At 45.0% G+C, this 288358-nt stretch overlaps 1 protein-coding gene across 4 annotated transcripts; it reads left to right on the forward strand.

Moving 5' to 3' along the window:
• The first annotated feature begins 764 nt into the window (after window positions 1–764).
• ITPRIPL2 (ITPRIP like 2) lies at window positions 765–237339 on the forward strand. 4 transcript variants are annotated; one of them, XM_068244754.1, is made up of 15 exons: window positions 765–858; window positions 8736–8813; window positions 70996–71047; window positions 79359–79731; window positions 79811–79863; window positions 92406–92501; window positions 92838–92898; window positions 94115–94173; window positions 94763–94862; window positions 154784–154972; window positions 167754–167854; window positions 171897–172044; window positions 175969–176016; window positions 177223–177521; window positions 237149–237339. In XM_068244754.1, the coding sequence occupies exons 4-15, from the start codon at window positions 79427–79429 to the stop codon at window positions 237178–237180; spliced, it is 1491 nt and encodes a 496-aa protein (XP_068100855.1). In that variant the 5' UTR covers window positions 765–858; window positions 8736–8813; window positions 70996–71047; window positions 79359–79426; the 3' UTR covers window positions 237181–237339. The 4 variants fall into 4 exon arrangements, with proteins under 4 accessions (XP_068100855.1, XP_068100856.1, XP_068100857.1 ...); XM_068244755.1 differs by lacking the exon at window positions 70996–71047; XM_068244756.1 differs by lacking the exons at window positions 765–858; window positions 8736–8813; window positions 70996–71047 and adding an exon at window positions 70376–70418.
• Window positions 237340–288358: the final 51019 nt, after the last annotated feature.

A 288358-nucleotide genomic window follows, 5' to 3' on the forward strand; every position in this document is an offset into this window, starting at 1 on the left:
GAATGTCCCCGCCGGCTGCCCATAGAAGAGGAGCGAGGGGGGGGGGGGGGAAGGAGAGAGAGGCGCAGAGAAAAAGCCGGCGGCTTGAATTGTTACATTGCCGCCGGCTGAATTGCAATAAATTCACTAAAGTTGTGATACGTTTGGCCGCTGCGCTGCGGCCAGAAGATACATTAACCTGAGAGGAATCAATCCATTTCTAACATTGGCCGCAGCGCAGCGGCCACTTCGCGCATTGGCCGGCCAGAACCCGAAGTGGCCGGCCAGAACTAGAAGTGGCCAAACTTCGGGTTCTGGCCGTAACATATATATGATACGCTGCATGAAATGCCCCTCAAGAGGAATCTATATAGGAGAAACAGGACAAAAACTGCGCACAAGAATGAACCATCACCGCTTTAAAATTAATGAGGGTAAAATGGACACACCAGTGGGCCAACACTTCTGCGAACCAGGACACAGCATGCAAGATCTAAAAGTATTTATTCTTAAGGGTAACTTCAAAAATGAACAAGCAAGAAAGATTTCTGAGTACAAATTTATGAAAATGTTCAAGACATTAACAGAAGGTTTAAATTGTGGAATGGGATTCATGACTCCTTATGTAACATGATTGACTTGGCTTCACTATCTTCAGAAACCTGCTAGATTTCATGTTTGCTTGCATAAGCTCACTGGCTCCAGCCTGCTGATCACCTGACATCTAACTGCTAAACAGCAACCAGTACAACTGCCATCTTCATGCAGCTTCCCTGCATCAGTGTTTTACTACAGCTAACATCTAGAAATATGCTTGAAGAAGGGGACTAGATCCCAGAAAGCTTGCATTATTTAACTTTATCAGTTAGCCATTAAAAGGTATTACTTTTACAAGACTTTGTTTTTTTCTACCTACATATATTGTTTGGCTAACACGGTACAGAAACATTTTTACAACTTTCTGGCATAAAAACAGAGCATTCTGATCAGAGTCTGTCTGAGTTGAGAGGTTGGATTTACCCAATTTCCCAAGTAAGAGCATCCCCATATCCAGTGGAAAGGAGGTCTGGTCTGTAATAGTTTATTGATGATGGTAAGGACAGTCTCCCAGAATGGAATGATCCTGGGACAAGACCAGAAGATATGCGTGAAGCTACCCACATCCACTGAGCATCTCCAGCAGAGATCTGAGTTAGAGTCACTCATCCTATGTAATCTTTCAGGAGTTAGGTAAACTCTGTGCAAGAATTTAGTTTGTATGAGTTGGTCACTAGCCGCGATTACTGTGATAGGGAACTCTGTTAGAATCGAGTCCCAGTCCGCTTCAGTCAGGGTAGGTATGTCAGTTGACCATTTTTGAAAGCATTTATGTAATCTTGGATGATTACAATTGAGCAGTTTAGTATAAATGGCAGAGAGAGTTTTGGGAAGATCTTTGGTCATAAGCAACTGTCCTAATCTGTCAGTAGTTAAGTCTGGAGGTCTAGAGCCGAACTGAGATCTGTGGGCATGTCGCAACTGCAGATATCGAAACAGGTGCTTATTAGGAAGATTGTATTGAATTTTCAAATCTTGAAACGTGCTTAAGGACTTATCATGCTGAATGTGGGAGATATTCTTAATGCCGTATCTTGCCCAAACCACTGGGTCGGGGATGGTAGTAAAATGTTTTAAATTTGGGTTTCCCCATAGCGGCGTGAAAGGAGAGATAGTATTGGGTTTAATGATGTGAGATCTAGCCGCAACCCAGGCCTTCCAGGTTGTTGACATAGTTGCTGTAGTTTGTGAGTTGGCCTTGGGGCCTCTATACGGAAGGTTAGTGAGTACCTCGTAGGAGCCCAACACCGCTGCCTCAGCGTTCAAAGCCGGATTCAGCTCATCTTGAGAAAACCACCAGCGTACAGTAACGAGCACCGAGGCCCAGAAATACTTTTGGAAGTGTGGAAGTGCTAGACCTCCTCTAGCTTTGGGAAGCTGTAAGAGGTCCAAAGCAAGTCGGGGCTGTTTGCCTGCCCAAATAAAGGATAGAATTATTTTATCTATACGCTTAAATAGTGACGTTGGAAGCCACACTGGGCATTGTCTGAACACATAAGTAAACTTGGGTAGGAAGATCATTTTAAGCAAATTTATTCTGCCGATCAAATTAAGTGGAAGTCTATTCCAAGTATTACATTTATTTTCGAGTTGCTGAATGATTGGGTCCACATTGAGTATCCGGTATTTATTGGTATCGTTAGTTATTTGAATAACCAGATATTTAAATTGGTCAACCACCGCGAGAGGAGAGTTTGTCGGGAGTGGCATGAGAGATATATCATCCAGAGAAAATAGTATGTATTTATTCCAATTAATCCTAATTCCCGACATCTCACCAAATTCCTCAAAAAGGTAGAGAGCTGCATCAAGTGAGGTGTGAGGATCATTGAGTTACAAAAGGCCATCATCCACGTAGAGGGATATCTTCTCATGTAAATTTCCCAACAACAGACCCCTCACTGTGAAAGATTGGCGGATACGGGCAGCAACTGTCTCCATTGCTATTGCGAATAAACTAGGTGACAATGGGCACCCTTGTCTGGTGCCTCTCTCTAGGCTAAAGAACTTTGATATCACATTACCTGTATGGATTTTAGCCCTAGGGGAGTCATAAAGCATCTGAACCCATTTAATGAAACTATTTCCAAACCCAAGTCTACGCATGGTTGCTCATAAGTAGTTCCATTCCACTGAGTCGAATGCCTTTTCGGCATCCAACGAGGCTACCACTTGGTGTTCAGTGTTAATATGTGAGGCAGCGATGTTGGTCATCAGCCTGCGCAGGTTGATATCCGTGCTTTTACCAGGCATAAATCCTGTTTGGTCGTGATGGATCATCTTGCATATGCATAAGTTTAATCTAGTGGCTAATATTTTTGCAAGGATTTTTACATCTGTATTCAGGAGGGATATGGGTCAGTATGGAGCACATCTTGTGGGATCTTTCCCTGGTTTGGGGATTACGATTATCAGGGCCTCTAACATGGTGGGAGGAAGAGAACCACTGTCAAAGGATTTTTGGAAGGTAGTTTTCAATTTGGGAGCTAATAATACCGAGTAGTATTTGTTTGTAGAATTCGGCAGGGAACCCATCTAGGCCCCGGGGTCTTACCTGTCTGCAATCGTGTCAATTATTTCATTAATCGTTATTGGAGCGTCAAGCGTTTCTCGGTCTTCTAGAGATAGGGTTGGTAATTTAGTATCTGTTAAATAGTGTATAAGGTCAGCGTCGCTCTTTTTGGATTTGCTTGTATACAACTTGGAATAGAAGTGAAAAAAGATCTCATTAATTTCCCCGGGATCAGTGGTAATTTTATGTGTTTCGTCTAGTAGACGAGGGATAGCGGTGCTAGGCTGAGCATCTTTTGATGCCAGGCTAGTAGCTTCCCAGTTCTATCGCCTTGTTCAAAAATCTTTTGTTTCTGCGCAAGGAGATTCTTTTTGGTGGAGTCTATCCTGTATAATTTACCATCTATTTAAGTGGTTTTCTTCATCCTGCTGATCTTTTATGCATCAGTGGCGTCTGAATCGCACACCTGAAAAAGGCATGCAGCTATTCCAGTCAGATTTCAGTCAGAAACCTCTGATATACCTGCTTGTTCAGGGTCTAAGGCTAGAAGTATTAGAGGCAGAGGATCAGCAGGACATCAAGGTAATTAGCATTGCTTAAAAGGAAATAAATATGTCAGTAACAGAAGAAAAACAACCCTCTGAGGGACACTTACCTCGGGAGTGGAAAGCCTCAGGGTCCCAGTGAGGCTTCCCCGTCCTCTGTAGCTTGGGGGAATCCAGCGCTGGTTCCCTCGAAAGTCACTTGACAAGGGTGCACAGGCGTGGGCAATATTTACCTACCGCAATCCTGTGCAGGCGCACTAGCAGCTCTTTGTTCCGGGTTAAGGTGGAAATAGCCGGATTCAATTGGGTTTGGCTATTTCTGCCTTAACCCAAATGAAGAGTTGCTAGTGTACCTGTGCAGGATTGTGCAGGTACAATGTATTCAATGTATATTTGAAGGCAGATGCAAATGTATGTATTTATGTATGCCAGTGTAAGTGTGCATGCAGGTGTTTAATATACTCATTTATGTGAGTATGTGTAAAAGCCTTGGGTATTGTAGACACTTTACGAGCAATGTTTTTTTAGGCATGATCTTAGACCTGCAACACTTATGATAAGAAAAAGATAGAAATGCAGCCTGTTGATTTACTAGCGCTTCACGGTGTGAATCTGGGTACTACCCCCCTTCGTACTTGGCACGAAGTAAATGATTCTGATTCACATGACTCCAGTGCTTTCTCCTTACAAAGGCAGAAATAGGAGGCATCGGAGTTGCATGAAACATGCTGTGAAGTGCAAGTAAGTAAACTCCCCTCCACCCTGTCCATATGTTCGTGCTGAAATGGTGTTGAAGTGTGCTGTTCTGAAGGCCATATGCCGTAATAAAACACAGCAATAGTCAAATTTTTAACAAAAACATCCTCCTGTTATTTATAAAGGCATGATGTGACCACACCGCTAGTCAGATTTCCACAGAGCATACAATGGGGGGGGGGGGGGGGGGGGTTACAATGCAATACTGGCATGGATTGGATAACTGATGTCATTTTCTGTAAGTAAAGTGACTACAGTCTGTGCCTGATGTGGAGCTCTTTCGTACATACCGTATTCCTCACTGCAGGGCCACTTTCAAGATAAAGAGGCATTTTAACCAAGGATTGAACGTCATCCCAATCAGTAGCTGATACCCCCTTTCCCACAAGAAATCTTTACCTTTTCTCAAATAGATCATCGGGCGGGTCTGTATGGCTGATATTGTGGTGAAACCCCTCCCACAGTGTGATGTCATGACCTTGGTCCTGCTGTCTGTGAAACTCATTCCATTGTGGAAAATAATGCCTTTTTACAACTGCCAAGCAAGCAATATCTCCCTCTGTGTATAGAACTCTCAGTAACAAACATTCCGTACAGATCACCTGGCAGAACTAAGGATGTCACCACCACTGATACATTTTAGAATGTAAATCAAGGAGAGGAAATATTTTACTAGAAGCAAACACTGACTAAATAATTTATAAGTGAATTTTGTAAAAAATAAGCTATTTTTTTTTTAATGTTATTTTCACTACAGTTTCTCCTTAAATCGATATAAACTGTATATAATGATTTCTATCAAAGGACAATGGCTTAAAGGGAATCTGAAGTGAAAATAAACTTATGATATAATGAATTGTACGTGTAGTACTGCTAAGAAATAGAACATTAGCAGCAAAGAACAGAGTCCAGTACAGGAAGAGTTAAGAAACTTCAGTTATTATCTATGCAAAAGACCTGCTCTGAGCTCCTCCGCCTAACTTAAAGTACTCCTGATGCGGCTATGTCCATATTTATAAAAAATAAAAAAAAAAGCATCAGATCATAACTCACCTACTCCACTTTCCAAGCTCTGCCTTTGCCGACCTGCCAGCTCCTCCATTCAGCTACAGTGTCACTCGTAAGCACCGACATCTTCACAGCAATGGCTCTGACCCGGAAGTACTGACACAAAGTACTTCAGGGTCAGAGCCATTGCTGTGAAGATGCCGGTGCTTACGAGTGACACTGCAGCTGAATGGAGGAGCTGGCAAGTCGGCAAAGGCAGAGCTTGGAAAGTGGAGTAGGTGAGTTATGATCTGATGCTTTTCTTTAGACAGATCCAGGATAAAGCTGCAGCCGGAGGGCATGATTAGTGGATGTTGCTAGGGGCAACAGGGGAGGAAACTGCCACTTCCTCCTGCCCGTTTTCGACGTTCGGTACCAGTCGAAGGTTTCAACTGAGTACTGCGGGGAGCCCTGGGGGAGCTGGGACATGAGGATGGTGCTGTGCACTACATCACCGCAAACAAAATTTAGCATGCGTGCCAACTACCCCTCTCAGTTCAGGGGTACTTTAAAGAGAAACTCCGACCAAGAATTGAACTTTATCCCAATCAGTAGCTGATACCACCTTTTACATGAGAAATCTATTCCTTTTCACAAACAGACCATCAGGGGGCGCTGTATGACTGATATAATAATAATAATACGAACATTTGTATAGCGCTTTTCTCCTGTCGGACTCAAAGCGCTCAAGAGCTGCAGCCACTGGGACGCGCTCAAGAGACCACCCTGCAGTGTTAGGGAGTCTTGCCTTGAACTCCTTACTGAATAGGTACTTGACCTAGCCAGGATTTGAACCCTGGTCTCCCATGTCAAAAGCATGGTATTGTGGTGAAACTCCTCCCACAAGGAACTCTGAGGACTGTGGTACTCCTGGCAGTTTCCTACCTGTGAACCGTGTTGCATTGTGGGAAATAGCGGTTTACAGCTGTTTCCAACTGCCAAAAAAGCATGCAGCAGCTACATCACCTGCCAATAGTAAAAATGTCACCATGTAATAAATGTCAGAATGTAAATCAGGGATTTAAAAAATTTTACAATGGGCAAACACTGACTAAATCATTTATACAAAATTATTGTAAAAATGAAGTACTTTTTTTATTACATTATTTTCACTGGAGTTCCTCTTTAAGTGGAAGATGGTCCTGTTTTCTGAAGCACTTACACATCAAAGAAACAGTGAGACAGCTTCAGATAAAGGTTTACTGCATGGGAGTTCAAATGGTTGTTAGCGCTGCTATGTTTCATAGTTTAAAATTCAGGGTGTGGCTTGTAATTGCAAATATATCAGAATGATGCAATGTTATATATATATATAAAAAAAAAAGCTATGTAACTGAAAATAAAAATACAACACACTTTTCTTTCCTATTAATGTTCTATTAATTATCTGTTCTACACATACAGTTCATTATATCATGAGATTTTTTTTCACTTCGGTGTCACTTTAATTTGAAATTTTTCACCCTGTGCATTTACTTAGTGAGCAACCATAAATGTTGGGCCTGTGTCCTGAATTAGGCTCCTAAAATAATTTTTTCCTTTGTGTATTGACTTTGGCTGGCATAATTCACCCTGTTTTCAAAGGGGAATGTATGCCATCTGAATTAAGAGCAGTGCATGGAAAGAAGCAGATCAGCTACACCAGCTTTCTGATTTTAAAGAGACACTGAAGCGAAAAAAAAAATGATACCGTATAATGAATTGGTTGTGTACTATGAATAATTACTAGAAGATTAGCAGCAAAGAAAATATTCTCATATTTTTATTTTTAGGTACGGTATATAGTGTTTTTTCTAACATTGCATCATTCTATAATATGTGCATATTACACAACACTCAGCATTCAAAATGATTCTTTCAGAGCAGTCTGTGAACTAATGACCTATCCTCTGGCAGAGAAAAAGTAAACAGTTGAGATAATAAAAGTCAGAAGACAGCCCTCTCCATGACTTTTGAAAGTCGTAGAGCTTAATGGCTTTTTTTGCATAGAGATAACAACTGGAGTTTCTTAACTCTTCCTGTACTGAAAACAATTAGACTGATGTATCTGATCTTAATGTTTTATTTCTTAGCTGTTCTACACATACAAATCATAATATCATAATTTTTTTTCCGCTTCAGTGTCTCTAAGTATGAAATGCAGTGCTGAATTACTGTGAGTGGTCACTAGAGGGCGATTTTCTCTCACACACATTCCCACTGGACATCGCATACAATTCATCAGCACTCAATAATTCTGTGCTGGACAAGTAGCAAATGAATATCTTACAATGATAATAATAATAATAATGATGCTGTGGGTCACTTATGGATTCCAGATAATTAGTGTACTGTATTATGAAGATGGATTTCAGATCTCTAGATACACTGCACACAAACTAGTGTTGACCTCCGGATTGAATCCGGATGAAATCAGAATGGGTTTCATTCGGATTTCATCCTCCTAATCAGTGCAGCTGAGCGCATGTGTGTGTTACACTTACCCAGCAGCCTTCTTTAAGCCGTACCATGGTGCATCCCAAGCTGCGTTCCAAGCCACGTCACATGACTACTACGCTTCCTCCTTCAACCCTGAAGGTGGAAGTGTTTGTAGTCACGTGACCGTAGCTTGGAATGTGGCGTGGCACGGATTAAAGAAGAAGGCTGCTGGGTAAGTTAAAGCCCCAGCACACACCCGCTCAGCTGCACTAATTGGGAGGATGAAATCCGAATGAAACCCATTCAGATTTCATCCGTTGCTCATCACTGCACCAAACAACAGTTCCACATACTCTCAACAAAAAAGGGAGGAATTTCAGGTGCGCCACAGTTTGGGTTAGTCACTCAGTAAATCTTCTAACCATACGTACTAGTCCTTCTTTGCAATCCAGGTATTCTAGAAAAGATACGACTGTACATAGCGTGATCTTGTACATAGTGCAAATCTGCTAGTTTACCGTGCCCTCCCTCCACATGTATGGCACACACAAGGCATGCCAGGGGCTAATGGTATAACTCCCAATTGTTTATTTGGTGGGTCAATCCCTCTTTTGCTGCAAAATTCCTCTGTCTTATTTAATTGCATATTTTTATACTTTTATATACAGATAAAATATGCTATTTAATTACTAAAAGTCAGAACTTTATGTACAACACCTAAATGATTTCATTGCTTGCATTTTTGAAGGCATGTTTTTTTCTGGTATAATTTTGAGCTCGTAGGGATAATTGTAGTCATTTATAAAAATACGTATGCACTTTGCCGCTGAGTTCCTAAAAGCCAACCTAACTGGAGGATTGCCCTTTGTGTCCTTGTTCAGGGTTGCTGCGCTGGGTTGGGCTGGCTCAGGAGGATAGGGTAAGCCCCATTAGGCTTCCAGAGGCTTCCCCCTCCGAAGGTAAGTATCTGTTTTTGTTTTGTTTTTGAAGTCACAGGTGTACTTTAAAGGACACCAGAACTGAAATAAAGGCCTACCCTTTCGCTTACCTGGGGCTAATTCTAGCCCTTGTAGGCTTGTATGTTTCTCGCTGTCTTTCCTGTCCTTATCCTAACTCAGTGTCTTTGACGGTGTCAGTGTCATTACTGTGCATGCACCGCTAGGAAGGTGCATGCACAGTAATGTGAAACTAGGGGGATTTGACTTACCTAGTGGACAGGGAGGGACAGACAAGCCTACAGAGAGCTGAAAGAAGCCACAAGTAAGTAATAGAGCAGTCTTTTATTTCAGCTCTGGTATCCTTTAAGCGACTTTACAGCTATAAAGGTGCATACACACATCAGACTATAGTCTTTGGAAAATGAAAGATCACAGACCAATCTTACCACCCTCCATGTAGTATGAGAGCCATACCTTCACAGTCTATTCTATGGAGCTGAACTCCCCATCAGAAAAAATCTTTGCAAGATGCTGCACACAAAGATGCTGTACAGACACAAAAGATCAGTATCTGCAAAAGATCTGTTCCTGCAAAAGATCCGTTCCTGCAAAATGCATTCATAGTCTATGAGATCTGCAGATCATCATACACTCCTTGTTGAACTGACATTCATCTGCAGATCAGATCCACCAGGATGGAGTTTCAGATCTGCAGATGAATGTCAGTTAAACAAGGTGTGTATGATGATCTGCAGATCTCATAGACTATGAATGCATTTTGCAGGAACGGATCTCTACATGAAGGGTGGTAAGATTGGTCTGTGATCTTTCATTTTCCAAAGACTATAGTCTGATGTGTGTATGCACCTTAAGGCAGGGTTCACATCCAATTGGCAATCTTGTAAAAAACAGATTGCTGCATGTATAAAGTGTTTCAATGGTATTGCATTCCATTTCCAGGCATTTGCGATTTTTCTGAATTTTACTTTCAAGTAGTAGCTGTACTTTTTTTTTTTCGCGTGCGATTAATGTCTCTATACAAGTCATCATGAGCACAGAATAAGCGCTGGGACCCACTAGAAATTGCAAATTGCTCTAAAAAATGGTAGCGTTTTAAAAATCGATTTTGCCAATAACAACCGTGATTTCTGGTGCGATTTCAAGGAACGCGATTTTGGCTGTATTTTTATGTAAATTAGCTTAATTGGTATGTATGATGACATTACATCACAATTTTTTTGCATCCAAATACATTTAAAAATCAAAAGTGACTAGCAGCCTATTGGGCCAATCAAGGTGCAGGTATCACGTCCTAAGCAGCTACAGGATGCAACGGGGCTCAGGGCGGGAGTAAAGGAGCGCCCACTAAACAAAGGAGAGCGCGTAAGTTAGCAGCGCACGCTATACAGCCCAGAGCGCTCGCTGAGGATTTTTACTCGTGCTGCTCAAACTTGGTGAATCAAGTTGATTAGATCCTGTTTTTTTTCACTTCAGGTTTGCTTTAAACCAGCTTTGCTTATGAAACACAAACCTGTTTCTCCTCTGTACTGTGCTGTGCACTGAAGCATTAGCATTGCCAACACATTGGAATGACTTCCCAGGATGTTCTGTAACGGAAATACCGTATTACAAGTATGTTTGCAAATACTTTGCTGCTCTTTTAAGCTGTGGACAACACAAGTAGTCTGCCTGGAAGCAATGTTCTTCAGCTAAGAGTAGGCCAACATCTATATTAGACTAATAGTGCTTTGTAGCCCAAAATACTACCTGCTATGTGCAATGCTATTGATGTCTGGTTATTTTAGGCCTATAATGTGATACTGAAGACAAGACATCTTCTTCACTTTAAATAGTCATTTTATTACTGCACTCTTACTGGGGAGTAAATCTGAATCATCAGCCTTTTACTGTAAATGTATAGGTTGACAAGCAACCTTATGCACAATGAACCACCATTGTCTGGGTTTCTTCATAAATATGCTTGAAATGGGACTTCTGCTGAGTCACAGGCATGGGCGTAACAATCACCCCTGTGACCCCTGCCATTGCAGGGGGGCTATGGAGGCCCTCCTCCTCCCTCTACACAACCGCAAGTGCAGCCACTTAGCAAAAAACCCTCCCCTTTCGCCCCCTCCTCCCTCTATGCAGAGTAGCAAGTAGAGGGAGCATGTGTCATTTTTTTCCTGCTTCCAGACGCTGCTTCACAACAGAATAATTTGCTTGCTCCCGATAATGTGGCCCGCATGGGGTTCGGGGACCAAGGGGGCCCCATGCCATCATTTTTGCAGGGGGCCCTATTATTAAGTCTAGATACGGTCACAGGAGGCTGAAAGGTACCCGCCATGTTTGCTGAGTGACTAGCACTATGTCACAGGAGCATAGGCAGCCACAGCCAAGTCATTCAACTGGCAAGATACTGGCCATGTCACAGTAGTCTAAGTGACTGCTGACATGTTATAGGTGGCAGAGTTCCTACTACCATGTCACAGGATATTTTACATGCAAACAATACAGACACTTTCATTTATTGACTATTATTTTTATAAGTTGCAAGAAATCTTTGGGGCTCTTCTCTGGGAATTCCACTGTGATCTGTCACTTGATTGAAGCCTCATCTTCTGTAGATTAGTGTGGTTCTCTGTGTCGTTTACAGTCTTTTGTGTGGCTTTTAGAGCCACTGTCTCCAGGTCCATCATCTTTGAACTTTTTGCTTAACTACTAACCACTGTGGGCCCCACCTTTGTTGATGTACTCAGCTGGGGGATGTGACTGAAAATCTAGCATGTTTTAAGCAATTTGCCATGGTGGATTGCCACATAATGAGTGACAGATGAGCACATTGTAATCTTTTGTCCCTGTGCAGCAGGTTGCTGCTCGTTCGTTTGCCACCCATCATCCCTCCTACCCTCTCCATTAAACAGTACATAAGCATTTGTTCCCTAAAATGTGATGCTAATTATCAATCCACTGTTTTTAAGGGCAACTGTCACTAAGTATGTGTACAAGGTTTACACTTTTTGCAAATGTGTACACACAGGGTGGGGGGATTCTTATCAACTCATACAAATATTTAAGGAGCATGCTCATCCCCATTTGTTTAGTGGACTCTGCACACCAGAGGTGTCTGTCAGTCACTGTTTCTTTCAGTTGTTGCGCAGGCATGTTCATAGCTTCACATATGCTGTCTGTCCATCTTGACCTCTGCCATCTTCTTTTGCCCTCAATTTTTCCAAGCATCAAGGATTTCTCCAAAGAATCTGATCTTCTCATTATGTGACCAAAGTATTTGAGTTTTAATAGTTGAATCAGCCCTTTTTTTGTAAGTATTGACTAGTTAGTATTCTTCTAGTCCAGGGAATTCCAGGGAATTCTTAGTAGCTTTCTCCATGCCCACAATTCAGAATCATCAATTTTTCTACGCATGGCCTTATGTATAGTCCAACTTTCACAGCCATATGCTACTGTTGAGAAGGCCATGGCTCTAACTATCAAAATCTTGGTTGGTAAAGTCACATCTCTGTCCTTTGGTATCTTGTCCAAATTTGCCAAAGCTTTCCTCCTAAGTAACAAGTGTCTCTCATGACTGCAGTCACCATCTGCAGAGATCTTTGACCCCAGGAAGAAGAAATTTGTTACCACTTTTGGTTTTTTTTCATCTATTTGTAGATAGTTCATTAGAGCAGATGACATGACTTTAATTTTCTTGATGTAAGCTTTGGCACTTTCTCATTTGACATTGATGACTAGGCTCTTCAATCCTTCCTCAGTTTCAGCCATCTGAGTGGTATCATCAGCATATCTCAGATTATTAATTTTCCTGACAGCCATTTTACCCAAGCCAGCTTTTTGCATTACATATTAAGCATATAAGGTGCATACGAATGCACAATTACTGTCACTCACATAAATCGGAACTTGATCCCTCGGGGGACAGTGTAGGACTGAGTGCTATACAGACTCTTTGCTAGCATACAGGATACCTAAACATTCTGTTGCTATGGAGGAGAGATAAGAAGCAACAGCACTGTGGCAAGGGAACAGTTTCTAGCAAGCTGAATAAGGAAGACAGCAGTGCGCTTGTCTGAAGGTATCCAGCACTCCAGATCTCCTGGTGAAGTATCTCCCGGGGATACTTTACACATGCTAGATTCTCAGTAGACAGCCCTGACAAGCCAGTTCGGCCAAGAACCATCTTAAAGGACAACTACAACGAGAGGGATATGGAGGCTGTCATATTTAATTCCTTTAAAACAATACCAGTTCCCTGGCTAGCCTGTTGATTCTCTGCTGCTAATACTTATAGTAATAGACCCTGAACAAGCATGCAGCAGATCAAGTGTTTCTGACATTATTGTCAGATCTGACAATGTTAGCTGCATGCTTGTTTCTAGCATGACTCCGACGCCACTGCAGTCAAATAGATCAGCAAGGCTGCCGGGCAGTGTCAGACTGGGAGCTGGAAAAGCTGAGGAAATCCACCTGCTGGCCAAGCAGAAGTAACACTGTGTTATCACTCCCAATAGATGCCTGTAGCAAGTCTTCACTGTGAGCAGCAACACATGATTACTGCTGCTTGGCCAGCGAGTGGATTTCCTCAGCTTTACCACTTCCCAGTTCGACACTGCTGCCAGGCAACTGGCATTGTTTAAAAGGAAATAAATATGGCAGCCTTCATATTCCACTCACTTCAGTTGTCCTTCAAGTATGAGCAAGGCTTTAGACAGGAGTGTATTAACTGTATTTGAGAGGCAGCAAGGTTTAAATGGCGTTAACCCTGACCAGAAAAATTGCTAAACTGTTTTTCTTTTTATCACAATTAGTATAGTTTAAAAAAAAGTATTCAATTCATATCAAGACGTAACACGCGATAATAAATAGCAAATAATATAAATAATCAAATTCATATTAAATTCACTGGAAATCCGTTAATTATCAAAAATCTTTACAATTGGAGTTCATTTACACAGAGTAAGTATACAGCATTCTTCAGCTCCACAGCCTGGTAGGATTCATGTCAAGATAATCCTGTTGTATTGCACAATAAAGCTCCTGCTAATACTCCAAAACCCCATCAGGTGTGAAGACGGTAATGTCAGTAAATGGCCTTACTCTCAAAAGTGGATTTATGAGTCCAAAAACATCCATAGAATCAGTGGTGCGGATAACCAGAAACCTCTTGAAAATACATCCAGTGGTAGTAGTCAATTTAAAGTGACCCTGACAGCGGTTACAGACTACAGATTAGCGGTGAGGCCCGGGGGCATCCCCGTCTGGCAGCCGGCCAAGCAGGAAGTTTACGCTCACTTCCTGTGGCCGAAGCGATCACGTGCGTGAAAGCGTATTGCTAAAAATACACCTCCACGCATGCTCGACATGAAAACAAAAAAAAACTAACTATGTAACTATGTAAAACTTGCGGTGGGTTTTCACACACATTCATCACCATAGACTTACATGACTTCCAGTCCTCCGCAGATGGCTGCAGGACTGCATGGTAATGTAGAATTGTCCTAGCATCGGGGATGCGGCGAAAAAAATCACTTCCGACGCATTGCGCCGTATCACGTCAGTATGAAGACTATACTGGCTACCTATACTGGGCAACTGTACTGGCTACCTATACTGGGCCTGGGGGCAACTATACTGGCTACCTATACTTGGTTTGGGGGCAACTATACTGGCTACCTAAACTGGGCATTGGGGCAACTATATTGGCTACCTATAATGGGATTGGGGGCAACTATACTGGCTGCCTATACTGGGCCTGGGGAAACTAAAATGGCTGCCTATTCTGAGCTCGGGGGCAACTATACTGGCTACCTATAGTGTGCTTGGTGCAACTATACTGGCTGCCTATACTGGGCCTGGGGAAACTACAATGGCTGCCTATTCTGAGCTCAGGGGCAACTATACTGGCTACCTATATTGTGCTTTGGGCAACTAAACTGGCTGCCTATACTGGGCCTGGGGAAACTAAAATGGCTGCCTATTCTGAGCTCAGGGGCAACTATACTGGCTACCTATATTGTACTTGGGGCAACTATACTGGCTACCTATACTGGGCCTGGGGGCAACTGTACTGGCTACCCATACTGGGTCTGGGGGCAACTAAACTGGCTACCTATACTGGGCCTGGGGGTAGCTATACTAGCTACCTATACTTGGCCTGGGGGCAGCTATGCTGGCTACCTATACTTGGCCTGGGGGCAACTATACTGGCTACCTATACTGGGCCTGGGGGCAATTATACTGGCAACCTGTACTGGACTTGGGGGCAATTATACTGGCAACCTGTACTGGACTTGGGGACAACTATACTGGCTACCTATACTGGGCCTGGGGGCAATTATACTGGCAACCTGTACTGGGCTTGGGGGCAACTATACTGGCTATCTATACTGGGCCTGGTGGCAACTATATTGGCTACCTATACTGGGCCTGGGGCAACTATACTGGCTACCTATACTGGGCCTGGGGGCAACTATACTGGCTTCCTGTACTGGGCCTGGGGCCAGCTATACTGGCTACCTATAGTGGGCATGGGGTAACGATACTGGCTACCTATACAGGGCCTGGGGTCAACTATACTGGCTACCTATACTGGGCCTGGGGGCAATTATTCTGGCAATCTGTACTGGGCTTGGGGGCAACTATACTGGCTATCTATACTGGGCCTGGTGGCAACTATATTGGCTACCTATACTGGGCCTGGGGCAACTATACTGGCTACCTATACTGGGCCTGGGGGCAGCTATACTGGCTTCCTGTACTGGGCCTGGGGGCAACTATACTGACTACCTATAGTGGGCATGGGGTAACGATACTGGCTACCTATACAGGGCCTGGGGTCAACTATACTGGCTACCTATTCTGGGCCTATGGACAACTATTCTGGCTACCTATACTGGGCTTCGGGCAAATATACTGGCTACCTATACTGGGCCTGGGGGCAACTATACTGGCAACCTATACTGGGCCTGGGGGCAACTATACTGGCTACCTATACTGGGGGCAACTGCATTAACTACCTTTACCGGTAGCGGTGCAAATTTACAGGTGCTGTGTGATCATTCCAAATCGGGGTGGGGGTCGACTCACAAGTTTGCCCCAGGCAGCAAAAAGTCTAGAACCGGCCCTGGGCCCAATGTGAAAACACCCTGAAGAAAACTTAAAAAAAAAAAAAGTAAAGATACAGTGGCTTGCAAAAGTATTAGGCCCCCTTGAAGTTTTCAACATTTTGTCACATTACTGCCACAAACATGCATCAATTTTATTGGAATTCCACGTGAAAGACCAATATAAAGTGGTGTACATGTGAGAAGTGGATCGAAAATCATACATCATTCCAAACATTTTTTACAAATAAATAACTGCAAAGTGGAGTGTGGGTAATTATTCGGCCTCCTGAGTCAATACTTTGTAGAACCACCTTTTGCTGCAATTACAGTTGCCAGTCTTTTAGGGTATGTCTCTACCAGCTTAGCACATCTAGAGACTGAAATCCTTGCCCATTCTTCTTTGCAAAACAGCTCCAGCTCAGTCAGATTAGATAGACAGCGTTTGTGAACAGCAGTTTTCAGATATTGCCACAGATTCTCGATTGGATTTAGATCTGGACTTTGACTGGACCATTCTAACACATAGATATGTTTTGTTTTAAACCATCCCATTGTTGCCCTGGCTTTATGTTTAGGGTCATTGTACTGCTGGAAGGTGAACCTCCGCTCCAGTCTCAAGTCTTTTGCAATCCCCAAGAGGTTTTCTTCCAAGTTTGCCCATCCATCTTCCCATCAACTCTGACCAGCTTGCCTGTCCCTGCTGAAGAGATGCACCCCCCGAGCATGATGCTGCCACCACCATATTTGACAGTGGGGATGGTGTGTTCAGAGTGATGTGCAGTGTTAGTTTTCCTCCACACATAGCATTTTGCATTTTGGCCAAAAAGTTCCATTTTGGTCTCATCTGACCAGAGCATCTTCTTCCACATGTTTGCTGTGTCCCTCACATGGCTTGTGGCAAACTGCAAACGGGACTTCTTATGCTTTCTGTTACCAATGGCTTTCTTCTTGCCACTCTTCCATAAAGGCCAACTTTGTACAGTGCATGACTAATAGTTGTCCTATGGACAGAGTCTCCCACCTGAGCTGTAGATCTCTGCAGCTCGTCCAGAGTCACCATGGGCCTCTTGACTGCATTTCTGATCAGCGCTCTCCTTGTTCGGCCTGTGAGTTTAGGTGGATAGCCTTGTCTTGGTAGGTTTACAGTTGTGCCATACTCCTTCCATTTCTGAATGATCGCTTGAACAGTGCTCCGTGGGATGTTCAAGGCTTTGGAAATATTTGTGTAGCCTAAGCCTGCTTTAAATTTCTCAATAACTTGATCCCTGACCTGTCTTGTGTGTTCTTTGGACTTCACGGTGTTGTTGCTCACAATATTCTCTTAGACAACCTCTGAGTCCCTCACAGATCAGCTGTATTTGTACTGACATTAGATTACACACAGGTGCACTCTATTTAGTCATTAGCACTCATCAGGCAATGTCTATAGGCAACTGACTGCACTCAGATCAAAGGGGGCCGAATAATTATGCACACACCACTTTACAGTTATTTATTTGTAAAAAATGTTTGGAATCATGTATGATTATCGTTCCACTTCTCAGTACACCACTTTGTATTGGTCTTTCATGTGGAATTCCAATAAAATTGATTCATGTTTGTGGCAGTAATATGACAAAATGTGGAAAACTTCAAGGGGGCCGAATACTTTTGCAACCCACTGTATGTAGAGGCAAGGCTCTGGATCCAATAGAGCCTTTCTGGTGTAATTATTGGACCTACGGTCGAGCCAACTATGTTGGCCCACCTTGGACTGCATTTTGGAAGTACTGATGCGCCCATCTTTGGAAGCACTCGGGGGACGAGAATGCTTCCAAAGCCCTCAGAGTACTCTCGAAATGTTAAAAGAGGGACTGTGCTATGCATATGACCCTGTGGGCGCACTCTGCCACAGGGTCATATGTTTGTGGTTTTGCGCTTTGCAGTGTGATGTGGAGGGGGTGGGGCATCGCAATTTTGAATTTGCACCTTTGAAGTGTAAAACGGCCTCAATAAACTGAAACGTGATTTCAGATTAGCTAATAAAATATTCTTCAAATATCTACAAAAAAGGCATGTCTATCACTCCCAGTCCCACCTGGAAAAAATGCTCATATTGGCCTATCTGGAAAAACCATTATCTGCTATGTACTTCGAATTGATAAAAAGGGATTCTCAAAGTCTATCTAGATTAAAGAGCAGGGGAAACAGTGAAGTGCCTGATCTCTGCGACAATCATTAGGAAGAAATCTTAGAGGACTTTGTTTAAGTCTCAGTATCAGCCAAAGATTGATTAATACAATTTAAATTTCTGCATCGAATGTACTTAATGCTTGAGCATAAGCAACAGATGCTTATAAGGCATCTGTACAGCGCTTTGCTCTCAAACTGTTGCCTGAGTGATCGAGACCCAATCCCTTTGTTCGACAAGCACTGTGTGTATACACACCTTACCTGTGTCCAAATTGGAGGTGGTCGATGAGAAACAAATACTTCTGGCTTGCATGCAGATTTAATTGTAATTGTATGCAGCTTGGATTTGGGCCAATTAAATGCACTCCCTGCCAATTCTGATTGGTCCACTGCCAAGCTGCAACAATGTGCATCTTCTTTACTATCACTAGTCTTAATAGATGCATCAAACTCCCAGTGTTGACTGTATGCTCCTTACATCCTCAGTAATGAGTGCATGGCTGGTAACTTCAAGCATGAGGCCTGGAAAGCTTCATCACTATGTCCATTGCTAACTTCCTTCATCAATACAGCAGGGTGTAGAGCAGGCTGCCATCTACATGTCTCTGTCCAGTCTGTGGACCTTTCCCTTGTTTTTTCCTCACCCATCACCTCCTCATAGAGCAGTGTTCAGCTTGGAGCATGTTTATATATATATATATATATATATATATATATATATATATATATATATATATATATATATCCTAAACTGTCAATTAAAATGATCATATGCGATCATCCTGTAAGACAGAAATTTAAAGAAAACCCTAAGCAGATCCTAACACAAGACAAACAAACAAAAAAAAAACTTGTCCCAGAAGAGGGAAGCCTCTGAATCCTCCAGAGGCTTTCTGTGTCCTCCTGCTGTCTGAGACCCTCTGGTAGTTTGCAGCTGTGCTTTTCTTCATGCACGAATGTGGCCATATTGTGCCTGCACGAGTATGGCCACACCTGTGCAGAAGCATGAAGCCACTCATGGACGAGCGGCTCCAGCACTACGCAGGCGCAGCCGTACTAGGCACAGTATGGAGATGCTCATACACAGTGGGGAGCATGGCCTTGATAACATATACAACAAGCTCTTGTCAGAAATGTTCCCGAGAGTTCGCATGCGGCAACGGTGGGGGCTGAGGAGGACACTCTCCCTAGATAAGAATATAACTTTTTTCAGGGGCGTAACTATATGGGAGCAGCCCCTGCAGTTGCAGGTGGGCCCAGAGCTGTGAGGGGGCCCCAGCTACCAGCTCTCACATCTTCCAATACAGGGGACCATCCTCCAGATCAGGTGTTCTTGTGGCAAAACTTGTTTGGAGTGTGAAGATCATGATGGTCACCCTTGTTTTATGATCCTTGTGGGATGGGCCTCCCAAGCCATCAAGGGCAGCAAGGAGAGGTGCAAAAAAAGTTTTTGTAACACTTTAAATTATATATGTAACTTTAGTCCTATAGCCAGATGTGATGCAGTAATTTGTGCATATGCAATATTTTATGCGCATAATTAAGCACAAAATTGTATAACCTTTCTTATGGGTTAATTCAGTAGTCCTCAAACTAAGGCCCGCGGGGCAAATGTGGCCCCCTGATGCTTTTTTACCTGCCCCCCCACACAAAATGTATTACTTATAGATGCGCGCAGCTACATCTTTAAATATTGGTTGTCCACATATAGAATAGCAGTGCTGGCACCACCCACCCACATGGAAGCCAGAAAGCAGTAATTCGCTGGTTTCCAATCAAATGCCACATCAGGTGACACTGCTGTCCAATTCGACTGCAGGTTGTCACCTGGGTACGCTTTACTGTCTGGCCCACAAATACTTCTACATAATTTTATGTATACTCCGGCAGTCTGAAGTATGTTGACCTGGCCCTCGACCTAAAACGTTTGGGGACCCCTGGGTTAATTGCTCCCATGTCATCTGTGAGAGAATGCAAGTTAATAAGTCAGTGATCACTAGTCACGGGTATTTATAAGAGAGGGGATGACCATTTGAAAAAGTAATCTATTTTATCAAGATCTAAAATGTTTTATTGTTAGTTATTTTGGTTACATGTGACTTTAAACTATTCTGCTCAAAGTCTTTTCTAAGATCAATAAAGCTGTTTGAAGATATCAGCACCTCGATCTGTTTGTTTATCTTCATGAGCAATACAGCAGTTAACACTTTGTAGTGGATTCTACAATGAAAAGCATTTAGCATAGTCTTCTGCCATCCAGTAGAGGTGAAAAGCCCAATATCAAAGTTGAAAGTCAGATTATCATAGTGATGACAGCTTTACCACGTCACCTATGCTCACAGGCAGTGTCCATGTCTGGGGCCGGCCTCTCCACTTGTTCCTGGATGCAAGTCAGCCTTCACATGAGCACTTCACAGACAGCCCTAGTTCTTTTAAAAATAGAAGCCCTTGATGTGATCATTATAATGGCTGAAGAATGCACCAGCTGTCTGTCCACTTGTTTACAATAATAGTGACCAGGCTGCCAAGCATCAAGCACATTCATGGTTTAAGTTGAAGATTACCTGGATCACGAAGAAGATTTGCAGAAAGCACTTTGATGTGAAAGTATCTATTACAGCAGATGCCAGCAGCCAAAGCTATTGAAAAAATGATAAAAGAATGCGTCCCTTTTTTATGTGAGGGCATAGCTTTGTCACCATTTCAGTAAGGATGGGTTTTTATGTATTATTATTTGTTTCGATGTTATTTCACTTTTGATTACTTGGGTGTGAAAACTTCTGTCATGGTTAACTCAGTTTCTTCATTTAAAAAAAAAGCTACATATTACAGCAGTTAGGCCGCTTTGCCACGGGAGGCTGAACTGCGCACTTGTCACACAGTTTAGCTTCCTGGATGCCAGCCACAACCACTATTTGGCTGCAACTACATACAGCATTTGGTAACACAGTGCGTTTCATATTTGACATGCGGCCGCATTACCCGATGGCCAAATATCATCACATGTCACATCTGAGGACAGCAACCTCCCATTCCAAACGTTGTGTGGCCATTGAACAAGAGCAGAAGTCAGGTGGTGAATTCACCTCTTCAGCTGCTTGTAGAAAAGAGTCCTTTAGCAATGACGTAGCAGTAGAGTATTGTACCGTGTTAGGGCTGGTTCACTTGGACGTCTGCCCTGTTTACTGCCAGCGTCCGGGACTCAGCGTTAAAGAGACACTGAAGCGAGTAAAAAACTCGCTTCTTCTCTTATATTCAGCAGGGGCATGTGTGCCCCTGCTAAACTGCTGCTATCCCGCCGCACAACGGGGGTCCCTTACCCCCCAATTCCCCCCTGCAAAATCAACAACCAAATTGGTCGTAGATTTTGCTGCTCCTAGAGGCAGGGCTAATGGCTGCAGCCCTTCCTCACAGCGCGTCTATCAGCGGCGCATCGCCGCCTCTCCACCGCCCCTCTCAGTGAAGGAAGACTGAGAGGGGCGGGGGAGAGGCGGAGATACGCGCTGACAGACGCGTGTGAGGCAGGGCTGCAGCGGTTAGCCCTGCCTCAATGCAGAAGAGATCCCCGGCGAGGACGGAGGGGATTTGGGGGGTAAGGGACCCCCGTTGTGCGGCGCGATAGCGGCGGTTTAGCAGGGGCACACATGCCCCTGCTGAATATAAGAGAAGAAGCAAGTTTTATACTCGCTTCAGATTCCCTTTAAACCCTCCCATTCCAGTTAATACAAGCGTTTGTAATGGACTTTTACCGGCATTTGCGCAAACATGGCATTCCGATCCCGATTTTTCACTGGCATTTGTGGCGACCCTGGATGCTGTATTTAGCATCCTGGGATGGTTAACCTCCCCGGCTAATGTCCCCCTGTGGGGATGAAAAACTCCAACCGCAATTAAGAGCCACAAAAAGCTGTTGAAAGCCAGAAAGCGCCGCCACTACCGAAACGCTGCCGAATGTAACACCAGCAAAAGCCAGGCAGATGTCCGTGTGAAACAGCCCTAAGCCATCAGTTAACAGAAGAAGTTTTGAATCAGCATGATACAATTTATTGCCTAACTTAAAAGAATAAGAGGCTTCAATTGAAATGTTTGATTGTAGAGAGACATAAATCTAAATCTGTGGCTACGTTTTTTTAAAACCTGGCAGACTTTCATAGAAAAGGTATATAATAGAGATCAAATTGTGAATTTCGTGAGACTATTCAAAAATACTGAATGGTACTTGAAAGGCAAAACTGGGGGATACCTGGGAAAGCTGGAGATTTGTAGATGAGGGGGACACAATGTCTTTTTTATTGGCGGGGGGGGGGGGCAGGGGGGCCTATGGAATATGAGGGCGCTAGCAGGGTGCCTGCATATATTTTTGTTAATTTTGCCATGTTTGTTTAAGATTATAAGGTTATGTTTGGTTTTATTTTTATCTTCTACCAGGCGACTAAAATGTTAAAATGTGATGGTCACTGCTGGTCTAGATCACATCACTATTATGGGTGATGGCCAACTAAGGAATATTAGTGACTGGTATTTACAGGGAACTTCAGAGCTGTTTAAGGTTGGTTAAAGGGGTAAACTATAGCCACATACAGACATCAGACCATAGTCTTTGGAAAAGGAAAAATCACAGACCAATCTTACCACCCTTCATGTAGTATAAGAGCCATACTCTACACAGTCTTTCCTATGGAGCTGAACTCCCCATCAGGAAAAAATCTTGGCAAGATGCTGCACACACAGCTGCTGTACAGACACAAAAGATCAGTATCTGCAAAAGATCAGTATCTGCAAAAGATCTGTTCCTGCCAAAAATCCATTCCTGCAAATTGCAATGATAGTCTATGAGATCTGCAGATCATCATACACACATGATTTAACTGACATTCATCTGCAGATCAGATCCACCAGGATGGATTTTCAGATCTGCAGATCTGCAGATGAATGTCAGTTAAATCATGTGTGTATGATGATCTGGAGATCTCATAGACTATCATTGCAATTTGCAGGAATGGATTTTTGGCAGGAACAGATCTTTTGCAGATACTGATCTTTTGTGTCTGTACAGCATCTGTGTGTGCAGCATCTTGCAAAGATTTCTGTCTGATGTGGAGTTCAGCTCCATAGAATAGACTGTGTAGGTATGGCTCTTATACTACAGGAAGGGTGGTAAGATTGGTCTGTGATCTTTCATTTTCTAAAGACTATGGTCTGATGTCTGTATGTGGCCTAAGTGTCATATGTGGAGGTCTCCTTTTAAATGGTTTATTTAAATTTTGTCCCCAAATGAAAACATCTAACAATCTTTGGGATCGTTGATCTTAAAGTGGACCTGAACTCTTGCACAGGACAGAAGGAAAACAGAGAAATGCACCCTGTGTGTATTTAGAGAGTTTAGCCTGTTTAATTCCCTCATTTGTGTCTAATCATAAGTTGCAATCTTATCTTTGCTCTGTGTCACATGACTGCCATGGCAGAGAAAGCAGATAAGCCCATTTGAAAGCACTGGCTGTTAACAATATTTCTGCTTCCATGAATCAGGAAGTAGAAACAGTGCAGATTTATTTTTGGATTTGTATCAGCTAAGAAATGTTTTTTTTGTTTTTTTTGTTAAATGTTATTATGCTGGTTTGTATCTTTTAGAGCAGAGAGGAAGTTCTGAGTTCATGGCCACTTTAATTAGATCCTTAAGGTTCCTACAATGTGGTCAAAATTTTAGAAGATGATACATGGAAGACAGCCTTTCTGACTTGTTGTGGACATTTTGAGCATACTTTAATGACATTTGGGCCATGTAATGCACCAATCACTTGTTGTTAATGACGTATTTCATGCCTCTATTCATTTGTTTTTCTAGTAGATTATCTAGAGGACCAACTCTGTTAAGAGTTTTCCACTAAGGACCCATAGTATGTATATGCACTAGTCTTGGACAGGCTAAACTCTCTAAATACATTCTTGAACTATTGCTGCCTGCCTCGACCTTCTGCCTGATCCTCGTTCCTGAACCATTGCCGCCAGCCCTGACCTGTTTTCCTTCTGTCCTGTTCAAGTGTTCAGGACAGTCCAGGTCCACTTTAATGAAAACCTTAACTGTCCTGAGCCTTGGTAAAAGTTCTGGAGACAAGAAGGAAGGGTAATGGTCCTTAATGGCTTCCCTTATTTAGCTTCTAACAGACCATACAGAGGCTTTATCAGTGGTCTGTTTTTACAACAACAAAAAGATCCCAGCTCCAGCCAAAAGCCCCCTTTTTAATGTTTTTTTTTTTTTAATACGGTATACTCTTTTTGGGGTGGTTTGCTCAGAAAAGAAATCCTCAAAAGGGATGTTCACTCCTGGGAGGCGTTCAACTGAACAATCAGAGATGTGATCTGTCCACTATAACATGCAAAGTCCACTAAGTAATAATCATTTAATATTCTACAAGGAAAATCAGAGCTAAGGACAGGGAAATATTTACTATAAAAAGAGACAAGCTCTAACGATTGCAGTGAATTGGCAAATTCTAGATGAAATTGTACAAATAATGGTACACAAACCTGGCCCTTACCTCCAGCCAATCAGACTACTGTCCTTATACTTGATGCTTTGTGGGAGATTTTTTTTTTTTTTTTTACTTAAATGAGTGACACCACGAGGCAGGTGGTTTTGGTGCATGGCGCCCAGTGAGAAAACTCGGTGTCGCCGTAGCAGTGTAAGGGTAATTCGAGCTCCGGCGTTTGCCAGACCATGCATTACATCTCCCTCTGAGTTGCGATGACTCGGAGGGGGAATAGTATTTTAAGCCGCCAGGGATTTGAATGGAAGCAGGGTGAGCAATCATTTAGCTCACCCTGCGCCCAGCTCATCTGCGGTGTACATATATGTACGCTGATACCGGACTACAGGTTTTCCATGCAGCTGTTAAAATCACTCGAATTTGAAACCAAGGAAAGTTAAACATACCTTTTTTTGCTGTAATTTGGCAGTTATGTTGTATGAATTTTGGATAAGTGTTCCCTTGTATTCAAGATGCATTTTCCCTCCATTTTGTGTGCCTGGGACTGTAGTCAATTTGTCTTAGTTAATCTGAGTTAAAGGGAACCTGGAGCGAGGAGTATATGGAGGCTGCCATAATTATTTCCTTTTAAAAGGAACCCAAGGTGTGAGACCAATATAGGCTGCCATATTTATTTCCTTTTAAAAGGAACCCAAGGTGAGAGACCAATGAAGGCTGCCATATTTATTTCCTTTTAAACAATACCAGTTGCCTGGCAGCCCTGCTGGGTCTTTTTGCTGCAATAGTGTCTGAATCAACAAGCATGCAGCTAATACAGTCAAATTTGACAGAAATGCCAGAAACATCTGATCTGCATGCTTGTTCGGGGTCTATGGCTAAAAGTATTAGAGGCAGAGGATCAGCAGGATAGCCAGACTACTAGTATTGATTAAAAGGAAATAAATATAGTGAGTAAAACGAGATTTCAGGTTGGCACTTGCAATTCAATTTCTTAAAACAGCTTTATTCCTCTGGCTAATGTGTAAAAAAAATAGACAAATTAATAGTAAATCTTCCCTAACCGGTTCCTATTTGCTGTGGGGTGAGGTGGGAGCGGTGGGGCCGCCTGACGGCCGTTTCACTCACTTGAGCGTCTTCTGTGGACAACAGCATAATAGGAAATAAATATGGCAGGCTCCATATACCCCTCGCTTCAGGTTCCCTTTAAGTCTGAATTCTGCTTTCCGAGTTGGTGCTACCTGAATGAAAAGGCTTCTAATCCCCTCTCAGATAACTGTCTCAAACCTCTCAAAGACAGGAAGGTTCTAAGAAACAAACTACCAGATGAACTAGGAAAAATATCGACCAATCCTCTAAAGAGTGGTAAAATTACAAAATATTTAATTTACTTATAAATAAATCTTCCCAACAGGATGTACAGTGGTATGCAAAAGTTTGGGCAACCTTGTTAAACGTCATGATTTTCCAGTATAAATAGTTGGTTGTTACGATAAAAAATGTAGGTTAAATATATCAAATAGGAGACGCACACAGTGATATTTGAGAAGTGAAATTAAGTTTATTGGATTTACAGAAAGTGTGCAATAATTGTTTAAACAAAATTAGGCAGATGCATAAATTTGGACACCACAAAAAAGATAATTACAGAAATTACAGCCTCTATACGCCTCCTGTTGGTTCCAATGAGAGTCTGGATTTTGATTGAAGGTATTTTGGACCATTCCTCTTTACAAAACATCTCTAGTTCATTCAGGTTTGATGGCTTCCGAGCATGGAAAGCTCTCTAGCCTTAACTTGAACTGAGCCTGTGGTCTTCCAGTTCCTCAATATGTTTCTAACTGTGGAAACAGACCACTGAAATATCTGAGGCAGCTTTCTGTATCCTTTCCCTAAACCATGATGGTGAACAATCTTTGTCTTTAGGTCATTTGAGAGTTGTTTTAAGACCCCCATGTTGCTACTCTTCCGATAAAATTAAAAGAGGAGGGAAACTTACAATTGACCCCCTTAAATACTCTTTCTCATAATTGGATTCACCTGTGTATGTAGGTCAGGGGTCACTGAGCTTACCAAGTCAATTTGAGTTCCAATATTCAGTTCTAAAGGTTTTGGAATCAATAAAATGACATGCCCAAATTTATGCACCTGCCTCATTTTATTTAAACAATTATTGCATACTTTCTGTAAATACAATAAACTTCATTTCACTTCTCAAATATCACTGTGTGTGTCCTATATGATATACTAGCTGATGAACCGGCGTTGCCTGGGTATGTATTTGGCTAGTGCTTGCTCCGCCCACTTATCTAACCTTACCACACACACACACACTCAGTGACCAAGTTTGTGAGCTGTGGCATCAATAATTTGTATATTCCTATACAAATTAAACAAATCAGATTGGCTGTTTGTGTCACCCAATGACCAACTGTTGCAGGTTTGAGGCATCTGCTGTTAACAGTGTAAAAATGGCAGCAATTTAAATATTACCCTTGAAAATACACAGGTGGGTTTTGATTGGCTATTACAGGCTCCACCTACTTCCCTGAATATTAATCCCAGTCACCCAGTGACCATCCGGGCAAATTTTGAGAACCCTGCCATTAACAGTGTAAGAAGAGCTGCAGTTTATATTTTCCCAGTGAAATTTGTTTTTGGCTCCACCCACTTTTGTAACCTTGACACACAGTCACTAAATGACCAAGTTTGTGAGTTTTGGGGTCCTTGGCATCAATAATTTTTATTTTCCCATTGAAATGAAACACATGTGATTGGCTGTTTGTGGCTCTGCCCCATTTTCTAAATTTGAACCCCAGTGACCCAATAACCAACTTTACCAGGTTTGAGGCTTGTGCCATTAAAGGGGTTCTTTCACGAATGAGGAAAAAAATAAAAAGTGGTTTATGCATAAACTATTAAACATCCTTCTAAAATAGTGTAAAAAGTTTTTTTTAAAAAAAATGAATGGTTTCATCAATACAACATGTAATGTAAACAATGAAGGATGACGGACTGGGAGGCTAATCCATTTGTTAGGGGTGGGTTTTTTTTTTACTTTCATTCACAACCATAGCTCCTGCCTACCTAGTTTTCAGTGGTATAATCCACTGCTGGCAGGAATCGCCGTTACAGCTGTAACAGCTGAGCTCCGCTGAGCTCCTCAGTTAGTGTTTACATTCTTGCCAGGCAACCAGACTCCCGTCTGTGCAGAGAGTCGTTTGTGCAAAGAGTCAGCCAGAATCAGCCCCATCTACACCATATGATTCTTTGTCAGATTCGATTCATTGATTCGATTTGATTGAATCTGACATGTTCCCTAACAAATGGATTAGCCTCCCAGTCCGTCATCCGTCACTGTTTACATTACATGTTGTATTGATGAAACCATTCATTTTTTTAAAAAAAAACTTTTTACACTATTTTAGAAGTATGTTTAATACTTTATGCATAAACCACTTTTTATTTTTTTCCTCATTCGTGAAAGAACCCCTTTAACAGTGTAAAAATGGCTGCAGTTTACATGTTTCCATTTAAAATGAATGGCTGAAATTTGATTGGCGGTTTTATGCTCTGCCCACTTTTCCTTGGTTTGTAACCTCAGTCACCAAGTGACCAACTGTGCCGAATGTGGGGACACTGGCTTGATTAATGTGAGAATGGCAGCCTTTTACATTTTTTCCATTGACATGAATGGGTGAAAACTGATTTGCTGTTTGTAGCTCCGCCCAGGTGTGCAAGGGGGATGCGAGACCCCCAGAACATATCATCTGAGGTAGTAAGGTATCGGTATACCAAGTTTCATTCAAATCGGCCAAGGCGTTTTTGAGTGATCGCGGCACATACATACATACATACATACATACATACATACATACATACATACATACACACATACACACATACATAAATCCGATTTTATATATATATATATAGATTTAACAGATTTTTTTTATCGTAATAACCAACGATTTATACAGGAAAATCATGACAATTAACAAGGTTGCCCAAACTTTTGCATCCCAATGTGTTGTCTCCTGCAAAATAAAAAAATTAATTATATAAAAAAATTAATATATATAAAAAATAGGCATGGTAGGGCGGGCTACTATAGTCTGATATCTCCAGAGCACTCTACATTCTGTACATATGGGTCATCTTTAAGAAAACACAACCTTACTAACTGGCATATCCACCAGTTCAAATGAAAAGGCTATCATAATAATTTAAGCAGGTTATGAAAAGCCTATTATATCCTTCTGATATGAGCCATAGTCCTACAATATACTGGATGTCACAATAATCTAAAAATAACAAAATGACACAGGTTTTCCAAAACCTACTGTATGTGTGTAAAACCTATATTTCACCAATATCTGAATAATTACAGATATCCTGCACACCAAGGCTCTACACACACCATTCTGCTAGGCATCGCAGTAAAGCAGAAGGCTGTTTCCACTTGAATGCTCCAGTATTTATGATTAATTGGTCCTGTTTGGGCACACTATGGAATTATCCAGTTTCTGTATACGGTAATTAGATTAGTAATAAAGAATACTGTACATATATACTGTTTAGGCCAAGATTATTAGCCCCCCAGGAATTATGGAACATTTTCTTAACTTTTTCCCAGTGTTTGCAGCATTGATGAAACGTGATACAATCAAACATTCACAAGTGCCAGTTAGTAGCTTTTGGTACATTTTGTAATATAAAATACAGTTTTAGACTTGCATTATATGAAATACTGAATAGTAAAATGGCATGGTCAAAAATATTAGCCCAGAATATTTGCTTTCAAAACACACCTACCTTATTAAACCAATCAGCTTGCAGTCAATTGTCTTCCGAACAACATTCAATCACCATAAAAAGACTCCAAGGAACAGGGAAACTGAACACATAAGAGGGACCACTGTTAAAGATAAACTCCAACCAAGAATTTAACTTTATCCCAATCAGTAGCTTTCTTTACATGAGAAATATATTGCTTTTCACAAACAGACCATCAGGGGGCTCTGTATGACTGATATTGTGGTGAAACCCCTCCCACAAGAAGCTCTGAGGACCGAGGTACTGTTGGCAGTTTCCTGTCTGTGAACCTTGTTACATTGCGGGAAATAGCTGTTTACAGCTGTCTCCAACTGCCAAAACAGCAAGCCGCAGCTACATAACTTGCCCACAGTAAAAATGTCACCATGTAATAAATGTCAAAATGTAAATCGGGGAGAGGAAAGATTTTACAATGAGCAAACACTGACTAAATCATTTATACATAATTATTGTAAAAATTAAGCACTTTTTTTATTACATTATTTTCACTGGAGTTCCTCTTTAAGGTGGCCATACATCAGGCGACTTGGCGGCCAATTGACTATCCGATTCGATTATTATAATCGGATAGGATGAAAATTGGTTCCGCCAAGTACATGTCTGACTGACAAAGCGACCAATTTCAGCCCCAAAATATAAACAGTCCTATATAAACAGTCTCTCTGTAGTAAAATTGCGTGGGTGCACACACAGACACTGTTCCAGACAGTAAGGTAAAGATAAGTCAATGCCCTTGAAGCGCTCTCCATGTTTTACATATCCTAGAAAGATAAAATGAAAACTAGCATTTCAGAATACTGCAACATTCAGCAAATAGCACTGTCACAATCTGCATCTGCTGGTGATGTCATGAGTGAACTACCTTTGTTTTATCAGCAGATGTCATCGTTCTCCTCAGGGATTTGGCAGCATGAACTTCTCTCTGCCCACTAGCAGAGGGCTCACTTCTCCAGGAATGGTATTTCTTCACAGACTGTTGCTAGGAGGAGGTCTGGACTGTCACATGATCTCCCAGCATGGTATTTAAGACACACCTGAACATTCACCTGTTGCTAGCTCATTGTTCCTTGTTCTAGCCATCCTGTTCCGAGTTCCTTGTTCCTGGAGAAGTTCCTAGCTATCCTGTATCCCTATGCTCTGTAGTCCTCCTGTGTATGACCTTGTGCTTGTATTGACGAATCTTTGCCTAAGCGATTACTGGTATTGTTTGATCTCCTGGTTGCTGACCTTCCGCTTGCTTGCTCTTTTGTGTCCTGCATTTCATGTTGTATACATGTCTTGTGTATATATTTATCAGATTCCAGGGTCAGTGTGCACACATTATATACACTGAGTTTGCTCTGCATAAATCACCCTATGCAGGGAGGCCCTTGTATATACCCTAAATTACGTGTATGCTATTGAATACATTTGCCTGCAATACCTGTTCATACCTGATCATTGTGGTTGTGCATGTATGCCTATTGAATACATTTGCCTGCTAGACATTGTTCATTGTTGCTGTGCATGAGTTTAATGCACAGCATATTACTTTGTTTCATTACTAATAAAATCTCCATTATTCTTTATTCCTGGTTTTTAAGTTCTTTCCTATCAGTGACATTTCTGCCTTGTTGCGGGTTTGTGCATTGCTTCATGTGCAGCGCACAATCTCCATGCAATTTATAACAAGCACCATCCAGTGATAAGTGTTATGTTAACACGGTGACAGACACAGTGACATGTGATCAACTGATGCACTTCTAGCAGGACTGAGGCTCCCCAGATTGCAGCCATCTTATAAACCAGGTGGATCTATTGTTTAAACTGGTTGAGTATCCAGCCAATGCCACAGCGATAACACGTTTCACTTCAAAGTAAAGCGGCTTTAATCCAACTCACAATAAAAAGAGAAATACCGTACATAACAGTGTAAATCCATCCAGACATGGCAACACACTCTGCTAAATGATTGCACTTACGGCTCCACAGATAAAGGCATATAAAGCCAAACAGTGTGCTTGGCCTACCAGGCACTCGTAGCAAATATCCATGGCGTCCCGCTTGCAATATCCCATGCCTCTTGGGTAGCTCAAATCAAGCAGACACAAGCAACTTCGTGGAAGGATGACGTCAGGTGACACTGGCTTCCTCCAACGCGTTTCGTCCATTAGGACTCATCGGGGCTAAACAGCCATTGCGTGCTAGGTAAATTATACAGTAGCACAGAGGATGGGATCCTTCTCCAATATGACATAATGGGAGCTGATTGGCTCCATAATTCCATAATCAAAACCCATCTAATAGTAAAACATGGGAAGTGCCCTATAGTCCACTGCGCGCAGTTTCGAGCACGGAGCCGGCTGCATGAATTTACATGCATCATCATCACAATGTCTTTTTTATTGGCGGGGGGGGGGGGGCAGGGGGGCCTATGGAATATGAGGGCGCTAGCAGGGTGCCTGCATATATTTTTGTTAATTTTGCCATGTTTGTTTAAGATTATAAGGTTATGTTTGGTTTTATTTTTATCTTCTACCAGGCGACTAAAATGTTAAAATGTGATGGTCACTGCTGGTCTAGATCACATCACTATTATGGGTGATGGCCAACTAAGGAATATTAGTGACTGGTATTTACAGGGAACTTCAGAGCTGTTTAAGGTTGGTTAAAGGGGTAAACTATAGCCACATACAGACATCAGACCATAGTCTTTGGAAAAGGAAAAATCACAGACCAATCTTACCACCCTTCATGTAGTATAAGAGCCATACTCTACACAGTCTTTCCTATGGAGCTGAACTCCCCATCAGGAAAAAATCTTGGCAAGATGCTGCACACACAGCTGCTGTACAGACACAAAAGATCAGTATCTGCAAAAGATCAGTATCTGCAAAAGATCTGTTCCTGCCAAAAATCCATTCCTGCAAATTGCAATGATAGTCTATGAGATCTGCAGATCATCATACACACATGATTTAACTGACATTCATCTGCAGATCAGATCCACCAGGATGGATTTTCAGATCTGCAGATCTGCAGATGAATGTCAGTTAAATCATGTGTGTATGATGATCTGGAGATCTCATAGACTATCATTGCAATTTGCAGGAATGGATTTTTGGCAGGAACAGATCTTTTGCAGATACTGATCTTTTGTGTCTGTACAGCATCTGTGTGTGCAGCATCTTGCAAAGATTTCTGTCTGATGTGGAGTTCAGCTCCATAGAATAGACTGTGTAGGTATGGCTCTTATACTACAGGAAGGGTGGTAAGATTGGTCTGTGATCTTTCATTTTCTAAAGACTATGGTCTGATGTCTGTATGTGGCCTAAGTGTCATATGTGGAGGTCTCCTTTTAAATGGTTTATTTAAATTTTGTCCCCAAATGAAAACATCTAACAATCTTTGGGATCGTTGATCTTAAAGTGGACCTGAACTCTTGCACAGGACAGAAGGAAAACAGAGAAATGCACCCTGTGTGTATTTAGAGAGTTTAGCCTGTTTAATTCCCTCATTTGTGTCTAATCATAAGTTGCAATCTTATCTTTGCTCTGTGTCACATGACTGCCATGGCAGAGAAAGCAGATAAGCCCATTTGAAAGCACTGGCTGTTAACAATATTTCTGCTTCCATGAATCAGGAAGTAGAAACAGTGCAGATTTATTTTTGGATTTGTATCAGCTAAGAAATGTTTTTTTTGTTTTTTTTGTTAAATGTTATTATGCTGGTTTGTATCTTTTAGAGCAGAGAGGAAGTTCTGAGTTCATGGCCACTTTAATTAGATCCTTAAGGTTCCTACAATGTGGTCAAAATTTTAGAAGATGATACATGGAAGACAGCCTTTCTGACTTGTTGTGGACATTTTGAGCATACTTTAATGACATTTGGGCCATGTAATGCACCAATCACTTGTTGTTAATGACGTATTTCATGCCTCTATTCATTTGTTTTTCTAGTAGATTATCTAGAGGACCAACTCTGTTAAGAGTTTTCCACTAAGGACCCATAGTATGTATATGCACTAGTCTTGGACAGGCTAAACTCTCTAAATACATTCTTGAACTATTGCTGCCTGCCTCGACCTTCTGCCTGATCCTCGTTCCTGAACCATTGCCGCCAGCCCTGACCTGTTTTCCTTCTGTCCTGTTCAAGTGTTCAGGACAGTCCAGGTCCACTTTAATGAAAACCTTAACTGTCCTGAGCCTTGGTAAAAGTTCTGGAGACAAGAAGGAAGGGTAATGGTCCTTAATGGCTTCCCTTATTTAGCTTCTAACAGACCATACAGAGGCTTTATCAGTGGTCTGTTTTTACAACAACAAAAAGATCCCAGCTCCAGCCAAAAGCCCCCTTTTTAATGTTTTTTTTTTTTTAATACGGTATACTCTTTTTGGGGTGGTTTGCTCAGAAAAGAAATCCTCAAAAGGGATGTTCACTCCTGGGAGGCGTTCAACTGAACAATCAGAGATGTGATCTGTCCACTATAACATGCAAAGTCCACTAAGTAATAATCATTTAATATTCTACAAGGAAAATCAGAGCTAAGGACAGGGAAATATTTACTATAAAAAGAGACAAGCTCTAACGATTGCAGTGAATTGGCAAATTCTAGATGAAATTGTACAAATAATGGTACACAAACCTGGCCCTTACCTCCAGCCAATCAGACTACTGTCCTTATACTTGATGCTTTGTGGGAGATTTTTTTTTTTTTTTTTACTTAAATGAGTGACACCACGAGGCAGGTGGTTTTGGTGCATGGCGCCCAGTGAGAAAACTCGGTGTCGCCGTAGCAGTGTAAGGGTAATTCGAGCTCCGGCGTTTGCCAGACCATGCATTACATCTCCCTCTGAGTTGCGATGACTCGGAGGGGGAATAGTATTTTAAGCCGCCAGGGATTTGAATGGAAGCAGGGTGAGCAATCATTTAGCTCACCCTGCGCCCAGCTCATCTGCGGTGTACATATATGTACGCTGATACCGGACTACAGGTTTTCCATGCAGCTGTTAAAATCACTCGAATTTGAAACCAAGGAAAGTTAAACATACCTTTTTTTGCTGTAATTTGGCAGTTATGTTGTATGAATTTTGGATAAGTGTTCCCTTGTATTCAAGATGCATTTTCCCTCCATTTTGTGTGCCTGGGACTGTAGTCAATTTGTCTTAGTTAATCTGAGTTAAAGGGAACCTGGAGCGAGGAGTATATGGAGGCTGCCATAATTATTTCCTTTTAAAAGGAACCCAAGGTGTGAGACCAATATAGGCTGCCATATTTATTTCCTTTTAAAAGGAACCCAAGGTGAGAGACCAATGAAGGCTGCCATATTTATTTCCTTTTAAACAATACCAGTTGCCTGGCAGCCCTGCTGGGTCTTTTTGCTGCAATAGTGTCTGAATCAACAAGCATGCAGCTAATACAGTCAAATTTGACAGAAATGCCAGAAACATCTGATCTGCATGCTTGTTCGGGGTCTATGGCTAAAAGTATTAGAGGCAGAGGATCAGCAGGATAGCCAGACTACTAGTATTGATTAAAAGGAAATAAATATAGTGAGTAAAACGAGATTTCAGGTTGGCACTTGCAATTCAATTTCTTAAAACAGCTTTATTCCTCTGGCTAATGTGTAAAAAAAATAGACAAATTAATAGTAAATCTTCCCTAACCGGTTCCTATTTGCTGTGGGGTGAGGTGGGAGCGGTGGGGCCGCCTGACGGCCGTTTCACTCACTTGAGCGTCTTCTGTGGACAACAGCATAATAGGAAATAAATATGGCAGGCTCCATATACCCCTCGCTTCAGGTTCCCTTTAAGTCTGAATTCTGCTTTCCGAGTTGGTGCTACCTGAATGAAAAGGCTTCTAATCCCCTCTCAGATAACTGTCTCAAACCTCTCAAAGACAGGAAGGTTCTAAGAAACAAACTACCAGATGAACTAGGAAAAATATCGACCAATCCTCTAAAGAGTGGTAAAATTACAAAATATTTAATTTACTTATAAATAAATCTTCCCAGCAGGATGTACAGTGGTATGCAAAAGTTTGGGCAACCTTGTTAAACGTCATGATTTTCCAGTATAAATAGTTGGTTGTTACGATAAAAAATGTAGGTTAAATATATCAAATAGGAGACGCACACAGTGATATTTGAGAAGTGAAATTAAGTTTATTGGATTTACAGAAAGTGTGCAATAATTGTTTAAACAAAATTAGGCAGATGCATAAATTTGGACACCACAAAAAAGATAATTACAGAAATTACAGCCTCTATACGCCTCCTGTTGGTTCCAATGAGAGTCTGGATTTTGATTGAAGGTATTTTGGACCATTCCTCTTTACAAAACATCTCTAGTTCATTCAGGTTTGATGGCTTCCGAGCATGGAAAGCTCTCTAGCCTTAACTTGAACTGAGCCTGTGGTCTTCCAGTTCCTCAATATGTTTCTAACTGTGGAAACAGACCACTGAAATATCTGAGGCAGCTTTCTGTATCCTTTCCCTAAACCATGATGGTGAACAATCTTTGTCTTTAGGTCATTTGAGAGTTGTTTTAAGACCCCCATGTTGCTACTCTTCCGATAAAATTAAAAGAGGAGGGAAACTTACAATTGACCCCCTTAAATACTCTTTCTCATAATTGGATTCACCTGTGTATGTAGGTCAGGGGTCACTGAGCTTACCAAGTCAATTTGAGTTCCAATATTCAGTTCTAAAGGTTTTGGAATCAATAAAATGACATGCCCAAATTTATGCACCTGCCTCATTTTATTTAAACAATTATTGCATACTTTCTGTAAATACAATAAACTTCATTTCACTTCTCAAATATCACTGTGTGTGTCCTATATGATATACTAGCTGATGAACCGGCGTTGCCTGGGTATGTATTTGGCTAGTGCTTGCTCCGCCCACTTATCTAACCTTACCACACACACACACACTCAGTGACCAAGTTTGTGAGCTGTGGCATCAATAATTTGTATATTCCTATACAAATTAAACAAATCAGATTGGCTGTTTGTGTCACCCAATGACCAACTGTTGCAGGTTTGAGGCATCTGCTGTTAACAGTGTAAAAATGGCAGCAATTTAAATATTACCCTTGAAAATACACAGGTGGGTTTTGATTGGCTATTACAGGCTCCACCTACTTCCCTGAATATTAATCCCAGTCACCCAGTGACCATCCGGGCAAATTTTGAGAACCCTGCCATTAACAGTGTAAGAAGAGCTGCAGTTTATATTTTCCCAGTGAAATTTGTTTTTGGCTCCACCCACTTTTGTAACCTTGACACACAGTCACTAAATGACCAAGTTTGTGAGTTTTGGGGTCCTTGGCATCAATAATTTTTATTTTCCCATTGAAATGAAACACATGTGATTGGCTGTTTGTGGCTCTGCCCCATTTTCTAAATTTGAACCCCAGTGACCCAATAACCAACTTTACCAGGTTTGAGGCTTGTGCCATTAAAGGGGTTCTTTCACGAATGAGGAAAAAAATAAAAAGTGGTTTATGCATAAACTATTAAACATCCTTCTAAAATAGTGTAAAAAGTTTTTTTTTAAAAAAATGAATGGTTTCATCAATACAACATGTAATGTAAACAATGAAGGATGACGGACTGGGAGGCTAATCCATTTGTTAGGGGTGGGTTTTTTTTTTACTTTCATTCACAACCATAGCTCCTGCCTACCTAGTTTTCAGTGGTATAATCCACTGCTGGCAGGAATCGCCGTTACAGCTGTAACAGCTGAGCTCCGCTGAGCTCCTCAGTTAGTGTTTACATTCTTGCCAGGCAACCAGACTCCCGTCTGTGCAGAGAGTCGTTTGTGCAAAGAGTCAGCCAGAATCAGCCCCATCTACACCATATGATTCTTTGTCAGATTCGATTCATTGATTCGATTTGATTGAATCTGACATGTTCCCTAACAAATGGATTAGCCTCCCAGTCCGTCATCCGTCACTGTTTACATTACATGTTGTATTGATGAAACCATTCATTTTTTTAAAAAAAAACTTTTTACACTATTTTAGAAGTATGTTTAATACTTTATGCATAAACCACTTTTTATTTTTTTCCTCATTCGTGAAAGAACCCCTTTAACAGTGTAAAAATGGCTGCAGTTTACATGTTTCCATTTAAAATGAATGGCTGAAATTTGATTGGCGGTTTTATGCTCTGCCCACTTTTCCTTGGTTTGTAACCTCAGTCACCAAGTGACCAACTGTGCCGAATGTGGGGACACTGGCTTGATTAATGTGAGAATGGCAGCCTTTTACATTTTTTCCATTGACATGAATGGGTGAAAACTGATTTGCTGTTTGTAGCTCCGCCCAGGTGTGCAAGGGGGATGCGAGACCCCCAGAACATATCATCTGAGGTAGTAAGGTATCGGTATACCAAGTTTCATTCAAATCGGCCAAGGCGTTTTTGAGTGATCGCGGCACATACATACATACATACATACATACATACATACATACATACATACATACACACATACACACATACATAAATCCGATTTTATATATATATATATAGATTTAACAGATTTTTTTTATCGTAATAACCAACGATTTATACAGGAAAATCATGACAATTAACAAGGTTGCCCAAACTTTTGCATCCCAATGTGTTGTCTCCTGCAAAATAAAAAAATTAATTATATAAAAAAATTAATATATATAAAAAATAGGCATGGTAGGGCGGGCTACTATAGTCTGATATCTCCAGAGCACTCTACATTCTGTACATATGGGTCATCTTTAAGAAAACACAACCTTACTAACTGGCATATCCACCAGTTCAAATGAAAAGGCTATCATAATAATTTAAGCAGGTTATGAAAAGCCTATTATATCCTTCTGATATGAGCCATAGTCCTACAATATACTGGATGTCACAATAATCTAAAAATAACAAAATGACACAGGTTTTCCAAAACCTACTGTATGTGTGTAAAACCTATATTTCACCAATATCTGAATAATTACAGATATCCTGCACACCAAGGCTCTACACACACCATTCTGCTAGGCATCGCAGTAAAGCAGAAGGCTGTTTCCACTTGAATGCTCCAGTATTTATGATTAATTGGTCCTGTTTGGGCACACTATGGAATTATCCAGTTTCTGTATACGGTAATTAGATTAGTAATAAAGAATACTGTACATATATACTGTTTAGGCCAAGATTATTAGCCCCCCAGGAATTATGGAACATTTTCTTAACTTTTTCCCAGTGTTTGCAGCATTGATGAAACGTGATACAATCAAACATTCACAAGTGCCAGTTAGTAGCTTTTGGTACATTTTGTAATATAAAATACAGTTTTAGACTTGCATTATATGAAATACTGAATAGTAAAATGGCATGGTCAAAAATATTAGCCCAGAATATTTGCTTTCAAAACACACCTACCTTATTAAACCAATCAGCTTGCAGTCAATTGTCTTCCGAACAACATTCAATCACCATAAAAAGACTCCAAGGAACAGGGAAACTGAACACATAAGAGGGACCACTGTTAAAGATAAACTCCAACCAAGAATTTAACTTTATCCCAATCAGTAGCTTTCTTTACATGAGAAATATATTGCTTTTCACAAACAGACCATCAGGGGGCTCTGTATGACTGATATTGTGGTGAAACCCCTCCCACAAGAAGCTCTGAGGACCGAGGTACTGTTGGCAGTTTCCTGTCTGTGAACCTTGTTACATTGCGGGAAATAGCTGTTTACAGCTGTCTCCAACTGCCAAAACAGCAAGCCGCAGCTACATAACTTGCCCACAGTAAAAATGTCACCATGTAATAAATGTCAAAATGTAAATCGGGGAGAGGAAAGATTTTACAATGAGCAAACACTGACTAAATCATTTATACATAATTATTGTAAAAATTAAGCACTTTTTTTATTACATTATTTTCACTGGAGTTCCTCTTTAAGGTGGCCATACATCAGGCGACTTGGCGGCCAATTGACTATCCGATTCGATTATTATAATCGGATAGGATGAAAATTGGTTCCGCCAAGTACATGTCTGACTGACAAAGCGACCAATTTCAGCCCCAAAATATAAACAGTCCTATATAAACAGTCTCTCTGTAGTAAAATTGCGTGGGTGCACACACAGACACTGTTCCAGACAGTAAGGTAAAGATAAGTCAATGCCCTTGAAGCGCTCTCCATGTTTTACATATCCTAGAAAGATAAAATGAAAACTAGCATTTCAGAATACTGCAACATTCAGCAAATAGCACTGTCACAATCTGCATCTGCTGGTGATGTCATGAGTGAACTACCTTTGTTTTATCAGCAGATGTCATCGTTCTCCTCAGGGATTTGGCAGCATGAACTTCTCTCTGCCCACTAGCAGAGGGCTCACTTCTCCAGGAATGGTATTTCTTCACAGACTGTTGCTAGGAGGAGGTCTGGACTGTCACATGATCTCCCAGCATGGTATTTAAGACACACCTGAACATTCACCTGTTGCTAGCTCATTGTTCCTTGTTCTAGCCATCCTGTTCCGAGTTCCTTGTTCCTGGAGAAGTTCCTAGCTATCCTGTATCCCTATGCTCTGTAGTCCTCCTGTGTATGACCTTGTGCTTGTATTGACGAATCTTTGCCTAAGCGATTACTGGTATTGTTTGATCTCCTGGTTGCTGACCTTCCGCTTGCTTGCTCTTTTGTGTCCTGCATTTCATGTTGTATACATGTCTTGTGTATATATTTATCAGATTCCAGGGTCAGTGTGCACACATTATATACACTGAGTTTGCTCTGCATAAATCACCCTATGCAGGGAGGCCCTTGTATATACCCTAAATTACGTGTATGCTATTGAATACATTTGCCTGCAATACCTGTTCATACCTGATCATTGTGGTTGTGCATGTATGCCTATTGAATACATTTGCCTGCTAGACATTGTTCATTGTTGCTGTGCATGAGTTTAATGCACAGCATATTACTTTGTTTCATTACTAATAAAATCTCCATTATTCTTTATTCCTGGTTTTTAAGTTCTTTCCTATCAGTGACATTTCTGCCTTGTTGCGGGTTTGTGCATTGCTTCATGTGCAGCGCACAATCTCCATGCAATTTATAACAAGCACCATCCAGTGATAAGTGTTATGTTAACACGGTGACAGACACAGTGACATGTGATCAACTGATGCACTTCTAGCAGGACTGAGGCTCCCCAGATTGCAGCCATCTTATAAACCAGGTGGATCTATTGTTTAAACTGGTTGAGTATCCAGCCAATGCCACAGCGATAACACGTTTCACTTCAAAGTAAAGCGGCTTTAATCCAACTCACAATAAAAAGAGAAATACCGTACATAACAGTGTAAATCCATCCAGACATGGCAACACACTCTGCTAAATGATTGCACTTACGGCTCCACAGATAAAGGCATATAAAGCCAAACAGTGTGCTTGGCCTACCAGGCACTCGTAGCAAATATCCATGGCGTCCCGCTTGCAATATCCCATGCCTCTTGGGTAGCTCAAATCAAGCAGACACAAGCAACTTCGTGGAAGGATGACGTCAGGTGACACTGGCTTCCTCCAACGCGTTTCGTCCATTAGGACTCATCGGGGCTAAACAGCCATTGCGTGCTAGGTAAATTATACAGTAGCACAGAGGATGGGATCCTTCTCCAATATGACATAATGGGAGCTGATTGGCTCCATAATTCCATAATCAAAACCCATCTAATAGTAAAACATGGGAAGTGCCCTATAGTCCACTGCGCGCAGTTTCGAGCACGGAGCCGGCTGCATGAATTTACATGCATCACACCGCAGTCTACTCCATGCTGCACATTACAGTTTCTACATGTACTAATCTGCCACCCTATCTTATACATGCAGCCACTAGACTACATAAATATAGTAAACTATCAGAGCTGCAAGTAATAGGCAATTAATAACAATAAGTCCGCTAAAATCTAAATAAAATTAATAAATAGATGATTGGTCTAATGAGGCAAACAGCCTCATAGCAAATGGGCTAAAGTAAACCAAAAGATAATAATCTTTCTAGGATCTGTATATGTGGAGAGCACTTCAAGGTTATTCAATAGTCTGTTATCTGAAACAGTTACATGAGACCTGAACTTAGAACTTCCTCTCTGCTCTAAAAGATAAGCAACAGCATAATAACCTTTACAGAAAAAACATTTCATTGTTACAGCTTATAGAGCTCCTACAGAAATGCTGCAGTGTGGTTACTTCCTGGTATCCTGGGAGCACAGAAAGGGTTAACTTCATGTATTTACATATTAGCTCAGAACTGAGCAGACTCAGTAGAAAGCTGACTACTCAAATTACACTGGCTCATTCCTTGCAGTTGAGGGAGAATTAGACAAGCTGTTCTCTATAAATACACACAGGGTGGAAACAGGGTGGATTGCTCTGTGTTTTCCTTGTTTCCTGTGCAAAAGTTTAGGTCCACTTTAACAAGCAAACAAAAGTGATTTCTTATTACTTCTTTATTATAGAAGGCAGACAGGCTAGGTTTACACTAGATGGCAATGGAATGGACCCCAAAGAACATGTCCATGCAGGGTCGGACTGGGACACTAAGGGCCCACTCCCACCCCCTTCCAATTTGGGCTCACATACACATGTACTCTAGAAATTTTGTGCACATGTCAGTGCTATATAATTTTTTTGGTAGGACATTAGACTATGGTAGGGAATAGATTGTGAGCTCAGTCTATAATAGGGAGACTGCTACATGCAGTGCACGCACCACACCGCAGCCAAAAAAAATGGGAGTGGCCATGCACTGGAACATGGGCGTGGCCATGATGGGTCATGGGCAGACCCAAAAATACACAAAATGTGTAGCGATATTATTCACAAAGTGGGTCTGACAAAATAAACTTTAGATATAATAATCAAGTAGTAACATGCCTCATGATAATTCATCAGGTAGTCAAATGCCGCTAGATAAAAGTATTAAGTAGTCAAACACCTCCAGATAAAATAATCAAGTAGTAACATGCTTCATGATTCATCAAGTAGTCAAATGCCGCTAGATAAAAATATTAAGTAGTCACACACCTCCAGATAAAATCATTAAGTAGCCAGGTGCCTTACAGTAAACAAAAAAATAGCCAGATGCATCAAAATAAAATAATTTAGTAACCAAATGGGCCCTGTATACATAAATTAAGTAGCCATGCTCCCCAGAAAATAGAATTAAGTAGCCATGTGCCCATATATATCAGTATTCGGTAGCCAGGGCTGGCAGGGGAGGGCTGGGTGCTACTGCCTGCAATGCTGGGTGGCCTTAGAGCATGCAGGGCCTGGGGCAAGTGTCATATGAAGGGCCTAGAGCCTGAGTATAGTTGCCCCCAGTATAGGTAGCCAGCTATAGGCACCCCACGTATAGGTAGCAAGTTGTAGGGGTCTCCAGTATAGGTAGTGAGCTATAGGTGTCCCCCGTATAGGTAGTTATAGCTGTCGCCAGTATAGGTGTATAGGTAGTTATCTATAGGTGTCCCCAGTATAGGTAGCAAGTTATAGGTGTCCCCAGTATAGGTAGTAAGCTATAGGTGTCCCCAGTATAGGTAGTTGGCTATCGGTGTCCCAGTATAGGTAGTTAGCTATCGGTGTCCCCAATAGCCTGGAAGGGGGAGCTTTCTGGCACACAGGGGCTTAACTCCCCCCTCCCTCTCCAGGTTTTAGTGCAGTGGTGGGCTGGTGGCAGCAGGCAGGGAACGACTCACCTCATCCTGGATCCAGACGCCTGTGTTCTGCCGCAGAGTCTCTGTGTGTCACGTATCTTCCTTCTCCAATGCCGCTCACTGTACTAATCAGGAAGTATAGTGAGAGGCATTGGAGACGGAAGCCAAGTGATATGCAGTGTCGTAGATTCACGGTGCCTGGAACGCAGGAAAAGTAAGTAGTTCTCTGCCCGGCTGCTGCCATTGTGCAAAATTCTGGAGGGAGGAGTGCGGAAAGGGGGGCCACAGGTGAGGGAGAGGGGAGGTGGGCCCCCTCCCGACGCTGCGTCCAAGCCCCCCTTTCCTGTGCTGCTACCTCCTCCTCTCCTGCTGCTCGGTGCAGGGCCTGGGAGGGCCCAGTTAAAGGGGCTTGGCCTACCGGGGAAATTCCTGTGTTCCTGGTGGCCCAGTCCGGGCCTGCGTCCATGGATCCTATGTTAGCTTAGATGATTTGTGGGGCATACTTTTACATGTTTTCTGTGTCCATGGTGGTGACTCTTGTTCTGCACAACATTTCCAGACACCAGATGGAAGTCAGACATGTCAAAAACAGTAATGCTCTGAATAACATGTCAGATCCAATGAATGCCAAAGGACATATGAGAACAGTGGGGCAGTCACAGCGTTCATCAGATCCGATGTCACCATCTACGGTACGACTGCTTTCTACTGTGTGGACTCAGTCTAAAGCTGGTCATACACTATGCAACTATGCTTTCACAACCGACAATACAATCAACTTAAATAAATTGAATTTTGCATGATATTCTAATTTTTTGAGTTTTAATTAATACTCCCTCATATTAAGCTTTGTGCCCGGAAATGGGTATTTAAAGGGACCCTGAGGAGTGGCTAATAAAAAAGAAATCTGGACTTACCCGGGGCTTCCTCCAGGCCCTCATAGCCCATGAGGTCCCCCGACATCCTCCTGGTCCTTTCCTTCCTCTCACTGGCAGCTCTGGCAATGCGGCGACTTCGTCTGAAGTCACGTGTGTGCCAGTGGCAGCTCCAGCTTCAAACTTCTAGAGGGGCACAAAGGGGGCACAATGGCTGGCTGGTCGGGCCCACTTAGGTGATTAACATTGATTCTTATATGGCTAGCTTTAGATATTTGTTTGCCTGACTAAGGTGACACAATTAACGCTAGCTAGTTCAGCATGGTGGGAACCAAATGTAAACTTCACAAACAGACAACACAAACTCCGAGGCTTTTGAGCAGAGCAGATTGTCTAAATCAGGCATGTCAAACCGGTCCTACGAGGGCCGAGGTCCTCACACATTTTTGACACAGCTCACATAAATTGATGGGTCTGAATCAGGAAAGGTGTGGTCCATCAGGTAGAACATGTTACTCTCTTTCTCGGTCCATCCTAAACACTGGCATGGATCTGGCCCTCCAGGCCTGGAGTTCGACACCTGTGGTCTAAATGATGGTGCTATTATTGAAGAAACATTACCTACAGATGTACTTGGCTAGTTTACTGGCATGCTTTAATTCTTACTTGCTATCAAGCTGCTCCCTTGACGACAGATCACAGAGAAATCATTCCACCCCCCAGCCTGTGTCTCACGACTCTACAAGCAGGGGGGGGGGGAGGCAGGAGGGAGAGAAACACTGCGTGTATAATTCCTTATTTTAGTAGCTAAGCATTGCTGGAGATTAGAACAACGGAAAGCTTTCATCTTGTAAGGCTTCTTCAGACTCTATTCCTGTCCTGCCAATGTTAGAACATACAATCAGAGGGAGTAGGATATGGACCAGAGGCGCCAAAAAGAGTAAAAACAATACTAGGTTTAAAAGACTTGGGGGGAGCCGTACTCACCCCCTATCAACAGACCAAAAGCCAATAGAACCAACAATCTTTGGTCAAAAATTCAACAATTTATTGGTACTCCCAGGTGCTACGCGTTTCACGGGATTATCCCGCTTCCTCAGGCAATCATACAGGAGTACAAGCAGTTGGGGGTCTGGAACGCAGTGCAGCGCCTCAGTGCAGGCACCGGTCCATATCCTACTCAGAATGCAGTCCACCGTTGGTGGCAAGGATTTTTCCTAATTTCTTCTACAGAGAGCGACATCTTATACCTGAGTGGGGTCAGGTCCTAATTTTCCCCACCCGCATATGGAGTGGTTGCCTAGGGGCAACCTATGTTTGTGAGTATAAATCTATTTTAATTAATTGTATCTCTCCTGCTTTGAAATACCACACCATTTGGGCTCTCGGTCTTTTGTTTTTGTCTCTGAAGTGCATACAATCAGAGGGAGGTTGTAACGAATGGTGTCAGCAAGAACAGATTTTCTGATTATTGGTGATCTGCAGTATCACCAATAATACAGATACTATACCTGATTATGTGGTGATCTGCAGAATCACCAATAATGCGAGTATAGCGAGACACAGGACAACCAGCTGTAAAGATAGGTGTTTGGTGCAACAGTAAAACAGATAGAGATACCAACTCCCCCAGAGAAGCTGGTAGAGGGGGATATCTCTATAGAACACAGGGATCAGCACTCCAGCAAGCTGGAGATGCAGATGAACTAGTAATCAGTTCACCCGAGGAGCGGGTGGTGCACAGTAAGACAACGTATACTGATCACACGTGGAGCGGGTGATTCAGACTGTACTGAAGCAGGTGATCACCTGAGGGGCAGGAGATCAAGACTGTACTGCAACTCCTAATCACCTGAGGAGCAGGTGATGAGGACAGTACCGTAGTTACTAGGCACCTGAGGAGCAGATGATTAAGACTGTACTGAAGCTACTGGTCACCTGAGGAGCAGGTGATTAAGACTGTACTGAGAATCCCTCACCAGGGACTAGGCTCACTGGTGAGGACAGGAGAGTCAGACAAGCAGATTTGGCAACAGGCAACAGGATATTTGGATCAGATAGGCAGAAGCACAGAATCAGTAAGCAGAAGAGTAGTGTAACGATTGGTGTCAGCAAGCACAAATTTTCTGATTATTGGTGATCTGCAGTATCACCAATAATACAGATGCTATACCTGATTATATGGTGATCTGCAGAATCACCAATAATGCAAGTATAGCGAGACACGGAACAATCGGATGCAGGAAGGTGCTTTATGCAATAGAGTATCTCTATAGGGCACAGAAATACAACATCCAGCAAGCTGGAACAGCAGACAACAATGATATACAGTGTAAATTCACAAGTTTGTGGAAAAGTCCACCACACAGTAATTCCTCAGAGGTGTGGTTACCTCTGAATGGGAACCCTGTGTGTGAGATCCTCCAAAGGACGCAGTGGAGGAGTCTCGGCCTCTAGCAGAAATGGTTTGCTGTTGGCGGTCGTCTCAAAGAGGCAAGCCTCTGATAGAGCCCTACAGTGGGAGACGTTCCACTGAAGGGAGAAAGGTCAGACAAAATGAGGTTCGGCAACAGATTAGGCGGCAACAGTACAGAAACGTGAGACAAGAGAATAGTCGGAAACCAAGCCAATAGTCGATAACGGTACGGGCTGGCGAAGTACAGAATCAGGAAACAGAAGAATAGTCAAGACAGGCACAGAATCATACACGATAAATCAAGACAGTATAATATGTGTATATATTGGCGATGAACTAATATATAACACAATATCAAATACAAGACTGACTAGGTGTGACAAGAGCCGGGGTCCTGCCGGATTATCACACGGGAACTGACTAGGTCTGAGTGCTGACACAGGGTATCGCAAACACAGACGAAGTGCTACTGAAAAGCACTTCCTTAAATACTGCCTGGGAAAGGAGTCTCCACCCCAAATAGCAACCAATCAGAGCAGGCTAAAAACGTCAGCTGACATCCATGTCAGCTGACCCGCTTTCTGGGAGCATAAAGGCGTGTCCGGCGTGCGCGCGCACCCACTAGAGGCACGATGACAGAGCCCTGGTGAGCAGCACGCTGGTGAGTTTGGCGCTGTGCGCTCGGAAGGTTTTGCGCAACGGATGCGGACAAATTTCCGCATCCCGCGTTGGAAAGTCCGCCTGCCGGAACGGATGCGACCGTATTTCCGCAATCCATCCGGCGTTGCGGATTTTTCGTTACAAGTAGTCAAGGCTAGCAGAAGGTCATAACAAATAATACAATTCAATTACTACTTTAGCTATCAACAGAATCTGACTAAGTGTGGATCCCCAGCTCCTGCTGGTTCTAGCACACTTTGGGATCTGACTAAGGTCTGAGTGCTAACACGTAGCATTTGCAACAGCAGACGAGGAGCTACTGACAGGCAGGTCCTATATATACTGAGAGCGCCCCACAGCGCCGCCCCAGTCACTCAACCAATCAGGAGCACTGCTGGAGTCAGCTGACCGGCCGATCAGCTGACTCCCCTTCTATTCGCATAAAGGTCCTGTCGCCTGGCACGCGCGTAGCCCTCAGTCTATGTGCAACTGACGGACCAGGCAAAACTCCATCATGTAACTGCGCGGCGAAGGCCGCCGGCTGAGACACGGAGACAGCCGCCATGCCGCTCACCGATGCGGCGGCATCTCCGCTATCTATTACAGTACCCCCCGTGAGGAGTGGACCCCGGACACTTCTTACACGGCTTTTTAGGGTGCAACTCATGAAACTCTTTCTTTAGATCCTCGGCATGCATGCGGCAATCCGGAACCCAAGTTCTCTCCTCCAGGCCATACCCCTTCCAATGGACCAGGTACTGTACAGAATTCTGCACTAATCGAAAATCTAAAATCTTCTCGATCTCATACTCAGGTTGGTCGTCAATCATCACAGGGTGGGGGGGGGAGGAGAGGAATCCACATGTACAGCAGGCTTCAACAAAGAAACATGAAATGATCTCACACCTCTTATGCTGGCTGGGAGATCAATCACATATGTCACGTCATTAATCTTTCTGGACACAGGATATGGGCCTATAAATCTGGGTCCTAACTTAGGTGATGGTTGCTTTAACGCCAGATGCCGAGTAGACACCCACACCATGTCTCCTGGGGAAAACTTCCACTCAACAGACTGCCTTTTATCCGCCTGTTTTTTCTGCGTCTGGAAGGCTTTTCCCAGATTCCTTTTTATAAGCACCCAAATTTCCTTTAATGCCCTTTGCCAATCCTCTAAAGCCGGAAAAGGGGAAGATGCCACTGGTATTGGGGAGAATTTGGGAGATCTCCCCGAAACCACTTGGAAAGGAGAAAAACCTAAAGAGGAACTCTTCAGATTATTATGCGTAAATTCCGCAAATGGCAGAAACTTTACCCATTCTGACTGCGCATCTGCCACATCTCACCTGAGAAATTGCTCCAAGGACTGGTTAACTCTTTCGGTCTGTCCATTGGTCTGTGGGTGGTAGCCTGATGAAAATGATAAGTCCATACCGAGCTGGTGGCAAAAGGCTCTCCAGAATTTAGACACAAACTGGACTCCCCTATCTGACACCACATTCTCTGGAATGCCATGCAGCCGGAAAATGTGCTGGATGAAGAGATCAGCCAATTCCTGGGCCGAGGGGAGTCCCTTCAGAGGGACAAAATGAGCCATTTTACTGAACCTATCAACTACCACCCAGATGACTGACTTGCCCTCAGACCTGGGGAGTTCTCCTACAAAGTCCATAGACAAGTGGGTCCATGGTTCATTTGGCACCGGTAAAGGTTGCAGCGTACCTACTGGTGCTTGACGAGAGGGTTTATTTCTGGCACACACAGAGCACTCTCTCACAAACTCTTTGCAATCAAGAGCCAACGAAGGCCACCATACACATCTGGCCAGTAGGTCCTGAGTTCGAGGAGCCCCGGGATGCCCTGCATTCTTATGGGCATGGAACAATTGCAAGAGTTGTAGGCGAAAAGGAAGTGGCACAAACAGAACCCCCTCGAGCTTCCCTTCTGGAATATCTTGCTGGTAAGGCCCTAGGGTAACCGCCCAGTCTTCCTAGGTTTCCGTGGCTGCCACCACTAGTCTTTGAGGTAAGATGGTCTCAGGGGTTGATGGCTGAACTGTCTCGGGCTCAAAACACCTAGATAATGCATCTGCTTTGACATTCTTACTTCCCGTTGTATACGTGATGACTAACCTGAACCTTGAAAAGAACAAGGACCAGCGAGCCTGTCGGGGGCTAAGTCTTTTGGCCCCTTCGATGTACTCCAAATTTTTATGATCAGTATAGACCGTGATTGTATGTTCTGCCCCTTCCAGCCAATGGCGCCATTCTTCAAAAGCTAAGTTAATGGCCAAGAGCTCCCTATTGCCAATATCGTAGTTCCTCTCGGCTGGAGAGAACCTACGAGAAAAGAAGGCACAGGGATGTAGTTTGCCTTGAAGGCCAGAGCGTTGAGACAGTACAGCCCTAACCCCAATCTCCGATGCATCCACCTCAACAATGAAGGGGAAGGTGACATCCACGTGTCTCAAAATGGGAGCAGAACAAAATAACTTTTTCAACGTAGCGAAGGCAGACTGTGCCTCTAATGTCCAATGGTAAGTGTCAGCCCCCTTCTTGGTAAGGTTGGTGAGGGGTGACACTACAGAAGAAAACCCTTTGATGAACTTCCTGTAGTAATTGGCGAAGCCAAGAAATCTTTGGAGTGTCTTCAATCCTACAGGTTGAGGCCACTCCAATACAGCAGCGACTTTTTCAGGATCCATGGAGAGACCTGAAGTGGAAATAATATATCCCAAAAAAGGGACCTTAGTGACTTCAAAGAGGCATTTCTCTAACTTTGCATACGAGTTCTGCCTCAATTTTCTTAAAACGAACTTCACATGTTTCCCATGTTTGGTTAGATTGGGTGAGAAAATCAGTATATCGTCCAGATACACTAGCACAAATTTTCCCAGAACTTCCCTAAAGACTTCATTGATCAACTCCTGGAAGACGGCAGGAGCATTACACAACCCGAAGGGCATGACCAGATACTCGTAGTGCCCATCGGGCGTGTTGAATGCCGTCTTCCATTCATCACCGTCCCTAATGCGTACCAGGTTGTATGCTCCTCGTAGGTCTAGCTTAGAGAAGATACTGGCATTAGTCACCTGAGCAAACAAATCGTCAATCAAAGGCAGTGGATAGCGATTTTTCACTGTGATCTTATTTAAACCCTGATAGTCAATACAAGGTCGAAGCTCACTGTCCTTTTTCTGTACAAAAAAGAACCCAGCCCCTGCTGGTGACCGGGAAGGACGGATAAAGCCCTTGGCCAAATTTTCTTTAATGTATTCCTGCATAGCCAGCTTCTCTGGCCCTGAAAGATTATAGAGATGGCCTCTAGGGGGCATACAACCTGATCTTAACTCTATGGGACAGTCGAAGCTCCGGTGTGGCGGGAGTTTCTCTGCTGATTTTAGACAAAACACATCAGAAAATTCTGCGTACTGCACTGGCACCCCTTTCACCTGAACCTTGGTGGCGCAAACAGCAATTTTCCCCAAACAATGATGATGACAATGGGCTGACCAGCTCTGTAGCTGACCTGAGGCCCAGTCGATCTGAGGGGAGTGTAGTTGCAACCAAGGCATACCGAGGATTAGGGTGGAGGTTGCCATTTGCAGAACAAAGAACTGTACTTTCTCCTTATGTAGAACCCCTATATTACACAACAATAAGGGGGTCTGGGAGAGAGGCTGTCTACACTGTAACGGAGAGTCATCTACCGCTGTGAACATAATCTGACGGTCTAAAGGAAGTAAGGGAATCCCCAATCTTTTGACAAAGTCATAATCTATAAAATTAGCTGCAGAGCCTGAGTCCACGAATGCTTCTGTGGCCGTGACCCGACCCTTCCTGGTAATGGAGCAAGGGAGGAGTAAGCGGTTATTATCTAGAGGTAAACACGGCTCGCCTAGGGTATTACCTCTGACCTAGGCGGCAGCGTTTCCCGACTTTTTAGGGCAATTCTGGACAATGTGACCCTCCTCAGCACAGTATAGACAGTTTTCCTGACCTGCGATTCTTCTCCACTTGTGTTAACCTAGACTGACCGATCTGCATAGGTTTCTTCCTGAGGTGACGAGGATGGAGAAGAGGCATAGGAAACAGATCTTACAGCATTTCTGCCACGGGTTTGTTTTTGACTGCGAAGGCGGCGATCAATCCGCATCGCCAATGAAATTGCTTTGTCTAGAGCAGGGGTCTCAAACTCAATTTACCTGGGGGCCGCAGGAGGCAAAGTCAGGATGAGGCTGGGCCGCATAAGGAATTTCACAATCAGCAGCTCCACCCCCCCCCCCCCCCGCCGCCCCCTGCATTGGTTTTTATTTCAAAATCAAATTCACACTGAAGCGAACTATAAGGTAAAATAGGCAAAATAGTTTGCTTCAGTGCTCCCATTACAAGTAATCCGCCGCAAAACGAGGGCTGCAGAGCCCCCAAATCGCCCAAGGGGCAATCCGCCGGCATTTCCTGCAAGGGGCAGAGCCCCTCCTGACGTCAATTGCGGCGCATCGCCGCCTCTGCCCGCCCCTCTAACTCTTCCTTCACAGAGAGGGGCGGGGAGATGCGGAAATCCGTGCGGCGATTGACATCAGGAGGGGCAGAGCTGAAGCTGAAAGCTCTGCCCCTTCCAGGAAATGCTGGCGGATTGCCCCCCCCCCCCCGGGCGATTTGGGGGCTCTGCAGCCCTCGTTTAGTGGCGGGGATGCGGCGGATTACTTGGGAGCCTGAAGCGAATTATAAGGAAGGTTTTGCCGGCGCGGGCCACAAAATATTGTATCGAGGGCCGCAAATGGCCCGTGGGCCGCGAGTTTGAGACCCCTGGTCTAGAGATTTAGGCTCAGGATGACCTAACATCAAATCAGAAACTGCATCGGATAGTCCTGACAGGAAACAGTCTAATAAAGCATACGTTCCCCATCTAGCTGATACAGCCCACCTCCTAAATTCTGCGGCATAAACCTCCACTGGATTATGACCTTGCCTGAGAGTCTTTAGTTTCCTCTCAGCCGTGATAGCAATATCCGGATCATGGTATATAACAACCATGGCCTTAAAAAACTCCTGAACTGAGGATAATGCCTCATGCCCTGTGTGAAGACTATATGCCCATGTTTGTGAACCTCCTGACAAAAGGGTCTTTTATCCACTTTCCCCTCCACTACAGTATATCTACGTCAGCTGTGGCACCCTCCAAGCCACAGCGACGTAGATATACTGACCTCCTTGCAGCCCTGTTGTGCAGGAACAGGTGCGCTTCAGAGCGCACCCCCCGGCACTGTCGGTTGCCTTACTAATTGGCAAAAGGGAACATGTTCCCTTGTAGCCAATTAGTGACCCCCCCGCGGATGAACGATCACCGCTGTAGCAAACAGCGTGATCATTCATCTTTCCCCCTCCGTGGTCGGATCGTAAAAAAAATGCCCCTGCAACAGGGCCGGGCCGAGGCATAGGCTGGAGAGGCTCCAGCCTCAGGGCGCAGTGTAGGAGGGGCGCAGAATTCATTCAGCTGTCATTCCTAATTGTGTTTGAAGCAGAAAGAAATAAGAAAAGGGGATACATGGCAGTGACTGCAAGCCAGATAACTAGATATTAAGGTGTTGGGGAGGTTGTGGGCCCTGTGGCACCTCTTAGTCTAATAGCAATCAGTGTGTGATGGCTGGGGTGGCAGGGATGGAGGGGCGCACTTTGGTGTCTCAGCCTTGGGTGCTGGAGGACCTTGTCCCGTCTCTGCCCTGCAAGATGAATATCTCACCTTACCTGGTTCCTGCGATCATTCTGCAGCTCCAGCCTCCATTCACCACTCTTCACTCAGCCCTGTGACGCTGAATAAGCCGGGACCCGGATGTTCGGCATCAGAGGGCTGAGTGCACAGCGGTGAATGGAGGCTGGAGCTGCAGGATGATCGCAGGAACCAGGTAAGGTGAGATATTCATCTTGCAGGGGCTTTTTTTTAACAATCTGGCCGGGGGGGGGGGGGCATAGTGGTAAGGGGGGGGCACATCTGGCTGCCCATAACAGGGTGGGGGGATCCAAATCTGAAGGGGGGTGGGGTTGAAATTATTATTGGGGCCCATCAGGGTAATGGGGTGGGGGATTTTATAATGGGGGGCACATCTGTTGGTCCTGAGGGACATAACTTAATGCTGGGGGCACATATGCAATAATGGGGTGGGGGCGCTAATCCTGGGGGCACATCTGGCTATAATGGGGAACACTGATCCTGGGGACACATCTGGCTATAATGAGGGGGGCTTATTTGGGATACGCAGCTGTATATATATATATATATATATATATACCGTGTTTCCCTGAAAATAAGACCCTGTCTTATATTAATTTGACCTTCAGAAGATGTGCTAGGGCTTATTTTCGGGGAGGTCTTACATTCTGGGGGGTAGCCAGATCTCCCTTTAATATATAGCCAGCTTCCTCCTGGCTATAGCTAAATCCCCATTGTATTGATCCGCCTGCCTGCCTGCCCGCTGCTTCGCCTCCTCAGTTCCCGCCCGCTCACTTTACCTTTTAAGTTCTCGGCTCCTGGTCCCCTCCATTAAGAAAGTCCAGATCCCCTGCTGCTTTTCCCCCCGCATAATTCACACTGCGGATTAGCGGTAAAGGCAGCTCATGTAGTCTGGTAAGCGCTGCCCTGTACAGGAAGTTATCTCTGTTTACTTCCTGTACAGGGCGGCGCTGTTACCGGACTACATGGCTGATGTCACCGCTGATCTGCGGTGTGAATTATGCGGAGGATAAACAGCAGGGGATCCAGACTTTCTTAATGGAGGTGAATGGGAGCTGAGAACTTGAGAGGTAAAGCGGGCGAGCGAGCGGGCGAGCGAGCAGGCGGGGGGTCACGGAGCAGGTCCCCAGCGCCGGCTATGTCCCTGGCACTAGGCCTTATATAACGAGGGTGGCTTATATTTCGAGCATACTCGAAATATAAGCTAGGTCTTATTTTCAGAGTAGGTCTTAAATTCGGGGAAACACGGTATGTGGGGGGTCGCAAATGCGGGGACACATCTGGCTATAATGGAGGCTGATATTGGGGGGGCACATCTGGCTATACTGGGGGGTCTGATACTGGGCACACATCTGGCTATCTATCCTTGGGGGACTTAATACTGATGGCATGTCTTTTACCTACAGTAGCACTTTGTATTTTTTAGTAGAATTGAAGGAAACCTGCGAAGTAATGCAATTTTAACGGGTTTCTCTCTTTTTTCCCGCTAAAATGCGCAGAAAAAAAAATTCTCAGGACAAAATATCCCCCAATGAAAGTCTAGTTTATCCTGAAAAAAACGATATCTAGATCATTTAGGTGCCGTGAGTAGGGATAAAGTTATTGCTGATTGAATAGGGACATAGCTAAAACGTCAAAACTGCTCTGGTCAATAAGGGGAAAACAAGGTCTGGATGCGAAGTGGTTATAAAGGTTACCCTCTGGTTCTCAGATCCTGACAGATTGGGTCTCAACTCAAAATAGGATAGCACACGGTTTCTGAAATTCTGAATGTCAGATCTATGCCCAGAAAACTTTTCGGGTACGGACATACGAAGGTCTGTGACTGAAGGGGATCGCACTGTATCAATAGTCGTTTGAAGTACCTGTACTGTTCCAGACAGTTGAGTGATCTGAGTCTGTTGGGTATTGATCACCCCGGTAAGATTGTTCACCGCGGTGGTCAGGACTTCAACCTGACTATGCAGTGCGTCCATAATGTTTGGTCTGCTGTTCTGTAACGATTGGTGTCAGCAAGAACAGATTTTCTGATTATTGATGATTTGCAGAATCACCAATAATGCGAGTATAGCGAGACACAGGACAACCAGATGTAAAGATAGGTGTTTGGTGCAACAGTAATACAGATAGAGATACCAACTCCCCCAGAAAAGCTGGTAGAGAGAGATATCTCTATAGAACACAGGGATCAGCACTCCAGCAAGCTGGAGATGCAAATGAACTAGTAATCAGTTCACCCGAGGAGCGGGTGGTGCACAGTAAGACAACGTATACTGATCACACGTGGAGCGGGTGATTCAGACTGTACTGCAGCAGGTGATCACCTGAGGAGCAGGTGATTAAGACTGTACTGCAGCTACTGGTCACCTGAGGAGCAAGTGATTAAGACTGTACTGCAGCTACTGGTCACCTGAGGAGCAGGTGATTAAGACTGTACTGAGAATCCCTCACCAGGGACTAGGCTCACTGGTGAGGGCAGGAGAGTCAGACAAGCAGATTCGGCAACAAACGGACAGATACGGTACAAAGACAAAAGGCTTAAATCAGAGTAGTGTTCAGGCTGAGTTAGCAACAGGATCAGATAGGCAGAAGCACAGAATCAGTAAGCAGAAGAGTAGTCAAGGCTAGCAGAAGGTCATAACAAATAATACAATTCAATTAGTACTTTAGCTATCAACAGAATCTGACTAAGTGTGGATCCCCAGCTCCTGCTGGTTCTAGCACACTTTGGGATCTGACTAAGGTCTGAGTGCTTAGTCTGCATTTGCAACAGCAGACGAGGAGCTACTGACAGGCAGGTCCTATATATACTGAGAGCGCCCCACAGCGCCGCCCCAGTCACTCAACCAATCAGGATCACTGCTGGAGTCAGCTGACCGGCCGATCAGCTGACTCCCCTTCTATTCGCATAAAGGTCCTGTCACTTGGCGCGCGCGCGTAGCCCTCAATCTATGTGCAACTGACGGACCAGGCAAAACTCCACCATGTAACTGCGCGGCGAAGGCCGCCGGCTGAGACGCGGAGACAGCCGCCATGCCGCTCACTGCTGCGGCGGCATCTCCGCTATCTATTACAGAGGTAGAGCTTTTTTTTTTTTGCAAATACAAGTGTCATCCAGATACATGAATTTTAAGTAATCTTGCAAGGATAGTGAGGCATTTATGGCAAATAGATAAGACCCTTGGTTTTCTTAACGCCTACATAGACTCAGGCTGACATGCAGAGTTTTTTATAGACCCTATCCTGTTCACTGTACACTGCTGTAGCCTAAAAAACAGTTAACTGTATGTTACTGAACAGGAGGTAGGTGGGGGGGGGGGCACTCGGGGGGCGGGGGGCACTGGGGGGGGGCAGTGGCTCCCAGGGGTGGCCAGTGCCCCAGCATTCCACAGTGCAGTGCCACCAATGGTGTGTGTGCCCCCCCCCCCCCCCCTGGTGCGTCACCAGGCCAGTTGCTGTAAGTCTGTTGCAGTTCTCTAGACTGAACCACGTATGTGCAGGAGACTTACGGTGACTGTTGTGATGATGCACCGGTGCGCGCATGCACAACTTCAGATGAGGCCGCCGCATTGCCTGAGCCACCAGCGGGAGGAAAGAAGGGACCAGGAGGATGCTGGGGGACCTCGCGTGCTACGAGGGGGGGCAGGGGAGTTCTGGAGGAAGCCCCAGGTAAGTCCAGATTTTTTTTTTAGCCACTGCCCAGGGTCCTTTTAAGTGGGGAAGACACAATGTTGGAAATAACAAACATAATCCCACTACAATAAAAAATGTTAGTAAATAATAAAAATGAAATTTAGTCTGCTGGTATTCCTGATCAGAGATAAGATGGTTTACATTTCTATGGATGAAGCATATCCCAGAATTAGCAGGACAAACACTGCAATATTCAGAAGGTGTTTACATTTTATGACTTGACCTTTCTGGGCATGTGGTGAGGCTAGAGGTATGATCTAATGATTTTGGCAAGCTCTCCTCACGCTATGACAGACTGGAGGTTTCAATTCATTTGTTAGTTTTAAGCACTCCTAGTAAATGCCAGCAGCTGCATACTGTCAAGATCTCGTAAGCCAAGGAAGAATTAATGGCTTTGAGGCAGTCACGCAGATGCTGGTAAACTTCTGCAAATGGCAGAGACATTGCTACAGGTTGATGAGTATTTGTTCTCAGCAGAATGAGAATAAAGGAAATAGGCTGGTTTAACAGTTTCATTTCCAAGGTCCAACAATCATTAACAGAAGGAAAGAAATATTAAACACGGAATGCAATGTAATCTTACTCATTCCCAAAGTCCCAAAGAATCGCCTTCAGGTAATCTACTGTATATGCGTTGCACAGATTTCAGCAATATTTATTGTAGTAGTGTAGGTACTGTAGTTGGTTCAGTGTCTGTACTGTTTCCCCTTCCTGGGGGCACAAGAAGGCCTACACCTGGCGCCCGTTATAACATAAGCATTTTTACATTGTCCAACTCCTCTTAGGCCTTGTTCACATTGCATCCACTCCCGTGTCCGTCCGCGATGGGCTTTTTTTTTTTTTTAGGCTTTTTTTTTCCAATTCCCGACACTTGGGTGGGCGATTCGTTTTTGTATTTAGCGGTTTCCGGTGCGTTTTTCCTGAGCATTTTTGTAATTCGCTCCCTGACGCAAGTTAGGAAGTGAACTCTTTGATCCGGAAAAGAGTAAATACAAACACAATCGCTCCACAAAGCGATTTTGTGAGTGGTTTGTGTTTTTTCTATACCTTCCATTGAGGCGAAATCGCCTCAAAAATGGCTGAAGCACTGCTTTACAAAGCGGAACGCAAACGAGCCGCTCATATGTAAACTATCTCATACAGAATCATTGTGTAAGCGCTTTCAGGACGATTTTGAAAAATCGCCCGCGCTTAACTACCTTAAGACCGCTCCACGCCCATGGGCGTGGCCGCGGCGGCAGCCCAAGGACCGCCTAACGCCGATCGGCATCAAGTTCTGGGGCTGCAGTTTGCAGGAGATCGCGCGCATCTCCTGCTCGGGGGGGGCGAGCTCACCCCCATCTTTAGTCTCCGAGCGGTGATCACCGCTCGGAAGACTGTTAGAAGGCATAATCCCCGTCTATTTACATGTACAGCGCTGCGATCGGGGGGGGGGGGGGGGGGGGGGGTCAGACCCCACCAACAGAGAGCTCTGTTGGTGGGGGGAAAAGGGGGGGGGTGATCACTCGTCTGCTGTGTTGTGCGGCCCTGCAGCTTGGCCTTAAAGCTGCAGTGGCCAATTACAGAAAAAACAGCCTGGTCTTTTGGGGGGTTTAGCACTGTGGTCCTCAAGTGGTTAAAAAAATAACAAAAAACGCCTGCAGTGTGAACAAGCTCTCAGTGAGAGGAGAAGGGGTAGTGTCGTTTTTTTTACTATATAAGTATACAGTACAGTCGCACTATAAGGGTGCTTAGCACAACCATGAAACATCTTTGAGGCCACCATAAGAGAGACAATGCATGTTGGGTACAGCATAAGTGCCAAAAGGGAGACACATGGAATAGGAACAAGCAATGGAGAACTATAAAAAAGTGGTTGCCATGGGAATGAAAAATGGGCTATTTACAATAAAAAAAACTGTTTTGCTACCTCCTATAACCTCATCATGTACATAAAAATGTGATCAATATGACCAATTACCCTACCTATTAACCTCTTCTTACTCATTTTTACTTTCTTTTTATTATTATTGTTACGATTCAAAGTGAAGAATTGAAGTTAATCAAATATATAGTCAACTTTGTTTTCAAAATCAACAGACCTTAAAGAGAAACTGCGACCAAAAATTGAACTTTATCCCAATCAGTAGCTGATACCCCCTTTTACATGAGAAATCTATTCCTTTTCACAAACAGACCATCAGGGGTATGGCTGATATTGTGGTGAAACCCCTCCCACAAAGAAATTCTGAGTATGTACTCTTGGCAGTTTCCTGTCTGTGAACCCTGTTGCATTGTGGGAAATAGCTGTTTACATTAGAATAAATAGGCAAATACAAATTGTGATTTTTATCTACAGTAGCACTTTTTATTTTAAAGCTATAATGATTGAAAATTTAGAAATAGTGCATTTTTTCTTCTTTTCCCTTAAACATGCATAGAAAAAAATGGCACCAAGTCTAGTTTGTCCTGAAGAAAAACTATGGGCTCGATTCACAAAGCCGCGGTAATGCATAGCGTGTAGCGTGCAATGATACTCACGCTAAGTTTTACGCGCGCACAGGTTTACACACACACGCGCTAACAAAGCTCTTCACGTGTTAATGTGGCACAATGCACGCATTGTGACGAGTTAACACACAAAGAGCTTTGTTAGCACGCGCGTGTGGAAACTTTGCGCACGCAAAACTTAGCGCAAGTAACTATGCGCACTACATGCATAGTACGGCCATGCTATGCATTACCGTGGCTTTGTGAATCGAGCCCTAAATATAAAAATAAAGCTTGCAGATGCCTTAGTATAGTCTAGCCTGTCTGTGCTGCAAGGCTTTTGGGAGGGAGAGGTGTTGCCTTCTGGCTTCTGCACTAGCTGCTTGTGTGACAAAGGACAAATGGCCTTGCTTCCCATGATACGTAGTGCTGACTGTTAGCTGCTGCTATCTCACTCTCTGGGAGACATTTCAGTACATAGCAATCAAAAATTGGCTCAGTGGAGGTGCTGGGTGGATAATGTGGTCAGATTCAACATAACAATGCTAAATCCTGATGGCTGGTGTCAATTTGTGGCTCTGGTGACTATTGGTCAACCACAAAAAGAGTAAAGTCCCTGCAACTAAAGCCTAACTATAGGGGAACAGCCACATGGAGTAGAGACCAGGGCTGTGTAGAGCCCCAACGTCTTAAGGTGCATACACACGCACTACAGCAGCCAACGACGGGTCCGTCGGCACCTCCCGCTGGGTGGGTTTTCAGCAGACTGTAGTGCATGTGTACGCACTGTCGGCGGACTGATAAGGCTGTTCCTGAACAATCCGCCATTCGGTTTACCCTGCGCCCAACTCATCAGCAGTGTTTCCATATGTATGCTAACCACATGGGGGAGGTGTGGATGATTGGGAGGCCTTATTAAAGTTGGGAGGCCTACTCACAGTAGACATAAATTGCTGGCACTCAATGGACGGCAGTGTGAAAAATGTTTTAATACCTTTGCGCACAGAGAAAAACATGCTTTATTGCCTGCAAATACAGTGGATCATGAAATATTAATCCAGAAATTGAAGAAATACTGTGGCCTAAGGGGTGCCGTTCTCAGCTGGTTTCAGTCCTTTCTATCTGGCAGGACACAGCAAGTGTGTCTGGGCACCCACTACTCTAATCCAGTGCCACTTGCTTATGGAGTCCCACAGGGTTCTGTGCTATCACTGTTACTCTTTGAAGTTTACATGCGTCCAGTGGGCAAAATAATCCAGAACTATGGCCTAGGATACCATTATTGCACAGACGCCACACAACAGTATCTGACCTTCAAGCCTGGCACACAAGACCCATCAGCATCCATCAATGCCTATCCAGCAGGATTACAAAACTGGATGAACACCAGCTGGTTGAGGCTGAACTCTGATAAAACACAGGTGTTGGTGGTAGGCGGTCCACAGGTGATAAATAAAGTACAAACGTCTTCCCACTTCAAACTAACAATTGGGGGAGATACCGTACAGTATAAAGACTCTGTGCGAAACCTTGGTGATCCTGGATGGAAAGCTAACACTCAGACAGCAGGTATCAGCTGTTGTCAAGTCCTCAATTTTCCATCTGAGAAATATAGCAAAAATTAACCACTTTGTCCTCCTTGACGTATTTATACTCGGCGCTCCCGGCCGCAGATTCAGTAGTCCAGGAATCAGTGAATCGGGCTATGGTGCCCGATCACTGATTCCTCTCCCCCGCAGAAAAAGCAACAGCTTCTCTCGGAAGCTTCACTTTTTCTAACTCCCATGTCCCTCTAAGCGTACATTATACGATTAGAGTGACGCAATGTAAACAAACTCAAGGTTGCCATCTTGTGGCCAAAAAGTAAAACTACATCTAAAAGTAAAAAAAAATTAACACACATATATTTCCCTAAATCAAACCCTATTTACATTCCACCCTCCAAAATATGCCCACATAAAATGTTTAATAAAAAAAAAAAATTACAATAAAAAAAATAAAAAACACATAAATATTTACCTAAGGGTCTAAACTTTTTAAATATCTATGTAAAGATGAAATATTTCTATTTTTTTTTATATATATAAGCTTGTAAATAGTGATGGATGCAAAACGGAAAAAATGCACCTTTATTTCCAAATAAAATATTGTCGCCATACATTGTGATAGGGACATAATTTAAATGGTGAAATACCCGAGACAAATGGGCAAATACAATACGTGGGCTTTAATTATGGAGGCATGTATTATTTTAAAACTATAATGGCCGAAAACTGAGAAATAATGAATTGTTTCCGTTTTTTTCTTATTCTTCCTGTTAAAATGCATTTACAGTAAAGTGGCTCTTAGCAAAATGTACCCCCTAAAGAAAGCCTAATTGGTGGTGGAAAAAACAAGATATAGATCAGTTAATTGTGATAAGTAGTGATAAAGTTATAGGCTAATAAATGGGAGGTGAACATTGCTTGGATGCATAAAGTGAAAACGACTGAGAGCTTAAGTGGTTAAACACCATATCCCAGCTGGAGACCTGCTTGCGCTAGTTCATGCATTTGGTTCCTCCAGGCTGGACTACCGCAATGCCCTGTTCATCGGATCTTGGGTAATATTCTGCGCCCCTTACAACTAGTACAGAATGAAGCAGCCAGACTCCTAGCCAATGCCTCCCGCAGCTCACACACTCCCCAGTACTGCAAACTCCTGGTTGAAGAACACATTTTAAAATCTGTCTGCTGACATTCAAGACTCTAAACCACATGGGACCCAACGTAGTATGGATACAGAGGTGCCAGAAGGATAAAAAGATCTAAAACGTTTAAAAATGAGGTGGTAGTGGTGGACTTACCTCCTCCGGGCATACACAAGAAAATGCCAATCAATTTTTAGCAAAACAATTTATTTACATACTCCAGTAAAATACAACACATACCACTACCACCTCATTTTTAAACGTTTTAGATCTTTTTATCTTTCTGGTGCCTCTGTATCCATACTATGTACGTTATACATATCCACCATTGGTAACCCTGACTTGTGAGTATACTGCACATACTCTTTCCACACACCTTACTTTCCATACTACACTATATTGGTGTCCCTCTTTTTGTTTCTTTTTCACATGGGACCCAAGTACATAGCGGATCTGTTGGAGCTATATGCTCCTCCACGCAGCCTCTGCTCTGCCAAGTGCCAATCAGAGGAATCTGGTTATTCCCAGGATCCACTTAAAAACTTTTGGTGCTCGGGCCTTTTCCTATGCAGCCCCTACTCTACGGAACTCACTTCCACGATCAGTGCGAGAGGCTCCTTCTCTGGACAAGAAAAGGCTAAAAAAACTTTCCCCGAGCCTTTGAGACTGCATAATGCAGGGTCACAGAGCTTTGATTCCCCAGGGAGAAAAGCACTATAGAAATATTATTATTATTGCCCCTCAAGGGTTAACAGATAGCAGACATACAGAACAGTGGTGGTAGGAAAACACTGCGGTGTTCTGTATGTCTGCCATGTGTTAACCCTTGAGGGATAATAAAGCTTTGAAGATTTTTGATCCTACTTGCCCGGCTCCTCTTCCCTTCACTAAAATTGTGAGGCCCATGCTTTGTAGTTATGCCTCTGCAATTAAGGATCATGGTGTGGGGTATTCCATTTACAGCTGTCCTTTGGGTGGCCCAGAAGAGAAGATGGAGCTTACGGCAGATGAAAACCCAGACCTATAACCGTGGCCCATATTAATTTCATTATGTATGTTTCGTATTTGTATTCAGCTGCAAATGAAGTGGCTGACCTTGGTACATGTTTGTTTTCCTAATGAACAATCCAGCTATCCTTTATTTCCCGCTAATGTTCAGGAAATATCAGCTACAGATGCATCACTAATTAAATCCCACAGAATCTTATTTGACGGAATGCCTGTATCTAGTAAATATTGCTGTACAGCCATCTGTGGTAGTCGGAAAAATGCCATCTTATACTGTATCAGTTACAGCATTCAGTTGTGATACGTCTGTTATGTTGAACAGCCACCAAACCTGGGAGTATCAATAAGAGTTCTTAAAGAAAACCTGAACTGAAAATTAAAAGTCAAAATAAGCATACACAAGTCATACTTACCTTCCATGTAGTCTACTCCTCAGTGTCTTTCTCCTGTCCCGCGTCCTGTTTGTTCACTGTGATCAAGGGAATTTTCCGTCCTCCATTTTGAAAATGGCCATTACCCATAACCGCTTCCTGGTCAGCACACAGTTAAACTGTAACATCGCCCACTTGAGCCATAGGGAAACATGGACATTACCTGGTACATCAGTTTTCCTCTTAGCTATAACTGACAGCAACTGATATTTTATTGACAGCAACTGATATATTTCAGATCTGACCAAATATTGTCAGAACTGGAAGGGATTATTGTCAGAAGAAAATGGTGCGCTTCTGAGAGGAACTGATGGCAAGGTAACTATGTAATGTTCATTTGAAGTTACCTCATGTGTTTATTTTAAATATTTTTACTCAGTACAGGTGCTCTTTAAAATCTGGACTCCAGCTAAACAGCTAAGTACATACTGAAATAAAAAAAAATGACTAGATTTATGAAATGGATTACCTGCCAAAATTTTTATTTTTTTTTCAATTCTGTACAATTAATCCTGTCATTCTGAGATCCACAGCACAGCCAGCATAAGCAAATAAGAAGCCCCCACCCTTCTTTTCCTTATTACTGATCAAGGCAGCAGGTACAAACACCCTCCCAACATCAGGCTCATGTCCACTTACCTCCCGAAAGTTAGCTTTGTGTGTGCAGCGGGGGGTAGGGGGTGGGGGCGGGTCATTATAGTACTGGCGCAAAGGTTTAAATAACCCTGGCCAAACATGTCATCTGTTCAACAGCAGTGGTGTTTAGCCACACCATTAAGACAACCTGACAACTTCCACCAGTAAGGCCTGGTGCACACCAGATGAGTTTTTCAGAACGTTTTGAGTTTTTGAAACCTCCGCTAATGTTATCCTATGTGTCTATGCACACTGGAGCGATGAGGTTTTGTAAAAAAAAACAACATAGCATTACATTGGGATGAGCTTTTGAAACCTCTAGCGTTTGGGGAGCTTTTCTGGTGTCTCAGCCCTCAGTCCTGTCAGTTCCCTCAGCCAGTCTTGTCAGTCCCCAAAGACATTACCTGCTCCACCGCCGCGTGTCCCCACTGTCACCGCTGTCTTCTTCTCCGCTGGGCTCCGGGTTCCGGCTGGCTTCACTTCTTTCTGTCTGGGGAAGTTTAAACAGTGGAGGGCGCTCTACTGTTTAAACTTCCTGCCGGGGCAGGAAGAAGTGAGGCCTGCTGGACTTGGAGCCCAGCGCGGAGACAGAGCAGCGGTGACCAGGGGACTCGCTCCGGCAGAGCAGGTAATGTATTGCTGCTAGCGTCGGTTGTCGGGCATTCGAACGGCGCTATCGACGCATTCCCGACCCACCGCCCACCCGTGACGTCAACCTGCCGGCCAATTAGCAGCGCCGGTGGGTTGTTAACCCCCGATCTGCTGCATAGTAACCGTATAATACGCTTTGTAATTTATACAAAGCGTATTATACAGGCTGCCTCCTGCCCTGGTGGTCCCAGAGATCGATGGACCACCAGGGCAGGAGGCAGCCCCCCTGGAAAGCACACACAAACACTGATCCTGCCCCCCCTGCCCTTTGATCGCCCACAGCACCCCTCAGACCCCCCCCCCCCGATCACCCCCTCAGACCATTGTTTGCACCTAATCACCCCCCTAATCACCCATCAATCACTCCCTGTCACTATCTGTCAACGCTATATTTTATATTAGGTCCTAAACTGCCCCCTGGGGGCTCCTGATCACCCCCCCCACACACACACACACACACACCCTCAGATCCTCACCAGACCCTCCCCTGTGTACTGTATACATCTATCCTCCCCTGTAATCACCCACTAATCCCCTTTCAATCACCCCCTATCACCACCTGTCACTGCCACCCATCAGATCAGACCCTAACCACCCAAACACCCGCCCACACCCTCAGATTGCCCTCAGACCCCCCCCCCCCCTTTATCACCTCCCCAGTGCATTATTTACATCTGTTCTCCCCTCTAATCACCCACTGATCACCCATCAATCACCCCCTGTCACCACCTGTCACCGCTACCCATCATATCAGACCTAATCTGCTCCTTGCGGGCACCCAATCACCCACCCACACCCTCAGATCGCCCTCAGACCCCCCCTGATCACCTCCCCAGTGCATTGCTTGCATCTATTCCCCCTCTAATTACACCCTGAGACAACCATAATTCCGCTCCTGTCACCACCTGTCACCCCCTAGCACACCTACCCATCAGATCAGGCCCTAATTTGCCCCGTGTGAGCTCCTGATCACTCGGCCAAACCCTCAGATCCCCCTCAGACCCCTCCCGATCACCTCCCCAGTGCATTGATTGCATCTTTTCTCCCCTCTAATCACCCCCTGAGACACCCATCAATCACCTCCTGTCACCACCTGTCACCCCCTAGCACTCTTATCCATCATATCAGGCCCTAATCTACCCCCTGCGGGCTTCTGATCACCCGGCAAAACCCTCGCCCGCCCCACCGCAGTGACAGATTTTTTTTTTCTGATCACTGCAGGTCTCTACGACTTAATTGTGACTGAGACCAACCGTAATGCCAAACAATATGCAACCGCCAATCCAAGAAGCTACCATGCCCAGCCTTTTCGGTGGAAACCACTCCAAGTTTCCGAATGTAACGTTTTTTTTGGGACCTTCTCCTTAACATGGGTCTAGTAAAAAAGAATGTTTTGCGGTCTTATTGGTCTACGCACCCACTACATCACATGCCCATGTTCTCTGCTGCCATGTCCAGGTCATGATTTGAGAACATCCCGTGCTTCCTTCACTTCAGTGCAAATACAACCTGTCATCTAATTGTCCACCCTGCCAATGACGGGTTCCAAAAAATCCGGCCCCTCATAGACCACCTGTCATCAAAATTTGCAGATGCTTATACCCCTGAACAGGCATTTTGAGGCATTTGGTTTCCAGACTACTCCTCGCGGTTTTGGGCCTCTAAAATGCCAGGGCAGTATAGGAACCCCAGAAGAAGACACCCCAAGGTATTCCGTTAGGTGTATGATGAGTTCGTAGAAGATTTTATTTTTTGTCACAAGTTAGTGGAAAATGACACTTTGTGAAAAAAAAACAATAAAAATCAATTTCCGTTAACTTGTGACAAAAAATAAAATCTTCTATGAACTCACCATACACCTAATGGAATACCTTGGGGTGTCTTCTTTCTAAAATGGGGTCACTTGTGGGGTACCTATACTGCCCTGGCATTTTAGGGGCCCTAAACCGTGAGGAGTAGTCTAGAAACCAAATGCCTCAAAATGACCTGTGAAATCCTAAAGGTACTCATAGGACGTTGGGCCCCTTAGCGCACCTAGGCTGCAAAAAAGTTTCACACATGTGGTATCGCCATACTCAGGAGAAGTAGTATAATGTGTTTTGGGGTATATTTTTACACATACCCATGCTGGGTGGGAAAAATATCTCTGTAAATGGACAATTGTGTGTAAAAAAAAATCTCATTTACAGAGATATTTCTCTCACCCAGCATGGGTATGTGTAAAAATACATCACAAAACACATTATACTATTTCTTCTGAGTACGGCGATGTGTGACACTTTTTTGCAGCCAAGGTGCGCTAAGGGGCCTAAAGTCCTATGAGCACCTTTAGGCTTTACAGGGGTGCTTACAATTTAGCACCCCCCAAAATGCCAGGACAGTAAACACAACCCACAAATGACCCTATTTTGGAAAGTAGACACCCCAAAGTATTCAGAGAGGGGCATGGTGAGTCCGTGGCAGATTTCATTTTTTTTTGTTGTCACAAGTTAGCAGAAATGGAAACTTTTTTTTGTCACAAAATGTCATTTTCCGCTAACTTGTGACAAAAAATAAAATCTTCTATGAACTCACCATGCCTCTTAGTGAATACTTTGGGATGTCTTCTTTCCAAAATGGGGTCATTTGGGGGGTATTTATACTATCCTGGAATTTTAGCACCTCATGAAACCTGACAGGTGCTCAGAAAAGTCGGAGATGCTTCAAAATGGGAAAATTCACTTTTAGCACCATAGTTTGTAAACGCTATAACTTTTACCCAAACCAATTAATATACAGTTATTGTATTTTTATTTATCAAAGACATGTAGCACAATAAATTTGGACAAAAATGTATATAGACATTTTACTTTATTTGAAAAATGTCAGCACAAAGTTAAAAAAATCATTTTTTTGCCAAAATTCATGTCTTTTTTGATCAATATAATAAAAACTAAAAATCACAGCAGCAATCAAATAGCACCAAAAGAAAGCTGTATTAGTGACAAGAAAAGGAGGTAAAATTCATTTAGATGGTAGGTTTTAAGACTGCAGTCCTCAAGTGGTTAAGGTGTTATCAGTAGCAAGCCACATTATTTTGAGCAATACTGTACTCAGTACTGCCTGTAGCTGTATAATTATGAGAGGACACGTGATAGATTAAACTTTCAAAGCCAGCCTACACCCGCTGGCTTTGGTGAGCTTCATATATGTTGACCTATGTGTTTTAAATGCTGCCAAAAATTACATTCTTTTAGTGTTACTGGGATCACAAAGGCAATCCCATTGTTAAAAAATCAGCTGGACCATTTGCTAATGTCTGATAATTTTCCATTGCAGCTGTTCTGGGACTAATGCTACTTGAATTCACTCTCACAAAGGTATTGATCCCCATATGTGCATTATATAGTTCAAACACAATTATTGAAGCACAGGAAGAATATATTCTGCATGCAACACATTTATCAGAATAGTCAGCCTGGAACAGATTGTAGTGAATACCACTAGTCCACCAGGTCTCATGGTTTTCTAACATGAGGTACATGCTTTTTAGAGGGTACTTACAAGTATTCTAGGTTTAAAGGATACCAGAGCTGATATAAATGTGATAAATGGGGGGAACTGGCAGTAAGGTGAAGCAGTCCTCATGCCCACCGCTTCCTCCGTTCTCCTCTGCCCTCCTGCAATCTCACCTAAATGCTCCCCTTAGCCTCTTCCAGGTTGGCCGGGTCGGGCAGTAGTGTGCAGGGGCTGACCCGGTGGGGCACGTCCTTGATTGTGACGTCATGCGCAGAACACTCCCGGGCTTGGGTGTATGATCAAGGGTGCACGCTTCCAAGTCAGCCTCTACATACTACTGCCTGACCCAGCCAACCCGGAAGAGCCGAGAGGGGTGGAGAGGAATGGGGGGAGCAGTGGGCATGAGGACTGCTTCCCCCCTGTTTTTAGAATCAGAATCGGAATCATTTATTTCGCCAAGCATGAGCAATCATGCCCGGAATTATTCTTGGCACATACATATAGCTCAGGAAGAAGACAGAGAAGAGTGCATAGCAGCAGAGATAGATTACATTACATTTGCATACAATTTATGTCAGAAAATTACATACATCACAGTTCATTTAGTGGTCTAGGGCTGACCAGTGGTTAGCCTTGTTGGCCTTGTGAGGTTGTTGCTTCAGTTGACCGATCGAAGTGGCGCAACCCGCCCCCCCCCCCCCCCCCCCCGCTTGTTTGGGCTTGCACAGATGGAAGTATGTGGAGTGAGTTCAAGTGGCTGACAGCCGATGAGAAGAAGGAGTTCCTATGTCTCGCAGTCTTTGTGGGGATGAACAGAAGTGTTCGGCCCAGAGAGAGCAAACTGAAGTAACGGTGGCCTGGGTGCGAGGGATCATTGGCAATCCTCAATGCCCTGGATTTCAGTCTCTTGTTGTGCAGTAGTGCAAGTGAGTGGAGGGGGCACCTGATGACCCTCTCCGCCGACCTGATGACCCTCTGTAGTTTGAGCTTGTCACTGGCAGTGGCGCCAGCATACCAGACCAGGATGGAAGAGCAGAGGATTGACTCAATGGTGGCGGAGTAGAAGCTGGTCAGAATCTCTTGGGTCATGCCGACCTTCCTCAGCTGCCATAGGAAATAAAGTCTCTGCTGTGCTTTCCGTTGGATGACAGTGATATTGGACTTCCAGCTGAGATCGTTGGAGATAGTAGTGCCCAGAAGGTGGGCGCAGGGCACTTTGGCCACCTCGGTGCCGTCAATATAGATTGGAGGTGGGGAGGGAGCAGACCTCCTGAAGTCAATGATTAGCTAGACAGTCATTGCTGTGTTCAGCACCAGCCTGTTCTCCTTGCACCAGTTGCAAATTCTCTCCACCTGCTGACAGTACTCCTGGATGTTATCCTTAGTGACAAGGCCAACAATGGTAGTGTCATCTGCAACTGTGCCTAGTGTGGACCCAGTCTAATACAATAGAAGATAAAAAACAAGACATTCATGTGCACCTGCATAACTTAATTTATCATCTATAATAATCTCTAAGTGTCTCTGCGTCCCATGTCCGTGTGTGTGTCCCTTTTGTGCTCTGCGCATGTGCAGGGACGCAGAGACACTGAGGGGGAGTGACGCACGGCAAGGGATAACAGGCCAAGGGGCGGGAGGGCGTGCGCAAATGCGGCGGGCGTGGGCGCATGCGCAGTGACAGACCTAGCCCATTTTTAAACGGGCTAAGGTCACTAGTTAACAAATAACAGTTAACTAGGGATGGTCAATGAGATGCAAATAATTCTGAGGTAATGCATAATTGTTTATAGGACAGAGTTACGCAGCTTGAAAATGGATGATTTGAATTAAGTCGCTGCAAGGTTTGATTGGTCCATTTCCAGGATGCATAATTCTGCATCAACTTAGAATTATTTGCATCTCATTGACCAGCCCTACAGCTAACATAATTCCAACAAAATGGCTAATCTGGTAGATTGTGCTACTTCTGTAAATTAAACAGGTAAACATTTGTGAAAATATGTGTAGATTAAACATGTAAAATCAGACTAAGTGTGTGAATTAATGTATAATATTATACACATTTGAATTTCTTCCTGGAATTTAAGCTTGTTAATTGGTACAGTGCATTTTTCATGCATTTAGAGCACATTTTGTTGCTACCTTGTTTCTGTTAATTGATCTGAATTTGCTTTGTATACTGCATACTACATCCACTTACGGTATAATGTCAAACACTTAGAAGAAAACCCTTAGCTATGTAACTGTTACTGTTACTTCCTGTTAAATGGCATCCAACTTGCCAGGTCTTTGGGGGAAGCTCTTGTGCATTCTTTGTTTCACAGCAATGATGGTGTTAAGCAGTTTAACCTTGGCCAGGCATGTCCCTTTGATGTGTATGGATGTCCTACATTTCAGGGATGTGAGGGGACTAGGCTTGTAATCCCCTTTACAGATCAATGAGTCACCCAGCTGCCATCCAAAATACAGTATATGTTCACCACATGGGCAGAGGAAGTGTTTTTTTTCTCAGAGAGACTTCTGTGTGATGCTTCTGTCCTCTGAGCACTCACAACGTACTGGGGTGGCATTCACACACATAGAGGTAAGTCTGGGGACTTTTTCTTGGCTCTTAATGGGACACTGAGCATTTCATATATAGTTTTCATGGAAATGTTTATATAGAAGACACGATTTCATGGCTTTAAAATAGTGCCCATAGATGAATATGTAATCATTTAAGGCAATCCTGAGAAAGGACCACACAAACATAACTTTACTTGGTTGAAAACGGATCCCAAGTTTATAGTGGACACAATTATTAAACATATCTTTCCATTTTTATCTGTGTAGCCAGGTATGATTTTCTACACATGCTAAAAGATTCAAACCATTCTTTCATGCAACCGTACACTGCTTGATAGATGGAACAGCCTGAAATTCTCATTTCCACACCCCCAGCTAAACATTGTTTGCATTTCTGAGGGGGATATTTATCTTCTATATTCTAGGGGATATATTGGTCAATGGCATGATAGCAGTTCTAACTTGCAGTAAAATGTAATACAAATTGTGTACAGCTTAAAATTGAACCAATCAAAATGGTCAGGAAGTGCTTTTAAACATGGATGTACATATTCACATTTAGGCGAACTTCCCTAATGTCTGTTCATTGTTCACAGAGACACACCCAATCAGTATTTCCCATCAGTTCCTGAGTGCAGCCACACTGAGGTAAGCTACATTGGTAATACATCCTAAAATATTTGCACTACATTAGTATTCAGGTGGGACAGGGTTTGTTCTTCTGTGAAAATGACCTTGCCCTCACCAGGCCCTCACCAGGTCCTGAGCAAAATGCACACATAAAATAGGCACTGATACGCTCCGGTAGATATAAAACTAACTGGTAATATTCAAAATACCTTTGATAATAACGGTCATCACAAATAATTTAGATAAATATTTTAATAAAAGGAAATGTAGAGTACTTACTTAGTTTCTTATGCATCATATGTTTATAATATGTAATACAAATTGAAAATATTAAAAGTAACTCCAGAATGCATTGAAATGGGATGAAACGGAAAACTAAATTTGTGCTCCAAATGTAAACATTAAACACAGTAAAATGAATATGAAACAGTATAGGACTGGTCTAATGTAATTTGAATGCATATTTACACTTCACTGAGGCAATTTGATTACATTGCTGGTTTCAGGACAAATTATCAGATTGACTTGTAATTAAGTCATTACTGAGCGAGTATAGGAGAGAAATCCTCTGCTTCCCTGTGAATACTTTTCTGCATTATCTACAAAGCTTAGAACAGCTCAAGTCATTCTGATAATTATGGTTTCGATACAGCAAGTTTATCAATTAGGGTCTTAGTAAAGTGGAAAGTTTGAGTATTAACTCTTCCAGTAACATGGAAACCAATAATATATATTTAGCTATTCATTTTTACCTATTAGTTTTATGCTGTGTTTTAGACTACAGATGGAATTTGAGTTTCATCCAACCTTTACTAAAAGTATCATTAAAATTACAAATAATTTGCCATAATTCATTTTAAAAAGAATTTTCCTTGCCTATAGCCTGCTTTGTTAGATCGTTGGCCCCTACAATTTCAGGACACAAAATGTTGATTCTTTTTATGAAATGTAAACAAGTAAAGCAAATGTATTCATTTTGACATTATTGTTTCTTTCATACTAAGATGCAAATAATTACGTGTTGATACAGGTTTATGCAAATTTTGTATACGTATTTATGCAGTTTGAAAATGGACCAATCAAATTCCACCTGATTGTTTCATTTTAAGGCTGCATACATTGGTATACAAAATTTGCATAATTCTGTATCAACTCGCAATCGTTTGCATCTCATTGACCACCCCTACTTCATACTCCTTCCACTGTCACTATTGGAATCATGACCTTCATACTGTGCAATTGCACAGCACAGGCGCTGATTGATGCAATGTTTGCTGTGCAGCTTTGGAGTACTGGGTTTGATACTACTATCTGCCTGAGGTTTGTGTGTTCTTCTATGGATGCTTTTGTTTCTTCCCTCAACTCAAAATCATACTAGATACTAGGAGGTTAACCTGCTGGGCATTTTGATTATGCACAGCCGCATGGCTGCGCATAGTTTTTTATACCTAATTTTTTTTTAATCATGTAGCTAGCCTAGCGTACATTATACCCCCCCTCCCTGCCGTATCCCTCCCACCCCTCTGATCGCCGCCGGCGCCTATGCCCGTCAGGAAATCCCGGACTAAACGGGACTTCCTTGAGGGCTTTCCCCATCGCCATGGCGACGAATGGAATGACGTCATCGACGTCTTGACGTCATAGGGACTCCAGATCCACCCCAAAGTGCAGCCTGGCGGCGACTGGCCAGGCTGCGCACGGGGTCTGCGGGGGGGGGGGCCCTCTTTCACGTTGGGTAGCGGCGGATCGGCGGCGAGCAGCGACGATCGGGTAGGACACGCAGCAAGCACTGTGTTTAAAAAAAAAATATTAAAATCGGCCCAGCAGGGCCTGAGCGGTGGCCTCCGCTCAGGCCCTGCTGGGCCGATTTTAATATTTTCTAGCTCGTCCAGAACGCTAAGGAGGTTAATGGCCTATACACATTGAAAAAAGTGAGCGCAGCCACGGTGCAATGCGATTGGGATTTTTACTATTTTGCAAGTGCACCTTCCACCGCAATTACAGTTGAAATAAGTTGGTTTTGAAAGTGGGTTTTGCGATTTCTGACAGGAAGAAAAAAAGTGCATCGAGTATTAAATGGATCACTGGTGTAACAATAGGGCCTGCAGCCCCTGCTCCCACGGGGGGGGCCCCTGGGGCCCACTCGGGGCCATTTTGTGGGGGCTGGAGGGGTGGCAGCATGAGGGGAAAGCCGTGGCCACAGTCAGCGAAGAGAGGGGAAGTCCCCCTCCCTCTTCCTCACCTCGGGGCTCTCCCCTCTGCACTCTCCTCCAGCTTAAATCTGTGTCCGTGGGCAGCGGCGGGCAGCAAACAGATACATACCTTCCGTGCGCTCCATCAGCCTGCGTTCCTCTCGCTAGCCTCTGACGCGACTTCCGGTATAACAGGAAGTCGCGTGAGAGGCTAGCGAGAGGAATGCAGGCTGGAGCGCATGGAAGGTATGTATCTGTTTGCTGCCCGCCGCTGCCCATAGACACACATTATGTTATGTTACACTTAGCAGTGGTGCAAAATTCATAGAAATATTCTCGATCATTCTCCAATTCATAAATCAAAGCTTCAATTTCCCGTTTTTCAAACGGAGGATCTGATTAATTCTTGTCAGGAACTAAACAATTATTCTGGGCATAATTTACAGTTGGACCAGTCTGCAGGAAGCTAGCTGGAGTGGACTTGGCTTGGTTTACTCCTGACAGAGAATCAACTTGACTAACCGGATCATTACTAGGAACCTGATGCATGGTTGCTAAAGGCAATAACAAAACAGATTGAGCATTTTTTTTACAGAAGGTAATTGCTTAGGGACTCTCAGCATCACAGGATCAAAAATGAAATGTCTTAAATTAGTGCGACTACACAAATGACTGGTTGCTATGGGCAATGACACTGCAGGTTGAGAAAGCTGATTTTAGAAATCGCCCTAAAAGCGCTTGTACAATTATTCGCTATGAGAGTGTTCACATATTAGCAGTTCAATTATGATCTGCTTCCAAAGGAGCTGCCTGTACCATTTTCTGAGCGCTTAGGCTTAATCAAAAGTATAGGGAAATCGGTAAGCGCTTGAAAAAGCGCTTTGTATAGCGATTTCCCGAGTGCTTTTAAGAATAAATACATTGTATTTATTCTTTAAGTGGACAAATTGTTAACTTCCTGACTAACGTCAGGAAGTGAAAATCTCAGTCACTCATCAAATGCGCTTAAAGTGCTTACACAAAGTTGCCCAATGCTCAGAAAATGCCAGGAATCGCTTGAAAAAATTGCGCACAAAAAAGCTAAGCGCTTGCAATCCCACTTGTGATTTATAAGGTGAACATACCTGTACACACTGGCACTGCATGCCCCTCAATTAAATAATTGAAGCACACGCATTTTACCAATTACAAGGGCACCAATATTAACATAGTAATCACAGTGCCCTTTTCGCCCAATTACAGTGGCGTAGTGGTTAGCGCTCTTGCCTTGTAGCACTGGGTCCTCAGTTCGAATTTCAGCCAGGTCAACATCTGCATGGAGTTTGTATGTTCTCCCACTGTCTGCGTGGGTTTCCCATGGGCACTCCGTTTTACTCCCACATCCCAAAAACATACAGATAAGTTAGTTGGCTTCCCCCTAAATTGGCCCTAGACTATGATACATGCACTACACAATACATACATAGACACAAGACTTTGGTAGGGACTAGATTGTGAGCCCTTCTGAGGGACAGTAATTGGCAGTACCCAAAAACTGACCTGAGACATTGGATTGTGAACATGAATTGTTTAGTGTCAATGGCCAATGTAAAGCAAAACCATGACAGTAAACATTACAGTCATATTCAGCAAAAAATGTACAACTGAAAAAGTATCTTTTAAATTAGTCTCCTGGGCCCCTTTTAAACTTACGGCGTTACATTGTGTTGCGTCGCTTCCTCCTGTTGCATCTCATCGCAATTGCCATTAAAGTCAATGGAACATGACACATTACTGCAATATGACGCGATAGAAGTGCCCCAGCCAACATACAGTAGAAGCTGCAGTGCGTTATCAGGCACTACGCAAGGCACCAGAAGCAAGGAAAGTTGATAGTAACAGGCACATGTAGAATTTTTGGCACATTTGGGGTGCAATGCGCATGTGCAGATGACTTCCTGTCTAGCATTTTAAACATGACTGAAGGGTACTTTTTGAAAGCATGTTGCCTCCATTTTCCCTGTCAATGCAGTGTGCCGCATATACTAAAGTTTGTGTAATGGTGCGGTGTGATAGCATCCCACCAAGTGTAAAAGAACCCTCATTTGTGTTTCTGAGAAAGTGGACAAGTGGCAGAGGATCGGTTAAAACTTTGCCCTTAGTTTGGCCGTTTAATGCAATGGCCGAAAGACGGATGCTGTGTTATGTATAGAATCTGTTCAGACATGTCTGTTGTGTCTGTAGTGACGGGATGCAATGTCCCATCCTGCATGACTTGTCCATACACAAATAGCATGCTATGATATGGCATGTCCATCACAATAGACACCAACTGACTATATGAACATGATGAACGCCACAGTGGATTTTACGTCAGAGCTTAGAGCTGTTGTGTAAACTTTCTGTCACACCATAGAGCAACAGGTGAGCCGATTATCGCGTAAAGCAGAAGGAAGGTTTCAGGGCATACAGTAGAGACAGATGTCATTTGTTTTTGTTTGGGTTTTTTAAATTAAAGTTATCTTGATCAAGCATATGATACACTTGATATAACTGGAACGCTGGTCTAAGGTGTTCTGATTCTGTTCCGATGAAATAAAAAATTAAAGGGGCAATCTACTAGAGGTTTTGCAGATAAGCAAGTGTAAGTTTACGGCTACGGATTTAAAAAACATGCTATTTCGGCAATGCTTGCTATACAACACACAGTACCTCGCCGCCATTGATAACACAGGCGTAACATGCATGGTGTCCAGTAGCGCAACGATTGGCTCAAGTTATTATAACAGATCGTGACGTACTGGAAATCGACAAGCAGATGTTAATGCGCTTATTGTGGGACCATAAAAGTACCACACAGGCAACAAGCACAGTGTGAACTCACCCTTTACCTGTGTTTAAACCTAACAACCAAACAGGGTAAGGGAGTCGAAGGTGTTTTAAACAAAATATTCGTTTTTTTAATTCTCTAATCCTGTGGGCCAGTTCACAATGCTCAGTTGCGTTGCAGAATAATTCTGAATTTCATCTCACTGCCCATACATTTCTATGGGGCTATTCACAGTTCTGCATTGTAACGGAATGGCGTTATTCTAACTTGCTGCATGCAGATTTTGTATTAAAGTCTATGCCCAGTCTCCATTGCAATTTACACTGATAATAATGCGTACATTTGTGTTAAGCATGTATATAGTAAGGGTTCATTCACACTACAAAACACACAATTTCGTGCATGCATTCCCGATTCATGGCATGCAAATCGAGGCGCGTTTAAACTTTGGACATCATAGCTGCAACAAAATAGAACCTGATGGGAAAACGCATGCATTGAGTAATACAACTCATGGCTGTACTGTGAACGATAAAATTAAAGTCTGTGGACATTCATGTTACCATTCATGTTACCATTCATGATCGCACACTATTTGCAGCGCGGCACATAGTGTGAATGAGCCCTCAACCAAATAACAAAAGTAATCGGTACTAATTATACACTTAAGATGTTCTTTTTCTTTTTAGGTCAGATTAGGAACCTAGCTGATCTCTGTGGCTCTAATAACTGGGGCTTCATATCAACTATAGGATATTTTTATTAGCTTTTAAATTGTGTTATAAATGACAATATAGTATACATGATATGTACCATTTTTATTGTACTAAAATGTTTGTTATATCTTTGACCCAATCTTATGAGTAGTGCTATTTTTATGGGGCAAGCTCTTTCCTCCCTACACTGTGCTCTTACATTATTGCCTTGGTACACTTAGATCTTCATTATTATATTAGGCAGGTGCGGATCATTGGTCTGTGTATAGTAGATTTGTAGCCTTCTGAAAATGATCTTCTATGTTACACTGAATTAATGTGTTTTAATATATTTATAGTACAATTTGAAACATTTTAGGGTATACTGGAATATGTTGATACTGCTGCCACATGGAATATACTGTGACATGGTTCAGCATAATTGAGAGAACCAGAGACAAGAACATAAGAGATTTATACATACCTTGGGCTCCTTCCAGCCCCATAAGCCTGGATCGCTCCCATGCTGCCTTTCTCCGCTGCCTCTGTCCACCGGTACCGGGTCCCGTCATTTCGGCCAGTCGACGCAAGCGCAGTGTGCTCCCTCCGTACTGTGCAGGCGCATGCGTACAGAGCCGGAGGGAGCCCCTGTGCATGCAGAAGACTGGCCGCGTCCACCGGAAGTGACGGGACCCAGGATCGGTGATAGAGGCAGCGGAGGATGGCGGCGTGGGAGAGATCCAGGCTTATTGGGCTGGAGGAAGCCCCAGGTATGTATAACATCATTTTTCATTTTTTAGGCAGTCTTCGTCTCTGGTTCCCTTTAAAGCAGAGCCAGATGATACACAAGGAAACATAGGTAGGTGCCTAGGGCCTGCTGAATTTCCAGGTGCCCACTTGCCAGCTCCTCTGATCTGCCTGCCTTTCTCATCTCTTTACCAAAAAGCTCAGGTGGCAGGCAGTGGAAACCTAAGCTGTTACCTTGCCTAAGGTCCCAATCCACCTTAAAGGGGCACTACAGCGAAAAAACTGTACAATTTAAAATATCTGCAAACATATACAAATATGAAGTACATTTTTTTCCAGAGTAAAATGAGCCATAAATTACTTTTCTCCTATAATGCTGTCACGTACAGTAGGCAGTAGAAATCTGACAGAAGTGACAGGTTTTGGACTAGTCCAGATCTTCATAGAGGATTCTCAGCGAGGCTTTTATTCTTTATAAAGTTAGTCCCTAAAAAGGATTTAAACAATGATGCTGGCCAGCTTTCCTGCTTCCTACACAGGTTTTTAGCAGTTGGACAGAGCAACTGCCATTCACTAAGTGCTTTTGAAAATAAATATATCCCTGAGAATCCCCTATAAAGAAATGGACTAGTCCAAAACCTGTCACTTCTGTCAGATTTCTACTACCTACTGGAAGTGACAGCAACATGGGAGAAAAGTAATTTATGGCTCATTTTACTCTGGAAAAATGTACTTCATTTGTATATGTTTTGCACATATTTTAAATTGTACAGTTTTTCGCTGTAGTGCCCTTTTAATTAATCCCTAAGGTTTACTATTGGTCCCAAGGCAAGGCAACAGGCAAAAATGTAATGCTTTTGTGCATTCACACCTTGGCCTGAAATATACTCCATTTTACTTCTTTATTGTGATGATAGGGCATCTACTTCTTTATTGATGCAGGGACAGTGGATTGCTGCTAAGTAGCAAAACCACACACCTTTTAGTATTTTGTGGTTACAAATGTTTTAGCACATGTTAGGTCATCTCATGCTGCTGGAACAGAGGAGGACAAGTGAGATACACAACCAAGTCATGTTCAAAAACTGCACTTTACTGTGTTTTCCCTAGAGCTGTCCCCAAGTCCCACAAATATTGCATGTTCTGTTGATTTTCACACCTTTAATAATGTCACACTCCTGACATAAGAGTGGCCTCACTGTGTGTATGTGAATATCTTAAAAAAAAGCATACTATTGTGGAATTTTGTGGATAAATTTGGGCACACTGCTATATATAATTATAACAAAACTGTTTTGATACGGTAGTTGTACAGGTTAACCAGCATAATAGATAAATGATGGAGTAGTTTGCAGATACTTGTCATTTCTCAATGCTTGTTGATTTAAAGATAACCAGAGCTAATGGAAGGAAAAGCTGTTATACATACCTGGGGCTTCCTCCAGCCCCATACGCATGGATCGCTCCCACGCCGCCATCCACCGCTGCCCGCATCTAGGGGAACCGGGACCCCGCTCTGCCGCCAGTCGGAGCCAGTCTAGCGTAGCAGAGGTGTCCTCTTTGCGTATCTCTGCAGCAGTGTATGGAGATATACGTAGAGGGCGCACTTCTCCTGCGTAACGCGGCTCAGATGACGTCACTGATGGGAGCCGGTTCTCCTAGATGCGGGCAGTGGTGGATGGCGGCGTGGGATCGATCAGCGCGTATGGGTCTGGAGGAAGCCCCATGTATGTATAACAGCTTTTCCTTCCTTTAGCTCTGGTTCCCTTTAAATGATCCAATTATTCCACCTGATGCTCAGATGTCCAACACTGACTGTAAAAACTCACAAAGCATACAACTGGAATAAGACTGATTATAAAGCATAACACAATTATGTTTTACAGGGGTGCTAGGTGGTAATCCCTTAATTCCTTGAGGCAGAAGTGCACTAAAAGCTACGGAAGAGTCAGCTATGAAGCTTATAGAGTCTTTTATGGTTTTACTGTTCCTCAACCAAGTGAAGTCTCAGGGCAAGCGTGCCAATAGACTACTGAAGATTCCACCTCAAGACAGAGAAGCCTCTCTAGCAGTCATTGCAGAACTCCCCCTGCCCAGCCAGTCCCTTATTTCATCTAACATATCCTTACTGGAACATCCAGTCATTTCAACCAAAGGGCCAGCACTGACGCCTTCACGTGAGCACAAATCTTCTGAGGACATGAAACTCTACCTTCTAAAAAACACACAGGTGACCTGTAACGATGGCACAACAGCAGGGTAAGACTGTGTGGAGAACGATAACGAGGACAGCACAGCTACTACTAGATTCTTACCGCTGTCTTTCTGCTACCTATAGGTACTACATTCGGGAAGCCAAAGGAAACAAACGATGGATAATATTTCTGGAAGGTAAATGCTGAAAAGGAAGATTCTATGTTGAGTCCTTACTTAAAGAAAACCTGAAGCAAACTTAGATAACAAACACCACATTTTGTGAAAGTCCTAGAATAATATGACTTTTTTTTATCAGCAGTGCTACTCCTTTCATCCATAACTTTATTTCTTTTTTTTTTTTTCAAAACATTTTTATTGGTGCACTCAAAGAAAAGAGATTAACACACAATTACATTTTTTTCTCAAGCAGTAAGTTGTTATAACATCGTTATATTGTTTGGAGAGTTATAAAACATAAGGGCAGAGAATAAGGTAGATGGTTTTAGTTCAAGACTTTGTGAATTGTCGGGCACTTCATTGTTAGTCCTTATCCAAATAATAGTCCCAAGTTATTAATGCCTCTCCTGTTTATCTTATCGAATAATCACATATCAGTTACATTATCACATAACATTATCATCTCTAAGCTTCCATAAAACTTAACAGAACCAGAATAACCCCCTCCCCTCTCCCAACACTCCACACCTCCCCTTTCTCACTAGCTCAAGTATATCCGTCCCGCCAGTAATATCTGGCCAACTCATATCTCCAAAATTCCCAGGTTTCCCCCTACTTTATTTAGGAGATACCATGTTGTGTTCTCGAATGGTTTCATAAGATGATAAATTTGAGGGGTATTATAAAAGGTTTCAACATATTTCCTCCAGATTTTGAAAAACGTTTGAATCCTTGTTTTATTATTTTTTTCCAGATTCAACTTTTCCATTTGGAGAAGATAGTCCACTAGCTCCCTTATCAATGTCATCGAAGGGGGCTCGGGCATTATCCAATGTTTTAATATTGCTTTTTGGGTTGCTAATAGATACATATGTTCAAACTTGGTAATTGGTGGAGAATTCTTCTCACTCTGCAGATCTTTAGCGTGAAATAAGCAAAAAAGTGGGTCACTCTTCCTCTTATACCCCGTTACTCTGTTCATATCCCGCAGAACATCTTCCCATACACTTCTAACCCCAGGGCAATCCCAGAGCATATGATTTAGATTAGGGACAGTGTCAGAACATTTCGGGCAGGATGCTGGATCTAGTTGCGGTTGTATTGTACTTTCTCCGGTTTTCATATGGTCATGTTTAAAAGGGCCTTGAATTGGAATATAGGCTCTATGGATAATTTTCAAAAACATTTCTCTCCAGTCTTCACTCATCATTACTTTCCTCACGGCTAGCCAACTACTTTGTGTGGTCTCTATAAACTGCTCTTTTGAAATCGACAGAAAATCTGCCCACTTATCTAAATATTTATTGTATCGATTAGGACTTATTACAGATTCTCTTAGAACCGAGTAGAGCCAAGAAAGTGATCGTTGTTCTTGTGGGTTTTTTAAGATGTCATCAAATATTTTATGGGTTCCCAATTTCCCTTTTCTTCCCAATGTTGAAGTTATAAAACTAGATACTTGATTATAGAAGAATACATGTTTCTTTAATGTAGGATATTTTATTTGCATATCATTAAGTGTCATCAGAGAAGAATCTGGGGCCAATATTCCCTGTAATTGATCTAACCCAGCCTCAGCCCATTGCATATAGGCAGAATGCAATAAACCTGGTGGGAATCCTGGATTATGTAGAAATGGCATTTTAGGTGTGAGATGGCCATGCAGTCTAAGTTTTTTCCTCACCTCTCTCCAACATATTACTGTGTCCCTAATGATTACATTTTGTCTGATATGCTGCGGTAATGATCCCAGCTTTGTGTGAAAAACTCCTTGGAAGGAGAATGGAGCTATCAGGATTTTGTCAAGGTCAGTTAAGGTTACATAGGATGTATCCCCCAGCCAATCTCTAATATGTCTGAAAATTGCTGCCAAGTTATAAAGACGAATATCTGGTAAGTTAAGGCCTATATGGTGGATTGGGGCTTTCAATTTGCAGAGGGCGATTCGCGGCTTTTTTGAGGCCCATATAAATTTAGAGAATGCACTTTCTAGTCGTTGGACGTCTTTATGTTTAATAAGCATGGGTAAGGTTTGCATAGGGTATAATAATCTAGCGAAACTCATCATTTTTATTAGATGGACCCTTCCCATTAATGATATTGGCAGTGATTCCCAATTTTGTAGTTCCTTTAATATTTTAGTGATGAGTGGAGAGAAATTTAGACCATATAGTTGAGTTATATCTCTTGGTATTTTGATGCCCAGATAGGTTATATAACATGTGGCTAACTTTACCTGACATATAGTGCGTGCCGGGGCAGAGTTTCTAGCACCTAAGTATAATAATTCACTCTTGTGATAATTAATGGCTAGTCCCGACACAGAGCCAAACATATTGATATAGTCAATAACCTTTGGTAAATCCCTTTCAGGGTTCGCCATGTACAGCATAATATCATCTGCAAAGAGAGATGTATAAAGGACCCTGGGTCCCACCCGAATTCCCTCAAAAATCTTCGAAAGGGAAAGGGCACGAGACAGGGGCTCCAAAGCTAAATTAAATAATAGTGGGGATAAGGGACATCCCTGTCTCGTGCCCCTCCCCAGGGAGAAGGCGGGGCCCAGGGCCCCTGGAATAGACACCCTAGCAGTTGGATTAGCATACATTAAGTCCACATATGTGAGGAAGTTTCCTTCAAATCCAAACGATTTCAAAACTGCAAATAGCCAAGACCACTCTATGCTATCGAAGGCCTTCTCGGCATCAAGTGCCAAGAAGGCCTCCGACCCCCTCCAATTCCCATGTGTTCTACCATACTCCAAAATCGCCAGAGTCTTACGGATATTTATGACAGCGCTTCTCCCTCTGACAAAGCCCACCTGGTTATTTAGGACAAGATCAGGAAGAACTTCTGCCAATCTGTCGGCCATAATCTTTGACATTATTTTGAAGTCATTGTTCAATAAGGAAATTGGCCTATAGGAAGAGGGTTCTAAGGGATCCTTTCCAGGTTTGGCAATCAGATTAATTTTAGCATCATTGGCTGTGGGGAGAAATTGATTCTCCTTAATAATATGGTTGTATAGTGCTGCTAATGTATTAACCGCATCTTTCTTCAATAATTTGTAAAATTCTATGGAAAGGCCGTCTGGGCCTGGAGCCTTGCCCAAAGAGGAATTTTTGATTACTGTAAAGACTTCTTGTGGTGTGATAGGAGAATTTAGTAATGTCAGGTCCTGTTCCGATAATTTAGGGAGAGATATAGATTGTATATATTGACTTTGACTGACTTCTTTTGGAGTTTTTGATTGATATAAATTCTGATAGTAAGAGTGGAATACTTCCAATATCTCATTTTGGTCTTTACAAAGTTTCCCCTGAGGATTTTTAATTTGAGGTATCACTGATCTTGTCCATTTTGGTTTAGTTAAATTTGCCAACATTCTCCCCGATTTATTCCCCAATTTACAAAAATGTGCTGCTCTGTAAGATCTAAACGTTTTATCATATTTTTCTAGCCAAATATCCGCTTCCTTTTTACTTGCTACCCAGCTGTCTCGTTTAGTAGTACTGGGGTCGTTTAGGTATGAAACATATGCTTGTCTAGCCTCCTCGCATACTCTGTTGTAATTTTCCAGAGTTTTTTTCTTATGTGAGCTAGCAAATGACATAATCTGTCCTCTGAGTACCGCTTTTGCTGTTTCCCAGAATAAAGTAGGTTGCTTCCAGTGTTGTTTGTTATTAGAACAATAATCTCTCCACCATAAGACTATGTCAGCAGCGAATTGTTCGTCTGTGTAGAGAAAGGTTGGGAATCTCCATTCATTTATGGGTTGTCTGGGAAAACAGTGAATAGTGGCTGCAATAGGGGCATGATCAGAGATTACTAGCGCTTTAATGTTTACTGTTTGAAATGCCGTAATTAAGTTAGAGGAAGCGAGAATATTGTCAATACGCGAGTGGGAATTATGGACAAGTGAGAAATGTGAATAATCTTTTTCAAATGGATTGCTTTGTCTCCAAACGTCCACTAAATCTGTGGATTGAATGAAGGAGTATAATGTTGTGTCCTGCTTTCTTTGGGAGGGGATAGCCATCTGAGGCAACTGTCTATCTATGTGGGGATTTGGAACCGCATTAAAGTCACCCAAGACCAATATTTTGGTATGACTAGGGACTTTATTTATGTCATTTGCCAGCCTCTGAAAAAAAGTTGAGTTATCTGAGTTAGGAGCATATATTCCCCAGACAAGTAATAGAGAATTATTGATAGAAACCTTAAATTTTATCCATCTCCCCTCAAGATCAGTGTTGTCCACTGATACCATACCTGAGAAGCTTTTATGTACAAGTACTATAATCCCAGCTTTTCTTCCCTCGGATGGGGTCCCCAAAATTTGGCCTACCCAGAATTTTTTCATCAATGCAAAATCTTTTTGTTTTAAATGTGATTCCTGGAGGATAGCAATGTCTACCTTCATCTTATCAAGATGTCGCAAGACCTGGGTCCTTTTTTGTGGTGTTCTAAGGCCCCTCACATTCCACGTGACAATTTTCATGGTGGTTTATATAAAAAAAAGTGTGAAGGGCCCCAAACAGCACAGGATTACCGATACTTTTGATTGTGTGGGGTGAATGTCCCAGCAGCATCCATCCCACCAGTCTATATTAGACCTGACGGAACAAGTATTACAGATATAAAAATACCCATTACATGAGCAGTGAGAGGTCCTCAGACCTGGGAGGGGGGTTGGGAGAGGGGAGACCGAACAAAGAACTATATACATAGCAGCCAGGAACAAGGAGCAAATCCAATTCCTGCAAATAGCACCAAAGCTGACTAAACGCCAGTGTGCATCTGAAGGAATGAGTGCAACCCCCTTTTCCTCTTTAATCATATTAACCCATTTTCTTATCGACTTCCTTTTTTCTGAAAGGAACTTAGATTTAAACCATATAGGCATTAATATAAAGCATAACAGAAAGACATGAAATTGCAGTATGTGCAGAGAAAAATAAAGACAGGAGCTTCCCTCGCTCCCTATTTTTCATTTCTGTGAGCATCACACTCCCAGTCTCCTCCTGTTGCCAAAGCACTGGAGCAGCTCTTAACCATGTTATATCACAGACTAAGTCTTATCCTGTGCTTATATGTAGATTCACATGGATGATAAATGTTCATCTCCCCTATGGCGTTGAACGTATATGCCTCTATGTCAGAGATAGCGTAAGTTTGAAACTATAAATTTGAAAGGTGTAAAATGAAAAAACACTTTAAGTCAGGTTCAATCATCCCACGCGGACGAGTCTTGGCTAGGTGGCATGCTGGCAAGTTTGGGTGGAGAATCATGGCCTTGTCTGGGAGAAGAGTGACTACTAGCTCTCTCTGAGCGTGGGGATTGCGTAGCGCGGTTTCCCAGGGTTTGAATAAACTTCTCCGCCTCGACCGGTGAGAGGAATGTTGCAACTTTCCCATCCTCGGAGTAAATGTGCAAAGTGGCAGGATAGTTCAAAAAGAATCGCACTTTTTGTTTTACTAGGGTTTGACAAGCAGGATTAAAAGCCTTTCTGGCCTTGTTGACTTCTGCGGAATAATCTGCAAACAAAAGTAGCTTGTTTCCCTGAAGCTCCAAAGACCTTTGTGTGCGATAAGCTTTTAAAAGTAATGTTTTCTCGGAATAATCAAGGTACCTCACAATTAACGGGCGTGGTGTCTTTCTCTCTGGTCTCAATGGGCCTATGCGGTGTGCCCTTTCAACTTTGAGGGTCATATTCATACCAAGTGCTTTAGGAATATCAGCCGCACATATATTCGCCAAGTCATCCGCCTTTACCGATTCAGGGAGACCAATCACGCGGAGGTTATTTCTCCGCGATCGGTTCTCTAAGTCATCTATGCGGTCAAAAATAATGACTTGTTTGTTACAAGCAGTTTGTGCCAGGGTCGTTGCCTCCTCCGCTTTATCATGAACATCGCTCACCCGCTGTTCAAGCTGGGCTATTTTGGCCTGGTGTGTCGCAACTTCCTCCTGGATCTTGTGCATCTGTTGTCCCAATGCCTCCGTTATCAAGGTGGAAAGTTCTGGGCGCAGCAAGGACACTACCTCAGTAGCAAGATGTCGGTAGTCTAGGTCAAGTCCCTGTTTAAGGTTAGTATCGGCCTCCGTTTCCGCATCTGAAGTCTCATGCTCCGAGTCTATCGGCGCCATCTTAGAGTCACGCGGTTCTCCGCGGCCTACCTTCGGCTGTCGTTTCTCCTTCCCCTTCTCCTTGCTGGCTCTAGTGAGGTACCGGTCCATGGTGGGGTAGTCCGCAGTATCAGACATGGAACTTTGGCTGCTATACTCTTCCTGTATGATCGGGGAGATTAGTGAGGAGGAGATCTGCAGCGGTGCTCACCGCCTATGCTACCATTCCTCTCAGCGCCGGAACCGGAAGTCTTGCGGTGGTTTTATTGCACACTCCATAACTTTATTTCTATACCCTTAGCCCTGATGTCCCCCAAATTATTCCTAATTCTAACTGATCTCACTTCTTGATGCAAAGATTTGTGCATTCCACGTCTGCATTTTTTGCAATGAATATATTAAAACTAACTAGTAAGCTGCATCCAGTAGCTCCTTATTGCAAGAACATTGGGAGTTCCTTCCCCAGCATAGAGCAAATTACCGTATTTTTCGGCATATAAGACACACTTTTTCCTTCCCATAACATGGGGGGAAGTAAGTTTGTCTTATATGCCAAATATACAGTAAAAATGGGTGCAGAGTGTGCAGGGAAGCTCTTACCCATCCTGCTGCTGCGCTCCTCTCCCCCTTGCTGCAGCCGCAATGCTCTTCTCCCTCTCCAGGTGCAGTTCAGTGACGTTTCTGCTGGGTCCTCCATTCCTCCTGGCCTCCTGTTAATGAAGATAAACAAGCATTTGTGCCATTTTACCTCATCTACAGCTGCAATCACCTTCTTCAATGTCACTCACAGAAAAGCCGCTGCCTCTGCTGCTATACACTGGGTCCTTCCTTCTGGCCTCCTTCTTCCTCTTCCCTGCACCACAGTCATGCGTGACCCCAGTGCAATGCCACTGGGGTCACGCATGCAATGCTGCTGGGGTCATGCATGAAGACGAAGAAGGAGGCCAGCAAGAAGGACCCGGTGTATAGCGGCAGAGGTGGCGGCTTTCTGTGAGCGGCACTGGAGAAGGGGATTGCGGCTGCAGATGAGGTAAAATGGCTCTAACACTTGTTTATCTTCATTAACAGGAGGAACAGAGGACTCAGCGGCAGCTTCACAGAACTGCACCTGGAGAGGGAGAAGAGGATCGTGGCTGCAGCGAGGGGTAGGGGAGTGCGGCGGCAGGATCAGGTGTAGTATTGATGTGTTATTGTGGTGAAGGTTAGTGCAGTGTAGTATAGATAATTAAAGTGGTGCAGTGTAGTCTAGTGTATTGCTGTGTAGCCTAGTTGTTAGGGCCAGTGCAGTTTCTAGGCTAAAATGCACCCAGGGCGAGGGTGTAAAAATTGCGCCCCCCCCCCCTAGGTTAGATAGGTAGGTGCCTCTCAGTATAGGTTAGATTAGGTAGGTGCCCCCTAGTATAGGCTAGATTAGACAGGTGCCCCCCAGAATAGGTTAGATTAGGTAGCTGCCCCCCAGTATAGGTTAGATAAGGTAGCTGCCCCCCCAGTATAGGTTAGGTAGGTGCCCCCCAGTATAGGTTAGGTAGGTGCCCCCCAGTATAGGTTAGATAGGTAGCTGCCCCCCAGTATAGGTTAGATTAGGTAGCTGCCCCCCAGTGTAGGTTAGATAGGTAGCTGCCCCCCCAGTGTTGGTTATATTAGGTAGCTGCCCCCCAGTGTCGGTTAGATAGGTAGCTGCCCCCCAGTGTAGGTTAGATAGGTAGGTGCCTCTCAGTATAGGTTAGATTAGGTAGGTGCCCCCTAGTATATGCTAGATTAGACAGGTGCCCCCCAGAATAGGTTAGATTAGGTAGCTGCCCCCCAGTATAGGTTAGATAAGGTAGCTGCCCCCCCCAGTATAGGTTAGGTAGGTGCCCCCCAGTATAGGTTAGGTAGGTGCCCCCCAGTATAGGTTAGATAGGTAGCTGCCCCCCAGTATAGGTTAGATTAGGTAGCTGCCCCCCAGTGTAGGTTAGATAGGTAGCTGCCCCCCCAGTGTTGGTTATATTAGGTAGCTGCCCCCCAGTGTCGGTTAGATAGGTAGCTGCCCCCCAGTGTAGGTTAGATAGGTAGCTGCCCCCCAGCGTAGGTTAGATTAGGTAGGTGCCCCCCAGTGTAGGTTAGATAGGTAGCTGCCCCCCAGCGTAGGTTAGATTAGGTAGCTGCCCCCAGTATAGGTTAGATAGGTAGCTGCCCCCCAGCGTAGGTTAGATTAGGTAGCTGCCCCCAGTATAGGTTAGATAGGTAGCTGCCCCCCAGTGTAGGTTAGATTAGGTAGGTGCCCCCCAGTGTAGGTTAGATAGGTAGGTGCCCCCCAGCGTAGGTTAGATTAGCAGCTGCCCCCCAGCGTAGGTTAGATTAGGTAGATGCCCTCAGAATAGGTTAGATAGGTAGCTGCCCCCCAGTGTAGGTTAGATTAGGTAGGTGCCCCCCAGTGTAGGTTAGATAGGTAGGTGCCCCCCAGCGTAGGTTAGATTAGCAGCTGCCCCCCAGCGTAGGTTAGATTAGGTAGGTGCCCCCAGAATAGGTTAGATAGGTAGATGCCCCCAATAATGGAGGGGGGAGCCGCAGGGAGGGCAGCCCGACCTCTCCCTCCCTCTCCTCTCCCGGGCGCCCTCCGTGCTCCCCCCTCAGATGCAGAGTCCGTGAGCAGCAGGGAAGCGCTGTTTACAACTCACCGGCTGCCTGGCTCCAAGCGCTGCTCTCTCGCCGCTGGTCTCCTCTCTCTGTATACATACTGATACACGCTGCTTCCGGCTACAGGAAGCAGCGTGTATCAGTACGTATACAGAGAGAGAGAGGAGACCAGCGGCGAGAGAGCAGCGCTTGGAGCCAGGCAGCCGGTGAGTTGTAAACAGCGCTTCCCTGCTGCTCACGGACTCTGCATCTGAGGGGGGAGCACGGAGGGCGCCCGGGAGAGGAGAGGGAGGGAGAGGTCGGGCTGCTCTCCCCGCGGCTCCGGCTCCCCCCTCCATTATAGCGCCCCCCTCCCAACAGCGCCCCGGGCGGCGGCACGCTCCGCACGGGGCAAGAAACGGGGCTGCTTAGGGCAGCAGGGGTTAGTGTAGTGTAGCTGGGCAGTATAGTGTTGTTAGAGTAGCTTAGAGACAGTTTTAGGGGATAAAAGGTCCATAAGATTCCTCCGCATTATAGACACAGCTAGGTTTAGTTATTTTTTTCCTGATTTTTGCCCTCTAAACTTGGGTGCGTCTTATATGTCGAGAAATACGGTACTTGACAAAATCTACTTCCTCCCACTAGTGAGAGACATCAACTTTTTGTTTTCAGCATGGCAATTATTTTTATACTATAACTATTTTTTATGCAAGCTGTTTGTATAACTCCCCCCCCCCCCAACACTCTGTGCTCCCCAGTGGACTTTTTTTTACTTTATGCACATCCGTATATTTCTCTAGTACCTAGCACAGCCGTACCAAATCAACCTGCTTCCAAGCTGAGCATATGAAGAAAAACAACGTATTCTGGGGATACTTACAGTGAAGCTACATGCACTAAGGGTCCATGTTTGCATTTTTATAGCAACTCACTTCAGGTTGGAAGGCTCTATGTACCATATACTATCTACCACCGTTCCTTCCTTCCGGGTGAAGTTATTTGACCTGATAGGTCTTTAGTACTCCTTGGGCAGCTGAACACCTCTGTACTGCGCATGCATGGGCCCAGACTTGCACGTGCTCAATACTGATGTGCTCGTCTACGGAACTACTCGGTGACACAAGTAGTTGCAAAGGCTGCTTGAGGAGTACCAAAGGGCTATTTAACCTAGCAGGTCCAATAGCTTCAACCAGAGATGGTGCAAGAATGACGGGACAGGCCGTGGACCAGGAAGGCTCAACGGTATCCAGAGTCTTCCTTCCACTTCGGTAAGAATTAAACCTGGGAGTCAAATGTTCATAGAGGAGGTTGGAGCAGTGTAAGCTGGCAGATAGAGGCTGTGGCCCATATGCAATTCACTTTTTTTGGGTGATAGTTTCACAACTTATTAAAAAATTGCCCTTTACACCACCAGCAAGCAAACAAATACTTAAAATAATTTTGACAGTACTTTTTCAACTACTTTTTGGTACTTTTTCCATTGCAAAGTGCTAAAAAGTCAATTTAAATCGAAGTTGTAAAATTATCTCCTAAGAGAAAACCCAGGAGAAAAAGTGCATATGGGCCCTGTGTGTCCTTATTTGATTTTTTCTTCGTACTTTGAATTTGTGACTTTGGTCAGCTGTCGTCAAATGCAGTGGTGAATAATTAGTACATAGCAAGGAAATGAACAGCGCTACTTAAAAACAGACAAGTGCCTACCTGCAAAAGAGTGCAAGCCCCACTTGTGGGATATAATACACACAGAGCATACACATGACCTGCCTACCACTGGAGGATGTTGGTTTCCTGTAACAGCTTGCATGCAACCTATTAAGTACTCGTCCCTCCCACTGCGAAGAAGTCAATCCTCCATGGGAGGGGCCTAACACTAACTAAATCCTAACCTATGTATATGCATAGCCTGGGTGCGCTACCAAATAAAATTGAAAAATTGAAAATTGCGCAAAAGGTGGATCAGCGCAACACCAGGCCGCCTCCGAATGGCCTCCAATCAGAGGTGCGCTGAGGCCCCCCCAGGAACTACAAACGCACCTTGAACTCAAACAGAAGCTCTGCATATACACCAAAAGCATGGCTGTTAAGTGGGAGCAGCTGACCAAATACGAATTAAATTAGTACATAGCAAGGAAATGAACAGTGCTAATTAAAAACAGACAAGTGCCTACCTGCAAAAGAGTGCAAGCCCCACTTGTGAGATTATAATACACACCGAGCACACACATGACCTGTCTACCACTGGAGGATGTTGGTTTCCTGTAACAGCTTGCATGCAACCTATTAAGTACTCGTCCCTCCCACTGCGAAGAAGTCAATCCTCCATGGGAAGAGCCTAACACTAACTAAATCCTAACCTATGTATATGCATATCCTGGGTGCGCTACCAAATAAAATTGAAAAATTGAAAATTGCGCAAAAGGTGGATCAGCGCAACACCAGGCCGCCTCCGAATGGCCTCCAATCAGAGGTGCGCTGAGCTCCCCCAGGAACTACAAACGCACCTTGAACCCAAACAGATGCTCTGCATATACGTTGCGCTGATCCACCTTTTGCGCAATTTTCAATTTTTCAATTTTATTTGGTAGCGCACCCAGGATATGCATATACATATGTTAGGATTTAGTTAGTGTTAGGCCCCTCCCATGGAGGATTGACTTCTTCGCAGTGGGAGGGACGAGTACTTAAAAAGTTGCATGCAAGCTGTTACATGAAACCAACATCCTCCAGTGGTAGACAGGTCATGTGTATGCTCGGTGTGCATTATATCCCACAAGTGGGGCTTGCACTCTTTTGCAGGTAGGCACTTGTCTGTTTATAAGTAGTGCTGTTCATTTCCTTGCTATGTACTAATTTAATTCGTATGTGGTCAGCTGCTCCCACTTAACACTTGGATTGAATTCGGTGTACATACTATCAACTTTTCTTGGTGGTGGTTCTCTTGCGACAATCCTTTTTGTCGTATTTGACGAATTACAGTTTGTGATTTTAATGTGTTGTTATATATTGTTTTTATTTTTAGAATTGGGTATCACGGCCTGATGAAGGGCACATATCTTATATAAAAGCCCGAAACGAACATGTGTCGTTGCCTTGAAGTTTCATACCCGCTAAGCTACAACCAATTGTTGGCATAAGTCAATCCAATGTGTTTTTATTGATCTACCACTGTGATATTGAAGAGCCGTATATTTTGATCTTTTTCTACATGTGTCAATAAAGTTTTTTCAGAGACTTTTTTTTGCCTTTTTGAGATTGCATTAACCAATATAGTCCTTTTCTAAAGCTACAAATGTGTTGAGGGGCAAGGTGGATTGCCCTAAAAAAGGACTGTGTTTTGATCCTTCACAATATAAAGGATTGTACCCCAAGATTTATCTTTATTAATCCCACTTAACAGCCATGCTTTTGGTGTATATGCAGAGCTTCTGTTTGGGTTCAAGGTGCGTTTGTAGTTCCTGGGGGGGCTCAGCGCACCTCTGATTGGAGGCCATTCGGAGGCGGCCTGGTGTTGCGCTGATCCACCATTTGCGCAGTGGTGAATAATTACCTATTCATCTAACAATTGTGCTGTTGCGCTAAAAAATATTATAACTGGAAACATTTTAGTAGCTTTTATTGTGATTAAAGTATATATTTAGTTATGTTTTATTATGTTTCTGTTTCTACTATGTCTTTTACAGTTTTAATAAAGCTTTTAGCGCAACAGCCCAGTTGTTTTGGGGATTTACTTATGTATATGAAGACAGTTCACTAGGAGATGAAGACATTATCATGTTTTAGTCATTATCAATAACGTATTTTATTATTTTTATGTTTTTTTCTGTATAAATAGGAGGATGGTGTTGTTACAGTAAGGAGACCTGTGACATCAGATATAAAAGTGCCAAACGACTAATGAGCTCCTCAGACTGGCCAAAGACCAGGAAGGGTAAGTTACTACTGGCTGGCCACTATATGCTATAGCTTTGTTACCGTGTTATATAGATGGGACAATAGCAAAGGGGAGCAAGCATGGGGGAGGGGGTGATTTCATGAGGTTGAAGTCAGCAGCTTATTGAATCAATGATGAAGCAAGAGAAGGCTTTGTCTTTTCTACTGTATTTATGTACACAATTGGTGGTCAAGTCCACTAACTGAGTTTGGTTTTATGCTCGTTGGAATCAAATGATCTGTTTTTGCAATATGTGGCACATGCCGCAAAGTTTGGTTTCCATATCAGTAAAGAATAATGAGCCATGTGTATTTCTAATGTTATTTTCGTCAGGCACAGGAATTCTATCACCCAGGCAGGACGAGAATCCTCATTGGTGGAACCTGAATGCAGTGTAAGTCTGCCACTATCAAGCTAATTAGGAGCAGTTGCCGGATGAGGGGGAATGTTTGTTTAATATCTTCAGATATGAACTACCCAGAAATATCTGCCTTTTGGTGGCCAATAAAGATATGATTCTTTGTACGATCACAATATCGATCAAATTAATCTGGTTTTCTGATCGATTCCATTGATAGAGTAGCTGTGACCACTGGGGCTCTTGAACCTGAGGGGCCCACTACGCTATATTAGTTCTTCAATGGTGCTATGCTGGTAAAGATCACTTCTCTATATACTTTGAATAGTGGTAATCATTAACAAACTGTTTCCCTCATTTGTTTACACTTCTCATACTGTGGCTGACCTTTGCAGGTTTTGTTGAGCCATATGAATTGAAAAGCCACTTAGCTATGACACTGTATGATTAATCTAAGCCCCAATAAAGCTCCACCCCTGTCCTGAGTGCCTTTCCCATGATAATGGTTAGTTGCTTGAGCTAAGCGGCTAGGTGTGATTCTGACTGCTCTCGTATTATGGCCTTTGCTTAACCTTTGACTACAAATTGGATTGCCGCTAGTATTGACCTCTGCTACTACTGACTGTCTCATCTCTGGATGTTAGATCTTCTCTGTATGACCTCTGCCTTGTTCCTGACCTTGGGTTTGTCTAACTTTGGACTGACAGTCATCTGACCTCCTGTATATAGCCTTGGACTTTTAGGCCACCCTTCCTGTCCCTATCTTCCGGTTGTACTTCTGCTTTCACGCCTTCAGTCCCTTGCGCACTAAAGGCCCGGTTGTAACCAGTGCTGGGACAACACCTAAAGGCTCCCAAAGCTGAGCGGGGATGCACCACATATGGTGAAAACTGGTGATGGGGCATAGGAACTGAAAAGAAGGCAGGAGATCCGACCAGGCCTTACATTACAACCATATTATGGTGTGTGTGTGTGTGATGGTGTGTGTGTGTTTTATGGTGTGTGTGTGTGTGTGTTATGGTGTGTGTGTGTGTTTTATAGTGTGTGTGTGTGTGTGTGTGAGTGTGTATGTGTGTGTGTGTGTGTGTGTGTGTGTGTATGTGTGTGTGTGTGTGTGTGTGTGTGTGTGTGTGTGTGTGTGTGTGTGTGTGTGTGTGTGTGTGTGTGTGTGTGTGTGTGTGTTTTATGGTGTGTGTGCGTGTTATAGTGTGTATTTCTTCATAGTTACTTATATGTACTTTATTTTCTCCAGGTTTGTGCCATACTGCTCAAGTGATATCTGGAGTGGAAATGTGTCCAAAGTTCGTAATGGTATTGGTATAACGATTTCCTCTTATTTCGCAACATTAGTAATACATGACTAAGTGAAAGGATCACTCTATGACTGTTCTCATCTAAAATAAATCAACCTTTTTAATATCACTTTAAATCCAGTTACGTTCTCTTTCTAAAGAAATTAAATTACCCGGTATTCGAATGATACTTTTCGGTGTACAGAACCAAATCTCTCCCTCATGCTACCCCATATTGTAAAAGTCTGCACAGGATTGAGGGTGGGATTTTAGCATCAGGTGTACTCTTCCAGGTTTACTGCAGTTTTCTGATTTGGAATTTGCTCTTCGATTGCAGTTTTTGCCAATTGTAACAATTGTAAAAAAAGACAAGGAAACTGATTAGCTCAGTGTTTTGTGTGCATTTTTTTTTTATTTTGCATTCCCATTGACTATACAAACACAATCTTTTAACACCTGCAGCAGGCAGTGCATTTTAGTAAAACACTACACTGCAATTTACATTGCCATCCTGTCGTTGTCACGATCAACAAAACACTCGCATTCCGAAAATCGCATAGCACGTAAATACAATTTTCATTATAATTTGTCTTTGTTCTTTTTTGCAGACTATGGTTTCATGGGATCATTAATCATACAGGAAGTCATCAGAGATTTAGTACCAAGGGGCATTAAACAAGCCAAAACTGTCTTTTTAGCAGGTTCTAGGTAAGCATTCTTGAATTATGAAAGATTTCCTGTGAGTAACATTGATGATGCTTTGTGTTCTACTGAAAGAGGCCATTTGCTTGGCTGTCATACTGAGTCATCTGACTGATGTGTATGCAGACTAGGTGTGCAGACACCATTTCCTGGCTGCATGCTGTTGCAGATGTCTGAGGTTACCTACAAACTTGCAGTGATTGGCTTCTGAGTCTATCTTTATTAATTGTTTCAAGCAGCAGTTTGGAGCGATTACTGTACAGACACTTTGTGTTGCAATCCACCCAGCAATGCATTCTGCTCTATGTAGAGGGAAGGGGAGGCATCAAAAACTGCAAAGAATGATTGTTTTTATTGTGTGGACTTACAGAGGAACTCCAGTGAAAATAATGTAATAAAAACGTGCTTTATTTTTACTATAATTATGTATAAATGATTTAGTCAGTGCTTGCCCATTGTAAAATATTTTATATCCCTGATTTACATTCTGACATTTATTACATGGTGACATTTTTACTGTTGGCAGGTGATGTAGCTGCTGCATGCTTTTTTGGCAGTTGGAAACAGCTGTAAACAGCTATTTCCCACAATGCAACAAGGTTCACAGACAGGAAACTGCCAGGAGTACCATGGACCTCAGAGTTTCTTGTGGGAGGGGTTTCACCACAATATCAGTCATACAGCGCCCCCTGATGGTCTGTTTGTGAAACGGAATAGATTTCTCGTGTAAAATGGTGTATCAGCTACTGATTGGGATAAAGTTCAATTCTTGGTCGGAGTTTCTCTTTAACTTGACCCAGACACCACTGCAGTCAAAGGAACTGTGTTAAATATTTTCTAAAGAGAAGAATCAGCAAAGTGCAGGTGGAAAAATGTTGTGTATTTTAGACAGCTTTGACCCTGGAAACAACCTTTGCTGTACATGCTGAATATGATTTATGCTTTTGCTAAAGGCCGCCTGTAGAAACAGGGTTGAGGAAGATGCAATCTTTATTTATTCGTAGAAAATGCAGTTGCTTGGCTGTTTTGTCAGTGACCCAGGACATGTATGTATAGAAGGTGCTCTGACTCAAGTCTGCCTTTTTCCTGGTGTATGACTTAAGCCTTGTACACACCTTTAATTTTGATTGGCCAATCACTGACCAATTTTACCACCTCTGTGCAGCATGAGAGTCAGCAGATGTTGAATCCTATAAGCAGATTGTGTAGCTAAACCCTCATACTACATAGAAGTGATAAGATTGGTCAGTGCTTTACCAAACATAATTGAAAGTGTGGCCAGGCATTAGACAATACAGCAGCCAGAGGGTTATCTAATTACCAGTTAGCTGATTACTGGCCAGCACACAACAAATTTATTTTGCATCATTTCTGTGTCGTCATAGAGGTAAGCCACCTCTTTCATCTCAGTTTTAGTTGTTTTTAACTCAGTTTTATATACCCTTTTGTGCATTTTTATCAGCACTGCAGTGAGATGGGAATGTAACTTTTGAATAAAGTTTTAAAAATTCCAAATTGCTCTGCACAATGAGAATATTATGTGTTCACTGAGGTTATATGAGGTGAAGAAAAGCTACTGTTGATGAGAAAGAGGAGGTTTTGCTGGGAGAACTTGGCAACTTAAGGATATCTGTGGATCCTAAAGGACAAGGGGAGCCTGCTGAATGCCCCACATGCGGTGCTGGTGGCTACTGTAATCATAGCCTAGCACTGTTGGTGAGTGGGCCTTTCACAGGTGAAGGTGTAGGAAGCGCTGATGCAGCAGACTGTATATTACTAGCAGGCCCGGATTTACCTCACGGGAGCCTATAGGCACAGATGTATAGACATCCTAAACGTCATCTCCATAAACCTACAAAACCCTACCATTCTGTACCGCAAGTGTGTTGGCCATCCCAGCTGTCACTTCTCCTTTACTCCCCTCACCCGTCATAGGTAGCTACAGGTGCCCTTTAGTATTAGGTAGCCAGAAGGTGCTCCCAAGTATTAGGTAGCTAGAGCAACCTCAGTATTAAGAAGCTAGAGGTGCCCCTGAGTGAAAGGAGATCTCGTCATTGGAATGCTGAGAGCATGAGTAACCTCTCATTTACACTTTCATTAGGACTCTGCATAGGGAAGGAGGAAGGGAGGAGCCCAGGGAGAGGAGTGAGCCGCCTGTAAGGATTCCTCCTGTGGCGTGTTCTGTCCATTGCAGGTGGAGCCGCAGATGGACAGTCCCGGCTTGTCAGTCTGCATTCAGTTGTGCATTCGCAGTCACATTGTCATTTGCAATTGCTCTGCAGTTCTGTGCAGCTAAGAATGCTGTCATCATTCCACCAATGGCTTACTACAGCTGAACTGCAGCCAGATAGCCCTGGATTTCCTGCATGCATGTTGTTGCTTAGGACTGCATGCATTGGTACAGATAGTCTTTCAGCTAGCAAATGGTAACCAAGCCAGCTCAGGATTAAATGATTACCATTCAGCTGTGTGTAGATTTGCATGCTTGCATCCATTGGCTGATGCTAGCATAAAAGTCTGCCTCCCCTTTTAGACCTGGCCCGTCATAGTTTCAGCTCTGTCTAAGCTGTTACTGGGTCCCTTGATACTATTAAATATATTCCTAGTCCTGCTACCTTCTAGTTCAGTTCTTGTGGAGCTACGATTATATATTTCCCACATATATACGTACTCCTTCTAGTGCAGAGAATTTGTATTGTTTGTATTGCCTAGTTAGTTCGCTGTATTGCTCCAGTCCAGATCTAGCTAGTGTCCTTGCTTATGTTATGTATTGGTTCATCGCTAATATATACATATTCTAGTCAGCGTTTGTTATTTTCCTTGTATTCGTGTTACGGTGATATATTAGTGCCGCTGATATATACGTATTCGAACTGTTGATATCCTGTGTTCAGCTAGTCAGTTTTTAGTACGTTTCGGTAGGTTGCGCTTAGCGTGAACACCTGTGCTTAGCTAGCATAGTCCTGTCCTTGCGAGGTAGCCATTGCTGCGGTTGCTATTGGTTACCTCACTCTTGTCTTTGTGAATGCTTGCTGTCACTGAGGCAGTGACTAGATTAGCAAACATTCATTCTGTCAGCCTCTGTCCTCCTAGTCCTGTCCTTGTGAGGTAGCCATTGCTGCGGTTGCTATTGGTTACCTCACTCTTGTCTTTGTGAATGCTTGCTGTCACTGAGGCAGTGACTAGATTAGCAAGCATTCATTCTGTCAGCCTCTGTCCTCCTAGTCCTGTCCTTGCGAGGTAGCCATTGCTGCGGTTGCTATTGGCTACCTCACTCCAGTCTGTCTTGTATCTGTCTGAATGTTTGCTATCGCAAGAGCAGCGCAACATCGCACTGCGCTGCCATTGCATCTTATCAGAAGCCCAGAGCTGCAGTTACTCTGGGCAGCCTGTGTAGCCTCTTTCATTATCCAGCTCTTAGCCTTGTTGTGCTGGGTGGTCAGAAAGTATGACCCCCAGCATTACACCGCCTTTGCAGTGCCTTATGGTAAATCCGGCCCTGCGTATTAGGAATTTGTTTATCTTTCCTATTTGTTCAAAATGCACCTGGATATTGGACCACAGTATATTTATATGTGTGCAGCTTTGTTGGCTGATAGGACTTTTTATTTAAAGGATAACTGAAGTGACATGTGACATGATGAGATAGACATGTGTATGTACAGCGCCAAGCACACAAATAACAAGACTGTGTTCCTTTTTTTTTTCTCTGAAAGAGTTAAAGATCAGATACGGAAGTGCCAATTTCTGTCCAAGTTGTGACCGGGTCGGACTGGATCAGACTATAGCATAACCTTCACTGATAAGTAATTACAGCCATAAAACACTTTCCTGTCAGTAAATGGCTTATGAGAGTAGGAAAAATGGTCAATAATTCATAGATTTGAGCTCTGGCATACTTCAATGAAGCTGTCATTGAGCAGAGACAATGAAACAGTAAAAACTTAAAAATAATGAATTGTTTCCATTTTTTTTCCTTATTATTCCTGTTAAAATGCGTTTAGAATAAAATAATTCTCTAATTAATTTACCACCCAAAGAAAGCCTAATTGGTGGCGAAAAAAACATGGTATGGAACGTTTTGTTGTGTCAAGTAGTGATAATGTTATTGGTAAATGAAAGGGAGGAGTGCGAGAGGTGAAAATTGCTCTGGTCCGTTAGGGTAAAGGGTGAAGTGGTTAAATCTACTTTCTCAGTTTTCGCCCATTATAGTTTTAAAATAAAATGTGCTACTGTGAATAAAATCCACATACGGGCCTTGATTCACAAAGCCGTGCTAACTCATAGCACGGCCGCGCTATGCTTCGCATAAAACTTTACGCGCGCCATAACAAATGTTTGCGCGCGTTCACGCGGTGCAATGCGAACTTTTGCGTGCGTTGTGCGGCTTGAGCGGGCACAAACGTTTGTTATAGCGCGCGGAAAGTTTTATGCGCAAAGCATAGCGCGGCCGTGTTGTGAGTTAGTACGGCTTTGTGAATCAAGGCCATTGCATTTGCCCATTTGTCCTGGTTATTACAACATTTAAATTATATCCCAAGTACAATGTATGGCGACAATATTTTATTTGGAAGAAAAGGTGCATTATTTCAGTTTTGCATCCGTCACGAATTACAACCCCATATATGCAAATATAACAGTAATATGCCCTCTACATGCCATACATAGTAGAACTGTGGAGTCTCTAATGTAATAATTTTATGTATTTTTTTTAAATGCTGTCATTTTTTCCCCGAAAACTACTTTTATTTTGGTAACTAAAGGGGGGGGGGGTTGAAATGTGTATTTTTTTTATTTTTGCATGTATTTTTTTTTTTTTAACACTAGCTGTCCTCATACTGTCTGTCTCTGTGAGACCGAGAGGGTGTTGTTAAAGCAAATCTCATTGGCTTCTTTTTGAAGCCATAAACTTTGCTTACGGACACTCTGATTGGTTCAGGGAAGGCTTTTTCCCTTTCCCCAATCACTGCCCTGCGGGTCCCTTTGGTAAGTGTGGCAGGAGGCACGATTGCGAACAGTAGTGGCGGCGAAGGGGTACATTTTAAAATCTTTAACATGGACTAACAGGACATTTTAAAACAGCGGGGTGGGCGGGTAGTGGTTAAATATAAAATAAAACTGTGGGATATCTAAAAAAAACTCCTTTTTAGGAGAAGGGGGACAGATACAATTGTTTTTCTCATCAGCTTATTTTCACCCCAGATGTCCTGGAGAATTTATTACACTTTAAACTTTTATATATGTTTTCTATGGCAATATATTGTGCATATTGATTGTAAAAACTGGGCACTGAAGCTCATGGTCCTTCAATAGGGATATTGGTGTGTTAGTCTAGGAAAGTAATACATGAATTTAAATGGACAAAGTTCCCCTTTTCAACACCCTCCTATACACAGTCAAGACAGGTTGAACAACACTGAAACAAAAATGTATTCTGTTTATTGTTCCGCAAGGCTGGTGGGTTCATGTTTGTAGGCCTTATACAAGCAAACAATACAAAATGGAATCCATCTATAAGCGTAGTGTGCATAGCTATACACACATCCGCAGTCCACTGGTTTTTCAGGTGTTCTTTGTAAAGAACACCTGTCATAAGAGAAATACAGTACGGAAACTACTGTCAAAAGATGACAAATGTCAAGTAGAAATCTAGAGTTCTGGCTGTAATGCTGGACTGAGAATACAGATCAGGTGTTCTGATTCTGGATCAATTAAATTGGGCATGCTATCTGTTGGCTGTTGTGGACATTGTCACAGACCTTAATTAATATTTGTAGCTATGGGGCTCTTCGGTCTTCGTGATTATTTTGGTATTTACAATCACACAAAAGTGTACTCAATCATGCAGAGACCTTAAAGCCATTGGGAATCACACAAAAAAAAAAAAACATGGTTGTGTTGCAAATAATGAATATGATTACCTGGGGTCATTTTCGCCGCTCCCCCGCCCCTGGATCACTTAATATTTGCCCGGATTGATGGATAATAAATCAAAGATGGCTGCAGACCTTTGCTTCATCTTCCGGGTCGGCAGCCTCTTTCTTTCTAATTTCTCTCACTCTCAATCGCCGCTAAAATAGCGCGAGAGAGATTTCTGGTGCGCGGCCATGAGCACATGTGTGCGCACACCACGTGTATAGAACAGCGCACGCATTATGTAGTGACTGTGACTGAACACAGTCAAAAGCGCTGCCTGTTTCCTCACTGTGCGCGCCCTGTGTTACAGGGAGCTGCACATCAGAATGTGCCCGCATTGCTGTGCGCTCTTGGAGTACGAGCAGGGGAGTCGCGCTTCAGTGACTGGGGGGCGGAGAGAAGGGAGGAGATGGCAGCGCATCACAGAGGAGTGACAGAGCAGGGGGAATAAGCTCTGCCTCCTCTCTTATGCTGCAATATTCGACCGAACTGGTCAAAAAAAACAACTGTGTTTTTTGCATAAAGAGCAGCGAAACTGGAACAGAGCATGAGAGGACAATGAGGTAAGTGGTCCTCTACAGTAAAATCCCCTCAAAAAAATGGTTCCCATTGACTTTAAAGGGAATCTGAAGTGAAAATAAACGTATGAGATAATGATTTGTATGTGTAGTACAGCTAAGAAATAGAACATTAGTAGCAAATATATAAGTCTCATATTGTTTCCAGTACAGGAAGAATTAAGAATCTTCAGTTGTTATATATGCAAAAGAGCTTCTCTGAGCTCTCCGTCCCAATGGGTCGACTACAGTGCTGTTTTCTAAAGCACTTATATTACAAAGAAACAGGGAAAGACAACTTCAGATAAGCTTTTACTGCAGAAAAGTTCAAAGGGCCATTAGCTCTGTCATGGAAATAAACGTAGAGATGAAATCTGTGAGCACTGAAAGACAATGACACCTTCACACAGGGCCATTTTTTTGGTTCCTAGGCAGTTGCTTTGGACACAAAGGAACCATGTTATTGATTACATTGCTTACATGATGGAATGGATGGTGTAGAACTGTAGTGTTGTAATTATGGGATAACAGATTTCCAGTGTACCTATAACTAGCATAACAGTGGTAGTCTAATTAGCAATGGTGTGTTCAGTGGCATAGTACCAGGGGATGCAGAGCTTCCGACTGCACCAGGGCCCCTGGACTAGTGGCGCCCATTAGGGGCCCTCCTTCATCCATCTTGTTAGCTTTTCATTGGTACTACTGTATGCTGGTAATTAATACTCCAATATGTGCATTGCATAGCAGTAATCCTTTACTTACTCATATTACACCTCTCTGACACTGAAACTATCCTTGGTGGGTTTTGGAGTTTCATATCAACAGAGTGCTTGGGGCCCCATGTAAAACTCGCACCGGGCCCCAAGATCCTCAGTGACGCCACTGGGTGTGTTTAATAATGTTCCAATTAAACTTGTACTGGTTTCTGGATGGATTGTATCATTATTCTGTAGACATGCTCAGGATGCTAAGAACTGCTGCTGAAATCTTCTGTCTTTGGCCGTGAGAAAAGATTCACAGTAACATTACAAATTTTTTTTTAATTATGTATCGAGCCCACGACTCGCTACATAATAGCCGCAGTGCAGCGGCATCCCCCCACCCTCTTTGATCGCCTCCGGCGATCTCCGATCAGGAAATCCCGTTCAAAGAACAGGATTTCCTGGAGGGCTTCCCCCGTCGCCATGGCGACGGGCGGCATGACGTCATCGACGTCGTGACGTCATTGGGAGTCCCGAGCTACCCGTCAGCGATGCCTGGCACTGATTGGCCAGGCAGCGCACGGGGTCTGGGGGGGGGGGGGGGCGGCGCGGCGAGCGTGGGACAATCGGTGGGTAGCAGCGGCGATTGGAGTGCACTTTGCTAGCTGCGTGTTGCAAAAAAAAAAATTAGGCAAATCGGCTCAGCAGGGCCTGAGAAATCCTCCTGCGCGGCATAGCCGAGCTCAGCTCGGGCTTACCGCCAAGGAGATTAAGCAACGTCAGGAGCGGATGCACTGTTGTCATTGCTGCATGTTGGACTCATTACAGGGGTGGTTGTGCAGCGTCTGCATGGTAATTTGCTATGTGGAAATTACCACAGGACATCCATGAGAAAGATGAGAAAGCCAAAAAGATTCTGTAGGTAGCACCAACCAAATGTAGTGACAACAGAATGTCGACATCCGAGGCTGTGTGAATCCTGCCATTGAACCCATGTGTATGCTTTTCTGTTGGCTGAGAAACAAAATCATTTTATAATATTGAGAGCTTAGCCATAGTTCAAAAACCAAATATTCTTTCAGTGAGGATCCTGTCAGGGGCAGCAAAACTGCCTGCAAACTGTACTGCTGTGCTTCACATTCTGTCACAGAAGTCACAATAGGTTGCGATCACCTGGTGAAACAAATTGAAAAACCCTTGTTCTTGCTCTTAGTAATTAAGAGATCAGCATTACAGCGAAGCAAACAGCATTTCTTGGAGCAGGTCACTGTAGTATTTCTTCTCATTTCATTCACTTAAAAGACCACTGTCGCGAAAATGTTACATTTAAAGAGACTCTGAAGCGAGAATAAATCTCGCTTCAGAGCTCATAGTTAGCAGGGGCATGTGTGCCCCTGCTAAACCGCCGCTATCCCGCGGCTAAACGGGGGTCCCTTCATCCCCAACCCCCCCCCTGCAAAAACAACGACCAACTTGGTCGTAAATTTTGCTCTTCCTGGAGGCAGGGCTAACGGCTGCAGCCCTGCCTCTCAGCGCGTCTATCAGACGCGCATCGCCGCCTCTCCCCCGCCCCTCTCAGTGAAGGAAGACTGAGAGGGGCGGGGGAGAGGCGGAGGTACGCGTCTGATAGACGCGCGGGAGGCAGGGCTGCGGCGGTTAGCCCTGCCCCAATGCGGAAGCGCTCCCCCGCTGCACGGAGGGGATTTGGGGGATCAGGGACCCCCGTTAAGCCGCGGGATAGCGGCGTTTTAGCAGGGGCACACATGCCCCTGCTATCTATGAGGTCTGAAGCGAGATTTATTCTCGCTTCAGACTCTCTTTAAAATATATGTAAACATATACAGATCAGAAGCACGTTTCTTCCAGAGTAAAATGAGCTATAAATTATTTTTCTCCTATGTTGTTGTCCTTAACAGTAGGTAGTAGAAATCTGACAGAACCAACAGATTTTAGACTAGCCCATCTATTCATGGGGGTTCTCAGGGTTTTCTTTATTTTCAAAAGCACTTAGTGAATGGCAGTTGCTCCGTCCAACTGCCAAAAAAGTGTGTAGTGAGCAGGGAGGCAGGCCAGCATTTTTGTATAAATCTTTTTCAGGGAGTGTTCTTTTAAAGAGTAAAGGCCTTACTAATAATCCCCTATGGAGAGATGGACTAGCCCAAAACCTGTCAGTAATGTCAGATTTCTGCTACTTACTGTAACTGACAGCAACATAGGAGAAAAGTAATGTATGGCTCTTTTTACTCTGGAAAACACATACTTCTTATTTGTATGTGTTTACACATATATTACATTTTAAGATTTTTGCAACAGTGGTCCTTGAAAGACACATTTTTTTTTCATTTCTTGTTTTCAAAGTTTTTTAGTGTATGCATAAACAAGTTTTATCTTTTATTTAGTAACTGCAATATGAACATTTTGCCACTAGGTGGCAGAAGCAGACTGGTTCTTTATTATCATTACTGTCACACGTATTTTATTATTTAGTCTTTCTCTTTATAAACAACCAGCATACCATATATGCCGTGTTGAGGGGGTGCAGATAGCAAACCTGCATAGAATACACCAACACTTTGTTGCACAGGAGCAGAAGAGGGCCCTTTATTCAATCTATCCAGTTTACAATTTTGAGATTTAACTACAATGCCAATTTTGTTTATGACAGAAGATGGGTGAAGGTTGTTCACCTTAAAAAATCAAATCTGCTGAGCTCTGTATTGTCAGGGCTGTCATTCATGCTTTATTACAGTTTAGTATATTGAAGAGATAGAACAAAAGTATGCACCAGCATCTGCAGAGGCCCCCAGGACAATCTATTTTTGCTGGGGGACCCAGGCGTCCATGGCTTAACCCTTTTTATTAACTCATAGATCATCTCTACTGGCCACAAAGAGTTAAAAGCTCAGGAAAGCTAGCCCACTTGATACTTTTAACGGCTAGGAAAGTTATATACAACAAATGGATATACCCCAGTACACCTACAGAGTGGGACCTCAAGGAAGAACTCTTGCATCTGTTTAATTATGATAAAACCCAGCTACATATAGAGAGGTTTTCCAAAAGCTTTTTTCTATCTGGGAACGCTTTATCATAGCAACCTTTACAAGACAAGAAATAGCCGTTTTGATGGACCCAGATAAATATACGTCTTGGTATGCCATACGAGATATACAAGGTTAAATCAATGGGCAAGGTTAAACCCTAAAACTGGATGAATCAACCTCTCTAATCTTGTGAATTTTGCATTTTAATTTTAGCTTTTTACATTTCTGCAAGCAACTTGAATGTGAAACTTTTTTTGATGGTAATAGTGGCATGAAGACAGTGGGATGAGGAGGGAGGGAGGGAGTTTATTGTGGTAGAGGGAGGGGGTTAGGAGACATTACCAGACAAATTATATCTTGAAATACTTTTATCAGGCCTTGTTCATCTTGTGAGAAAATGTATTCATATCTTGACTCTATTGAAGCTCATAAAGGAGAGGAGGTGGGAGGGATCAGATGATCTATATGCTGCTCTCAGCAGTCTTCCTGATTATCTAATTTAGGTGATAAAAGGATAAGGGGAGGAGTTGGGACTGCTGTCTCTATAAAATATAAATACAATTTCACAGCATTGCATTGTTTTCATGCGCATGTGCAATTTTTTGCATTTGCATTTTGTTCAAGAATACAGAATGAAGTGCATTTACAAAGTAGGTAACTTTTTTTCTTCAATAATAGCACCATCATTTGGACAATCTACTCTGCTGAATCAGGGTAGCACCATCATTTGGACAATCTACTCTGTTGAAAAGCCTGTGATGTTAATATTTGGTTCCTATCATTGCTGAACTAGTTAGTGTTAATTTTATTACCTGAGTTGGGCAAAAAATATCGAAAGCTCGCCATACAAACGTCAATTTTGATCACCCAAATGGCCCCCACCAGCCAGCCATCTTGCCCCCTTTGTGTCCACCCCCCCAAAAAAATGTGAAGCTCGAGCCACCACTGTACTTAAGTTGCACTGGAATTTCTTGGTGTAATTCTCTGGATGGTGCAAACATTTTCTGTATAATGCCTAACTCTCACGTTAAGTATAAAGGTATGTCACCAGCTCCAGAGATCCAAAAAAACAAAAACAAATGGCGTTGTTAGGTCTACAACTGGGTTCTAGCAAGCAAGAATGCTTAGCAAGAATTTTAAATTTTTATATTAACTACAGCCAGAACAGTCCATCCCAGATGATGGGAACCCCAAAATCAACCACATTCACTGAATGAAGAATATTTATGGGAGAAAATAAGGTTGAAGACCTAACCTGTGGTAGGACCGCCTCATGCCAAATGGTGTGAGCGCGGCGGCAGCCCTAGGACCGCTTAACGCCAATTGGCGTGCAGTTCTGGGGGCGTGTGTAATGATCGCTGCTGCAGCAGCTATTGCTGGAAGTAGTGCTGCAGCTCAGGCAGTTCTGATGTCTTTCCATGCAAGCTGCATAGCTTTGTCTGTCTTTCCCTGCTGTCAGCTTGTGACTGATTATCATTCACCTGTGTGGGAATCTGCATGTCTGCTCCCATTGGATGACCTCAGTATAAAGATCTGCTTCCTGCAGGGTTTCCTTGGGTTTTCATAGCTTCAGCTTAACCACCCTGGCGTTCTGATTAAATCGCCAGGGTGGCTGCGGGAGGGTTTTTTTTAAATAAAAAAAAAACTATTTCATGCAGCCAACTGAAAGTTGGCTGCATGAAAGCCCACTAGAGGGCGCTCCGGAGGCGATCTTCCGATCGCCTCCGGCGCCCAGAATAAACAAGGAAGGCCGCAATGAGCGGCCTTCCTTGTTTTGCTTATATCGTCGCCATAGCGACGAGCGGAGTGACGTCATCGACGTCAGCCGACGTCCTGACGTCAGCCGCCTCCGATCCAGCCCTTAGCGCTGGCCGGAACTTTTTGTTCCGGCTACGCTGGGCTCAGGCGGCTGGGGGGACCCTCTTTCGCCGCTGCTCGCGGAGAATCGCCGCAGAGCGGCGGCGATCAGGCAGCACACGCGGCTGGCAAAGTGCCGGCTGCGTGTGCTGCTTTTTATTTCATTAAAATCGGCCCAGCAGGGCCTGAGCGGCAGCCGCTGGCGGTGTTGGACGAGCTGAGCTCGTCCAGACCGCTCAGCTGGTTAAGCCAGTCTTGCTGTCGCTTTAGCCCCCGATCGTGTTTCTTGTTATAAAGATACTTTGCTGGTCTTTGCATCATATATCGGTTCATTGCCAATATATATGCATACCAGCACGTTTATTATTTTCCTTGTATTTGTGTTACGTGATACATCAGTGTCGCTGATGTATACGTACACAAACTGTTTATATCCTGTGTGCAGTTAGTCAGCTTTCCAGCACGTTTTGGTAGGTTGCGCGTACCGTGACCACCCGTGCTGAGGTAGTTACCCTGCTCCTGGTTCTGTTTGTGGATTGCGTTCATCTCTGCGAAGAGATAACGAATCCTTCTGAATCCTGTTCTGTTACTGTTTGTGGATTGCGTTCATCTCTGCGAAGAGATAACGAATCCTTCTGAGTCCTGTTCCCTGTATTACTCCATTCCTAGTCAGCGTTCCTGCTTATGTCATATATCGGTTCATTGCCGATATATACATATGTTAGTCAGACGTTACAAATAGTTTCATTGATAGCTGTAATTGTAATGCGCTAGGAAAACATACTTATTGTATATTTATCTGTGTTACGTTCATCTATCTTAATCCTGCTATTTTCTGACTATCCTGTCCTGTCTTTGTGAGGCACGCCATCGCCGCATCGCATTGGCTGCCTCATTCCAGTCTGTCTGGTTTTGGACGCTTGCTGTCGCTAAGTAGCCGCTAGCTAGCAAGCGTTCATTCTGTCTACCTGTCCTGATCTCCTCAGTTCTGGTTTGTGCGCTCAGCGCTACTTTGCGCTGAGACGTTATAACGAAAGCATTGTTTGTGGCTGTCAGATCTGCACCGGCTCTGTGCGCCACAATCTCCTATTGGAGTCAGTCCTCCCCTCCACTATACTAGGGATAGCCTGTTTCCTGGTGCTAGTGTGTGTACCTCCTCCACGCCAGCTCATGCGTTGCATGCTGACTGTGGAGAATACACCACTAAGCTTTACATTATGAAAACCCCATTACCAATCCCCATTGTGGGGGGGATTCCCAGAAAGTATGACACTGTTAATTATGGTTCCTGTTCCTTTAAGAAATTTGAAGAACTTAGCTCTGAAACAGAAAATGAGTTTTTCTCTGAATGTGCCAGGTTCCTGGCCAATCCTGATCTCCAAGCGACTCCTGTTTCAACCTGGGCACTCCAACTAAGTTATATTTTGTTTAAAGGGGAATTATTCCAGTGGGCATTTGATGTTCTCAATCATTCCGATTTGAAAGATAGACCGCTGGAATTTCTAGCGTTTGTGATCCATAACTGGTTGCGCATAGATCCATTGCCTTTTCCTCTTAATGAACTCCTGGCAGCAGGCCAATCAGCTGCTCCTTCAATTGCTTGCAAGAATGAGCAGCAAGCAGAAAGTGTTACTGATAATTTTCCTGCAGCTTTGAATAAATCACCAAAGATCTAAGAAACGTGTCCAATCTGCAGAATCGTTATCCTTAGCGACTGAGACCTATAATGAGATTCTGCCATTAACAGATAATGAAATGCAATTGTCTTTCAGGGGAGTTAAATGGACTTATGAAACTACTAATAAACTTTCCTCCCTGGCTAGGGAAAATAAAGATTTTTGTTTAAAAGAATTATCTGAGTATGATTATGATGAGATATTACAGAGTATTGAACAAATCAACTTATTTGTGAACCAAGGGAAGTTTGCATACACTACAGTTCAACACTTGCTACAGGTATTGGAGATTCTTAAGAATAAGGAATCTGCCAATCACCTGCTAATTAACCCTATACATGTGCCTGCCACAATCATATCTGCAGACTGTGATCAGCCTAAATGTTTCGCTGTTAAGTATGCATGGGATCCTCCATTCGAGAGGGGAGAGATGGAAGCCCTGGTCTGTGAATGGAAGAATGATTCAAGTTCATTTTGTCAATTTTACAGTGCAAAAAGTGAAATGGTATTGAACGCATGCATTAAGTCAGCCTATAACCTAATAGAGGCTGGTGTGTGTAGGTATGACTGTGTGGCTCCCTTGATTGATGTGTGGGAACTGATTTTGGATGATTTTTATGTGACTCCGAATTCGCAAATTTGGCGTTCTGACCCGCCTGCTTCAGCACCTTTGGCTGATTCAGCAGGTGATTCGGAGCTCTTTTTGTGTGAAATTGAAGTTCCTGCAATTCCACCCTGTACCATGGATAACTCAGTGTTACTTCCCAGTAAAACAGAAGCCACTGATACATTCTTAACCTTGCCCTGCGCAAATTTCTCAGCAGAGAATCCAGAGGTCCTGCTGACTTCCGAGTCCAGCCTAGCCAGTACTCATGACTCTTTGCTGAGTGAAACAGACACCAGAAAAATCTTGCCTGTCTCTGCAAACACTTCTGCAGAAATTACCTGTGTTAATAAAGTTCAACTCCTGTCTGATCCAGCAGATGCCAATAGATGCACTACATCAGTTTCCGAGTCCCAGCAATCCTGTCTAGAAACATCAGAACCCCGGCATCTGAATTTTCCAATTTTACAAATGAATGGTGATTCAGATGCGCAAACATTGTGTCTTGATCTTCCTGTTTCTACACCTCGCTCTAGTTTCATGAATAGCTCAGAGCATCTGCTATGTGAACCTGAAATCGCAGAATTATTACCTTGTTCAGAAAATCTTCCAGTAAATTTGCCCTGTACCATGAATTGTGCAGTAGATCTCTCCAATGAAACTCAGGTCACAGAATCATTATGCTGTCCAGCAGGTGCTTCCATGGTTTTGCCCTGCAATATGGACTGTTCAGTGATCCTGTCCAGTGAAGCTGTGGTCGCAGAGTCTTATGCTTCACCCAGTACTTTGGATATTTCAAACCCTCTAGCAGAAGGGTCTGAGGCACTGCTTACCTCAGTTGGTGTTGCAGTAATATTCACTTGTCTAGCAGCTGTTTTGGAATTACAGTCTGCTCTAATAAAACTTGGTGAATTTCTGCCCAGCAAAGCAGAAGCCATTGAAATATTGTCCTCGTCAGCAATTGTGTTAGATACCTTGCCCTGTACACAGTCTGATTTAACCAATGTTGAGTCCCTCTCCAGTGTTGTAACAGCCGAGGAACTCCAGCCCTGTCCTCTGAATGTTTCAGAAGTCTTGCCCTGTAACATGGATAATTCTGATTCTCTGGTCAAAATAATAGAAATCTCAGAATTTCAGTCCGGTCTGATATGTGTTCCTGAAACCCAGCCCTGTATCCTGAAAGATTCTGGTTCTCTGGCCGCTGTGGCAGAGGTTCCAGAGTCCCCTTCCTGTCCAGGGAATTCCTCAGTTTTGCCTAGTCCAGTGGGGGCTGCTGCAATGCTGACTTGTTCTGCAGCGCCTCATGAGCTCCAATCCAGTGTATTAGATGAGTCTCTGTCCAGTCCAGAGGTAGTTGTGGAGCCCCTATCTGGTTCAATGCATACATCAGAAGATTTGTCCTGTCTTGTTAGTGCCCCTGAATCTGATTTGTTACTGACTTTGCTGGAATCAGCGACATCTAAGTCTGATCCTGCATTCTCGTGTAAAAATCCAGTAGTTGCGAAGTCTAGTCATGATGATTTTTTTTTGGCCAGTTCTGGTTTTGGTCCTGTCTTGGCTGACCCTGAGGCTCACAGTTCCTTGACATGCCCAGAGGTTTCTCTTGTGCCAGTGTGCCCAGATGTTCTTTGTGTGCCAGAATGCCCAAGTGTGTTTAAGGTGTTAGCGTGCTCTGATGCTTCCTTAGTGGGAACATGTTCTGATGTTGCCAGTCTGCCTGCATGCCCAGAGATGGTTCTGGTCCCTGAAAGCCCTGATATTGATGTTTGTCCTTGTGGCCCTGACTCGGGAATTGCCCTAGGTTCCATAGGGGTTCTTGATAGTTCTCCATGTGAGCCTAAGGGGCATTCTGACCTATGGGGATCTCTTTGGAGCTTCAAGGTGTTCTGGGAGGTCTCTGAGAAAACTTGTCCTGGTGCCTTGGACTGGTTCAACAGTGGGTTTTGTGTTGGTAAAGACAGTACCGGTGGGCATTGCAAAGGCTTTGGCGTTTCTGAACTGTTCCTGGAAGGCGGTGGGTATCGCTCAGGGAGTTTCGGAGGGCTTTCTTCTGGAAATCATGGTTCTGATGGGTGTCACACTGGGGCTTGTAGTACTGATGGGCATGGTTCTGTAGGTTCTGGTTCTGATGGGTCCAGTCTTGTGGGGACTGATTCTGGAATTCGGTCTTGCCGGGCTGTCCCGGTCATCATGAATTATCAGTCAGACTGTTTTTTTGGAAATTTCAGTTTTGAAAAGCGGCTGGAATCCGCTTTTAAAGGCGGGGGTACTGTAATGATCGCTGCTGCAGCAGCTATTGCTGGAAGTAGTGCTGCAGCTCAGGCAGTTCTGATGTCTTTCCATGCAAGCTGCATAGCTTTGTCTGTCTTTCCCTGCTGTCAGCTTGTGACTGATTATCATTCACCTGTGTGGGAATCTGCATGTCTGCTCCCATTGGATGACCTCAGTATAAAGATCTGCTTCCTGCAGGGTTTCCTTGGGTTTTCATAGCTTCAGCTTAAGCCAGTCTTGCTGTCGCTTTAGCCCCCGATCGTGTTTCTTGTTATAAAGATACTTTGCTGGTCTTTGCATCATATATTGGTTCATTGCCAATATATATGCATACCAGCACGTTTATTATTTTCCTTGTATTTGTGTTACGTGATACATCAGTGTCGCTGATGTATACGTACACAAACTGTTTATATCCTGTGTGCAGTTAGTCAGCTTTCCAGCACGTTTTGGTAGGTTGCGCGTACCGTGACCACCCGTGCTGAGGTAGTTACCCTGCTCCTGGTTCTGTTTGTGGATTGCGTTCATCTCTGCGAAGAGATAACGAATCCTTCTGAGTCCTGTTCTGTTGCCGTTTGTGGATTGCGTTCATCTCTGCGAAGAGATAGCGAATCCTTCTGAGTCCTGTTCCCTGTATTACTCCATTCCTAGTCAGCGTTCCTGCTTATGTCATATATCGGTTCATTGCCGATATATACATATGTTAGTCAGACGTTACAAATAGTTTCATTGATAGCTGTAATTGTAATGCGCTAGGAAAACATACTTATTGTATATTTATCTGTGTTACGTTCATCTATCTTAATCCTGCTATTTTCTGACTATCCTGTCCTGTCTTTGTGAGGCACGCCATCGCCGCATCGCATTGGCTGCCTCATTCCAGTCTGTCTGGTTTTGGACGCTTGCTGTCGCTAAGTAGCCGCTAGCTAGCAAGCGTTCATTCTGTCTACCTGTCCTGATCTCCTCAGTTCTGGTTTGTGCGCTCAGCGCTACTTTGCGCTGAGACGTTATAACGAAAGCATTGTTTGTGGCTGTCAGATCTGCACCGGCTCTGTGCGCCACAATCTCCTATTGGAGTCAGTCCTCCCCTCCACTATACTAGGGATAGCCTGTTTCCTGGTGCTAGTGTGTGTACCTCCTCCACGCCAGCTCATGCGTTGCATGCTGACTGTGGAGAATACACCACTAAGCTTTACAGCGTGTTTTGCAGAAGATTGCGTGCGCCGCCGCGCATGCATCTCCACTTGAATGACGGTGCTCTGCTCCATCATCAGTCTCCCAGCAGCAATCGCCACTAGGAGACTGTTACACGGCAAAACCGCCATCTATTTACTGTGTACATCACTGCGTTCTACAGCAGCACTGTACTGGGGACAGCCCTGGGTGGCAGGGAAGGGATCCGCTGTCATAGGCTGAAGCCTATTACAGCCGATTGCGCTGATTGGTGCCCACCAACAGAAAGCTCTGTTGGTGGGCAGAAAAGGGGGGAGGGGAATAACTTGTGTGCTGAGTTGTACATTATACAGGTTGATAGCTGTGTAAACACTGATGTTCCTGACAAGCTGAGGGCTAGGAGTAAAATGGAAGCATCTAGGTGTGTTAGATGAAAAGGAAGAGAATTTTTTGAGAGTTGACACATACAGGGTGCCCGTGTTCTATTTGATTCCTAAAGTCCACAAAAATCTTAACAGGCCCCCCGGGAGACCAATAGTTAGCGCTATCAATGGCCCCACTGAGAAGCTTGCCGTTTGGATTGACAGTAAAATCAAGATGCTTGTAGCATCTCTCCCTTCCTATGTACAAGATTCGAGAGATGTATTGAGGCTTATAGGCAGTGTGTCAATTGACCCTGGAGATTACCTTGTAGAGATAGACGTTGAGAGTTTGTATACGTCTATCCCGCATGAGGTCGGTCTGGAGTCCTTGAGGTTCTTTCTGACAGATACCTACCCTGATACACCGGTCCATAATGATTTTGTGGTGCAGGCAATGAGATATGTACTGGAGCACAATTGCTTTTTGTTCAAGGATACCCACTATAGGCAGGTGCGCGGTACGTCGATGGGGGCGTCGTGCGCACCTGCCTATGCCTGTTTACATCTTGGCCTGTGGGAACGGAAGGACGTTTATGCGTTGCCTGAGTTTGACATTCATGTCAAGATGTGGCTGCGCTTTATTGATGATGTGCTGGTGGTGTGGAGGGGGAATGAGAGGGAGCTGGAGGCCTTCATGGACCGGCTCAATGTAAACCAGCGGAATATACACCTCACATACACTTATAGCCTCACAGGCATATCCTTTTTGGATTTAAGAGTCGTGAAGGATGGCAATACATTGCGGAGTACCACATACCGCAAGCCTACCGCTGGGAATACCCTCCTCCACGCCACCAGCCACCATCCACCGCACCTCATTAGGGGGATCCCTAGAGGTCAGTTCCTCCGGATTAGGAGGAATTGCTCCAATATGGCGGATTTTCAGCAGGAAGCCATGGAAATGTATGATCGCTTTAAAGACCGTGGTTATGGACATGAAGCATTGTGCTCTGGTGCTGAGAGGGCACTCCAAACTCCACGCACTGAACTACTTAAAAAACTAGAGATATGCAAAAAAGAGCTAAGACAGGGAAAGACACATTGTCCCAGCTTTATCTCCACGTACAATTCCAACTGGTCAAATATTCGCGACATCCTGACCAGGCACTGGTCGGTTTTGCAGGTGGATCCAATGTTTGGGCCCATGGTCGGTGAAAGACCACCCTTAGTGGCCCGACGTGCGCCCAACTTGCGGGATCGCCTAGTACACTCTGACCTTTTGCCACAGTCTAATTGGTTGGGTGAACTTAGCACTAAGGGAATGTATAAGTGTGGTGCATGTTCTATGTGTGAGTATGTGGATGTAGCAAGAACATTCCAGGCACCTAAAAAAGTGAAGGAGTGGAAGATACATTCCTTCATTAATTGTAACACAGAATGGACAGTATATATCATTCAGTGCCCGTGTCCCCTGCTATATGTCGGAATGACCACAAGAAAATTAAAGAAAAGGATCTCTGAACATGTAAGCAACATAAACTGTGGAAAAAAGCCCAATGGGGAATATCGCAGTTCGGTTGCGGAACACTTTTGCGAGGTTCATGGAGGTTTAAAGAATGGCTTTCTGTTCAAAAGCATATACAAACTCCAAAATAGTAGACGTGGTGGAGATAGAGAGAAGTGGCTGTTACAACAAGAGGCTAAATGGATCTACTTGTTGGACTCTCTAGCCCCTGCAGGTTTAAATCAGGAATTGAACTTTGCACCTTTTTATGAAGCAAAACGCTGGCTGACAATCAGGGGGAGAGAGATAAAAATAAAAATAAGTAAATATATATACGTCTCTACAATAACCCTCCAGAAGGATAGGAAAAATGTACCTGGCTGGGTCTGCAGTGGGCTGTAGTATGATGTTGCATTACCCGATTGGTGACTTGCGAGACGGCATTGATTCAGTGCGGGAGCTGCAGTATCGGAGGGGGAGAGGTTCCGGAGTTGAGGCATGTAACCATGGTTACGAGTGACGTCAACGGGAACGCCGCGCCATACATTCTGACGAAGCTCGCAGTGGGCGGGCGCAACGCATCAATGGGCGGGGCATTATCCCGGTGTGCGTTTTGAGCGCTCCTATCAGCCGGCCGGCCGTGTTGCAACTAAAAGACGTCCGTCTCCCCTCTTCTCCCCACAAACAACTGGATGTGGTGGGTTGAGTTATCCGGAAGCGGAGGAGGGTTGAGTGCGAACCAGAGGAAATTCCCTGAATCAGCGCTGAAGTGGAGGTGATCGGAGGAATCCGCCTGGTCGTCGGGTGGTAAGATATTGCTGCCCAGTGACTGTCCCCAATCGTGCTGGAGTTAGTAGGCAATGTGAGCCTGGAAGACGGCAAGTTGTTACCCTACACAAGTTTGAAGCAGCCACTTTATCTCTATGCTCTGTGGACATAAAGGGAAGGTACCGGTACCAGAGTGAATGGAGTGTGTGGTGCTGCATATTGTGATTGGGGTTTTTTGAGGAGCGCTCCGCAGTGTTTTAATTGGTTTTAGGGTGGGTTAGTGTTTTTGTACGGTTACTCAATAAAGGTATCATATTTTTCTACAAGTCCTGAGCGGCAGTATACTTTTTTATTGTTGATACTCATGTATTTGGTGTATATACAGTTGCTCCTGTTTAAATACAGTTACGGACAGTTATATTGGTGAGTGAGATAGACAGCTATTGTTTGTTTTTTACTAGGAGTTAAATGGAAGCACCCCTGAGTTGTCCAGCGCTGGATGTGTTTCAAACAGTTTTCCTGAGTAAACTGGAGAAACTGTGGGGGGACAGTAAATATCATAATATACATAATGTCGCTTTAGTAGAAAGTAGAGATGTAGCGAACGGTTCGCCGGCGAACGGTTCCAGGCGAACTTTGGGGGTTCGCGTTTGCCTGGACCAAGCGAACTTTTGCGGCAGTTTGATTCGCCCCATAATGCACTATGAGGGTCAACTTTGACCCTCTGCATCACAGTCAGCAGGCACATTGTAGCCATTCATGCTACACTAAGCCCTGGAGCAGGCTGCAGCAGCCATTAGCTAGTGTTGGGCGAACACCTGGATGTTCGGGTTCGGGAACGTTCGCCGAACATGGCCGCGATGTTCGGCATGTTCGGGCCGAACCCCGAACATCCCGCTTTTGGGGGCCCTATGGGGTCGCAGGCATAAGGGGGGAGCATGCCCCGATCGCGGGGGGGGGGGGTCGGAAATTCCCCCCACCCCCTCCGCTAGCGCTCCCCCCTCTGCCCGCTTTCCCATACAAAAGTTTGACGAAAGTAAAATAGTACCGGTGGTGGTGGCTGGCTGCTGCAGTGGCTGGCTGGCACTATGAAGTGACTGAGGAGGAGGAGTCGGAGTAGGACGCGTTGAGGGAGGCCGGGCAGCGGGCGGTTCAGCGGTAGTACCCTTGTGGTACTTCCGCCCTTTCTCTGACCTCACGTCCTCTGCATACGAGGGTACGCGTCACGCGTACCCTCGTATGCGTCATCACGCAGAGGACATGAGGTCAGAGAAAGGGCGGAAGTACCACAAGGGTACTACCGCTGAACCGCCCGCTGCCCGGCCTCCCTCAACGCGTCCTACTCCGACTCCTCCTCCTCAGTCACTTCATAGTGCCAGCCAGCCACTGCAGCAGCCAGCCACCACCACCGGTACTATTTTACTTTCGTCAAACTTTTGTATGGGGAAGCGGGCAGAGGGGGGAGCGCTAGCGGAGGGGGTGGGGGGAATTTGCGACCCCCCCGCGATCGGGGCATGCTCCCCCCTTATGCCTGCGACCCCATAGGGGGGCCGTATTCGGCCGAACAGGGCCCTGTTCGGCCGAACAGGGGCCCTGTTCGGCCGGGCATTCAGCAGTTTGGGCGAACCCGAACAGTTTGGCCGAACACCACCAGATGTTCGGCCGAACTCGAACATCACCCGAACAGGGTGATGCTCTGCAGAACCCGAACAGTGGCGAACACTGTTCGCCCAACACTACCATTAGCCTCACTCGTGTGCCTGCTAGAGACAGACCAGGGACAGCTGCTGCAGACTTGTTCTTCTAAGGACAGATTAGTTAGGTTCTTGGCTGCTTAGCTTGCTCCTGGCTGATTATTATTGCTTTTATAGCACCCTTCAACAGCTCTTTTCAGAGCTCATCCTGTACTTTTTTTTTCTGTGTCAAACTGACACTTTTGTTGCATGCACAGCCTTGCTAATTGATAGTGTGTGTGCCACTGCCAGCAGCCCAGCACATTCAATGACTACCTGTGTGTGTGACAGGGAGCTGCACATTGTACTACCCAGTACTGCATATACCCAGTACCTGTTGTGTTTACTTAACCCACCTCATCACTGCATATACCTAGCTTTGTGTTGAGTGAACCCAGCTCACTGCATTTAACTACCTGTTGTGTTCTGTGAACCCACCTCACTGCATATACCTAGCTGTTGTGTTGAGTGAACCCACCTCACTGCATATAACTACCTTTAATGTTCAGTGAACCCACCTCACTGCATCTAACTACCTGTTGTGTTGAGTGAACCCACCTCACTGCATCTAAGTACCTTTACTGTTGAGTGAACCCACCTCACTGCATCTAACTACCTGTTGTGTTGAGTAAACCCACCTCACTGCATCTAACTACCTTTACTGTTCAGTGAACCCACCTCACTGCATCTAACTACCTGTTGTGTTGAGTGAACCCAGCTCACTGCATCTAACTACCTGTTGTGTTCAGTGAACCCAATTCACTGCATCTAACTACCTGTTGTGTTGAGTGAACCCACCTCACTGCATCTAAGTATCTTTACTGTTGAGTGAACCCACCTCACTGCATCTAACTGCCTGTTGTGTTGAGTAAACCCACCTCACTGCATCTAACTACCTTTACTGTTCAGTGAACCCAGCTCACTGCATCCAACTACCTGTTGTGTTGCGTGAACCCACCTCACTGCATCTAAGTACCTTTACTGTTCAGTGAACCCACCTCACTGCATCTAAGTACCTTTACTATTCAGTGAACCCACCTCACTGCATATAATTACCTGTTGTGTTGAGTGAACCCAGCTCACTGCGTCTAACTACCTGTTGTGTTCAGTGAACCCACCTCACTGCATATACCTAGCTGTTGTGTTGAGTGAACCCACCTCACTGCATATAACTACCTTTACTGTTGAGTGAACCCAGCTCACTGCATATAACTACCTGTTGTGTTGGGTGAACCCAGCTCACTGCATCTAAGTACCTTTACTGTTCAGTGAACCCAGCTCACTGCATCTAACTATCTGTTGTGTTGAGTGAACACACCTTACTGCATCTAAGTACCTTTACTGTTGAGTGAACCCAGCTCACTGCATATAACTACCTGTTGTGTTGAGTGAACCCACCTCACTGCATCTAAGTACCTTTACTGTTCAGTAAACCCAGTTTACTGCATCTAACTACCTGTTGTGTTGAGTGAACCCACCTCACTGCATCTAAGTACCTTTACTGTTCAGTGAACCCAGCTCACTGCATCCAACTACCTGTTGTGTTGCGTGAACCCACCTCACTGCATCTAAGTACCGTTACTGTTCAGTGAACCCACCTCACTGCATCTAAGTACCTTTACTATTCAGTGAACCCACCTCACTGCATATAATTACCTGTTGTGTTGAGTGAACCCAGCTCACTGCATCTAACTACCTGTTGTGTTCAGTGAACCCACCTCACTGCATATACCTAGCTGTTGTGTTGAGTGAACCCACCTCACTGCATATAACTACCTTTACTGTTGAGTGAACCCAGCTCACTGCATATAACTACCTGTTGTGTTGAGTGAACCCAGCTCACTGCATCTAAGTACCTTTACTGTTCAGTGAACCCAGCTCACTGCATCTAACTACCTGTTGTGTTGAGTGAACACACCTTACTGCATCTAAGTACCTTTACTGTTGAGTGAACCCAGCTCACTGCATATAACTACCTGTTGTGTTGAGTGAACCCACCTCACTGCATCTAAGTACCTTTACTGTTGAGTGAACCCACCTCACTGCATCTAACTACCTGTTGTGTTGAGTAAACCCACCTCATTGCATCTAACTACCTTTACTGTTCAGTGAACCCACCTCACTGCATATAACTACCAGTTGTGTTGAGTGAACCCAGCTCACTACATATACCTAGCATCCCCCCAAGATGGACAAAATGGACAAACCAGGTAGAGGAAGAGGTAGAGGCAGACCCAGAGGAAGGCCACCAGGCACTAGCAGGTCTGTGCGAGGTGGTGTTGCTGTGATTTCGTGCGGACCTGGCCCACAATACAGTGCTCCGAAGAAGGCACGTGCCATCACTTCCCAAGATGAGGATGTGCTTGACTATCTAACACAGAACACCTCATCTCCCGCAGCCACCAGCGCTACAACAAGCACCACATCCGCTGCATTTGACACTTCACAGGAGTTATTTGGTGGTGGTGGTGAAATCACTGATTCCCAGACACTACTGCAACAACAAGAAAAAGGCGCATGTACACCACCTCATACGTCTGAGTTAGGTGGCGATAGTATGGACGTAACGTGTGAGGAGGGGGATGATGAACCACCTGAAGTTGGTGCAGTTGAGGAGGTGTCTGAGGAAAGCGAAGCTGGGCAGGAGGATTATGATGATTATACGGATGCCACGCATGTTCCCGGTAGAGGAGATGACCAGGGGGACAGTTCAGAGGGGGAGTCAGAGAGGAGTAGGAGGAGACGACTCCATGATAGAAGCGGAGGGAGCTCGTCCTCAGAAACAGCTGGGGGCAGTGTCCGGCGCCATGTATCGCCAGCTATGGACAGCCAGCCAACATGCCCTTCAACGTCAGCTGCTGATGCCACCGTAGCACCATCACCCCAGGGGGGCTCAGCGGTTTGGAAATTTTGTAACATGTGTGTCTCAGATCGGAGCAAAGCCATCTGTTCTCTCTGCCAGCAAAAATTGAGCTGTGGAAAGGCCAACTCTCACGTAGGGACAAGTGCCTTACAAAGGCACCTGGAGAGAAGGCACAAACAGCTATGGCAAGAACACCTGAGGAAAAGCAGCACACAAAAGACAAGCCACCCTCCTTCTCCTCTTCCTACTTCAGGTGCATCGTCTTCATCCGCTTTCTCCCTTGCACCTTCGCAGCCACCCTCCTCCACACTGCCTCTTCCCTTCAGCGGTTACTTCTCCTCTGCCCACAGCAGTACCCAGCTGTCCGTGAAGGAAGTATTTGAGCGTAAGAAGCAAATGTCTGCCAGTCACCCTCTTGCCCGGCGTCTGACAGCTGGCGTGGCGGAACTATTAGCTCGCCAGCTATTACCATACAAGCTGGTGGAGTCGGAGGCTTTCCGTAAGTTTGTGGCCATTGGTACACCACAGTGGAAGATACCAGGCCGCAATTATTTTTCACAAAAGGCCATATCCAAACTGTACCATGCAGTTGAGAGGCAGGTGGTGTCATCTATTGCGAAGAGCGTTGGGTCAAGGGTCCACCTGACCACAGATGCTTGGTCTGCCAAGCACGGGCAGGGCCACTACATTATATACACAGCCCATTGGGTCAACCTGGTGACCGATGGCAGCAAGCAGGGAGTACGTGGCTGCGCAGCGGACCGACTTGTCACACCTCCACGGCTTGCAGGCAGGCCTCCAGCCACCTCCTCTCCACCTGCTACCACCTCTTCGCTGTCGTCATCCTCCTCCTCCTCCTCCTTGGCTGGTGCCGCGATCTCCTCTCCAGCTACACAGCCCCAGCACCCCAGGGCCTATGCTGCATGCCAGGTACGACGGTGCCATGCAGTGTTAGACATGTCTTGCCCGAAAGCAGAGAGTCACACTGGAGCAGCTCTCCTGGCTTCTCTTAACAAACAGGTGGAGCAATGGCTGACCCCGCACAAGCTTGAGATCGGCAACGTGGTGTGTGACCATGGCAGCAATCTCATTTCTGCGTTGAATTTGGAAAAGCTGACACACATACCCTGCATGGCACATGTGCTGAATCTGATCGTGCAAAGATTTGTGTCTAAGTACCCAGGCTTAGAGGACGTCCTGAAGCAGTCCAGAAAGTTGTGTGGGCATTTCAGGCGCTCTTACAAGGCCATGGCATGCTTTGCGGACATTCAGCGTGGAAACAACTTGCCGGTGAGACGCCTGATTTGCGATAGCCCGACTCGCTGGAATTCCACCCTGCTGATGTTCTCTCGCCTGCTAGACCAGGAGAAAGCCGTCACCCAGTACCTGTATAATTACAGTACAAGGACACAATCTGGGAGGATGGGGATGTTGTGGCCCAACAACTAGAGACTGATGCAAAATGCATGCAGGGTCATGGAGCCCTTTGAGGAGGTGACCAAACTGGTGAGTCGCGCTGAGGGCACCATCAGCGACTTGATCCCCTACGCCTACTTCCTGGAGCGTGCCGTGCGTAGAGTGGTGGATACAGCTGTGGAGGAGCGTGAACGAGAACAGTTATGGCAGCAGGAGTCGTGGGAGCGATTTACATCCGAACCCGATGTTTCCACAACACCTGCGGCAGCACAGAGGGGAGAGGAGGAGGAAGAAGAGGAGTCGTGTGGAGAAGGAGAGGAGTCAGACTCTGATGATGGTGATGAGGAAGGTATTTCTGTGGAGGAGGAAGAGGCGGCGGAAGAACAACCGCGGCAGCCGTCACAGGGGGCTTCTGCTGCTCCACGTTCCTGTGGTATTGTTCGTGGCTGGGGGGAGGAAGAGGAGTTGCTTCCCGTCACTGAGGAAGTGCAAGAGGAGATGGAGAGTACGTCTGCATCCAGCTTTGTGCAGATGTCCTCTTTCATGTTGTCTAGCCTGTTGAGGGACCCCCGTATCAAAAAACTCAAGGCGAATGACCTGTACTGGGTGGCCACTAGACCCTCAGTAGAGGCACAAAGTGGCGGACCTGTTACCAACTCAACAGAAGGCGGAAAGGATGCAGCACTTGCAGAACAAGCTGTCGATGATGCTTTACAATGCATTTAAGGGTGATGTGGCTGCACAACGCAATCAAGGTACCACTGGCAGTAACCCTCCTCCTCCCAAGTCCACGCAGGCAAGGACAGGACGCTCCAGCGATCTCAGGGTGATGTCGGACATGCGGACATTCTTTAGTCCAACTCCTCGCCATAGTCCTTCCGGATCCACCCTCCACTAACGCCTGGACCGGCAGGTAGCCGACTACCTGGCCTTGAGTGTGGATGTAGACACTGCGAAAAGCGGTGATGAACCCTTGGACTACTGGTTGCGCAGGCTTGACCTGTGGCCAGAGCTGTCCCAATTTGCCATACAACTTCTCTCTTGCCCTGCTGCAAGCGTCCTGTCAGAAAGGACAGTGCAGCTGGAGGCATAGTGACTGAGAAGAGAAGTCGCCTAAGTCACGACAGTGTTCAGTACCTGACCTTTATCAAAATGAATGAGGAATGGATCACGGAGGGCTACTGCACGACCGAAGACTAAGTCAGTCCCCACACACAGCATCTCTGCCTGCAGGCCGCTTGCCTTCTCCGCCACCACCAACAGGGTCCAGGACTCTAGGCGGATTCCTGAATTTTTAAGGCCACTGCTAGCAACGGCCGCTACACTAATTTTTCTGGTGCGTGTACATGTCTGCCTAATTTTTCTGGCTGCACTGCGGGCGGCTGCAACAAATAAACAAAAGGCATGTACATGTGCCCATCCCCCTTCATGATCATTACCTTGCTGCGGTGAAGGGGCTTGCGTATCACAATGAAGCAATGACCGCCGGCTATTTGAGTGTCTCGGTTGGGGGTGGCACACAAAAGATAATAAGGTCGTTGCTTCATTGTGGTCAGACCAAATTTGATCAGCTGGACAGTCACTGTTGTTCTATCATTGAGCTACCACAGCCCGGCGACCATATGGGCTTGAAAAACGCCAAGGCCTACACTCTGGCCACGGTGCGCACCAGTCCAGCACGGCCGTCACTACGCAAACAGCTGTTTGCGGTGCGTTGCACAGTGAGTTTGGTGTGTCAGTGTGAAGCAGAACTCTAATTTCACTCCCTGATTGATGTATACCCATGCAAGATGTTTGAAAGCACTTTAGGCCTGCAATTTAGCATTCAATGTGATTTCTGCCCTTAAAACGCTGCTTTGCGTCAAATCCAGATTTTTCCCCGGGACTTTGGGCATGTATCCCACTCCGCCATGCCCCCCTCCAGGTGTTAGACCCCTTGAAACATCTTTTCCATCACTTTTGTGGCCAGCATAATTTTTTCTATTTTTCAAAGTTCGCATCCCCATTGAAGTCTATTGCGGTTCGCAAACTTTTCCGCGAACCGAACCTTCCACGAAGGTTCGTGAGCGGGGTTCACGAACCGAAAATCGGAGGTTCGCGACATCTCTAGTAGAAAGGCAAGCTTTGCAGAATTTGAGGAACAACAAGGAGGTGATATTTAAAAAGGCTGACAAGGGGGGAGCTCTGGTGGCTCAATCTAGGACTGATTATGTATCTGAGCTGCAAAGACAAGTGAATGATGACACAGTCTATAAAAGATTGCAGAGCGACCCCTCTTTGAGTATAAAGGAAGAAATTGAGGGATTGCTCTCTCAAGCTTATGAAGAGGGACTGATTTCAAGTGAACTTGCGGTGGCTCTGAAAAAAGATTCATACAGAGTCCCCGTTCTGTATACACTTCCTAAGGTTCACAAAAATGTATTGCATCCTCCTGGTAGGCCTATTTTGTCTGGGGTTAATTCTCTTCTGGAGCCACTGGGAGTGTTTATAGACACGGTACTGCAGCCTGAGGTCTGGTCTAATCCCAGATGTCTCAGAGATACCACACACTTTCTCTCGTTTTTGGAACAATTGTCAGTGGATGATGTGACATTTCTGGTCACAGTGCAGTTTCTAGGCTAAAATGCACCCAGGGCGAGGGTGTAAAAATTGCGCCCCCCCCCCCCCCGTATAGGTAGCCAGCTATATGTTCCCCCTAGTATAGTATAGGTGGCCAGGCATAGGGGAGCCAGTAAAGTTGCCCCCAGTATAGGTTAGCCAGGTAGTTGCCTCCAGTATAGGTAGCCAGTATAGTTGCCCCAGTATATGTTAGATAGGCAGGCACCCCCCCCCCCCAGTATAAGTTAGATAAGTAGGTGCCCCCAGTACAGGTTAGCTAGGTAGGTGCCTCCAATATAGGTAGCCAGTATAGTTGCCCCCAGCATAGGTTAGATAGGTAGGTGCCCTCAGTATAGGTCAGTTAGGTAGGTGCCCCCAGTATAGGTAGCCAGTATAGTTGCCACCTGTATAGGCTAGCTAGGTATGTGTCCCCAATACAGGTTAGATAAGTGCCCCCAGTATAGGTTAGATAGGTAGCTGCCCCCCAGTATAGGTTAGATAAGTAGCTGCCCCCCAGTATAGATTAGATTAGGTAGCTGCCCCTCAGTATAGGTTAGATTAGGTAGGTGCCCCCAGTATAGGTTAGATAGGTAGCTGCCCCCCAGTATAGGTTAGATAGGTAGCTGCCCCCCAAAACAGGTTAGATAAGCAGGCCTGGATTTACCTCACAGGAGCCTATAGGCACAGATGTCCTGGCGCCCTAGACTTCACCCTTCATGAACCTACAAACCCCCTCCGAACCGCACCCCTAGAGTCCTGGCAGTCCCAGCTGTCACTTCTCCCTTACTTCCCTTGCCTGTCATAGGAAGTACCCTCAATATTAAGTAGCTAGAGGTGCCCCCAAGTATTAGGTAGCTAGAGGAATCTCAGTATTAAATAGCTAGAACTGCCTCTGACTGCCTCTCATCAGTGGAAAGAGAAGGGTGAGTAACCTCTAATTTATATTCTCAGCAGGAGACTGCATAGGGAAGGAGGAAGGGAGGCGCTCGGGGAGGGGAGTGAGCCGCCTTTCCACAATCAGCGCCTGTAGGCACGTGCCTATAGTGCCTTATGGTAAATCCGGCCCTGTAGATAAGTAAGTGCCCCCAGTATAGGTTAAATAGGTAGCTGCCCCCCCGTATAGGTTAGATTAGGTAGGCGCCCCCCAGTATAGGTTAGATAGGTAGGTAGGTGCCCCCAGTATAGGTTAGATTAGGTAGGTGCCCCCAGTATAGGTTAGATAGGTAGCTGCACCCCAGTATAGGTTAGATAGGTAGGTGCCCCCTGTATAGATTATATAGGTAGCTTCCCCCCAGCATAGATTAGATAGGTAGCTGCCCCCAGCATAGGTTAGACAGGTAGCTGCCCCCCAGCATAGGTTAGACAGGTAGCTGCCCCCCAGTATAGGTTAGATAGGTAGCTGCCCCCCAGTATAGGTTAGATAGGTAGCTGCCCCCCAGTATAGGTTAGATAGGTAGCTGCCCCCCAGTACAGGTTAGATTAGGTAGGTGCCCCCCAGTATAGGATAGATAGGTAGCTGCCCCCAGTACAGGTTAGATTAGGTAGGTGCCCCCCAGTATAGGATAGACAGGTAGCTGCCCCCCAGTATAGATTAGATAGGTAGCTGCCCCCGAGTACAGGTTAGATTAGGTAGGTGCCCCCAGTATAGTTTAGATAGGTAGCTACCCCAGAGGTTAAGTAGGTAGGTGCCCCCTCATAATGACGGGGGGGGGGGGGGGAGCCGGAGCCACTGGGAGGGCAGTCCAACCTCTCCCCCCCTCTCTCCGGGCCGCTCTCCATGCTCCCCCCCTCGGACTGCAGCAGAACGGGCAGGGAAGCTCTGCAGCTGCTATACACAGTTACTCACCTCCCTGGATCCGATCGCCGGATCAGGAAGCAGCGTGTGTATCAGCGGCTACATTGCAGAGGAGGAGACCGGCGGCTAGTGAGCGGCGTTCGGATCCAGTGAGGTGAGTAACTGTGTATAGCAGCTGCAGCGCTTCCCTGCCCGTTAACTCTGCTGCAGTCCGAGGGGGGGAGCATGGAGAGCGGCCCGGAGAGAGGGAGGGAGAAGTCGGGCTGCCCTCCCAGCAGCTCCGGCTCCCCCTGACATCACAGCGCCCCCCCTTCCTCTGCGCCCAGGGCAGTGGCACAGGCCGCACGGCCCTAGAAACGGCCCTGTCTGGTCAGCCTAGATGTAGTTAGTCTATACACTAATATTCCCCACAATGAAGGGGTTGCAGCAGTGAGAAATGTTTTTGAAGTGAAAGATAATGGTAATACGGATCGGATGCTGTTTGCAATAACCCTCCTGGAATTTTGTTTGACATCTAACTATTTCCGATGTGGTCAGGATTTTTTCCTACAGGAGTGCCCATGGGGGCCCCATATGCGCCAAGTTTGGCAAATGTATACATGGCAGATTTTGAGGACAAATTTATGCTTGAGAATAATCTTTTCAAAAATTATAGTAGGGGCTTCTGCAGGTACATTGACGACCTGTTTTTTTGTTGGACAGGGCCCGAACATCTTTTGCGTGAGTTTTTTCATGGCCTCAACCTCTGCCATGATACATTAAAGTTCACCCTGGAATATGATGCAACTAAATTACATTTCCTTGATGTAGATGTTGAGATCAAGGGGGGCAGCTTTGAAACCGATTTGTTTCGTAAGAGTACAGACAGGAACAATTCACTACTAGCTAGTAGCTGTCATCCCCCTGCTCTGATCAGGGGACTTCCAAAAAGTCAACTTATTAGAGCTCGCAGAATTACATCCAGTGTTGAGAAGTATGTGGCACAATCAAAGAGAATGGTGGGTGAATATGTAGATAGGGGTTACCAACGGGAGGAGGTGGAAAGAGTAGCAGCTGGTACAGCGAGTATGGATAGAAAGCAACTAAGGATTAGAAAAGAGAGAAAAAATGATTACCAGGAGGGGGTACAGTTCATACTAACGTATGACAATCATGCCACAGATATTAGACGATGCCTGCTCGGGGCTTGGTCAGTGGTGGAAACGGACCCATTACTTTCACGAGTATTTCGTGCTCCCCCTAAAATGGTGTTTAGGAAAGGGAAAAGTGTTAGGGATCAGTTAGTGAGGGCTGACCTAAAGGATTGGAGGAGTGGTGGTGCCGCATGTGTCTCTCGCCGCAGGGGCACTTTCCCATGTATGAACTGCCAAAATTGTTCCTCAATTATTCGTGGTGACTATGTCACACACGACTAAGGGTACAAGGATTAATATTAAGGGCAATTTTTCCTGTACTACGATAAACATCGTTTACTTGTTGAAGTGTAGGAAGGACCAGGGTTAGCTTGCATTAAATGGTCTCAAACATCGTGCCACCGCTAAAGTATAGTGTCCATATTCCTTAAAAAAAGAGAAAGGGCGGGCACCAATGTATATGTACCATAAAATTATTTATTTCAGGCAGGTGGATTAGCCAGAGGAGGCCCCTAGGGGGGAGCGCTTCCCATCGGGGGCCTCCTCTGGCTAATCCATCTGCCTGAAATAAATAATTTTATGGTACATATACATTGGTGCCCGCCCTTTCTCTTTTTTTTAACTAATTAGGAAAAAATTGCCTGGTCACTAGGGGGGTGTAAGCCCAGGGTCCTCATTGAAGAGTACCCAAGGCATGTAGGGCAGGCAGATGGGACACAGTGGCATGTTCCCATGCCTCTCTGTCCCCCTTGTGCTGCTCTCTGCCCCCCCCCCCCACCACTGCTGCGCTATAACCCCCTGAAGTTAGCAAAAATAGTTGTCGCTATTCTGGAGTGTAAGGGAGGAGAGAGGTATTGCCTGCTTAAAGTGAACCAGAGACTAAGCACCCTCATGTATTTACCATATATATCAGTGTGAACAATAGAGAAAACACCTACCCTGCTCTCTGCTTCATCCTTCACTGCTCAGGCTGGTTGTTATCAGCCCTGATAAAATTCCCGACTGAGCATTCAGTCTGGCTTTGTGTAACGATTGTGGAACTTTCCCCGTGATCAGCGCACAACGCGTGCGCTGACACGGCGGAAATCCTCCACAAGCGTATAATTTGCAGGAACCCAGCAAAAGGTGCTACGCACCCGTAGAGGGAAAATTCCTGTCGGCAGATGGCGCTGGGGAGTGCAGAGGAACCAATCCTCTGTACCTCCACAAATGCCAGACAGGAATTGTACAAAACGCAGAACGCAATCGCCAGAGAGGCGATTGAGAATGAGCAAAGGGACAGGTTGTATGTGTGTGTGCCAATCCAGTCGCCACCCCGCAACCGCACACACACAACAGCAGATATGAAATAGGAACGCGATCGCGAGAGGTGCGATCGCCAGACGAGACACAAGGCAGATCAGAACAGAATACGAGGTTAGCAAAGGCACAGCAAATAATACAATGAGGAGATACAGAAAATAACAAATGCTAGCTAACCGCGAACACCGCACTCATTCGCAACAGTGCACGCGGTTATGCGCGGTCTCCACGTGATAAGCACAATAGAGACAAGCACGCCTAACTAACCATTAACAGACAAACATGAAACAGAGGACGCGAGCGCTTGCTTACTGGTTACCTCACCGAGCCTCCAGCAAGCGTAGCAGACAGACACACGAAAACAGGGACAAGCGAGAGATAGGATCCACAGCACTAGCGAAAAGTGGCCAGCGCGATCCCAGAAGACAGACCTCCGATTGATTTACATACTATAATTTGGGATTGATTGTCCTATTGTCGGATACCTGCGGGAATCCTAAGTATATTCACTTATTTTAAACTATCTCCTTGTGCATTGTACAAAAAAAAACATTTACTAGGTATTATTAGAATCAAAATGGCGTACTGTATACCAGATAGCCTGGAGGATGAGATTGGTATTTCCTTTAAGGAAAATGTGATCAAAGACCAATCAGCCTACCAGGAAATTAAGGGACACTTTAAAATTCATAAGGCATTATTGATTAAACAATTGAAGCGTAAATGGAATTCCTCATTGTTAGACCTATACCACAAAGCAGGCATAGTGCCAGAGGGAATACTGGAGAGAATTATTCCTGCTGAAAACCTACTAACTGAACGTTTTGTCAAAAAATGGAAAGATAGTGCATTGAAACGTGGTCTGGAAATTGTTCAGCTGTTTGCAGAGGAAGAGAAAGAACAATTAAAAGAAATCACAGTGACAGTTCGGGAAAGTGTGTCTGTTCTGAACTTATTCCAAAATAATGAACATTTTGCTCCCCTCAATGAACAGCTGAAGCAACAAATTGAAAAAATACAGACAGAAATCAAAAAAGACAAACAGGCAAAATTTGCAAAAGATCTAGCCAAGTGGGATGTAGATAGAGCTCTCAATCCGATAGAAAGATTAAATAAGAAAAGAGACTATAATAGGAGACGGAGAGGAAATAGGACCTCAGATGAAGGATCAGGAGGAGAAACTGACACCTCAGTGGGTTCGGGTGCAAGTTCAAAAAAGTCGGTGACTTTTTTAGACAAAGAGGAAAGAAAGGGTCAAAGGGGGAGGAGTTTCACAAGAAAGGAAAGAAACAAAAGGTCCAGAAACAGACAGAGGAAATGGCAGAATTGGGAGAAAGATCAGGTGAGAAAAGAGGAGGATGGCAGACAAAGAAGAGACAGAGAAGAGAGACAGGGTGCCACAGGGGGGATGATAACTCGGAGCAAAATGGATCAATGGAAGAAATAGGTCATGAGGACCTGACAGTTATAAATCTCTCCAGATTCCAACTAGGCAAACATCACCTGTCCCTATTAAGGAGAGGACTATCTTTTTCCCCAGTCATAAAAGGAGACTGTTTTGAAGCGTTTAAAGATATAAATTTGTTTTTGCGCAAATTGACATTAAAACTCTGGCATCAAACTAGAGATCAAAATGATCACCCTGAAAGATCCAATTATGATGCATCCCTTGACCCAAATGAAATCGACCAACTCATCCCCACTCAAGATGATCAGTATTGGCCCCTCGAAGTAGACCTGTTGGGAGGCACCATTCATGGGAGCGGTGGGGGTGATGACTGGATGCATGAGCTTGAACTAATGAATTCTCAAATAGATGCCCCTCTAGTCCCGACTAAGCTAAAAAAGAGATCCATAAAGATGCCCCCCCTAACAAGTAATAAATACATAGCTGTCTTCTTGGAGACAGTCCAAAAAGACTTAAAAACACTTGACTGGACAAGAAGGCCAGATAAATTCAATTTAACGAAAGAGGAACAAAGGGCTCTCAAAGAGCTTCAGGAAGCCAAGGATGTGATCATAAAGCCAGGAGATAAAAGGGGGGGAACGTGGTCCTCCTCGATGAGGGGGACTACGTTGCTGAATGTAGACGTTTATTGGGTGATCAGAGCACCTATCAAAGACTGACTGATAATCCATTTCCCCTAATAGTCCATAGGGTCAACTCCTTGGTGGACGACGCATAGATGAAGGGCGTCATCACTGAGGATGAACGAGAATATATGAAGGTTGACATTTATAACATTCCTACTTTCTACACAATACCAAAAGTTCACAAGAGCATGACTAAACCACCGGGCCGCCCGATTGTGGCAGGTATAGGTGGTCCCACACAACGTTTGGGTAAATATGTAGATGAACGTTTAAAACCATTGGTGAGTCAATTACCTTCTTTTGTACTTGACACTAAGAATCTCCTGGGTGTACTTAGAGACTTGGTGATCCCCCCGGGGTCCCTCCTTGTGGGCATCGATGTGGAATCATTATACACGTCGATTCCACATGAGGAGGGGCTCCGGGCTGTACAATTTTTTCTACAGGGTCATTACCCAGAGTTTGCAGATTTTAACCAATTTATTTTTGATGCAGTGGATTTGATCCTGCATCTTAATTGTTTTTCTTTTGATGGAACCTTTTACAGACAGACCAGGGGCACGTCAATGGGGGCGGCATGTGCCCCGGCTTATGCTTGCCTCCACTTAGGGCTATGGGAGCATCGGAATGTGTACGGTGACCCGGATTTCCGGGCACATGCCGCCCTATGGCTTCGTTACATAGATGACGTGCTCCTGGTCTGGACTGGAAATGAAGAGGAACTTAAAAATGTCATGTTAAGACTCAATCAAAATGATAAAAATATTAAGCTAATGTATACAATGAATAGCCATACGTTGAGCTTTTTGGATTTGCAGCTAAGAGTCGAGGGTGATGGATTATCAACCTCCACCTTCCGCAAACCAACAGCAGGTAATAGCCTGCTTCATGCATCCAGTCATCACCCCTCCTCTTTAATTAGGGGGGTACCATACGGACAATTCATCCGACTACGACGAAATTGTTCCAATGACGAATCTTTCCGCACAGAAGCTAGATCAATGTATGATCGCTTTAGACAAAGAGGATATTCACACCGTACCCTACGCAGGGCTCTGCGGAAGGCATGGGAAGTGGATAGAATTGATCTTTTAAATAGACGAGAAACTATAAAAAGAGAAGATGACAGTTACCTGCGTCTTACTAGTACCTTTGGGTCCCATTGGGAATCCCTACGCAATATTTTTGAAAAGAATTGGGATATCCTAACTGCATCCCCAGAAATTTTAAAGATAGTTGGACCTAGACCTCTCATGACAGCCAAACGTGCACCCAATCTTCGTGACAAATTGGTAAGAAGTGAATACAAGAGAGATACAACCACGTGGTTAGACAAACATATCCCCAATGGGACCTACAGGTGTTCCAAGTGCAAGTTATGCCCATTTATAGATCGTAGGGATAATAAAAATTTCTACGACAGTACAGGCCAAAATGTATATGAAATAAGATCACACATAAATTGCATGACGGAGAAAGTCATTTATATGATTGAATGTCCTTGCGGACTAAAATACATAGGGAAAACGAAAAGAATGATGAAAGATAGGGTTTTAGAACACTTGCGCCTGATTGAGGACAACAATGAGGAAAAGAGCTTTTTGGCAGCACACTATGCCCAATTCCATAATAGCGATCTGACTGGGACCAAAGTGAAGGGCATTTACAAATTGAACATTTCAGGCAGGAGGGGAGATTATGATGATGTCCTTTACTGTAAGGAGGCCATGTGGATACATAGGTTGAATACCCTGTATCCGCATGGCCTCAACAGGGAATTGGACTTGAGGGCATTTCTGCGTATGAATGCATATGGATGTTAGTTTATATGTGACGAGAATGCACTATGCGGGGGTCCCTGTGTTAGCTAGAGTATGTTTCCCCTTCCTGGCCTTAGAATTGATATTGGACCTTTGTAGGTGAGGTCTCCTTTAAATGTGCGATATGCGAGAAACATGCAGCCAAAGTGGCTCCTAAATCCCTATGTGGTAGCGCTCTTGCTATGATGATAGCTCTCTGGGTATTATAAAATTACCCACTGAGATAAAAATCATGTTTGGCTCATGCGGAACTCATATCCAAGTTGCCTGACGAATATTCTATTGATCCATTTGATTGTATAATCCACATCAGAAGCCCCCCTTTTTCTGCATAAGTTACACCTGTCCCCGCTGTTTTGCTGACAGCTACTATTGGTGTAGCGAAGATTGACCAATAGCGGAGGAATGGACTTGAAAGAGGAGGAGATCCTAGTGCATTATAAGTGACTGCACAGGAGGGAGGGAATCACACCCTGAAGAAACGCCCACGGCGTGAAACGCGTCGGTGGGCGGAGTCAAAGCCACGTCTGGCCGTCCTAACTACTCCGCCACAGGGAACTACCCTACCCAGGAGCCTTGCCGACAGCTGAGCGAGCTTCCTATCCGGAAAAGCGTGGAGATTGTCACTGCAGCTGAGCTGGGACGCCAGCCAGCCGTAATCCCACGGTATGCCTGCTGTCAGCTTGCAACATATGGCGACCTAACTAGGGGGGCCCCCAACGACAACACTCCACATACCCACTCGGCCTATGAATATCCGAACAGCGCTATGAAAGTCTGAATCAAGTCTGGTGAGATCTATCCTATTATGCTATGACCTGCATGTTTACACGCTGCTTGCTGATATTTGCTGAAATTGGACTGGTGAGACCTGCTGAGTCCTTATTTCTATGTGCATGGCTTCGCGCTGACATGAAAGCTTGCTGAATCAATTACAATGATACGTGCTTTGCATGTTCTCTGATGATGAATTCTACTATTATTTTGTGACCTTGCTCCATAACTATGTGCATGGACAGTAGCTAACCACCTCTGAGGATCAATGGACTTGCATTATGCTATGTCATTTTTTCCAATTATCTCAGCGCTGAGACCTAACAGGCTAGATAGAGGGGTTTTGGTATGATTGGTGCGAGTGGTTTGTTCTGATTGTATGGCCGGCCATGAATAATGCTGTTTATGACTCCGCAACATTCCTTCCTTAATTTTTAATCTTTGTTTTATATCTTCCCTTTTTGATAAATTAAAGTATATGTATTTTTATTACACTTGAGACCAAACTCTATTGTCCTTGATTAAGTTTGAACCAATCCTCTGTACCTCCACAAATGCCAGACAGGAATTGTACAAAACGCAGAACGCAATCGCAAGAGAGGCGATTGCGAATGAGAATGAGCAAAGGGACAGGTTGTATGTGTGTGTGCCAATCCAGTCGCCACCCCGCAACCGCACACAAACAGCAGATATGAAATAGGAACGCGATTGCGAGAGGTGCGATCGCCAGACGAGACACAAGGCAGATCAGAACAGAATACGAGGTTAGCAAAGGCACAGCAAATAATACAATGAGGAGATACGAAAAATAACAAATGCTAGCTAACCGCGAACACCGCACTCATTCGCAACAGTGCACGCGGTTATGCGCGGTCTCCACGTGATAAGGACAATAGAGACAAGCACGCCTAACTAACCATTAACAGACAAATATAAAACAGAGGACGCGAGCGCTTGCTTAACGGTTACCTCACCGAGCCTCCAGCAAGCGTAGCAGACAGACACACGAAAACAGGGACAAGCGAGAGATAGGATCCACAGCACTAGCGAAAAGTGGCTAGCGCGATCCAAGTACAGAGTAGCAGAACAGAAGGATCCCTAGCGCCAGCGAAAAGTGGCCAGCGCGATCCCAGAAGACAGAACAGAAGGATCCCCAGCGCTAGCAAAAAGTAGCTAGTGCGATCCCAGGAGACAGAACAGAAGAGATAGCTGGTAGCAACCGCTGCACCAGCTATACTCCAAGAACAGAGATCAGAACCATTTCCTGTCAACCACCATAGGGACAGGACAATGGCAAACAGGCAAGACAAGACAGAACAGGCAATACAGATAATACAATCCTAACAGCACTAGGGAAATCTGCCTAGCGCAGATTTAGAAATTACTCTAAGCTGATGTTCAAACAGAGAGCAAGGCTGACACCCCACCAGGAGTGTTACATAGGACGAAATCCTTATCAACAGCGAAGCATTGTGGGAAAGACATAGTACTTATAGTACACGCCTCCAATGAATGTGGCCAGGCAATTTGCATGACAACATATGCAAATTCCTCTGCAAGCACAAGCTGCAAAACTGACAGAAGCTCTTCTTTCCAGAGTCCTGCAGCATGCAAACCTACACAATGGTCAAAAGGCTGGCTGCCTGCACAGGCAGCTGAGCAAATCATCACACTTTGCTCAGGAATCATTATAGCTGAGTCTGTCTTCTCTGATGTCTTTTCAAGCCCAAGCTTGCCCCCTTCTGGCTCTGCTATAATGACTGCTGTAATGATAAAAGCCAGACTGAATTCTCAGTCGGGGATTTTATCAGGGCTGATAACAAGCAGCCTGAGCAGTGAAGGATGAAGCAGAGATCAGGGTAGGTGTTTTCTCTAATGTTCCCACTGATATATATGGTAAAATACATAAGGGTGCTTCGTCTCTGGTCCCCTTTAAATATCCACTAGGGGAGTTCCTGCAGGCCTTCCAAAGATGCCATTGGGCAACTCTCTCCCTGGCCGCACCCCTTGCCTCCCTGCACTCTGCTCTGTGAGAGCAGCTCTTTCAGCGTCGTGACCCCAGGGGTCATGAAACTGAAAGGAAGAGGATGCAGGCCAACGGAGCGGTGGAGAGTGGCAGGGATTTCAGTTACCTGATCCGCCCAGCCCCCCTGGATCAGGTAGCATTAATCTTTTCTTAGACAAAAAACAGAGAATAGCGCTCGTATCCAAGTTTGTAATTGATAGTTTATTTATCTATGCATAAAAAATATCTAGCCTTTGAAGTTAAAACCATATAATCATAAAGGGTTTCATATACAAGATCACTTCAAAAGTTCTCCACTATATCCCCTCCTGCATATGTCTTCTAAAAAAATAATAATAAGTGGAACAATATAACTTCATTCATGCCATGCACACTGTCATGCATACCATGGAGCCACCTGAATCTCTAATAAAAATTCCCCATAAAAAATTCTCCAGTAAAATCCGTGTAGATAAGTGTATTGGGTCAATCCGCCTATGCGTTTATAGCAGTCCCCTCCGTTATCTCAGAGTGTCTATCCACCTGCCGCAAAGGACGCTTTCAATCACTTGTGCGTTCAGTCACTTACGCGTCTTGCAGCTTTTCTAATTTTCACATGCGGGCTCCGGCCGGTAGCCTCGCAAGCAGGACTCCTCTCTCTTTCCGTATCGCCGCTCCCCCGGTATGGCGTCCGTTTGCAAGCTCCTTACAGCTCCGTGCGCTCCGGCTGCACAGCTTTCCGGGTGATTGGCCAGTTGGGAGTGACGTCACTTCCCTTTCCGGGCTCCTGCGTTCCAACCAGCGTTCCAATGCGATTTCCTGCTTTCAGAACTCCCATATGCAACCATGCACCTTGTACTGTACGTGCTTTTGTTGCAGAATGTAGGAACACTGCGTGGATGCTCCTAGAGCCCTTCACATCGACATGTTTCGATAGTATACGACTATCTTCATCAGGATGAGGGATACCCACTGGCCACCACTTCCTGCTTTTTATAGACATCCAATCTATCAAATCTCCACCTTTCCTTAAAGGGGAACTCCATTCATTACTCATAGTTGCCCTCAATTCTCTAAGTCTCAATTTTTCACCCTCCATAGATTATTTTTACATTTTCTAAGCATTTTTAGGCATTTATTGGGCATTTTTTTAGCGTTTTTAGGCATTTATTGGGCATTTTTTGAGCGTTTTTCGGCATTTATTGGGCATTTTTCAAGCATTTTCTGGACATTTTCTGATCATTTTTCAGTCATTTTTTGAAAACATCCTCCTAAAAGCTTCCTCCTAAAAGCTCCCCCTCTCCCTCCATAGAGACCCAGGTGATTCATGCACTCAGGTGGCTCCCATTCATCTCATTGCAAGAAACCAAACATCTCCCATTCTTCATTTAAGCCATTAGGTACCATAGTGTTTAAATTAAAAATCCATTGGCTTTCTTTTCTTGACATTTTTGCTATGTAGTTTCCCCCTCTGGGGTCTCTCCGGATTATTTCCAATCCAAAAAATATCACATTATTCAATTTGCTTCCATGGTGCTGTCTAAAATGTTTGGAGAGGGGATGCCCCTCCCAACCCTTCAAAATATTATTAAAATGTTCCCCTATACGCTTATGCATTTCCCTCTTTGTACGTCCTATATACCTTTTGCCACACGGGCATATAAGGCAATATATAACCCCTTTGGTGTCACATGTTATTAATTCATCAATACTGTATATTTCCTTCCCCTCCTTTACTTGTAAAATTTTGGCATATCCCTTAGTTCTATGACAGTTCTGACACCTCCCACATCTTACAAACCCCTCCCCCTGAATCCTTTGTAGGTCCCCTCGATTATGATTGGCCGTAGCTATTTTCAGGCCTATATTGCTTACTTTTCTAAACACAAAAGAAGGATACTCTGGCAATATTTCCCTCAAAATTTTATCGCCTTTCAGAATCCCCCAGTGCTTTCTAATAATCCCCTTTACACATCCTATTTGTGAGTTGTATTTCAAATTCAATCTCATTGAAAAATCTGCAGTATCCTGCTTTTGTTTTTTTTCTAACAATGTTTTCCTCTCCATTATCCCCACCTCCCATTTCACTTGTTCCAGAGCATCCCTCTCATATCCCTTCTCCATAAATTGTCCCGACATTATATCGGCTTCTTTTTTATATTGCTGCTCCTCTGTACAATTCCGTTTAAGTCTCATGAATTGACCTTTGGGAATGTTCTCCAACCATGCCGGTAAATGGCAGCTGTTGGCCAAGATGTATCCATTCACATCTGTGGCTTTCCTATAGGTTCTAGTTTTCAGTTCCGCTCCCTCTATATAAATAGATACATCTAGAAAATTAACTTCCCTCTCACTTATCTCTGCTGTAAACTTCAGCCCCCAATCATTATTGTTTATTTTATCCACAAACTTCCCCAAAGCATCTTTCGAGCCCCTCCAGACGAGCAGGACGTCATCTATAAATCTCTTCCAGAGGACCAGGTCCGCGCCCGGTCCCTCACACCCATATACATGGGTGTGTTCCCAATGGGCCATAAATACATTTGCATATCCGGGCGCGAACCTGGCACACATATGTAGAATATAGTAAACAGTAGAACGAATGTTATAAAAATATATTCAAATACAGAAAGAGAAATCAATTTCTCTATTTAAGCCTGCTCTATCCATAGCACCCAGTCTCTTGATCCAACCGGCTTCCCTGCGGAGTAGCTCCTTAACACGATCTCCTCCCCTCCAGTCCCTGGGCACCCCATCAATGGCCATCACTTTGAATTGAGCTACACTATGCTGGCACATGGTAAAATGATCAGACACTGCTTGTCCTGCTGTGTAATTCCTAATGGCAGTTTTGTGTGATGAAACACGGCTTATAATGAATGAATTATGTTAGCATTAAGCATCCAAGGGTGGCCAGGTTCTACCACCTCCCTAAAATACACAAGAGTCTTGCTGATCCTCCAGGAAGGCCGATTATCTCGGGGATTGGTTCGTCTACATCCAACCTATCGGGGTACATTGACACCTTCCTGCAAGGGTATGTCCGGGACACCCCCGCCTTCCTGGAGGACAGCAGACATATCTTGAACATATTGGAAAATTTGAATTGGGAGCAAGGGTGGATAATGGCCACCCTGGATGTTACTTCCCTTTATACCATCATTGAACACAAAAAAGGTATAGAGGCCATTGAACATTTTTTAAACTTGGATGATTCGTTACAGAGTGAGCAGAAACAATTTATTAAGGATGCAGTTTTGTTTGTATTGACACATAATCATTTTGAATATGGAGGAGATAGTTACCTCCAGACGAGCGGGACGGCAATGGGGACCAGGTTCGCGCCCGGATATGCAAATTTATTTATGGCCCATTGGGAACACACCCATGTATATGGGTGTGAGGGACCGGGCGCGGACCTGGTCCTCTGGAAGAGATTTATAGATGACGTCCTGCTCGTCTGGAGGGGCTCGAAAGATGCTTTGGGGAAGTTTGTGGATAAAATAAACAATAATGATTGGGGGCTGAAGTTTACAGCAGAGATAAGTGAGAGGGAAGTTAATTTTCTAGATGTATCTATTTATATAGAGGGAGCGGAACTGAAAACTAGAACCTATAGGAAAGCCACAGATGTGAATGGATACATCTTGGCCAACAGCTGCCATTTACCGGCATGGTTGGAGAACATTCCCAAAGGTCAATTCATGAGACTTAAACGGAATTGTACAGAGGAGCAGCAATATAAAAAAGAAGCCGATATAATGTCGGGACAATTTATGGAGAAGGGATATGAGAGGGATGCTCTGGAACAAGTGAAATGGGAGGTGGGGATAATGGAGAGGAAAACATTGTTAGAAAAAAAACAAAAGCAGGATACTGCAGATTTTTCAATGAGATTGAATTTGAAATACAACTCACAAATAGGATGTGTAAAGGGGATTAGTAGAAAGCACTGGGGGATTCTGAAAGGCGATAAAATTTTGAGGGAAATATTGCCAGAGTATCCTTCTTTTGTGTTTAGAAAAGTAAGCAATATAGGCCTGAAAATAGCTACGGCCAATCATAATCGAGGGGACCTACAAAGGATTCAGGGGGAGGGGTTTGTAAGATGTGGGAGGTGTCAGAACTGTCATAGAACTAAGGGATATGGCAAAATTTTACAAGTAAAGGAGGGGAAGGAAATATACAGTATTGATGAATTAATAACATGTGACACCAAAGGGGTTATATATTGCCTTATATGCCCGTGTGGCAAAAGGTATATAGGACGTACAAAGAGGGAAATGCATAAGCGTATAGGGGAACATTTTAATAATATTTTGAAGGGTTGGGAGGGGCATCCCCTCTCCAAACATTTTAGACAGCACCATGGAAGCAAATTGAATAATGTGATATTTTTTGGATTGGAAATAATCCGGAGAGACCCCAGAGGGGGAAACTACATAGCAAAAATGTCAAGAAAAGAAAGCCAATGGATTTTTAATTTAAACACTATGGTACCTAATGGCTTAAATGAAGAATGGGAGATGTTTGGTTTCTTGCAATGAGATGAATGGGAGCCACCTGAGTGCATGAATCACCTGGGTCTCTATGGAGGGAGAGGGGGAGTTTTTAGGAGGAAGCTTTTAGGAGGATGTTTTCAAAAAATGACTGAAAAATGATCAGAAAATGTCCAGAAAATGCTTGAAAAATGCCCAATAAATGCCGAAAAACGCTAAAAAAATGCCCAATAAATGCCTAAAAACGCTAAAAAAATGCCCAATAAATGCCTAAAAACGCTTAGAAAATGTAAAAATAATCTATGGAGGGTGAAAAATTGAGACTTAGAGAATTGAGGGCAACTATGAGTAATGAATGGAGTTCCCCTTTAAGGAAAGGTGGAGATTTGATAGATTGGATGTCTATAAAAAGCAGGAAGTGGTGGCCAGTGGGTATCCCTCATCCTGATGAAGATAGTCGTATACTATCGAAACATGTCGATGTGAAGGGCTCTAGGAGCATCCACGCAGTGTTCCTACATTCTGCAACAAAAGCACGTACAGTACAAGGTGCATGGTTGCATATGGGAGTTCTGAATGCAGGAAATCGCATTGGAACGCTGGTTGGAACGCAGGAGCCCGGAAAGGGAAGTGACGTCACTCCCAACTGGCCAATCACCCGGAAAGCTGTGCAGCCGGAGCGCACGGAGCTGTAAGGAGCTTGCAAACGGACGCCATACCGGGGGAGCGGCGATACGGAAAGAGAGAGGAGTCCTGCTTGCGAGGCTACCGGCCGGAGCCCGCATGTGAAAATTAGAAAAGCTGCAAGACGCGTAAGTGACTGAACGCACAAGTGATTGAAAGCGTCCTTTGCGGCAGGTGGATAGACACTCTGAGATAACGGAGGGGACTGCTATAAACGCATAGGCGGATTGACCCAATACACTTATCTACACGGATTTTACTGGAGAATTTTTTATGGGGAATTTTTATTAGAGATTCAGGTGGCTCCATGGTATGCATGACAGTGTGCATGGCATGAATGAAGTTATATTGTTCCACTTATTATTATTTTTTTAGAAGACATATGCAGGAGGGGATATAGTGGAGAACTTTTGAAGTGATCTTGTATATGAAACCCTTTATGCTTATATGGTTTTAACTTCAAAGGCTAGATATTTTTTATGCATAGATAAATAAACTATCAATTACAAACTTGGATACGAGCGCTATTCTCTGTTTTTTGTCTATTTTTATGTTTGGTGGGGATTAAAGGGATACCCACACCTTGAGAATTAAGCAGCTGATTGATTGGGAGGATAGGGAGACAGAGTAGCGCCTTTTTACTTCTCCTTCTTTTTTGATTTTTCTTTTCTTAATTTACTGCCCCACCTCGGGTTGTCTTTAAAGAGACTCTGAAGCGAGAATAAATCTCGCTTCAGAGCTCATAGTTAGCAGGGGCATGTGTGCCCCTGCTAAAACGCCGCTATCCCGCGGCTAAACGGGGGTCACTTCACCCCCAAACCCACCCCTGCAAGACTTGGTCGCAAGTTGGTCATAAATCTTCTTCCTGGAGGCAGGGCTAACGGCTGCAGCCCTGCCTCCAGTCACGTCTATCAGACGCGCATCGCCACCTCTCCCCCGCCCCTCTCAGTGAAGGAAGACTGAGAGGGGCGGGGGAGAGGCGGAGATACGCGTCTGACAGACGTGCGTGGGGCAGGGCTGCGGCGGTTAGCCCTGCCCCAACCAGGAAGCGCTTCCCCGCTGCACCGAGGGGATTTGGGGGTGAAGGGACCCCCGTTAAGCCGCGGGATAGCAGCGTTTTAGCAGGGGCACACATGCCCCTGCTAACTATGAGTTCTGAAGCGAGATTTATTCTCGCTTCAGACTCTCTTTAACCTCCTTGCCGGTTATCCCGAGCTCAGCTCGGGGTAACCTGCGCAGGAGGATATCTCAGGCCCCGCTGGGCCGATTTGCATAATTTTTTTTTTGTTACAAGCAGCTAGCACTTTGCTAGCTGCTTGTAACTTCCGATCGCCGCCGCTCGCCGCCGATCCGCCGCAATCCGCCGCGCCGAGTCGCTCCCCCCCGCCCCAGAGCCCTGCGCTGCCTGGCCAATCAGTGCCAGGCAGCGTTGAGGGGCGGATCGGGATTCCCTATGACGTCCCGACGTCCATGACGTCGGTGACGTCATCCCGCCCCGTCGCCATGGCGACCGGGGAAGCCCTGCAGGAAATCCCGTTCTCAACGGGATTCCCTGCATACTCTGATCGCCGAAGGCGATCGGAGTGGGTGGGGGGATGCCGCCGCTTAGCGGCTATCATGTAGCGAGCCCTTGGCTCGCTACATGATTTAAAAAAAAAAAAAATTAAAAAAATGTGCGCCGCTGCCTCCTTGCCGGATTTTTTAGACCGGCAAGGAGGTTAAAGGGGGTTGTAACATCCCAAAATAAAAAAATTGTCAAAAATAGTTAGTGCCCCAAATATGTAAATATGTAAACCCCTTTTTTTCTAAAAAAAACTAAAAAAAACAAAAACAAATTATAGCTACGTTACCAAGCTTATCTAAGCAAGCAAATAACAGTAAGCTTCCAACAGATAAGATCAGGGTCACCACTAGGCACAAGCAAGGCCACTGCTTTGGGCCTCACTTATTATTGTTTAGTATTTATATAGCACTGACATCTTCCGCAGCATTGTGCAGAGTATATTGTCTTGTCATTTTACTGTCCCTCAGAGGGGCTCACAATCTAATACCTACCATAGTCATATGTATATGTATGTATCGTGTAGTGTATGTATCATAGTCTAGGGCCAATTTATGGGGAAGCCCGCCGCTGCATCTGCCTGCATCCAGTCAGTCTCTCTCTGTGTGTTGAATGCGGCTGCTCGAGGCTCTCTCTGCCTGGCATCTATCTGTCCCACTCACACTCTGGCTCTAGTGGCGGCATAATGGACTGTCTCTCTCTGCCAGCGCTCTGCTGCCCTCTAGCGACTTGGTGAAGCGTTCAGTGCAGTAAGCTGTCTGTCTGTCTCTGTCCTCGAGTCACTCATGATCAGCTCTGCCTCTGCCTGCCACTTCAACTCACGCAGGATAATTTAAAATTGTTAGCGCCATCACCACACTGTCCAACAACTGTTAGTCATACTGCATTAACCTTATTTTATACTTGATCCAGAATAATAGTTTTTTTTATTCTGATGTGACCTTGGTACTCTCTATGATATTCTCTATGTTCCATATTTATTATTTAATGATAACAAAGACTTACATAGCCTCAAAATATTATTGCAGATACCGACCTTCATTCCAAAATTTAGCACAACACTGCCTTGCTCTCAATGCCAGATTTATACTCCTCCCCCCCCCCCCCCCTAAGGAAAACTGTCTTGCAGCTACCCTTCCATGTGCAGCAGCCTCCTCCCGATCCATGTGTAACATCCACATACAGCAACCAGTCTCATCTACAGTATTGGGATGCTGTTGCTTTTTTCCATGCGCTGATCCCCATTTGCAGCCTCCTTTTCTATATTCAGCATATCCTCACTTTCTTTTTCAGCTGTTTCCTTGGTAGCAGCAGCCTCCCAAGACCTGGGCCTTTGCGACCTTTCCAGTAATCCATCACTGCCTGCTCTCTCATTTGCCTAAACCTTATACTGATTCTACCCATCCCTTTTTAGCGCCTTTTCTTCGGATGTTATTACACTATTGTCACATGTCAATCATTGAAACATGATGTGCTTAAAAGTATACTGCAATAAATAATTGTCCACAAATAGGCCTGTAGTCATAACAGATTGCAGGGAAAACATGGACATGCAATTGCTTTCAGCTGCATCCTGCTTAGTTGACTAAGGGCCTGTTTGCACTTAAGCGATTAGCAGGTGATTCCCACTAATCGCTGAAGTGCTAGCGCTTTTTAAAGCGCTAGCGCAATGGAAAGTATATGGCTGTGATCTCACTACCGCGATTGGTACAAATCGCACAGGCTATTAGCGCCAATCGCAAAATGTGTTACATGCAGCATTTTGCAGCGATTCTGGAGCGATGGCGGTACAGTGCTTAATAAAGCGCTGATCGCTCTGAATCTCGAAAGTGTGAGCAGTGATCTTAACCGTGCGAAACGTGGTAAAATCACCTGCGCAAAACAGTAACGCTAAGTGCTACCATTTTACAATTTAAAGTGTGAATGGGCCCTCAAAGTTAGATAAGAAAATTCAGCAACTGATATAAGAGGTGCTGTAAACAGTAGCATAGCAATAGGTGATGCAGAAGCTGCAAGTATACCAGGGCTCCTGAGCTTGAGGGGGTCACTCTCCAGTCACTACATACTTTATTGGTGCTGTAATGCAGTAGCATAGCTACATCATACATGGTCATGGGCCCTCCTTCAGTCACTGCATTAGTTCTTTATTGGTGCTGTAATGCAGTGGCCTAGCTACAGAGGCATAGGCCCTCCCCCAGTCACTGCACTAATTCTTTATTGGTACCATAATGCAGTGGCGAAGCTACAGAGACATGATTCCTCCTTCAGTCACTGCATTAGTTCTTTATTGGTGCTGTAGTGCAATGATGTAGCTACACTGCCATGGGCCCTCCTCCAGTCACTGCATTAGTCCTTTAGTGGTGCTGTAGTGCAGTGATGTAGCTACAGGGCCATGGGCCCTCCTCCAGTCACTGCATTAGTCCTTTATTGGTGCTGTAGTGCAATGATGTAGCTACACTGCCATGGGCCCTCCTCCAGTCACTGCATTAGTCCTTTATTGGGGCTGTAGTGTAGTGGCCTAGCTTCAGAGCTATGGACCCTCCTCCGGTCACTGCATTAATTCTTCATTGGTGCTGTAGTGCACTGGTGTACAATACTGGTGTAGCTGCAGAATCATAGGCCCGCCTCTAGTCACGGCATTAGATTTGTGGTGGTGCTGGTGCTGTAGTGGTTAAGATCACCTCAACATGTTCTTTGAATAGTGGTGATCACTAGCTAACCATTCCAGAGGCGTAGCTAGGGTTTTCAGCGCCCGGGGACAAAGACTATTAATGCGCCCCCCAAAGTCAAGGTTGCGGCGCGCGTAGCGCGCCGCGCCAAAAAGGGGCGTGGTCACATAATAAATGTGGGCGTGGTTATGGGTGGAGCCAAATGTATATGGAGGTTAGCAGGCTCACGCTCACCCACCCTCCCTCAGTATGTACCTTCCAGCATGTTCCAAGACAAATTCAGCAATCATGAGCCCCCCCCATCAAGACAAATTCAGCAATCATGAGACCCCCGACATAACCAACTCAGCAATCATGAGGCCCCCAACAAGACAAATTTAGCAATCATGAGGCCCCCAACAAGACAAATTCAGCAATCATGAGGCCCCCAACAAGACAAATTCAGCGATCTTGAGGCCCCCAACAAATCATGAGGCCCCCAACAAGACAAATTCAGTAACCATGAGGCCCCCAACAAGACAAATTCAGCAGTCATGAGTCACATAAATAGACAGCATTTCACATAAATAGGTAGAATGCCCCCTTAATATGGTAGACACCTCTCACCTGGCAGCAGTTCTCCAAAATACACTCAATCTGACGTGGTTCCCCAAAGATAGGTAGCCCCAGGTCTATAGTTGTCCCCAGAATAGGTGGCCAGCAGTATAGATGTCCCCAGAATAGGTGGCCAGCGGTATAGATGTCCCCAGAATAGGTGGCCAGCGGTATAGATGTCCCCAGAACAGGTAGCCAGGGGTAGAGATGTCCACAGAACAGGTAGCCAGGGGTATATGTGCCCAGTATATGTAGGCAGGGATATGTGTGCCCAGTATATGTAGCCAGAGGTATATGTGCCCAGTATATGTAGCCAGGGGTATATATGCCCAGTATATGTAGCCAGGAGAATAATATGTGCCCGGTATATATAGTCAGGCGTATATGTGCCCAGTATATGTAGCCAGGGGTATATATGCCCAGTCCATGTAGCCAGGGGGTATATATGCCCAGTATATGTAGCCAGGGGGTATATATGCCCAGTATATGTAGCCAGGGGGTATATATGCCCAGTATATGTAGCCAGGGGGTATATATGCCCAGTAGATGTAGCCAGGGGGTATATATGCCCAGTAGATGTAGCCAGGGGTATATATGCCCAGTAGATGTAGCCAGGGGTATATATGCCCAGTAGATGTAGCCAGGGGGTATATATGCCGAGTAGATGTAGCCAGGGGGTATATATGCCCAGTATATGTAGCCAGGGGTATATATGCCCAGTATATGTAGCCAGGGGGTATATATGCCCAGTAGATGTAGCCAGGGGGTATATATGCCCAGTAGATGTAGCCAGGGGTATATATGCCCAGTAGATGTAGCCAGGGGTATATATGCCCAGTAGATGTAGCCAGGGGTATATATGCCCAGTAGATGTAGCCAGGGGTATATATGCCCAGTAGATGTAGCCAGGGGGTATATATGCCCAGTAGATGTAGCCAGGGGTATATATGCCCAGTAGATGTAGCCAGGGGTATATATGCCCAGTAGATGTAGCCAGGGGTATATATGCCCAGTAGATGTAGCCAGGGGTATATATGCCCAGTAGATGTAGCCAGGGGTATATATGCCCAGTAGATGTAGCCAGGGGTATATATGCCCAGTAGATGTAGCCAGGGGTATATATGCCCAGTAGATGTAGCCAGGGGTATATATGCCCACCCAGTAGATGTAGCCAGGGGTATATATGCCCAGTAGATGTAGCCAGGGGGTATATATGCCCAGTAGATGTAGCCAGGGGTATATATGCCCAGTAGATGTAGCCAGGGGTATATATGCCCAGTAGATGTAGCCAGGGGTATATATGCCCAGCCCAGTAGATGTAGCCAGGGGTATATGTGCCCAGTAGATGTAGCCAGGGGTATATGTGCCCAGTAGATGTAGCCAGGGGTATATATGCCCAGTAGATGTAGCCAGGGGTATATATGCCCAGTAGATGTAGCCAGGGGGTATATATGCCCAGTAGATGTAGCCAGGGGTATATATGCCCAGAGTAGGTAGCCAGGTGTCCCCCTCCCTGCCTCCCCAGCAGGAGGGGAGCAGCGCAGAGAAGAGGGAGAGCTGCTCTCTCTCCCTCGCTGTCCCCTCCATTAATGTCCGGGTGCTGGCAGCAGCGGCGGGCGGAACTTACCTCCGTCTCGTCGCAGCGCGGATGGATCTGCCGCTACTCTGGTCTAGTCCAGACCAGAGCAGCGGCTGCGGGATCCGAACTTCCGGCCGGCGCTGGAGCGAGACGGAGGTGAGTCCCGCCCGCTGCGCCAGCACCCGGACAATAACGGAGGGGACAGCGATGGAGGGAGGGAGAGCCCTAAGGTGAGAGAAGGGGGGGAGATGGCCCCCTTCTCCACCGTCCGCATAGCTCTCCCTCTTCTCTTCTCTGCGCTGCTCCCCTCCGCAGAAAAAAAAAAAAAAATCAGCTCAGCTGGGCGCCCTTAGGGACCCGGCGCCCGGGGGCACTTGACCTACCCCGACCCCCCCTAGCTCCGCGCCTGAACCATTCCTTTTCCTCTCCTAACACATCTCTCACACAGTGGCACCATTTCACAATGCATACTGTAGAAAAGCAGAAATGATTATTTACATTTAACTGTTCGTACAGAGGAGTTATCAGTGTGAGTGCATTTTATGTAGTTTAGTCATGTTCATGATATAAAGAAGCGATGTGCCTGCCTTGGCAATCCCTCGTATTTCCTGCATGACTATGAACTTCCTGGAAAGTGTGTGAGCACTACCATCCTGCAGCCTGTCCACTGAACACCATTATTAAAATACAAATTTTGAACACTACAGCCCTGTCTATTCTCCAGTCTCACTTATTCCCTTTGCTTTCAAACTGCTGGAATGACACATCTATTCAGAACTGTCTGACTTCCTCAAGGAAGAAAGCTGGCACATCCAAAATCAATCTTTATTGGTTCCATGTAAAATTATGGACAACGTTTCGGAGCCGCGTATGACCCCTTTATCAAGGCAATTTTGCTCTGAGGCAAAGATCTGTCTGCTGCTGTGCAAAAGTTCCTGCATAGGAAGTTGGGAGTCTGGCTCCTCTAACACTCGCTGACAGTGATGTGCATTCAATGGGATCAGCAGCAGCCTTGATAAAGGCGTCCTATGCGGCTCCGAAACGCTGGCCATAATTTTACATAGAACCAATAAAGATTGATTTTGGATGTGCCAGCTTTCTTCCTTGTTCAATACTGCATAGAGGGCGTCATCCGTCTTTTCGGCTGTGGCACTCCCCTTAAAAACTATGGGTTTGATCCATTAGTAAATGCGAGACAATACTACCAATGTGATGCAAACTGTCTGACTTCCTGTCTTCTAACTCTTTGTTATGCTGGGAATACACGGGTCGATTTTGCAGCTCGTTTTCCGTGCTCGATTATGCGGGCAATTTTCTTCCATTCATTTTTCTTATCTTTTCCCATTGTTCCCATATGCAAAATCGAGTGCAGATTCGATGGGGCGGGAAATCGGACATGTCGGAAATTATCAATCGACCCATCTAAATGGCTCAAAATCGAGCCGTGTATTCCCAGCATTAGACCCTCCTCAAGTCTGCGCAATGGAAGCTGTTAGTTCTTTATCAATAAAAATGAATTAGAAAAAGAACTATGCCTTGGCTTTATGATGGGTGGTGGTGGCTGTACTTTACTGTCTAGACGTCTCCCTGGGCTGTTAGGGTATGCTTGAGACAATTTGTGGGATTGAATATCAGAGTGAGCATAGGCAGTACTACACAGTATGTAGCTATAAGGTATGTTATACTGTATTGTTTTGGACTATAAGACTCACTTTTTCTCCCCCAAAAGTTGGGGGAAAAAGTCACTGCATCTTATAGTCCAAATGCAGGGAGTTCCTGACTTGTGAACACCTGCCAATATGAACCTCCAACCCACCGCAATGTTGGAGACTCGCTGTACTGTGCCCATGCAGAGGAGGACACAGGGGGACACAAAGAGGCATAGAGGGGGACTAAACGGGCATAGAGGAGGACAGAGGTGGACACATGGGCACACAGGAGGACAAAGGGGGACACAGGAAGACACAAGAGGCACAAGGGGACATGAGGTATAAATGGGGCATAATCCACAAGATGGCCCTTCACCATGGATGCACCAGGTTTAGTATATATATTTTTCTCCTAGTTTTTGTACTCTAAACCTAGATGTGTCTTATGGCCAGGAGCATCTTATAGTCCGAAAAATAAGGTAATTTACATAAATATTAGTTTCCTGTATCAGCAAATGCAGTGCATTAAATCCTCAGAATGGTAAGGATGATGCTCTTCAAATGCACAGTAGCCAGCTGATGATGCTGATGGCAATGTATCTGGAAATGGAGACTATAAATATATAGGCCTGTAGTGAAAGTAACACAGCTAAACCAGAGTGTCACGGACGGTTGCGGGGCCGCAGGCGCGTCCTGTAACCGCCCGTGAAGAAAAGCGATCGCACTCGATTCTCTGCGTCGATTGCGCTTCAAATCGATAGAATCTGGATTTATTGTGTAGGAGGTCTGCAGTCCTTTCTTAGCAGAGGAATAGCATCACCTTAACTGCAGGATGGCTCTTTTGATATGCTAATGAGCCTGGGCCCAGAGAGTCCCTGGCTTCAAGCTGTGCTGATGGCCCATCCATCAGGTATAAGGTGACAAACACCATGACAGAACCAATTTAGAGTGAGGAAACTCAGACACTCCGACTCCTTTTCCCAGCAGGGAGCCGACATGTGGCTTGCTGCTGCCAACTTCAAAGAACCTTTGCCTGGGAATGACCTGGTATAAATCCCAGGGGTCTCTCATATTCCATAAATTGCTATATGTATCATATTTTCTGTGTTGCCAGGCTGGCAGACCCTCCAAACTAACAGAGCAGGTAGGGCCCTGCCTGGCGTTGGTTCTGAGAACATTTCAGAACCTTCTGAGGTAAAGACTGCCCGTTAGGCAGTCCAACAGTGCCCTAATGGTACCACAGGGGTCCCACCCCTCATGTTTGGTATCAGACTGCTGGGTACATCGAGGCAGATCTGAAAATATTAGTAAATCTGCCCTGACCTGTACGGTTCTGTGAGATAGAGCCCATATATGGGTAGATATGATTTCTAGCCCCAGTACAAGAGGAGGGCTCATCTCATCTTTGAAGGAGGTGTATAGCTCCCCGCCCTCACTCCCTCCTACTGAAGCAGGGGCATAAGAATGGCTGAGGACCCAAACTCAGGGTCCTCCACACTGAACCATCTTGCACTCATCAGATGCCAGCTTGAGGATATGCTGGTATCCACCTGGTCTGAACTCTGAACTCTGGACTTTGAAACCAAGGACTTTATGATTCTTCCCACAATAAGGACATCTTTCCAGGAACTAAGTATTTTTCTCCCTTCTTTTATTTTTCATACTGGCTATTACTGTTTAATAATTGTCTGTATATATTAATTATTTATATTGCGTGAATAAACGACTTTCTCCAAGTCATTCACTTTCCGCTACCCTGCTTATCAGCACACACAGAAATGATCCCGGGTCTCTGAAGATACGCTACTGTTTGTTTGTTGTTGGCTAGACAGAATATCGTGTGTTTAACCGTTTTATTCGCAGGATTAGTCAGTCAGTTAGTGGGCCCCACGATCCCATGATAACCGCGGTGGTGGCAGTTTACTCTGAACCAGTGGGTGAAGTGGTAATCACCCGTGTCTCACAGGCTCCCTTCTGAGTTGTCCGCGGCTAATTCTTAACGGTTCCTGCGCATTGACTGCGACCAGAGTTCGCACGATCTGTGCGCTGGCACCGTTTAGAAGGCTAAGTGCGGTCAGCCACTGAGGGCTCCTGTGACAGTGTTAGGCAGCGGTTGGGACCTGTGTTGTGCTGAAAGTATCTGCGATAGCGCTAGCGCTATCGAGAAACGAACTAATTCGTTGGTGTAGCTGGAAGGCAATATATTTTTTATATATACAGAGAGACTGTGTAGCCAGTACCCCTCCCCAAAAGTTTTATTTTATTTGGCATGGAAATGTCCGGGAACTACCAGAACATGTGCCTAGCAGACCTGGAAAATCTTTGCGAAGAGAGGGGCATTGGCATCCTCCGCAAGAACAAACGGGACCTGATAGCAGACTTGTCCAGATGGGATGCCCAGCAACTGCGGGAGCCGGGAGTGTCCGCTGAAGTGGATACCAGCCCATCTGACAGTCTAGGGGAACCAGAGACTGAGACTCCTGACCGTACAGAGGTTGTGCATCCTGAGGGCCCTGCATCAACAGTTACGCAGGAGAATGTCAGTGTGGACCCCAACCCCAGAGTTTCTGAAAGTACTCGCCTGGAACCTGCCAGTACTGGACTGTCCGTTTGTACTGATCCGCTAATGCAGCAGGCATTACAAAAGCTGATGGACACTGACCTGGAAAAGTACATGCAGTACATGGAAGCACGAGAGGAACGGGAGCGCCAATCTGCCGAGGCGCGGGAGAGACGACAGCATGAGCTCAACATGGCAAAGGTTCAACAGGCCAGCCGGAGTTCACCGCCCAGCCTCCCTGCCGAAGGAGCTGCAGCACCCGTAAGTGCAAAATTTAAATTTGCTAATATTGAAAAAGACACAGACATTGACTTGTTTTTGCGGTCTTTTGAAAAAGCATGCCGTCAGTATCGTCTGTCCCAAGACCAGTGGGCCAGACATCTGACACCTTTGCTGCGCTACAAAGCGCTTGATGCCTTCGCAGAATTGCCTGCGGAGAAGGATAATGATTATGCTGCTATAAAAGACGCTATCATTACTAAGTACCAGCTGACGCCAGAAGCCTATCGGAAGAAGTTCAGGGCCTGGCAGAAAAAGTCTTCTGATTCGTACCGAGATGTGGCCAGCAGCTTGCTCACCACACTCCGCCAGTGGACACTAGGCCTCACCAAAGGGTCTTATGGCGTCCTGGAGGACTTGATAGTCCTCGAACAATTTCTGAACATTTGCCCTGCTGATGTACGACAGTTTGTGTTAGAACGCAGGCCGGCTTCAGCCACTGTCGCTGCAGACCTTGCTGAGACTTTTGCAACTACCCGGGTGGCTGATCCCCGCAGAACTGTCCCATCCAGCTGGAGAGGAGGTCAGCCCAATACCTCGGCAGACCCTCCTGCCCCTGTGAGCCGTCCGCCACAGAGGCCACCCAGCGCAGCTGCTGCACCCAGGCCTGCAGCGCCTGGAGAGGTCACCTGTCACTACTGCCGCCAGCCCGGACACATGAAATTCGACTGTCCGGAGCGGAGACAGACACCACCAGCACCTGGATCATCTGTATCACCTGCACCTCACCCACAGCAGAGGCAGCCCGCCAGCGAACCACAGCCTGGATCATCCGATTTTGTCCTGTTTGCCCGCGGAAAGGAAATCCGCGACCGAACCGACCAGCAGCAACTTGTTAGAGTGAACGGCAAAGTTGTCACCGGATTTCGAGACACCGGAGCTGACATCACGTTAGTTCACTCACATCTTGTGCCAAAGGAGAGCATCAGCTCCAGCCGATCCCTTGCCCTTACTGGAGTAGAGGGCACCCTTTTCCACATAGCCCACGCCAGAGTGAAGCTGGATTGGGGAGTGGGAGGGGTCCACGAAAGGGTTGTTGGGGTTATGAAGGATCTCCCAGTCCCTGTGTTGCTAGGGACTGATTTGGGCAAGCTTGTGTCCTACTATGAACCTGCCACGACCGCCTTGTCGCTCACGGAAGGAGACGGACTCTCCACCCACCACCAGGTACTTTATACACTTGGGGGAGCACCAGGGGGAGGTGGGTTAAATGTGCCCAGTTCAAGGGTACCCGGTTCTATAGTGCCTGCTTCAAAGGCACCTGAGTTTGATGTACAGACTGTCTGTTGTGATGATGCTGTACCTGTACCTGAGTTTACTGTACAAACTGTCTGTGATGAAAATGTTCCTGTTACTGTTATAAATGCTTGTGACAATGATGTAGGTAATGCCAATATGTGCCATTCTGACAGTGTACCTGTGCTAGCCATACCACGCAGCTGCACTGCTCGGAACCCGAGCTCAGAACAGGTGGAGGGGGTTCCGGCCTCCTCCCCCTCCTCTGACCGCAGGGATGAGACCTTTCAGCCGCTGGCCTCGTGTGACATGAGCCAGTTGGCTGAAACTGACAGCGCCGTATTCTCAGCCGCACTACAAAGTGACCCAAACCTGGAGGTGCTCCGGCAGCAAGCCGCTGAGCCCCTCGCAGACGGGGCCGCTTTCAAGGTGTACTGGGAAGGTGGGAGACTGTACAGTGAGTCTGTACAGCCCCCTACTGGTAGATCACACGCGAATACCAAATGGCTTGTGGTCCCGAGTGCGTTCAGGGGACATGTGCTGAAATCCGCACATGGTAATCCTCTGACAGGGCACTCGGGTGTCCGCAAGACACTTGCCGGTATTCGGAAACAGTATTATTGGCCCCGGATGAACAGGGATGTAGCGAACTACTGCAGGGCATGTGCCGTCTGTCAGGAGCTGGGAAGGTCCAGGGATTCCCGCGGGGTTCCCTTGGGTCCACAGCCACTTGGCAGGGGAACCCTGCGTGGGCTGGCTGTTGACCTAACCAACCCACTGCCCGTTGTCAGCAGTCCCAGCAGACACCACGTCCGACTGCAGTGGCGCAAACGCCCTGTCCAGAACGGTCCATGTCGGGTCAACCCTGAGGGTAGCAGACTGCGACCGGTCCAGGGGAACCGAGCCACAGGCTCCAATAGGTTTTCCCGCCGCACTGGCAACCCGAGACCCGTCAGCCAGGTTGGCCGACCCGCAGCGGGCAGCCGACCCCAGAGCGCCAACGGGGAACTAGATCAGATCTCGCAGGTTAGCGGCAACGACACACATCTTGCTGATGAATGTCTATCTGCCTTCTCCCCAGGGAGGGCTGTCACGGACGGTTGCGGGGCCGCAGGCGCGTCCTGTAACCGCCCGTGAAGAAAAGCGATCGCACTCGATTCTCTGCGTCGATTGCGCTTCAAATCGATAGAATCTGGATTTATTGTGTAGGAGGTCTGCAGTCCTTTCTTAGCAGAGGAATAGCATCACCTTAACTGCAGGATGGCTCTTTTGATATGCTAATGAGCCTGGGCCCAGAGAGTCCCTGGCTTCAAGCTGTGCTGATGGCCCATCCATCAGGTATAAGGTGACAAACACCATGACAGAACCAATTTAGAGTGAGGAAACTCAGACACTCCGACTCCTTTTCCCAGCAGGGAGCCGACATGTGGCTTGCTGCTGCCAACTTCAAAGAACCTTTGCCTGGGAATGACCTGGTATAAATCCCAGGGGTCTCTCATATTCCATAAATTGCTATATGTATCATATTTTCTGTGTTGCCAGGCTGGCAGACCCTCCAAACTAACAGAGCAGGTAGGGCCCTGCCTGGCGTTGGTTCTGAGAACATTTCAGAACCTTCTGAGGTAAAGACTGCCCGTTAGGCAGTCCAACAGTGCCCTAATGGTACCACAGGGGTCCCACCCCTCATGTTTGGTATCAGACTGCTGGGTACATCGAGGCAGATCTGAAAATATTAGTAAATCTGCCCTGACCTGTACGGTTCTGTGAGATAGAGCCCATATATGGGTAGATATGATTTCTAGCCCCAGTACAAGAGGAGGGCTCATCTCATCTTTGAAGGAGGTGTATAGCTCCCCGCCCTCACTCCCTCCTACTGAAGCAGGGGCATAAGAATGGCTGAGGACCCAAACTCAGGGTCCTCCACACTGAACCATCTTGCACTCATCAGATGCCAGCTTGAGGATATGCTGGTATCCACCTGGTCTGAACTCTGGACTTTGAAACCAAGGACTTTATGATTCTTCCCACAATAAGGACATCTTTCCAGGAACTAAGTATTTTTCTCCCTTCTTTTATTTTTCATACTGGCTATTACTGTTTAATAATTGTCTGTATATATTAATTATTTATATTGCGTGAATAAACGACTTTCTCCAAGTCATTCACTTTCCGCTACCCTGCTTATCAGCACACACAGAAATGATCCCGGGTCTCTGAAGATACGCTACTGTTTGTTTGTTGTTGGCTAGACAGAATATCGTGTGTTTAACCGTTTTATTCGCAGGATTAGTCAGTCAGTTAGTGGGCCCCACGGTCCCATGATAACCGCGGTGGTGGCAGTTTACTCTGAACCAGTGGGTGAAGTGGTAATCACCCGTGTCTCACAGGCTCCCTTCTGAGTTGTCCGCGGCTAATTCTTAACGGTTCCTGCGCATTGACTGCGACCAGAGTTCGCACGATCTGTGCGCTGGCACCGTTTAGAAGGCTAAGTGCGGTCAGCCACTGAGGGCTCCTGTGACACAGAGGATCAACACTGCTACAGGCAACTGGCTGAAAAGTACTTCTCCTCGCTCATGCACATTTTTATAGATGTTATTGTACTAAAACAATCGGTTTCATGTTTCTCACCATATAAATGTCTCCTATTGCAGTGCTGGAGGAACTGGAGTTCTCATTAACATTGACAGAGTTTCAGCACTTGTGGAAGAACTGACAGCCGACACTGTGCAGGTCCGAGGCCTGGTTGATTCTGGGTGGTTCATTGAAACCAAACACTCAAAATCTGATTGTCTGGATGGTTCCTCGTGTGCACTAATTGACACCATCAAGAAGGGTCTGAAGTAAGTGTGTTCACTTAAAGAGTAGCTAGCTGTCAGCCATACTATCTAAAAAAAACCCAACATATATAAGTAGATAAATACTTGCTCTACTTACATAACATATGTATTGCACTGTCCACATTTTGATTTCAGTGATTGTTCTATAGTTAAAAAAAGAGGAAATCCTTCTTAGGATTCTCCATTTTAGCTGTGGCTACCTTGAAGCCAATCCTGATGTCATTGTCTCCCTCACTCTCCTCTGCCTGTTTGTTTATGCATTGCCGGCCCTCCTCCCAGTGTTCAGACACTCCCACCCAGCTCTGCAATAGAAAGTGCATTGTCTCAGCATGAGAAATATTGGCCAATCTGAGAGGAACAGAGGTATTGGAGGGGGAAAGAGGCTTCAGCTGCATTAGTTAAGTCTGAAGGGAAGTAAAGAAGCAAAAAAAGACAACCCAGCATGCCCTGCAACTTCCTTTGTGTGGTTATGTACCAAATTAGAGTCAGGTAAACTGGGGATTGAACACTTATCAACATGAAAAGTAATAGTGATTTTTAACTTTTGGATTGCCTGCTTAGCATCCTTATTACTTGTTAACTAGATAAAAATAAAGAATTGATTTTTGATTTTATGCCCGACAGTAGAGCACATGCATTTACAGAAAAGCACCATCTCTTCCCAAACCAATGATAATATAACGACACCATTCCTCAAATCCTCACCACTTCAAATGATGTCCAGTGGCACAGCAATAGGGGGTGCAGGGTTGCGACCACACTGGGACCCTTGGGCCAGAGGGGCCCTCTATCAACCGCAGTATTAGCTCTTTATTGGTCCTGTGGTGAGAATAATCACTTCTATTAATGCTTTGAATAGTAGCGATCATTAACTCACTGTTCCCTATCCCCTTCTTGCACCTCAGACACCGGGGTTGTCCTTGGCAGGTATTGGTTTCCTCTAGATTGTAAGCCTTTGCGCAGGGTCCTCCTCCTTTTGTGTCCTACCTGATCATGCACCTCCATTACTGTGAACCCATGCTAGGCATCTGAGTGAACCTAACTTGCCTAATCTCCATGCTCCCATCTAGTGACTGACTAAGCATTACCTTGTACTCATACTGTGCTGCATGATCTGGTCTTTCTTGTATCATGCATTGTCATTTTGCTGTATGTCACCCCTAAATATTGTCTGTAACCTTAACTAATGTCCAGCGCTGCATAATATGTTGGCGCTTTATAAGTACAATAAATAAATAAATAAATAAATAAATTGGTTCTCCTTATCAATTGTTATGTATCAAGTGTAGAGATGGCCCGAACAGTTCACACGTGAACCTATTTGCGCGAACTTTGGTGGTTTACGTTCGCGGTGAACTGCGAACTACCCGCCCCCTATACTACTTCATTAGGGTCAACTTTGACCCTTTACATCACAGTCAGCAGACACAGGGTAGCCAATCAGGCTACACTCCTTCCTGGAGCCCCCCCCCCCCTTATAAAACGCAGGCAGCGTCAGCCTTTTCACTCACTCGTGTGGCTGCAGTAATTAGAGAAAGGAGAGAACCTGCTGATATAGGGAAAGCTTAGTTAGGGAAAGCTTAGTTAGGCTCTTGTGTTAGGCTTGGTAGGTTGCTCCTTCTTGCTGATACTTATTGCTAAAAAGCACTCCTCATCCTGCACAGCTCTTTTGAGAGCTAATGTTGTTCTTGCAATCTATTTTTGTGTTTTGTTTTCTTAGTCTTTTTAGTTAGCCAATAAATGGTATCATCCTGATGTAAAACTTCTTGCTTTTAGGCTAACACGGAACAATACCCTAATGCTACTTTTTTTGTGTGTGTGTGTCCCACAGACACATGTGTTGCATATAGAGCCCTGTCAGTCAGTCGCAGCTGCTGGACCTTGGCCCCTTGGTAATTCCTACTATGCCACTGCCAGGCCCAGCACATTCAGTGACTACCTGTGTGTGTGACAGCTGCACATACCCACCTGTTCAGTGCACATACCTACCTACGTGAGTACACGCATTGTTATATACCACCAGTCACTGCACCTGTTCACTGTACCTTTGTGTGTGACAGCTGCACATTTGTAATACCTATCATTGCATACCCACCTGTTCAGTGCACATACCTACGTGAGCACATGCATTGTTATATACCACCAGTCACTGCACCTGTTCACGGTACCTTTGTGTGTGACAGCTGCACATTTGTAATACCAATCACTGCATACCCACCTGTTCAGTGCACCTACCTTCCTACGTGAGCGCTCGCAGTGTTATATACCACCAGTCACTGCACCTGTTCACGGTACCTGTGTGTGTGACAGCTGCAAATTTGTAATACTCGTCATTGCATCATTGTTCACAGTACCTGTGTGACCTCACGCTGTGTAATATACCAGTCCATGCATACCTGTTAACTGCACCTGTGTGACAGCTGCACATTGTATTGTAATACCAGTCACTGCATACCTTTCACTGCACCTGTGTGACTGCACATTGTATTAGTCAAGTCAGTGCATACCTTTCACTTCACCCCTCCTCCCCCCTTCCCGATATGGACAAAACAACAGGCAGAGGCAGACCCAGAGGCAGGCCACCCGACAGGTCTGTTCGAGTTCGTGCTGACATGATTTTGTGCGGCCCTGACCCAAAGTATAGTGCTCAGAAGAAGGCACGTCCCATCAACTCCCAAGATTGTCAGGACGTGGTTGACTATTTAACACAGAACACTTCATCTTCCGCAGCCACCAGCGCTACTTCAAGCACCACATCCGCTGCATTTGACACTTCGCAGGAGTTATTTGGTGGGGAATTAACGGATTCACAGCCATTATTGTTACAACAAGATGAAGGCGCTAAGTAAGTTACCCCACCTCATATGTCTGAGTTAGGCGACACTATGGACGTAAGGTGTGAGGAGGATGATGAGGTACCTGCTGTTAGTGCAGTTTATGAGGTGTCTGAGGCATGCGAAGCTGGGGAGGATGATTATGATGATATGGATGCCACATGGGATCCTAATAAACAAAATGACCAAGGGGACAGTTCAGAGGGGTTGTCAGAGAGGAGTAGGAGGAGATGAGTTCCTGAAAGAAGCAGGAGGAGCTCGTCGTCAGAAACAGCTGGTGGCAGTTTCCGGCGCCATGTATCGCCACCTATGGACAGCCAGCCAACATGCCCTTCAATGTCACCTGCTGATGCCACCATAGTGCCATCACCCCAGAGGGGCTCAGCGGTTTGGAAATGTTTTTGTGTGTCTGCCTTAGATCAGAGCAATGCCATATGTTCTCTCTGTTGCCAAAAATTGAGCCGTGGAAAGGCCAACAGCCGCGTAGGGACAACTGCCTTACGAAGGCACATGGAGAAAAGGCACAAACTGCAATGGGAAGACCACCTGAGGAAAAGCAGCACACAAAAGAAAAGCCACCCTCCTTCTCCTCTTCCTCCTTCAAGTGCATCATCTTCAGCCGCTTTCTCCCTTGCACCTTCACAATCACAGCCACCCTCCTCCACTCCGCCTCTCACCTTGAGCGGTTCCTGCTCCTCTGCCCACAGCAGCAGCCAGGTGTCCGTGAGGGTAATCTTTGAGCAGAAGAAGCCAATCTCTGCCAGTCACCCCCTTGCCCGGCGTCTGACAGCTGGCTTGGTGGAACTGTTAGCTCACCAGCTGTTAACATAACAGCTGGTGGACTCTGAGGCCTTCCAAAAATTTGTGGCCATTGGGACACCGCAGTGGAAGATACCAGGCCGCAATTATTTCTCAAAAAAGGCGATACCCAAACTGTACCATGAAGTTGAAAGGTAAGTGGTGTCATCTCTGGCACACAGCGTTGGATCCAGGCCAAGGGTCAATCTGACCACGTATGTCTGGTCTGCCAAGCACGGTCAGGGCAGGTACATTACTTACACAGCCCCTTGGGTCAACCTGGTGACCGCTGGCAAGCAAGGAGTACGTGGCTGTGCAGCAAACCTAGTTGTAACACCTCCACGGCTTGCAGGCAGGCCTGCTGCCACCTCCTTTCCTCCTGCTACATCCTCTTCGCTGTTGTCCTCCTCCTCCTCCTTGGCTGAGTGGCAGTTCAACTCTACCGGTGCTGCAATCTCCTCTCCAGCTACACAGCCCCAGCTCCCCAGGGCCTATGCTGCATGCCAGGTTTGACTGTATCACACTGTCAGAATTCTAGCGGTTTTATTTGTGGAGATATATTGAGGTGCTGATGATATTAGGGAGTACAGAAACCTATTCTATCATTTTTATGTCTGCTGTATATCTTTCAGAGGTGGAGGTCAGCCAGTATGGCTTGAAGATATTGGCAGCTAGCTTCATGGACTATTAATGTGATTGTGTGTGGTGTCAATAGACAGACAAAAGGGAACCTCATTACCTGTTTCTGTCTGTCCAGAGGAACTGTACGCTGTGATCTTTTGTATTAATGTAGACAGCTGCCATTGTCTTCAGTGAATGGACCAGTCCCCTTCAATAGGCAAGGAAGCGGCTCATTAGGCCACCAGCAGTCACTTTGATCTGCTGTCCCAGGTGTGATTGTCTGCGTCTGTCTACAGGCAATTACAGGCAAACTGCTACCTGTAACCAAAATTCAATCTTTTCATGTATGTGCTAAAATACACTTTAACCAAGGAAATAATGTGGAGGAAGCTTTTTGATGTCTGGTAGGATACAATCTCACCTATTGAATTCTGCAAACTTCAAGAAGCTAAAACAGGAACCCCTTTGAAGTTTGCATATCACAAGAAAGATTATGACAAGCGTTCGGTGATGTCACAAACGGGGAAACTGCATTAGTTCCTGGGGGCTGGACATTAAATGCCCCAGGGGACACTTCAGAGTATAAAAAGCAGAGACAGATACCTAGTGATCATCTGCTCTTGGAGATAGCGCATAGCTAGAGTTGATCTCGACTTCTGGTCGAACAAGCGGCATGCTCCTGCCGACAACGTTGAGACCTTCAAGTTGGTAACGTTTTTTTTAATCCCCATTTTTATTTTACGCAAGTATCCGTGTGTGTTATCTTTGTAACTTTTATCTTGTAACTATTTTTACTTTGTTTTTTGTAATCTTTTGTATATATTAAGTTCTGCATTGTTCTATGTTTTTCTGGAATATTAAATTATTATTTAATAAGCTTGACTTCTGCCGTACTAAACTAACACTCATAGCCTAGAGGAGACTGCAGTGTAGCTGTGTATAAGTCCGTGCCTAGTTGTATGTTTGAGCAACACTACCATATGAAATTGTAATTGCATTGTGTGTGTGGGGGCATTTGTCATACGTTGGCCTAAAGCGCGCAGCTCACCCAACGTACGAAACGCCAGTGCGAGTAGCTAACAATATCGTTCGGAACGACTGTTAGTGGTTCTGCTGCACGACAGTGTAACTTGCATTACAAGTCAGTGTCTGATTGTGCTGTGTTACTGTACAACTGTACTGTGTGTGGGTGCGTGGCGTTCTCGTATTCGGCCTAAGCGCAAAGCTGACCCAAATACGAAAACGCGGAGTGCGCGCTGAGGACTCGACAGCAGAGTGGAAGTGTCTAGCGAACCACTAGTGGTGGCAGTGAGAGGGGTTCTGAGGGGTCCCAGCCTTGTTTGTAGCTTAACTAAGGCTGCTTCCCCTCTCAGTCTGGTCAAACCCGCAGTCGGGAACCGTATACGCAGGCGTGCCGCGGGCCGGTTCCTGACATTATTCATGCAGGAAAAGCTGTCATATGTGTGTTTTAGTTTTAATATTCTATGCAAAATTTCATTGTAAACTGTAAAGTTGGGTTACTTCCTTAATATATTGCTCTATGACATCTCAACATATTCCAGGCTGTAAAGCTTATACGATTATTTTAACTTTCAAGCTGGTGATGATTTGAGACAGTAAAACATTCTTGTGGGATTGTTTTGGTTCTAGACAATTGTTTACATGTTTCTTTGCTTGAAGGCCAAGACCAGAAAGAAAAGATAAAAATTTCCCAGACAGAGAAGTCAAAATAGGAAAGATATAAAATATAAAACAAGGGGTTTTCCCAATTAGTTAAAGATGATTCAATGATGCCACCTGGTGGTTTCATAGTCTTATAAAATCAACATTATTAATACTGTTTGTTATTTGTTATGAAAGGCTGACCTCTGCCGGTTGAAGTTATTATATTTATATAATAATTGCATAATAATTATAATAATTGCAGTATTTGTATAGCGCCTTTCTCCTGTCGGACTCAAAGCGCTTGCGAGGCAGCCACTAGAGCGCACTCAGTAGGCAGTAGCAGTGTTAGGGAGACTTGCCCAAGAAACTCCTTACTGAATAGGTGCTGGCTTACTGAACAGGCAGAGCTGAGATTTGAACCCAGGTCTCCTGTGTCAGAGCCAGAGCCCTTAACCATTACACTATATAGAAAAGGATTTTATATTAAGATTTAATATGCAATTATTTCTTATGTGATTAATTGTTTTGGGAAGAATTTATATAACAAGCTTTATATTTCAATAAGTATATTAGAAGCCCTGTATGTTTTAATAAGCCTTAAATTGCTGAAGACTTTCACAGGTCTGGTTACAGTGTCAACCTGACCAATCTCATGTCTGGGGAAGTACCAAGACATTCCAACCTAATTAGCAGTGAACATTTTATCAGAAATGCGTCATGATTGACATTGTTTAGTCTCAATGTCTGGGGCAGCCAGCAGACAAGATGGCTGGTGACATCCATTTTTAATTAACTGCGTCAAATATGACCTTTTAATCAAATGTCAAAATGTCAGATGACGTTAATTCCCACAAGATAAGGTAGTTAAGAATTTATAAACAATAATATAGTGATTTAGGTATTCAAAACAAAGATAGCATTTGACGCACGGAAGCTTTAGCCAATCAGAACCTGGGATTCAGGAAAAGTCCAGATTAGGCAGCCATATTGCATCCAACCCCTATAAAAGTAGGAACTGAAAGCTCATAGTTTGCAGAAGCCCAACAATCTCCTGAGTAGACACATGAGGCAGAAGCTACCTTCCCACAAATGGTTCTAGATGCTGAAGAGATGACAGAGAAGGAGTAATATGCTTAATATTCTGGTGATTTACTTTATTAATTTTTCAGCATTAAGTTTTATTAAGATGTTAGCAAGAAGTTTTTTTTAGAAGCTATTTTTTTATGCTATTTCTTTAACCATCTTAGCGGTATGGACGAGCTCAGCTCGTCCATCACCGCCGATGGCTGCCGCTCAGGCCCTGCTGGGCCGATTTTGTTCAAATAAAGAGCAGCACACGCAGCCGGCACTTTGCCAGCCGCGTGTGCTGCCCGATCGCCGCCGCTCTGCGGCGATTCGCCGCGAGCAGCGGCGAAAGAGGGTCCCCCCAGCCGCCTGAGCCCAGCGTAGCCGGAACAAAAAGTTCCGGCCAGCGCTAAGGGCTGGATCGGAGGCGGCTGACGTCAGGACGTCGGCTGACGTCACTCCGCTCGTCGCTATGGCGACGATCTAAACAAAACAAGGAAGGCCGCTCATTGCGGCCTTCCTTGTTTATTCTGGGCGCCGGAGGCGATCGGAAGAACGCCTCCGGAGCGCCCTCTAGTGGGCTTTCATGCAGCCAACTTTCAGTTGGCTGCATGAAATAGTTTTTTTTAAATTTAAAAAAAACCCTCCCGCAGCCGCCCTGGCGATCTTAATAGAACGCCAGGGTGGTTAAGAAGATTACTACAAGTTTTACACAGCTACTAGATACAGAGCTATTGATACAGATGAGACTACTTTGGATCTTATTCTACATAACACAACTGTTATATTCTTTTTTGAATCTACTTAGAAGATTGATGACCGCTTGGTTATAAAGCCTTGATGAGATGGAATACTGTTAGAAGGAAACACTACTTGGAACTGTTCATATTTTGTATATATGCTGTATGATAAGCAAATACAATTTTTTATATAAAATCATATACTGAGTGCTCTTATTCATTTCAAGGTACACCGTCAATCTATAATTACTGTTATAGAGGGTTCAGACCCCACTATGCCGGATTTATATGATAGCAACGCTTTAAAGGCTGGTCCTTTACTGAGTTAGCAATCATGAAAAAGGCAAGAACCGCTCAGGTTTTTGACAACACCATGTTAGACATGTCTTGCCTCAAAGCGGTGAGTCACACTGGAGCAGCTCTCCTGGCTGCTCTGAACAAACAGGTGGATCAGTGGCTGACCCGCATCAACTGGAGATCGGCAAAGTGGTGTGTGACAACGGCAGCAATCTCATTTCGCCTTTGAATTTGGGAAAGATGACACATGTACCCTGCATGGCACATGTGCTGAATCTCATAATTCAGAGATATGTGTCTAAGTACCCAGGCTTACAGGACATCCTAAAGCAGTCCAGGAAGGTGTTTGGGCATTTCAGGTGGTCTTACACGGCCATGGCACACTTTGTCGATATTCAGTGGAGAAACAACTTGCCGGTGAGACGCTTGATTTGCGATAGCCCGACTCGCTGAAATTCAACGCACCTGATGTTCAACCACCTGCTACAACAGGAGAAAGCCGTCAAACAGTATCTCTATAACTACAGTCAAAGGACATGCTCTGGGGAGATGGGGATGTTCTGGCCGAAATACTGGACAGTGGACACTCATGCGAAATGCCTGCAGGATCATGCGGCCGTTTGAGGAGGTGACAAACCTGGTGAGTTGCAGTGAAGGAGCCATCAGCAACTTGATCTCTTATGCTTTCATCCTAGAGCGTGCCATGCGTAGAGTGGTGGATCAAGCTGTGGAGGAGCATGAACAGGAACAGGAGGAAGAGTTGTGGGATCAATTCTCAGAAGAAGCAGATGATTCCTCAACACCTGCGGCAGCACAGAGGGGGAGGAGGGGGAGGAAGAGTCGTGTGGGGAAGAGGAGTCAGATGATGAGGAAGGTATTTTTTTTTGGAGGAGGTGGCGGAAGAACAACTGCAGCAGGTGTCGCAGGGGGCTTGTGCTGCTCACCTTTCCCATGGTATTGTTCGTGGCTGGGGGAGGAGGAGAACTTAGCTGGCATCACTGAGGAAGAGCAAGAGAAGACGGATAGTACGTCTGCATCCAAATTTGTGCAGATGCCGTCTTTCATGCTGTCCAACCTGTTGAGGGACCCCCATATAAAAAACCCTCAATGAGCTGTACTGGATGGCCACGCTACTAGACCCTCGCTATAGGCACAAAGTAGTGGAGATGTTTCCAAATCACCAGAAGGCAGAAAGGATGCAGCACTTGCAGAACAAGCTGGTAACTATGCTTTACAGTGCATTTAAGGGTGATGTCACAGCACAACAGAATAAAGGTGCCACTGCCAGTAATCCTCCTCCTCCCATGTCCACGCAGGCAAAGACAGGACGCTCTAGCGATCTCATGGTGATGTCGAACATGCAGACTTTCTTTAGTCCAACGTCTCACCTTAGCCCTTCCGGATCCACCCTCCACCAATGCCTCGACCGGCAGGTAGCCAACTACCTGGCCTTAAGTTTGGATGTAGACACTGTGAGCAGCGATGAACCCCTGGACTACTGGGTGCGCAGGCTGTAACTGTGGCCAGAGCTGTCACAATTTGCCATCCAACTTCCGTCTTGCCCTGCCTCAAGCGTCCTGTCAGAAAGGACCTTCATCGCAGCTGGAGGTATTGTCACTGAGAAGAGAAGACGCCTAGGTCACAAAAGTGTTCAGTACCTCACCTTTATCAAAATGAATGAGGCATGGATCCCGGAGGGCTACTGCTTGCCCGAAGACTAAGTCAGTCCCCACACACAGCATGTCTGCCTGCACACCGTGTGACTGCCTGCCCCATGACTAAGTCAGTCCCCACACAGCATCTCTGCCTGCAGGCTGCTTGACTGCTTTCTCCGCCACCACCAACAGGGTCCAGGACTCCAGGCGGATTTCAGATTTTTTAAGGCCACTGCTAGCAACGGCCGCTATAATAATTTTCTGGTGCGTGTACATGGCTGCCGAATTTTTCAGGCTGCACTGCAGCTGCAACAACAAAACAAAAGGCATGTACATGAGTCAATTCCCCTTCGTGATCATTACCTTGCCGCGGTGAAGGGGCTTGCATATCACAATGAAGCAATGACCGCTGGCTATATGAGTGTCTCAGAGGGGGCACACCCAAGATAATAAGGTCGTTGCTTCATTGTGGACAGACCAAGTTTGATCAGCTGGACAGTCACTGTTCTGTCAATGAGCTACCTCAGCCCGGCGACAATATGGGCTGGAAAGCCGCCATCACCTGCACTCTCGTCATGGTGCCTAATACTTGGGGGCATCTTTAGCTACTTAATACTGAGGCTCCTCTGGCTATCCAATACTTAGGGGCACTTCTAGCTACTTAATACTGAGGTTCCTCTAGCTACCTAATACTTGGGGGCACCTCTAGCTACTTAATAATGAGGGTAACTCTGGCTACCTTATACTTGGTGACACCTTAGGCTACTTAATATTGAGGTTACTTCTGGCTACCTAATACTAAGGGGCTCCTGTAGCTACCTATGACGGGCAAGGGAAGTAAAGGAGAAGAGACAGCTGGGCCATCCAGCACACTTGCAGTGATATTGGGGGTTTGTAGATTCATGAAGGGTGAAGTCTAGGGTGCCATGACATCTGTGCCTATAGGCTCCTGTGAGGTAAATCCGGGCCTGATATCTTGTCAAGGCTGAGAATAAATGTATAAAGTAAAATACAAACAGTGAAAACCTACTGCTTACAGTAGGTACTGGTGCAGGTTTACACCTATGATTTGGCCCTATAGCACTTCTTGGTATGATTGCTGCAATCACTTATTACGGTGTAATAAGAAGTATGAACCACAAAAGTGTAAATTACAAACCTAAGAATCCTGAATACATAATCCAAAAAGAAAAAATGACAATGCACCATGTGCTGTAGGGTTAAGGTTTCCAAGCAACATGGTTAGGCTGGGAATATAACATTGAGAGTAAAATTAAAAGAGATGCATTTGGTGTGATTGTAATGAAAGTAAAATGTGTTTTGGAATAAAATACTCGGTGCTGCTCATCAAAATGATACGAGAGTCATTTTTTTCAGAATTGTAGGCAATATTGAAGTCCTTTGTTTCTAGCATGGTACATATAAAGCTCTACCTCTTCATCAGAATACAATATCTAGAATGACGAGGTAGACTCCGTCACTCCGGTATAAATGATCATCTGTCAAAAATCTGCAGTTTCACAATGATCGACTGCCCCGGCCAGCTTAAAGCGTACCTGAACTCAGAACTTCCTCTCTGCTCTAAAACGTAAGCAACAGCATAATAACCTTTAAAGAGAATCTGTATTGTTAAAATCGCACAAAAGTAAACATACCAGTGCGTTAGGGGACATCTCCTATTACCCTCTGTCACAATTTCGCCGCTTCCCGCCGCATTAAAAGTGGTTAAAAACAGTTTTAAAAAGTTTGTTTATAAACAAACAAAATGGCCACCAAAACAGGAAGTAGGTTGATGTACAGTATGTCCACACATAGAAAATACATCCATACACAAGCAGGCTGTATACAGCTTTCCTTTTGAATCTCAAGAGATCAATTTGTGTGTTTCTTTCCCCCCTGAGGGGGGAGTGCATAGCAGAACCACAACACTGAAGAACTTGGCAGCCTTCCAGACACAGGCTGACAAGTCTGACAGGGGAAAGATACATTGATTTATTACAGAGACTGTGATAGTACAAAGTGCTGCAGTAAGCCAGAACACATTAGAATAGCTTTTGGAACTTGTAGGATGATAAAAAACAGGATGCAATTTTTGTTACAGAGTCTCTTTAAAGAAAAAATTTTTTTGTTACAGCTGATAACAATCCTACAATAAATCTGCAGTGTGTCTACTTCCTACTTTCATGGAAGCAGACATAACGTTAAAGAGACCCTGTAACAAAATTGTGAGCCTTATTTCTTTTATCCTATAAGTTCCTATGCCTGTTCTAATGTGCTCTGGCATACTGCAGCCTTTTCTAATTGCACTGTCTCTGTAATAAATCTTATCTTCTTTCCTCTGTCGGCTCTGTCGGGCTCAGGCTGGAATGTGTGGAATGTGCAGCACTGCTTGTCATTGGCAGAAGCTTTACACACCATCTCCAAGCTCTGCATGAGTCACACAGTGAGCTGTTCTCATGCCATGTTTTTTGTTTGTTAACACTGCATAAAAATGGCAATTACAAGCCAGGATTGCAGCAGGGAGTGGCAGAAACAGCACAGAGGGTGCCAGGAGAACATAAGGAATTGAATGGTATGCTTTTTATTGTAAGAATTTTAGAGTACAGATTCTCTTTAACATCCTGTGTTTACAAATTAGCTGTTCTGCTGAGATTCCTGAGCTGACACAGCTGAGAGATCAAATTACATTTGTACTTGGTCACAGGGAGGGGGGATTAGACAGGCTAAACAGTCTAAATACATACAGGGTGAATTTCTGTGTTTTCCTTCTGTTATGTGCAAGAGTTCAGGTCCACTTTTAATCTATGTACAGAAACTTTAGACTTCCGTTAGGTAAAATCATCTCTCCATATTATTTTGTCTGGAATTCTTAAGTGCGTACAGATAAAACCCCAACCTCCCCAGTAAAGATTCATCCAATCAGATCACAGTCCCCTGACTGCAAAGGAAGTTCCCACAGGATGAAACTGCTCGCATGTCTTCCCCGCTCCACTGATCAGTACATGATGATTGGTCAGGAGTAACAGCATGTCTGCATAGTGATCTCTAAAGACTGTTCCAAGACATAGATCATTAAAATGTGTACTTCATTTACATGTCTCATCTGCAGGCTCTGGAATGGAGTACTTCCAGATAAGTGTAAACAGCAATTTAAGAAAGGGGAAGAGTGGCAATGCTTTTATGGCCCCAAGTCATACTCCTCAATGAAATGTAAGTACCACTGTTTATTTTTTTCTTGCGGCTAATAAATTGCATCAGCTCTCGGCTTATAAATTATGTACAGTGGCTGGATAGTATACTGGTTAAGGATCCTGCTTTTGACATGGGAGACCAGGGTTTGAATCCTGGCTAGTACCTATTCAGTAAGAAGTCCTTGGGCAAGACTTCCTAACACTTCAGGGTGGCCCCTTGTGTGGCTGCAGCTCTTGAGTGCTTTGAGTCGAACAGGAGAAAAGTGCTATGAGGTAGACACTCCAAACAGAATAAAAGGTTAAGATATCTTGTTAAAACCTAAGGTTTAATCACACACACAATTACTGACACATGCAGGGATTAGGACTTGATCACTCAGATTGGGGTGCAGTGCAGGTGTGTCCCTAGCATACAGACTAGGGAAATGTTCTGTTGCTATGGATAGGGAAGAGCAGGGGCGTAACTAGAAATCACCGGGCCCCCCTGCAAAAATTTAGACGCTCCCCGGCCCGCTAAGGGCCATTTTGGGGGACAGAAAGGGCCGCAGCATGAGGGCAGAGCGTAGCCACACATTGGCAGGGAGGGGGGACAGTCCCCCCTCACCTTGGGCTCTCCACTTAGTGCTCCCCTTCAGCATCAATCAGTGGCAGCAGGCGGCAGGCAGGAGCACATACCTCCATCCACTGCGGAGGTCCGATCTCTAAGTGCCTCACGCTACTTCCTGTTTAAACAGGAAGTAGCATCAGACACTTAGACAGCATAACTTACAGTGTGTGGAACGCATGAAGGTATGTGTTCCTGCCCGCCGCCTGCTGCCACTGATTGATGCTGAAGGGGAGCGCTGAGGGAAGAGCCCAAGGTTAGGGGGGGGCGCTGTCCCTCCCCTCATGCTGCGCTGTCCCTCCCCTCATGCTGCGACCCCTCCGGCCCCCAAAACTGCCCTGAGCAGGCCCCAAAGGAGCCCCGAGCCCCCGCATGGGTGCAAGGGCTGCTGCCCCTATTGTTAAGCCACTGGGGAAGAGGGGTGACAGTATAGCGCACAGTGGAGCAGGATGGGTAAGGATAATCAGGGCCGTTTCTGACCTGTTTGGTGCGACACTCCATTAATACTATGAGGGGAGACCGGGGTCTTTGGCAATGCCTAGGCACGCTACCAATTATTATTGTAGTCAATAAATTCATGTAATCAGCAGTGGTCTACTGGATAAGGTTGTGCTATATTAGTCATTAACCTCCTGAGCGTTACGCCGCTCAGAGGGCTTTGCATTATTAGTTTAAATGTGTCATTAGATACTAGCTAGCGCTAGGCTAGCTAGTATTGTCTGCCGGCACCTCCGGAACCCCCCCCCCCCCGATTGCCCGCTTGTTACTTTACCCTGCCTGGATCCCACGATAGGCGCAGCCTCCCTGCTCAGCTCCAGTCTTCACTATGGGGAGGATCGTACATGACGTCTTCACGTCACCGTCACCAACGTCATGCGCAGTCCCGAACCTCAATATAGTGAGGACCGGAGCTGAGCCGGAGGACGCTCGATCACAGGATCCCGGTGTGGTAATGTATCCAGCGGGCAATCGGGGAAAATTGCGGCCAATCGGGGGTGCCGGCAGACAATACTTGCTAGCGTAGTGCTAGCTAGTATCTAATGGACACATTTAAACTAATTGATTAATTCCGGGGGGTCCCGATCGGCAGCAAAACCTCTGCAGCGGCATGCCCGACACAGTGTCGGGCATACCGCTAAGGAGGTTAACATACATTTTTGGTTTCTAAAAGTATTTTTCTAAAAGAATTGCTGCTAGTGGGAAAGGGCCCAAAGCGACAAAGTACATCCACACAAGAAGTGATCTTGATATATTGTTCAGTGTTCATAATGTCACAGTGCCCCCTATAGATTTGAGGCAGGGCCATCAGAATTGTCCTCTGCAGCAAAAAAAGAAAGAAATAAGCTATTTTTTTTTATCTGGACTATTCAAACAGCAATAATATACACAATTTACATTAGTTAAATTGCATAGTCCTTAGTCCACATGGGATGATTTCTGATCCTCTGAGCATAATGTGTTAATTTTCTGTGATTCTATCAGGAGTTGGAAGGTGTGAGTTCTAAAAAAGAACTTTTGTAATATTTTTCTGCAAAATTCTACAAAACAGGTGCAAAATGGCTGGCATTCCATACATGTCCATCAGACATTTATTATGTCAGGTTCTTGTTGCTTTGTCAATGAATATACAAGAGGCACAAGCTTTTGGCAAAACAACCAGATAGGTTGGTAACTTTACACAACTGATTGATTGATAACAATGGCTTGATTGCATGAAAACATCAGCACTGTTATAGTTAAAAAGCTGCAGAGTGACTTTGACTCACAGCATATGCACCATGGCCCATATGCAATTAACTTGTTCACCCAAGTTTTCTCCAATGAGATAATTTTCATCTTCTTTTAAAAATAACTTTTCAGCACATTGCAATTGAAAAAGTACCAAAAGGTAGGTGAAAAGGTACTATCCAAATTTATTTTGAATATTTTCTTGCTTGCTGGTTGATTAAAAAGCATTTTATTGATCAATTTGAAAATATCACCTAGGAGCAAACTCAGGTGAAAAGTGAATTGCATATGGGCCCATATATCTAGCAGTAGCAGTTTGCTATCTACGCTATGCCGGCACAGAAAAATTCCCATTCAACACTCATGCTTATTGGCGCCCATGCATTCCTCATACTACCTGCAATAGAGTGTCAGCCAGTTGGTTAGTAAAACACTTATGGAGTATTTAGTGCATCCCTTGGGGGGCAGATTGTCCACCTGCACAGCAGAGAAATGTTAGTAAGCATGAATGCATAAACAGAGTCCGGCTGCACGCTTATAGATAAAGCGCATTCCACACAGAATCATGCCATATACTATTCATTGTATCACCACTTCCTTGTGTAGTTAATTCTTCCGGTGGGTACCCACACTGTAGGGATATGAGGCACTATTGCGTTGGCACGCACTCCAAGTGTTATCGCCGCGCTCCGTGTGCCGTACTGTCCATTGAGTGCTTGACGCTAGATCGCCACGTCAGATCAATGCACATGGCAGGCAGGCCAAAGCAGAACAGGGATACTTGCGCATGCAACAACGAGTGAGGCAGATATCAAATGTGACACACAGGCTCCGCCCACCAACGCATTTCTCACACCTTCTGTTCGATTCCTCTTGTTGCTTTGTCACTCTATGTGGAGTAGTTGTGAATCATTCCTGTTTCAGATAGCCAGGTTTCAGAATTTGCTGCCAGTCAATAGCAGCAAATTCTGAAAGTTGTGACACTCCCTATTGGCTGGCAGCAAACTCTGACACTCCTCAGTGGCTGGCTGCAAGCTCTGATACTTCACATTGGCTGGCTGCAAGCTCTGATACTCCCCATTGGCTGGCAGCAAGCTCTGACACTCCCCATTGGCTGGCAGCAAGCTCTGATACTCCCCATTGTCTGGCAGCAAGCTCTAGTACTCCCCATTGGCTGGCTGCAAGCTCTGACACTTCCCACTGGCTGGCTGCAAGCTCTGACACTCCCCAATTGGCTGGCTGCAAGCTCTGATACACCCCATTGTCTGGCAGCAAGCTCCAGTACTCCCCATTGGCTGGCTGCAAGCTCTGACACTTCCCACTGGCTGGCTGCAAGCTCTGACACTCCCCAATTGGCTGGCTGCAAGCTCTGATACACCCCATTGGCTGGCAGCAAGCTCTGATACTCCCCATAGGCTGGCTGCAAGCTCTGATACTCCCCATTGGTTGGCAGCAAGCTCTAATACTCCCCATTCGCTGGTTGCAAGCTCTGACACTGTTTTTGAATTTCCCAGGTTCTGTTGGAAGCACAATGGAATTATTGGAATTTTTATGCACATAAAAATAAAGTAAGCAAGTTGAAATAGTGTTTGCCTCTAATTCTTTCTATTTATATACTGTATAGCTATAGTGCCAAACTGGAAGCGCTGAGTTTTCCTCAACAAAAGTTTTTTCTCATTATAATACTTTGTACCTTTTGTTTGTGATTATCTATGTTATTGGATTTCAGCTCCGATCTTTGTGGTTCAGTGGCTCTATGATGTGGAACAGCTAAGAATAGAAAACATCCAACCGGATTTCCAATTCATGACAGCAAATCAGTGGAACAGCATACAGATCATTGGACGAGAACTTAAGAAGTCATTGCGTGAAGTCCCGTAAGACTTAAGCCTGTTCCTATAGTAAAGTATTAAAGTCAATTATTTCTGGTATTCACCCATTGTGTGACAGCTGGCCATAGCAAATCTAGCACAGATCAGACACAGATGATGTGTATGACAACAAAAGCTTAGCTATAAATAAAAAACAAAAGCAACCCCAATGCTAAGTCCAATGCAATTGTAGGTAGAATAACAGAATAAGCATTATGATAAATACATTTATACATGTACAAGTTACTGAAGTTACATACTTTATTCCAAAGATTCCAACTGTAGCCTTCATTTGAAAATCATATTATTCTTATTTGAACTGACACAATCGAACTTTTAGTCACAATTTCTTACTTGTACTGAGTCCCTTTTTCTGCTTGAGATAAAAGAACAGAAGATTTAATTATAGCGCCCATTATAATTACTATTATTACTCCAATCCTTGAAGAAGGAGACTAGTTCCATGAATGTTTATGAAACTATTTCAATTAACTATTAAAAGGTTTATCATTTTTACAACATCCTGTTTTCCCTAACTACACTTTACTGCCATAAATATAAATCGGTGCTGCGCAAATGTTTCTGCCATTTCATTTGTTAAAAAAACATATTTTTCCATTACAGTTTGCAGCCAGCTACATTATTCAAAATTTACAGTAAACTCAAAATCTTTTTTGTTTTGTTTCAGCCTTGTTACCTGTTCATAATTTGGAGTACTGTTGCTATATGACTGTGCTCGCTTGTGTTACTTATTTTCAGCACACTTTATTTAAAGAATAGGGCCCATATGCCATTCACTTTTTCACCTGAGCTTTGTCCTTGGTGATATTTTTAACCTTTTCAATAAAATGCCTTTAAACCACCAGCAAGCAAACAAATACTCAAAATAATTCTGATAGTACCTTTTTACCTACTTTTTGGTACTTTTTCCATTGCGAAGTGATAAAAAGTTATTATAATTCGAAGATGAAAAAACTGAATTGCAAATGGGCTCAGTGTTCTCCCCAGAAATTTTTTTCAGCCGGGTGGCATGAAAAAGTAGCCGGGTGGGGTAAAATGGGCGTGGCCATGACGTGCTGGAAAATGGGTGGAACCATTACATGGGCGTAGCCAACTGTAATGTAGTGGAGGTAAGTAGGTCAAGCTGTGGCTAGTGAGGTGGGTGGGTAAGTAGGTCAGGCTAGTGAGGTGTAGGTCAGGCTGGTGGCTAGTGGGGTGGGAGGGTTACTAGGTCAGGCTAGTGGGGTGGGAGGGTTACTAGGTCAGGCTGGAGGCTAGTGGGGTGGGTAGGTAGGTCAGGCTAGTAGTGGGATGGGTGGGTAAGTAGTTCAGGCTGGTGGCTAGTGAGGTGGGTGGGTAAGTAGTTCAGGCTGGTGGGGTGGGTGGGTAAGTAGTTCAGGTTGGTGGCTAGTGGGGTGGGTGGGTAAGTGGGTCAAGCTGGTGGCTAGTAGAGTGGGTGGGTGGGTAAGTAAGTCAGGCTAGTGGGGTGAGTGGGAGGGTAAGTCGGTCAGGCTGGTGGCTAGTGTGGTGGGTGAGTGGTTAGGTAGGTCAGACTAGTGGCTAGTGGGGTGGCTAGGTAGGTCAGACTAGTGGCTAGTGGGGTGGGTAGGTAGGTCAGGCTAGTGGGGTGGCTAGGTAGGTCAGACTAGTGGCTAGTGGGGTGGGTAGGTAGGTCAGACTAGTGGGGTGGGTAGGTAGGTCAGACTAGTGGCTAGTGGGGTGGGTAGGTAGGTCAGACTAGTGGCTAGTGGGGTGGATAGGTAGGTCAGACTAGTGGGGTGGGTAGGTAGGTCAGACTAGTGGCTAGTGGGGTGGGCAGGTAGGTCAGACTAGTGGCTAGTGGGGTGGGCAGGTAGGTCAGACTAGTGGCTAGTGGGGTGGGCAGGTAGGTCAGACTAGTGGGGTGGGTAGGAAAGTCAGACTAGTGGGGAGGGTAGGTAGGTCAGACTAGTGGCTAGTGGGGTGGGTAGGTAGATCAGACTAGTGGCTAGTGGGGTGGGTAGGTAGGTCAGGCTAGTGGGGTGGGTAGGTAGGTCAGACTAGTGGGGTGGGTAGGTAGGTCAGGCTAGTGGGGTGGGTAGGTAGGTCAGACTAGTGGCTAGTGGGGTGGGCAGGTAGGTCAGACTAGTGGCTAGTGGGGTGGGTAGGTAGGTCAGACTAGTGGGGTGGGTAGGAAAGTCAGACTAGTGGGGTGGGTAGGTAGGTCAGGCTAGTGGGGTGGGTAGGTAGGTCAGGCTAGTGGGGTGGGTAGGTAGGTCAGACTAGTCGCTAGTGGGGTGGCTAGGTAGGTCAGACTAGTGGGGTGGGTAGGTAGGCCCCTCTCCTTCCCTCCCTCTCAGATAGCATGGCAGCAGATTGCTCCTCACATTGATCCTCGGCTGTTCCCCACAGGTCTCCCCGAGCTTCAGTACCTGCGAGACAGGACACAGCCCTGCTGATCACCCGGAGCACACCATCCACCTCTGCGAGCCAGCGCCGCGCTGCCAACCACTGCGGGCCGGATATATATATATATATATATCATTGCCTGCATATGGAGCAAGACGGATTCATCCGTCAGTGAGCTGCGCACATGCCTCTCTCTCCACACATGTCCCTGCACAGCTCTGAGCTCTCACAGACATACAAGCGGCACACGGCTCTGCTGCAGAAGGCGGCTAGCGCTAGCCACGCCTCTTATTTGCTAAGCCTATCAAAGCACGAGCTCGCCGGGAAGCGCGAGATCTCGAGTGTAGAGGGGAAGCAGCGCATCTGACAGCCGGCAATTGCGGCTCGCGATGACAGGACACGCAGATTTATCAGCCGGGCAGTAACTTATTGTACTTGGGCTCTGAGACAACGGGGCATGCAGTCTCATCAGCCGGGCGGTAATTAAACTTACCCGGGCACTCCGCCCGGCTGATTGATCCTGGGGAGAACACTGGGCCTAAGGCGAGAACTGAATTAGACCTTCTTCTAAGTAAACAGGTTGAAAAAACAACTCAGGCAATTTTATTACTATACCACCAAGTCCCTATGTTAGCTAATGGACTTAAAAATAGACCCCCCCCCCACTATGCCCACCCACAAAATTCATAAAGTTACGGGTACAGTTACTGCCAGTCCCTCAAAGCCATCACAGAGATTTTTTTTCTCTTTCCTCCAGAATCTTTATACACAATCCTTTCCTGTACAGATAGCAGACAATTTCTTCTCAATTATTACGTCACCCTCTTTATCATCAGGCAGCTCTGATACACTGCACTCAAAATGATCCCTTGCAGAGGTCCTAAAGGCCATTTGGACCAAATCTGGTAACATTTAACACACTTCTTGCTAGATAACTAGAGCTTGGTCATCTCCCCTTTCACGTTACCTACCTGCACTAATTCATTAATTTGCTGCAAACTTTGACACTCCTATCAGTTCCAGCTAGAAACACTATGGAACAAATCTTGAACACTGTAGTTGAGCAAAGAACTACATTTTTTCACAGTTTAAAAGCTAAATCCTGCATATAGAAAAAAACAACAACAAATTGTTACACAGTGACATTTTCAAGGGCTGGACAGGTAAAAATAGTCAGAATCAGATAAGTAGAACCCCATGTCATGGTTATTTGCTGTCAGAGAACTTGTAGCCCTTGTAACTTTCTACTGTAGTGTCAGGAAGGTGAGAGGAAGACAAGTTATTCAACATCAAAAGTTTGAATAGTAACAATGTAAAGCAATTCCTCCTTCATAAAACTGTTATCAGACATCCTGCTTAGTTACCATAGCCATTTAAGTAATTTAACAATGCCATATGGTTGCCAAATTATTTTTTTCTGAGTTTTCTTGTAAAATATGTCTACATTTTTCCAGTCTTTGTTTCTTTGGGTTATTTGTTAAATCAGTAGTGAAATGTTTACTTGACTATTTACCTAACCTTATTTATCTCTTCTATTTACAGGGCAGTATTTGCCCCAGCCTGCTTCTCCCATACACTCATTACAGCAAGGTAAGGAGAGTGGACATACCCAGCCAATGCTTAGTAGTTGGTTGTTCTTAAATATATGATTTAAGAGCATATTTTGTAGTTAGAAAAGTCCTCAGAGAAGCCCCCATAATAGTATTAAATATGTGACCTCCTCAACCCCTTTAGCCCACAAACTGATGCGTGCAGCCTGCTCAGTGCCCAGGCACCCTACTAGCTCCTCTGTACACCCAGATTTGAGCCGAAGTACCACCACCGTAGTAGCTGCTATCCATCGCTGCAATCTTCGCATTGGGTGCCTTAGCATCACTGCTGTCCATAGCCGCAATCCCCGTCTCCGGGGGCCCACATTTTCAGGCACGCGCCGCACCAAACCTAAAATACCTGCTTCATTCAGCAAGATATTATACTTTCTACCTACAGCAGGGAATAGAAAATCTGAAAAGTCAGAAAAAAAAGGATCTTGATTTTTTTCAAGAGATTTTAAAAAGCCACCGGTGATTTAGGAAAATTAACATCCATACAAATAATAATCCATAAAAAACACTAAAAATAGAATTAATAATTAAAGGAACACTATCGATTGATATTTTTTTTCAATTGAGTTAGGAATTGTTTGGGAAGTGCTGCTAAGTACTGGTGTATACATTTCACAGGCAACCTCTTTGTTTACTGTTATCAAAATACTTTCACATTTTACTGATGGCAGAATGAGCCATGAGGAGAGGGGAAATTCCCCTAACACTTGATCAGTTAACCCTGTGTGTAACTCTGTGTGTGAGAGAAAGCTCACTACAGCTGCAGCTTCTGTGTCCTGTGTTTCTGACTGAAGTGTCTGAAGAGAGCAGAGGAAAAGTAACTTCTTAACATTTGTAATTGTCACAGCTTTTGATACTGTTTTTGCTTTCAGAGAAAAATACTCTGTAGTCTTATATGCAACACTGGATGTGCATCGAAGCAGACACCCCTTCTGCAATTGATTTGTCCCAAACACTGGTTCGCACGACAGCCGGGGGGCCTGCAATTGATTTGTCCCAATATAGCTAAATTCTACCCTCAATAAGTTAAAGCTTTTGCCTCTGATATTTAAATTGAAAAGTAGGAAAATGTTTACACAGCTACTTAGACAGTATTTGTTCATGCCATTTTAGAAAACTTGGGTATTGATAGTATTTCTTTAAGTAAAGAAACTAAAAGAATCTATACAAATAATATATTTGTCTTTAACAGCAATTGGCTACAATTCCAAGTGAAAGGAGTGACTTTAGCTCGAGCTCTGCAATGCTGGGAGAAGAGCCTACAAGAGCGGAGGGGCCAAAAAACGTTCATCCGTGGATGTCCCTTTCACTTAATAGATAACTGTCACTGGCCGCACTGCAATCCCACATGCCCGGCTCTTCATGATCCTGTGACTGGCCAAGAAGTGACCTTATTACAGATGTTCCTTAGGCTGAATCTTGAAAACAAGAAACGAGGCCAGGAGCCCAGAGGAGACCTGAGCCAGCTGATGGCAATGTTGAGAAATGGTGGTTAGTTATGTCTTTGTAACACATTGTAAAACCTTATTTAAGATATTGAGTATCTTTTGAAAATGAAACTGTGTAGAAAGTTGGAGTCTCTAGGATGGATTGTTTTTCCAAACAGATGTTAAGTTATATTATTTACGGTGCACATGACTTACAAATTGTACTAGATATTCAAAAGTTCCTAGAAAAAAAATTTGAAATCTGCAGAAAATCTCTAATTCTCTAATTTGTATGATCCAAAGGTCCTGAATAGCAGACATGTAGCTTATTATAGTTTTAAGGTAGCCATACATGCAGCAATACTGATTCAATTGACAAAGTGATCGACTTTATTGGGTAAACGACTTCAGTATAGTTGATCGAAAGTCGATCAACTAGTGACCCACACACTACAAGTGATATCCTATGCGATTCACCTTCACTAATTGATCTGACCGATGTTGTGTCTCCAAGCTCTGAATACAAAAATCGATTGAGAGTTGATCCAATGATGTGAACAGTAGCCGATTCCTGTACGATTAACCGATATCTTGCATCCTGCTCGATCGACTAAGCTGGTCGATTCAACATGAAATTAGCCACTTTTCATCGCTTGGGACCTCTGTAACAACTCGATTCTCTTTTCATTCTATAAAATTATCAAATCAAATGGTCGATCATACAGCTAAATCGCTAGATGTATGGCCACCTTTAGGCTAATCATTGGTTGCATAAAACACACAATGAAGACACTTTTGATACAGTTCTTCTTTCAATTTAAAGTGGCCCTGAACTCTTGCACAGGACAGAAGGAAAACATAGAGAAATGCACCCTGTATGTATTTAGAGCATAGGTGTCGAACTCCAGGCCTGGAGGGCCAGATCTATGCCAGTGTTTAGGATAGACTGAGAAAGCGAGAAATGTGTTCTACCCGATGGACCACACCTTTCCTGATTCAGACTCATCAATTACTTTGAGCTGTGTCAAAAATGTGTGAGGACCTCGGCCCTCAAAGGACCAGTTTGACCCTTCCCTAAATCATCCCTGATTTAGAGAGTTTAGCTTAATTCCCTCTCATTTTGTGTCAATTTAATTTGAACTCTCCCTGTGTCACATGACTGCCATGGCAGAGATGGCAGATAAGCTCATTTGAAAGCACAGGCTGTTAACAATATGTCTGCTTCCATGAATCAGGAAGTAGAAATAGTGCATATTTATTTTCGGGTTTGTATCAGCTCTAACAAAGAAATGTTATTTTGTGTGAAGGTTATTATGCTGTTATGTATATTTTAGAGCCGATAGGACATTCTGAGTTCAGGTCCACTAACCTCCCTCACAAATATAAAGTCACTCCTGCATTCCTCAGCTCAGCTCTTCCCTATACTACAGGATGTGCTCCTTTCACATTCTTTTGAATGGTAATTTTGAAATAATTGTCCATGTCCAATTCATTATTCAGTATTTTTTGTGTGTGGAACTTAAAATAATGCAAAGTTCCCACACAAGGTCACGTTCCCCAGATATTCCCACTTCCTGCCTATAGACTGGCAGCACAACTACAGAAAGGAAGTGGTAATATCTGAAAAATGGCCCTTCACAGTGACAAAGCAAAGGTAGCATATAGCACAAAATATAAATAATCTTTACTTAAAACAAATATCTATAGTTCAGATACACCTAAGCCTCATGTCTGAACTTCACCTATAAAGTATAATCTAAGGCAAGACTAAAACTATCATGCAGTGTTAAACGACTAAAATACAAACCTTTGAACAAGGTCTACTTCAATAAATTGTGTACACTATTATAACTACTAAGAAAATCAGTTTTTTAAAAAGTGCCTGAAATGATTAATACAATTTGCTTTCACTGTCTCTTGGTGCCTTATCACATGACTGCCTCAAAGGCCTAATTCTGCCACTCACAGCTCTCCTGCTAACAGAAGATTTTTCCTTGGTTGGAGACAAAATGGCCCTTATTCAATGAACTTTCCTCCTGAGTCTTCTTAAGGAGATAATTTGTCATCTTACCTGCTAACTACTTTTCATTACCTGGCATTTCAAAAAGTACTAAAAAAGTTGATTAAAAACTAACATCTAACTTTTTGGAGTATTTTCTTGCTTCCTAGGGTCTTAATAGCATTTTATTGATGACATTTGAAAACATCTCCTGTGAGAAAACTCAGGAGGAAAGTTAATTGAATAGGGGCCAACAAGAGATAAGCCTGTTTGAACAGCGCATGGAGCAGGGAGCTTATCTGGATGACAGCAACATTGATTGTAAGAAACAGAATGTATTTTTTTCTCTCAGTTACAGATCTCAGACTAAACAGGACATAACATAACTATGCAATATGGCTGCAGTAATCTGCGAGTATTGTTATTTGTTAGTATTTATAGTGCTGACATCTTCTGCAGAACTTAGGGAGTATATAGTGTTGACAATAGTTGTCCCTCAGAGGAGCTCACAATATACTGTAATCTCTCCTATAGTCATATGTCCATTGTAGTCTAGGGCTAATTTAGGGGCAACATAAAGGGGGTAAGAGGTGCCCAGGAGTGTATAAAATTAAGTTAAAAACAAGTCAAATAGAAAAGGAGGGGGGGGGGGGAGGTTGCCTCAATAATGACAAATTCATTATATATAAATATAATGGATTTTTAATAAATACAGGCAATGCATTTCGTAGGTCTCAGCCCACTTCTTCAGGCCAAATAAAGTGCCTGAGGAAGGCTTTCTGCACCTAGCTTTTGAAAGCCTTCTGCACTTTATTTGGCCTGTAGAAGTGGGCAGAGACCCACAAAACACACTGACTGTGCTTATTAAAAATTCATCATATTTACATATATGAATTTGTCATTATTGAGGTAAGCCACCTCACCTTTTTCTTCTTTTATTTGTTTTTAACTCAGTTTTATACACTCCTGTGCACCCCTTACCCCCTTTGTGCTTGTGAGGGCTAAGTCTGGTCACGGTGTGGCGTGGACTCAGTGCTGCAAGGCAAGAGTGCTTTCCACTATGCTACCTTGCTGTATTATTGGTTTTATATATGCAACTTAACATTGTGACAAAGGCTGATAAGACAACTATATAGGCCGTAAGGATTTGGGAGACAATGCTTTTTTTAATGTATTAACATACCAGACTGTATTTTCACTTTCATAACTGTTTCTTCATTCATCTTTAGTCCTTTCTTAGCATCTTCTAACTACCAGTGGCACCAGTTTAGAAATGATGTTAAGATGACAGTTCTGGTGTCACCTAACCATATTTTGGAAGAAATCAACATTTTAGCCTACATTGTAACAGAAATTACACCTGAACACAGCCAGCTCCTGGCAGATCTATCAGGACCACATAATGTGATTGGCTGTCAATATTTAAAACACGGCCTTTAAGATTGAGCTTGCCCTAAAGGCTCTACATGGACTAGTTGTTGGATTGCATTGTTTAAAAAGGCCATGTAATGCTGGGCATACACGGCTCGTTTTTGAGCCATTAAAATGGCTTGACAGATAATTTCCGACATAGCCGATGTCCCACTTGATCGTTTCGCCGCTTGATTCCAGATAGCAGTGAATGGGAAAAGATAAGAAGAAAGCTGAAGATAAGAGAATTGACTGCGGAATCGAGCAGCGAAACAATCGAACAGGAGAATCGAGCGGCAAAAAAGAGCCATGTAAGCCCAGCATTAGGTGTAATAATGCATTGTTAGAACATGTGAATTTTAACAGTATATTTTAATTGCATGTTAAAACTGGTGACTTCCAATACAATTCTCTATCTTTACAGGAATTCTGCTTGAATACTTAATAAATATATTTATTAGTGTTGCTTTATTGACCAATGTGTGTTTATGGTAAAAATACAATTAATAAAGGCAACGCTGAATGAGACCATTTTCTACAGAGTAAACGTTTCTTTTTTCTTGACTATTATTATCTTTGGAATGCAGAGGCAGAAATATCATGTGTAATACAGATGCCCTGATTTTGCTTTGTTGATACAGCGTATCTGTACTCATGTCTTCATATCTCTTGGATGAGATCACTGTATCCATAATAGCCTTGCCACGATTTTTTGGAGTTCAGGAAAATTCCATCTTGCAGGAATTTATTTAAGAAGAAGTTTTCTCACCATCTGCTTAACATGTCCTTATTAAACTTTTAAAAGGGCAGATTACATCTTTGAAGCAATCCTGCTTCTTTAAAGGACATCTGAAGTGAGAGGGATATGGAGGCTGCCATATTTATTTCCTTTAAAACAATACCAGTTACCTGCTGATCTTTCATGCATCAGTATTGTCTGAATCACCTGAAACAAAAATGCGGCAAATCAAGTCACTTTTAAAGAGAAGCTGTCAGCAATACTATCTCAGAAAAAACACACATGTAAGTAGATAAATACTTGCTCTACTTACAAAACATATGTATGCAACATATACATAATGTAACATATATGCACTGTCCACGTTTTGATTTTAGTGATTTTTCTATAGTAATAAAAAAAAAGAGAAAATCATTCTTAGGATTCTTCATCTTAACTGTCTATTTTAAAGTCAATCCTGATGTCATTTTCTCCCTTACTCTCCTTTGCCTGATTGTGTAAGCATTGCCCACCCTCGTCCCAGTCTTCAGGCACTCCCACCCAGCTCTGCAATAGAAGGTGCATTGTCTCAGCATGAGAAATAATGGCCAGAGAGGAACAGAGATGTTGGAGGGGAAAAGCGGGGGGGGGGGGGGAGAGGCTACAGCCACTCAGGCTTCATTAGTTATGTCCGAGGGGAAAGTAGAGAAGCAAAAAAGGAAAACCCAGCATGCCCTGCAACTTCCTTTGTGCGGCAGATGTACCAAATAAGAGCCAGGGAGACTGGGGAGTGTTGTTTTATGGATAAGAAAACTAAGAGTGATTTTTAACTTTTGGATTGCCTGGTTAGCATCCTTATTACTTGTTTACCAGATAAAAATAAATTGATTTTTGATTTTATGCCTGACAGTTACACTTTAAAGGACCACTCCAGCGAAAAAAACTAGGCAGTTAAAGTCAGACAGAACTGGCAGGTTTTGGACTAGGCTATTTCCTCATGGGGGATTCTCAGGTTTTAACTGCCTACTTTTTTGTTGGAGTGGTCCTTTAATTCAAACATCTGATCTGCATGCTTGTTCAGGGTATAAGGCAAAAAATATTAGAGGGAGAGAATCATCAGCACAGCCAGGCAATCTGAAATGCTTATATGGAAATAAATACGGCAGCCTCCATATTCCTCTCACTTCAGGTGTATTTAAAGTGGACCCAAATTAAAAATACAAGTTTTCAGAAATAAAATCTATTTTCTAAATTATAATAATAAATAGCAGGCTTTTTTTCAGCTGCATGATGACAAATATAAAATATTTTACATTTATTGGAGGAACCCCTCCCTTCCTTTCATATTGCCGGGACAGAATCCGGCAAACTGGTGGAGTAGGTGGTGTCCGGCAATGGAGGAATTGCTAATGGCTGCCACCTGTATAACTCTAGTTATGAAAAGAGAAGAGTGAAAAGCATGCACTGAAATGCTCATAGGCTTGAAGGAGTGTTTATCTATCTTTGTATGTGTCAGAGTGGTGCAACTAAATATTTTGAATTAAAAAAACTTTTGGTTTGGGTCCGCTTAAATAGCAAGTTACAAACCGGTAAAAGTAATACCGTAACATTCACTTTAGCTATGTCATGGCAGAATTTGGTTAAATTGTGCCCAGTAACCTTGCACTGACACAAGCAAACATCACTGCGTGGGTGCTACTATCTTGAAATGATGCCATGTGAACTAAGCAAATAACCAGCAGGGCATGGCTCATTACTGATAGTGTGACTGGATTCCTTGGACTATGACCAGCTTATCTTATCCTCAGCTGACCTGGAATGTATGATTCCCCTTCTCAGCTGGAAATAGTACTGGGGCAGCGATAAGGAGATGAAAAATGCAAACAAGACCATGCTGGCTGGCATTGCCTATTCCACAATAGCTTCTATGGAATGGATCCTCCTGTCCTGACTCAAACGCATAAGAGCTGTGATGATAGTTGTTAATCTTCCAGGACTGTGAAAATAAATCTGACAGTGTCCAGTGTGGCACATTGCTGCATGCAGGAACTCAGGAACATATGAATACATTTTAGGCCCTTATTTAGTTCACCTTTTCTTGCAAGTTTTCTCCTAGGTAATAGTTTTTTTCATCTTCTGTTTAAAATAACTTTCAGCAATCTGCAATTTAAAAAGTAGTTGATAAGTATTGTCAAAATTATACTGAGCATTTTCTTGCTTGCTGGTGGCTTAACCTCCCTGGCGGTAAGCCCGAGCTGAGCTCGGGCTATGCCGCGCAGGGGGAGATCTCAGCCCCTGGTGGGGCGATTTTTATTCTGTAAATTGCTGTGCGCGCAGCCAGCACTTTGCTAGCCGCGCGCACAGCTTGATCGCCGCCGCTCTGCGGCGATCGGCCGCACGCAGCGGCGAAAGAGGGCCCCCCCGCCAGAGCCCTGCGCTGCCCGGACCAATGAGTTCCGGGCAGCGCTATGGGCTGGATCGGAGGTGTCTGACGTCAGGACGTCAGCTGACGTCCATGACGTCATCCCGATCGTCGCCATGGCGACAGGAGAAGCCAAACAGGGGAACGCGTTGTATACGCGTTCCCCTGTTTGCTATAGATGCCGGCGACGATCGCACTAGAGGGACACATGCGCCCTCTAGTGGTGTTTCATGTAGCTACCACTCTGGTAGCTTTACATGAAACAAAAAAAAAATTAAAAAAAAAAAGTTTTTTTGCCAATTTGGCAAAAAAAATTAACTGCCAGGGAGGTTAAAAGCATTTTATTGATAAGATGTGAAAATATGAAAATAGAACATAGCAGAAACGTAGGAGAAAAAATGAAATGCATATGTTCCTTAGTGTACTTAGTAAAATAGTTCATAGTTCAGGCAAAACAGTCTGTATGTGCTTCATTACAAAGATTTTCCAAAGTGACAAGTTTACTTTACAGTCGTACTCCAGGAAAACTGAAACTCTGATCAGCTTTCGCAGTGCCACTGTTAAAATAAAAGGTATCTGTCTTTATATATGCAGGAAAAAGCAAAAAAGCTGTCCGATATAAATTGTGGGGAAAAAAAACATACGAACGTAGTACAAGAACAATGTGTGCTACCCAGGCGGGCCATTAAAGATAGCGTGGCACATGCACAAATCCAATAAGTGTGCTTCCTGTTTAAAGTGGACCTGAACTCAGAACTTCCTCTCCTCTAAAACATAGGCACCAGCATAATAACCTTTAAAGAAAAACGTTTCTTTGTTACAGCTGATACAAATCCTGCAATAAACCTGCAGTGTATCTACTTCATGCTTACATGGAAGCAGACACACTGTTAACATCCTGTGCTTTCAAATTATCCTCTCTGCCTTGGCAGTCAGCTAACGCAGCAGAGGGATTACATTATAACTTGTGATTAGTCACAGATGACAGGGGGAATTAGACAGGCTAAACACGCTAAATACATACAGTGAGCATTTCTCTAAGTTTTCTTTCTGTCCTGTGCAAGAGTTCAGGTTCACTTTAAAGAGCTATGGCCTAAACTAACAGGCTCATCCCCTGTAACAGAGTCTTATAGGAAGGGGTATGGCCCAGAATTCCTGGCTACCAAAAGCTGCAGGATCTTGCTTGGTAGTCCTTGCTGAAAAGTAGCACTCAAGGGCCCATATGCACTTTTTTGAGTTTTCTCCTAGAAGATAATTTTACATCTTCAATTTAAAATAACTTTCCATCACTTTTCAATTAAAAAATTACCAAAAATGAAGTACTATCAAAATAGTTTTGAGTATTTTCTTGCTTGCTGGTGGCTTAAAAGGCATTTTATCTACAACTTTAAAAATATCTCCTAGGAGAAAACTCAGGTGAAACAGTTAATTGCATATGGGCCCAAGTCTCTAGAAATATATGAATATTTTAATGGCTGGAATAAAAGTTATATTTCATGACACTTGTAAAATACTGTGACAAGGATGTCTGTTACTTCAAGACAAAGAAAATATCACCTTATATGAAGTAAAGATATGTGATTCTGTTTTTGTGACGATTGTGAAATGATCCATGCCCCTCATATGTAATGCAGCAGTGTAGTAAATCTACAGTAAAGAGGTTATTAATATACCTACACACAGAAGAATCATTTTCCATTGCCTTCTCCCACGGCGAGTCAGTAAACAATAACTTATTGCTGTAGGGCTAAGTAGGAAAACATCTGCTATGCTTGTTAGAAATGATGAATGGCATGAATGTGGGTTTAGTAGAGACAAACTCATTGTAACTAATAGTTATACAGGCTTCATTTATCACCTCTAAAGGGAACACAGTCTTGCTTTTACCTTTTCTTTGATCTTTCCTACATGAAAACAACCAACCCCTATATCTATTATTCATGAAGAAACCTAAATATGTAGTAAGTGATACAATGGGGGCACAATCCATATCTTCTTACTACAGCCATAGTAAAAGTGCTTATAAAGTATATTTTTTAGAGCAGTTATAAAGACCTATACTGGAAATCAGTCCTTGATTCCGTCAGAATCTCCTATGCAGAGTTCCTTGAATTTAACGAAAATGTGTATTTTACCTTTACTGCATAATTAAAACAATAGAAATAGAAAATTATTAGTAAAAATTGACAAAAAATATTAAAAAGAGAGCTCCTATTAACGCCCCCCTTCCCCCTTCATAGTGACTCCTGTCATACTGTCCAATTATAGTGAATCTTTTATAACTGTCTGCAGTACTTTCTGTTATAACTGTCTTCTTATTATTGTGCTTTGTTTCCTTTAAAGAAGCACTGTTTGTGGTGTATAGTAGAATGCAGCGCAGAAGATTTTGGCACAGCCGGCGCCACCATAGACCGTATTAGGAATTATGGCTATAGCAGCGCACAGTGAGTAACTTCGGCGTCGTCAGAAGACGGAGCTGAAGTTACTTTTAAAACACTGTAATTCGGCCTCCAGCAATAGCTGGAAGCTGAATTACATCATTCCCTACCATCCACATGGACCTGGAAGGGGAATAGTAATTAACGCCGCCGGGATTTGTGCAGCAGCAGGATAAGCCATATACCGGCTGTATCCTGCGCCCAAGGCTCCCGGCGGCGATTTCATACGTATGTCAATTTTACAGGATACACACTTTACAGTAATTTTCCTGGTTTCAGCATCAGAACTTCCTATAGCTATATATTGCTGTATATTGGTATGTAGCCCCGCCCTGCCCTCCCAGCAATGCCTAGCCTAGACCCTAGGTTCTCAACGTGTGGTACGCGTTCCCCAGGGGGTACTTCTGATGGTTCCGGGAGGGGGGGGTGTACTCAGGCTTGATATACTTAACTAAAAATAACAAATTTAGAGTTTTAGAAAGTGATAAATCTTATTTAAAGGGACTCCGAGCAGTGCAGAAACTATGGAAAGATGCATATCATTTTAAAGCTCTCTTTCTCCTCTTTCCAATGATATATAACCCGCTGCCCTACGCTTTTTAGTTTTTGCTATTTTCGCGATTGAAATTGCCGCGGCCGTGATTTCAATCGCGAAAATAAAGAAAACTAAAAGGCGTAGGGCAACAATTTAGGTGTCGCCAGAAAGAGGAGAAAGAGAGCTTTAAAATGATATCCATCATAGTTACATTGTATTACACAGGGCGACTTTTTCTGCTGAATGGAGCTGCTGACACTGGGGAAAGTGTCGTCCTGTGTAAAACAAGTAACTATGGAAAGATGGATATCATTTTAAAGCTCTCTTTCTCCTCTTTCTGGCGACACCTAAATCGTCGCTCTACGCCTTTTAGTTTTCTTTATTTTCGCGATTGAAATCGCAACCGCGGCAATTTCAATCGCGAAAATAGCGAAAACTAAAAGGTGTAGGGCTGCGGTTTATATAGCATTGGAAAGAGGAGAAAGAGAGCTTTAAAATGATATGCATCTTTCCATAGTTTCTGCACTGCTCGGAGTCCCTTTAAGCAACACCAAATTAGTGTAGTCAAAAGAAAAAAGGATGTCCGGGCAGCAGCAAGTTTGCAAAGCCGTGGCGTAGTGGTTAGCGCTGTCGCCTTGCAGCGCTGGGTCCCCGGTTCAAATCCCAGCCAGGTCAACATCTGACAAGAAATTGATGTGCAATCTTGTGCTAATCATACAAGGCATGTGATGACAAAAATGCGACAACTAGCAGCTCCTTAGTCCTGGCTGGATAAATGACTGTAGTAAAAAAAGAAAAAAAGAGCGCTCCGTAGTGCATTAAAATTATTTATTCCTCAAGACATGCAAAGCATAAAAACACTTACTAGATAATAAAGATAAACGAGCATATCATGGGCCGAAGCCCAATAGACAACCAAGGGTGGCAACCGACTCCGCCTCTGTGGCCTGCAGTGGACGGGTGTTCGGATGGTGATGGACACTGGCAGCCCTCCCTCTGGTATTGTGTAGTGACTCACGACGCGTTTCGGCGTATCCACGCCTTTGTCAAGTGTGTCACTGCTTGCATATGGGAGTTTTTATATCTACTGTGGTAATGGGAAGTAACCCCAGTGAAAACTACATGACCCTGTAGCCATGGGAACCGGAGTAAACACTAAACACCGGTATTGCAATACGCGCTATGCGCTGATGTGTAATAATGAAACTTATGATGGCCGCTTGCGCAACCTAGGAATAGTATCTTTAAAGAGTGTAAATAGATGCGACATAAGGACCCACTGACCTGTGATGATGGAACGCGGCTTGCGGCCAGGATGGGAGGGAAGTACAGCCGAACAAGGAGGAAAAACGTCATTCATGACGTATCGCTGGGAAACAACCAGCGTGACTCGCTACGCATGCCTAGATGAGGCACTATGTTACAAGCTGAAGGTGGAGCACTCTCCCATACGGAAGAGGGACCTGATTGGTTACCATGGGCGTGGCTGTAGTGACGCTATTGGAGACCCTGCTTGGCTTGGTGTTGCCAAGAGACTGAGCTGATAATACCGCTGTTGCCAAGAGACTAGCGGATAATACCGCTGGTGACGTGGCTCAGCTTCGCATTACTAGTGAGATAAGCTGGATGGACTAATGTGCCATCAGACACTGGTGGCAAAAAAGGGGCACAGCAAGCTCAATACTGCTGTGGGTTAGGCCAGTGACAGATACGCTAGGTGACTAGATACAGTGTCACCTCATGGGCTTGATTTAAGCTCCTGTACGCAACCACTAACTAAGCGATCTATAAAAAGCATACATAGCTGTTGAATCTGGAGTGTACACCATCCAATATGTATAAATATCAATAACAAAAATATATAAATTATATGTACAAGCAAAACATAGGTCAACATCTGCAAGGAGTTTGTATCTGCTTGGGTTTCCTCCGGGCACTCTAGTTTTCTCCCACACCCCAAAAACATACAGATAAGTGAATTGGCTTCCCCCTAAATTGGCCCTAGACTATGATAATAGTACTACACGATACATACATAGACATATGAGTATGGCAGGGATTAGATTGTGAGCCCCTTTGAGGGACAGTTAGTGATAAGACAATATACTCTGTACAGCACTGCGTAATAAGTCGGCGCTATATAAATACTTAAATAAATAAATAAATCCCCATATCATACAGACACATGCAGATACTGTATACAATGGCCGAACAGCCGCTTCGCAATTTCAACTTGCTTCCTCAGAGACCAAAAAGGCCATTGTATGCAGTATCTGCATGTGTCTGTATGATATGGAGATGAAATAAATCGGTGGAAGGCTTTGCAAACTTGCTGGTGCCCGGACATCCTTTTTTCTTTGGTCTACAATTTGGTTCTATATCCGGCACGGTAAGTGACCACCTACCCTCATAAGGTTTGCTGGCAAGCATCTAGTGCCGCTCAAACGTTGTTTCTCCACCTTGAAAGACTCCAAATTAGTGTTTTAGAAAATTAAAAGCAATAGTAAATGCTTGGAAATTGTTTAGAACAAATTATCATGTTGTACGATTAAATATATATTTGTCAAGGGGTACTTGTGATAATGTTTAGTATGCTAGGGGGTACTTGGTGAGTACAGGGTTTTAAAAGGGGTACATACCAATAAAATGTTGAGAAACACTGGCCTAGGCTGTTTAGCTATGGAAACATTCTGGGAGACTGGACATTATTTTCACAAAAGTTCTGCAGAGCTGCACCTGACAGAACTACAGATGTTGCCACATGTGATAAATTTCAGAATCTACATCAGGGTGAGGAAAGTTTATACCAAGAGCAAACACTGATAAATATAAATTAATATTGTATATAAATAAGCAATTACCTTAGTTTCACTACAGTTGTTCTTTAAAAAACATTTTCAAAGCCAATGGCTTTCTTAGTATGTAATAAAAGCAATGGATAATAATATCAGATTCATGAATAGAGGTGGGAATGTAATGTCATTATGACACTGTAACAATCTTACCTTCCTCCGGCGGGTCCCGCGGCGTCTCCGACATCGGGACTTCAGCTCCGGCGTCTTCTCAGGGCATCCCTCCGACGTCCTCTGGAGGCGTCCCTGGCATCCCTCCGGTGGTGCAGCAAGGGTCTCGCACGCACAAGTTCTCCTGCTGGGCGCGTGTGGGGCAGAGCAGCCTTTACAGGCTGAGGAGGCGTGTCTGACAGGAGGGTCTGTCATCCTGGGGGCTGTGTAGACACACAATACATATGTACTCTAGACAGTCAGTCTTGTACTTTGTAGTTATATATCTTGTAATTTATTCGTAACATTCTAGTAATATCTATTGTATATTTATCTGTGTACTGACTTTTTTGCCTGCCTCTTGACCTTGCTCTTGTCTGATCCTCCTGTACCTCTGCCATCTGATACACGTGTTCGACTCGGCCTGTTCCTGACTACGCTATTGCCTGATCCTTACAATACGACTGACATCTGACTTATATGTATGACCCAGCCTGTTTATTGACTACGATATTGCTTAGCAACTCTGTACCTCGATATCTCTGACTTTGTGTACGACTACGGCCTGAACCAGACTACGTTTACTCTCTAGCATTGTGTTTTGTTATTTTCTATGCTAGCACCTCTCACGCACCAGCGTGATATTATCAAGGCCCAAATAAAAAAAATGGATGAGCTACGTAATCAGATCTTGACATTAGCAGCAGCTGTCAATCAGCTTTCTGAGCAGGTCTCCAATGAACAGACTCATTGTATGTCTTACATTGACATACCTTGACATACAATCATTGTATGTCTTACCTTGAGGTCAGGGCCAGATCTTCTGGAACCGAATCTCAGACAATCACCCTTGTTAAAACACTACTTCAATTCAATTCAATTCAATTCACTTTATTGTCATTGTGTAACACAACGAAATTACTTTTCATGACAACCCCACGGTGCATATAGGGAACATAGTGATAGTAACAAGGAAGAGAAGAAATTATACAAGTATGCCAGGTATTACAGATGTTTAAACAATTTGTACACAGTGTTAATTATTTCAGAGAGGATTCAGAGTTCATCAAGTTTATGGCGGATGGGAAAAAGCTGTCTTTCAGTCTGTTTGTGTGTGTGCGGATTGATCTAAAACGTTTACCTGATGGAAGGAGCTCAAGCAAGGCATTTCCAGGGTGAGTGTTGTCCTTGATAATGTTTTTGGCCCTTCTCACGCTGCGAGTATTATACAAAAGTTCCAGTGATGGTAGTTCAGTGCCAATAATCGCTTCTGCTGTTTTAACAACTCGCTGCAGGGCTTCTCTAGTAGCCTTCGTGCAGCTGTTGTACCAGGCCGTCATGCAATTGGTCAGAACGCTTTCTATAGTGCATCTGTAGAAATTAACCAGCAGCTTCTGTGGGAGGTTAGTGCTCCTTAGTTTTCTCAGAAAGTAGAGGCGTTGTTGTACTTTGCCAGTTAGAGCTAAAGCATTGTCAGCTCAGGACAGGTTCTCTGCGATGGTGACTCCCAAAAATTTGAAGCTGGAAACTCTCTCCACAGCCTCTGCATTGATCATTAGCGGTAGGTGAGTGGTCTTTTTGGTGGTCCTAAAGTCCAGAATAATTTCTTTGGTCTTCTTTTTATTTAATAACAGTTTGTTAATGTCGCACCATGCAGTTAGGTTCCTAACTTCTTCTCTGTATGCAGCTTCCTCATTGTCTGATATAAGCCCAATGACAGTTGTATCATCTGCAAACTTAACAATTATGTTTGAGGTATGGATAGGCTGGCAGTCATGGGTGAAAAGTGCATAGAGGAGAGGGCTTAATACACAGCCCTGTGGCACGCCAGTGCTCAGGGTAAGGGTGGAGGATGTCTGTTTTCCTAGTCTGACAGTTTGAGGGCGATTAGTAAGGAAGTCCAATAACCAAGTACATATGGAGGGAGCAAGACCTAGTGCATGGAGTTTGTTGGTCAGCTGGCTAGGTACAATGGTGTTAAATGCTGAGCTGTAGTCAACAAAGAGCATCCTAACATAGGAGTTGGGCTTTTCCAGGTGTGAGAGGGCAGGATGGAGAGCTACACAGATGGCATCCTCAGTCAATCTATTTGTTCAGTAAGCAAACTGGTGTTGATCTAAATTTGCTGGGATGGAGGCCTTGATGTGTGTGGCTACCATTCGTTCAAAGCACTTGGCGATGACAGGGGTTAGAGCAACTGGTCGATAATCATTAAGACAGGTTATCCTAGGATTTTTTTGGGACTGGCACAATGGTTGTAGATTTAAGGCATGATGGGACTACACCCAAGAACAGAGAGAGGTTGAATATTTGTGTAAAAACTTTTGCTAATTGACCAGCACAGGCCTGGAGCACACGTCCTTGCACACCATCAGGACCTGCAGCTTTCCTGGTGTTGATATTTGTGAGTGCTTGCTGCACTTCATGTATGTGAAGGATTAAAGGCTGTGAGTCTGTAGTGGACCCAAAGTTGACTGGAGGCCGATTGTTGTCTTTTTAAAATCTAGCAAAGAAGTTGTTAAGTTCCTCTGCTAGGCTGGGGATGTTATTGTCCAGTGTATATTGAGTGCTATTCTTCTTTTTGTAATCTGTGAATAGTTGAATGCTTTGCCACATCCTCTTTGGGTTTGAGTCATTTTCAAAGTTTTCCTCAATCCTTTGTTTGTATTTAAGTTTTGCATTTCGTATGCCTTGTTTCAGACTTGCTCTAGCTGAAGAATATGCTTCTTTGTCCTGTATTTTAAAAGCTTTGTTTCTATTCTTTAGAAGTTCCTTGAGTTCTTTTGTTACCCATGGTTTATGATTCTTCAGGGTTACTTTCAGACATGGGCTTATGGTCTAAGTCCTGATCACGAGGCACTTACCTCTGTTGAAAATTTCTTTAAGGCAATGGCTACTATATATGCAGATCCTGACATTTCAGCCCGTAAATTGAGAGACCTCCAACAGGGCTGTTATACTGCAGAGGAATATGCTGCAGAATTTAGGAAATGGTCTGTGTCAGTTAAATGTGGTGAAGCAGCACTGTTAGACCAGTTTCTGTTGGGGTTATCTGATGCTGTGAATGATGTTCTTATTAGCCACCCTGAACCTAAGGCCTTGGAGGATGCTATCTCCTTGGCCATACGGGCAGATAGGCGTATCAGGTACCATCGACCAGGGAAAACTTATCCCAGTTCTGGTAGACAAGGTAATGCCTCTTCCGTCTCAACTGAAGAGCCAATGCAGTTGGGACATTCCAAGCTTTCTCCAGCAGAGAAACTTAGGAGAAAAAAAGAAAAAGGTCATTATGCTCAGTCTTGCTCTGCAAAACGGTCTCCGGAAAACTCCAGCACCTAAGTGGCGTAAGGGGACTCCACTTGGGTGAGCAGTGTTCTCCCCTTAAAAGTAAAAAAATTGTGTTGCCAGCTACTGTCTCCTGGAACAGTAGATCCGAGCATTGTCATGCCTTTATTGACTCCGGAGCAGCCGGAAACTTTATTGATTCTGTCTTTGCTACTCAGCTGGGTATTCCTGTCGAACCGTTGCAGACCAAAATCTATGTTACTGCCATAGATGACACCCCTCTGCAGTCCAAGACTCCTATTTCTGTCACTTCGGAAGTCTCTCTGCAGGTGGGGGGTCATGCATTTTGAGTCAATACAGTTTTTTGTACTCAGGATGCCATCCTGCCCGTTGGTGTTGGGGTTACCCTGGTTTCAACTTCATAATCCTTGTATCGATTGGTCTTCCGGGCAACTTACCAGTTGGTCACATTTTTGTCAAGGGGTATGCTTGAAGACTTTGTCACTTTCAAGTGAAGGGGTGAAGTCTGATGAGATTCCACCACCTTATCTTGAATTTTCAGATGTCTTTTCTCCATAATCTGCAGATAAGTTACCACCTCATAGACCCTATGATTGTCCTGTGGAATTGTTGCCGGCACCATGCCACCACGAGGGCATCTTTACAATCTAACTGGTCCTGAGAAATTGGCCATGAAACAGTATATTAAAGAGAACCTAGATAAGGGATTTATCCAACCCTCTACATCACCAGCTGGGGCAGGATTCTTCTTTGTGGAGAAAAAAGAGGGTTTGTGTCCCTGTATTGATTACAGGGGACTCAATAAAATTACGGTAAAAAAACGTTATCCGCTACCTTTCATCGATTACCTTTTTGCACAGGTTTCTGGGGCCAGGATCTTTTCTAAACTTGATTTGAGGGGTGCCTACAATTTGATACGCATACGTCAGGGAGAGGAGTGGAAGACAGCCTTCAACACGCAAGACGGGCATTATGAATATCTTGTCATGCCTTTTGGCCTTTGTAATGCCCCGGCTGTCTTCCAAGACTTCGTGAATGACGTATTCAGAGATGTCCTAGGTAAATTCGTCGTAATTTATTTAGACAACATTCTTATATATTCCAACACATTGTCAGAACACCGAATCCATGTGAAATATGTATTACAGAAATTGAGGGAGAATTCTCTGTTCACTAAGTTAGAGAAATGTTTGTTTGAAGTATCTCAGGTACCCTTCCTGGGATATATAATTTCTGACTCAGGTCTTTCCATGGATCAGAAAAAACTCTCGGCAGTGTTGGATTGGCCACAACCCAAGGGTCTCAAGGCTATACAACGCTTCTTGGGGTTCACCAATTATTATAGAAAATTTATCAGAAATGTCTCTACATTGGTTGCTCCCATAACTGATTTGACAAAGAAGGATTCTGTTCCTGTTCATTGGTCCACAGAGGCTTGTGAGGCTTTTTCCAAATTGAAGTCTACTTTCTGTTGTGCACCCATACTAAATCACCCAAATGTGAACCTGCTATTTTTTGTCGAGGTTGACGCCTCTGAGGTTGGGGTGGGAGCAGTCCTCTCTGAATTCTCGGGGGATCCTGAACGCATGCATCCTTGTGCCTATTTTCGTCAGCACAACGAAATTATGTGTATGACCCAGCCTGTTTATTGACTACAATACTGCTTAGCAACTCTGTACCTTGATATCTCTGACTTCGTGTACGACTACGGCCTGAACCAGACTACGCTTACTCTCTAGCATTGTGTTTTGTTATTTTCTACGCTAGCACCTCTCACGCACCAGCGTGATAGACATCATTTGGGTTTTCGTTCCACTTCTTTCTCTGTGGTTCAAGTTGCCTGATCATGATATTATTGTTCTAGTTTTTGACTGACATAGGTGGACCATGCTCTAAATAATGGTGGCCACTAATGATCCAATCTTTTTCTTCCAATCTTACCATTTCTATGTAATTTAAGGGAACTGACTAAATTATCAATTCAATATATTCACTCAATTTACCCTTATACTACATACCATAAATTTGGTAAAATTGGATAAAAAATATTGGATCATTAGTGGCCACCATACAACTGTGAGATATTGTAGAATATGGATAAATAAACGTCTTCATACAACTGGTATGCTGTCTATTCTGAGCTTAAAGAACAATTATCAAAGAAACAGTTTGTTTCTGTAAACCCCACATTCCTATAGAGATTTTAGCCAGCAACGCTAGAAAGCTTTTCAGAGGTCTTTCAGCACAGTCTGTGAGAAAACAATGTTTGTAACAATTTTGTGCCAGCTTCAGGGGTGGGGATGGGGGCAGAATGGTACTATATAGCTAGGTTACACTTCTCACTGGCTGTAAACTGTTTACACTGCTGGGGCAGAGAGAAAGAGGGAGAGAGAGAGAGAGAGACAGACAGACAGACAGACAGGATCAGGCACACAACTGCAGCTGATTATTATTTACACACTATTTGAGGGTATACCTGTATTTCTGCTTTCTATAATTCTGAACTCATTTTACTCACAGTATTAGAGCCAGTGAGGACTGGTTCTTTATGCTGGATGTGCTGGACCCAGTCCTCCACAGTAATGCCCACAGTGTGAACTCTTCACATTTTTTCTTCACACAAATGAAAAGAAGAAAAAAAGCCTTTGTATTGCTATTCTCTACTAGTAATTACTGGAAATATATTTGGCTTTTAGAATTTAAGCTAACTTTGATAGTTGTCCTTTAAAGCTTTCAATGGGATGCCTCTTGTTCACATTCACCTCTCCTCTCCATACAAGAGGATGGGCTGCTAGGCAAAGAGAAGAGCAGTTTGTTTGTATAAAAATGTTATCCCCCAAATTTCCCCTAAAACAATTACGAACAATCTTTCTGCCAACAAAACCCATGTAGTTTAATGCTGGCTTGAAGACAGCCTTACATTTTTGTTCACATAGTTCAGGTCTGTTTTAGGGTACATTTATTACTGTCGGCCAGTCACAGGCAATATCGACGCAGGGTGCCTGCATGAACTCTTTCCTGATGGTAATTACTATTCCCCCCAAACGAGTTGTAGCAACTCAGGGAAAACACGTACTGTAAGGCCCGGTTCACATTAGCGGTTGTTTGCCAAACGGACCGGATGACCTGACCGGATCCGGACCGGATCCGGATCGGAACCGTACGGTTCTGATCCGGATCCGATCCGGATCCGGTCAGGTTGCATCAGGTGGTAATCAGGATGCGATCCGGATCCGTTTGGCAAAGTTAACGTAAAAAAAAAAAAAAATGTTGGGGTCTGGGAGGTCAGCAGAAGGGGGACCTGTGGAATCAGGCCCTCTGCTGTTTAGCACTCACCTCCACCTCCGACATGCTGCCAACATCCTGCCAACACCTCCAGCTCGTGCTGCTCCACTCCAAAATGCTTGCCCATGTGTCCCCAGCCAATATCGCCGCAAAAATCCGCATAGGAAGTGGGGTAGAACATCCGGATTTCTCAGCCAGTGTGTTGTGCGGCCTCCGGTTCCCATTTGTTTGTATTGGCCGGATGGTGCAGTCCGGCTCCGCCCCGGATACGGCTGCCGGAGGGGCCGGATGAAAAAATAGCGCATGTTGGAACGGAGGCCGGAGTCCGGATCCGGCCCGGATCCGGTCCGGCTCCGGTTCTGCAGAACGGACCCATGTGAACGGACGCATAGGCTTTAATTGCTATGCCGTGCGTCCGTTCCGTCCGTTCTGCAGGCGGTGCGGCTCCGGCACGGCGATTCCGGAGGGCCACCGCAAGTGTGAACCGGGCCTAATTCTGGTACCGTCTATTGCTGGTGGCCAAATCACCTTGTCTTTTAGCTGATTTGTGAGGAGCCAGGCTGAAACTCTGGGTGCCCAAAATAGCTACACAGCTCTGGCGCTAAAATGATTGGCGGAGCGCTGTGCTAAAATCAGCTACCTTGTCTGTTTTAATCTACCCAGAGAATCTAACCTCCTACCATTTGCTATTAGAAATAATACCTTGTGCCATTAGGCACATTTTTGAACTTATTCTTTGTATATCACATGATGTTAATATACTGCTATACAATAATCTTAGAGTAGTTGCATCTTCTTTAAATGAAATTGATGATGATTCCATGTGTATAAAAATTTGTGTCTGCTGGGGGATCAATTTTTAATACTGCACACATTCTATTTAATCAAGTCCTTTATGCTTAGTTCTCTAAATAGATAAATGTGACTTCTCATTATGTAGTTCCCATTTCCTTTAGATGTGAATTTATGCTTCTAGTAAGAATGCTTAGACTTACACAGGACTAATAACACAATTATATTACATTTCAAGGAAATTGCCTCATTTTGCATATAGATCCCGATCCCTGAGTTCTATAGTAAAATGGATTTTTTCCTATGTGATGACTTAATGGTTTAGGAGCTCCGGGGGTTAATGCATACTTAGTAACTTTCAGATTGCTGCTGCACAAGATGAAGCCATTTCACAAGCTGCCTCTTATAATAAAAATATAGACTTTCCATATTAGGAATACATCTCTTGGGGATCATAACGTACAACACAATACCTTCTGTCTAGGGAGCAAGAAACATGCTGCCAGTAACTGTGTGTTATACTGTAATTATTATCTGTCTCTTTGGAAAAAGCACTGTTTATGTAACCTACCTACAGGCAAGAGATGATGGTCTACTGATTCAGCACAGCAGGAGCTCCTGTCCTCTCAGATTTTCTTTGGTCAACCCTCCTCAAGGGGCTTTGGCTGTGTCGAATACTCCCATGCCAGTTACTATAGTGTTATCCAATATAATAGGCAAGTGTCTCTGCTTCCCATGTCCCTGTGTGTGTATTTTTTCATTGTGCGCATGTGCAAGGACGCAGAGACACTGAGCTGGGGGAATGACACGCGGCTTGCAGGGAAGAAGGGAGCCAGGAGAGGTGGGTGTGTGCGCGGGCGTGTGCACTCGCGGCGGGCGCATGCACGCTGACTTGCTCCTGTGACAGACCTAGAACTCATTTTTAAACAGGCTAAGGTCCCTAGTCTGAAATAAGATGCCATAGGAGGTTTCCTATGAAGAGAGGAGAGATATATCAAGCAATGCCTTGCACTAACGAAGGCCAAGGCAGCCTGAAACAACTGCGCTTCACTGGGGCACGCTGGGCACTGGTCCCCCCTGGGAATCACTGTGCCCCCCTCTCCGCCACTCAGTAGCATACGGATAACTGTTTACAGGCTCCAGCAGTGCACAGGATAGGGTCTGTAAAAAATCTCTCCATGTCAGCCGGAGTCTATGGAAGTATGTTCTAACATTGTCAGTCAACAGGTCTGAAGAAGGCTTACAAGCTGAAAGCTTATAGTTTTTCTTTCAAATTAGCCAATAAACTAGAACTTGTATTTTACAGACAAGACGTTTTGAATTAGGAAAATAACCCTAATACAGTTAATGTAACTGTCCTAATAGTCCCCTACCACTAACACCTGTCTGGCCTTAGCTGCACTCCAATAGCAATTGGATAGAAAGCAGGTAGAAAGACCTCAAATTTCCAAAAAGTACAAAAACTTTATTAGCAGCCAAAACAGTAACAATTGGTCTCCCACACCACATAAAAACTGTTTTAAAAACCAATAATACGGCAACACGAACTCTCACATCAGTTTAGCTGTAGCTGCATTTCTTCTTTACTCACCGAGTGTTTGCTATTATGGATGTGTGTAAGTGAGGATGTGGAATACAACCTGTTCTGATGCATGGTGTGAGAGTTCGTGTAGCCGTATTATTGGTTTTTAAAACGGGTGTTATGTGGTGTGGTGACCAATTGTCACTGTTTTGGCTGCTAATAAAGTTTTTGTACTTTTTGGAAATTTTAGGTCTTTTTACCTGCTTTCTATCCAATTGCTATAGGAGTGCAGCTAAGGCCAGACAGGTGTTAGTGGTAGGGGACTATTAGGACAGATAGGGTAATTTGTTGAAGAGATCATGCATGCTGGTCTGTATGTTATCTCCCGGGCGCTTGGGTTTGGCATGTGCCGGATCACACAGACAAATTGATATAGTTACATTAACTAAGTTGTAGACCCACAATAATCTAATGCACTGATGGTTTGAGGTATTCTTATTCTTATACCCACCCAGGTATTACTACCAAAATTTCCTTTTACTGAGGACTCTCTTTTCCTCCAAAATAAACTTAGCTGCACTGCTACTCTCATTCCTATAGGCAAAACATGTCTAAAGCTCACCATACAAACATCGATTTTAATCACCTAAATGGGCCCCACCAGCCGGCTATCATGCCCACTTTGTGCCCCCCAAATTTTTAGCTGGAGCCACTACTGCTGTCTGCAATGCAAATTGTAATATATTGCTATGTCATTTCATTGTAACGGTTAGCGGAACCGCCGACAGAACGCACGTGGCGGCGGGTTCCGCATCACAAGCGGTAGCCTTCGCATCCTTGCCGGCGGGCGGGGTAGTGCAGGCGGCGGAGTCCGTAAGCTCCGTCGTCCGCTCCCTCGCGGGCTCATAGTCTCCGCCTTACGCGCGCACGCGCGAGGAGACAGGACCTTTATGCCTCTAGAAGGGGACTCAGCTGACCAGGCCGGTCAGCTGACTCCAGCAAGTCTTTGGATTGGCTGGGGCTCTGGGGCGGCGCTGGGCAGCTCTCTAGCTACATATAGGACTTGCTTGTCAGTAGCAAGTCGTCTGCTGTCGTGAATACTTCTGTGTTAGCGCTCAGACCTTAGACTAGATCCCAGGTGTCGAAACCAAGGACTTCACACCTCAAATTAGGATTGTATATGATTATTTACCTGTGTATGACTCTGGCTCTCCCTGACTATCCTTTGCTCTAATCGTTATTGTGCTTCTGCCTCTGACTCTGAATCAGCCTTCTGTTTCTGTACTTTATCTGTCCGGTAGTTTACGACTCGGCTTGTCTGACCTCTCTATCCTCATCAGTGGGCTCTACCACTGGTGAGGAATCTGTATCTTACGCCTACTCGGCTGCAATACAGAGTTAATCACCTGCTCCTCAGGAGATTAACTCCGATACCTCTGTCAACCTTTCAGTTTCAATTGTGCTATTGTCACAGCTCAGCCAGCTTCGCCTGCTCCACAGGAGATCCCTGGCTGCAGCACTGTCTTAAAGTCACCTACTCCTCGGGAGGCTTAGATTACGCCATTACTGTTGCACCAAGCACCTATTTTCATACCAGCTCCTGTGTCCTTGTTATACTTGTATTATTGGTGATTCTGCAGATCATCATATAATCAGGCATACGTCTGTATTATTGGTGATACTGCAGATCACCAATAATCAGAAAGATCTGTTTAGCTGACATCAATCATTACAGAACAACAGAACATACATTATGGACGCATTACGCAGCCAGGTTGAGGCTCTAACCACCTCAGTAAATAACCTCATCGGGGTGGTTAATACTCAACAGACCCAGATCACTCAACTGTCTGGGTCTGTGCAGGTCCTCCAAACGGCTGTTAACGCAATGCAATCCCCTTCTGTCACAGATCTTTGTATGTCAGTACCTGAGAAATTTTCAGGGCATAGGTCTGACTTTCAGAACTTTTGCAACCGAGTGTTGTCCTATTTTGAGTTGAGACCTAACTTATCAGGTTCCGAGCAACAAAGGGTGACTTTTATAAAGACATTATTATCAGGGGACTCACAAACCTGGGCATATAGTCTTCCACCTGAAAATGAAGCCTTATCTTCAGTTCAGGAATTTTTCAAGGCAATGGCCATAATATATGATGATCCGGATGTTTCGATCACTGCTGAGAGGAGAGGAAACTCAAAACTCTCAAGCAGGGTCGGAATTCAGTTGAGGTCTATGCGGCAGAATTTAGAAAGTGGACTGTGTCGGCTAGGTGGGGGTCATACGCATTATTAGACTGCTTCCTTTCAGGCCTGTCAGACGCAGTCTCCGAGTTAATGTTGGGACACCCTGAGCCTAAGTCAATTGATGATGCTATTGCGTTGGCCATGTGAGTTGACCGCCGGTTACGCTATCAGCGTCAATCTCGTGGGAAGAATGCAGTAAGATCTGTCTCCTACGCTTCCTCTTCACTTACCTCGCCAACAGACGAGCCAATGCAGATCGGACATTCCCGGTTAACACAAGCAGAGAAGGAACGCAGAAGGGCTGAGAGGCTTTGCCTGTATTGTGCAGAGGAGGGTCACATTGTACAAAATTGCCCCAAGAAGTCGGGAAACGCTGCCGCCTAGGTGTAGTTTGAGGTAATACCCTAGGCGAGCAGATTTTACCTCTAAATAATAATCGTTTACTCCTTCCTTGTTCTATTTCCTGGGGAGACCAGACCACATGCACTGAGGCCTTCGTAGACTCAGGTTCTGCGGCCAACTTTATAGACTACGAGTTTGTAAAAGGGCTGGGAATTCCATTACACTTTTTAGATCGACAAGTAGTGGTCACCGCAGTTGATGACTCTCCATTACAATACAAACAACCTCTCTCTCAGACCCCGATGTTGTCGTGCACGATAGGGGTTTTACACAAAGAAAGATTACAGTGTCTTGTACTGCGCATGGCAACCTCTACCGTTATCCTCGGTATGCCCTGGTTGCAATGTCACTCCCCGCAGATAGACTGGGCTTCAGGTCAGTTACTGAGTTGGTCGTCCTACTGTCATCGTCATTGTTTTGGAAAAGTTGCTATTTGTGCCACTAAGGTAGAGGTTAAAGGTGTGCCGATACAATAAGCTGAATTTACTGATGTGTTCTGTCCTAGGTCCACTGATAAACTCCCACCTCATCGGAGTTTCGACTGTCCCATAGACTTAAGATCTGGTTGTATGCCCCCCAGAGGTCATCTCTATAATTTGTCAGGGCCTGAAAAGCTGGCAATGCGGGAGTACATTAAAGAAAATCTGGCGAAGGGTTTCATCCGTCCCTTCCGGTCACCGGCCGGGGCAGGGTTCTTTTTCATACAAAAGAAAGACGGTGGTCTTAGGCCTTGTATTGATTATCGAGGTCTAAACAAGATCACCGTAAAGAATCGCTATCCATTGCCTCTGAGGGCTCTTTCACACTAGAGGCTGCGGTAGAAAAGGCTGAAAGTCAGCCTTTTGCCTAACGCCAATACATAGCGTTTTCAAAGCGTTTTCAAAGCCTTTTGAAAGAGTTTTACAGCCCATATGAAAACGTCCTTTTTTTTTTTCTTCTATAAAAATAAGTGAACAAGATAGCTGTAAAACGCTTTGAAAACGCTTTGAAAAGGCTTTGAAAACGCTGAAGTTGGCGTTTTCCATTGACTATCATTGAAACGCCAACAGCCAACTTCGGCTGTAAACAGCCCTGAAAAAGCTCCTGGGAGCGTTGAAACGCAACGCTCCAAAACGCCGAGTTAGATGTGAAAGGTAAAATGAAAGTCTATGGACTTTCTTTTACCTAGCAAAACGCCAACTTCAGCCGTGGCGTTAAAACGCCGAAAAATCCCTCTGGTGTGAAAGGGCCCTTATAGACGATCTTTTTGCTCAGGTAACCAATGCCAGTATCTTTTCAAAGTTGGACTTACGTGGGGCATACAACCTGGTACGCATCAGGGAAGGTGACAAGTGGAAGATGGCCTTCAACACGCCCGACGGGCATTACGAATATCTAGTTATGCCCTTTGGGTTGTGTAACGCCCCTGCCGTCTTCCAGGAGTTGATCAACGAGGTCTTCAGTGAGGTGCTGGGGAAATTTGTGCTAGTTTATCTAGATGATATACTGATTTTTTCTTCAAACCTTACCGAACATCGTAAACATGTCAAGTTTGTGTTAAAGAAATTAAGACAGAATTCGCTGTATGCAAAACTAGAGAAGTGCCTCTTTGAAGTCACTAAGATTCCTTTTCTGGGGTACATTATTTCCACTTCAGGTCTCTCTATGGACCCAGAAAAGGTCTCTGCTGTCTTGGAGTGGCCTCACCGGTGGGCTTGAAGGCACTTTAGAGATTTCTTGGCTTTGCCAACTACCTCAGGAAATTCATCAAGGGGTTTTCCTCGGTAGTGGCCCCCCTTACCAGTCTTACCAAGAAGGGGGCTGATCCATATCATTGGACGTCGGAGGCTCAGGCAGCCTTCAATACCCTAAAGAAATTATTCTGCTCTGCACCCATTCTGAGACACGTAGATGTAACTCTTCCTTTCATTCTGGAGGTGGATGTATCGGAGATTGGGGTTGGAGCTGTGCTGTCTCAGCGTTCAGGTCTTCAAGGTAAACTGCACCCATGTGCCTTCTTTTCCAGTAGATTCTCTCCTGCTGAGAGAAACTACGATATTGGTAATGGGGAGTTGTTGGCCATTAAGTTGGCCTTTGAGGAGTGGCGCCATTGGCTGGAGGGGGCAGAACACACTATCACGGTTTACACAGACCACAAGAACTTAGAGTACATTGAAGGAGCCAAGAGGCTCAGCTCTCGACAAGCCCGTTAGTCTTTATTCTTTTCTAGGTTAAGATTTGTGATTACTTTTACACCGGGTAGCAAAAATGTCAAGGCTGATGCGCTCTCTAGGTGCTTTGAACCTGAGACAGTGCAAAAGTCAGTCCCGGAGACCATATTACCACAGAAAGTGGTTTTGGCAGCTACTGATACTTGGGAGAACTGGGCTGTTACTCTGGGTGCCTATCAGCAGGACATCCCTGAGGGGAAACCTGAGGGGGTTATGTTTGTTCCACTTTCTTTTCGCCTCCAACTATTACAATTATTTCACTGTCATAAGAATGCTGGGCATCCTGGGGCAGCCCGAACTCAGGATTTGCGAGCCCAATGTGTATGGTGGCCTTCTCTGGCACTGGACTGTAAGGAGTTTGTGAGGGAGTGCTCTGTCTGTGCCAAAAGTAAGCCCTCCCGCCAGGCACCAGTTGGTGCTTTACAACCCCTGCCAGTACCAAACGAACCTTGGACCCATTGGTCCATGGATTTTGTGGGCGAACTTCCCAGGTCAGAAGGAAAGACGGTCATTTGGGTGGTAGTCGATAGGTTCAGCAAGATGGCTCATTTTGTCCCACTGAAAGGACTCCCCTCGGCCCAAGAGTTAGCGGATCTCTTTATTCAACACGTTTTCCGGCTGCATGGCATTCCGGAGAAAGTAGTGTCAGATCGGGGAGTACAATTTGTTTCGAAATTTTGAAGAGCCTTTTGCCATCAGTTGGGCATGGACCTATCGTTCTCATCAGGCTACCAACCACAGACCAATGGCCAGACAGAGAGAGTTAACCAGTCCCTGAAACAATTCCTCAGGTGTTATGTGGCAGATGCCCAGTCAGATTGGGTCAAATTCTTGTCATTTGTGGAATTTGCACACAATAATCTGAAAAGCTCCTCCACGGGCTTTCCACCATTCCAGGTGGTATCTGGGAAGTCTCCGAAGTTTGCTCCACTACACGTGATATCCACTCCTTTCCCGGTTTTGGAGGATTGGCAGAAGGTCTTAAAGGAGATATGGACTTTGGTCAAGAATAACCTGGGTAAAGCCTTTCGGGCACAAAAGAAACAGGCAGACAAGAGAAAATCTATAGAATGGAGCTTTTCACCAGGGGACATGGTTTGGGTTTCTACATGGCATTTGGCATTGAAACAACCGTCACCTAAGTTGGGTCCCCGATTTATTGGCCCATACCCTGTTTCTAAAAAGATAAATGCAGTCACATATGTAGTTGACCTCCCCTCCAGCATGAGAGGGGTAAGGTCATTCCATGTTTCTTTATTGAAACCTGCGGTGCATGTGAGTTTCTCTCCCCCCCCCCCCCCCTGTGATGGTTGAAGACCAACACGAATATGAGGTCGAGAGGATTTTGGATTCTCGTCGGGTTCAGAATTCCATACAATATTTGGTCCATTGGAAGGGATATGGGCTAGAGGAAAGGTCTTGGGTGCCGGAGGCTCGCATGCATGCCGAGTATTTAAAAAGAGAATTTCATGAGTTGCACCCTTGGAGACCAGGTGGGAGATGTCCGGAATCCACTCCCTTGGGGGGGGGGGGGGGGGGTACTGTAACGGTTAGCGGAACCGCCGGCAGAACGCACGTGGCGGCGGGTTCCGCATCACAAGCGGTAGCCTCCGCATCCTAGTGCAGGCGGCGGAGTCCGTAAGCTCGGCGGACTCCGCCGCACAGTTGCTGCCTAGGGGGTCGTCCGCTTCCTCGCCGGCTCAGTCTCCGCCTTACGCGCGCGAGGAGACAGGAACTTTATGCCTCTAGAAGGGAAGTCAGCTGACCAGGCCGGTCAGCTGACTCCAGCAAGTCTTTGGATTGACTGGGGCTCTGGGGTGGCGCTGGGCAGCTCTCTAGCTACATTTAGGACTTGCTTGTCAGTAGCAAGTCGTCTGCTGTCGTGAATACTTCTGTGTTAGCGCTCAGACCTTAGACTAGATCCCAGGTGTCGAAACCAAGGACTTCACACCTCAAATTAGGATTGTATATGATTATTTACCTGTGTATGACTCTGGCTATCCCTGACTATCCTTTGCTCTAATCGTTATTGTGCTTCTGCCTATCTGATTCAAGTTGCCGACCGTGCCTGTTTACTGACTCTGAATCAGCCTTCTGTTTCTGTACTTTATCTGTCCGGTAGTTTACGACTCGGCTTGTCTGACCTCTCTATCCTCATCAGTGGGCCCTGCCACTGGTGAGGAATCTGTATCTTACGCCTACTCATTAGGTGTTCTCGGCTGCAGTACAGTGTTAATCACCTGCTCCTCAGGAGATTAACTCCGATACCTCTGTCAACCTTTCAATTTCATTTGTGCTATTGTCACAGCTCAGCCAGCTTTGCCTGCTCCACAGGAGATCCCTGGCTGCAGCACTGTCTTAAAGTCACCCGCTCCTCGGGAGGCGGCTTAGATTATGCCATTACTGTTGCACCAAGCACCTATTTTCATACCAGCTCCTGTGTCCTTGTTATACTTGTATTATTGGTGATTCTGCAGATCATCATATAATCAGGTATACGCCTGTATTATTGGTGATACTGCAGATCACCAATAATCAGAAAGATCTGTTTAGCTGACACCAATCATTACAGTCATGTTAATAGACTATAGGTGTGCTATAAACCAGTGGTACCGGATGTGTGTCTGGCTTTTCTGTGATATACAGAAATTATATGCATGGTTAATAACTTTTCTGAAGTGATGCGTTATGAGGGTGATCTCCTGCTGATGTGATACTGAATACTTGCACACAACTTCTGTTTTAGGGAGGCAAAATTATACTTGTCAAAGCTTTAGTAAAAATTTGGGAAGTCTGGAATTTGTTAAACAAACTGTGACAAGTGATACACCAAAAGGGATAGGAAAGCGGGCTGCTATTGTCAGATATTACATTGTTCCCTCTTTCCTATAGGACCATCAACAACCACAGTGGAGTCAGGAAGAGCAAAGTCTGCTTACAGTACATGCAATCTGATTGGCCAGACTATGGTCCACAATCACACAGATCACACTATGATTGGCCAGAAGTTAACAAAGACATTACTTTGATTTCATTTATATAAAACCCAGGCTTAACTGCAAAATGGAAACTTGAGCTCATCACTTTTTCTAACTATTTTCTATCCTCACCGAAGCTAAAACAGAACTGAACCTACATTACAATGGCAACTATTTATAATTTGATAACTATTTTATAAAAGGTTCTCCCCAATGAAGGATTACCTCATAGTGATGAGCAAAAAATCTAACATGCAAATTTCTTATGACAGAGAATGGGAGAGAAATTGAGCTAATCAAAGCCAGCAGCTGCAGGAGCCTAACTAAGCTATCCCTATAGCTCTCTCTGCACAGCAGCTCTCCCTTCTCTAATTACTGCAGGGCCAGGCACACGAGTGAGTGAAAAGCCTGAAGCTGCCTGCCTTTTATAAGGGGGGGGGGGGGGCTCCAGGAGGGAGTGTAGCCTGATTGGCTACAATGTGCCTGCTGACTGTGATGTAGAGGGTTAAAGTTGACCCTCATGATGCACTATGGGGGTGAACCGAACTTCCGGAAAAGTTTGCGGTTCTCCGCGAACGCAAACCATGGAAGTTCGCCAGGATCCGTTCACCTGCGAACCGTTCGGGCCATCTCTATTTAGCAGTTAGGTTTCACATGGTCAATAGGCTGGAGCCAGTGAGCTCATACATGAATACAGTGGTGTGAAAAACTATTTGCCCCCTTCCTGATTTCTTATTCTTTTGCATGTTTGTCACACTTAAATGTTTCTGCTCATCAAAAACCGTTAACTAAGTTAAAGATTACATAATTGAACACAAAATGCAGTTTTAAATGATGGTTTTTATTATTTAGTGAGGAAAAAAAAACTCAAAACCTACATAGCCCTGTGTGAAAAAGAAATTGCCCCCTGAACCTAATAACTGGTTGCGCCACCCTTAGCAGCAATAACTGCAATCAAGCGTTTGCGATAACTTGCAACAAGTCTTTTACAGCGCTCTGGAGGAATTTTGGCCCACTCATCTTTGCAGAATTGTTGTAATTCAGCTTTATTTGAGGGTTTTCTAGCATGAACCGCATTTTTAAGGTCATGCCACAACATCTCAATAGGATTCAGGTCAGGGCTTTGTCTAGGCCACTCCAAAGTCTTCATTTTGTTTTTCTTCAGCCATTCAGAAGTGGATTTTCTGGTGTCTTTTGGGTCATTGTCCTGCTGCAGCACCCAAGATCGCTTCAGCTTGAGTTGACGAACAGATGGCCGGACATTCTCCTTCAGGATTTTTTGGTAGACAGTAGAAAAGAATTCATGGTTCCATCTATCACAGCAAGCCTTCCAGGTCCTGAAGCAGCAAAACAACCCCAGACCATCACACTACCACCACCATATTTTACTGTTGGTATGATGTTCTTTTGCTGAAATGCTGTGTTACTTCTACGACAGATTTAACAGGACACGCACCTTCCAAAAAGTTCCACTTTTGTCTCGGCGGTCCACAAGGTATTTTCCCACAAGTCTTGGCAATCATTGAGATGTTTTTTTAGCAAAATTGAGACGAGCCTTAATGTTCTTTTTGCTTAAAAGTGGTTTGCGCCTTGGATATCTGCCATGCAGGCCGTTTTTGCCCAGTCTCTTTCTTATGGTGGAGTTGTGAACACTGACCTTAATTGAGGCAAGTGAGGCCTGCAGTTCTTTAGATGTTGTCCTGGGGTCTTTTGTGGCCTCTCGGATGAGTTTTCTCTGCGCTCTTGGGGTAATTTTGGTCGGCCAGCCACTCCTGGGAAGGTTCATCACTGTTCCATGTTTTTGCCATTTGTGGATAATGGCTCTCACTGTGGTTCGCTGGAGTCCCAAAGCTTTAGAAATGGCTTTATAACCTTTACCAGACTGATAGATCTCAATTACAGTACTTTTGTTCTCATTTGTTCCTGAATTTCTTTGGATCTTGGCATGATGTCTAGCTTTTGAGGTGCTTTTGGTCTACTTCTCTGTGTCAGATAGCTCCTATTTAAGTGATTTCTTGATTGAAACAGGTGTGTCAGTAATCAGGCCTGGGGGTGACTACAGACATTGAACTCAGGTGTGATAAACCACAGTTAAGTTATTTTTTAACAAGGGGGGCAATCACTTTTTCACACAGGGCCATGTAGGTTTTGTGGTTTTTTTCCTCACTAAATAATAAAAACCATCATTTAAAACTGCATTTTGTGTTCAATTATGTTATCTTTGACTAATAGTTAACGGTTTTTGATGAGCAGAAACATTTAAGTGTGACAAACAAGCAAAAGAATAAGAAATCAGGAAGGGGGCAAATCGTTTTTCACACCACTGTATATATGAAGTCCACCAGGATTTTGAAGATCAAGAAGTCAAGTCAATCATGTTAAATAAGGTACATACATTACAGTACAAGACTAACCTGCTGCAGTTCCACACTGCCCTTGCTCATGCGAAGCAGGAATACTTTAGCAAACTCATCGGAGCACAATCTTCCAATCCCTGGCGTCTTTTTGCCATTTTCAACTCCCTGCTTAAACCCACCCCCCACCCTCTGTTTCCTCCCTCTCTGCCACAGATTTAGCCACCCACTTCACCAACAAAATTGTCTCCATCCGTCAGGAAATATCCAATCTTCAATCCTCACCTCTCACCCCCTCCCAACCCAATCCTCCTCCACCCGATCCTCCCCTCACCTCCTTCACTCCTACTACCACTGAGGAAGTCAACCACCTACTGCAGACTTCCCATACCACTACCTCCCCCATGACCCCATCCTTTCTGATTTACTTCAGCCTCACTTCACGGATTTGGCCCCAGTCCTCACTACCCTGTTTAACCTCTCCCTATCCACAGGCACCTTCCCCTCAGACTTCAAGCAGGCCACAGTACTGCCCCTGCTCAAGAAATCGTCCCTCGACCCCTCGCTACCCTCCAATTACCGACCTATCTCCCTCCTCCCCGTTGCCTCAAAACTCCTTGAGCGTCTGGTTCACAAACGTCTGACCCAGTACCTCGATGCCAACTCACTGCTAGACCCACTGCAATCTGGATTTCGGCCCGCCCACTCAACCGAAACTGCTCTCACTAAAGTGGTCAATTACCTTGCCTTAGCTAAAGCTGAAGGTAATTACTCCATTCTCCTCCTCCTTGACCTTTCAGCAGCTTTTGACACAGTAGATCATTCCCTTCTCCTCCAGTCCTTCCAGTCCCTGGGCATTAACGATCTCGCCCTGACCTGGCATTCATCCTATCTCTCCAACCACTCCTTCAGACCTCCTTCAATGAGTCCTTGTCCACTCCCAACCACCTCTCCGTGGGAGTCCCCCAAGGCTCGGTCCTTGGCCCCCTACTGTTCTCACTACACACATCCTCCATTGGCAAGGTTATCTCCTCCATGGGTTTTAACTATTATCTGTATGCAGATGACACCCAAATCTACCTCCACACCCCTGACATTTCCACCACTACCATGGACAAGGTCTCCTCCTGCCTATCAGCCATCTCCTCCTGGATGTCCGCTAGGTTCCTGAAACTAAATATAGACAAAACGGAATTTATGATCTTCCCACCCCAGCCATCCATGAACCTCCCAGATGTGCATGTCACTGTTAACCACACTACCTTTCGCCCTACCTCTCAAGCCCGCTGTCTGGGTGTCACCCTGGACTCCGCACTCTCCTTCACTCCCCACATCCAAAACCTCACAAAGTCCTGCAACTTCCACCTTCATAACCAGGGTCGGACTGGGACACCAAGGGCCCACCAAGAAAGTTTCAGCCTGGGGCCCGCCCGCCCCCCTCTCCTCCCTCCCCCCCCCCATTTTGGGCCCACATACACATGTACTCTAGAAATTTTGCATGACTTTATGGTAGGTAATAGATTGTTAGCAATTCTGAGGACAGTCTCCAATAGGGATATGTCTAAATGCGGCGCTGAATGGGTGTCACCACGCACTGGAACATCGGCGTAGTCATGATGAGTCATGGGCAGACTTAAAAAAAAATACAAAACACAAAATAAGTAGCGGTGTTATTCACAGAGATTAGGTCTGACCAGATACATTTTAGATAAAATATTCAAGTAGTTACATACCTCATAATTCATCAAGTAGTCAAATGGCAGAAGATACCCCCACAAAATGCAATCAGGTTGGTGGCAGATACCCCCACACAATGCAATCAGGTTGGTGGCAGATACCCCCATAAAATGCAATCAGGTTGGTGGCAGATACCCCCCACAAAATGCAATCAGGTTGGTGGCAGATACCCCCCACAAAATGCAATCAGGTTGAAGGCAGATACCCCCATAAGATGCAATCAGGTTGGCTGCAGATACCCCCCACACAATGCAATCAGGTTGGCTGCAGATACCCACACAAAATGCAAACAGGTTGGCTGCAGATACCCCCACAAAATGCAAACAGGTTGGCTGCAGATACCCCCACAAAATGTAATCAGGTTGGCTGCAGATACCCCCACACAATGCAATCAGGTTGGTGGCAGATACCCCCACACAATGCAATCAGGTTGGCTGCAGATACCCCCACAAAATGCACAAAATGCAAACAGGTTGGCTGCAGATACCCCCACAAAATGTAATCAGGTTGGCTGCAGATACCCCCACACAATGCAATCAGGTTGGCTGCAGATACCCCCACAAAATGTAATCAGGGTGGCTGCAGATACCCCCACACAATGCAATCAGGTTGGTGGCAGATACCCCCACACAATGCAAGTCCCCCCCACCTTGGAAGGGGGGGGCAGAGGGCACAGATCAGCGGGGAAGCCTCCCCCCCCCTCACCTAGGGCCCCCCCCTTCCGTGCACCCCCCTCCTCCAGAAGTGCAGCCAGCAGCGAGCGGAGAATAGCTTACCGAGCTTCAGATGATGCTAGCTCCGCTCCGCATGCCGCTGCTGGCCTGCTGGTCTCCTGTAGTGACGCTGTCCAATCACGCTCTCGCAGGAAGTACTGCGAGAGCGTGATTGGACAGCGTCACTACAGCAGACAGTGAGCAGCAGGGCAGCAGCAGCAGCGGCATGCGGAGCGGAGCTAGCATCATCTGAAGCTCTGTAGCTATTCTCCACTCGCTGCACTTCTGGAGGAGGGGGGTGCGTGGAAGGGGGGGCCCCTAGGTGAGGGAGGGGGGGCGCTTCCCCCCTTCCCCGCCGCTCTGTGCCCAATTCCCCCCCTTCCAAGCTGTGCCCCCCTCCCTCTTAGCTCTGGGGCCCCCAGGAGGCGGGGCAGTCGGGGCCCACCGATGGGACCATCGGTGGTTCGGTGGCTCAGTCCGAGCCTGTTCGTAACATCTGTAAGATTCACCCTTTCCTGACCTCTGCCACCAAACTCCTCATCCATGCCCTCATAATTTCCCGCCTCGACTACTGCAATGCCCTTCTGTCTGGTCTCCCTATGACCCGAATAGCCCCACTGCAGTCCATCTTGAATGCGGCAGCCAGAATTATCCACTCCTCCCATCGCTCCACCAGGGCGGCTCCCCTCCGTGAATCCCTCCACTGGCGTCCTATCCAGTCCTGAATCAGATTGAAGATATTGTGTCTGACCTACAAATCTGTCCACAAAACCTGTCCAACCTACATTTCTGATCTTACTCAGAGGTACACACCTAGCCGCTCACTCTGTTCCTCCAATGAACGTTGCCTGACCGCCCCCCGCATCACACAGTCCCATGCATGCCTCCAGGACTTCTTAAGAGCTGCTCCAACACTTTGGAACTCTCTAACTCCAACCATTAGGGCAGCCCCCTCCTTCAACATCTTCAAGAAGGCCCTCAAAACTCACCTTTTTCACTCTGGCCTACCACCCCTCACAATTGCTCTAAACCCACAACAGAACTCTGGTCCCTACCTTCATGTCTCTACCTCTCCTTCTAGATTGTAAGCCTTTGGGCAGGGTCCTCCTCCTTTTGTGTCCTACCCAATCATGCACCTCCGTTACTGTGCACCCATGCTATGCACTTGAGTGAACCTAACTTGCCTAATCTCCATGCTCCCCTCCAGTGGCTGACTAAGCATTACCTTGTACTCATACTGTGCTGTGTGATCTGGTTTTCTTGTATTCCTGTATTGTCATATTGCTGTATGTCACCCTAAATATTGTCTGTAACCTAAATTAATGTTCAGCGCTGCGTAATATGTTTGCGCTTTATAAATACAATAAATAATAATAATAATAATTTGGCAGATGCTCTAAGAAGCATCAGCTAGAGCAGGGGTCTCAAACTCGCGGCCCGCGGGCCATTTGCGGCCCGCGATACAATATTTTGTGGCCCCAGGGCCCCAGAGCTTGTAGGGGCCCCCAGTGGCTACAAGAGGAAAAAAAAATTTTTCAAATCGGCCTTATAGTTTTTGAGAAAATCGATTTTAAAGTTGCAAAGGAAAAAAAATACACATTTAAAAACCCGCCGACTTTAATGGTTAATAGCAAATCCACCTTAAATGCTAGAAACCCTAAATTTGCAGGATATGTTAAGGAGATCATTAGGAATAAGAGGAAAAAACAATTTTTCAAAAAGACCTTATAGTTTTTGAGAAAATCGATTTTAAAGTTTCGAAGGAAAATAGTATACTTTTAAATGCGGTAAATGTCACTTTTAGTAGCAAGCCTAACGGTAGTGTAATTTTACATGTATCAAAAGAAAGAGCAATACATTTCCTGACAGAGTTTCCAGGGGGTCCATACGCAGCCGCAGCGCTTTGGCCAGGGATCGCTATACAGCCGTAATATGGCTGTATGAAGACTCCTGGCATTTTTTCCTATTTTCCCAATTTTTTTTTTTATGTTTAGAGTGGGCGGGCAGAGGCGGCGATCCGCCGCGATTGACGTCAGGAGGGGCAGAGCTGAAGCTGAAAGCTCTGCCCCTTCCAGGAAATGCCGGCGGATTGCCCCCGGGGCAATTTGGGGGCTCTGCAGCCCTCGTTTTGCGGCGGGGACACGTGAACTCCCTTATGCGGCCCAGCCTCATCCTGACTTTGCCTCCTGCGGCCCCCGGGTAAATTGAGTTTGAGACCCCTGAGCTAGAGGCTTTCATATACTCAGTTTAATTTTCTCCCTGGGTCAAGAGAAATTTGCATATTAAATACATGTTTGTTCATCATGGGACGGGCGGGGAAGAATACAGAGAGAGGTAGGACCCTGCAGAGAATCTAAGCTTCCACACAGTATCAAAAGTGTATAAAAAAAGTGTGTATGATCTTTTTCCTCTCAGTTCTTTTTACTGCACAGGCAGTGAATGTGTGGAATGTACTCCCACAAGAGCCTGCACTGACAGACACAGCTACATTCAGTAAAGGATTTACTTTGTATTTAGAAAAGAAATTCTGTATAACACATTCAGAACTATGATGATTAATGAAAACACAGAGCAGGATTCCTGGTTTCCAAACCCACATACAGTCATTTATTGTCTTCTAATGCTGCCAGGGGCTTGATCTCCAAGTTGGGCCTCATATGGTCAAACCAGTTCTACTGTTTTCCACTCTGGCTGTTGTTTTTCTATGTAAAACAGCATAGACTAACTTCACACGTATTCGAAAAACAGAATGTTTAAAAAATTGGTATTAAAACTTGTGTTTGTTTGCACATTTTTGTTAAACAAGGTGTGTATGAGATCTGCAGATATCATAGACTATGAATGCGGTTTGCAGGAACGGATCTTTTGCAGGAACTGATCTTTTGTAGATACTGACCTGTTGCATCTGTACAGCATCTTTGTGTGCAGCATCTTGCAAAGATTTTTATCTGATGGGGAGTTCAGCTCCATAGAATAGACTGTGTAGATATGGCTCTCATACTACATGAAAGGGGGTAAAATTGGTCTGTGATCTTTCATTTTCCAAAGACTTTTATCTGACGTGTGTACCCACCTTTAGTCCCATCATTTCAAATTACTTTGTGCCAGAAAGTTTGAAACTTGTCTCTGTGCTGTTTGGCATATTATTAGCGGGATACTTTGTGGTATTTGTGTAGTAGTGGTTTATTTCTGGTAACTCGACCATACAGCCTCCTTATTGTGCATCTTGAAATTGCCACACCACCTTGTTTTCAAAGAGTTATGTATTTCACCTTAAAGGATGCCAGAGCTGAAGTATATAGGTGAAACTGGGGGAGCTGGCATGCATGGTGTGCTGTCCTGGTGCCCACCGCTCCCCTCATACTCCTTTCTGCCGGGCCAGCGCAGGAACAGTGATGCCCAACTCCGGTGATCCAGAAAAGGGTGCCGGAGGGTGATTAGGAGCATCGGAGGGGCAGAAAGGAGAGCGGTGGGCACCAGGACAGCTCACCATACGTGCCAGCTCCCCCAGTTTCACCTATATACTTCAGCTCTGGTATACTTCAAGTTATTTGTGGGAATTTTCCTTGCATCCGCAGCAGTGGCTGGATAGTGTAATGGTTAAGGGCTCTGCCTCTGACACAGGAGACCTGGGTTCAAATCTCGGCTCTGCCTGTTCAGTAAGCCAGCACCTATTTCAGTAAGGAGTTTCTTGGGCAAGTCTCCTTAACACTGCTACTGCCTACTGAGTGCGCTCTAGTGGCTGCCTCACAAGCGCCTTGAGTCCGACAGGAGAAAGGCGCTATACAAATACTGCCATTATCCCGAACAATTTTTCTGGCAGTTGTGGCTGAAATGTTTGTTGGTCTACTTGACCGTGGTTTGGTTTCAACGGAAACCATAATTTTCCACTTCTCAATGGACAACTGAAGTAAGAGGTATATGGAGGCTGCCATATTTATTTCCTTATACACAACACCAGTTGCCTGACTAGCCTGCTGGTCCTCTGCCATATACCCTGAACAAGCATGCAGCAGATCAGATGTTGCTTGCTGATATTTTTTTTCAAATCTTATATGATTAGCTGCCTGCTTGTTTCTGGTATGATTCAGACACTACTGCAGCCAAATAGACCAGCAGGATAGCCAGGCAACTAGTATAGCTTAAAATGAAATAAATATGGCAGCCTCCATATACCTCTAATACTAAGTGGCATTCTCAATTCCTTGGATATTTTCTTAAAGGACAACTGAAACAAGAGGTATATATATATGTATTTTCTTTTAAACAATACCAGTTGTCTGGCCGTCCTGCTGATCCTCTGCCTCTAATACTTTTAGCCATAGACCCTGAACAAGCATGCAGCAGATCAGCTGTTTCTGACATTATTGTCAGATCTGACAAGATTAGCTGCATGCTTGTATCTGGTAAGATTCAGACACTACTGCAGCCAAATAGATCAGCAGGGCTGCCAGGCAACTGGTATTTCTAAACAGGAGATAAATATGGCAGCCTCCATATACCTCTCACTACAGTTGTCCTTTAAATCCCTTTCCTGATTTATAGAGATCAACTACCTTTTCCAGCAGATCATTTGACATTTATTTTGCTTTCCCCATGACTTAGGCCACATACACACATCAGACCATAGTCTTTTGAAAATGAAAGATCACAGACCAATCTTACCACCCTTCATGTAGTATGAGAGCCATACCTTCACAGTCTTTTCTATGGAGCTGAACTCCACATCAGAAAAAAATCTTTGCAAGATGCTGCACACACAGATGCTGTACAGACACAAAAGATCAGTATCTGCAAAAGATCTGTTCCTGCCAAAAATCCATTCCTACAAATTGCATTCATAGTCTATGAGATCTGCAGATCATTATACACACATGATTTAACTGACATTCATCTGCAGATCAGATCCACCAGGATGGATTTTCAGATCTGCAGATGAATGTCAGTTAAATCATGTGTGTATGATGATCTGCAGATCTCATAGACTATCATTGCAATTTGCAGGAATGGATTTTTGGCAGGAACAGATCTTTTGCAGATACTGAACTTTTGTGTCTGTACAGCATCTGTGTGTGCAGCATCTTGCAAAGATTTTTTTCTGATGTGGAGTTCAGCTCCATAGAAAAGACTGTGTAGAGTATGGCTCTCATACTACATGAAGGGTGGTAAGATTGGTCTGTGATCTTTCATTTTCCAAAGACTATAGTCTGAAGTGTGTATGAGCCTTTAGAATCTAAACAACTAAGTGGAGCACTGAATGAAAGGTGAAAGGGTCTGTCAGAAGTCCAGAAACGTGTTAACCTTTTATACATACCCACGAATTACAGGCAAACAGATCACAGGTGAAGATGGTTACCTTTAATAGTCATTAAAACCAGCTTGTGTATAGATGTGTGCATGTTATCAGGTCAAATCACGAGGTTATGAGAACTTTTAATCAGGGTCATTTGGGTAGTTTGTGTAGTGATTATGATCTACAAAGAGTTGTTTGGCAATAAATACCTTCAGCCAACCACTATGAGTGAAAGAAAAGTTTGTGTGTTATCATTCATATACTAAGAAAAATGTTTAAAAAAATCATAAATTCTGCCAGGGTATGTACACTTATGAGTGCAACTGCATGTGCAATCCCTGAGTGCCGACTTCTTTGCCCTCATCTCCCTATGCCTGTTGATGAATAAAGCAGAAGTTAAATGTTCTCTCCCTTCCAACAGCTTTTTTCCTAAGGTCTATAGGTAGCTTCACCAGTCATAGCTAAAGCTGGTTATTTTCAAACAAACTAGCCAAATTCCACATACCATACCGACAGCTCTACTGTATGGTGAGTTTATACTGCAGCCTCCCTGAGTAACTGACCCATGGTAAAAATACTGATACTTCCCTAGTATGGAAAACGGCTGAATGTTTTAGATGGAGAACTCAGAAGACCTGTTGGACTGGTTGGTCAGCCCTACATGCTGGATAAAGATTAAAGGTTTATTACCTTTATAATAATAATGTAATGTCTGTATTTACAGCAAACATCAGACTACATTTACTGAAAATACTGTAATCTTATCTGCTTATTAGTATGCGGGAGTTAGAAGGTTGCTTAAGTTATCTTTTAGACTCTTACTTGGAGATTAAACCTGAAAACGAATGATTTCAACACATTCCATTGACAGGAGCGTCCTTCACTACAACAATCTCTTTTCAAAGGGCTTTGATGCAGAATTTGAAACTGGCCCTCCTCTCCTTCCATCAGTTCTGCACCCAATCTTCTCATGCCATATCTCAACTACCCATCCTTCCTATTATTGAACACAATCCTCAAATAAAAAGATACAGGAGCTCCATTGTTCAAATTAATAACACAGAAAAAATAATTTTACACACCTGTGAAGTATAGTTACCATTTAAGGATCTAACAAGCCTTTGTTGTTGGAAGGCATATGCACAAGATGATGGCCCTGGTGGTGCCAGTGGCTGCAGAAGTATGTACGAGAAATGGTTTGGGGAAGGGCCAATGGCCCTCTGTGTAAGTGGCAGCCTCTGTGTTGGAGGTGCAGATTGTGCAGTAAGGGAGGCGGAGTTAAAAAGACCTGACAAATCTGGCAATCAGGGCAGTTTCTCTGCTAAATCACTCTCAGGGAGGGCATGAAGAAAACTCTCCCCTCTCCCAGTAGACCGTAGCAAAAAGAAAATATATTACTATTACTTTAAGTGTCTTTGTGTCCTCATAGATATCAGAATTAAGTCATATACACCCCAGATACCAAAATTAAGTATCCATAGGCCCCTCTGTCCAACTGTAGAAATAATTGACGCCAGATATCAGAAATTGGTAGCTACGTGCACCCCAAATATATGTCAGTGGAAATCTAGCCAATGGCAAACAATCGTTCCTTCTTCCATTGATTCAGGGGCTTAACAATAGACCCTGCAAGGGATGAAGCAGCAGGGGAGGGGCAGAAGCCGGAGGGGGCCCTGTATTGATTAATATCTCTGATGCCTGTCTGCCTCTCTGAATGTAGTGCCACTGGTAGCCCTACTTGCAGAAAACTGCATGTCAAATTTGTGGCTATGTCAACGGAATGGGAGCTCATCTGACAAATTACAGATCATAACTCATACAAAACTGACAGGATCTCCCCAGTTCTGTTCAGGAAAACCCTCTTGCTGTTGTTGTCTTCAACAAAGTCGTTCTCACTTCCTGTCAACTGCAATCAGTACCATGTTACTGGATTGAACTCTGACCTAGCCTACCCCAACTGACTCCCGCCACCATGATGAGCCTAATAACGACCTTGGGACCTTTTTAAAAACTATTTTTGCAGTCCTCTTTTATACTGCTCAGGCTCAGTTCCGATTTGTACAAAAAGTACCCGCTCAGGATGTTTTCTGCAGCTAGCGATGGACATGCAAATAATTTTAAAGTGTACTTGAGACGAGCGTCAGTAAAGGATTTTAACTTACCTGGGGCTTCTTCCAGCACCTTGTAGTCTGTCCATTCCTTTGGTTCTGTCTGGTCCCCTTCTATCGTAGTCAGCCACAGTAAAGTCCTCAACTAAGGCAGTCAGGGACTACTGCACGGATCTGGCTGCACACCTCCTTAGCCACACTCCCATGGGCGGGAGCAATCTGTGCCTGCGCAATTACAAGCCATAATCAACTGAGCAGTCACAGAACAATACCGACTACAGGAGCGCGATTGAGGAGATGTGTGGTGGGGCCGTGCTTGCGTAGTAGTCAGCAGAGGGGACTGGACAGAGACCAAGGGAGGCGATGGACTGAAATGGGTGAAAGGGGGCAGGAAGAAACTCCAGGTCAGAATAAATTGTCTTGCTCCCTTCATGACAGGCTTACCTTAAAGTGGACCTGAACTCTAGTACACAACTAAAGAAAAGCATAGAGAAATGCACCCTGTAAGTATTTAGAGATTTTAGCCTGTTTAAAGGAAAGGTTCAAGAAAAATAAAAAAAATGAGTTTCACTTACCTGGGGCTTCTACCAGCCCCATGCAGCCATCCTGTGCCCTCGTAGTCACTAACTGCTGCTCCAGTCCCCCGCTGGCAGCTTGCTGACCTCGGAGGTCGGCGGGCCGCATTGCGTACATTTTTACGCATTCCCGCGAGTGCAGGAACATTAACACATACATTTTTACGCATTACTGGTTCAATGCGTAAAAATGTACGCATTGAACCAGTAACGCGTAAAAATGTATGTGTTAATGTTCCTGCACTAGCGGGAATGCGTAAAAATGTACGCAATGCGTCCCGCCGACCTCCGAGGTCGGCAAGCTGCCAGCGGGGGACTGGAGCAGCAGTGAGTGACTACGTGGGCACAGGATGGCTGCATGGGGCTGGTAGAAGCCCCAGGTAAGTGAAACTCATTTTTTTATTTTGCTTGGACCTTCCCTTTAATTCCCACTTATTTGTGCCTAATCACAAATTGTAAATCTGATCTCCCCCTTGTCACATGACTGCCTTTGGCAGAGATGGCAGATAAGGCCATTTGAAGCACAGGAGGTTAACAATATGTCTGCTTCCATGAATCTGGAAGTAGAAACTGTGCAGATTTATTTTAGGATTTCTATCAGGTGTAACAAAGAAATGTTTTTTTGTTTAAAGGTTATTATGCTGTTGCATAGCTTTTAGAGCAGAGAGTACATTCTGAGTTCAGGTCCGCTTTAATAATAGGGTCCACTTCCACTTGTGATTTAGCAGATCCGTTCAGTACGTTGCAGTAAACACAGCGCAAAGTCCCAACCTGCAGAGGTTTTTTTGGATAGTAGATGCATTTCCCATAGAAACCTATGGTGGAACACATCCAGTCCGGACACGAAAATCAATCAGCGCACACACTGAACTGTCTGCTTTGAGCGAGCCGTTTTTATTCATGGGCACTCAGCCTCATGCTGCTGCAGAAATCCCGGATCCAAGACTCGTAAGGCCCCTTCCCCACTTGAGTGCATCGCCACTGGTCTCCTCTGCATAGCCGCTGATACACACTCTACTTCTTGATTAGCAGGAAGTAGAGCGTGTATCAGCGGCTGTGCATAGACCAGCAGCAAGTGATTGGCGATTGGAACAGCAGGGAGTTGAATTGCTCCATACAAGGCTTCCCTGCGCTAACTCTGCAGCAGAGGGAAGAGCAAGGAGGGCGACCCCAGGGAGAGGAAGGGAGGGTCTTTCCCGCAACCGCTGCTCCCCCCTCTATCACAGCTTCTCCCTTCCTGCACACCCCTAGAAACGGAGCTAAGTGTAGGTAAGGGGTCTACGTGCTCCTGGGAGGCGTACATACCCAGGGCTGGATTTGTACTCTTTACCGCCCTAGGCCACTGTCACCAGCCGCCCCCCTTCAGTATAGGTAGGAAGATGACCCCTCCCCCATTCCTTCTAGTATAGGTAGCCTGATGACCCCCCCCCCCAGTATAGGTAGCCAGATGGCCCCTCCCCTTCCCTCTAGTATATGTAGCCAGATGACTCCTCCCCCTTTCCCTCCAGTATAGGTAGCCAGATGACTCCCTTAATCCCTCCTCCTCTCCCCCCCCCCCCCCACACCTTTCACTATAGGTAGCCAGCTCGCTTTCACCCCGCAGCAGTCATCTGTGTCACTCATTTCTCCACTCGTCTTCAGTGCAGAAGCTTCCTCTTCCTTTCCGTCTCCAATGCTGCTCAAGTCCATAGCCGCCGGCCACAATGCAAACATGCACAGGGCTCTATTCATAAAACCTTCCCGCAAGTTTTCCGCTCAAAACAGCAGATTTTCACGTCCATTTAGCAAAGTGGGCATTCATAAAAGCTGTTCCCGCATGAAAATCTGCGATCCCCCAGCAGAGCGAGAAATTTCCGCCTTCTCCAGTGTTTTTCTAGATTTATCTAGAAAAAGTAACAAACTCTAGAAAAAAGTAACAAAATGGCCATTCATAAAGTTTAGAGGAAGCGGTATGTGTACGGGAAATACCGCTTCCTCTGATTTTGCGGATTACATACAAGTGAATGGGACAGACCTCCCAGAGAGAGCAGTGCACGGAGGGACTCTGCCGGCTGAAGTGTTTACGCATGCCTTCCGACAGCTTACCGCCAGCTTTCAGCGGGAGATCTCCGCTCTTGCATCGCAGCTGGCAAGATTTTTTTGAATGACCACCCAGAAGTGTAAAATACCGCTGCGGTATTTTCCCTCCAGGAGTTTTTTCGCCACAACTTTTTTATGAATAGAGCCCACAGAGAGCAAGGTGGCTGCTGCACAGGCAGCTAGCAACAGAGTACCGGCTTCAGTTGCTCACCTGATCTCCCTGCATTGCAGCATTTACAAGCTTGGAAATGCTGCACCAGTTTAGCCTGCTGCTTTAGTGCCCTTTCTCCTGTGGTGCCCTAGGCCATGGCCTAGGAGGCCTTGGCCTAAATCCGGCCCTGTACATACCAAAGAGGCACCAGGAAAAAATGGCGCAGGGTGATGCCGATAATGGCATCTTGTTACTAAGGTTATTTAACGTTTTATAAGTGTCCTAAACCATTAAAATTAGCAATAAGATGTATTTACCTGCATCTGTGATACAATACCTCCTGGTCCCGGCGATCCCGTCTCCTGTCCACTTCGTGTTTGGTTTGAAAGAGTCCTGCAGCCAACCAATCATCATGCGGAGGACTGAAGCGGTATGGTGATTGGCTGATTTCCAGGCTCATTCAAACTAACAAGTGGAGAGGAAAAGTGATCGTCCAGGAGCAGGTAATGTATTATTTAACCCCTGCCGCCTGTCACACCGGAGTCTCCGCTCACACCCAGCTCCATGCACGTTGCCTAACCCGGACTACACCCACCCCACTGCCTAACACTAACCCTCCTGAGTCTACGCCCTCCCCGGAGCAGGAAAAATGGCAATACCGCAATAGAAACTAAAAGCATGGTAAACGTCATTTACCGTTTTGAAGTGCCACATTCTGACGCAGTGAATGTGATAGACAATTACCGGCAGTGCGACCTGCGCCATAATTTCCCAGATGCACTTGAATAACGGCTGTGAGCCAGAATGTTGCACTTCAAAATGGTAAATTACGTTTACCGTACTTTTAAATGGTGCGCCAGAAAGTTTCTATTGCGGTATGCACCATTTTTTGCTGATCCGCCTGGACATGCCTCTCCACGAATTGCAAACGCACAAAAAAAGTAGAAATATTGTGGTTTTTTTGTTAATTTTCAAGATGGTGATAGCCTGCAATTGATACAGGAGCCCCCCTAATTTTCAGCAGTGGGTAAGGTTTGCTAGGTAGTACTGTTGTACAGTACTTTCTATTCACAATGCTGTAGGTGTAATTCAAAGCTTTTTCTTTAGCTCGATTCCTCTTTAATGATGCATTTCAGAGTAAATTACCTCCCAGCATTTGTTTTTGTAGAGCTGCTTACTGTTCTTTCCTTCCATGAAGGCTTATGACACTGCCTGGTGCACGAAGGGTTAAGGAGTGAGCTGGCTAAACGCTATTAGGCAACCCACAGCAGAGAAGTTTGTAGTGTATGTACAGAGTGCAGAGCAGGAAGTTCCATCGCTGGCAGGAGGACTCGGAGCTCAGCTCGCTGCTGTCCCGCCGCAGGCAGCCTATGTCAGCAGCAGTTGTGGGTGCAGCGTGGCAGCGTCGTCTCTGTACAGGGATCCCTCGCAGTGCTAGTACTGTGGTCAGTCGCTGCTCCCCTCTGGTGCCACATGCTGGCATTTCCTCTGAGCTCACAGAAAAAATGACGCAGCCTCCCTCTATCCCCTCCACGGAAGAGGAAGTTTCTTTCTGAATAACGGTCAAGAGCTGCCAAGCCGGGAAAACAGCTCATTTATTCCCACAGTCCAGACTAACGGAAGGACAGCACAGCAGTGGCCACGCTGCCAGGCATGGGATGACAGAGCCCCACCCGTTGCAGGATGCCAGTGTATTCCCTCAATCTGAAAGTTTTCTGGCTGCTGGTGATCATCCTGTTTACGGGCATCTGGTGCACGTTTCTGTCTTTCAGGAGGTATGATAATAATGAGGATGGAGGATGCCAGGAGAAACCATTCATCAGCTTGCAACTTTTCTTCAAACTTGGACTGGTACTCTTGGTATGTTTCATTGTCTTCAGATGTTGGAGGTCCTCCCCAAAGTGCCAACATGGGGACCATAACCTTACTTTCCAGCAACAGCATAAGCAACTGGTCAGGAAAAATCTGCTTGAAACCTTCTATGAACAACATATCAAGCTCTCGCCACATGTTCTTGGGCACAGTAAGGCACATGTGAGCCAGATAGTGGGCGAACTCATCAGGGTGGGCAAAGCCAAGCAGCATGACACGGGTGTCATCTTCAGAGGGGACTTCATACAGATTGGCAGTGCTTATGAGCAGCATAAAATCAACAGCCCAGACTGTTTTGACATCTTGGTGCCACTCAAGATGCCCCTGAGTCTCAAACTGGAGCCTTTTTTTGCAAACCCTGGAAAAGATTTAGTACCAGTGCTTCACGGTTCTATGAAATGCAGGGTCGCTGCACCCAAAAAGTCGGAGTGGGTTAAAACATACAAGCAGTTCAGCGACTGTTTCTGCACAGAGGTAGACCTCCATCACATGCTATCTTCTACATCTGTTCTGAAATGGTTCCACTGGAAGATACTACGGTGCCTTAATGTGATCAGGTACCAGTTTGAGGAGAGGTGTTACATTACCCTTTCTGTTTCTGATGATAAACTCATCCTTAAAATTCTCCCTAGGTCAGATTATGTCTGTTGCCATATCTCCATGTCAGTGAGACTTATCCCTGCTTTTCACCTGGGAGATTCAGTGTTCCTCACTGCTCAGCCTTGGAACAACACCACAAATCTGGAAGGCCTTAATCTGGATTCTTATTGGGGCATTAATCTTTCCAAATATGAGCAGAAGTTATTGAACTGGTTCAAGGATCAGGCCCCATCTAACTCTTGCCATCTAAAATGTCTACAGATCATGAAGAGTTTGAGAGACCTCAATGCCAAAACATTTCATCCTCCCCTTTCCTCTCAGTGGAGATCCATTTTTTGCTCCTACAATCTTAAAACAGCACTTTTTTACCTGTTATTAAAAATATCATTTGAGAAGTGGGATGATTCGTTGCTGATGGACAGGATGGCGGACTATTTTATGTTTTTGAAAGAATGTTTACAGAAGGAGGCACTGATGCATTTTTTCCTGGGTAACAGCACTCTTCCAAATTTTATTTCCCTACCAAAAATATTCAAAGAAGCAGTGCCAGTGAACCTGCTGCAGGGCTATGGATCCGATCTGTTGGACCAAGTGTGCTTTCAGTTTCTTAATTTGTGGGTCCAAATGCCACGGATTCTACGCATAAGTACCTCTCCGAAAAGCTTTGTTAGGGAATCCATCAGATGCAAGCATGCAAATCACTAGCCTTCCAAAGCATAGTAACAGGGTTAATTCAGGGTAAAGAATTGTTTTGGCGATTAACTTGCACTGTAGGAAAGTGTTTATTTTTTTACTTGATTACACTTATGGTTCTAGACCAGGCATGGGCAAACTTGGCCCTCCAGCTGTTGAGGAACTACAAATCCCACAATGCATTTGCCTTTATGAGTCATGACTGTGGCTGTCAGACTCCTGCAATGCATTGTGGGACTTGTAGTTCCTCAACAGCTGGAGGGCCAAGTTTGCCCATGCCTGTTCAAGACACATGACTCCCAGTATATGGTAGTTGTATTGGCTTTTGAAAAATAATAGATATTATTTAATAGATAAGATACATTTTTGCACACACTTTTAATTGGTTTTGTATCTCTAACACAGTTGTGCAATGTTTGTGTGCTGTGATGTAAAAAATGACAGTGAGATTCCATTCACATGAGTGGACTTTCCGGTGCTCCGCTGTGTTTGTGCCTATGGATAAAAGGTACAGGATCATTGAATGTCCATAAATGCAGCCTAGAGATTAACAGCAGAGATAAAAAGAGCATCTTCTCCAGTGTCCTGTTTTCCATCTCTGGGCAGCTTTTGAGAGCACTTGGGGTTATTAGCACTTTTTGGTGGAGTGATGAAAGTTAAAGTGAACCTGGGATGAAAGCCATCTCATGTTGTATACTTTACCTGGGGCTTCCTTAAGCCCCTTTTGTCAGATACAATGCTGCCTGAAAGCCTGGCGGAGTCGCGCTTCGTTGTGTGGCCTGGATAGGGGCACTTTCGTGTGCCTGGGAGCATTCTGCGCAACTGCAGAACACTCCCAGCCACGGGGATGTGACGGAGCGCGCCAGGCCAGCACATACACAACGAAGAGCCTCTCAGCCAGGCTTTCGGAGAGTATAGCGGGTAACAGGAGCCACCCGGGGAGACAGTGAGGGACTGAGTGGCCTCAAGGGGGCTTAAAGAAAACCTATAGCATAAAAGGTGCCCCTGGGGGTACTTACTTCTAAAGGGGGAAGCCTCTGTATCTTATCAATGTTTCCCCTGTCATCCTCCATCCCACGGTGGTTTCGCTGGGCCCCTCAGAACGACGGCCATGTAAATGTTTACCGTCCATGGTTCCAGCGCAGACGCTGTAGCGGCTCTCGGGCACCTGCGTTGGAGCCGGGGAAGGTAAATATTGCAGGCGCTACTGCACCACAGCCTGACAAATTGTCGACTGTGGCTTCGGAGGGGCCAAGCGAAACCACCCACCGTGGGGCGGAGGAGGACGGGGGAACCCTTGATAGGATCCAGGGGCTCCCCCCTCCTGAGGTAAGTACCCCCAGGAGCCCATTTTTTTTTTAGTACATAGTCTCTTTAAGGAAACCCCAGGTAAGTATGGTACCTGAGATGGCTTTCATCTCAGGTACACTTTAATCAAAGTTTTTATTGCTGTCTGTGTCCCTATTCAGGAGACTTTCCATCACTTCCTGTTACAAATTGCTGCCTCAAAAGGATATAAAGTGAGGGGAAATCTCCACAGCAGGAATGTAGACAGAAATATTTTTTTTATTTTCTTTAGGGGGAAAGTTCCTAACATCTTTTCGGATTTTATTGCTGCTTGTGTCCCGTGTTGGGGAAATTTCGCTCACCTATCTCTCTCATGGGTGTTAAAAAAGACAGGAGGTAAAACATTTTACCAAAAGGAGATGTGCAGTAATAAATCTGCCCAAAGGAGACATGCAGTAATAACACTGGTTCAAATGAGTACATTTCTTTCTTGTCTGCCAATGAGAGAAAGAAACAAATACAGCTTGGCACATAAAGGTCAGCTAAACCCAAAATCGAGCAACGCTAATTTTCATATTGTTGATAAGTGTAAATGATAAATCTTTGGACAAAACCTTTCACATTCAGACAACCATTGTGTAGCTCTGCTTGTTGCAGTTGCCTTGGGTGTCACATGGTCATACCTTCTTGTCCTGTCCACCAGTTTAATTCAGAGAGGAGAGGAAGTAAGCTGTAGTGCAGGTTGAAGCATATACAGCCCAGAACTTTGCTTTTATAGTCAATTTATATTCACTTCAGGTGGCCACTAACAATACAATTTGCAGAATGATCAATTACAAACGATTCTTTGTATGAATGATGGGAAAGGTTTATTTGGGACCACTAATGGACAAAAATCTTCTAACCAATCTGATCAGATTAATAAAATCGATCTGAAAATTTGATCCATTTCATTAACATGATCGGATTGGTTAGGAGATTTTTGTCCATTATTGGTCCCAAACAACCATTTCCGATCATTCATATGAAGATTCGTTTGTAAACGTTTGCTCAGCAAATTGTATTGTTAGTGTCCACCTTTACAATCCTGTTATTAGAATTTGCTTTGTTTAGTTCTGGGTTTAGCTGGGCTTTGAAGGCCTTTTGTTGGAATGTAGTAACAAATCTACTTTATGAACATGTTTGCTCTTCTTCAAGGTCTTAGAACTACTGGCAGACCTCTAAGGACGTGTTCACATACTTTGTGTACACACTTTGTGTATTCCATTTGTGTGTATATAATTAATGCATAGCAATATGCTACCCACAGCTCTGAATGTGTTTGTTTACATTTAGCACATTGTACCACGCAGCATAATTAATGCACTATTGCGTGCTGGTCTTTTTGCACACCGTGCATATAATGCATGCATTGTGCTGAAAATATGGCCTAATGCGAATGGGCCCTAAACAGAAGTTTATAATCCCCCCTCCATGGCTGCAATCTCTTTTACAAAATGAATACTTGTGCACTGATCATGTGACCTGCACATGCAGCTTCTTTTTGATGTCCAGATGATCATGTAAATGGGGCCTGACCCATCATAGTCGATAGTATCTTTTCCTGAGGTCCGTGTTAAACAGGTAGCTTTGTTACTACAACTAGTCTCGAGGCTACATGTAACTAGTTAGTATCCATAGGCATGCATTAGGACAAACTGTTGCAAACGTTATTATTTTCAACCTCTGGTTGACTAGTGACTTCAGGTGTCAGCACTGGTGAGAAGTGACATTATGGTTGGTGCCATTCACGTTTAATGCAAGGCTGTTTCTAGCAATTAGTCACAATGTCTAGAGAGGCTGTTCATGCCATCAAGCAAAAAGTCCTGGCAAATGGTCTCTAGACATTGGTATTGCTAGCGTATTTGTAAACCTTTGTATTCTGTCACACCTAAGTTGCCTGTGTGACATGTTCCATTAAGATGCCCATTAACGGTACAATGTTTTGTTCTGAATAACCTTCTGATCTGACAATAGCGATTGGAAGGAAACAATTGTAAATCATCGATCGCTCCCAAAAATGGGAGTAAGGGCTCATTCACATTGGCCTCAATTCACTAAGATCATGCTAGAGATAATAAGGCAAGAGAAAACTTACCTCCACACGTGAGAGTTATCTTACCTCTTGATTCCTTAAGTTACCTCTCCTGTAGTTAATTTACCTCCTCTGTAGTTATTTTCACATGCAGCTAATTAACAGCCTGTCTTTAACTCTGGAGTTATTTTAAAGGGAACCAGAGAGGAACGGGCTGAAAAAAAAAGAACAAGCCTTTATACATACCTGGGGCTTCTTCCAGCCCCATAAGCCTGGATCGCTCCCACGCCGCCATCCTCCGCTTCCTGGAACCGCCGTTACCGGGCCCGTCACTTCCGGCGGACGCGGCCAATTGTCCGCATCACAGGGGCTCCCTCCATACATGTACGCATGCGGCTGCACAGCAGGCAGCCTCATGCGTACTTGTATAGAAGGAGCTCCGTGTGATGCGGCGAATCGGCCGCGTCCGCCGGCCGACTGGCCGACTAGCGGCAATGACGGGACCCGGTACCGGCGGATCCAGGCAGCAGAGGACGGCGGCGTGGGAGCGATCCGTGCCTATGGGGCTGGAGGAAGCCCCAGGTATGTATTAAAGCTTCCCCCCAACCTCTCTGGTTCCCTTTAAGGATTGGAGAGTTAATTTAAAGACAGAATAGTTAACTTTAGGCTTGCCTGAGGTAAAATGTTTCCTGAATACTACATGCCTTATCACCATGGTAACAACTCTAGAAGAGTTATTAAAGACAGGAGATAAGTTTAGTGAATTGAGGCCATTGTGTTGCGTTCGGGTGGCCGTCCATGTTGGCCAGTTTTTGACGCGTTTTTTCTACGATTTCTGTGCTTTGGCCGGTTTTGTTAAGCGCTTTTCTGCAGTTTTGCAGAGCGATTGCATTTTTTCAGTCAGGACGTGATCTCTTTGATCAGAAAATAATAAATACAATGTATTGCTATTATCTAATCGGAAGATCGACCGTGTAAGTAAAATGTTCTATCAACTGGCACTTTTAGACGTTTGCGCAGAGCTGTACTTTGAAACATACTAATCTCTTCTGCAGAGAAGATGCTCCCTTGTGCCTTTAAGTGAACCTATGAGGGTTTAAAAGCTAAAAATCAAATACTTATCTCGGGAGAGGAAAGCCTCTGGATTCTCCGTCTTCCTCCACTGGGCTGTTCCAGCGATGTGTCCGCCTGAAACTCGGCGCACCTGCACAGTAGCACTGACCCGCTCTGGCTTTGACAAGAAAAGCCGAGCCTCGTTGAGTCTACTGTGCATGTGCAAAACGGCTTGTGGACAGATTTCTGGAGGACACAGTGCTGGTATGGGCTAGTGGAGGACGACGGGTGAAGCCTCTGGGTTATCCAGAGGCTTGCCTCTATTGAGGTGTGTGCCCATTTGGGTACTTTTTTCCCTACAGCTACACTTTAAGCCAGTATTCTGTCTGTCATCACTAGAGATAATCAATCAGCTGCTATTTATTGTATACAGTGCACATGTATGCAGCTTGGACCAATCCAACGCAGTAGCTGATGACTCAATTCTGAGCTGCATATATTTGATTAAAATTAACATAAAATTTCCATTAAATCAATATTATTTGCATCTCATTGACCATCGCTAGCTTTCACTCCATTACTAATTGCATCACTGTGTTTTTAGTTACTTCAGACTACATGCAGCAGGGACTTTATTAGTTCCTACCTGAGAGGCTGCCATTTATGAAAAACTAGCTATAATATACTCAGGCTCCTTCAGTTGTGAAAGGGTGACAGAAACTTCAATGGAACCAGCCATGTCTTAAGGTGCCATTAATGATCCAATGTCCAGGCTCATTGACCATCTGACCCAATTGTGGCGATCAATCAGAAACAATCTTTCAAGTTCACCAACGGAGGGGAAAATTATAAGCAATCCAATCAGACTAAAAGAATCGTTCAAAAATGTGGATTGATGGAATGATCAGCAGAGCGATTGTTTGTTGTCGATTACCACTATTAATTGTATTCGATCAGATCAATCGTACAGTTGATCGTTCGAGAAATTGGTTCATTAGTAGACACCTGTAGATTAATCCTTTATACACTATTGTCTGGTTTATCAGTGCCATGTCAGATGTTGTACAACTATAGATCTCCTGTCATTATATGTAACATTTATGGTACCCATAAGGGCATCAGGGTAGTTCTGTTAGAGATTTCATTTCATTACTGACTTGCCTGTCCAATGTTCAGGTGTTACGATGTCATGGACCATGGTACATAGAGTAATAGGGAACAAGAGAATATTTTCTATTCTGTAAGATATTTCATGTGATGAGTGGTTGGTTTATTCCTAGTTCTCTAAACATTTTGTCAGAATTGGCACATTTGGTGTCTTTGAAAGATCAGCTTTATAATCTACACAGTTTTTTTTTTTTTTAAAGTTCTGTTTCTCTTGTAAAGTACAGTACGGCATCTGCACTCACAGTAAACCACAGCTGACCTACAACGCAAAGTTTGCGCATAAGTCAGGCAACATAAGGTGCTGTTATCTTCTAACACCCTGAATAATATGTTATGAAAGGCTTGTTTAGCTGTGGGAGCAGGTGCATGCGTCCTACCAGCATCCAACCTAGCAATACACTGTGGTTGTCTATCTTCCTTGGACAGCATTGTCATGTTAGATGTGGGCAGAATGTCCAGCTGCCCCTGCTTCCTCCATTTGCATCTCATGTGGCTGCTGCCTATAGCAATGACATGTGAGTGATGTCACACAGGCATCACGTGCTATGCGGACCAGCCTTGTGGAATGCAAATGGGGAAAAGGAGCAGCTGTACAGTAGTGGCGGCCGGACAGGGGAAGAGATTGTAATGCACAGGCACCATGTGGTGTCACGAGGCCAATTCCGGAGAAATATCATCTGAACTCGATCAAAAATCGGCCTGCGGTGTATGGGCAGCCTACATATCTCTCTCTGATCAGATTCCATCAGAGAGAAATCTGCCTCTTGGTTGATTTTTCCATATATTGCTAGATGTATGGGCGCCTTTAGACTATGGTTGGGATGTTAGGCTGTGAATATAGTAGGAGGAGCTTATGAGTTCCTCAGGACAATTAGTGACATGACAATGGGAGTGTTGCTGAAGGGCTATACATTATAAATACATAATAATAACAGCTGTGCCACTGAGCAATGGAACAGAGCTGTACTTTACCGTTATGGCCAGCATTGTTTTTAAAAGCCATGACCTGATAGGAGAAAATATCATATAAAACATATATTGGCACTAAAAACATAACATTGGGTACATATAATCAGTTTTGAGACTATTTGAAACACTATTTAATACAGTGGCATCCATTTTTAGGTATTTGCACAACAAATATGATGTTTGACTATAGAACATAGTTACAGTAAATGGCGTAGTCTGTAAGGTGACAGTAGCTAGATTACTTTGTAAAGGGAAGAGCTTAAAAAGAAACTCTACTTTCATAAAAATATTGCTATAGTATATAATATCTGCATAAGCTGTTTTCACCTAATTACCATACTTTAGATTCAGTTTAGGCTTGCCAGCTATAGCAGCAGTATTCTCCTTTGGCCATGCTTTCACAGGCACAAGTATAGAAACCAGAAAGTGTTGTTTGACATTTCAGAGCAATTTTCCTGCATCAGCGACTCAGGAAAAAGCTTCTCCACTCCCTGTCCTTTGATAACCAGTAGTGAAGCTCCTCTTACCTCCCACTAATCAGCTAAGTGTTCTGAGTCACTAAGCAGGTAAGCAGCTACACTTATGCCACTGTGACTTTATAGGGAAACTAGCTGAAGAATCTGCGTTGCTCCGGTATGTATTTGGTTGTTGTTGGCTCCGTCTACTTTTTCTAACCTTGTCACTGGCCAAGTTTATGGTCCTTGGTATCAATTAAGTGAGAATGGAAGTATTTTATCAATCAAACAAATCTGATTGGCCTTTGTGGCTCACTCTCCTTATGTGAATTTGAATCCCAGTCACCCAGTGACCACTGTACCGAGTTTGAGACCCCTGCGGCATTAACAGTGTAAGAATAGCTGCAATTTTTATTTTCCCATGTAAAATGAATGGCTGAAATGTTATTGGCTGTATTATGCTCCACCGACTTTTGCTGAATTTTTAACCTCAGTCACCAAGTGACCAACTGTGCCAAATTTGTGGACTCTGGCTTCATTACTGCGAGAATGGCAGCCTTTTAAATGTTTCCCATTGACATGAATGGGAGAAGTCTGATTGGTTGTTTGTGGTTCTGTCCTGGTGTGCAGGGGAGTGAGACCCCCAGAACATATCTTTCCAGGTAGTAAGGGATCTGTATACCAAGTTTCATTGAAATCGGTTCTGAGTGATAGCGGGACATACACTCAAACAAGCAAAAATAACCTGTGGGCCTCAGATGCAGTCTAGATCTTGGGAGTCACAGACCAGAATGAGGGCCCATCGAACCTCACAAACTTTGGTGCAATATATACAAATCCAATTTGGACTCATATGGGAACACTTCTTCAACCTCTTATTTTTATTTTCAGTGGTTGTACAACATACAAAACCAGCACATTTCAGGCCACATGCTCTTTCTCAAGTGCACTTAACAAAAGGGCGTGTAGCCCGAAATTTTGTTTTGGCCTTGTACTGTAAGTAAAAGTAGACTCTCCCCTCCCTCGCCTTGGGTATCATTGAACCAATGGTGCTTTATTTTTGCTTTTAGAGCAGTTCGACTGCTAATTAGAATCCTTTAAACTTCTGTGTGACTGTTCAGACACTTATCATGGCAGGATGGTGAATAAATGTTAAATATAGGTAAAATGTAGGTCCATTGTTTTTCCAAGTATAAAAGGAGAGAGCAGAGCCTTAGCATGACTGAGGTGTGTGGTGCCGCACATGTGTTTCCTCAGTGTTTTTCAGCCTCACTCAGAGAGCAAAGGGTGACTCAGGCACTGAAGTAGTTGTTTTTTTACTTTGCTATAAAAAGAGGAACCCCATTTACATCTAGTCTGTAAAGCTATATCATTTATGGCGAGTTGCGAAGAAATCTAGAAATCGAAGTGTGTGTGGGCCCACAAAGATTTTTATTGTATAATCACAATTGACAGCTGTGTCATGCTGCAGGGGACAGTGTTAGAGTGTTTGGAAAAATATTGCCTTTAGGCCTCGTCCACCCGGTGCTCAATGTGTTGCGCAATTGAGCTATATGTTTGCTCACATGAACACGCTACTCTTCATGCTCAGTGAGCATGTTTAAATCTTTGCAGGGCAATGGATTGCATTGTCCAGTATATGCTGTCTCCAGCTAGTTTTTGGATACAGCATGTGAAAATACAAGCCTCATGTTGTAAGCGATCAGGTTTTCAATGTAACGCACAATATATATCAGATGCTGTGGATGTAACGTGCCTGTGCTACAATGCACATACATACAGAATAGTACTGAGAGTCAAATATAGTGTAGTATGTACTGGTATGTGGAAATGACAAGTAAGTATCTATTTATACTCACAAACATGGGTCACCGTCCAGGTAACCACTATATCAGCAGGTGAGGAGATTAGACCTGTCCCCACTCAGAATTAAGAAGTCGCTCTCTGTAGATAGCAGATAAGGGGCAACACCCCTCCACCAAGGTTGGACTCAGGAACTCTATAAGCAGACAGAGGCGCCAAAAGGACAAAATATTCTAAAACGTTTAAAATGAGAGGAGGCAGAGGAGTATTTATATACTCCTCAGGGCAAAGCACACTGAGAAGCTGTCCGCACACACTGCAGCCTACTACATTCAATTCATTTTTCTTAAATTTTTATTGCAAGCAATATTATTTATGGTATTTGATCTAAATTAATTAGATATCAGTTTGATTGTTGTGTGTGGCAAAACTTTCTCTTACAAAGACAATTATATTTAGTTAAAAAGGGTAACTCACTCACTGAAAGTTCAAGCAAAACAGTGACGTTTTTCCCAGCACCAACTAAGCTACCCAGTTCATAATTAATAGTTTTGCTTCTCACAGATGCCTGCATGTCTTAATACATGGATGAAATATGTAATAATGCAACTAGGTCATGTTACAATTGGTATCGGCACAATTGAGGCATGACTTGTCAATTTGGTGTGAGGATAAGCCTTACTTTTATACGAGAATACTCAGAGGAACATTAGGGTTCGGCACTGATAATGATAGTAAGGGCCTGCTGTAAAATGCAGAGGGTACAGTTTGTCTATGCCTGCTATACAATTTTTGGTATGATCAAAAGCCCCCATTGTTTGTTGAATTCAACGTATTAAATCACATTTATAGGGATAATAATATGGGCTTTCTGTGAGAAAGGTGATGCTATTGCAATTCTCCAATCACACACATTCCAAAAGGTGGATCAGAATGAGTAAAGTGGGAATAGTCCCTTAGAATAAGGCAATTAAAAGGAAGATTACCGGTAAGTGTTGATTTAGAGGTTTAGTTGATGATATTGGCGGTTAGTGGATAGGTTACTGGGAGATTAATATCATCTGCAAGTATTAGAAAGTTAGGGCTTGGTTCCGAAATGAGGGTTAAGTTCTGGCAAGAATAATTATTAAGTGCTGAAAAGGGTGGAACAATAATAGGTGCTGAAAAAGGAAGATTAAGGTCAGGCAACAATAATGGGCGCTAAAAAGGAGGGTAAAGGTGACGATAATGGCTATGTACAGAAAAGGTTTAAGGTCAAGCAATGATAATGGTTAGGTACTGAAAAAGAGGTTTAAGGTCAAGTAATGATAATGGTAAGGTGCCAAAAAGGAAGTTCAAAGTCAAACAATGATATTGGTTAGGTGCCGAAAAGAAAGCTCAAAGTCAGACAATGATAATCATTAGGTGCCGAAAAAGGAGGATTAAGTTCAGGCCACAATAATGGTTATATACTGAAAAGGTTTTAAAGTAAGGCTTGTTTCTGAAAACGTTTGTGTGAAGTCGGCTGATGATAATTGTTAGCTGCCAAAAACAAAGGTTAAGGATAGGCAAAAATAATTCTTAGGTGCTGAAAAAAGATGGTTTAGCAGGTTAGGCATAGATATTGGGTAGGTGCCAAAAAAGGAGGGTTAAGTTCAGGCAACAATAGTAGCTAGAGGTCAAAAATGAGATCTTACAGTTAGTTAAATCTCTTTACATTCTGATTATAATAATTGTGGTTAGAGGATTCTTATGGGATGCCTCGGTCATTACTGATAACAAGGACTCATAAATCTCCCACACATGAATGTAACTTGTCACTGGTACATTTTAAAAAGAAAATAATAGGGTGTATTATTTTACAGTTATCAGCAAGCTTAGAAGCAAAAGCAATGAAGGCGATGAACATCTGGGAACGTCTGGGTACTTTGCCCCAGAGAGAGGCAAAGTACCCAGAACTGTGGAAAGGCAATTGCCTTGCAAAGATTAATCCAAATAAGGGTAAACCTCATTGCTTGATAATCTCAGAGTGGCAAATTAGTATAAATGCCTGATGACCAGTGGCGTAGCTAAGAAGCTGTGGGCCCCAGTGCAAGTTTTATATATAATAATTGAAATGACACACCAAAACAAATCAAGGACAACCATAAAATCAGAGGTGCAAGAAGGGTATGGGGAACAAACTTTTAATGATTACTACTATTCAAATCTTCTATAGAAGTGATTATTATCAGCACAGGACAAATAAAGAGTAAATAATGTAGTTGATGGTGGACCCCAAGGGCCCGATGCGGTCGCTACCTCTGCACCCCCTTTGCTACGCCACTGTTGATGACTGATTCTTTTTATTTGTGGACCAGTTAAACCCTGGTCTCTTTATACCTTTACAGTATTTGCATATGAAATACCTCATTTCTATAAAATATGTTGTTGAATGTCTGATATGTATGTTATTCTGTATATATGTTGTTGTCATTATATAAACATCTCTAAATATTTAACTCTCATATACCAAATATTTATACACTATTCTATAGATCTACGAATATATCGAATTTATCATTAGTTCGATCAGGTAGTAAGATGTGCATATTCGACATTTATACTTTTATGATAATTATGTATTTTTTTCTAATTCAATGTAGTCTACTAGGTTGAATTTTCTTAGTAAATCAGGGGTACTTATTTAAACTGTACTGTAAGTTTATATGTATTGCAACATTTTTCTTGAAACATGATATTCAGCCTTATTAAAGTGTGCGAAAGAAAGCTGCTACGCACCTTCAATTTTGATTGGCCAGTGATTGGCCAATTTTACCACCCCTGTGTAGTATGAGGATCAACAGATTTTGAATACTTATGAGAAGATTGTGTAAGTAAACCCTTCTACTACATGGAAGTGGTAAAATTGGTCAGTGATTGGCCATTCATAATTGAAAGTGTGTACCAGGCTTTATTTTGTTGCCTATAAAATAAACTGTTTGTTGGTTTCTATGGATAAAGCCTGGTACACTTGCAATCATGATTGGCCAATCGCTGACCAATTTTCCCACCTCCATGTAGTATGACAGATTGTGTAGGCAAACCTTTATAGTGCATAGAGGTGGTAAAATTGGTCAGTGATTAGCCAATCATCATTAAAGTGTGTACCAGGCTTAACACATGCAGGTCAAGTTCCAAACTTTCAGACACTTTGATCGTAAAGGCGCAATCAGACCAAAGACTATGATAATAAATAGGCATGAGATGCTCTTAAATTGTATATTGTTTAATGTATTTAAAAAAAAAAAAAAAAGCTTTTACAAATAAAATTATTTTATAAATGTTGTTATACGGCAATGCACTTTTATTTTTTTAAACTTTAAATATGTCACAAATTATCTTTTTGAAATAAACAGATTTCGTGTCATAATGTGGATGTCTGTCTATCTCTTCTGTAAATAAACCTGTTATCTGTTTTCTACAGTTTTGATAGCACCAGCAGAACACATATTGTAGAGAGTGATGCAAAGTGCAAGGACCAGGCTACACAGGAACCAATCATATCAGTCCTTGGAAGAAGCAGGCACCTATGTTTGTAAAGATGGGTACAAAGTAACCTGGGACACAAGTGAAACACTTGCTCTGATTAAACAGTCACAATCATTGTTCCTATAACGGATCATGAGTGGTTTGTATGGGCAACTGCTCTTTTTTTGGCTTTAGTTGTCTTTGTAGACGTCTTCAAAATTACCTCCACTATATACTGTGTTGAATGACCCAAACTACCCAAATTAGAAATCTTAGGGGACTGAACATTGTTTATTGTGGTAATCTGAGGGTTTATGGATGTCCATACCAAAATCGTATTTCAGAAACAAGCATAGTGAATGGTCCATATGTTCCCAAAATCAGCTAATCAGCAGGTATAAAGCAACTGGATAACTGGGCTACTGTAGAGAAAGAATACCAGAAACAAACAGAAATTGGCAATTGTAAAAAAACAAAATAATAATAATAAAAAGATACAGTAAAGATACAGTTAAAAAAAAATTAATAACAACTACTTCTCACCCACAAATACCCCCCAAGGCCCCCTGTATATGCATGCCCTAGCTGTCTAATTGTGGTGTTTATTAAATGCTAAATGTTCCCCTTACCTGAAACCTTGAGGGAAGGTGGTGCAATCTCAAACTCCCCAGCCCCTCCCTTCACCACACACACACACAATTATTAGTGTTTTTATGCATGACCCCATGCATGCCTGATGTCCCTATTATTACGCTGTCATCAGGGTTGCTCAGCAGGACCCCGAATGCGAAGTTTCCCTGAAAAATTCGGGTGTTGTTTAGGTTTGCCGCATGCGAACCCAAATGCTGCGATTCCGAGCCGAACCCGAATACGAAGCATGCCGAATGTGCGCGCTGGAATTCGGCCGGATGGAGCTGTGGGTTCGGTTTCGGCTTTGGGATTTGGGGATGACGTGATTGGGCCAATCAGAAGTCCTCCTGCCGAGGAGCTGGCAACCCTAGCAACCAATCAGAGGAGAGGAGCCTGGCCCTCCCCTCCTCTATATAAGGCGGCGGCCATGTTGCGGAGCCACGCACTTGTGTGACTGCTGCTGGTACTGAGGGATTCTCCAGTGCTGTGCTGTGTCTGAGCAAGTGCTTTTCACTGCTAAACCTAGCGTTTTGCTTCCTAAACACCTCCTAAACACATATATTGTTGTCTTATATAGTTAGCTAGTATTTTGATTGTTTTTAGTCAGCTAGTGTATACTGTGCTAGGCTAGTGTTAGTCTGTGAGCAGGCTAGGCCTGCTAGCCTAGGTAGCCTTGGCCTAGTACTAGCTTAGGTAGGTTAGGGATTCTAGTTAGTTGTGTACTAGTAGTACTAGTTTAGTTAATTATTACTGCTGTAGTTTGTTGCTTTATTAGTTTCAGTACTGTGTTAGTTAGTTACTGACTGAGTGACAGGTCACCACCAGCATCCATTGTGAGTGACCTGTGACTGTCTGTCACCTCACCTGCCCGAGCCTATTGATTGATTGTGTCTGAACGTGTGTGACCGTTTTTAATTGTCACCGATTGTCTGCCGCACGACTTACTTGTAGCCTATTACGCTAGGTGTTTCTTAGTTACCTGCGTGCGTGCATACTTCTAGTGTCTACTACTATACTACCAGTCTACTAGTCTAGTACCCGTTCACTAATTTTTTTTTCAATTTTACTGTGTGATTTTATTATCATCCGTAGTGTGTGTAATAAATAAGAGTTACAACACATACAGGCCACCACACCAGCATCCGTTGTGAGTGACCTGTGACTGTCTGTCACCTCACCTGCCCGAGCCTATTGATTGATTGCGTCTGACCGTGTGTGACTGTTTTTAATTGTCACCGATTGTCTGCCGCACGACTTACTTGTAGCCTATTACGCTAGGTGTTTCTTAGTTACCTGCGTGCGTGCATGCTTCTAGTGTCTACTACTGTACTACTAGTCACCACCAAGTCACCACCAACACAGACTTTATTAAAGTTTGCACCCTTTCCCGCCCTCTTCTACTTTTTTTTTTACTGTATTTGTATAGTGCACAATGACTGGCAGAGGTAGAGGGCGAGGCACCACCAGGAGAGGAAGCGCCATTGCAGGAGCCACTGCCAGCAGCAGCAGGTCTGGGACTGGTGCGCCGCCAGCCACTGACCACAGGGAGGAGGGAGCAGAGGCGCAACAGCAGCGTGTTGCGCCCATCTTTGAGACGGGTTGTCGCCCACAGCCCATTGGGGAGAGTCAGGTGCAGGCTGTGGTGGAAATGATGGCGGGGCAGGAAGCCACCTTTTCCAGCCAGGCCTCCAGCACCAGCGAGACTAGTGCCACCAGCACTCCTGTCCGCAGCAGGCCTCCACCAGCGCTTGAGGCCATGGTCATCGACCAGCCTGCCCTCAATGAGCATGCTCTTCTCCCCTGAGACTGTGACCATGTACAGGGATGTTTTGGAGAAGTATGAGTTGGAGATGATGGGGCCATGCAAGGAGGAGGAGGAGTTACAGGTGCAGAAGTTTGTTGTTGGCGCTGAGGAGGAGGGGCGTGATGCAGGGGATGTTGGGGTAGAGGAGTTGGTTGAGTCGGGCTCACAGGATTAGTTTGGGGTTGATGATGATGACTTGATAGATCCTTCCTATGTGCCACCAGTACCACCAGCACAGTTGGTTGAAGGCAGCTCATCATCGGAGGAGGAGGCGTCTCTGGCGCAGAGGCGCGGCAGCAGCAAGTCGGCCAGCACAGGGCGTGGAAGGCAGGAGCCACAGCCTACTGCTTCAGTCGCTACCACCACTTGCAGCAATCCTCTAACTACAACCAAAAAGGCACAATCCTCCAAGGGCACCCAAAAACCCCAGCCCTTAAGCGCAAAGAGCAGGTTGAAGTTCCCAGTCTGGCGGTACTTCACCAAGTGCCCAGTGGACCCGACCCGTGCAATTTGCAACAGTTGCAATCTCAGTCTCAGCAGAGCTCGCGATATCCACAAATTGAGTACCTCGTGCCTGCAGACCCACTTACAGAGCAGACATTTTGAGGACTTAAATGAGTTGGAGAAGCTTATGCAAAGTGGTGCAGGCAGTGGTCAGAGCCAGACAGCCACTGCACAGATTTCAGCAGCAGCAGCAGCCGACCCTCCTGCCCATCCAGCAGCAGGAGCACAGCAGCAACTCACTCCCCCCCCCCCCCCCCCGGGCAGCCAGTCCTCAGCGGCCTCATCAGCTCCCTCCACAGTGGCCTCCTCATCCTCCTGTGCAGGCAAACGCCGCCAGACCCTGCTCAGCGAAGCATTCCCCGGTGTGACCAAGGTGCTGCCTCCCGCCCACAGGCGCATCCGGTTGCTGAACGGGTTGCTTGCCTGGGCCATGTGCTCCCAGCTCCTGCCATATTCCTTTGTGCAGGAGGGGAGAGACATCAGAGCGCTGCTGCAGGTTGGGATCCCGGAGTGGCAAGTCCCCAGCCACCACTATTTTTCCCGCAGGGCGATCCCAGCACTGCACCGCTCTGCCATGGAGAACGTGGGCCGCGCGCTGGATCACGCTGTCAGTGCGCGGATCCACATAACCATGGATTCCTGGAGCAGCCGGTTTGGGACAGAGCGCTATCTGTCCTTTATGGCCCACCGGGTCAGCCTGGTGGAAAGCCCGAGCTAGGAAGCAGCAGGTCCATTCTCGGGCACAGCAGCACCAGTCGCCCACTACGTGGTGCCACCGCGCGGGGTCAGGGGAGAAGCAGCAGCTCCCACCGCCAAGCGATCCCGTCTCTCCAGCAGCGTGAAGGCCCGCCACTGCTAAGCGCTGCTGGAGATGAAAAGCCTGGGGAAACACTCCTTGACGGCAACTAACGTGCTCCGGTACCTCAGGGAGCAGGAGAGGACGTGGCTGACCCCCAGAGGCCTCACTGTGGGATTGGTGGTGTCCGACAATGCCGCCAACCTGCTGTCTGCCATCAGCAGTGGAGACATGCTCCACGTCCCTTGCTTGGCCCACGTCCTGAACCTGGTGGTGCAAAAGTTCATGCGCACCTACCTGGGGATGGAGGAGCTGTTAGAAGCGGCGCGGAAAATTGTGTGCACTTTCCGCCGCTCAGCAGCTGCCGCAGCAAAACTGGCAGACATCCAGCAGCAGGAGGGCCTGCCACGACACCGCCTTATCATAGATGTGCCAACTCGCTGGAACTCCACCCTGGTGATGTTGGAGCGGCTGGTTGAGCAGAGGAGGGCTGTCAACCGGTACATCTATGATGCCACTGTCGCCGGCACCGGCAGCAGAAGCAGCACCACACTCCAGCTCCTCACCAACGCGCAATGGGGGCAGATGCAGCAGGTCTGCTTGGTGTTGGCTCCCTTCCTGCAGGGAACCAACCTGGTGAGTGAACAATGGGCATCCCTCTGCCAGTGGGTGCCCTTTGTTTGTCTGCTGGACAGGGCACTTGGCGATTTGGTGGATTTGGGAGAGGAGGCCCTGAAGCAGCTGGAAAAGCAGCCGCCTGTGCAGTCCACTGCTCCGCAGGTATTTGAGTCCCTGGAGGAGGAGGAGGAGGAGTAGGAGGTGCTGGACGTTGCTGCTGGGGGGGAACATCGGAGCGCAGCAGCAGTGGTGCGAGGGTGGAGAGAGGAGGAAGGGTCTCAGGGGCAAGAGGAGGAGGAAGACGCTGACCCTGATGTCTCTGTTAGACGGTCCACCCTGTTCCCCATGGCAGCACACATGCTGCGCTGCCTGCGCACAGACCCCAGGGTCAAGCGGATGCAAGCGAGGGAGGACGCCTGCATCAGCATGATCCTGGACCCACGGCTGAGGGGGAGGTGGGATCAGTTTCTGCCTGCCAGAGACCGTGAGCAGCGAGCAAGGGAGTTGCAGGAGATCCTTGTTCAGCGACTGGAGGAAGCCTTCCCCCCGCCTTCCACTCCCTCTGTCCCTGTTGAGCAGCCAGCAGCACAGCAGCAGGTGCCTGCGGCCAGCAGCAGCATCAGGCGCCCAGGAGACCTTCTGTCATTGACGCAGGCATTCTACATGAAGGTACAGCAGCCGAGAGAGGAGGTGCGGGCAGCAGCCACCTTCGGTGAGAGTCACAGCCAGCGCATGATCCGGATGGTGGCCGACTACATGGGGTCCTTCAGTGAGCTTGACACCGGCAGCGAAGAGCCTGTGGACCCCATGGAGTACTGGGTGGAGCGCTTGCACATCTGGAGGGAGCTTGCGCAGTACGCCCTGAAGGTATTGTCTTGCCCCCCTTCCAGCGTGCTGTCTGAGAGGTGCTTCAGTGCGGCCGGTGGCGTGGTCACCGAGAAGCGCTCTCGTCTGTCCACAGAGGGCGTGGACAGACTGACATTTTTGAAGATTAACCAGGCCTGGATAGAAGGCACGTTCCTGGCACCTGTTGTCGGCGAAAGGAGGACATGAGGTGCCTGCCTGGGAATTACAATAAATTGCCTGCTGCCTGCCATACGTGACAACTCCTCCTCCTCCTGCTGGCCTGCTGCATTGATTTACCTATGAATTTATTTATGTATTTATTTATTGTATATCTACCTGACTCCTGCTGCTGCTGGCCTGCTGCATTGATTTACCTATGAATTTATTTATGTATTTATTAATTTATTGTATTTCTACCGGACTCCTGCTGCTGCTGCAGGCCTGCTGCATTGATTTACCTATGAATTTATTTATGTATTTATTTATTTATTTATTGTATTTCTACCGGACTCCTCCTCCTCCTGCTGGCCTGCTGCATTGATTTACCTATGAATTTATTTATGTATTTATTAATTTATTGTATTTCTACCGGACTCCTGCTGCTGCTGCAGGCCTGCTGCATTGATTTACCTATGAATTTATTTATGTATTTATTGTATTTCTACCAGACTCCTCCTCCTCCTGCTGGCCTGCTGCATTGATTTACCTATGAATTTATTTATGTATTTATTGTATTTCTAAAGCGGCAACATATTACACTGCGCTCATTTTCATCCTGCTGCTGTCAGTGGTCCCACCGCCCACACAATGCATTGCCTGCTGTCAGTGCCACACGTCACTCCTCCTCCTCCTGCTGCTGTTGTATTTATCCTGCTGCTGTCAGTGGTCCCACCGCCAGGGTCCACACAATGCATTGCCTGCTGCCAGTGCCACACGTCACTTTTTCAGTTTTGTTTTTTTAAGTACACCTATTTCAATGTGAATTCACTTTAAAAAAACACAAAAAAACCCCGAATTCACGAATACGAATTTTTAACGAATGTTTAGGCGTAACCTCGAACTGAATATGAACTCGAACCGAATTTCGTGGTCGAAGGCGAATTCGAATTCGAATGTCATGCGGACCCGAATTCGAATGTACCCGAACCGAATTTTGGTACATCTGAGCATGCCTGGCTGTCATCACTGGGCTAATGGGAGAAAAAAGTGTACAGGGCAATGTTCAATTAGCAAAGCATGTTACCCCTAAAATGTCAATCTACACTAGGGCTAAGTTCACTTTACACATTTGTGTACCACCCATGCTATAGCTCAGGCATAATGCTCAAACTGAACATTATGTCATTATGGTCACCTGCTCGTTATCCAGAAATACTACACAAGGAAAAGGGATGTGTGCTCTGACCAGTCAACACCTAACTTATATGCTGGCTGCCTATTGACTAATTAAAATGGCAAAGCATTTGCTTGTTGCATACGCCTACCAGAATATGCAAGATCTAAACTATCTCCCTGCTATTCCAGCAGTTTGCCTATGCAATATACATTGCATCTCAACAGGGGTGCCACATGTAGGCCTCCTTGTACCCCCAAGAAATGAATGGCAGCGCAAAGCATCCACTGCCCGGGAGCACCGCAACTGCCCCTCAGGGAGGGGGGGAGCGAGAGAACATGGCTGGTACACCACCCCTCCAGACGCGGCTGACGTCCAGGGGGACCACCCATGCTGCCCCCCCCCCCCCCCCAAGGATAGATTCCCTACCTTTGCGAATTTTACTTACCTGTTGGTGCAAATTGCATGTCCTGGGGCAAACACACCGATTGGGGGGGGGGGAGCTGGTGTTGGGAGCAGACAAGCTCCCAAGGTGCTGCAACTGCTGGGGAAACCCATACACAACCCCCCCCCCCCCACACACACACACGCACACACAACACCCCCAAGGAGATAGAGACATAAATTGCATGCTGCACAAGGAAAGGGGATGTGTGCTCTGACCAGTCAATGCTTTGTAGAAAGTGTGTTTGGATAATGTGATCTGTTACAACAAAGAGTTGTGAACATACCCATACAGTTGTATATCTCAGGGTACCCCTTTCAGCCCTGGAAATCTCCCCTACCCCACATGACCATGTCCTCTAGAGCTATAGTATTGTAGCCCTTTCTGCACAGCCATCTTCCCATCCTCTGTATTTGAGGGGAGGCCCCATCCAAAGTTTTCCAAGGGGGCACATTGATTTCTAATTATGCTCTTGGATGGATAGGTAATCTGACAAGTAGTTGCATTGTGTGTACATGTCCAAAATGCTCCCAATTGGTAACTGGATCGATTTTCCAATAGTAACTTTTCAAAATTGATCCCATTATCGATCGAAAGTCGATTAGACATGTTGGAAATATTCTGTACAATCCGGTCAATTGGATTGTACCCAGCATAAGCTAGCATCCTATATAATAAATCCTGTGTCCCTGCGTCCTCCTGTGTCCCTGTTACCTAGTGAGGCAAGTGGGCATACTTGGGACAGCAGGAGGAGGGGTTCAGGGGGGCGGCATGTGTGGAAGCGTGGCCGTTGAAGGGGGAGAAGGCTCGTGGCAGAGCCGTAGCGCCCATTTTTTTAAATGGGCGGGCTTATGTCTAGTATAAACAGGGTCTCCTGTTACATAGCCATTCTAAAAAAATCCTTCCTTTTAAATACCTGTAAATAGGTATTTTAATATTCTTCTCTGAAGCCATTCCTTAGATATCACCACTAGTGGGGACATCTGAGTAAGAGGACTTAACAGAGACACAGTCAAGGAATGAAGCTGAATATGCTCCAGGGGAAAACATTTAGATATCTGCTATTTAAAAAAGAAATCTGGAGTTTAGGTAAACTTTAAAGTACCCTTGAACTGAGAGGGATATGGGATTTCCTTATAAACAATGCAGATTGGCTGGAGGTACTGTTTAGCCTTCATTTCTAATACTCTTAGCCATGGAACCTGAACAAGCATGCAGATCTGTTTTTTTTTCTGACTGAAGTATGACTGGATTAGCCATATGTTTGTTCCAGGTGTGTAGTTCAAACACTAATGCTACCAAAGAGGTCAGTAGGACTGCCAGTGCCAGGCAACTGGTATTGTTTAAGAAAAAATAAATATGGCAGCCAGTATAGCCATCTCAGTTTATGTGTACTTTAAATGTAATTACTGGCCAATGTTGCTGATTGCATAGGAACATACTGTACACAGTACTGTACAGTTTTACTGTCATTTTCTGCCATGATTTGAGTTCTCCTTTAATGTCTGGTTTGACTAAACATTGGTTTATTTTCCTCATGTAGAGCCAAAATTAGTTTCGTGATTCATTTCCTTCTCTTTTCTTCATGGTGGTTTAAATAAACAGGAAGTGATCCTGCAATAAGCAGGCAGGCCATGCTGAAAGAGAGGTATTTGTCATTTACAGTAATGTATGAAACGTGCGCTTAAGCCAGGATTGTCTTAGTTATTTTAGGATACTGATACCTGAAGAGTGTTAATGTAGTTATTCCGAAAGTAATCAATCAGTGCTCATTTAATTTATAAACCTCAATTGTAAAGTCAGTTGGGCGCTTATTGGGTGCAGTGAACAGGGAGAAATATATCCTTTATGTCACTTCTGGTAAAGCAGGGATATTATTTTTTGGGACAGTAGAGACACCGATGGCACGGGGGAGGGGGCACAGTTGGAAAAGAAGGGGCTACTTTACTTTCCGACTTACCAATGGAACGAGCCTACAGTCCCTATGTCCCTATGTCATTCATTAACAGGGGACCACCTGTATTGGAGCAGTTTTCCTCTTTTTTGTATGTTATTTGAGCTGATTTAATATAGTCATTATTTTATTGATTATGGTTTCTGGTGAAGTTGTGGAATTCTCTTTTTATGGTTTACAATTGTTTACTCATGCATATTAATTACTTAAAGGACACCTAGAGTGGGAGGCATACAGTATTGTGGCTGCCATATTTAGTTCCTTTTAACCACTAGAAGACCCAGCCTTTACCCCCCCTTAAGGACCAGCGCTGTTTTTTATGATCTGTGCTGTTTGCGCTCTGCAGCCCCCAGCACATATCAGATTGAATGCAGAGCGATCAGATCGCCCCCCTTTTTCCCCCCTATGGGGATGATGTGCAGGGGGGTCTGATCGCTCCTCTTGGCTGGCATGTTGCGGGGGGGGCACCTCAAAGCCCCCCTCTGCGGCGAAATTCCCCCCCTCCCTCTCCTACCTGTCCCCCCTGGTGATCGGGGCTGCACAGGACGCTATCCGTCCTGTGCAGCCTGTGACAAGCTGTCCTCTGTCACATGGCGGCGATCCCTGGCCGCTGATTGGCCGGGGATCGCCGATCTGCCTTACGGCGCTGCTGCACAGCAGCACCGTGCAATGTAAACAAAGGAGACAAACGTCTCCTGCGTTTACATTTAGTCTGCGAGCCGCGATCAGCGGCTCGCAGGCTATTCACGGAGACCCGCTCCGTGATCTAACAGGAAACGTCCGCTTCCGCGAGCGGCCTTTCCTGATTAATTAGGGAGGCACCTGGAGATGCAGATGTGCGTCGCTGGTCCTCCAGCTACCACTTTGCCGCCGCACGGTATGAGTGTGCGGTCGGCAAGTGGTTAAACAACAGTTGCTTGGCAGTCATGCTGATCTTTCTGGCTTCAGTAGTGTCTGAATCTCACATCTGCAACAAGCATGTGGCTAATTTAGTCAGACCTCAGCCAGAAGCTCAGAGCATCTGATCTGCATGCTTGTTCAGTGTCTATAGATAAAAGTATTATATATATATTTGTATTATATTAGAGGCAGAGGTTTAGCAGTATAGTATTGCTTAAAAGGAAGTAAATATGGCAGCCTCAATATCCCTCTCACTTCACTTGTCTTTGAATGATTATTGATTTTGAGATTGTTCTTTCCCTTTCTCCTGGTTTCTACTTACCAACATGTTTTGTATTCATGCATTTCCTTATGAGAAATTCTCAAAGTTTACTTTATTTTTAAAAGTACTGCCTGAATGACAGAGGCACAGTCCAACTACCAGAATAGTGGTGTGTAAATAGGCAGGCTGGCTGGCAAGTTTGTATAGGTGCTTGCCGGGAAGTGCTTTTAAGAATCTTGAAAATCCCCCCCCCCCATCCCCAACAAAATAGACTAGTCTAATCCTGTTGGTAAGAGGTTCAGAACCATCAGATTATAATAACTACTGTTGGTGACAGCCATACATGAACTGATCATTTACAGTGTAGCCGTACTATATATATACGTATGTACACATGTATTTTACATGTAACAGATTTTGACAGACTTCCTTCAGAGTGCCTCTTTAAAAGGACTCCGAGCAGTGCAGAAACTATGGAAAGATGCATATCATTTTAAAGCTCTCTTTCTCCTCTTTCCAATGATATATAAACCACCACCCCACGCCTTTTAGTTTTCGCTATTTTCGCAATCGAAATTGCCGCGACCGCGACTTCGATCGCGAAAATAGAGAAAACTAAAAGGCATAGGGTGACGATTTAGGTGTCGCCAGAAAGAGGAAAAAGAGAGCTTTAAAATGATATCCATCTTTGCATAGTTATATTGCATTACACAGGGCGACTTTTTCTCAAAGTCAGCAGCTCCATTCAGCAGAAAAAGTCACCCTGTGTAATACAATGTAACTATGGAAAGATGGATATCATTTTAAAGCTCTCTTTCTCCTCTTTCTGGCGACACCTAAATCGTCGCCCTACGCCTTTTAGTTTTCTCTATTTTCGCGATCGAATTCGCGGTCGCGGCAATTTCGATCGCGAAAATAGCGAAAACTAAAAGGCGTAGGGTGGTGGTTTATATATCATTGGAAAGAGGAGAAATAGAGCTTTAAAATGATATGCATCTTTCCATAGTTTCTGCACTGCTCGGAGTCCCTTTAAGATTTGCACACATAGTTTGCTTTGTTTGTTTTTTTAACATATGTGTAACGATCTGCTCAGCTGGCTGCACGGGCAGACAGCTGTTTGGCCATTCTTTAGGTCTGCGAGCTGCAGGTCTCTGGAAAAGAGACCTGTCTCTGCTTTGCAAGTTTCAGAGTTGTTCTGCTGAGGAATTTGCATACACTTGTCATGCAAATTGCCTAGCTGCCTCCTTTGAAGGCTGGCAGTATAAATACCATGTTCTCCCAGAATCCTTTGCTTGTCATTTTCATGGTTTGTTACTGATAAACTCTCCTAGAGTATCAGCCCTGTTTGTTTGTTAGTTTATCCTAGAGTAATTCCTTGGGACTGCACTAGGCAGCTCTTCTAGTGCAGTCAGGTTGCATTATCTGTTTTGCCTGTGTTGTCTCTCTGCTGCGATTGTCCTGTCGCCAGCGGCGGTCGACAGTAAATTGTTCTGTCTGTCTGGGAGTGTAGGCCAGAGCTGCGGTTGCTACTGGCTGCTCCATCTGTCTGGATCGCACTTGTCCTAGTGGTAGTGGCAGTGCCTCCTTCTGTATTCTGCCTTAGGGGTGCTAACCAGAGCAGCGGTTGCTACCGGTAGCCCCTTCTGTTTATCTGTCTGGGTCGCACTCGCCCTAGTGGTAGTGGCAGTGCTTCCTTCTGTATTCTGCCTTAGGAGTGCTAACCAAAGCAGCGGTTGCTACTGGTAGCCCCATCTGTTTGTCTGTCTGGATCGCATCCGCTCTAGCGGTAGCAGCGGTGGTTCCTTCTGAACTCTGTCTGGGAGTGTAGGCCAGAGCTGCGGTTGCTGCTGGCTGCTCCTTCTCTCTGTCTTGTCTGATACGAACGCTTGCTGTAGGCTCGGTGAGGTAACCGTTTAGCAAGCGTTCGCGTTCTCTATTTCATGTTTGTGTGTCATTGGTTAGTTAGGGTGGCACGCTTATCACTGGGCGCCTAACGCGCGGTGATCGTGCTTAAATGCGTTCGCTGTTGCGAATGAGTGCGGTGTTCGCGTTTAGCTAGCGTTTGTTATTTTCTTAATCTTCTGATTGTTGTTTGCTGTGCCTTTGCTACTCTCGTGCTCTGTCCTGCTCAGTCTTGTGTCTGTTGGCAATCGCCAGTCTTTGCGATTGCGTTCTTACTTTGTTTCTGCTGATGTGTGTTCACCGTCGCTGGGTGGCGACTAGATTGGTGGACACACATTCATCCTGTCTCTGTGCTCTTTCTCCTTAAGGGCTGTTCAGCCCTGCATTGCCAATTCGTACAATTCCCATCTGGCATCTGTGGCCGTGCAGAGGCTGTGCTCGTCTGCACTCCACAGCTCCATCTGCCGGTGGGATTTCCCTCTACTGGTGCATTGCACCCAAGCTGGGTTCTATCTAATTATACGCTTGTGGAGGATTTCCGCTGTGTTAGCGCGCATCTTGTGCGCTGACCACGGAGATAAAAACCCACAAATGTTACAATATGGTTTCCTGAAGTACAGTAGTAGCTTTCTTCTTTTTTACTTACAAAATGTATCAAATCTGTAATTTGGCCAGGCGTGCTCATACATTTGCATGCAACTGTTCACAGCAATTCCATCAACTCTTTGGTTGAAAACACTGTCTTGTGCTTCAATCAGTCTGAAGTCCTTCTTTCATAATTGAAGAATGAATTCCCCAGTGTTCCCTGATGAGCACCCAGTTATAATCCAGCAGAAGGCACATGTAGACATTGCCTGGGCTTGTATAATAACAGCACGGCGCTGTGAGATACAATCACTTCATTAAACAGAGCCATCCCACAGTATCATTATTTCAGCACGACAACCATGCTGCATGCAGACCTTGGCATTTCCTAGCTCTGCAATGAAAGACCTCTGTTGGGTCTAATGTTACTGGAGCCTGTTATTTACACAGTATGATTTCACTGAATAGCGACAGCATGTCCTTTGTATGTGCAGCATGCCGGTGCTTTGGTTTGTGCATAGGCAATGTCATTACTGCTGTGTCTGTAGACAGCTATAATCAGGAAATACATTTCATCATTGTGCTATGCTGCACAGACCAGAATAGGAGATGTCTGATTACCACTAACCCCTTGTTGCTCGGCTGGCTAACTGGAATACTGTCCTTTGGCTGAATATGAAACATGGAATACTGTATTTGAAATGTCCACGGTATACATTAGTACATCTAAAGCAAGGGTGTCAAACTCAAAATATGGGGGCGTGGCTTGCCGCGATGGAGAGCAGACGCGTGTGAGCGAGCTCCGACCCCGGACTCTCACTAAGCACCTTATCAGCAGCATCTAGCTAACCTACGGACAGCCCCAGAGTGTGGACATGACCTCCAAGAAGGGGAAGATCAATAAGAGAGGGGATACGGCGCCGCGCCAGCAGCGGAATAATCACTACTTTCAAGACGGGAGAACGAGGTCCCACATGCTCTCCAAGATGGCGCCGGACCACAGCCCACAGCGCACTCAGACGGAGAGAAGCTCCCCGGAATACACGTCCTCACAACAAAGACAGACCCGCTCTAAGAGCCAAGGCAGCCAGCGGAAAATATACAGGACGGATTCCGAAGACGAGGGAGCAGATAATCTTTCAGAGGTGGGTGAAACATCAGGAGGCTACAGACGCAACTCAATACAGGCGCAGGCCTCACCACACAGGCCTAGGCCGCATATAGCAGATGCAGATCTTAGAGACTACATTCGCAGGCTACCTACCCTCAAAGATCTAGACTCCTTTGCAACAAGGATAGAGAAATCATTCCGCAGAGAGCTAGACGAAATACATAGAGACATTAACAGTATTGGGCACAGGGTGGTGGTATTGGAGGAGAAAGAAGAGTCAGCGCATACAGACATGGCGTCCATGAAGGAACACATAAAGGTACAAGACAAGGAAATGGACATCTTAAAAACACAACTAGACGACTACGAAAACAGGGCCCGCCGCAACAATATCCGCATTAGGGGCCTCCCGGAGGCGACAGGGACGGAGGAACTACGCCCAACGGTCACAGACATCTTTAACATAATACTGCAGAGGCCCGCACAAACCCCCATTGATATTGAACGGGTGCATAGGGCCCTATCTGCCAAAAACCCAGATCCACAAAAACCCAGAGACATTATCTGTAAACTCCTCAGATTTACAGACGTAGAAATTATATTTGCTAAATTGCGAGACAAAGAGGGACTAGATTTTGACGGGGTCCAACTAACGTTCTTCCCAGATATCTCAAGACGCACTCTGCTACAAAGGAAGGCGGTTAAGCCCCTTCTAACCGAAATTAAAAAAGCTGGAGGAATATACAAATGGGGCCATCCGTTTTCCCTCATAGCAACTGTTAACGGACGCACAGCCATTCTACGCACGAAGGACGACTTAAAAGACTTCCAAGAAAAACTGGACATTGCGGATACAGATTTCCCTGACTGGCGGGATATCCAACCCCTCAACACGCTGACATAAAGAGACAGATGGAAACAACAGGGCTCTAATAAACGGAAAAGCACCAATCCTCTCACCCCGAGAGACAACAGCTCCTAAAAAGCATCCTGTAAAGCACAACAGATTTGCCTGTGTAGGAGCGCTCTGTTGATACTTAATCAGACGCTCCCACAGACAGGTCAACTGAGAACTAGAGACTGTACTTGATCTATACTTTCTTCCTACCTTTCTGTTCCTTCCAGACTACGCGGAAGAGAACCCGAGATCCCGAGACTGCGGAAACCTCCTAGGGAGACTGCCCGAGACGTGGACACTGGTAAAATCAAACCACTTATTTGTCTAGACTGTGTAATACACCGCAGAGGCTACTCTGAGTATCACTCCAAACCTCAAGAGCCTGAGCATGCAATAGGAAGAACGGTTATGTTTTTAAAGGTCAAGACTGCGTACCCTTTGCTCCCGTTACGAAATAAGTTTGGGTTTGAGCCGGGAGGTGGCGCTCTGTGAGCTATTAAATCAGACGCTCCCTCGGGTTCAAGCTTATGAGCTAGCGCTCTTCTCATTGGAGTAAACTGAGGAGAAATTATTACATAAGTATGGGAAATGATAAGCTATACAATCTGTGATAACTCATGTTTATATATGTTAAGGGCAGTGAGGTAGATGGAGCGGTCCACGAATCTCCTCTGTGGGGATGGGAGGGGGAGGGGGGCCCAGTGGACATTAGTCCCGAGAGGCCGGACTCCACCTCAGCCTTCGCACAGCATGAGAGCCGGGGTTTGAAGCGGCTTGCATCTTCTGCCGCTCACATCGTGCGACACATATACCCCACTAGGAACTCCCTGATAACAATGGGATGTAGAGCTTCAAGCTCAATAGTTATGGCAATTTTTGCCTTGTTTTGGTTATATAGTTTGGAATCCAGGACCCATAAAAGTTGTTCTTGGAAGAGTCTACAGTGGAAATGCAGATTGCTAACTTAAAAATATTGTCTTACAATGTGAGAGGATTAGGGTCTCCAGTCAAAAGGGGGAAATTGTGGTTTGAAATGCGTAGGCTCCGCCCACAGATCTTACTGCTCCAGGAAACATATTTTAAGCAAGGCCACCCACCATACCTACCCCATAACCAATTCGATAGATGGTTCTTAGGCTCCTCCCCAATACGAAGGGCTAGAGGAGTAGCTATAGCACTAAGCAGAGATTGCCCACCATCAATAACAGATTCAATAATAGACGAACTGGGCAGGTTCATCATGCTGAAAGGAGAATATGAGGGGAAAAAGTATACTGTGGTGAACATCTACGCACCCAATATAAAACAAGTACAATTCCTGGCGAAAGTCCTTAAAAAGCTAAGCTCCTTTAGAGAGGGGTGCCTGATACTAGGGGGGGATCACAATTTAATTACCAATCCAGAGATGGACTCCTCCTCCGCTACAACAACGACCCCAAGGTCTATGACAAATAGGTATTCCCACCTCCTCAAAACAAATCATTTGATAGACGGATGGAGATACATGCATCCCCTAGATAGGGATTACACGTATTTTTCACATGTACACAACACGTACACCAGGATTGATAGAATATACATAGATCAATATTACCTAGGAGCGCTGAAAAAGGCAAAAATTGAAACACTCACCCTATCAGATCACGCAGCAACTTGGGTCGAACTAAGGTTAAATAGAATGCCTAACAAACAGAGACACTGGAGGCTAAATGACTCCCTCCTAGATAGTACGGAAAACATAAGCATACTGGCTAAATGCCTAAAACATTACTTTAGAGAAAACACAACAGAAGGAATGTCAACAGGGATAATATGGGAAAGCCACAAAGCGGTAATAAGAGGGGAGCTGATTAAATTAGGGGCTAAAAAACAGAAGGAGGAAAGAATGCAGATTCAGACTCTGACTGACACCTTACACAATATGGAACAGGCACACAAAAGCAACAGAACAGAGCAGGGGCTTAAACAGGTAAAAGAAGCCAGAGAAAAACTACTCAGTGCAATAGAGGCGAGGGTTAAGAGAAAGCAGAGACTCTGGATAGCAAAAGCATATGAGTTTAGCAATAAGAGTGGGAAGCAGCTAGCTAGAGCCATCGCCAAAAAAAGAGAGAAGACATTCATACATCACATTAAAGACTCACAGGGCCTATTGGAACAACATACACATAAGATAGCGGAAATCTTTAAAGATTACTATGCAACATTATATGATATCTCAGGCAACATTTCAGAAAGGGGCCAAAGGAGACTGCGCTCCAAAATAAAGGAATATCTTCAGAGGGTCTCAATGCCCATGCTAGATGGCGAATGCTGCAAAGAGCTCGATGAACCATTCACAACGGAAGAAGTGATGAGCATATTAAACGCCCTCCCGAATGGGAAAAGCCCTGGCCCAGACGGGCTCACAAAAAGATACTACAAATCATTCTCCTATCTGTTAATACCTCACCTGGTGAAATTCATCAATAACATAGCGGAGGAGGACACCATCCCCAAACAGGGGCTAGAAGCGCACGTAGTGGTGATACCAAAACCTGACAAAGACCCTGCCTGGTGCCAAAGCTACAAACCCATTTCACTGATAAACCTTTTCTCAAAAGCAATCGCAAATAGATTAAGTACATACCTACCGCAATTAATAGGCCTGGATCAAACTGGGTTCATCAGGGGTAGAGAAGCACGAGACAACACCAATAAGGCTCTTAATTTAATCCATTGGGCACAGGGGACCAGTTCACCCTTAATGCTACTGTCAACTGACGCAGAAAAAGCTTTCGATAGGGTGAACTGGTCCCTAATGGATGAAACTCTAGCCCATATAGGACTACAACAGAACATGATTAAGTGGATTAGTTCCCTTTACTCAACCCCCTCAGCAAGGGTCAGAGTAAATGGGGTTTTATCCGCACCATTCCTCATTAAAAATGGCACCAGGCAGGGTTGCCCGTTATCACCACTACTGTTTGCACTATCATTAGAACCTTTGCTTAGAAGTATAAGAAATAACCAAGATATACAGGGGGCAATAGTGGGAGAAAGGGAATATAAACTATCAGCATTCGCTGATGACGTACTTTTTTACATCAGTAACCCCCACATCTCAATTCCCAACCTCCTGGAAGAATTTAGATTATACGGGGACATATCAAACCTAAAGATTAACCTCTCCAAATCAGAATTCATAGGAGTAAACCTGGACCCTCTCGAGCTGACTAGACTACAAAGTAACTATCCATTCCCTTACCGAGATAAAGCACTAAAATACCTGGGGATATACCTCCCCGCTGATCTTAAGGAGCTGTATAGCTTAAACTTCCAGCCACTCATAGATACACTATCAAAAGATCTTCAGAAGTGGGATCGAGACCAATTCACTTGGTTCGGCCGCATAAACATCCTAAAGATGAACGTGATGCCAAGAGTCCTGTTCCTTCTGGGGACTATCCCGATACATCTGCCAAAAACATTTTTCAATAAACTCAGATTCCTATTCACCCAATATGTCTGGAGAAAGAGACCTCCTAGGTTAGCGCACTCCACACTTATCAGGGCAAAAAACAATGGAGGACTGGGCCTACCCGACCCCAAAACGTACTACAGAGCCATGGCATTGAACAGACTACTTGACTGGACCCATAATCTGACTACTAAAGGGTGGGTGATACTGGAGAAGACCCTAGCAGGAAGGGACCTAGCTAAAGCCCAATGGGTACCTTAAAAAATTCAGAGGATTCTCAATATTATGCCCACCTTGGGTAACCCACGCCCTAAAAATAGGAGACCTTGCCAACAAAAAATACAAATGGTTCTCCCCAATATCACTATTAACACCATTAGAAGGATTCCCACTATTTTCTCCTGGCCTAGAAAGGGGATTTTTTGGAACATGGGGAGGGGACCAACTAGTGTGCCTAGGCCACCTCTGGAAAAGAGACAGACTCAAAACGATATTCGAACTTAGAGCTGAAAAGAATAAGTTCCCTCTTGATATATGGCGCCTGACACAAATTAAAACGTGGTGTAAAACACACAAGGTCTCTTTAGACGACGAAACTCAGGCTGGAGAGTGGGTAGCCATATTCATCAGCTCCCAAAAAAAGGAACATGCAATCTCCTACCTATATAAACTCCTTAGAAGTAGAGATGACTGCTCTAATCTACTATACCTCAGAACCTGGGAGAGAGAAATTGACACCCCACTGGTAGCTGGAGATAGAGAAAGTATTTTGGGAAATACATTCATCACAACAATCAATACTAAAATGCAAGAGACTAACTTTAAAATTCTATCGCGATGGTACAGGACCCCAGTCAAACTGGCACAGATGTCCTCTGCCAACTCTGATAGATGTTGGAGGGAGTGTGGGGAAAAAGGGACCATGCTCCATATGTTCTGGTCATGCCCTAAGATAAGAGACTTCTGGACTCAAATACTAGACATCAGCAGAAGGGTGACTACCTGGAAGGTGCAGGACTCACCTTGGCAAGCACTGTTACACCTCAATAGCTCCAGAAACTATAAGAAAACCGCTCTACCACATCTGCTCAACGCAGCAAAATGCCTTATCCCAATCAAATGGAAATCTATTAACCCACCCTCGGTAAGGGAATGGATCACGAAAGTTAACGAGATAGAGGCGATAGAAGATACGGTCATGACAAGTAGGGACCAATACCGAAAGCACTACACTAAATGGGCTCTATGGCTGGATTTCAAAGAGTCTCCGGAATATTATAACTTAGCGCAATGACAATCTAAGTAGTATTTAACACCTCGACTTAGACTGAATAACACTATGACAACCTGGGTAGTGGATTCCACAGTTCTGTTACAAGTTAGTAGATGTAGAATGTTGAGTAGTTATATTAATATGCTCAAGATACTAAGGGGGTACAACACCATCATCAGAAACACCTAAACTAAAATACCAGGCATAATAGATAATAAGGAAGAGCCTACAATACAATATAAGGAAGATTAAGATGGAAAAAGATGATGCAAAACAAGCTCATAACAAGTATATTTGCTAAAAGCATCAATAAATGCCTTGACGGTTATTGTTAATGCTAATCACCTGATATCAAGCTAATGGTCCCCTGCGTGGGATTATATGATATGTAAAGACTATGTACCACCCTTTTTATTCAAAATAAAGATTATATTAAAAAAAAAACCTCAAAATATAAAGTGGGCCGAAATTTAACACTGGGACCAAGTCGCAGGCCAACCTCAACGTCTACTGGCGACCTTCCTCCCTTATACAGTTCCCTGGTGTCTAATGCCCCCCTCCAACCCCTATACAGTTCCCCAGTGTCCAGTAGTCCTCCTCGCTCCCCTATATAGTTCCCTGGTGCCTAGTGGTCCTCCCTCCCCTATTCAGTTCCCTTTTATCTATTGGTCCTCCCTCTCTCCCCTATACAGTTTCCTGGTGTCTAATGGTCCCCACCCTCCCCTATACAGTTCCCTTGTGTCTAGTGTGCCCCCACCCTCCCCTATACAGTTCCCTGGCATCTAGTGCTTTCCCTAAACCTCCCCCATATGGCTTCCCTGGTGATCTAGGGCTTCACCTCCAAGATAGCATCCCTAGTGATCTATAGTGGGCCAAACATAATGCAAAGTGGGGAAACCACTTGGGGGCCAAATTCAATGACTCTGAAGGCCAGATTTGGCCCAAGTACCAGAGTTTGACATGCGTGATCTAAAGCATTGCGTTCATACAGTGGCAGTTGAGTGTTTTTTTTTCTCCCAATGTGCCAATTAGTTCACCCAGGAAGGAAGATGGGGTTAGCATATCACTGAACAATTAGCACAGTTGCTGGTTAATGCAAACCTGAAGTGACCTAAAAAATAACTTAAATACTCACCTAAGGAGAGGGAAGGCCCTCAATCCCATAGAGACTGTCCTCTCTCTATCTCTTTGTTCCACCGCTATTTCCCCTCATTCCACCATTGTCCTCCATTCAAAATGTGCACCTTTGGGACTCCTCAGAAGGCTTCGGAAGCATTTGTATCCCTAAACATGGGCATCCACACATGGGGCAAAATGGGGCATGCGCACTTCGCTCCAGGTGACATCAGCGGGGTAGAGAACACGAGGGCCACATAGGCGCAGTGACTTGCGACATTAAAGTCACACATTTCGGAAGTCAGCCGGTGGCGGAGTATTGTTTTGTTCCAGCGTGGGCACAGGAAATCTGCGGGGGACCGTTAGAAGCCCCAGGTAAGTTAAACTCCTTTTTTTTAATACCCTTACAGTACTTCTTTAAGTGAGTAGCTCCTAAGTCTTTTTTTTGTTTGTTTGTTTTTGTTTGGCTCGCTTCAGATTCACTTTAAATGGATCTGCTGCTAGAAGCTATGATTTGCTCATTTCAACTTCTGCCTCTCGTGTCGGGCTGATGAGCATATTAGCACTAGAGTTGGGCCGAACCTCCGATTTTAGGTTCGCGAACCGGGTTCGCGAACTTTCGCGGAACGTTCGGTTCGCGTTAAAGTTCGCGAACCGCAATAGACTTCAATGGGGATGCGAACTTTGAAAAAAAAAATAATTATGCTGGCCACAAAAGTGATGGAAAAGATGTTTCAAGGGGTCTAACACCTGGAGGGGGGCCTGGCGGAGTGGGATACACGCCAAAAGTCCCCGGGAAAAATCTGGATTTGACGCAAAGCAGCGTTTTAAGGGCAGAAATCACATTGAATGCTAAATGACAGGCCTAAAGTGCTTTAAAACATCTTGCATGTGTATACATCAATCAGGTAGTGTAATTAAGGTACTGCTTCACACTGACACACCAAACTCACCGTGTAACGCACCGCAAACAGCTGTTTGTACTAGTGACGGCCGTGCTGGACTGGTGCGCACCAAGGCGAGAGTGCAGGTTTTGGTGGCTTTACAGCCCATATGGTCGGCCTGGCTGATGTAGCTGAATGACAGAACAGTGACTGTCCAGCTGATCAAATTTGGTCTGACCACAATGAAGCAACGACCTTATTATCTTTTGTGTGCCCCCCGAGACACTCATCTAGGCGCCGGTCATTGCTTCATTGTGATACGCAAGCCCCTTCACCACGGCAAGGTAATGATCACGAAGGGGAATGGGCGCATGTACATGCCTTTTCTTTTGTTGTTGCAGCTGCCCTCAGTGCAGCCAGAAAAATTAGGCAGTCATGTACACGCACCATAAAAATTATTACAGCGGACGCTGCTAGCAGCGGCCTAAAAAATTCAGCAATCCGCCTGGAGTCCCGGACCCTGTTGGTGGTGGCGGAGAAGGTAGTGAAGCGGCCTGCAGGCAGACATGCTGTGTGGAGGGACTGGGAGCGACTTAGTCTTTTTGGGGCAGGCCAGGCAGCCAGTCACACGGCGTGCAGGCAGAGATGCTGTGTGTGCGGGGACTGACTTAGTCTTGGGGCGGGCAGCAGCCCTCCGGGATCCATGCCTCATTCATTTTGATAAAGGTGAGGTACTTAACACTTTTGTGACTTAGGCGACTTCTCTTCTCTGTGACAATGCCTCCAGCTGCGCTGAAGGTCCTTTCTGAGAGGACGCTTGCGGCAGGGCAGGAGAGAAGTTGGATGGCAAATTGGGACAGCTCTGGCCACAGGTCAAGCCTGCGCACCCAGTAGTTCAAGGGTTCCTCATCGCTGTTCACAGCAGTGTCTACATCCACACTTAAGGCCAGGTAGTCGGCTACCTGCCAGTCGAGGCGTTGGTGGAGGGTGGATCCGGAAGGGCTACGGCGAGGCGTTGGACTAAAGAACGTCCGCATGTCAGACATCACCATGAGATCGCTGGAGCGTCCTGTCTTTGACTGCGTGGACACGGGAGGAGGATTAGTGGCAGTGGTACCTTGCTGGCGTTGTGCTGTCACATCACCCTTAAAGGCATTGTAAAGCATAGTTGACAGCTGGTTCTGCATGTGCTGCATCCTTTCCACCTTCCGGTGAGTTGGTAACAGGTCCGCCACTTTGTGCCTGTACCGAGGGTCTAGTAGTGTGGCCACCCAGTACAGCTCATTCCCCTTGAGGTTTTTTATACGGGGGTCCCTCAACAGGCAGGACAGCATAAAAGACGACATCTGCACAAAGTCGGATCCAGTACCCTCCATCTCCTCTTGCTCTTCCTCAGTGACGTCAGGTAAGTCAACCTCCTCCCCCCAGCCGCGAACAATACCACGGGAAGGTTGAGCAGCACAAGCCCCCTGCGACGCCTGCTGCGGTTGTTCTCCTGCCGCTGTCCCCTCCTCCTCCTCCTCCCCCAAAGAAACACCTTGCTCATCATCCTCTGAGTCTGACTCGTCTTCTGCACACGACCTCTCTTCTTCCTCCTCCTCCCCCCTCTGTGCTGCCGCAGGTGTTGAGGAAACAGCTGGGTCTGATGAAAATTGGTCCCATGCCTGTTCCTGCCGTAACGGTTCCTGGTCACGCTCATTCGCAGCTTCATCCGCCACTCTACGCACAGCACGCTCCAAGAAGTACGCGTAGGGAATTAAGTCGCTGATGGTGCCCTCACTGCGGCTCACCAGGTTGGTCACCTCCTCAAACGGCCGCATGAGCCTGCATGCATTTTTCATCAGTGTCCAGTTGTCGGGCCAGAACATCCCCATCTTCCCAGACTGTTTCGTTCTACTCCAGTTGTAGAGGTACTGGGTGACGGCTTTCTTCTGTTCTAGCAGGCGGGAGAACATGAGCAGGGTCGAGTTCCAGCGAGTGGGGCTATCGCAAATGAGGCGTCTCACCGGCATGTTGTTTTTACGCTGAATTTCTGCAAATCGTGCCATGGCTGTGTAAGAGCGCCTCAAATGCCCACAGAACTTCCTGGCCTGCTTCAGGACATCCGCTAAGCCAGGGTACTTTGCCACAAATCTTTGAACCACTAGATTCATGACATGTGCCATGCAGGGTATGTGTGTCAGCTTCCCCATATGCAAAGCGGCAAGCAGATTGCTGCCGTTGTCGCACACCACGTTGCCTATCTCCAGGTGGTGCGGGGTCAGCCACTCATCCACCTGTTTCTTAAGAGCAGCCAGGAGAGCTGCTCCAGTGTGACTCTCCGCTTTGAGACAAGCCATGTCTAAGATGGCGTGACACCGTCGTACCTGGCATGCAGCATAGGCCCTGCGGAGCTGGGGCTGTGTAGCTGGAGAGGAGAACTGCCACTCAGCCAAGGAGGAGGAGGAGGACAGCGAAGAGCATGTAGCAGGAGGAGAGGAGGTGGCAGGAGGCCTGCCTGCAAGCCGTGGAGGTGTCACAATTTGGTCCGCCGCTTTCTGCTTGCCATCGTTCACCACCAGGTTCACCCAATGGGCTGTGTAGGTAATGTAGCGGCCCTGCCCGTGCTTGGCAGACCAGCCATCCGTGGTCAGGTGTACCCTTGACCCAACGCTCTTCGCAAGAGATGACACCACTTGCCTCTCAACTTCACGGTGCAGTTGGGGTATGGCCTTTCTCGAAAAATAAGTGCGGCCTGGCATCTTCCACTGCGGTGTTCCGATGGCCACAAATTTACGGAAGGCCTCAGAGTCCACCAGCCGGTATGGTAACAGCTGGCGAGCTAACAGTTCCGCCACGCCAGCTGTCAGACGCCGGGCAAGGGGGTGACTGGCCAAAAGTGGCTTCTTCCGCTCAAACATTTCCTTCACGGACACCTGACTGCTGCTGTGGGCAGAGGAGCAGGAACCGCTCAAGGGCAGAGGCGGAGTGGAGGAGGGTGCCTGTGAAGGTGCAAGGGAGAAAGCGGCAGAAGCAGATGATGCACCTGAAGGAGGAAGAGGAGAAGGAGGGTGACTTTTCTTTTGTGTGCTGCTGCTGCTTTTGCTCAGGTGGCCATCCCATTGCTGTTTGTGCCTTTTCTCCAGGTGCCTTCGTAAGGCACTTGTCCCTACGTGAGTGTTGGCCTTTCCACGGCTCAATTTTTGTTGGCAGAGCGAACAGATGGCTTTGGTCCGATCTGAGGCACACACATTAAAAAATTTCCACACCGCTGAGCCACCCTGGGATGTGGGCACTATGGGGACCTCAGCAGCTGATGCTGAAGGGCAAGTTGGCTGGCTGTACATAGGTGGCGATACATGGTGCCGGACTCTGCCACCAGCTGTTTCTGACGAAGAGCTGCCCCAGCTTCTTTCAGCAACTTCTCTCCTCCTACTACTCTCTGACTCCCCCTCTGAACTGTCCCCCTCTTCATCTCCTCTATTGGGAACATACAGAGGATCCCTATTACCGTCATCATCGTAGTCATCCTGCCCAGCTTCGCTTGCCTCAGACAAATCCAAACTTGCACCATCAGTAGGTCCTTCATCCTCCTGACACGTTACATCCATAGTGTTGCCGCGTAACTCAGACATATTAGCTGGTGAAAATTCATCTGGCTGTAACAACAATGGCTGTGCATCAGTGATTTCAACACTAAATAATTCTTGCGAAGTGTCAAATGCAGCGGAAGTGGTGCTAGTAGTAGCGCTGGTGGCTGAGCAAGATGAGGTGTTCTGTGTCGCTAAATACTCAACCACGTCCTGACAATCTTGGGAGGTGATGGGACGTGCCTTCTTCCGAGCACTGTACTGTGGGCCAGGTCCACACGAAATTACATTTACACGACCTCGCGCAGACCTGCCGGGTGGCCTTCCTCTGCCTCTGCCACTACCTCTTCCTCTTCCTCTACCTGTTTTGTCCATATTGGGTATGCACGGAGTGGTATATCACACTGCGTGCACTCACGTAGGTAGGTGGGTTCACTTAACTGCACAGGTATGCGCACTGATGCGGTGGGTTCACTGAACAGAACAGGTATACAGTGGCGGGTTCACAGAACAGGTATGCAGTGGCAGGATCACTGAACACAATAGGTATGCAGTGGCGTGTTCACTAAACAGGTATACAGTGGCGGGTCAACTGAACAGAACAGGTATACAGTGGCGGGTTCACAGAACAGGTATACAGTGGCGGGTCCACTGAACAGAACAGGTATACAGTGGCGGGTCCACTGAACAGAACAGGTATACAGTGGCGGGTCCACTGAACAGAACAGGTATACAGTGGCGGGTCCACTGAACAGAACAGGTATACAGTGGCGGGTTCACAGAACAGGTATACAGTGGCGGGTCCACTGAACAGAACAGGTATACAGTGGCGGGTTCACAGAACAGGTATGCAGTGGCAGGATCACTGAACACAATAGGTATGCAGTGGCGTGTTCACTAAACAGGTATACAGTGGCGGGTCCAATGAACAGAACAGGTATACAGTGGCGGGTCCACTGAACAGAACAGGTATACAGTGGCGGGTCCACTGAACAGAACAGGTATACAGTGGCGGGTTCACAGAACAGGTATACAGTGGCGGGTCCACTGAACAGAACAGGTATACAGTGGCGGGTTCACAGAACAGGTATACAGTGGCGGGTCCACTGAACAGAACAGGTATACAGTGGCGGGTTCACAGAACAGGTATGCAGTGGCAGGATCACTGAACACAATAGGTATGCAGTGGCGTGTTCACTAAACAGGTATACAGTGGCGGGTCCACTGAACAGAACAGGTATACAGTGGCGGGTCCACTGAACAGAACAGGTATACAGTGGCGGGTCCACTGAACAGAACAGGTATACAGTGGCGGGTCCACTGAACAGAACAGGTATACAGTGGCGGGTTCACAGAACAGGTATACAGTGGCGGGTCCACTGAACAGAACAGGTATACAGTGGCGGGTCCACTGAACAGAACAGGTATACAGTGGTGGGTTCACAGAACAGGTATACAGTGGCGGGTCCACTGAACAGAACAGGTATACAGTGGCGGGTTCACAGAACAGGTATGCAGTGGCAGGATCACTGAACACAATAGGTATGCAGTGGCGTGTTCACTAAACAGGTATACAGTGGCGGGTCCACTGAACAGAACAGGTATACAGTGGCGGGTCCACTGAACAGAACAGGTATACAGTGGCGGGTCCACTGAACAGAACAGGTATACAGTGGCGGGTTCACAGAACAGGTATACAGTGGCGGGTCCACTGAACAGAACAGGTATACAGTGGCGGGTTCACAGAACAGGTATACAGTGGCGGGTCCACTGAACAGAACAGGTATACAGTGGCGGGTTCACAGAACAGGTATGCAGTGGCAGGATCACTGAACACAATAGGTATGCAGTGGCGTGTTCACTAAACAGGTATACAGTGGCGGGTCCACTGAACAGAACAGGTATACAGTGGCGGGTCCACTGAACAGAACAGGTATACAGTGGCGGGTCCACTGAACAGAACAGGTATACAGTGGCGGGTCCACTGAACAGAACAGGTATACAGTGGCGGGTTCACAGAACAGGTATACAGTGGCGGGTCCACTGAACAGAACAGGTATACAGTGGCGGGTTCACAGAACAGGTATACAGTGGCGGGTCCACTGAACAGAACAGGTATACAGTGGCGGGTTCACAGAACAGGTATGCAGTGGCAGGTTCACTGAACACAACAGGTATGCAGTGGCAGGTTCACTGAACACAACAGGTATGCAGTGGCGGGTTCACTGAACAGGTATACAGTGGCGGGTCCACTGAACAGAACAGGTATACAGTGGCGGGTCCACTGAACAGAACAGGTATACAGTGGCGGGTCCACTGAACAGAACAGGTATACAGTGGCGGGTCCACTGAACAGAACAGGTATACAGTGGCGGGTTCACAGAACAGGTATACAGTGGCGGGTCCACTGAACAGAACAGGTATACAGTGGCGGGTTCACAGAACAGGTATGCAGTGGCAGGATCACTGAACAGGTATGCAGTGGCAGGATCACTGAACAGGTATGGAGTGGCAGGATCACAGTACAGGTATGCAGTGGGCTGAGGGCTCACTGAACAGAACAGGTATGCAGTGGCAGGATCACTGAACAGGTATGGAGTGGCAGGATCACAGTACAGGTATGCAGTGGGCTGAGGGCTCACTGAACAGAACAGGTATGCAGTGGCAGGATCACTGAACAGGTATGCAGTGGCAGGATCACAGTACAGGTATGCAGTGGGCTGAGGGCTCACTGAACAGAACAGGTATGCAGTGGCAGGATCACTGAACAGGTATGGAGTGGCAGGATCACAGTACAGGTATGCAGTGGGCTGAGGGCTCACTGAACAGAACAGGTATGCAGTGGCAGGATCACTGAACAGGTATGCAGTGGCAGGATCACTGAACAGGTATGCAGTGGCAGGATCACAGTACAGGTATGCAGTGGGCTGAGGGCTCACTGAACAGAACAGGTATGCAGCCAGGAAGAAGTTAAGCCTAACTAATCTTTCCCTATATGAGAGACTGCAGCAGCTCGCCCTACTCTCACTAATGCAGGCACACGAGTGGCCGTAATGGCCGCCGCTGCCTGCCTTATATAAGGGGGGGTGGGGCTCCAGGGGCTAGTGTAGCCTAATTGGCTACACTGGGCCTGCTGACTGTGATGTAGAGGGTCAAAGTTGACCCTCAGTGCATTATGGGGCGAACCGAACTTCTTCCGCAAAAGGTTCGCGTGCGGTACCCGCACGCGAACCACCTACGTTCGCGCGAACCACGTTCGCCGGCGAACCGTTCGGCCCAACTCTAATTAGCACATTTTTTTTGATCATCACAGCTTACAACCAGTAATGTGAATTGTTCAATGTAGTTTGTAAAGCTATGTACACACACAATTTTCATTGCCACAAAAATTGTTCATTATCATACCTGCTGACATTCTGCTGTGAGTAACGCTGTCTCCTGTGGTGGCATCCTCTTCTGCCATTGCTCAATAGGACTTAGCCCACCACTATTACTGTAGCTCACATCGGGACACCTCCTCCACATCCCTCTCACCCTTCTATAGCACAGAACTGATGGCTTAGCTCAGAGCTGACCGCTTACCCGTATAAACATTGTTAGTGAAATGTTGCTTGGAACGATCATCAACTATAATTTTCGGTAGCAAAGCTCTAAGGTTTGTGTGTATCATAATGAAACTGTGTCAAAGAAGTGTAAAATTTGAAGTACATGTATACACAGTATACATAATGTGGTCCATTCAGGTTGTGCGGTAAAAAAAAAAAAAAAGTCGGGAAAATACCGCATTTGGTATATTTTATTTTTCTTGCTTATTCATCAATATTTTCAGGTGCGTAGAAGTTTGGTAATTTACCAAAATACTATGCTTCAATTAAAAAAAAACTGTTAGGTAACAGCAGAAGAGTGTGAAGTTTTGTTACAAGCTCTGTGCATTGAGGGCATTGCAATAGTAAAAGGCATCCACACATCCCTTTAGAATGTATGTATTTTCTATACTGCCTTTGCTCGCTCTTAATCTATCTATTAGTCTTTTTTAACATTTTATTTAATTGCCACAGCTTAGATGAACTCCAAGAAACTTTCAACATGATTTGCTTAGGTGATTTCCCCACTAGCTCCCCTGCATCTTCAAACAGGAACCTAAGGGGTTAAACGGCGGAACAGCCACAGGGGAAACCTCTTTTGTTCCAATTTCTCTGCTCGCTGCATGGGGGGTAGAAAAGCTGGACCCTCTGGAGAAGGAATTGCGTCCTATCACAGGGACTTGCAGGAGAACTGTCCCTATTGGCTCTCTGCTCCAGTCAATCATGGGGATATCCACACGGAAGGCATTCGAAGATGGTTTTCAACAGATAAGAGTTGACGATAATTAGGGAACATGTTCCTGGGCTTTTAAAAAGTGTAGTGATACCAAGTGGTTGGTCGAGTCCCTTCACATTCTAGTTTTTGCTCTCCGCCAGAGCGGTGGAGGGCAGTGACGTCAGCGGAAAGCGGAAGTTGTTGGAGCCAGAAGGTGGAATGCACACCAAGGTGGTGAAAACGCAGTGGCTTGAGTGAGCGAGAGGCAGTGGCTGGATGTGAACACCTCCGCAACTCAAAAGAAAGCCCAGCAGAGACTGTTCTTCCTGAGGCAGCTGAAGAAGTTTAGAATGCCGCGGGAGCTAATGATTAGCTTTTACACGGCCACCATTGAGTCTGTCCTCTGCTCGTCCATCATTGTCTGGTACTCGGGGGCAAATGAAAAAGACAAGCATAAACTTCAGAGGGTAATCAGCGCTGCTGAGAGTATCATAGGGTCACCTCTGCCCGCCCTGAACCTCCTCCATACATCTAGAATGAGGTCCAGGGCCAACAAGATTATCAATGACCCATCCCACCCCCGCAGTCGCTTCTTTGACCCCCTGCCCTCAGGCCGCCGCTACAGGACCATCCCCACCAAAACCACCAGGCACAGAAACACCTTCTTCCCCCAGGCAGTCCTCCTACTCAACGAATGAGAGCATGCCTGTAGGCCACACTGCTCCACATAGTACACATCATATCATGGGTTTCCCGCACGATGGGGCTGTTATCCGCACTATGTGCTGTGAGAAAGCGCGGAGGAGCCGCCGCCATGAGCCAGAGGCAGGCGGCTCCTTCCGCACACAGCGCCCACTCGCACGGAGAGGCAGCCGCCTCCTCGCATCATGAGGCGGCTGTCTCCGTGCAGCACATGACGGAGCGCGGTGAAACCGCCGCGTTGGACGCGGCGGTTAGCGCGCATGTCCCCGCTGCGGAGACACCGCAGAGCGGAGCGGCTGTGGCTGGGACTCGTAGTCCCTCAAGGTTTAGAGTGACGCGCGCGCGCGCACTCAGACAAGTTTTATGACGTCCAGGAGGGAGTCAGCTGATCAGGCAGGTCAGCTGACTCTAGCTCCGTTCCCCATTGGTCCAACAATCAGGGAGGTGCTGGGGGACACCTAGGTGTATATATACTGCTGGCTGTTCACTCGTTGCTTGTCTGGCGTTGCGATCACATATGTGGGAGCACCCAGATCCGTAGTCAGATCCGTTAGTGTGCCGGGACCAGCTGGAGCTGTAATCCTACACTAAGCTAGATTCTGTTGATAGCTTAAAGTACTAGTTTGATTGTGATTATCTGTTATGACCTTTGCCTGCCTCGACTATCCTCCTGAACTCTGACCTTGTACCTCGTTATATCTGATACCCTGTTGCTGAACCCTGCCTGTACTTTGACTCCGCCTCTGCCTCCTGATTTTGTACCCCGATATATCTGATACTCCGTTGCTGAACCCCGCCTGTACTCTGACTCTGTCTTTGCCTACTGATATTGTACTTATCTGTCCGTCTGTATACGACCTGGCTTGTCCGACCTCGAGAACCGACCTCACGATTGGAGGCGGTTCCCCCGTCCTGTTGGTGACACTTCCTCCTGAGTGTCACTTTCGGACTTCCCTTCCCACTGTCAGTCTGACTCCTCCCGTCTTGGAGAGCTCAGATCTGCGGAAGGAATCTGTGCAGTCCTCCTTGCTGCACTGAGGCTTGTCCTTTGTATTACTGTTGCACCAATCACAACACTCTACTCAGGTGAACAGAGGTTAGCTAGTATATTGGATTATCGGTGATACTGCAGATCACATATAATCTGGTATACGTCTGTATTTCCTGTGATACTGCAGATCACCGGTAATCAGACCTGTCTGTGCTTCACCGATCGTTTCAGAACGCCAGACCACAAAACCGATGGAATCACGCGCTGATCCTCTGACTGTGCTTGCCACTTCGGTGGATAACATTCATCAAGCACTGGGCCAGCACAAAGCCTTAATCGATGCTCTATCAGGCTCTGTGAAAACCCTCCAGACGTCAGTTGATTCAGTGCGATCCCCTCATAGTGATGACATACGTATGCCTGTACCTGATAAATTTTCCGGCCACAAGTCTGACTTCCGGAATTTCAGGAGTAGAGTGTTGTCGTATTTCGAGTTGAGACCCCGATCCTCGGGGACTGAGACCCAACGGGTCATCTTTATTAAAACTTTGTTGACTGGGGACTCCCAGTCCTGGGCATATAACCTGCCTCCTACCGATACCGCTCTGACCTCGGTAGAGGAATTCTTTAAGGCCATAATCTACGATGACCCTGACCTTGCTGCAGAGCGGAAGCTCAAACTTTTGCGGCAAGGCAGAGGTTCGGTCGAGGATTATGCGGCGGAGTTCCGTAGGTGGTCAGTCACCTCTAGATTTGATAACTTCGCCCTAATGGATTATTTTTTGTCTGGGTTGACGGAGGAGGTCTCCGACTTAATGTTAACCGTTCCCGAGCCCAAGACAGTTGATGAGGCCATATCATCGGCCATTCGAGTAGATCGCAGGCTACGCCATCAGAGGCAGGCCAGGGGCAGTCACCGTGTCAGGGTGACTTCGTACGCGGCACCGGTTGCTGCATCCTCTGTAACAGCATCTCCGCCTGTCTCACCCTTTCCGGCCTTGCCTCCACCAGAGCCGATGCAAATTGGTCGATCAAAACTGACCCAGGTGGAACGAAGGCGGAGGATGACGGAACAACTGTGCCTATACTGTGCAGAGGCAGAACATAGGGTGCGAAACTGCCCCAACAGGGCGGGAAACGGGTCTGCCTAGGAGTAGTGGGGGGTGACACCCTAGGCACACAAACCTCACCCCTTAAAGAGAAAAAATTACTTCTCCCTTGTACGGTCACATGGGATGATAAGTCTGTTGCCACTGAAGCTTTTATTGACTCCGGCTCAGCGGCTAACTTTATGAACTTTGAGTTTGCTCAGGAGTTGGGTCTACCACTCACTCCCGTGAGACCCCCCCATTCAGGTCACGGCAGTTGACGATTCCCCTTTGCAGCGGAATCGTCCCCTGTCACAGACTCCGCTTGTGAAGCTCACCATAGGGGTATTGCACGGGGAGCAGTTACAATTTTTTGTTTTACACATGTCCACCTCCACTATTATCCTAGGCATGCCTTGGTTGCAGGTTCATTCCCCGCAGATAGACTGGGCCACAGGACAGTTGACAGCATGGTCACCTCATTGTTTCCAGCAGTGTTTGGGGAGACTGACATTAGGTCTAACTAAGGTACAGGTGGAAGGTATACCGGAACAATACTCAGATTATGCCGATGTGTTTTGTCCCGAGGCCGCGGATAAATTACCCCCGCATCGCCCATTTGACTGTCCCATTGACCTTCGTTCCGGTTGTATGCCTCCTCGAGGCCATTTATATAACTTATCTGGCCCCGAGAAACTCGCCATGCAGGAGTACATCCGTGAGAACTTGGCAAAGGGCTTCATCAGGCCGTCCCGGTCACCCGCTGGGGCAGGCTTCTTTTTTGTTAAAAAGAAAGACGGGTGTTTACGGCCTTGCATCGATTATCGTGGCCTCAATAAAATCACAGTGAAGAATCGCTACCCGTTACCACTCATAGACGATTTGTTCACACAGGTCACTGAGGCTAGGATATTTTCAAAACTGGATTTACGGGGGGCATACAACCTGGTGCGTATAAGGAAGGGCGATGAATGGAAGACGGCCTTCAATACCCCTGATGGGCACTACGAGTATAGGGTGATGCCCTTCGATTTGTGTAATGCCCCGGCCGTCTTCCAGGAACTCATCAATGAGGTTTTTCGGGAGGTGTTGGGAAAGTTCGTTTTAGTCTATCTAGACGACATTCTCATTTTTTCTAACAACCTCCCGGAACACAGAACCCATGTCAGGATGGTATTAGACAAACTGAGGCAGAATCTGTTATACGCCAAACTCGAGAAATGTATTTTTGAGGTCACGTCGGTTGCCTTTCTGGGGTATATAATCTCCATCTCAGGTCTGTCTATGGACCCTGCCAAGGTCTCCGCGGTCCTGGAGTGGCCGCAGCCGGTGGGGTTAAAATCATTGCAACGGTTCTTGGGGTTTGTGAACTATTATAGAAGGTTTATTAAGGGGTACTCCACAGTAGTCGCCCCTCTCACTAGCCTTACTAAAAAAGGGGCAGACACCACTCATTGGTCTCCCGAGGCCTTACAGGCTTTTTCTAAGTTAAAGGGGTTGTTCTGCTCAGCACCCATACTCAGACACGTGGACACTTCTTTTCCGTTTATTGTTGAGGTAGACGCCTCGGAGATCGGGGTGGGGGCTGTGCTGTCCCAGCGTTCTGGTCTCCAGGGTAGACTACACCCGTGTGCCTATTTCTCCCGAAGGTTCTCTCCGGCAGAGAGAAACTACGACATAGGCAACAGGGAGCTCCTAGCCATCAAATTGGCCTTCGAAGAGTGACGTCATTGGCTAGAGGGAGCTGAGCACACTATCACGGTTTATACCGACCACAAAAACCTGGAATACATCGAGGGGGCTAAAAGGTTAAGCCCAAGGCAGGCTCGATGGTCGCTATTTTTCTCGAGATTTACATTTTTGATCACGTATACGCCAGGTAGTAAGAATACCAAGGCAGACGCACTCTCTAGGTGTTTTGAGCCGGAGACAGCACAGCCCTCTGTTCCCGAGACCATTGTCCCACGAAGTGTGGTGTTAGCCGCCACCGAGACTTGGGAGGACTGGAAAGAGACCTTGAGTCCTTTTCAGCAGGATATCCCGGAAGGGAAACCAGACGGGGTATTATTTGTTCCGTTACCATTCCGTCTCCAGATCTTGGAGATGATCCACTCTCATAAGAACGCGGGACATCCTGGAGCGTCTAGAACGCAAGATCTCGTGGCCAGATGTGCATGGTGGCCTTCGCTAGCCGCTGACTGCAAAGAGTTTGTCAGGGAATGTGCGGTGTGCGCGAAAAGCAAGCCCTCCCGGCTGGCATCTGTGGGTACTTTGCAGCCTTTGCCCACCCCGAGTGAACCATGGACCCACTTGTCCATGGATTTCGTGGGAGAGCTTCCGAGATCTGAAGGCATGTCAGTTATTTGGGTGGTGGTTGACCGTTTTAGTAAGATGGCCCACTTCGTGCCTCTGAAAGGACTCCCCTTGGCCCAGGAACTGGCCGATTTATTTATCATCCATGTCTTCAGACTGCATGGCATTCCAGAAGACATAGTATCCGATCGGGGAGTCCAGTTTGTTTCGAAATTTTGGAAGGCATTCTGTCACCAAATGGGCATGAAATTGTCATTTTCCTCGGGGTACCACCCACAGACAAATGGCCAGACGGAGAGGGTCAACCAATCGTTAGAGCAATTTCTGAGATGCTACGTTGCCGAGGCACAGAGTGATTGGGTTAAATATTTACCTTATGCAGAATTTGCCCACAATAACTTAAAGAGTTCGTCCTCAGGTTTCTGTCCATTTCAGATTGTGACAGGTAAACTGCCTAAATTCTCCCCATTGCCAGTTGCGGCCACTCCGTTCCCAGCCTTGGAGGAGTGGCAAAGGTCGTTTAAGGACATGTGGTGGACCATCAAGAATAATCTCGTTAAAGCATTTCAGAGTCAGAAAGGTCAGGCTGACAAGAGACGCTCGTTAGAGTGGAAATTCCAACCAGGAGATTTGGTTTGGGTGTCAACCCGTCACCTGACCCTGAAACAACCCTCTGACAAACTTGGTCCCAGGTTCGTGGGTCCATTCCCAGTTACTAGGAAGATCAACGATGTCACATATACCGTTGATCTTCCCACCAGCATGCGTGGAGTGAGGTCCTTCCACGTATCACTTCTCAAACCCGCAGTCCAGGTGGGCCCCACTCCTCCTCCTCCTCCTCCTGTCTTAGTCGATGCCCAACCCGAGTATGAGGTGGAGAAGATCATAGACTCACGTACTGTACAAAACTCGGTGCAGTATACATTGGAAGGGGTACGGCATTGAGGAGAGGCAATGGGTACCTGGGAACCGCATGCATGTGGACGAGTTAGTGAGAGAATTTCATGCTGTACATCCAGAAAAACCTGGAAGGAGCTGTCCGGAGTCCACTCCTCGGGGGGGGGGGGGGGGGGGGGGGTTGGGGGGTACTGTGAGAAAGCGCGGAGGAGCCGCCGCCATGAGCCAGCGGCAGGCGGCTCCTTCCGCACACAGCGCCCACTCGCACGGAGAGGCAGCCGCCTCCTCGCATCATGAGGCGGCTGTCTCCGTGCAGCACATGACGGAGCGCGGTGAAACCGCCGCGTTGGACGCGGCGGTTAGCGCGCATGTCCGACTCGTAGTCCCTCAAGGTTTAGAGTGACGCGCGCACGCGCACTCAGACAACTTTTATGACGTCCAGGAGGGAGTCAGCTGATCAGGCAGGTCAGCTGACTCTAGCTCCGTTCCCCATTGGTCCAGCAATCAGGGAGGTGCTGGGGGACACCTAGGTGTATATATACTGCTGGCTGTTCACTCGTTGCTTGTCTGGCGTTGCGATCACATATGTGGGAGCACCCAGATCCGTAGTCAGATCCGTTAGTGTGCCGGGACCAGCTGGAGCTGTAATCCTACGCTAAGCTAGATTCTGTTGATAGCTTAAAGTACTAGTTTGATTGTGATTATCTGTTATGACCTTTGCCTGCCTCGACTATCCTCCTGAACTCTGACCTTGTACCTCGTTATATCTGATACCCTGTTGCTGAACCCTGCCTGTACTTTGACTCCGCCTCTGCCTCCTGATTTTGTACCCCGATATATCTGATACTCCGTTGCTGAACCCCGCCTGTACTCTGACTCTGTCTTTGCCTACTGATATTGTACTTATCTGTCCGTCTGTATACGACCTGGCTTGTCCGACCTCGAGAACCGACCTCACGATTGGAGGCGGTTCCCCCGTCCTGTTGGTGACACTTCCTCCTGAGTGTCACTTTCGGACTTCCCTTCCCACTGTCAGTCTGACTCCTCCCGTCTTGGAGAGCTCAGATCTGCGGAAGGAATCTGTGCAGTCCTCCTTGCTGCACTGAGGCTTGTCCTCTGTATTACTGTTGCACCAATCACAACACTCTACTCAGGTGAACAGAGGTTAGCTAGTATATTGGATTATCGGTGATACTGCAGATCACATATAATCTGGTATACGTCTGTATTTCCTGTGATACTGCAGATCACCGGTAATCAGACCTCTCTGTGCTTCACCGATCGTTACATGTGCTTGGTTATTGTTGGTTATTGTTGATGTTTTGTTATTGTTAGTATTGTTGTAGTTATACTGTCACTGTGATACTGTTGCATGCTATGTAACCACTATCTGCACTATGTGCTTGGTTATTGTTGTTATTGTTGGTTATTGTTAAAGTTGTGTTATTGTTAGTATTGTTGTAGTTATACTGTCACTGTGATACTGTTGCATGCTATGTAACCACTATCTGCACTATGTTGATGATGTCAACTTGCACTACCAACCTTGTCTGCCATGTGTCCACAAATAATTCCGGGTGTGGCACCTTGTGTCGCACTTGGCGAATAAAGATAATTCTGATTCTGATGCTGCCCTACGATCTGCGGTTAAAGAGCCGGTATTCTCAATTTAACTTGGAGGACTTGGCCAGCCATCGGACGTGGTAAGGCTGTTTGAGTGCTGGAATCACTACACTTTTAAAAAAAAACATTGTTACTAGGCCAGGGTACAGGCCCAATCCCTGGCTGCTTAACTTTTGTCTATATACACTTTTTTGGATTATGTTCCTAGGCTTTACCGCATGCTCTGATCTTCACGAATTGACATTTGCTGGCATGTGTTGGAGGTGTTTACCACACAAGTTGGTAATTTACCTCACTGCTCGGTAATTTTAGCTTTTCATGCGATAACAGCCTTGATGAATTGATATTTTACTAAATGCTCTGTAAACTCAGCTGTTTTCAGCATTACCGAATGCGGTAATGCTTGATGAATTGACACCAATGTGTACATTTGTCCCAAAGTAAAACACACTATTAAATATTCCTATGTTACTCTCACTTAGAAGTACTCATTAATCTGACTGTTCTATGTGTTGTCTGTAGAAAGTTGTTTAAGGCTGCTTACACACAGGGACGTTACAGGCGCACGTTAGTGCGCCTGTAATGCTCCCCCCAACGCACAGCAATGTAACACAAGTGGGCTGTTCACACAGCCCACGTTGCGTTACATGTAACGCTGCACGTTATCCGGAAAGTGCAGCATGCTACAGCGTTAGAGCGGCTATAGCCGCGTTAGACTGTTTGCACATGCTCAGTGGGGGGGCATAGAGGAGGCGGGGAGAGCCAGCTACAGTAGCCGCGCACATGGCTACTTAATATTCACTGCACTGGAGGCAGCTGATTGGCCGGCGGGACCACGTGATGCGGAGTGTCTCGCTCCGCATCACGTGGTCCCGCCGGCCAATCAGCGCCACTCTGGGAGACCTTATAGGGATAGAGCCGCCTAATGCGGCTCACTCTACCGTCCTCTCTTGCAGCACCATACGTTGTGTTAGGTGCACGTTATGCGACCTTAACGTGGCACCTAACGCAACGTCTTGGTGTGCAAGTAGCCTAAATGCACTTATTAATAAATCACACTTGTAGCAATTAATTTACTACTGCTTTTATTTACTCAATATTGGAAAGGTGTATACAAAAACATATGGAGCATATACAAGTAAGCAAAACCACTTACTGCACACTATACAGTTGGAGAGATTCAGAATTATCACACATGGTAAGTGAGTACACCTCTCACATTTTAGTAAATATTCTATTATATCTTTTCAAGGGTCAACACTGGAGATATTACACTTAAATACAATGGCTATCATTCATAAAGCATTTCCGCATGCGGAAATGCTTAAAACAGCTGACTTTACCGACCAGTTAGCAAAGTCAGCATTCATAAAGCCTCTTTCCGCATGGAAAAATGACACTACCGAGCAGAGTGATAAATCACCGCCTTGTGCGGTGATTATCGGTACAAATGTAGCAAAATGTTCATTCATAAAGATCACCGCAAGCGGTGTGAGGTCGGGAAGTACCGCTCCCTCTGATGTGGTGATACCAATGTAAATGAATGGAGACACACAGACCTCCCAGGCAGCTGCAGCAGAGCGGAACACGGAGAAATGTATCAACTCGGCAGCTTCCGTGTCTCCGCAAGCCTACCGCCTGCCTAGTTCGGGGAATCTCCGCACTGCTTCCGCACATGGGTACTTTTTTATGAATGCCCACCCAGAAGTCTAAAAATCCGCCAGCGGTGTTTTCACGCACTGATTCTCTTTACCGACAGCCTGTTCATGAATGATAGCCAATGAGAAGTAGTTAGTGTACAGCCACTATGAATGTGTAAATTTGCTGTCTAATAAAAAAAAAAATATTTCACAGCCATGGGTGGCGCTAGACTGGGGCACTGCCCCTCCCCCAGGTATCACTGTGCCCTGCCTGAGTGCCCCTCCCCTCCGCTCAATAACATACAGTTAACTGTTTCCAGGCTCCAGCAGCATGCACTGAATAGGATAGCGTCTGCAAAAACTCTCCATGTCAGTGTAACGAATGGTGTCAGCACACAGAGAGAATCTGATTATTGATGATCTGCAGAATCATCAACAATACAGATGTATACTTGATTATGGATGATTTGCAGAATCACCAATAATACAAGTATGGCTAACCTCTGGACACCTAATGAAGTAAGTGTTAAGTGTAACTGAAGGCTATCTCCCGAGAGGCGGGAGATACGGGCAGCTCGGCCAGGAACCACCTGAGGGGCAGGCGGCCCTGGACTGTGCAGCGACTATCCCCTTGAGAGAGGAGATAGAGGTAATCTGGCAGCCAGTGATTCCCTGGTAACTGGAAATCAGACTGTACTGCAGCCAGGGGGCTCCAACGGGAGAGAGGCCCCTGGCTGTACTGTAGGAAGGACTCTCTGATAAGCAAGAGGTCCTTGCAGCTAACTGACACTTGGTGGAATAGTGTCACCGGTAGTACAGACAGACTGAACACTCAAGGGACGAGTGACAGCCAGAAGGGTCGGGCAGGCCAGGTCGGCAACACCCGAGCAAATTGTCATAACAGATATAAATCACAATCCTAGTCTGGGGTGTGAGGACCTTGGTCTCGACACCCAGGAACTAGTCTAAAGAATAACACAGTATCCTATGCTTGGGTGTGAGGTCCTTGGTCACAACACCCTGGAACTGGTCTAAAGTATAACACAGTAATGACACAGTAACCCTAAGCTTGGGTGTGAGGTCCTTGGTCACAACACCCTGGAACTGGTCTAAAGTATAACACAGCAATGACACAGTGATCCTAAGCTTGGGTGTGAGGTCCGTGGTCACAACACCCTGGAACTGGTCTAAAGTATAACACAGTAATGACACAGTAATCCTAAGTTTGGGTGTGAGGTCCGTGGTCACAACACCCTGGAACTGGTCTAAAGTATAACACAGTAATGACAATAGCGTAATCTGGCTAAATGTGAATTCCCAGGTCCACCTGGTTCTAACACACTGTAGGATCTGACTGAGGTCTGAGTGCTCACACGTAAGTATTCGCAACGGCAGACAACCAGCAACTGACAAGCAAGATCTATATATACTTGCAGTGCTGTGCAGCTCCGCCCGAGCCACTCAGCCAATCCAGAGTCCAGCTGGGATCAGCTGATCGGCCTGATCAGCTGATTCCCCTTCTGCTGGTATAAATGTCCTGTCGCCTGGCGCGCTCACGCGTAGCTCTCCATCTGTGTGAACTAGAAGGTCCAGCCAAGCCAGACGCGTGTCGCTGCGCGGAAGCCGCCCTGTCCCTAGACCACGCGGCGGCATCTCCGCTGTTCATTACAGTCAGCCTAAGTCTATGTAGGCATTAAGTAAACCATGGGTCTTATCTGTTTGCCATAAATACCTCAATCCTTGCAAGATCCCTTGTAATTAATGTATCTGTATGACATTTATGTTTGCAAAAAAAATGTATCGATTGTATGTTCTAACATTGTCAGTCAACAGGAATAGCGTCTGAAGAAGGCTTAAAAGCTGAAAGCTTACTGGTTTTCTTTTAAATTAGCCAATAAATTAGAGCTTGTATTTTACGGACAGAACGTTTTGAATATGGATAATAATCCTGATTCAAAACTTCTTGCCTGTAAAATACAAGCTCTAGTCTCCAGCAATGCTTAGCTACTAAGATAAGGAATTGCACACCAGGGGCCATATGCAATTCACTTTTTCACCTGAGTTTTCTCCTAGGTGATATTTTTAAACTTATCAATAAAATGCCTTTTAAACCACCAGAAAGCAAGAAAATGCTCAAAATAATATTAATAGTTCCATTTCACCTACTTTTTGGTACTTTTTTAGTTGAAAAGTGCTGAAAAGTTATTTTAAATCAAAGATCAAATATCTCCTGGGAGAAAAGTCAGGTGAAAAAGTGAATTGGATATGGCCCAAAGTGTTTCTCTCCTTTTTGCCTCTTCCCTCTCCCCTTGCTTGTAGTGTAATGAGACACAGGCTGGGGACTGGAATGATTTGTCTGTGATCTGTCCACGCAGGAGCAGCTCGTTAGCTATTATGGATTAAAGCATGCCAGCAAACTAGCCAAGTACATATGTGTATGTGGAGCAGGTATATTAAATTTAGAGTTATCGCTCTTGCAATCTCTTACATTGGAAGTTCAACATGGCACCTCATGCCAGAAAACTGAGGATTATAAAAAAGAATTGTTTTTTCACATAAAGATGGCTACAAGAAGCTTGCCAACACCCTGAAACTGAGCAGCAGCAGGGTGGCCAAAGAAGTTGAGTGAACATGCTCAGAGTCATATCCAGAGGACATTTCTGCAGAGGTTGAAGGGGTCTGTCAGTGCTCAGAAACCATACGCAGCACACTGCATCAAATAGTCTCTATGGCCATCCCAGAAGGAAGCCTCTTCTAAAGATGATGCACAAGAAAGCTGTCACAACTACGTAGTGCGCTTCAGCAGAGTGCTATCGGACGCAACCACGCTGTCAGATCTTGTATTAATGCAAAGAAATTATGATCTCCATCTTGCTTTAAGTTGATTATATATGTTTAAAATGTTTTGCAAATTATTTGAGTGAATTTCAAGATTTTATGATTATAAGCAGAGTTATTCTTAACCACTTCACCACTGAGGGGTTTTACCCCCTGACCACCAGAGCAATTTTCACCTTTCAGCGCTCCTTCCATTCATTCGTCTATAACTTTATCGTTACTTATCACAATTAAACGAACTATATCTTGTTTTTTCCACCACCAATTAGGCTTTCTTTAGGTGGGACATTATGCCAAGAATTATTTTATTCTAAATGTGTTTTAATGGGAAAATAGGAAAAATGTGGGAAAAAATTCATTATTTTTCAGTTTTCGGCCATTATAGTTTTTAAATAATGCATGCTACTGTAATTAAAACCCATGAAATGTATTTGCCCTTTTGTCCCGGTTATAAAACCATTTAAATTATGTCCCTATCACAATGTTTGGCGCAAATATTTTATTTGGAAATAAAGCTGCATTTTTTTCAGTTTTGCGTCCATCCCTAATTACAAGCCCATAGTTTATAAAGTAACAGTGTTGTACCCTCCTGACATAAATATTTAAAAAGTTCAGTCCCTAAGGTAACTATTTATGTATTTTTTTTTATTGTAAATTTTTTTAAAAAATTTTAATTAAAAAAAAAAATTGGGAGTGTGGGAGGTAATGAATTAATTTTTTTGTGTAAAAGTAATTTATTTGTATGTGAAAAATGTTTAGGGTGTAGTTTTACTAGATGGCCACAGTAACTTTTTGTTCAATGCGACCTCCAAGCGTCCTTCCGGACTCTTGGAGGAAGTATTAGGAGGCTGGGTAAGTGTTTTTTTTTTTTACAATGATCGCGCTGCTCATCGGAGAGCAGCGGATCATTGCGGGGCTTAGATCAACGAACGGGAATGGATTTTCCCGTTCATTGATCTCCGGGCGGCGTGTTTACGAGCGGCCGGCGGCGTGTTTACGAGCGAGAGCACGGGCAGCGGCGGGAGCGCGGAAAGTACGGATTTCTCCGTCCCTGGGGGTTAAAGGATGGAAAAAGGGACGGAGAAATTCGTACGGGCCGGGGTAAAGTGGTTAAAGGACTTACGAGGCCAACGGAGTAAAAAAAGTTAATTACTTGCATGGTCATTTCAGGCACAGAGGACGCCGTCCGCGCCCTCCGTGCCGCTCCGCCAGGTCCCCCCGCTCATTATCCCCCCAGGCCGGCTCCCGACCCCACGGCCCGGGTCGGGCTCTCCTGCCTCTTCAAATATGGCCGCTTCCTCTGGCCGCGGCTGCGCAGTCCACCTGGCTGCGAGTGCGGCTGCGCAGCTCTATGGCCAACCCCCCCGATCCACGCTACGTAGCGTGGTTCAGAGGGGTTGGCCCTAGGGCTGCGCAGCCGCGGCCAGAGGAAGCGGCCATCTTTGAAGAGGCAGGAGAGCCCGACCCGGGCCGTGGGGTCGGGAACCGGCCCGGGGGGATAATGAACGGGGGGACCCGGCGGAGCGGCACGGAGGGTGCGGACGGCGTCCTCCGTGCCTGAAACGACCATGCAAGTAATTAACTTTTTTTACTCCTCTTGGCCTCGTAAGTCCTTTAAGGCTTCTTTCCCACCAGGATGTTGCGTTTTAGGGGACGTTATAGGTGGCATAACGTGCCCCTAACGCAACGCCTGGTAGTGCTGGAGGAGGACGCTACCAAGAGCTGCGTTATGCAGCTCTTGGTGCGCCTTTTTTGTGCTGTGCGATGCAGAGACCACGTGATCCGCATCACGTGGTCCCGCCAGCCAATCGCCGCACAGAGCGGCTGCTCCAGGAAGTAAACACTGCACGTCACATTGCAGTGAATATTAATTAGCCATGTGGCTGGCCGCGGAGGAGGAGGGGAGACTTCCTCCTCTAACATCACTGAGCATGTGCAAACAGTCTAACGTGACTTAGCGTATAACGCACAGCATGCAGCACTTTCTTTTAACATGCTGCATTACAATGTAACGCAACGTGGGCACTGTGAACAGCCCATTGATTTTTCATTGCTGTGCGGTGGGCTTCATTACAGGCTGCACTAACATGTGCCTGTAACGTCTTACTGTGAAAGCAGCCTTAATCAGAGTTAGATTCTTGATCAGAGTAACCCTTAGTGTCATTTTCTGCAGTAAGCTGTCTGTTCCCTGTACAAGGTTATGTTTATATTAAGATAGGCCTGGAGAAATGTTCTGACTTTACTCAGTTCTGGCTGTAATGCCTGCTGAAGCAAGTCTTGCACATCAGAGAAATATACCGCAGAAGCTAAGCTTGCTATACGCTGATATATGTTAATCATGTATAATGATTATAGAGTTATTAATTAATGAGTTGATCAATAACAACAGACTTATAAATTATGGTGAATAAGTTTGCTTTCTGTATAATTTAGCATGTATTAAAACAGATGGCTGTTTGTTATGAAAACAATAAAGCATGTGATCAAGACATGTAATTACAACCTGTGACCACAGGGGGCGTTCAGAGAATCCCCGTTAATTAATGATATACCAAAGAACATGCCAATTTTTTAGAATAAGATAAGAACATACGTGATATATTTCGGTTTACCTCACTCCGGTTAGGAGTATCGGATCTAGAAAGATGTCATAAAACACCACTTGGGTCATAAGATCTAATTAAAAGGTGACTGATGTAATTATGATTAGAAAAGATGAAGATTGCTTACGTTAATAAGCCAAGTAGCGTCATACATGTACGCACCTGTTCAGATAACCCGATAGTTTAAAATGTCACAAAATGTCGGAATGTACCAGTTAAAAATAAGTTTGAATTTTATGCGTCAACATGAAATCCCCTAAAAGACTCTATTGTAGAAACTTATTGTTAAAGGCATGGCAGGCTGATATATTTTATCGTTGACCCTGAAACTCTACTGAGATCAACTGAGGTCTACCTGAAAGAACCTCTACCTTCTACTGTGATTCTAGATCCAAGAGAGATAATATGCATTATTCTTGGTGAATTTATTGACAATCCTCTATAAAAAAGCCCCTGTGTCCCTGCGTCACGCTGTCCCTGTGTAGCTTGGTCCGTAGTTTTTTTGCTACTGCGCATGTGCGCAGCACGGACCCACCCTCACAGAGACAGGAGGACGGGGCCAGGGAGACAGGCGGGCGTGTGAGCGCGTGGCCGGGTGTGCGCGCACACGCACAGTAACATGCGGCGGCGAGAAACAGACCCTAGAGCCCGTTTTTAAATGTACTTGGGTCTGCTAGCAGCTTATATAAACGTTAAAGACTTGTCATTTCAAACTTCAGTTTTAAGTTTTTGTGTAACTTTGTTTGTCTTTTTTTTATATACAAATCAGTAAGCATTACTATTTACATGCAACTGAAAGCTTCGGGAAAACTACCCAGCTTTGTGAAGATATAACTACTTTAAGTTCTTTATATAAGAATAGAACTCTACATTTTACTGATAAGGATAAAGCTATATTTGTGTTCACCATACATTGTACAATCTCGAGACAACAATTATCGATGGAAGAAAAAATCTACAATAGAAGATATTGATATTGACTTGTTTCACTAAAGGAATTTTGACAATGTATATTGGATGATGGACAACAACTGGAGAGATGTATATTTCTGTATATACAGTGGCTTGCAAAAGTATTCGGCCTCCTTGAAGTTTTCCACATTTTGTCACATTACTGCCACAAACATGAATCAATTGTATTGAAATTCCACGTGAAAGACCAATACAAAGTGGTGTACACGTGAGAAGTGGAACGAAAATCATAAATGATTCCAAACATTTTTTACAAATAAATAACTGCAAAGTGGCGTGTGCGTAATTATTCAGCCCCTGAGTCAATACTTTGTAGAACCACCTTTTGCTGCAATTACAGCTGACAGTCTTTTAGGGTATGTCTCTACCAGCTTTGCAAATCTAGAGACTGAAATCCTTGCCAATTCTTTGCAAAACAGCTCCAGCTCAGTCAGATTAGATGGATAGCGTTTGTGAACAGCAGTTTTCAGATCTTGCCACAGATTCTCGATTGGATTTAGATCTGGGCTTTGACTGGGCCATTCTAACACATGGATATGCTTTGTTTTAAACCATTCCATTGCTGACCTGGCTTTATGTTTAGGGTCGTTGTCCTGCTGGAAGGTGAACCTCCGTCCCAGTCTCAAGTCATTTGCAGACTCCAAGAGGTTTTCTTCCAAGATTGTCCTGTATTTGGCTCCATCCATCTTCCCATCAACTCTGACCAGCTTCCCTGTCCCTGCTAAAGAGAAGGACCCCCAAAGCATGATGCTCCCACCACCATATTTGACAGTGGGGATGGTGTGTTCAGAGTGATGTGCAGTGTTAGTTTTCCGCCACACATAGCGTTTTGCATTTTCTGTTCCGTTTTGGTCTCATGTGACAAGAGCACCTTCTTCCACATGTTTGCAGTGTCCCCCACATGGCTTGTGGCAAACTGCAAACAGGACTTCTTATGCTTTTCTGTTAACAATGGCTTTCTTCTTGCCATTCTTCCATAAAGGCCAACTTTGTGCAGTGCACGACTAATAGTTGTCCTATAGGACAGATTCCCCCATCTGACCTGTAGATCTCTGCAGCTCGTCCAGAGTCACCATGGGCCTCTTGACTGCATTTCTGATCAGCGCTCTCCTTGTTTGGCCTGTGAGTTTAGGTGGACGACCTTGTCTTGGTAGGTTTACAGTTGTGCCATACTCCTTCCATTTCTGAATGATCTGGTGAACAGTGCTCCGTGGGATGTTCAAGGCTTTGGAAATCTTTTTGTAGCCTAAGCCTGCTTTAAATTTCTCAATAACTTTATCCTTGACCTGTCTGGTGTGTTCTTTGGACTTCATGGTGTTGTTGCTCCCAATAATCTCTTAGACAACCTCTGAGGCCATCATAGAGCAGCTATATTTGTACTGACATTAGATTACACACAGGTGCACTCTATTTAGTCATTAGCACTCATCAGGCAATGTCTATAGGCAACTGACTGCACTCAGACCAAAGGGGGCTGAATAATTACACACACCCCACTTTGCAGTTATTTATTTGTAAAAAATATTTGGAATCATGTATGATTTTCGTTCCACTTCTCATGTGTACACCACTTTGTATTGGTCTTTCACGTGGAATTCCAATAAAATTGATTCATGTTTGTGGCAGTAATGTGACAAAATGTGGAAAACTTCAAGGGGGCTGAATACTTTTGCAACCCACTGTATATACTTTATCTATTTTTTATATAAATATACTGTATATTCTGGTGTATAAGACTTTTTAACCCTTGAAAATCTTCTGAAAAGTCAGGGGGCATCTTATAAGCCGGCTGTCATTGATGCCCGGTGATTTGCCCTATCCTGTTACCGACTCTTAGATCTCGCTGCTGAGGACTGTAGTGAAGCAGCGCTGGCGCACATGTGCGTGATCTGAGAGACGGAGAAAGAGGTAAATAGGATACAAGGGTGGGCCAGAAGGGTGAAAGAGGCGTGTTTTATGGGCACAGCGCAATCTATTCTTCCATATTGTTCTGATAAACAGGGAGAGTTGAGCAATCCACTTAGGGGGAGGGAGAGTTGACCAATCCAACCAGTCAATTGCCTATATACTGTTATATACTGGGTACCACATACCGTACAGCACCAGTATCTGTTCATACATAGCAGCAGTATATGATGTTTGTTTTTTTAAATTTGTATTTGGTGTGCGTTGGAAGAGGGGGTCTTCTATGCTGAGTAAGTCTCAAACTCTATATTTTAACTGGAAAAGTTGGAGGGTCTTCTTATACGCCCAGTCGTCTTATAGGCCGGAAAATACAGTAATTTTATAAAATTCAACTGATGAGTTTTGCGTATTTCTTCCAGAGGTAATCCTGTTAACCTATAAATATTCTGTTTATAATGAGCTACGCGCCCACTACTGGCAAATCTTGATTATGATGACTTTTAGGCTGGCCCTTTAAGTAATCGATAATCATTTAAGGCAGATATCGATAAGATATTTGACACACGAACAAGGACGCGCGTCGCTGGGCAGCACCTGCGCAGTCAGTGGCGACCACCCCGACCAGGAAGTAAGTTTGGGGGGTCGCCAAGCTGTACCAGAGGGGGTGCAGAAGAGAAGGGGGGAGCAATTGGCATGAGGAAAGCCCAATAAACATGCCTTCTCCCCTCGATTTTTATTTTAATTTGCACTAAGGTATCCTTTAAAGCAGTGTTCCCCAATCCTGTCCTCAAGGCCCACCAACGGTGCTTGATTTGTGGAAATCTACAGAGGTAGTTAATCAGCTCTGATGAGACACTAATTACCTCACCTTTGCATCTCTGTGGTTTTCTGCAAAACATGCATTGTTGGTGGGCCTTGAGGACAGGGTTGGGGAAGCCTACTAAAGGACAACTCCTGTTGTCCTAAATAAAAAGTTAGATACTCATCTAAGAGGAGGGAAGGCTCTAGATTCCTTAAAGCCTTTCAGCTCCTCTCTGCGTCACCCCAGTTCCACTGCCAGGCCCCCTGTTCCAGCCTTTCGACTTTAATGTTGCATAGACCTTTAAGTCTCCTCAGAAGGCCACTAAAGTACTTGGGTCTCAGAGTATTTTGGAACATGAGCAGCTCCATACTGCGCACCGCAAGTGCAGACACCCACGTGTGTGGAATGGAACCGCTCATCATCATAAGTACTTGCAGTCTAAGTGAGAGATTTGAATGGGAGCCCGGCGGTGGAACAAGTGAACGCAGAGAGGAACTGGAAGGGTCTAAGGCAGGGGTGGGCGAACTACAGCCCTAATAGATGCCGCACCAGTTCACCACCCGCAGTCCACCTCCAGCCTGCGGGAGTCTGTGAATTCCAGCAGCAGGGCTACAGGAAAATGGCTTTTGAAGCCCTGTACTGGAGACTATTTGTGTCTCCAGTACAGGGCTTCTGGCGTCTTTTTCCCATAACCCTGCTCTGTCTGTCAGCGGGAGAGTTTTGCAGCTGGACTTGCTGCACAGAATATGATCAGGGAGCTACACTGGATGGCTGGAGAGGAGTCTTCTGTCAGGTGAGTAAATGTTTTTTCTTTACAGGTGCACCATTAACACCAGGGCTATTAGGGGAAATAATGGGGGGGGGGGACAGAGGGACATAAAAGAGGTGCCCAGCCTATGTGCATTTTGTACTGAAATGCTGACGCATTATGGGGTTGATTCACAAAAGCGTGATAACTGCTATTACAACAATTATCACGTGATCTGCCTCGCGTGGTGCTTTGCGCGTGCAAAGCATTACTCTGCATGATAAACGAACGTTTGTGTGTTTCAAGCACGCAATCGCGCATATATGATCATGTATCATGCAACGTAATGCTTTACACGCACAAACCTTCATGCACGGCAGATCGCGTGATAACTGCAGTGATAGCAGTTATCACGCTTTTGTGAAACAACCCCAATGTGTATTTTCTAGTGAAACGCTGCCACATTACGTTTATTTACTAGTGAAACGCTGCAGCATTATGTGTATTTTCTGGTTAAGTGCTGCCATATTTTCTGGGGAAAGGCTGCACCATTATGTGTATTATCTTGTGAGACACTGTGCCATTATGTGTATTTGCTAGAGAAACGCTGCTGCATTATGTGTATTTTTTGGTGAAACGCTGCTGTATTACATGTATTTTCTAGTGAAACGCTGCCGGATTACGTTTATTTTCTAGTGAAGCTATGCGCATTACGTGTTTTTTCTGGTGAAACGCCGCTGCATTATCTGTATTTTCTGGGGAAACACTATGCTATTATGTATATTTTCTAATAAAACGCTGCCCCCTTACATATATTTTCTAGTTAAACAATGCCTCATTTTCTGTATTTTCTAGGGAAAGGCTGCGCCATTATGTGTGTTTTCTGGTGAAACACTGTGCTATTATGAGTATTTTCTAGTGAAACGCTGCCACATTACATGTGTTGTCTGGTAAAACGCTGCCAAATTACATGTGTTGTCTGGTGAAACGATGCCACATTACATGTATTTTCTGGTGAAACACTGCCGCATTATCTGTATTTTCTGGGGGAAAGCTACACCATTATATGCATTTTCTGGGGAAACGCTGCTCCATTATGTGTTTTTTCTGGTGAAACGCTGCCGCATTATCTGTCTTGCTGTCTGTGTTGGTCTGACTGCTGTCCCTGGGCCTTTGTTGTTTGTGGGTGGGGGGAAACGTTGTCTAATTATCTTTAGGGTCACTTTGCCTGTGTTTTGGGAGAAAACTTGGGCTTTGCGTTACACTGTTACATTACATCTGCCCACATCCTGTCATGGCCACACCCATTTTCTGCTGTTCTGGTATGGCCCCCCATTAAACTTGAGAACCCAATGTGGCCCTCGAGCCAAAAAGTTTGCCTACCCCTGGTCTAATGGATCCAGAGCCTTCCCTCCTCTTAGGTAAGCATCTAACTTTTTTATTTAAAGGGAACCTAAACTGAGAGGGATATAAGTGTTTCTTTTCAAACAATACCAGTTGCCTGGCAGTCTTGCTGATCTCTTTGGCTGGAGTAGTGGCTGGATCACACACCTGAAACAGGCATGCAGCTAATCCAGATAAAAACAAGGAACACCAAGAGCCCCAATAGTGTAATATGTACTGGTAAATGGTTACTAGATAGAGTAAATATTAATACTCACAAACCAGGGTTACCATTAGGCAACCACTGTAAAGGCAGGTGGGGAGATTTTCCTGACCCCACTCAGGAATAAGAAGTCGCTCTCTGTAGATGAGAAAAAGGGGGTTCAACCCTCCACCCAGGGTGGACTCAATATTATGCAGGAGAACAGAGGCGCCAAAAGGATAAAAGGAAGCTAAATGAGCTTAAAAAACAAATTCTTGGTAAATAGAGGAGGTAGTGGTGGACTTACCTCCTCCAAGTAGACACACAACGACTGTAGTAAACACAGTCAACATATTTTATTTATGAATTCCAAATATGCAACGCGTTTCGCAGGTTTGATCCCGCTTCATCAGGCAATAACAACGGAGCAATAGCATATGTGGTCAGTAGAAGAGCCAGGCACCTCTGTGCCTGGCTCTTCTACTGACCAGATATGCTATTGCTCCGTTGTTATTGCCTGATGAAGCGGGATCAAACCTGTGAAACGCGTTGCATATTTGGAGTTCATAAATAAAATATATTGACTGTGTTTACTACAGTCGTTGTGTGTCTACTTGGAGGAGGTAAGTCCACCACTACCTCCTCTATTTACCAAGAATTTGGTTTTTAAGCTCATTTAGCTTCCTTTTATCCTTTTGGCGCCTCTGTTCTCCTGCATAATGCAGCTAATCCAGTCTGACTTCAGTCAGAGCACCTGATCTGCATGCTTGTTCAGGGGCTGTGGCTGAAAGTATTAGAGACACAGGATTAGCAGGAGAGTGAGGCAACTGGTATTATTTTAAAAGCAAAAATCCATATCTTTCTCAGTTTAGGTTCCCTTTAAGGATGTTACAGTTGTCCTTTAAGCCAGGTATTGGGACAATGACAAATACAGCCAAGCATGTAATACAGAGGTGTAACTCTGTGGCAAGACCCCAATGCAAATCAATACACCATTTTTTCCATACCATTTTAGAGTAATTTTATCCACAAATGCTAGTGCTAAAATGACCATATACTAATCGATCGTATTGTTTGAATCAACATTAAAGCAGATGAAGCGACTAATCGATGTATAATCAATATAAAAATCAAGTGTTCCTCTTATTACTTTGAATAATAAAACAGAATGAAATCAAAATATTGTTTTTTTGTTGTTGATCCTCACTTGCTTGTGATTGAGTTGAGAAAGGAGGGTGGTTAAATTACTGTATTTGATCAATTTAAGTTCAGT

Source organism: Hyperolius riggenbachi, chromosome 7 (genome assembly GCF_040937935.1).
Source record: "Hyperolius riggenbachi isolate aHypRig1 chromosome 7, aHypRig1.pri, whole genome shotgun sequence".
Classification (NCBI taxonomy): domain Eukaryota; kingdom Metazoa; phylum Chordata; class Amphibia; order Anura; family Hyperoliidae; genus Hyperolius; species Hyperolius riggenbachi.

What these genes read in the sequence shown, in the direction of transcription:
- ITPRIPL2 (XM_068244754.1), top strand. Translation starts at nt 79,427, where the DNA reads ATGAAGCTTATAGAGTCTTTTATGGTTTTACTGTTCCTCAACCAAGTG. An exon ending in ATGGATAATATTTCTGGAAG is followed by an intron (nt 79,864 to 92,405) that starts GTAAATGCTGAA and finishes CTGTATAAATAG; the next exon opens with GAGGATGGTGTTGTTACAGT. An exon ending in GTCATACTCCTCAATGAAAT is followed by an intron (nt 167,855 to 171,896) that starts GTAAGTACCACT and finishes ATTGGATTTCAG; the next exon opens with CTCCGATCTTTGTGGTTCAG.